The 249,638-nt window shown below is 47.9% G+C and overlaps 7 protein-coding genes across 19 annotated transcripts; 4 read left to right on the forward strand and 3 right to left on the reverse strand.

The window, feature by feature from the left end:
* Nucleotides 1-17,977: 17,977 nt before the first annotated feature.
* Nucleotides 17,978-72,899, reverse strand: LOC111161644 (adhesion G protein-coupled receptor E1). Its single transcript, XM_022525408.1, has 21 exons — nt 72,800-72,899; nt 60,346-60,492; nt 57,701-57,856; nt 57,465-57,584; nt 56,203-56,349; nt 53,918-54,067; nt 51,522-51,662; nt 51,299-51,436; nt 50,068-50,156; nt 48,569-48,652; nt 43,493-43,670; nt 42,042-42,161; nt 34,299-34,504; nt 33,703-33,873; nt 31,791-31,985; nt 30,287-30,522; nt 27,152-27,218; nt 24,625-24,716; nt 20,554-20,722; nt 20,335-20,439; nt 17,978-18,429 (listed from the first exon to the last, which is right to left on the reverse strand). The coding sequence occupies exons 1-21, from the start codon at nt 72,897-72,899 to the stop codon at nt 18,424-18,426; spliced, it is 2,817 nt and encodes a 938-aa protein (XP_022381116.1). The 3' UTR covers nt 17,978-18,423.
* A 26,737-nt stretch (nt 72,900-99,636) lies between these two features.
* Nucleotides 99,637-147,417, reverse strand: LOC111161665 (vav guanine nucleotide exchange factor 1). 7 transcript variants are annotated; one of them, XM_022525442.1, is made up of 27 exons: nt 147,150-147,417; nt 123,395-123,511; nt 122,843-122,901; nt 122,656-122,724; nt 122,300-122,408; nt 122,109-122,204; nt 121,073-121,141; nt 120,800-120,903; nt 120,126-120,225; nt 119,358-119,453; nt 119,093-119,161; nt 118,746-118,832; nt 118,558-118,637; nt 118,085-118,217; nt 117,643-117,674; nt 116,893-116,994; nt 116,562-116,659; nt 116,452-116,474; nt 116,256-116,301; nt 113,484-113,620; nt 113,084-113,149; nt 109,607-109,638; nt 105,673-105,789; nt 104,225-104,312; nt 102,938-103,052; nt 101,484-101,635; nt 99,637-99,946 (listed from the first exon to the last, which is right to left on the reverse strand). In XM_022525442.1, the coding sequence occupies exons 1-27, from the start codon at nt 147,351-147,353 to the stop codon at nt 99,893-99,895; spliced, it is 2,454 nt and encodes an 817-aa protein (XP_022381150.1). In that variant the 5' UTR covers nt 147,354-147,417; the 3' UTR covers nt 99,637-99,892. The 7 variants fall into 7 exon arrangements, with proteins under 7 accessions (XP_022381150.1, XP_022381149.1, XP_022381148.1 ...); XM_022525441.1 differs by having other exon boundaries at nt 113,090-113,149; nt 117,643-117,752; nt 118,558-118,643; XM_022525440.1 differs by having other exon boundaries at nt 101,484-101,632; nt 117,643-117,752; nt 118,558-118,643.
* A 5,349-nt stretch (nt 147,418-152,766) lies between these two features.
* LOC111161837 (SH2 domain containing 3A) lies at nt 152,767-159,881 on the forward strand. Its single transcript, XM_022525843.1, has 9 exons — nt 152,767-152,835; nt 154,335-154,684; nt 155,026-155,102; nt 156,894-157,378; nt 157,526-157,641; nt 157,805-157,979; nt 158,068-158,179; nt 158,505-158,690; nt 159,607-159,881. Exons 1-9 carry the CDS (start codon nt 152,767-152,769, stop codon nt 159,765-159,767), a joined length of 1,731 nt encoding a protein of 576 aa, XP_022381551.1. The 3' UTR covers nt 159,768-159,881.
* A 600-nt stretch (nt 159,882-160,481) lies between these two features.
* On the reverse strand, nt 160,482-169,418 carry LOC111161835 (thyroid hormone receptor interactor 10). 2 transcript variants are annotated; one of them, XM_022525841.1, is made up of 15 exons: nt 169,364-169,418; nt 168,068-168,183; nt 167,927-167,983; nt 167,005-167,152; nt 166,865-166,927; nt 166,550-166,654; nt 166,335-166,463; nt 165,367-165,513; nt 165,062-165,256; nt 163,886-164,053; nt 163,517-163,626; nt 161,600-161,732; nt 161,226-161,371; nt 161,026-161,147; nt 160,482-160,911 (listed from the first exon to the last, which is right to left on the reverse strand). In XM_022525841.1, the coding sequence occupies exons 1-15, from the start codon at nt 169,385-169,387 to the stop codon at nt 160,763-160,765; spliced, it is 1,812 nt and encodes a 603-aa protein (XP_022381549.1). In that variant the 5' UTR covers nt 169,388-169,418; the 3' UTR covers nt 160,482-160,762. The 2 variants fall into 2 exon arrangements, with proteins under 2 accessions (XP_022381549.1, XP_022381550.1); XM_022525842.1 differs by lacking the exon at nt 163,886-164,053.
* A 2,175-nt stretch (nt 169,419-171,593) lies between these two features.
* On the forward strand, nt 171,594-177,886 carry LOC111161853 (G protein-coupled receptor 108). Of its 5 annotated transcripts, XM_022525865.1 has the most exons (18): nt 171,594-171,752; nt 172,336-172,455; nt 173,267-173,317; nt 173,484-173,566; nt 174,278-174,378; nt 174,506-174,567; nt 174,676-174,744; nt 174,851-174,955; nt 175,157-175,290; nt 175,402-175,477; nt 175,977-176,050; nt 176,134-176,251; nt 176,354-176,484; nt 176,572-176,615; nt 176,835-176,884; nt 177,046-177,129; nt 177,227-177,351; nt 177,536-177,886. In XM_022525865.1, exons 1-18 carry the CDS (start codon nt 171,633-171,635, stop codon nt 177,606-177,608), a joined length of 1,620 nt encoding a protein of 539 aa, XP_022381573.1. In that variant the 5' UTR covers nt 171,594-171,632; the 3' UTR covers nt 177,609-177,886. The 5 variants fall into 5 exon arrangements, with proteins under 5 accessions (XP_022381573.1, XP_022381572.1, XP_022381570.1 ...); XM_022525864.1 differs by having other exon boundaries at nt 176,134-176,484; nt 176,832-176,907; XM_022525862.1 differs by having other exon boundaries at nt 176,134-176,484; nt 176,832-176,884.
* Nucleotides 177,887-183,394: 5,508 nt separating this feature from the next.
* LOC111161841 (complement C3) lies at nt 183,395-217,546 on the forward strand. The gene is made up of 41 exons (XM_022525848.1): nt 183,395-183,484; nt 183,884-184,076; nt 184,408-184,570; nt 184,665-184,735; nt 186,426-186,520; nt 186,607-186,689; nt 186,782-186,872; nt 187,025-187,127; nt 187,221-187,347; nt 187,821-187,936; nt 188,031-188,177; nt 188,589-188,798; nt 188,921-189,127; nt 189,478-189,636; nt 189,960-190,089; nt 190,359-190,430; nt 190,613-190,816; nt 193,649-193,754; nt 194,035-194,120; nt 199,375-199,517; nt 199,620-199,832; nt 202,484-202,550; nt 202,647-202,733; nt 203,357-203,560; nt 204,283-204,358; nt 204,636-204,795; nt 205,659-205,757; nt 209,051-209,207; nt 210,693-210,856; nt 211,703-211,861; nt 212,014-212,073; nt 212,194-212,284; nt 212,409-212,460; nt 213,909-213,996; nt 214,098-214,187; nt 215,988-216,093; nt 216,390-216,479; nt 216,638-216,718; nt 216,961-217,044; nt 217,141-217,276; nt 217,368-217,546. The coding sequence occupies exons 1-41, from the start codon at nt 183,414-183,416 to the stop codon at nt 217,507-217,509; spliced, it is 4,983 nt and encodes a 1,660-aa protein (XP_022381556.1). The 5' UTR covers nt 183,395-183,413; the 3' UTR covers nt 217,510-217,546.
* A 4,332-nt stretch (nt 217,547-221,878) lies between these two features.
* Nucleotides 221,879-224,991, forward strand: LOC111161860 (TNF superfamily member 14). 2 transcript variants are annotated; one of them, XM_022525877.1, is made up of 4 exons: nt 221,879-222,097; nt 223,536-223,572; nt 223,837-223,878; nt 224,517-224,991. In XM_022525877.1, exons 1-4 carry the CDS (start codon nt 221,879-221,881, stop codon nt 224,942-224,944), a joined length of 726 nt encoding a protein of 241 aa, XP_022381585.1. In that variant the 3' UTR covers nt 224,945-224,991. The 2 variants fall into 2 exon arrangements, with proteins under 2 accessions (XP_022381585.1, XP_022381586.1); XM_022525878.1 differs by having other exon boundaries at nt 221,879-221,985; nt 223,532-223,572.
* The last annotated feature ends 24,647 nt before the right edge of the window (nt 224,992-249,638 follow it).

Here is a 249,638-nt window from a genome sequence, read left to right on the forward strand (position 1 = left end):
AATAATTGGAATGAGGGAATGGTTTGGGGAGCAAGTGAGAATACATTTGATCCAAGTTTGGGCAGGTGTTGATGGTTGCTAAAACTGAGCGGATGGTCTATGGGGCTCCTGATGCCATTGTCACTACATCTGTGTATGTTTGAGAAGTCCTATAATAAAAAAGGGGAGATTATCCTAAAGATATATTGTCCATTCAGTAGGTAGATAGATACCAAGGGGCAGAAGTATGTGTGCTAGCATTTGTGTAAGACGGGAAGATAATAAAGAAGACATTAGCACATTATACACAATCAGAAATACACATATGTATATTTATAATACATTTACACAGCAGGGAAACTATGCATAAATGTGAGCTGTTCTCTATACAGTTATGTGTGTGTACCTAGCTTATGTATGTCATACACACCTAAGCACAAACATATAAAGGCATACACACGTATATCCATATTACGATTTTGCATTTGCATGAAATATTCCTGGAAGCCACCTATTGCCTTCGAAAACTGAGCTGCTGGGAAGCAGGAGCAAGGAGACTTCACATTTCACACTTGAATGCCATTTGAATTTTGAAGTGAAGGTATTTCATATTCAAAACCTAAGTCCCCTCCTGGAGAAAACAATGGCAGTGATGCGCATCACTGAAAATGAGCCTTTCAAAGAAGGCTTTAAGTTGTTAGTGTTTGCTCTGTGGCTATCATTTTGAAATGCAAAAAGCACTGTCTTCAGGTAATGCCAGGAGCAATTAAGATTCAGGTTAAGACCTCCAGTGCACATCATCAAAGACTACATGTCCTCAAATCTGTTAAACCATCAAATGTGGTACCAGTGAAGACGAAGGCACCAATGGGGAAGACATAACTGAAGCATCTGGATAGTTCCATAAAATGTAAGCGGGAGCATGTAAAGGTAAAATGCTTTCTTGAATAAAATGTAAGAAAGACCGCATTTAAAAAGATGTGTAACGCCAGTAATCAGATATTATAAATGAAAAACGTGCTGTAGGAGGCTACTAACATAACATGGGAGGTTACTGTAATCTAGCGTTAGGATAAAGGCAGGTAATAGAGCAAAATATGTGATCTGACTTTTAAAGGAGGTTCTGTAAATGTTAATAGAAGAACGGCATTGTGAGTGATTCAAATTTAGTTTTTTAAAAAAATTTATTTGACACAGAGATAGAGATCACGAGTAGGCAGAGAGGCAGGCAGAGGGAGAGGAAGAAGCAGGCTCCCTGCTGAGCAGGGAGCCCGATGTGGGGCTCTATCCCAGGTCCTCAGGATCATGACCTGAGCTGAAGGCAGAGGCTTTAACCCACTGAGCCACCCAGGCGCCCCTCAAATTTCTTTTTATTTAACTAGCTCTACATTTTATACATGACTTTAGCAATAAGAAAATAATAACAGCAATGAGGTAGTTTCAGAGAAGAGGAAACAAAATGGATGAAAAATGAATTCTCTTGGCAGGTCCTTCCTTTCTCATGCCCTTACTTTGATGTGTAGGTTCTGCTTTGTTCTCTGAGTTTGGGATCCTTAGGGGTCCGCCTGTGGGGCGATTCTTGCAACCCTTCACCCACAGTTAGCTGTTGGCCATAGGCAGTTAGATGAGAACATAACTCGGTGCCCAGGAAAACCCAAGTTTGGATTGCAAATTGGCAGCTACCAGTTCAGTCACTCTGAGGTGGTGACTTTGTCTCTGGGCCTGTTTTCTCATTCTGCAAAATGGCGCTAAGAAAGAGCATATACTTCCTAATAACGTTGGTGCTGGTGCAGTGAAGACAACCTTTCATAGCTTGTGGCACCTGCCTGGTGTGTGACAAGTGCTGAATAAAGTTAACTGTTATGTGGACAGGATATGATGATGGTGGTGGTGGTGGACGTGATGGTGATGGTGTTGGTGAAGACGTTGGTGGTCATGGTGGTAGTGATGGAGGTCTCCCATGCCTCTTTCCTGACTCTGGTTATAGCCATGACTTTGTGTATCAAGGACTGACTGATCCACTATCAAGTGGTGATGAGAATTAACAGGGTCCCGTGAAGCTCCCCCCAAAACAAAGTAGTGGCCTGAGAAGGCCTATCCCATAAAAAAACCTCTTACTCCTGATGGCCTGAACAGCCTAGTCACACATTAGGTATTGGCATCTAGCATGTAAATCAAATTTTGCTACAGATCCTTCTCTAAGCCTTCTGTTCTCACTTCCTAAAAACATTCATGGAACTGCTATGGTGAGTCCAGTCCCTTACTAAGTGCTCTGACACTATTGTTTCATTGAAGCTCACAACCACCTTATAATGTAGATCGAATAACATCTTCCCATTTTTCAGATGACGAAGTCAAGACCTAAAGAGATCCTGTCACTTGCTCCAGGTGATGCTGCTAGCAAAAGGGAAAGCTAAGACTTGGAAAATTCAGGCTGAGTCCAAAGCCTCCGTATAACCCTTGCACCAAGAACCCAAGCCCCAATACCTCTTAAGTGCAAAACATGTAATAAGAATAAGTGGGGCCATTTTGGGGAAGCAAGGAGGACAGTGGGGAACTGAAAACCCTGGGCTCTATCTAGAGATACTCAATTCCACTTTTTCCACAAACGCAGAACCAGTGGGCCAAATAGCTTACAGCAATGGACAATACCACCTAATTGCAAGTCAAATTCTGTACGTAAGCATCTTTGAGGACTTATACTTGATCACTTCCTGGGTCCACTCCCTTCTCTCAACATCCATTCCCCTGTTTTATTCTTAGTTCTCTTCCCTTCCAAAAACCTACTACAGAATACACTGTAAAGAAATTGTGTCCGGGGCACCTGGCCGGCTCAGTAGGTAGAGTATGTGAGTCATGATCTCAGGGTAGTGAGATAAAGCCCCACATTGGGTTTAGAGATAACTTTAAAAATTTTGACAAAAACAAAATCAAGGGGTGCCTGGGTGGCTCAGTGGGTTAAGCCACTGCCTTCAGCTCGGGTCATGATCTCAGGGTCCTGGGATCGAGTCCCACATCGGGCTCTCTGCTCAGCGGGGAGCCTGCTTCCTCCTCTCTCTCTGCCTGCCTCTCTGACTGCTTGTGATCTCTCTCTGTCAAATAAATAAATAAAATCTTTAAAAAAAAAACAAAATCAAAATTGTATCTAGATGAGGATGATTCTTTTTTTTAAAGTTTTTTTATTTATTATTATTTATTTGATACAGAGAGAGAGATCACAAGTAGGCAGAGAGGCAGGCAGAGAGAGAGGGGAAGCAGGCTCCCTGCTGAGCAGGGAGCCCGATGCAGGGCTTGATCCCAGGACCCTGAGATCATGATCTGAGCTGAAGGCAGAGGCTTTAACCCACTGAGCCACCCAGGCGCCCCCATCATTAGTTTTGGATGTAGATGAGGATGAATCTTTTTGGAGGCCTCTTTGGAAACTGGTTTAACTAAAATAAGTGTTTTACATGGAAGAGGTGATAATGTTTTCCAGAACTGCCGAGACCTCTAGCAATGCTGATTTGGTCTTTTCACTTTATAAAATAACTTTACTGAGGTATGATTGGCATGTAAAAAGCTGTCCATGTTTAATGTGTACAACTCAATGAATTTGGACACAAGTACACACTCATGAAACCATCACCACCATCAAGGCCATAAAGATATCTGTCACCTCCCAAAGTTTCCTCCTGCCCCTCTGTGGTTAGTTGTGTGCATGCAGTAAGAATATTTAACATAAGATCTATCCTCTCAGTGAATTTAAAGTATACAATTAGAGTATTATTAGCCATGGACCCCACATAGTATTGTACATCTCCAGAACTTATTTATCTTGAGTAACCAAAGCTTTGTACCCTTTGACCATCACTTCCCATTTTCCCTAACCTCTGGCAACCACCATTCTACCTTCTGCTTCCATGAACTTGAGTACTGGAGCTCCACGTGTAAGTGAGATCATACGGCATTTGTCTTTCTGCGTCTGGCTTTCTTTACATTTCTAGCAATGCTGACGTGGAGAGATTTTTGACTGAGATCCATGTATTCCATCAGGCAGAGAGAGAACTCAACCGAGTTTCACAAATCAATCTGCCGCATTTGACATTTTATGATGATAGCATCTTAAATTTATTTTAAAATACTGGTTATTACTCATCAAGTTGGTTTCATGACTCTGCTCCCCCACCAGTGGGTCACAGCAGCTGGAGGAACACTGACATGTATATTAGGTCACTTTGGCCATGAATGAAACATACAATAATAATACCTGAATGCATTTAATCGGGCTGATGTGTTTCTCATGGAGGTGAGGCGTGTGGTGTGTGACAAGCTTGTCAATTCACCATGCAACCTGGATAAACCTAGTCATCTTTCTAGGTCTTGTTTTCTTCATTTTTAATAGCAAATTGGTTCTATACTACGTTTGCTTCAGACTCCGTTTCTTGGAACTTTATCACAGACATATCTCAGAGATACTGCAGGGTTGGTTCCAAACTCCCTCACTATGGCAAGTCAGATACATGTTTTGGTTTCTCAGTGCATATAAAAAATATGTTTACATTACACTGTGATCTATTAAGTATGCAATAGCATCAAGTCTCAATAAAATGTACTTCCTCTAATGAAAAGTTGCTTCATTAGTGAAAAATGCTAACCATTATCTGAGCTTTCAGAGAGTCATATCTCTAATCACAAATCACCAAACAATATAATAATAATGAAAAATTTAAAATATCACAATAACCAAAATGTGACACAGAGACATGAAGTGAGCAAATGCTTTCAGACAAATAGTGCCAGTAGATTTGTTTGATACAAACCTTCAATTTATAAAAAAAGAAAAGAAAAAGAAAAAGAAATGCCGTTTCTGTGAAGTACAATAAAGCAAAATACAGTAAAACAAGGTATGCCTGAACTTTGATTCACCTTAAGTTCCTTAATACACAACTCATCATCTCTGTCAAGAATCCCAAAGCATTTCAGTATGTTCTGCACCACATAATACACACATTGCCCAAGCAGAAGCTGGAAAATGATGCCCATATAGCCCCTCTCAGAAACAAAGTAAAAAGGCATATAACAAGATCCCCTTGAACACTTTTACAGTACCAGATGTTTTTCTGTACCCAAGAACACACATGAAATATTTTCTGTTTTCTCTTGAAAGACCTAGCCAGCTCTTACCCACAAGATGAAAATTTCTTGTTTCTTACCCAGTCCAGTAGCTTCTCAAGCTAACGAAGAAGGAAGTACATCACTTCTTATCTTGAGCTCCACTTTCTTAAGGAGCTTCGTGAGTGCATGAGAAGGCTAAGGGCGTTGATGGGGCAGTTGGCAAAATGCAAAGCCCCTTAGTTCTCTTTTCGTTTGGGCAACTTAAATAGTGTGTTACATTAGAGTACATCATATTAAAGTGCCTCAAAGAGTGAATTTGGAAATCCTGACAGTGTTCAGTGCAGAAAATCATGTAATGGAGAGTGGCGCCAATTTCTGTCTACATCAAGAAAATGGATCCGACGTTGAGTAGGCTCCTTTAGTTGGTGAAATTCTTAGAAAGAGAGTTGAAGGCCAGTCTGTGGGAGAGTGTAACCCACTGCACTACTGTCTCTATGTATAGACTTGGTTCCCTATTAAGGTATCACTTCTCAGCTTACTATCTTGGAAAAACAACATATCCATATTCTTGGACTTAGAGATAGGGTCACCCAATTACACTCATCTACGTGGCTGATGAAATTCTTGGTTGGTCCCAGTAGCATGGTGGCCTGAAATTTTCTTCTTGTTCATGTTAGAAGAATCTTTGTAAGAGCCAGCACAAACACGGCAACCCCCTCCAACAAAACCCTAGTTTAGCAAGTCCAAACACACACCTAGTGATTTGCTCCTTATCTTAGTTTTGTTGCATTCATGAGGCATAGCTTTATTATCGCTAACACAAATATTTTCCTTTTTTGGTGTCCCATTTAACTTATAAATGAATTAGAGTCAGTGCAATGAAATATTCAAATAATCACTTAGATATGGTATGCAGGCAGTTAGTCCCTCCATGTGCGACTCAAAACATTTGTTCCAGGTGATACTCAAAATGTTTCTTTGAATGATAAATGAAAGATGGTGTAAGCCTATTACTGTAAGCTGAGCTGAAGTTAAAATTGTCTGAATGTTAAACTGAAATTCCTGAATCCATGGGAAATCTCTGAAATTTTAAGCATTTCATGCACTCACAGCCTGTTTTCTACAAATGACAGAATATTTGCCCAAATAGATGAGAGAACTCCCCCATCTTGTTTCGTAGTCCTCCTGTGCTGACTCTAGACTTGACTGTGTGGCTGGCTTCGGCCACTGGATCGGCAGCTAACAGGATGGAAATAGAGATTTGAAAAGTGCCTGCATATCGGGGCTTGCCTTCTCTTGCTGCACTTGAAACCTCAAGATCACGATATGGTTGAACCTAAGCGGGTCTACTGGAGGATGAGAGACCATGTGGGAGAGAGCTAAAGCTCACTCATCTACAATCCACCACTCTGGTTGCCAACCTTCCAGACGAGCAGTGAGAATATGCTAGACCATCTGGCAACCAGCTAACCCACCAACTAACCGCAAATGCATGGATGAGCTCATCAGAGACCAGCCGGGCTAGACTAGACCAGAAGGAAAGTAAAACCGACCCACAAAATCATGAACAAAATAATATAGTTGTTATTTTAAACAAATGAAATTTGGGGGTGGTTTGTTACACAAGTAAGGCAAACTGATACACATCATAAAGTGGACCGAAAGAAAATTTTTACACACGTGTTGTCAAGCATGGTACCATGGGACTTCCCCTCCTAACCACAGTTGATGGGACCATGGGTTGGTCCGTTCGGCGCCAACAGTGAGGTGGCCCAAGCAGAGAAGTCTACCTTAGAGTACTTCTCCGTATTGGATGCTGACTGGCCAATCCATTCAGCTGGTTTCTCTCTTGGAGATATGAATGCAAAACCCAAGAGAGAGACACAGATTAAACAGTAGAGTGGTCCGTGAGACAATGAACAAGCTGAGAAATAACAAAAGCAGAAGCCACCAGAAGGAACAATCCATTGATGATCTTCTTCTTTAACCCCTACTTGCTGATCTCACCTCTCCTTGATGGAGCAGTAGACTGTAACTGTCACCATGACAGAAGCCCGGTCGGCTAGGGTTAGGGTTAGGGTTCGACAATCCAAGAAAGCAAATGTCCAATCTAAGGAACAGTTCAGTAGGGTATGGCTGCTTTTCAAACTTCCTAGCTTGTAACAATTCATTTTGAGTTATGGTGAAAGAATCTGTTTTCCATCCTTCTCCACTCTGCTCTGTGCCCTGGGAGGCTGTCCTGTATGGACTGCATTATCAGGCTTCCCTTGCGCTCTCCCTTCCACCCTTTTTTGACCAGTGGTAGCTGTGGAAGGAAGGTGTAAAGCTGGAGGAGAGAGAGAGGGGGATATTCATTTTCCAAGGTCCTCCTTCCCTGCAGTGCCTGCACATTTGGGCAATGGTTAGATTCTTCTGTCACGGGCTAAGGCATTCCAGGTTCCTATACTAGTTCCATCCCCTTGCCAGTTTAAGACAAAGACTGCTAAGAGTTACCCCTGTTGCTACTCCCTCCCTCCCCTTTCCCCATCCTTTCTTGGTTTCCCTTAGCTCTGCTGTGATATTGTGATTTATAACAGGAAATATCTATTTGGCGCTCATCCTGCTTCTGGCACAGAGCTCCTAAAACCTTTGGAATTTCCTAGCAATAAGGGCAATGGGAGCATCTTTTGTTACAATATGTGGTCTCTTGTGACATTGGAGGACAGTAGTATCACAAGACAATGAAATGAGTAACGAGCCCCTTTTCATCACAACTGGGTTTATGTTAATTTTTGGAAAACACCTAAGGATGGGGGCTGGTTGCCAGGGGGAACCAACCAAAAATGGAGGGTTGGAACTTTCAGTCCCCTCCCGACTTCCTGAGCCCCTCCCCACACTTTAGCCTGTGCGTCTCTTCTATCTGGCTGCTCCTGAGTTATATCCTTTCATAACAAACCAGTAATCTAGTAAGTAAGATGTTTCACTGAGTTCTGTGAGCCACCTTAGCAAATTAATGAAACTCCAAGGGGAAATTGTGATCACCTGGCTTTTCTGGCTTTAGAGGTGGGGCAGGGGCAGTTTTGTGGGACTGAGCTTTTTCCCTATGGAATCTGACACTATGCTAGTTCCAGGTAGATGGTATCACGATGGAGTTGAATTGTAGAGCACCCAGCTGATGTTGGTGCCTCATTTGGGGTGATGAAAAAACCCCACTCACACACTAGAATTGGGTTCAGACCCCCCTCTGCCTCCCCACACCTATATAAATAGTCTCTTTGTTAAACCCTCTTCATTTAACTCCTTTGGCTGAGCCAGCTGCTTTTCACCAAGCTGCCAGGCAAAACACACCCTGGCACTTACACTGGCTCTACCCATTTTAACCAGAAGCCAAGCCTTTCTTATTAAATGTCATGCAAGAGGAAACCACATTTCAAGAAAAGAAGGAAACACAAAACACAAGCACCACTTCCTCTTTTGCTTCTCATTTAACCATTGCTTTTTTTTTTTTAAGTTTTAAAGATTTTATTTGTTTATTTATTGGAGAGAGAGATTGAGTGAGAGAGAGCATGAGTGGGAGGAGGGGCAGGGGGGAGAAGAAGAGAATCTCCAGCAGACGCCACACTGAGTGCAGAGCTAACGCGGGGCTCGATTTCATAACCCTGAGATTATGACCTGAGCAGAAACCAAGAGTCCAACGCTCAAGTAACTGAGCCACCCAGAGACCCCTATTTTTAAAAAAATATTTATTTTTTTTTACAGTAGGTTCCAGGCCCAACATGGAACTCAAACTCACGTCCCTGAGGCTAAGAGTCTCCTGCTCTGCCAACTAAGCCAGCCAGGTGCGCCTTTTTGCTTTCATTTAAAAACAGTTGCTTCTCTAGGGCACCTGGGTGGCTCAGTGGATTGAGTGTCTGACTCTTGATTTTGGCCCATGTCATGATCTCAGGGTCCTGAGATGAGCCCTGCCACTGGCTCCACGCTGAGCACAGGTTTCTTGAAATTCTGTCTCTGCCTCTGCTCCTCCCCCCACCACCACCCCCAGCTCTTCCTCTCTCTAAAAAAACAAAGAAACCGTTGTTTCTCAGCAAACTTCCCACATTTTGAAATGGCGGTGTTCCATAGAAGCATCGACTGGAAGTGGAAAATATGGTGAAGGCATATGGTGAAGGCATTCTACCCTGTAGTAGATGGATGCAAGAACCAAGCAGAGCCCAGTGTTTATGCCCTATCAGAACGGCGTCTAGACTTAATACTAAAACAGTATGAGTCAGCATCTGGTTCCCTGGAAATCAACTGAACCTTGCCCTTGGAACATACAGTTGACCCACAGTTACGGGTCAACTTGCACATGGATATATATATATATATATATATATATATATATATACTGTCCAGTACTGTAAATGTATTTTCCTTATGATTTTCTTAACATTTTCTTTTCTCTAGCTTACTTTACTACAAATAAGAATGCAGTCTATGATATATATAATATACAAAATATGTAGTAATTGTTTATTTTATCGGTAAAGCTTCCAGTTAACAATAGGCTGTTAATAGTTAAGTTTTTGGAGTCAAAAGATAGGAATGGATTTTTGACTGTGTGGTGCATCAGTGCCTCTAACCCCCTGAGCCAAAATCAAAAGCCAGACGCTCAACCAACTGAGTTACCCAGGTGCCCCATCATTCTCACTGTTCTAAGATCCTTCAAACTGTACACTTTTAAAGTGGTTGAAATGGTGAATTTTATGTTATATGACTTTAATCTCAATAAAATATAGAGAAATAAAGAAACTACTGGTCTCATTCAAGTTTAAACAGGGTGCATGGTTGACCTGCTTGGATGTTGGCAAACTCATATTCCTTACCCAGTGGATTTTGTTGGAACTTATTTTCTGTGAAATCCAGACAACTTTGGCCTTTTGTTTTATCTTTACAGTGATCATGTAGTGATCACAATGTGTAGGAGAGGAGAATGTGTTGAAATTCATGCAAAAAATTATAAATATCAATACCCCAAATTTTATAACTGAAGCTTTCTAAATTTTCTTTGCATTTTATGTAGAAATAAAATCACAGGATAAGCTGAGGAGGTCTCAGAATTACATGTGATGCTCTTGAGAAAATTTCAGCATGGACTAGGAGTAAGAAACTGTAATTGTTAAGGGTTGGTGTACTAGCTCATGGAGCTGTGGTCTTCATTCAAGGGACAGACAGCCTGTGGTGACCTACAGGGAAGGAGCTAACAGAGCAAATACTTTGACCTCACTCTCCTCCCTTTTTCTGATATCCTATTGGTGTTTCCCATTGGCTAAAACCAACAGAAAGCCAGAGGCCAAGGAAGTTTATTGTTATACTCCAAAGATGTCAGCATTCCAGACAGACAAATTGATGCATTTGAAGGAGTCAACAGAAGGCAGCCAGCCCACTCAGAAAAACAACAAGTTAAAAAAATAAATCTCAAAAGTTTGATGCACTGAAAAGATATTCACTGTGACAAGAGCAAAAATAAAGATTTCAAATATTTCACTTTCTTGTTTATTGAGTCTCCCCCTACCATTGGAATGTAAGTCCCATGAAAGGAAAGACAGTGTATGTCTTTCTTTGTAACCCAGCCCCAGTTTCTGGACAGTAGAGACTTAATAAATATTCATAAGATAGATAAATGACTTTGTACAAATTCTTTAACATCTCCAAAACTCCTGAGTTTTCTTATCTACTTGTTGCTGGGTGTTTTGGCTGGGCAAGAGGTAGAATTTAGATGCTTTTGGCAAACGATCAGGATGTACCCTTACAACACCTCTAAAACACCTACCTGCATGAGTTGATATTCATGGAGGTTTTGGGAAGAGACCATGGAAGAAAAAAGAGAGAAGACAAAAAGGTAGAGAGTGTTTGTGTGTCCAGCAAGCAGACCTGTGTGGCTACATGGAGGTCCCTTAAGTGAAGGGATAGATGAGAGATGGTGCCACATTTAGGAGTCAGAAGTGACTCTGTGCCCAAGTACAGCAACTTCGGGGACCAGGACACAATGGCAGTTCCATGCTGGAGACAGAACCTATTTCCTACAGCACAAGTCAGGAGGAGCCTCGGCATTCTGTGGAATGGACCTGGCCATGGGTAAGGATCACTGTGCTGGATGGAACAGATGCTTGGGGAAAGCCTATGAGGAACTTAGACAAAGAGATCAAAGTCAAGATGGGAGAAACACATTCGGAGCAGAGACCGGAGTCTACTTCATCAGCACTCACAAATTCCTGAAAAGGGGTTTCCTGAGAAGTAAGAAAGAGGAAAAAACACCATCTGAGATCCTATGGTCAAAAACTAGATACGTAAATTGAGTAAGCCCACATTTGTAGCAAAGATAGATGCAGCTTGAGGGTTTCAAATCACACACAGTGGATAATTTCATTAAACTTAGGAATTATTCAAGAGGTAAGGCCATAGAAATGAGACATTACAAAGATTAATACCGATTTTAAAGGGATGCAACAGTCAGGGAGAAAAGTGGCAAGTCCTCTCATGCGTTGTACATGATAGGATTTCAAAGAAAAGACGTTCCTCTTCCGGGATAAGCATTAGAAATGTCTCCTTCTGAAGCTTTTCATTTTCTTTTTAAAAGATGAAAGCAGTTGATTAAAGGTATATTTGGAAATACAAACACCATTACATTCTAGACTCAATAAAGCCAAATAATTATGGTAAACAATCCCTAAAATCGTCAAGAGGAAATTCTTATCCTAATGTCTAAGAAGCATTCATTTGAAACAAACTTTTTAAAATGCAGTGCAAAATCTCATTACAGTGAGCAGGTAAGCAAGTATAGAAGTGATTAACACAACTTTCTTTTTCATATTTAATGGTCATGGGGATGGGGAGAAGTAGTCAATATTGTTGATGTCTGCTGTTAAAGCTCTTTTCGGTCCAGCTGTCCATTCAGCAGATTGGCCTCAGCTGAATAGGAGCTGCAGCACACCTCCCCCACACCACGAGGGCAGCACCGTGTCAGTAACCGACTGACACGGGTTATGAAAGGCTGCTCAATCCGCCTCAAAGGGGGACAGACACTGAGGTACAATCCAGAGCTCACCGTGGGATCTGGTTGAACCCACATCCTTCTCCTACCACATCCTGCTTCCCTTACCTTCTCTTTGCTCAGAACATTCCCTCAATAAATCATGAGCACCAAAATCCCTGTCTCAGGCTCTGCCTTTAGGGAACCTGCCCTAAGTCACCCATTTTCATTTTGGAAATAGTAGTATTTGTAATGGAATTATCATGGAGTTGTGCTTGGAAATGGGAAAAGACCCTGTTTCAGTCGCTGGGCAAGAGCAGAAGACGATTTGGAAAACGAGAAGAACATGTCCTTCAGAGGGAAGTATATCAGAACCCTGTCCTATTACTGTGCAGCAGACTGGCACAACACTTTCTTGATGCATTCATTCCACAAACGTTATAGATTCCATGTGTGAGCCCAGTCTTCTGCTGGTCATAGGCGTACAGAGACAAATGAAGACAAAACACAAGAACATCTGATTATAATCCAACATGCTGAGTATTACAAATAAAAGGTTGATAGCTTTAGACACAATGGAATGGAAAGTTAAGGCAAGGAGGTGACCAGATGACTCAGAACCAATAATGGAAAGCTTCTCTTGAGTATACATTACTCTTGAGTAATTTGAAGTTTAGAGAGTTTTGACAGCTTTGGTAGAGTTACGTGTTTCTGCAACCAGACATTAAACAAGACATACAAGCTTCTCCCCATTCACAACCTATCACTGGTCTGAAAAGCATTTAAATTGTAGAGTGTTTGAAATTTAGCTCACAGTGTCCCTTACAGCATTGTTTACACTGAAAAGTTGGAGATGACATAACTCAGATTAAATACATTATAACCCATGTATACCACAGACCACCTTGAAGCCATGAAAACAAAACAAAACTAGTTTCAAAAGGTTTGATAAGTTGAAAAAATGTTCATGTGACAAGAACAAAAAAAAAATAGAGATCTCGGAATAGTATAGGTATACCTGCTCTAGGTCATCTTCAGGTGACCTGAGACATCTGTCATTGTCACACTCTAGTTTTCGCCTTACATGTAAGCAGGTGCAACTAACACAGTGTTACTAATAATTGTTTTTAGGCAAAGGGTGCCAAGGAGATTGTCCTACTTCCTGAAGAACTAGCTGTAAATCTGCCCCCAAAAGGTCATGATCAGGGCCAGCACAAGGGTAGGGAGAAGAAAGCGCCCACCTCAGACACAATAGAAAAAGAGGCAATCCCTTGAGTAATCAAGATAAATACTATGTCAATTCAACATTTCAAAACATCAAAAATCAATGCAAGAAGATGCATGATAAACCAAACATCCAAAATACCCGGTACTATGCCAGGTCATCATTTTTTCCCTGTGGCAAAAAAGAAAAATGTGTACCCTTATATATATTTTCTTAATGTACTTTTTATATTTTTTATTATTTTTTAAATTTAATTTTATTTTTTCAGTGTTCCAAGATTCATTGTTTATGCACCACTCCCAGTGCTCCATGCAATACGTGCCTTCCTTAATACCCACCACTAGGCTCTCCCATCCCCCCATCCCCTCCCCTCCAAACCCTCAGATTGTTTCTCAGAGTCTGGTCTCTCATGCTTCTCTCCCCCTCCAATTTCCTCCAATTCACTTTTCTTTCCTTCTCCCAATGTTCTCCGTGTTATTCCTTATGCTCCACAAATAAACGAAAGCATATCATAATTGACTGTCTCTGCTTGACTTATTTCACTCAGCATAATCTCCTCCAGTCCCGTCCATGTTGATACAAAAGTTGGGTATTCATGCTTTCTGATGGAGGCGTAATACTCCATTGTGTATATGGACAATTTATCCATTTTATCCATTAATTTATCCATTTATCTAATTTATCCATTAATGTACTTTTTAAGACTGAATTTTTTTCTAGAACTCGATTTTGAAAATATTATTGAGTTTACTGCCATCAAAACCAAGAAAGTAAATTTTTAATAAATTCTGGTTTGGGGAAAAAATAAGATATTTAAACTTGAAATGTTTTCAGTTCTAATATCCTTAACTTCAAATTTTCAACATTCTTTCAATTATTTTAATGTTCTGGGGAAAGCACATTGTAGGTAGTCAAGAAATATTCCTTGAATGAATGGATCTTTATAGGATTGGAGAATGATGGAGTTTTTATTTTGAGTCCCTTTTCTCCCTCTAGTAGAGGCACTGGAGGTGGCAGGGGAAAGGACCATACCAAAGGTAGCTTGATGTTTAGAGTAAGAAAAATTCTTGCTGTGGAGGCTACAGCCTTTACTTACCTTAGAAATATAGAGTTCCTGGGGCGTCTGGGTGACTCAGTGGGCTAAGCCTCTGCCTTCAGCTCAGGTCATGATCTTGGGGTCCTGGGATCAAGCCCCACATCGGGCTCTCTGCTCAGCAGGGAGCCTGCTTCCCCCTCTCTCTGCCTGCCTCTCTACCTACTTGTGATCTCTGTCTGTCAAATTAATAAATAAAATCTAAAAAAAAAAAATCATCCGACTCTTGGTTTCAGCTCAAGTCATGATCTCAGGGTCATGAGATTGAGCCCCAAGTCAGGCTCTGTGGTGAGTGTGGAGCTTGCTTAAGATTCTCTGCCTTTCTCTGCCCCTCCCCCTACTTTGTCTCTCTCTAAAAAAATAAAAAACAAATTAAAAATGAGAGCACATGTCCCCTTAAATATATATAGAAAGAGATATAGATATAGATATAATTATATGGTTCCTTAAGGCGACTTAATGACCCACACGTAACATCATCATAAAGACAAGCCTTTGTGTAAGTCTTCTATCATGAAGAAGTTTAAGCATCACAAATTTATAGATCCTGATAGCTAAGAGAAAATGAAGACCCCGATCCTTCTTTTCGTATGTTCCAAATTGTTGCAATTAAATACAAGATGTTGATAATCCATTGGTTACTCTATTAGTTAGTAACCACTGCAAAGAATACTTCAGAGTAAACCACTCTTGAAACTCGCTACCTTAAAACAGGGATACTTGATTGCCGCTCCTGGGTCTCTGAGTTGGCTGGGCTGGGCAGGTGGGCCATACTAGCTGGGCTTGCTCACCTGACTGCGGTCAGCTGTAGGTCCAACAGGTTGCTGACAGAGGATAGCCTCAGCTGGTACAATGGGATGACCTAGCTGTCCTCCATGTTTCTCACACCCCTCCGGCAGGTTAGCTGGGTAGGGTCTCAGGGTGGAGGCAGGGATGTGAGGGCAAGTAAAATTAACCTTGTAAAGGGCAAGAAGGCCTGCACACCCAGTTGTGAAATCCTGTCTTTGAGTCATTCTACTAACCAAAGCACGTCTCAAGGCCAAGCCTGAGTGAGAACAATAAGAGGTCACAAAGTGTCAGGGAAGGGGTGTAGAGAGATGGAAGTCCCCTCTTGAGGCCACCGATGCAATCAATCTACCACAACTTGTGACGGGTAGGAGCCATGCCATCTCTTGTCACCATTCCTTAGAACTGTGGCTTCGTACTGAACTCTCTGCACAAGCAAAACACTGAGAACCAAGCTATCATAAGTGAACTCGTGGGTCAGCTTCCCTCTCAAGCTGTGGCTGCCACAAATAACAGATTGAGCCTCCATCAACCAAGTGTAATGTTGTCCTCCAACTCCTATCTAACCCAGGATCATTACTGAGCTAACTGAATCCATCTTATGTGGTAAGCTGACTCATAGTAAATATTTTGTCTTTCCTCTGTATCCCCAAACTAAGAATTCCTGGGGTCAAAGGAAGAAAAGGAGAAAGAGATCACAGGGTCTTGAAGAGGAGCTCTGTGGTCAAGAACTCACAGCCTAGCTCAGTCACCGATGGCTGTGTGATTCTGGGAAAGTTACCTAACCTCTCTGAGCCTCAGTTTCCTCATCCTCAAAATGAAGAGTAATCTTTCATTTACTCATTCATTCAACATATTTATGAAGAATTTCCTAGATACAATTACCTGTACTTGTAGAGCTCACAGTCTACACTGAAGATGCCTAAGAAAAAGAGAAGTTATAATACAGGGTTAGAAAGCATGAAGCCCTAGGGACACACACAGGGACATCTAATGCTACTTCAGGAGATTCAAGGAATGCTTCCTGGTGGAAGTGATGACTGGTACTCAAGAAAAGGTAAAAATTAGTTGGCTTTTGAGGAAGGTATCCTAGGAGGAGGGAATGTCCAAAAGTCAAGAAGATATTTTCCTTTCTGGTTTTAAAGACAAGTTCTGGGGGCACCTGGGTGGCTCACTGGGTTAAAGACAAGTTCTGATTCAAATAAGAAAGGCAAGATAAATTTTGTTCCTGAGTTTCTTTTTTTAATTTTAACACAAGGAAGCAAGAGACTTTATTTATTGACTTTAATTCTTTTGCACGCCAAGATATTTGGATTATAACCAGCAGGAGGATACATTTTAGACTTTAATTCTCTCTAGAATTTGATAACAGGTGGGGCAAGTATTTCACTAAGTTGAACTGTCCTAGCAAGACTGGGCTTTATATTTTGGCCACCATTCTATCTTTTTAAAATTGCACTTCAATTTACTAAGGAGTCCAATAATGATCGGCCAATCCTCTATTTGAAAGACGTGATCAGTTGTAATACTTGTGATCACCTTGGGCTGTGTGGTTGGGCAGTGAATAGGCTGGGTCTGTCCTACCTTGGTGAGGGTAACTGGACCTGACAGAGTGAAGGAGGAAGAAGCTGGCCAAAGGGAAATCTGAATTGAACTTCTCTCTGTTAGACATTTCTGCCAGGATATGAACTTCTGGAGCAAAATCACATGGAGAGATTTTGTTTAATGTGACAATATACTGGGCAGAGACAAAGTATAATCTCTACAGGATACAGCAAGAACGGAGCAAGAACCCAGAAGGCTCCCACAAACTATATTAATTGTATTCCTCTTATTCTGTCACAGTCCTAGGAATGTTAAGAGATCCTTTGTGACCATAGCAGACTAGAAAAAATATTTTTAAAAAATTAAATTAAAATTTAAAAAATTAAATTAATTTAAAAAATTAAAAATTATGTCTCAAAACAAAAACAAAAACAAAACAAAACAAAAAACCAAAATAAAGACAAGCTCTGCTACCAGCATGGCAAACAGAAGAATATTCCAGAAGATTCTAGAACATTCATTCCTGTGTACAGCACAAATCTCCTGGGGCTCTCATAAAAATTCAAGTTCTGGTTCAGCCATTATGGGGTGGGGCCTGAGATCCTACTTTCCTAACAAGGTGATGCTGATACTTCTGGTCTATGGACCACACTTTGAGTAGGAAGATAGAAGGGAAGATATATACATTTTATTGTTCCAATTTTAGTATATGTGCTGCCAAAGCAAGCACAGAGCATATCTTCATTTTAAAGTTTCATCTCCCTCTACTCTCCCTGGCAATCAAGATTTTATGCAGGATGGAGGGCCAGGTGGGATGGTGATAACTTTGTGAGCAGTGTGAATCTTAGCCAAGTCCTAAGAGAATTTCTGGAAGGAAGAGAGATGTTGTTTCCCTGAAAGTTCCCAGGAAACCAAAACACTTTCCAAAGGGTGTAGTTGTCAAGTATGGCCAGTCTCCATGAAATGCTGGGATTCTGCTCCATCCAGCACTCCTACTCATCCACATAACTGTTTTTTTACTATTATTTTTTTATTTGTCAGAGAGAGAGAGAGAGCACAAGCAAGCAGAGTGGCAGGCAGAGGCAGAGAGAGAAGAAGGCTCCCCGCTGAGCAAGGAGCCCAATGCGGGACTTGATCCCAGGACCCCAGGATCATGACCTGAGCCGAAGGCAGCCGCTTAACCAACTGAGCCATCCAGGAGTCCCCCACATAACTGTTTTAAGTGTTTGCACAAAAGTGTTTGCACAAAAAAAAAGTCCATGTGTTTTATTCATCCCCTAGGGCCATCATTACTGTTTTACTGACCATTTCTTTAAAAGAAAGAGGAGGCTTTGTCAAAGAGTAAGTCAGTCAGTCATATGACAAATCATTTATTGAGGGCTGCTCTGTGTCAGGCTCACAACAGGTGCCGGAAAGGCACGCTTGTGGCCATGCACCAACAAACTTAGGAGAAACCAAAATGGCAACCAGGTAAGCTTGGTCTTGCCATTGCACTGGGATCTGTTACTTCCACAAAATTCTAGAAACTCAAAGAGCAGAACACGGAAGATGAACTGATCATCTGGGACAGAAGTTCTTGTTTTCCAGAGCATTCTGGGGCTGGAAGATCCTGCTTCTGTGCCTTAAGCTGTGCCTTTCAGAGTAGGCTCCTGTAGGTACCTGCTTTCCTCAAATGTTGCTTCATGGCACATTTGAAAGTAAGAAAGAACTTTAACCCTGTGAGAGAGAAATCAGAATTAGAACCAACAGGATTATTACAAATGAGATTCCATGGGTCTTATAAATACAGAGAGAGAAATATATCAACAAACACCAGAAGGTTAAACACTAAAATGTTAACAGTGATGGTCTCTAGTGAGCAGTGTGTTTGTCTGTAGTGCCGCAGGCACTGACTGCAAACTTGAAAGCTGTTCTCAACCTCTTCACTGTGGATAGCGTCCACTCTAGAAGCAAAAAAGCCAAATACTTGTTTGTCAAATTCCTTTGTAACAATGTGTCATCACATGATACAGTTCTGACAACCTAAGTGAATGGGGAATCCACTGAGGGGGTTTCTGGGAAAGCTTTTGTTTCCTGGGAAAGGGAGAAAGCTTCGCCACTTCTGCACCATCCCTCTTGCCTTCAACATGGTTGTGATGTCAGGAGCTATGGCAGCCATCTCGCAACCATGAAAACTGAAAAGTAGGGAAAACCTAGATCCTTTACAACACTCCTCAGCAACAGAACCAATAGCAGCAACAGCTAACTCTGAGCTTCTATTCTTGCAGGAAAAAAAGAAGGAGAAGAAGAAGAATTTCCTATTTAATTAAACCACTGAATCTTAGTTACTTGTGTTTGGAATAAATCAGTGAAAGTATAAAAAATCCTAATCAGGGATGGAGGAGCCATTGTGTAGAGCAAAGTTTTACAACTCTGCAAATTTTATTTATTTAATTTTTGTTCATTCATTTATTTTTTAATTTAAATACGATGAGCACTGGGTGTTATACTCAACTAATGAATCGTTGAACATTATATCAAATCTAATTATGTACTATAGCTTGGCTAACTGAATTTAAATACAACTGTAAATTTTGAATAGAGATGATAGCAATGCAAAATTATGTGGAATGAGGTGGAAAAATATGTTTTGCCTCCATTTGCACATTTGTTTCAATGTCTCTGAAACTATATATGTTTAGTATAATTCATGTAATTCATATGTTAACATATATTTAATTCATGTTAAATACATAATATGAAATTTTATGTATTATATATAATTATGTACTAATTATATAACTTTATAATTATATATGTAATTCTAATATCTATATATCTATATATCTATATCTATCTATCTCTATAAAAAATTATCAACAAGAGAACCTGGCAGATGTTTTAACTGGCTCAGAAAAGAATGCAAAGTATAGACATGTGTATATTACATAATACATATATAATATATACTATATATAATTTATACAAAATATATAAAACATTACATGATTTGTATATAATGTATGCAATATATAAGATATCTATGATACATGTTACATAACATATTATATATATTACATAATATATGTATCTGTTCTGCGCATTCTCTCTTTTTTTTTTTTTTAAGATTTTATTTATTTATTTGACAGACAGAGATCACAAGTAGGCAGAGAGGCAGGCAGAGAGAGGAGGAAGCAGGCTCCCTGCTGAGCAGAGAACCCGATGCGGGGCTCGATCCCAGGACACTGGGATCAAGACCTGAGCTGAAGGCAGAGGCTTTAACCCACTGAGCCACCCAGGCGCCCCCTGTGCATTCTCTTTTGAGCCAGGTTAACATCTGCCTCACTCCCGCACTGATTAATGAGTAGAATAAAATATTTAATGTATGCTCATGTTCTATCTGTATGAGTCATGATTCTATCTTGTTTAGCTCACACAGCTACTAAGGGGCAAAGCTGGGATTTAACCCCGGAAGCCTGGTTCCTGAACCCCAACTCTTGAACACGACACTTTAGCAAATGTACTAATATACATGGACACACTTAGCTCACAGTAGGTACTCAGTGCACAGTGGCATCTCGTGTTGCTAAGAAGCAGTGTTTCCATCTGAACAGAACCCACATAAAATACACAGTCTCTCACCGTTTTAGAAGTGGAGGGGACGGAAGACAGTAATATCCCTGAGCTCTGGGTCTCAGAGCTGGGTTTGATCTTCCTGGTAATCAATCTCCTGTATTCTTCCCGTACCTGGAGGGAAAAACACATCACAAGAAGATGAATTATTCCCCAGATGCAGGGATGTGGGCTGACACAGGCATGTTCCCCTGAAGACTGGGGCTGGGAAGGGCAAATGCTGTGTACCTGGCGGTTGAGCAGACAGTGAATGATGAAGATGAAGGCCCCCTGCAGGCTGTTGATGATAGTGAAGAGGTAGGCCATGATACTAGCCATGGGTCCAATCTGGAAGAGGCCTAACACCCAGGAGCATCCCAAGATGAAGAGCTGGGCAAAGGCCTTGAGTGTCAGTAACCTAGGGGAGAAGATTTGGAGACCGTAAAGTTTTGGGCAATGGCTGTTGTCCTCATGGACTGTGCCCCCACCACTCGCCCGCCACCTGGGTGGAAATAAAGGTGCAGTGGTGTCTCCAAGCCCAGAATCGGGGAAATTGAGTCCCGCTGGCACTTGAAAGGCAGTTGGCCTACAGATACACATGCCACAAGGATGTGTGGATACATATATTTAATGTAATAGTGGATATTTTGGGTTTTTTTTTATGTTCTAAAACTTTTATTTTTATTTTTTTTTTATTTCTTTTCAGCGTAACAGTATTCATTGTTTTTGCACCACACCCAGTGCTCCATGCAATCCGTGCCCTCTCTAATACCCACCACCTGGTTCCCCCAACCTCCCACGCCCCGCCCCTTCAAAACCCTCAGATTGTTTTTCAGAGTCCATAGTCTCTCATGGTTCACCTCCCCTTCCAATTTCCCTCAACTCCCTTCTCCTCTCCATCTCCCCTTGTCCTCCATGCTATTTGTTATGCTCCACAAATATGTGAAGCCATATGATAATTGACTCTCTCTGCTTGACTTATTTCACTCAACATAATCTCTTCCAGTCCCGTCCATGTTGCTACAAAAGTTGGGGATTCATCCTTTCTGATGGAGGCATAATACTCCATAGTGTATATGGACCACATCTTCCTTATCCATTCGTCCGTTGAAGGGCATCTTGGTTCTTTCCACAGTTTGGCGACCGTGGCCATTGCTGCTATAAACATTGGGGTACAGATGGCCCTTCTTTTTCACTCCATCTGTATCTTTGGGGTAAATACCCAGTAGTGCAATTGCACGGTCATAGGGAAGCTCTATTTCTAATTTCTTGAGGAATCTCCACACTGTTCTCCAAAGTGGCTGCGCCAACTTGCAGTCGCACCAACAGTGTAAGAGGGTTCCCCTTTCTCCGCATCCTCTCCAACACATGTTGTTTCCTGTCTTGCTAATTTTGGCCATTCTAAGTGGTGTAAGGTGGTATCTCAATGTGGTTTTAATTTGAATCTCCCTGATGGCTAGTGATGGTGAACATTTTTTCATGTGTCTGTTAGCCATTTGTATGTCTTCACTGGAGAAGTGTCTGTTCATATCTTCTGCCCATTTTTTGATATGATTGTAATAGTGTTGATAGTGATGAAAATGCTCCAAGGACCTACAGGTCAAGAACTGAGGACATGTTAAATGAATGGTAATGTCGTAGGATGAAATACAAGGACATTTTTTTCTAATCAAAGAAAAACTTGCATAATATAAAACTCACCATTTTACCCACTTGAAGTATGTAATTCAGTGGCACTTAGCACGTTCCTGATGCTGTACAATCATCCCCAGCCACTTCTAAGACATTTTTATCACCCCAAAGAGAAACCCCACACCTATGAAGCATTCATTCCCCATCCCCTCCCCAACTAAAACAACCCCAGTGTCCATCTACTTGAGAGGAGATAAACAATATTTGGCCCATCCATACCCTGGGATATTACTCAGCCTTAAGAGGGAATGAAATTCTGATACCAGCTATAATGCGGATGAACTCAGAAGACATTATGTCAGTGAGAGAAGCCAGTCACAGAAGGACACAGAGTATATGATTCCATTTATTGGAAATGTCCAGAATTAGGCACATCTATAGAGACTAAAACCTAAGCTGATTCACAGATGCAGTGGAACGCCAAAGTGGAGATAAATGTGCATTAAAAACTGATTTTCAGTACTCTTGCTTTCAAAAAAAATAAATAAAAGCAAATAATAAAGACATTTTTAAAATTTTATTTATTTATTTGACACAGAGAGAGAGATCACAAGTAGGCAGAGAGGCAGGCAGAAGGAGAGGGGGAAGCAGGCTCCCCACCAAGCAGAGAGCCCGATGCGGGGCTCGATCCCAGGATCCTAGGATCATGACCCGAGCTGAAGGCAGAGGCTTTAACCCACTGAGCTACCCAGGTGCTCCAATAAAAACATTTTTTGAAGATTTTATTTTTAAGTAAACTCTATACCCACATGGAGTTCTAATTCACAGCCCTGAGATCAAGAGCTGCCTGCTCTACTGATTGAACCAGACCAAGTTGCCCCATAAAAACATTTTTTAAAATGAGATGAGAGTGACCATATACTATGGGGGTAAAGGTACAGGCTCTGGGTACCTGTGGAAACTGCCTCAGTTTCCTCAAATTGATATAGGGACAATAATGCAATTCCTACAGGGTGATATTACTTGTTCTACAGATTAAATGAGATAACAAAATTCTAAGAGTGCTTACAGTAGTGTCTGGCACAAAAACATTTTTGTTAGTTGTTTTTAGACATAAGTACTCATATGAAATCAGCTACCTATTATGTGGAAAAATCCCAAAGTTCAGAATATGTATAGTATCTAATTATTTATATAATAGAAGGTGAGTGTGTATAGAGTATCCTGGAAGGAAGCCCAATTCATGTGATAATGGTTGCTTAAGGTGGGAGAGATCTGGGGAACTGGGGGTAAGGGAAGAGAGAAGGAATTGCTTTCCATGTGTTCCCCTTTTCAGTGCTTGATTTTTCTTAGCATTGCATGTATTAACTTTGTTTTATAATTTTTGCATCAACTTTTTAAAAATAATTTTTAGAAAAAATTATTTTCTAAAATTTTTTTCCTAAAAATTATTTAAGATAGATGAGGGATTAGATACTGATAGGAAAATAAGCAAAGGACATCATATGGTTCCCGACAATAAAACCTAGACCATGTCTGACTTCTGTAGGTTCTTAAGATGAAGATTAGTTGAGGGGTGCCTGGGTGGCTCAATCAGTTAAGTGGCTGCCTTTGGCTCAGGTCATGATCTTAGGGTGCTGAGATGGAGCCTCTCTCATCAGACTCCCTGCTCAGGGAGTCTGCTTCTCCCTCCCCCTCTGCCCCTCCCCCCACTGCTTGTGCTCTCTCTCTCAAATAAATAAAATCTTTTTTTTTTTTTTAAGATTAGTTGAGTGATAGAGTTAAGAAACACAAATGGCCTATAAAAGTATGAAAATGTCCCATATCTATAAGATAAAATAATATATACAAAACTAACATAATATGATAGAATCTTTCACCTATTAAATCAGCAAAAAGACACAACAAAAATGATACATTCTGGTGTTGGCAAAGCTGTAGGTAAACAAGCACTCTTGCAAATGGAAACAAATTTTCTGGAAAACAATTTGCAATATATATTGAAAGTGTGACAATCGAACCTGCCATCTGACTCAGGCAGTTTTGTGCCTACTGTTATGATCCAACAACCACCGACGTGGAAAAGGATCTATCTACAAGGGTATTCAAGACTGCATTGTTTATAATAGCCCAACTCGCCCCAAGAAATCAGAAACAACGTGAATGTTCCATGAATAAGGCATGATTTAAGTAAGCTGTGCTGTATTCTTACACTGAAATGTTTTACCAAAAAAAGATATTGTCAAAGGATGTCTAGTTAAACTGAAAAATATTCATGACATTATTAAGAGAAAAAAATCATTACAAATATAAGGTAGATGGCAAGATTCTGTTTTTGCAAATATGCACGTATCATTGTGTACAGTAGATGAGTTAGAAAATATATTAATAGTTTCAACATAGGAAACACTCTTCTTGGTAACTGTGTTACTGTTTCATAAGCCAGGTAAAGTGGGCAATGTTAGCATCCCTAGTGTACAGATGAGGAGACAGTTTCAGAGAGGTTATGTAACTTGCCTAAGGTCATACAGCTTATAAGTGGCAGACCTGACATTTGAGACCCCAAATCTAGACACTGTGCTCTTCTGTCCTGTGCACAGGACCAGGCATATGAAAGGTACTCAGTGAATGTTTGTGGGGGAAATGAGGGAGATTGGAAAAGGAGAGGAAAGAAAGGAGGGTCTGTACCTAGTGTCTTTGAGTGTTGAGACTTCAGCATTGACACTGGAAAGCTTCTGCCTCAGGACACACAGCGTCCAAGTCAGGAGGATGGAATTGATCTACAAAGTCAAGCAGAAAGGACTGAGAGATTGGGTATACAAATGGACAATGGCCAGACCACCTACCTGTGAAAGACTCATAGTCTGCAGTAAACACTCCAGGAAGCAGTCAGCCCTAAACAACCAGCTCTTGATTGGTAACTGACAGCCTCCCTAATTTCTGCCCTCACTTCCAATTTAGAACCAAAAGGAGAAAGCCAATATGCTCCCCTAAGCATTCACAGAGGATGCCCTGCTTTGAGTTAGCTTGCCTTTAAGGTCCCAAAGCCTATAGCCTCTGCTCAGGGCACACTGAAGCCTTCCCTTTTTTACCCCTTTCCCACTCCTCTGCCTGCTTTTGAATCTCTGCAAAGTGTAAGTGATGGTGACTGACTCCCTCACTATAGCAATAAATAGCCTTTGCTGGTTCTCATCTGGGTGATCACCACTAAATTTCACTGTATGCATACGGAAAGTGAGAATCAAGATTGGTGCCCTGTTTCAGTTGAATTGTTGAAGCCCTAACCCCCAGGACCTCAGAACGTGATCTTATTTGGGGTTAGGGTCTTTACCAGAGGTGAACAAATTAAAATGAGTCATAGGTTGGGCCCTAGTCCCACATGACCTTATAACACAGGGAAATTTGGACACAGACACAGTCAAGCACAGAGAGAAGACCAACTTCTACAAGCCAAGAAACTCCTGAGGTTACCAGTATTCTTGGATAGAAAACTGGAATGGATCCTTCCCTTGAGCCTTCAGAGAGGACATGGCCCTGATGACCTCTTGATTTTATACTTCTGGCCTCCAGAGCTGTGAGACAATACAATTCTGTTGTTCTAAGCCACTTTGTTTGTGATGCTTTGTTATGGTAGCCCTAGGAAACTAATACGTACCCTCCCCCGCCCAGGTCTTACAGAAGTCAGAGCAAAACCCATCTGGAGGAATACAGTCTCAAGAATTCCCAAGATTTATATCAGTGGGATAAGAGCTCACAATGAACAATTATAAGTGACACAAGGAAAAAAGCCACCATGAGTGAGAGTCAGAAGAAACATCAACTTGTAGGACTGTTGAATCTGGGTTGGAGGTAAGAAGGCAAGAAGATGGTGGGTAACACCCCTAGGTTCCCAGAGAGTAGAACAGTGGGTGCTAGGGCTGGGGAGTGGAAGGGGAAGATGTTGGTCCACAGTTATACAAGGTGAATAAGTTCTAGAGATCTTATGTATAGTGGGGTGACTACAGTTAACAATACTATATTATATACTTGAAATTTACTAAAAGGGCAGATCTTAGCATCCCAGTGTTCATAGCAACAATGTCCACAATAGCCAAACTATGGAAAGAGCTGAGATGCCCTTCAACAGATGAATATATAAAGATATGGTCCATATACACAATGGAATATTACTGAGCCATAAGAAAGGATGAATACCCAACTTTTGTATCAACATGAATGGGACTGGGGGAGATTATGCTGAGTGAAATAAGTCAAACAGAGAAAGTCAATTATCATATGGTTTCACTTATGGAACGTAAGGAATAACATAGAGGGCATTAGGAGAAGGAAGGGAAAAATGAAGTGGGGGAAATCGGAGGGGAAGACGAACCATGAGAGACTGTGGACTCCGAGAAACAAACTGAGGGTTTTAGAAGGGCAGGGGTGGAGGGTGGGTTGGCTTCATGATGGGTGTCAAGGAGGTCACGTATTGCATGGAGCACTGGGTGTTATACATAAACAATGAATCTTGGAATACTATATCAAAAACTAATGACATATTGTATGATGACTAACATAACATAATAAAAATAAAATAAAATAATAATAAAGAAAAAGAAAAAGGAAAAAAGGGCAGATCTTAAGCGATCTCACCACAAAAAAAAGAAAAAAAAAGAAAGAAAAACAGTAACGATGTGAGGTGATAGATATGTTCATTAGCTTGATTGTGATTATTTCATGATGTATATATATATAAGTCAAAACATCAAGTTTCACATCTTAAATATATACAATTTTTATTTGTCAGTTACACCACAATAAAGCTGGGGGGAAAAAACAACTCTAGGCTTTCCTTTGCTTTCAACCCTCAGTTTTCTTCTCCTCCCTGACCATCAAATACTCTTAATTTCTTTCTCCCTTTTTTTTTCTCATTCAATGTCTAACCTCAGAAGACATCAACAGACTCGTTCTCACTGAAACACAAAGGACAGATAAGATTATCTGTCCTTCCAGGGATCTATCCCCTCCAGGGGATTTGCATGTTGGCAGAGAAAAAAAAAATCACATGTCAAAGAAATTACACTCTAATTTGGAAATCTCAAGAACCAGGGATCAGAAGGGAGAATGTTTGAGAAAAATAAGTGACCTCAGTTATGCAAATTCCACTGGCACTCCCTGATCCCTTGGGTCTCCTTGTTCCTGCACGAAAACATACGGCATCAAGCGATTTTCTTACCATGATGATGGCACAGACTGGCCCCAGGAAACTCCAGATGAACCCTCTGTCTATATTCAGCCAGCAGCTATGGAAAGAAAGAGGAGTCAGTGCTAGTCTCAGTCTTGACCCTACTGTTACTCATACCCCAGCAAATGCACTAATGGAGGAGAGTATAGGGAGATGGCCCTGAGATGAAAATTCTCATGATGTGGCAGGTTACAGTTCAGTTTCCTTTGGGACACAGCAAGTCTTCTTTCAGACTTTCCTCCTGGGTAAATATTCCTGAAGTATTCACTAGGTGCCATGAGTAGAGCTCATCTTCTATTCATAATCTTTGTAACCTCTTCCCCCCCATTCAGACCTCTTTACTGGTACACCTGCTCCTTCAAATCTCAGCTCAGATGTCATCTCCTTTGAAAAGCCACTTCTGACCATCACTACTCCTGGTCCATCTCTGGCAGGGTTTGCTGGTTTCTTTCTTTTCTTTTTTAAAGATTTTATTTATTTATTTATTTGACACAGAGAGAGAGAAAGAGAGAGAGAGAGAGAGAGATCACAAGTAGGCATGCAGAGAGAGAGGGGGAAGTAGGCTCCCCGCTGAGTGGAGAGCCTGATGCAGGGCTCGATCCCAGGACCCTGAGATCATGACCTGAGCTGAAGGCAGAGGCTTAACCCACTGAGCCACCCAGGCACCCCTTGTTTCTTTCTTATACAATCTATTGGTATCAATTATGATGGTGTTTGTTTCCTTGCAAATTGTCCTCTCCCTACAAGATTGTGAGCTGTATGAGAATTTGGACTTTGGACTTTTGTTCATCTCTGAATACCCAGCCCTCAGTGCAAGTCCTGGCATGGATGAGACATTCTATGATTATTTCTTAAAAGAAATGGAGGGAAGGTGAGGGGGGGAATGGAGAGAGAGAAGGAAGAGCGAATTCATTGCCTCTTTCCAGCATGTCTCTGGTAATTTGTTGTTTTCACCATTTCACAAGCATTCTACCATGTTCAGGAACAGCACCCCAATATTCCTTTAGCAAAAGTGTGCTCCCCTCTCTACACAAGAGAAGGAAAATAATCAAGTTTGGCCAACCAGGCATTCTCTCCCTGGAACATGAATCTCCAAGTAGTAGTAATAAAAAGGCATAAAATGCACAGAAGATGCTGTCCCTGTTCTTTCAGTAAATTTACTTCTGAAAGTAGTACTTTCAGTACTTACTTACTTACTACTGAAGTAAATTTACTTCAGTAAATACTGGCCAACTTCCTTATCAGTTTCTGCATCTCTGGCTGGAGGCATCAGATTGAAAGCTCTGAGAATTAGCTGTCTGGGAGCAGCCCTCAACCAATGGCTGCTGGGAGGGAGCTGGTCAACAAGTATGCCCCCTGGGTGAGATATCAGAGGTGCATGCCCTACATAGTTTCCCAGAGGTGCCCACTGGGCTGGAGCCCATTACCTGCAACCACACCTGCTCAGAAATGCACCATGTTTCTCCTTCTCTTCCCCATGCCTAGTGCTTCTTCTGAAGGTCATTTCAAATCCTTGTCAGTACTCCTCTCTTCCAAAACTTTCTGTGGTTCTTACCACCTGGAAGGTATTCTCCAAATTCCATGCCCCTTCCCCAGTTTCCCCTTCTCTCAGCCCAATCCATCCATTCTCCAAACACACCTTGAGCCCTCCCTTGGGAAGCTATTGCCTTCATCTCTGTTGCACCCCCTTTCCTCTTTGCCTGTGTACATTTCAGTGGAGCTTTCAAGACTCATTCAAATACCACCTCCTTCAGGAAGCCTTCCATGAACTTTCCAACTCCCATGTATTATCATCCTTCTCTGGTCTGTGTCAGTGCTTCTATTACCCATACCAACATTGGACACTTCATCATGGTGGCCTTACATTATCACTTCCATCTCCTGATAAGTCAAATCCAAATTCAGTTTGGACAATTCCTAGCTTCCTAGCTAACTGTGCTGAGTCTCATTTCCTCTGAAGCTACTACCATTCATTAAGCTGTTACTTTAGGTACCACCATGTGCAGCAACACAGGTTGTACACTGCAGAAATCCAAGGGACACTCTTCACACTGTACACAATGGAGACTCAGTCCTCGCACATAAGATTTCAGTTGAGAAGTACCAGAGGTAATACATGTTTGTAAAGCTTGCAGGATTTAGGTTTGATGAGTCCCCACTAACTATGGATTCCTTTCCATCACATCTTATCTCATGACCTCACCTGAAATATAAACCATCAGTAGTAGGCAGGGAGGAAACCTGGATATTCAGTTCCCTCACCAAAATAAAGGGGGGGGGGATCAGATGGGGAGAAGAACCATGAAAGACCATGGACTACAGGAAACAAACAGGGTTTTAGAGGGGAAGGGGTTGGGGGAGATGGGCAAGCCCGGTGATGTGTATTAAGGAGGGTACGTATTGCATGGAGCACTGGGTGGGTGTTGTATGCAAACAATGAATCATGGAACATGACATCAAAAACTAATGCATTACTGTTTGGTGACTAACAAAACATAATAAAAAAAATAAACAAATGTCTTAAAAATAAATAAATGATACTCACCAACACACTACCTAAAATCCTCTCATATGAACCATGTGATAAACAAACCCTGCTTTAAAACGGACCATGATGATGATGATGATGATGATGATGGCATGTATAATGCTTTACACTGTGCCAGACACTCTTCTAAATGTTTTGCAGATAACATCTCATTTAACCTTCACAACACTATGATGTAGGCATTGCTGTCAGCCCCTATTGTACGGATGAGGAAATGGAAATGGTATGAAAGAGGTTAAGTGACTTGCCCAAGGTAGCACAGCTAAAAGGTGGTAGAGCAAGGATTCAAACCCAAGCAGGTTGGCTCCAGAAACTGTGATTTTAAAATTTACAACCAAGTTCATTGTTTATACCACCACCATTTATCTTTATTATAATGCAAATAGTGACTCTTAGATTTGTGTAGTGTATAACCTGTGCTACTGTACATGGCAGGCCTGAGACTGACAAAACATAAAGAGCTCAATAAATGGTAGACTCAATTACCACTACTGTTATAGCTCTTCTTGGTGTTCCTGTAAATATCATCATGAACCCTGGCAGTAGGCTCCTCAGGGAGAGAGAAGGAGATCACTTACCGATTATGCATCCCATAACCTTGTGGTTGCACACTGGCAGAGACAGCCACCACCACCACTGGGAGCCCATAGCCAAAGGCACAGAGGTACCACATCTTGATGTTGCGAGAGCTGAAGTAATTCACCACTTTCAGGTTCCTGACCATAAGGAAGAGCATCACAGCCTCCACCAGCATCCAGAAGAAGCAGGCCAGGAAAAGGTAGTGCAGGAAGCCTGCAATGATGGCACAGCCCATCTGGAGAGGAGAAGCATGCACATTCAGGATCATTTCACCCTCCCCCCACCGCCCAAGAAGCAGATCCAGACAATAGTGGGGGTACACTTTGATTGGAGTTCCCCAAACACAGCCCATTCCTTCTTTCCACAAACCTTTATAGAGATATTCTTCCTGCAGGTGCTATCATCTCTTTGGTTGGGGGACCCATTGTCCTGGTTTGCCTGGGACTAGTTTTTCCCAGGACATGCAACTTTCAGTGTTAAAACTTAAGAGAGTTTTGAGAAGAAGGGATAGTTGATCACCCTACCTCAGAGGATGTGTGAAGATATTGAGTGTGGGGATGAGGAAACCATAGCCATTGGACTGGCTGTCTGTTTTGTAAATAACATCTCGTGGGCACATGGTCACATCTATTTCTATATTTTCTATGGCTGTTTTCACTAAAACAGCAAAGTTAAGCGGTTACAGCAGAGACCCTAGGATCTGCAAAGCCAAAAATGTTTATATCTGCCTCTTTGCAGAAAGTGTTTGCTCACTCCTGGTCAAATGGTGGGAGTGACACGAACTACTAGCATTGAGTTCTGGGAAGCTAAACATTCCACAATGAGAGGGTTGATTCCACATAAAGAAAGATCACTCCAGGCAAAATGTCGCTAGTGCTCCTTCTGTAAAAATCCTGAGAGCCTACCATGTTTCTGGTATAGTTATAGGGAGTAGATTGGCCAAAGTTCTTGCTCATAGTCTAGTTTAGGGGTGTAGATGCACAAGTAAAACAACTAATAATCATAATGGTTTCAAATAAATGCTCAGAAAGAAAGCAAAATAGATTGATAAGGCATAGAGTTTCTCAGCTGTAACATTATTGATATTTGTAACATTATTGCCAGGTTATTTTCTGTCTTGGGAGCTGTTCTGTGTCTTGTAGGGTGCTTGGCAGCATACTTAGTCTCCACTGGGTGCCAGCAACTCCCCTACCAATACTGTCTCTAGATATCACCGAGTGTCCTCAAGGGGCGGAATCCTCAAATATAAGAACCAATGGTTTAAACAGTAATGGGGAGACCACCACAGTATATAAGATGACCAGGGAAATGATTTTAAACTGAAACCTATCACAAGAAGGAGACCACCAGGTGAAGAGCTGGGAACAAGTATCATCAAAGGAGGGCATAGCACATATAAAGGTCCTGAGGTGGGAACTAGCATAGAAGTTGTTGGGTGGATGAGCAGGGGCAGATGTCGACATGGTGAGGCTGAGTGAGGACACAGTCTAAGGGATGTGAGACCTGGTTGCCTGTCTTGTCTACACCGATGATGAAGAGAGTCTTGGCCAAGAAGAGGCAGATGCAGAGGTGCAGGTGGAGGTAGGTGTTGTGGTTGCGAATGGCACGGCACAGTAGGAAGGTGGCGATGGCCAAGACGAGACACACCAGGGAGATGATTATCCCCACGTGGCTAATGAGGTACAAGGAGAACTCCATCTGTCAGAAAGGAGATACAGTACTCAGAGAGGGACTGACATTCCTCCAGGCAGAAAAAAAGAATTATCCAGACTCCTGACTGGGGCAGAAAGGGCTCAGGGAACTTTTCTCCCTTTGACACTCAGAGTGAACCAGATATTGTCTATCATCATCCCTTGGAATCCATCAGCACCCATCCCCTTGCCTCCCCCTGCCCTGTCCTGTGCCCCACCTCATGTCGTACTAGAGCAGGATGCCTATAAACTACATTTCCCAGAATCTTCTGGGGCTAGGGTCCTGGATGTCATTTAGGTTCTCCAATGAGAGGTATGCACAGAAGTTCTAGAAGGCAGAATGGAGGCAGATACCAGCTTTCTTTCTGCAGGTAGGAGCAAGTTATGGCTGGGCTCCACATTCCAGCTGTCCCTTCTTTGATTGCACAGATATGGAGTGATCTGACAGTAGCAATTTCTGACCTCTGGATTGCAGCTGCAGAAGGGTGCTCTTGAAGCCAAACCCCAACTGGCAGGCCCTGACTTCAATTCCTCCATCCCTTCTCATGATTTTGTGAGCATCCCATTCCCTGCTCGAAACACCTAGAGTGGTTACTATTTCCTGCCCTGATCCAGGAGGCTACACAGGCGTTCAGAGATGCCCCAACTTCTGGGAGTGGAAATGGCAAGCGGAGTACTTCCCCTATTCACAATTAATCTTAAATTTTTGAGTTCCTTCTGTGTATTAAAGATGTGACAAGGCAATATCTCACCAGCTACTCTCTATGATTTTGCGATGTGGTGGCTAAGAAAACAGACTACAGTTCTGCCAGTTCCTAGTTTTATGAGCTTGGGCAAGACACTTAACTGCTCTGTGCCTCTGTTTCCTCATCTGTTAAAAGAGGATACAAACAGTAACCCTTTAGGGTTGTTGCAGGAGGATTCAATGAAAATACTTGAAGTGCTCACAGCTGTGCAGGAAATGCACTGCGTGTTCTGTGTGTCTTTCCTCTCCACTGAATCTACCCACTCACCAAGGCTCACTTCACATCCCATCCCCTCCCTGACTACTTGCTGGCTCTCACCAACACACTTCTGAATTCCCATAGCACTACTGCTTGTACCATATACATGGTTTTGTGGAAAGAGACATCTGGAGCTAGACTATCCTGGGTTCGAGGCTTGTCTCGAGTTTCCTAAGCAGGTGGGCTATGGGGCCTCAGCCCCCAACCTGTAAAAGGGCTTGAAAACACTTAACTTAAAATAAAGGGTCCAGGGGCACCTGAGTGGCTCAGTGGGTTAAGCCGCTGCCTTCGGCTCAGGTCATGATCTCAGGGTCCTGGGATCGAGTCCCGCATCAGGCTCTCTGCTCAGCAGGGAGCCTGCTTCCCTCTCTCTCTCTCTCTGCCTGCCTCTCTGCCTACTTGTGATCTGTCTCTGTCAAATAAATAAATAAAATCTTTTAAAAAATAAATAAATAAAGGGTCCAACACAGTAGGCGCTCTGTAAATGGGATCTGTGATTGTAATTGTCTCAGCATCTGCTTAGGGTTACTTCTTATTTTATAAATGCATGTCACAGCTTCCCAGCCAGGCCCTGAATTCTCCAAGGGCAGAGTTATTGCACACCCCATCTGTCGCCCATGACTCCCACAACACCCAAAGCCATGAGAAATGCACAATGGATATTTACTCAATATTTCCCCTTGGGTTTGGGGAGCCAGAACACAGAGAATCAGTACTGACCGTGAGCTCCCCAGAAGCCATGATGATGGCCAGGTTCATCATTTGATTACAGCTGCAGACAGTATGTGTCTTGGAAGCTTCAAGGACCACACAGCCAGAGGACATCCACCTACAACCCTCCAAGTTGGTGTCCCAGGAAACACAGATAGGTCTCTCAAATTCCTGCTTCGGCTGAAAATGGTAAGGCTCTGGTCACCTGAAATGCTCTTTCAAATGGATTCAAGAGTCATTTGGGGCAAGAAGATGCAGGTGTGTGTTTGGGGTGCAAGGAGGGAGGGAAAGTTCTCAGATATCAGATCTGCCTCTAGCGCTGACTTGGTCATAGCTCATGTGAATAACATTTCTCTAAATGTTCCTGCGTGAACATCACTTAATCTGAGCCCAATCTTGCACAATGATGGATGGAAGAATAACACATAGAAATAGGGAAGCCCTCTCCTCGGAAGATAGATTTGGGGGGTCAGCTTGAAACAAGCAAGAAACTGTAGGAGCTTGCTGCCTTCACGGGTCCCTATCAGAAAGGAAAGTTGAGCCCACTGGGGGATGGGACATTCTCCATAGGTAGAGGGGGGTTCAGCAGGAACCTCTTCACAAACCTCAATGTTCTCCAGCATGTAAATGACTGGGTCGGAGAAGCCGTCTTTCTTCTCCCCAGTCATGATACCCTGTACAATGCGAGAATTCATCTTCACCTTCAACTTGTTCTGGAAGTTGGCCAAAGGGGTCTGAGGGTCTTGGAAGAAGCTCTCGTCTAAAAAAGACTCCATGCCCAAAAAGGAGACAAAAGCCACCCCAGTGGGGCCTGTGATTCCCCCAAAGGCAAAAAAAAAAAAAAATCATTTGCTCAGTAGTGATTATAGATGACCCAACACACACACACACAAACACACACACACACACACACACACACACACACTTTAATATCCCACGCACTCTGTACCCAAAAGCCACCCCAGTGGGGCCTGTGATTCCCCCAAAGGCAAAAAAAAAAAAAATCATTTGCTCAGTAGTGATTATAGATGACCCAACACACACACACACAAACACACACACACACACACACTTTAATATCCCACGCACTCTGTACCCCACTCACCCTCTCTGAGGATGGCAACCCCAGTACAACCAGTGGACTTAAAGATTGGTGACCCTCATAGAAACCATTAAAAAAAAATCCCGAGCTGCTCCCACCTGGAGAAATGTTGGCTACATTTAAAAATAAATTTAAATTTGTATTTTTAAGAGACAGTCAAACTGAGCAGTGGAAATAAGTTTGCCTCCTACTTTCATGGTTATTCTGGCTCCCCCTTTTAGGTAGGCTTCCCCCGTCAATGTTGGTGATCTTCAGGGATGTCCCAGGCCTGCTCCCTGAGCCTTCCAGACTGCAGATGGGTGGGGAAGTGGCCAACAGCAGTCCACCAGCTAATCTGGCCATTGCCTCTCTTGTATAAATAAAAATGTGGCTACAACATGGCCACGCCCATCCATGCATGAACACCTTTGCACCGTGAGGGACTGTATTGCCCTCAATGCCTAAAATATCTACCAACCCACCCTCTACAGGACAACTTTGCCAATCCCTGCTATAAACCAGTGTTGTCCGCCAGCTATACAACATGAATCGCCCAGGTAATTTAAAGTTTTCTAGTAGCTACAATTTTTAGAAAAGCCAAAAACAAGTAAAAATTGATCTTAACGATGTATTAACTCAATACACGCAAACAGTTATCATTTCAACATATAAGCAATATAAAAAATATGAATGAGATTTTTCTATCCTTCGTTTTTTTCGTACCAAGCCTTTGGAATCTGGTGTGGAGTTTTACACTCACAGCCTGGCCACATTTCAAGTGCTCGCTGGCAAAAGGGGCCAGTGGCTGCTTAACTGGACGGTGAAGGTCTTGGTGCCCCATTATTGTGAGGGGATCTATTTATTGAACATCTGACTTCCCCAGCTGATGGAAAACTCCCTGAGGACAGGGCCCTCACCTCACTGAGCCCTTCACCAGTCTGGGCACCTGCCAGTTGACTGATGGATGTCTGCCGACTGATTACACCGCACCCACCCTCCTTGATTCTCAGTCCAAGTCAGTACCTGCGGAGTCAGACTCTTCGATGGTGGAACACGCAATCTCCATCTTGTCCCCTTTGGCTTTCAAGTGAAAGGTCATGTTCTCTTCAGTGCATCCTTCCTTGATAATTTTGCTTTCAATTTCTAAAAGGAAATTGAAGTGAAAGGAACGTAAAGTGAAAGGAAATTGCGGTGAAGCGTCTGCCTTCAGCTCAGGTCACGATCCCAGCATCCTGGGATCAAACCCAGCATTGGGCTCCCTGCTCAGTGGGGGAGCCTGCTTCTCCCTCGGCCTGCTGTTCCCTCTGCTTGTTCGTGTGCTCCCTCTCTCTCCCCCTGCCTCTCTCTCTGACAAATAAGTAAGTAAAAATCTTTAAAAGGAGATAAAAGGAGATAGGGAGACTTTGCCTGAGGTCACTCAGAAAGGGAGTCCTGGATTTGATTTCTGTCCAAAAGTTATATATACCTCGTTGCAAACAACGAATAAAAAGGCCAGTTCATCACTTGGACAATCCTGAGCCCCTGATGAGCGACAGGAGGATGGGAGCCCCAGACAACTAAGAATCCCAGCGGGAGCTGTGAGAGTGAGCTCTTGCCCCAGAGGGGGTGCATCAGGGAAAGATGGGGTTGAAGTCAACAGTGATGGAAAGCAACGGTCACGACCCTCTAGCTACTCTGCATTTAGACAAGTTTTCTGAAGCCAAAGGGAAGAGGAAGGGGCTGGGGCAAACCCAGCAGACTGGACCAGGGCTCTGTCACTCACCAGCTGTGCCAAATGGAACAGTGACTTAAATTACCCTCTGAGCCGCAGGTCTCTGCGGCACGACCATAACTATAGGAGTCTTCATGAAAACAAACTAGGTAAAGGAACCGGAGGTTTTCTTTTTAAAATATAAGCCAGATCATGCCATGCCTGTTCTCAGACTCTCTAATTCTATGCCCCGCCCCCAATCTTCCTTCAGATGAAATCCTGAGTCCCCACATTCATCTGTGAAATCCACCTCTCCCCTCCGTTTCTGACTCCTTCTCCTGCAGGCTCTACGATTCTCTACTTCACTTTGGCCACGCTGGCCTCTCCACTGTTCCTTGAACTCACCAAATACGAACACGGCTCCCTTCCCATGTAAGCTAGGAAGGTCCCTCCCACGCCTGACCCTCTCAAGCCAACTTAGCCTGGCTGTATTTTTCTTTATAGCACTTTCTCCATCTCATATACTGGCTGCATTTACTGTGGGACTCAGCACGGTTGTCAAACAGAGAACACACTCCAAACCCTATCTGGCCACACTCTGAACTCAATGTCAGCCACTCCGTAAATGGGAGATGTTGTTCATATCCTTGGACTGGCTCTGTGACTTCTGTGACTTCAGAGGTTTGAAACCACTGGGGAAATGGGATATGGGAAAGTGGTGGAGAATCACATCGCCCAGAGCCCCGCTTCAAGCCAGCGCCCGGGTGTAACCTTGCCCTGTTACCTAAGTGTTCAGTCCGAACAGTCTGACTGACATTGGCCGAGGGGTTCAGGAAAGCTGCCAGCGTGCTGCTTTTCACACTCTCCAGGACCACAGTGGCCAGAGCGGAGGTCTCTTCTTTGGTGAAGTTGGACCATGTGGACGTTTGCTTGAGCACAGAGGCAAGGCTCTCAGCTGTATTCTGCAAGGAAAGGTGTTTGCATGCTGTGCATGCTCTCCCTCTTCCCAGACCCCTGGAACAGCAGCTGTTCCCTCTCCCTCCCCCTCCCTCTCTCTCCCTTCCACTCTCTCCTTCCTTTCTCTCTTCCTCCTTCTCCCTCTTTCCCTCTCTCTCTGGCCTCTCTCTTTCCCTTCTCTCTCTCCTCAAGAGAGTGTGTGACAGTCTAGACCAATGAAGAATTAAAAAGGCATCTACTCAGCTTCTTTTTCCTGATCCCAAAGGCCTCCCTGGGATGCAAAGTGGTGTAGCCTTTATTTTTTTTAAAGATTTTATTTATTTATTTGACAGGGAGAGAGACAGCTAGAGAGGGAACACAAGCAGGGGGAGCAGCAGGAAAAGAGGGAGAAAAAGGCTCCCCACTGAGCAGGGAGCCCAACATGGGACTTGATCCCAGGACCCCGGGATCATGACCTGAGCTGAAGGCAGATGCTCAATTGACTGAGCCACCTGGGTGCCCTGGCGTAGCCTTTAAATGAGCATGTGGAATAACATCGCGTGCACATAGCTCTGACCCAGCGATTTCGCTTCCTGGAATTAATCCTTCCAGAAATGCTTAAAAATTGTGTATATATATAGATAGATAGATAGATAGATAGATACACACACACTCACATACACACATTGTGTGTATCTATATATATACACACTGAAATACATTTTATATATATACATATATACATACACTGAAATACATGTATATATATACATATATACATAAAAATTATATATATATAATGTATATAGTATCTCATTTCACTGAGAAAACAAGTACTTTCATTAAAATGGTTGTACTTATGATATTACTGTTTCTGGCACATAGACATAAAAAGTAATCAATACTTACTATAACCCAGGTATTGTGTCTTATGTATGTTCATTTTAGGAAGATATCTGTGAAGTGGAGACTGTTGTGTCCATTTTTGGATGGGGAGACAGGACACACATCTAGGAGGTGGCAGAACTAAGACTTGAACCTTGGCAGGCTGGTATCAGAGGCTGAATCCTTCTAGTAGGTATTCACTGAATGGCTTCAGTGTGTGTGTGGGGGGGCATTCACAGAGTGGAAGGGTGTGGAAAGATACACATCCAAATGTTAACCATTGGGTGTTCCTCCATCGATTATGTCTATGATCAATGTTCCTCCATTGATTATGTCTATGGAGGAATAAAGGAAAGAATAGCAATAACAATATTAATATTAATGTTGATACGATTCCATTTACTGGTTGTCAGTAAGTTGACTTCTACAATGTGACTCTGACCCCAACAAAACAAAAATATGAAAAGGACTCACGACTTAATAAATATGAGGAAGAAATTAATTGACTCCAGACAGATGGGGAAGGAAATTAACTGAAATCCTGGTAGGAATACCAATTTCTATTTATCCAAACTGGGCAGTAGAAACATGAAAAGAGGGGCATCTGGGTGGCTCTGTCGGTTAAGGATCCAACTCTTGATACGGCTCAGTTCATGACCTCAGGGTCATGGGGTCCGCCCCTGCATTGGGCTCCACACTCAGTAGGGAGTCTGCTTGAGATTCTGTCTGTCTCCCCTGGCCCTCCCCCAGCTCTCTCTCTCTCTCACACAATCTCTAAAATTAATAAATAAATCTTTTTTAAAAACATGAAAAGAATTTCAGTAAAAACTGGATGACGGTACAACTTGAAAGTTGTTCCTTCTGGAGAAACAGGACGCGCTGAGTTCTGTAACCGTATCCCAATTGCAAGGCATGAGTGTAAGGATCCTCCCCACCAACGCAGAGAAAAATGTCAGGTAGAATCATCCTGCAAAAATGTGGTCCTCAATGGACCCTGGGGAGGGTATGTACTATCGTGAGCGCTGTGAAGTGTGTAAACCTGGCGATTCACAGACCTGTACCCCTGGGGCTAATAATACATTGTATGTTAATAAAAATATTTTTAAAAATCTTATAAATAAAAAGTTTTTGTGGGCTTTGAATCGGTTTAAAAAAAAAATACGGTCCTCAATTCTGTGGCTGAGGAAACCTCATTAAACTCCCTTTGAAATGTGAAATCTATTCTAAACTGGGAACACTGTTTTATTTCCTTGGGGAGGTAAAAAAAAAAAAAATCAGTAGGCAAACTTAGACTCCATGGGGTTAATACTCTTGTGTTCACTTTAGAAAGTTTTGTGATCTTTGGCATAATCTGGAAAACTTTTTGTTTTTAAGATTTTATTTATTTATTTGACAGACAGAGATCACAAGCAGGCAGAGAGGCAGGCAGAGAGACAGAGAGGAGGAAGTAGGCTCCCTGCCAAGCAGAGATCCTGAAGGGGGACTCAATCCCAGGACCCTGAGATCATGACCTGAACTGAAGGCAGAGGCTTAATCCACTGAGCCACCCAGGCATCCCCAGAAAAATGGTTTTGAAAGGGTTTGGAACAATTCAACACGTTAGAGAAGCTAACTGATTACCACGGGATTTCACTGCCCAAAGGGATTAGATGTGTGATAAATGTGTATTCAATATGAACACTGCAAGAGAACACAGCTGTTGATAAATGGTTTTGAACATTTAAAACATCTGAATTAGTACATTTATACATTTGATTTATGTATTTATGTATTTGATACATTGGATATATGAATCCCTTGAAAGCATATGACTTTGCCTTTTAGGTTAGTAAATCTTCCTCATTAGGTATTTGAAATTTGGAGGGAAATAAGAATATTCATAAGCATAGTATAAAATGAAGGGAACAGGGGTGCCTGGGTGGCTCAGTGGGTTAAAGCCTCTGCCTTCAGCTCAGGTCATGATCCCAGGGTTCTGGGATCGAGCCCCGCATCGGGCTCTCTGCTCAGCGGGGAGCTTGCTTCCCCCTCTCCTTCTGCCTGCCTCTCTGCCTTCTTGTGATCTCTGCCAAATAAATAAATAAGATCTTTAAAAAATAAATAAAATGGAGGGAACCTAATTAAATTTGTAAAAAATGATTCATCTATGGAAATTTAATCTGAAAACCCTATGAGTGAATGTACACTTGATGAATAAATATGTTTTGCCAATAAATCAATAATTTATTATTAATTAATTTAAATAGTTTGTTATTATTTAAAATTAAAAATTTTAAATCAAATTACAAATGCAAGTACTATTCTGATTTTGGTACAAAACCAACCAAATTTATTGATAAACTAACAACAGCTTTGAGTCCAACTTGAAGTCTTAAGAAAAACTAGGTTTTAAAACCTACCATTGTAATCCCATCTCTAGGTATTTACCCTGGAGAAATGAAAAATCAGCGACACACACTGCCCCCACCGGACAGACACACAGACATGCAAACTGTGTGTGAATGTTTACAGCAGCTCTCCTGATTATTGCCCAAAGCTGAGGTGGGGTCAGGGGAAGGAGATGTTGGTCTCGTGGAAACCGCTCAGATGTCCTTCCCAGATGAATGGCTAAACCGTGGTACCTCCATAAAGCAGGCTAGTACTCGACCATAAAAAGGAATGAAGCACCCATGTGTGTTTCACCGGGCATGAACCTTGAAAATGTTACCCTCAAAAAAAAAAAAAAAATTTAATATCCCACGCACTCTGTACCCCACTCACCCTCTCTGAGGATGGCAACCCCAGTACAACCAGTGGACTTAAAGATTGGTGACCCTCATAGAAACCATTAAAAAAAAATCCCGAGCTGCTCCCACCTGGAGAAATGTTGGCTACATTTAAAAATAAATTTAAATTTGTATTTTTAAGAGACAGTCAAACTGAGCAGTGGAAATAAGTTTGCCTCCTACTTTCATGGTTATTCTGGCTCCCCCTTTTAGGTAGGCTTCCCCCGTCAATGTTGGTGATCTTCAGGGATGTCCCAGGCCTGCTCCCTGAGCCTTCCAGACTGCAGATGGGTGGGGAAGTGGCCAACAGCAGTCCACCAGCTAATCTGGCCATTGCCTCTCTTGTATAAATAAAAATGTGGCTACAACATGGCCACGCCCATCCATGCATGAACACCTTTGCACCGTGAGGGACTGTATTGCCCTCAATGCCTAAAATATCTACCAACCCACCCTCTACAGGACAACTTTGCCAATCCCTGCTATAAACCAGTGTTGTCCGCCAGCTATACAACATGAATCGCCCAGGTAATTTAAAGTTTTCTAGTAGCTACAATTTTTAGAAAAGCCAAAAACAAGTAAAAATTGATCTTAACGATGTATTAACTCAATACACGCAAACAGTTATCATTTCAACATATAAGCAATATAAAAAATATGAATGAGATTTTTCTATCCTTCGTTTTTTTCGTACCAAGCCTTTGGAATCTGGTGTGGAGTTTTACACTCACAGCCTGGCCACATTTCAAGTGCTCGCTGGCAAAAGGGGCCAGTGGCTGCTTAACTGGACGGTGAAGGTCTTGGTGCCCCATTATTGTGAGGGGATCTATTTATTGAACATCTGACTTCCCCAGCTGATGGAAAACTCCCTGAGGACAGGGCCCTCACCTCACTGAGCCCTTCACCAGTCTGGGCACCTGCCAGTTGACTGATGGATGTCTGCCGACTGATTACACCGCACCCACCCTCCTTGATTCTCAGTCCAAGTCAGTACCTGCGGAGTCAGACTCTTCGATGGTGGAACACGCAATCTCCATCTTGTCCCCTTTGGCTTTCAAGTGAAAGGTCATGTTCTCTTCAGTGCATCCTTCCTTGATAATTTTGCTTTCAATTTCTAAAAGGAAATTGAAGTGAAAGGAACGTAAAGTGAAAGGAAATTGCGGTGAAGCGTCTGCCTTCAGCTCAGGTCACGATCCCAGCATCCTGGGATCAAACCCAGCATTGGGCTCCCTGCTCAGTGGGGGAGCCTGCTTCTCCCTCGGCCTGCTGTTCCCTCTGCTTGTTCGTGTGCTCCCTCTCTCTCCCCCTGCCTCTCTCTCTGACAAATAAGTAAGTAAAAATCTTTAAAAGGAGATAAAAGGAGATAGGGAGACTTTGCCTGAGGTCACTCAGAAAGGGAGTCCTGGATTTGATTTCTGTCCAAAAGTTATATATACCTCGTTGCAAACAACGAATAAAAAGGCCAGTTCATCACTTGGACAATCCTGAGCCCCTGATGAGCGACAGGAGGATGGGAGCCCCAGACAACTAAGAATCCCAGCGGGAGCTGTGAGAGTGAGCTCTTGCCCCAGAGGGGGTGCATCAGGGAAAGATGGGGTTGAAGTCAACAGTGATGGAAAGCAACGGTCACGACCCTCTAGCTACTCTGCATTTAGACAAGTTTTCTGAAGCCAAAGGGAAGAGGAAGGGGCTGGGGCAAACCCAGCAGACTGGACCAGGGCTCTGTCACTCACCAGCTGTGCCAAATGGAACAGTGACTTAAATTACCCTCTGAGCCGCAGGTCTCTGCGGCACGACCATAACTATAGGAGTCTTCATGAAAACAAACTAGGTAAAGGAACCGGAGGTTTTCTTTTTAAAATATAAGCCAGATCATGCCATGCCTGTTCTCAGACTCTCTAATTCTATGCCCCGCCCCCAATCTTCCTTCAGATGAAATCCTGAGTCCCCACATTCATCTGTGAAATCCACCTCTCCCCTCCGTTTCTGACTCCTTCTCCTGCAGGCTCTACGATTCTCTACTTCACTTTGGCCACGCTGGCCTCTCCACTGTTCCTTGAACTCACCAAATACGAACACGGCTCCCTTCCCATGTAAGCTAGGAAGGTCCCTCCCACGCCTGACCCTCTCAAGCCAACTTAGCCTGGCTGTATTTTTCTTTATAGCACTTTCTCCATCTCATATACTGGCTGCATTTACTGTGGGACTCAGCACGGTTGTCAAACAGAGAACACACTCCAAACCCTATCTGGCCACACTCTGAACTCAATGTCAGCCACTCCGTAAATGGGAGATGTTGTTCATATCCTTGGACTGGCTCTGTGACTTCTGTGACTTCAGAGGTTTGAAACCACTGGGGAAATGGGATATGGGAAAGTGGTGGAGAATCACATCGCCCAGAGCCCCGCTTCAAGCCAGCGCCCGGGTGTAACCTTGCCCTGTTACCTAAGTGTTCAGTCCGAACAGTCTGACTGACATTGGCCGAGGGGTTCAGGAAAGCTGCCAGCGTGCTGCTTTTCACACTCTCCAGGACCACAGTGGCCAGAGCGGAGGTCTCTTCTTTGGTGAAGTTGGACCATGTGGACGTTTGCTTGAGCACAGAGGCAAGGCTCTCAGCTGTATTCTGCAAGGAAAGGTGTTTGCATGCTGTGCATGCTCTCCCTCTTCCCAGACCCCTGGAACAGCAGCTGTTCCCTCTCCCTCCCCCTCCCTCTCTCTCCCTTCCACTCTCTCCTTCCTTTCTCTCTTCCTCCTTCTCCCTCTTTCCCTCTCTCTCTGGCCTCTCTCTTTCCCTTCTCTCTCTCCTCAAGAGAGTGTGTGACAGTCTAGACCAATGAAGAATTAAAAAGGCATCTACTCAGCTTCTTTTTCCTGATCCCAAAGGCCTCCCTGGGATGCAAAGTGGTGTAGCCTTTATTTTTTTTAAAGATTTTATTTATTTATTTGACAGGGAGAGAGACAGCTAGAGAGGGAACACAAGCAGGGGGAGCAGCAGGAAAAGAGGGAGAAAAAGGCTCCCCACTGAGCAGGGAGCCCAACATGGGACTTGATCCCAGGACCCCGGGATCATGACCTGAGCTGAAGGCAGATGCTCAATTGACTGAGCCACCTGGGTGCCCTGGCGTAGCCTTTAAATGAGCATGTGGAATAACATCGCGTGCACATAGCTCTGACCCAGCGATTTCGCTTCCTGGAATTAATCCTTCCAGAAATGCTTAAAAATTGTGTATATATATAGATAGATAGATAGATAGATAGATACACACACACTCACATACACACATTGTGTGTATCTATATATATACACACTGAAATACATTTTATATATATACATATATACATACACTGAAATACATGTATATATATACATATATACATAAAAATTATATATATATAATGTATATAGTATCTCATTTCACTGAGAAAACAAGTACTTTCATTAAAATGGTTGTACTTATGATATTACTGTTTCTGGCACATAGACATAAAAAGTAATCAATACTTACTATAACCCAGGTATTGTGTCTTATGTATGTTCATTTTAGGAAGATATCTGTGAAGTGGAGACTGTTGTGTCCATTTTTGGATGGGGAGACAGGACACACATCTAGGAGGTGGCAGAACTAAGACTTGAACCTTGGCAGGCTGGTATCAGAGGCTGAATCCTTCTAGTAGGTATTCACTGAATGGCTTCAGTGTGTGTGTGGGGGGGCATTCACAGAGTGGAAGGGTGTGGAAAGATACACATCCAAATGTTAACCATTGGGTGTTCCTCCATCGATTATGTCTATGATCAATGTTCCTCCATTGATTATGTCTATGGAGGAATAAAGGAAAGAATAGCAATAACAATATTAATATTAATGTTGATACGATTCCATTTACTGGTTGTCAGTAAGTTGACTTCTACAATGTGACTCTGACCCCAACAAAACAAAAATATGAAAAGGACTCACGACTTAATAAATATGAGGAAGAAATTAATTGACTCCAGACAGATGGGGAAGGAAATTAACTGAAATCCTGGTAGGAATACCAATTTCTATTTATCCAAACTGGGCAGTAGAAACATGAAAAGAGGGGCATCTGGGTGGCTCTGTCGGTTAAGGATCCAACTCTTGATACGGCTCAGTTCATGACCTCAGGGTCATGGGGTCCGCCCCTGCATTGGGCTCCACACTCAGTAGGGAGTCTGCTTGAGATTCTGTCTGTCTCCCCTGGCCCTCCCCCAGCTCTCTCTCTCTCTCACACAATCTCTAAAATTAATAAATAAATCTTTTTTAAAAACATGAAAAGAATTTCAGTAAAAACTGGATGACGGTACAACTTGAAAGTTGTTCCTTCTGGAGAAACAGGACGCGCTGAGTTCTGTAACCGTATCCCAATTGCAAGGCATGAGTGTAAGGATCCTCCCCACCAACGCAGAGAAAAATGTCAGGTAGAATCATCCTGCAAAAATGTGGTCCTCAATGGACCCTGGGGAGGGTATGTACTATCGTGAGCGCTGTGAAGTGTGTAAACCTGGCGATTCACAGACCTGTACCCCTGGGGCTAATAATACATTGTATGTTAATAAAAATATTTTTAAAAATCTTATAAATAAAAAGTTTTTGTGGGCTTTGAATCGGTTTAAAAAAAAAATACGGTCCTCAATTCTGTGGCTGAGGAAACCTCATTAAACTCCCTTTGAAATGTGAAATCTATTCTAAACTGGGAACACTGTTTTATTTCCTTGGGGAGGTAAAAAAAAAAAAAATCAGTAGGCAAACTTAGACTCCATGGGGTTAATACTCTTGTGTTCACTTTAGAAAGTTTTGTGATCTTTGGCATAATCTGGAAAACTTTTTGTTTTTAAGATTTTATTTATTTATTTGACAGACAGAGATCACAAGCAGGCAGAGAGGCAGGCAGAGAGACAGAGAGGAGGAAGTAGGCTCCCTGCCAAGCAGAGATCCTGAAGGGGGACTCAATCCCAGGACCCTGAGATCATGACCTGAACTGAAGGCAGAGGCTTAATCCACTGAGCCACCCAGGCATCCCCAGAAAAATGGTTTTGAAAGGGTTTGGAACAATTCAACACGTTAGAGAAGCTAACTGATTACCACGGGATTTCACTGCCCAAAGGGATTAGATGTGTGATAAATGTGTATTCAATATGAACACTGCAAGAGAACACAGCTGTTGATAAATGGTTTTGAACATTTAAAACATCTGAATTAGTACATTTATACATTTGATTTATGTATTTATGTATTTGATACATTGGATATATGAATCCCTTGAAAGCATATGACTTTGCCTTTTAGGTTAGTAAATCTTCCTCATTAGGTATTTGAAATTTGGAGGGAAATAAGAATATTCATAAGCATAGTATAAAATGAAGGGAACAGGGGTGCCTGGGTGGCTCAGTGGGTTAAAGCCTCTGCCTTCAGCTCAGGTCATGATCCCAGGGTTCTGGGATCGAGCCCCGCATCGGGCTCTCTGCTCAGCGGGGAGCTTGCTTCCCCCTCTCCTTCTGCCTGCCTCTCTGCCTTCTTGTGATCTCTGCCAAATAAATAAATAAGATCTTTAAAAAATAAATAAAATGGAGGGAACCTAATTAAATTTGTAAAAAATGATTCATCTATGGAAATTTAATCTGAAAACCCTATGAGTGAATGTACACTTGATGAATAAATATGTTTTGCCAATAAATCAATAATTTATTATTAATTAATTTAAATAGTTTGTTATTATTTAAAATTAAAAATTTTAAATCAAATTACAAATGCAAGTACTATTCTGATTTTGGTACAAAACCAACCAAATTTATTGATAAACTAACAACAGCTTTGAGTCCAACTTGAAGTCTTAAGAAAAACTAGGTTTTAAAACCTACCATTGTAATCCCATCTCTAGGTATTTACCCTGGAGAAATGAAAAATCAGCGACACACACTGCCCCCACCGGACAGACACACAGACATGCAAACTGTGTGTGAATGTTTACAGCAGCTCTCCTGATTATTGCCCAAAGCTGAGGTGGGGTCAGGGGAAGGAGATGTTGGTCTCGTGGAAACCGCTCAGATGTCCTTCCCAGATGAATGGCTAAACCGTGGTACCTCCATAAAGCAGGCTAGTACTCGACCATAAAAAGGAATGAAGCACCCATGTGTGTTTCACCGGGCATGAACCTTGAAAATGTTACCCTCAAAAAAAAAAAAAAAAGAAAAAAAAGAAAATGTTACCCTCAGAGTAAGAAGCCAGACACAAAAGACCACATCTTGTAGGACTCCTTTTTTACAACATACCCAGAACAGGTATGTCTACCAAGTCAGAAACCACACTGGTGGTTGCCAGGGGCTGGGGGAGGGAGGGATGAGGACCAGCTGCTTTGGGGGTACAAGTTTCCTTTTGGGGGGATGGAGGTGGTGGTTATACAATGCTGTGACTGTAGACGATGTCACTAACAGTTATACAAAAATAAGAATTGGAAAAAAAATAGAATTGGAACTATTGATCACAACCTTGATGAATCTCAAAGGCATTATGCTGAGTGATAGAAGCCACATCCTGGGGCACCTGGGTGGTTCAGAAAGTGAGACGCCTGCCTTCAGCTCAGGTCATGATCCAGGGGCCTGGAATCAAGCCCCACCTGGGCCTCCCTGCTCAGCAGGAAGCCTGCTTCTCCCTCTCCCTCTGCTTCTTCCTCTCCTTCTGCCTCTATCCCCTGCTCATGCTCTTTCTCTCTCTCTCTTTCTCTCTCCCTCTTTCTCTCTCCCTCCCCAAATAAATAAATAAAAATCCCTAAAAGAAAGAAAGAAAGAGGGAGGCAGAGAGCAAGAAAGAAAGAAAGAGAGAAAGAGAGAAAGAAAGAAAGAAAGAAAGAAAGAAAGAAAGAAAGAAAGAAAAAGAAAGAAAGAAAGAAAGAGGAAGGAAGGAAGGGGCCACATCCCGTATGATTCTATTTATATACTATTCTTGAAAAGACAAGACTCTAATGACGAAAATTTACTGGGGCTGGTGGTGGAGGGAGGATCTGACAATAAAGGGGAAGCCCCTGGGGTGCCTGGGTGACTCAGTCGCTAAGCGTCTGTCTCCTGCTCAGGTCATGATCCCAGGGTCCTAGGATCAAGCCCCGCATCACATCGGGCTTCCTGCTCAGCAGGAAACCTGCTTCTCCCTCTCCCACTCCCCCTGCGTGTGTTCCCTCTCTCACTGTGTCTCTCTCTGTCAAATAAATAAAAATAAAATCTTTAAAAAAAAAAAAAAAGGGCGGGAAGCCCCAGGGAGAGTTTGGGAAGGAAAAGGAACTGCTCCATATTCTGATGGTGGTGGTGATTACACAGATCTATTTACATAATAAAACTCATAAAACTGGACAGAGAAGGGCAACCTGACTGCATGCTACATTTTAAAACCTTATAACTGTAATAAATTACAGGATAACTTGGCCCATTAATTATAAAGAGGACTTTCTGTACCCCATGTGTTCCCCAAGATGTCTGAAGCTCAAACCTGATTACGAAGACTTTCTTGTTACCTTCAGAGAGACCTCAGCTGTCCTGTTTCCGCAGGCATCGTCCAGAACACTGAAGGTGGCATTCATTAATGTGCAGAAGGAACCCTGTGCCCCAGAGGAAGAGCACGAGTGAGCACTGACCAGTCAATGCCCCAGCATGCAAAGCACCCACTGGCCACCCAGTCCACCATAAGGGTGGTCCTAAACTCCTAAGGTGTCAGGAAGCTCTAGAATTCTCAGGAAAACAGAAACTCACCATTTGAGCAGAACTGGAGCCACGGAAGCTTTCTCTTCAATGAATAAAAGAAACAAATGCAAAGAAACAGCAAAACTACTTGGGCGGGGTGGTCAAAGATGGGGGAATGTATGAAAAAAAAAATCCAGTGGTCCAAATCGATTATGATTCAGCCACAAAGAGGAATAAAGCATTGACACCAGCTATAATGTGGATGAGCCTTGGAAACATCATACTCAGTGAGAGAAGCATGCACACACCAAAAACCACGTACTGTATGATTACATTTGTATGAAATATGCAGAATAGACCAATGGATGGACACAGAGAGCATATCAGTGTCTACCAGGGGCCAGTTCCTCCAGGAGGCACTGGAGGACAATGTTGTTGGGGATACAGTTTCCTTTGAGGGGATGAAAATGTTTGAGGGCTAGAAGTGATGATTGCACACCATTGTAGTATATTAATTGCACTGCAACAAAATTTATGATGTACTCTATGCTGGCTAGATGAACACTTAAAAAACTTTTTAAATAAAAAATAAAGTGTTGGAATGGTGACGTTTTAGGTGTATCTCACCACACTCTTTTCAAAAAGCAACAGCAATGGTCCCAAGTGCATGGGAATTCCCAAGCTAATTTATAAGCTCATCTTGAAAATTGTGACATCAATTCCTAAAGATGCTCGTGGAGGCTCGAGTTTCTGGAACAACTTCATTGGAGAATCAGGACATCCAAATTCCTCTTTGCCTGGCCCAGGGGCTGTGCATCACCCCTCCCACATCATACAGACACAGCACCAGCACCCTCACGGGTAATGAGACTCCAACATCCTTTCTTCTTTTAGTGAAAGAACTCCCAAGTTTTAGATAGGCAAATATCCTCCCTTCTCAGCTTTCCTTAAAGCCAGATATAAACAGAAGTGATACTGGGTTATACTCTTAAAGAGAAGAACTATGCCTTTCACTTTGCCCTCCCTGCTGCCCACCAGCTGAAATGCAAACATGATGGCAGGGGCTGGAGCAGCCATTTTGGGCCACAGAGTGGGAAGCTTGTGTTGATGATGGCAGAGCATTTAAGGAGCCATCCCACCAATACTCCACAGCTGACCCTCAGATTGTTTACAAGGAGAGAAATAAACTGTTATACAATTTAAGTCACCATTATTCTGGCCTTTGTTAAAACTGCGAAACAACATCCCACCTGAGTGGCTTCTAGGGACCTTCTAGGAACTTCTAGAAGTTCTTCTAGGAAACTCAAGATCTAGGAACCTTAAAAATACTTACATATTCAGGCTCCACTGCTGCTCCCACTTGGCAGAGCTGGACTTGTTCATTGTTGGGTATCACATCTTCTTTACACTTGAAGGGAGTCCCTAGGAAGAAAACAAAAGCAACCAAGTTAAAACTCAACCACAGCAAGCTATGATTAAAAGTCAAGTATGATTTCATGATCCCCTGCTTCAAATCCATCCATTACCAGATTATATGACAGCCACACATTGAAACATCAGGGACTCTGAGAAGCAGGAGACTGAGTGGAAAGAGCAGGTTAGCAAAGACCACCCAGTGCATGAGGCCATTTTTATAATACTCCAAAGCAAACAAAACTAAGGGACATATTGTTTAGGGATGCATACATGGGAAGCATTTTTTTAAAGTAGGGGAATTATAAACACAAATTTCCAAATAGTCCCCTCTGGGAGGACTGAGGGAGATCCAATGGGGAAGGAGCATATAGAAAACACAATGGCACTGATGATATTCTAGCTCTCATGTTGGCGAGGACCCTGAATGTATTCCTTTTATTATTATACTTCATTGCCTCCAGGTAAGCTACCTCTATTTTTAATGTATCAAGTCATCTACAATTTCAAAAAATTTAAACCATTCACTTCCCTATCATTTTCAGGAGGAAAAAAATATCTCCGAAATTCCTCATGTGGCTCACCAGTTCCTGCAGGATCTGACCCCTGCCCACATCCTCAGGTGCACCTAATGCCATTTCCCCTGGTCCTGACTCTGTGTTAACCTCAGGGCCTTTGCACATGCCATAACCCGTCACACTGAGCTCTCCACTTTTCATCTAGATAATTCCTACCCTTCCATCAAACTTCAACTTAAATGTCACTTGCCCAGAGTATATAAAATCTCATTACTCACTCTGAATCATACTATGATTTTTGGGGGAGTCACACTCATTGTTCTTATTAAATAATAATGTGTGAGCTCTCTACTTCCTTCCCTAGACTATAAACTACATGAAGGCAAATATCATGTCCATCACATCCAGGACTGAATCATCAATGACTAGTGCAGGGGCCTGTTTGACTAATAGATGTTCCAAGAATAATTTATTGAATGAGTAAATTAATCAATAAGTGAATGAATACCTTGGAAAAGAGAGAATTATAGATGAGGTAGAGGTAAGAGGAAGATCCAGAGTTTGAATAGGTTGAGGATTTCACAACCAAACCAAGACAGATTCCATTGCCAAGAGACACAAAGAGATGATTACTTTTGCAGCTGAAGTTCAAGGAGCCTTCAGGATTGCGTTGAAAGCCTCCAATGCAGCTACAGCTGTAGGAGCCCAAGGCATTGGTGCAGACAGAATTGGGGCCACATGGTGATGGATCTTGGGAGCATTCATCAATATCTGCAAAGAACTTGAGAATATCAAACAACCCAGAAGAACCAGGAGATACTTCTTTCCAGGGATGTACAGCAAACCCTCTTCTCACCTCTACAATGGACTCCTTGTTCTGTGAAGCTCGGCTGTCCATTACTTGGTGCAAAGCCAGGAGAGCAGGTGCAAAAGTAGCTCCCAGGGGTGTTGGTGCACGTTGCGTTGGAAGGGCACATATGGAGGCACTCATCAACATCTATAGTGTAGAGAATGGGCATGAGGCAGAGTTGGCTAGCAATCCTACAAAAGTCGTGCTTCCAATGCATAGAGTTATCCCTAAAAAATGGTAACCCAAGCAGGGACTACATTTCCCAGAACCCTCTGCCTCTAGGTGGGGCCATGTGACCAGTTTTCATGTTCAGAATAGGAGCAGATATGACATTTGTCACTTCTGGGCCAAGGTGGTTGCAAAGCGGGTGTGCTTTCTCTTTTTCCCACCACTGGCTGAAACAGGGATTCCAAAGCCATAAGCAATATGAGAACCAACAGGTGCAAGAAAATGGTGTGGAGAAAAGCTGACCACTGGCCAGGTATGTCTATATTGGATAGTAATGAGAGTAAGAAATTTCTGTTAGTGTTAAGCTGGTGATTCTCAGCTGAGGGCAGTGTGTCCCCTCTACCCCCTGCCAGGGGACATTGGGCATTGTCTGGAGATATCTTTGGTTGTCGTGACTGGGCTAGGGGTAGAGGGTGATGTGGTAGGTAGAAGCCACAGATACTGCCAAACATCCTGTACTTCCCAGGACCGCCTCCCACCACAAAGAACTATCTAGCCCAAAACATCAGTAGCACCAGAATTGAGGAATCCTGGCCTGCCCATATAGGGTAACGCCAGGTCACTGTGGCACTATGGGGTTACCTCTCCTTCTGGGGGTTTCTGAGCCATATGGGATATATGGAATAGAATGTCCTGGGAAAAAATAAGCAGGAGGGAGGTAAGGACAACAGTTTTCATATTCCTCTGTCAATTCACAAAACAGGAGGAATAAACAGGCAACATCCATTAGTGGTCTGTGCAAGTACACAGTGTGTTATACCGGGCATTACCATGGAGCATTGGGAGAAGTCCTTATGATATGAACGTAGACTCATTTGGAGATCTCAAAGGACAGGAGAATGACCCACAGTTGGAAGGTACAGGGAGGTGGTTTTCCTCTTGATGTCACAGAAAGTATCTCTAACCAAAGAGTGCCCTTCTTTTAATAGGGAGCTCCCCATTGACAGACACATTTAAGTGTCTGCTAGGTGGAACACTCGACAGAAATAGCACATATGGGGGGCGCCTGGGTGGCTCAGTTGGTTGTCTGCCTTCAGCTCAGGTCATGATCCCAGGGTCTTGGTATCGAGCCCTGCATCCGGCTCCAGGCTTAGCAGGGAGCCTGCTTCTCCCTCTACCTCTCCCCTCCACTTGTACTCTCTCTCTCTCTCTCTCTCTCAAATAAATAAAATCTTTTTTAAAAAAGGAAATAGTGCCCACAGCAACTCCATGTGCAACTAATGAATCGTTGAACACTACATCAAAAACTAATGATGTACTACATGTTGGCTAACTGAACATCATCATCATCATCAGAAATAGCCCTTAAAAAATAGCACAAGGAGAATTTACATCTTGCATATGGAGCTGGACTAGCTGCGTGGTTTTCGAAACTATTTTGGCTGGGGAACCCTTCCTTCATGCAAAGTGAAAACTACTGAGTAGGTAAAACAATTAAGAGCGGTGATAGTCTGAGTGTCAAGGGGTCCTGAGAAGACGCCTAGCAGCCTGGAATGCTGTACCAGTTTCTCTCTACGGTCCCTCTCAGATTTGCCTCTCTGCTGTTCTCCCTCCAGCAACATCAGCAGCTGGTGAAGATCAGTGAATGAAAAGAACATTTTTAATGAAAAGAAGCACGTATTTGCCGTGAGAAGGGGGGGAAGGTCAAAGAACATAAGACATGTTCCTTAGTAGAGTAGATCCTCCAGAGATGGCCGCCATCAGTGCCTCCGTTTCCTGTGTGCAGATCTTGTTCCCCCAGCAAGATGGGGAGTTAATTTCCCCTTCGTTGGCGTCTAGCCTGGCCCCGGGACATTGGCTGGGAGAACGTGGCAGAAGCAACGTTCTGGGACTTCCAAGCCCAGGTCTTACAAGATCCCAGTTTCTGCTTCCTTCCCCTTGCAGCTTCCCTTCCTGGAAACTAGCTGCCATGCTCTGAGGAAGCCCAAGAATCCACGAGGATGGGCCCACGAGGGAAACTGAGGGGCCTAGCTGAGCTCCCAGCCAGATACCAGCACCAACTACGAGCCACGTAAGTGAGCCTGTTTTGGACCTGGCAGCCATCCTAGTGACCCAGAAAAAGCATTTGGTCAGCCCACAGAATCACGAGCAAGCACAGAGCCTTGTTTGTAAGCCCTACTTTTCAGGGTGGTTTGCCATGGGCGGAAAGCGCCTGGCACACCTTCGAGCATTACCTACACATCTGAAATCCTCCGAATTCTCAGGGGTCCAAACAGCAGGTGAAAAGAACCCAGGCAGGCAGGAGCAATTGTATTTTCCCAGGGTGTTGATACAGATGGAATCCAGGCCGCAAAGAGTTGAGTTCCTGGCACATTCGTCCACATCTAGGCAGGAAACCAGTCTAAGTCAAAAGGATGAAGGATGCCTAGGGCATGGCAGAGCACAACCCCACCCAGACCGGAGCCAGTGAAGCTCCTGGGCTCTTCTCGCACCCTCCTAAACTCTGCTGAAAGGAAGGGCAAAGAGGCAGGTCTGTGACTCACACAGAACTCCTGATGAGGCTCTCTGTGGCACGGCATAAAAATCCAAACTCCTCATCAGAACACAGGAGACCCCAAGAGTCTGGTCCCACTGAAGCTCACCGAGCTTATCTTTCATGTCTAATCCCCTGGTAATTCCTGATCCCGATTCACTGGTTACCTGTAGGTTCGTGAAGGCTTATTCTCTGCTCCCTCAGCCTGGAACTCACTGGCCTCACTCTTTCTTTCATAAATCTCAATTCCTTTCCAAGGAATCACTATGTTATCAATAACAATGATTAAGAGGTGTCTGAGTGGGGTTGGAGGGCGCAGACAGCCTGGGCTCCCAGCCTGGCTCTGTCCCTATAGTCTGTGTGTTACTGGGAGCTGTGCACTGAATGATTCACCACCCTACACACCGAATTCATATGTGAAAGCCCTAACACTCTGTGGTGTTTGGACATGGGGCCTTTGCAAGATGATGAGGTTGAGAGGAGATCTTAAGATGGGATCGATGCCCTTCAAAGAAGAGGAAGAGACACCAGAGCTCAGTGAGGATGCAGCATGAAGGTGGTCATCCAGAAGCCAGGAAGAAAGCCCTCTCTGACTGACCATGATCTCAGACTTCCAGCCTCCAGAAGAGAGACAAAATAAATCTAGTTGTTGAACCCGCCCCATCTGCGGCATTTTGTTCCGGCGGCCCAGAGCTGACTAATGCGTGGACAAGATAATTCGCCTCTGTGCATCTCAGCACCATCATCTGTCAGTTGGGCACAGGGACAATACTCACCCCACTGGGTTGTTTGGAGCATTAAATAAGGTGATGTCTGCGAAAGCCTCAGAAAAGAGCCCAGAGGATAGCAAGTCTGAGCTAAGTATTTGCTAACCAAAATAAAAAATTAGCTGGTGACATGTTGAGATTTTTGTGACAGGTGCTGAGGGAGATCCTACATGCACCTGCTCAAGGAATGCTGCCAGCAGCCCCCGTGAGGTGTGCACCAACATTATTTCCGTTTTCCAGATAAGGAAACTGAGGCTTCACAGTTATCGCACAGCCTGTGAAAGGCACACCCAGGATTTAAAATCAGGCTCTGTCTGGTTCTGGAATTGTTAGAGGACCGCTTCCCAGGCTGTCTTGAGTCAGAGTCTGGGAATTCGGGGGTTACATGGATGCCGACCCTAGACAAGCCCCCACCCTGGGTTGCTGGAGGTGGCAGCCTCACATGAAGGCCGAATAGCATGATGGTTAGAGCACAGGGTGTGCAGTTACACTCAACGGCATTCGGATCCGGACTCCCCTGCTTCCTATCTATTTGACTGCGGGAGACTGTTCCAGCACAATGGAGGTTCAGTTTCCTCATCTCTACAATGGGTATAAAATATACTGACACCATCAGGTTGTTGGGAAGACAGTGAGCACGTGAGTGGAAAAGCACAACACCTTGGCCGGGATTCTGACTCCCAGCCTCCGTACCTGCTGTTTCTTCCTCCTGGAACACCCTTCCCCAGATACCCAATATCTCACTCCCTCACACCCTTCACATCTTTTCTCAAATATCAGCTTCTCAACATAGCCTTTCCTTACCACCCTATTCGATGGAGACCCCCATCCTCAGCACTCCCTGTCCACATTCCTGCCTTCTTTATCTTTATCTCCTTCAACTATTCCTGGCACACTCTGTTCATGATTTCTATTGCTATCTATCTCCCCAAATGCTGGATGATGAGTTCCAGGAGAGCAAATAATTTTGCCTCTGTTAGTTACTGCTGTATCCGCCATCCCTAGAATAGTGCCCAGCATACAGAAGGTGCTCATGAAGTATTTGCTGATGAGTGAAGGAGTGAATGAATGAAGGAAGGAAGGAAAGAGTGATTATTGGCTTCAGCTTAGCAGGGGAGGGCTTTGAGCTCAGCCCAGACTCATTCAGACCCTTCCCCTACCAGGGCTGTCTTGGCCAATGGACTTGGATCTTGTTCCCCAACAAATCTCTCCCACCTACCTTCACATGTCTCTCCTGGGCCCTGGATGTTCCCGTTGCCACTGCTAGATTCAAACCCTAGGTTGCAGACACAAGAGTAGCTTCCAGGACTGTTGTGGCAAGTCGCATGCTCTGGGCAAATTCCGGGATCAGCACATTCATCCACATCTGATCAGTGGAAATGAAAACCCAAGTCAAAATGGATAAAGAAGTAAGAACAGGAGTCAGAAAACAGACTTGCCGTGCATGTTCTCCCCTTCCCCCTCATCTCCCTTGCAGTTAGGCATGGCCGTGAGAATTAATTCTGGCCCAGTGTATGTAAGAGGAGAGTGGTAAATAGCTCCAAAGAGTAATGACCATAGACATGGCCATCCTTCTTTACTCTCCCCCTGCCTACACCATGGTGCCAATCAATGTGACTTTTTGCCACTCCTCTTTAAGCTGTGGAGCTTGTGTCCCCACTCCTTGAATCTAGCTGGCGTATGACTTCTGCTGGCCAAAGGAATGTGGCAGAAGTGATTTGGTGCCAGTTCCATATGCAGACTGCTAGAGAAGTTCTTTGCTTCTGCTCATTCTTTGGGATCCTTGCTTCCTCCATATGAACAAGCTCTAGACTCACCTAACAAGAATGAGAGACAAAGTAGAAGAAAGATGAAACATCCCAGATCATCCCCCTGGCATGCTAGGCAGCCCAGCTGAGATGAGCAAAGCTGACCCTCAGCTGACCACAGATACATAAGAAGCCCAACAGAGACCCAAGGAACTGACGGGCAGAGCCCAACCTAAACTTCCAATGTACAAAATAGAAAGCCAAATAGATGGTGTTAGTTTCTAGCCACTGGCTTTCAGACTGATTTGTTACTCAGCTTAGCTAACTGCTATAAGTGGATCAGAAAAATCAGAGAGGACTTCAAATATCTCTCAGTCCAAGCCAAGGGGATGTGATAAGGGCTTGATCACTCCATGCCTTGCTTGACGGGGTCACCCTCCCTCCAAATGAGCATGGAGAACAGTAGTACTGCACAACACTCAGGAAGATGGAGCCCTTGCATCTCGTGAGAACATTCTGGCTACAGTTTGGAGAATGGATTTGAAGGTCAAGACTGGAGGAAGGGAAAGCCCAGTGAGGAGGCTGGTAAAATAGCAGGGAAACCCAGACCGAGGATGGGAAGAATGGAGAGATTTGAGACATATTTAACAGGTAAATTCCCCGAGATATGATGACTGATTTAATATGGAGGTGTGGGGAGGAGGGCGTCTAGGGTACAACAGATTCTCTATACCTTCACAGGCGGAGTTGTGAGATAGGAATCCACTCTGGCAGCTGCATTCATAGCTTCCCAAGGAGTTGACACACTCTGCATGCTCTGGGCAGAGGCCACTGGAGAGGCACTCGTTGATGTCTGAGGAGCAGTAGAGGAGAGTGGGCAGACCGAAGATGGTGTGTCTAATGTGAGGGACACATGTATCCAACTCAAGTGATCACTGTTCACCAAAAACTCATGCCCAAGAGCATTACCTCTGCAGGAGAAATTATCTGGATTTCCTGGGATCCAGTCATTTCCAGTGGGAGAAGAGAAACCAGGGATACAGCTGCACTTGTACCTCCCCAGAAGGTTTCTGCAGACTGAGTGGGGACCACATCTTGAGGAGCTTTGAGAACATTCATCTATATCTGGACACAGAAAGAGCTGGAGTTACAAATTTGCCTCATCTTGTGTAGCAGATTGTATTTTCAAAGATGGCAGAAATGAGGTCTTCCATGCCATATGCACTTCATTCTATGTGAATTTGTATTCCTTCTGGAAAGCAGTAGGGTCTCTATTCCCTCCCCTTGGATCTAAGCATGCTGTGACCGTGAGGGTGGTGATTCTAAGTCATAAAGACACCATGCATTCCCTCCTTGTTCTCTTGGAACTTGACCACCATACTGTGAGGAAGCCCAAGCAGCCATGAAAAAAGCAGCTCACATGGTGAAGACCCAAGACCCTCAGCCCACAGCCCTGGTGCAGCAGCCAGCTGGAGGCCAGCACCAGCTACCAGCCGTGTGAGTGTGCTCTCTTTAAAGTGGACCCTCTAGCCCCTACTGGAGCCAACTGAACTGACACTGCATGGAACAGAGACAAGCCACACTCACCAAACTCAACCCAGATGACAGAGACATTCATGAACAGAATAAATGGTTGCCCTTATTTTCATGTACAAAAATTGCAGGTGTTCTGCTACCCAGCAGTAGACTGTAAAATAACAATTTAGGACACCTGGGTGGCTCAGTCAGTAATTGGCTGCCTTTGGCTCAGGTCATGATCCCAGAGTCTTGGGATCGAGTCCCACATCGGGATCTCTGCTCAGCAGGGAGCCTATTTCTGTGTCTGGTTGCCACGCCCCCTGCTTGTGTGTATTCTCTCTCTCTCTTTCTCTCTGACAAATAAATAAATAAATGTCTTTTTCTAAAAAAAGAATAATTTGCAAAGCCACATAGAACAATTTACTCATTTGAGGACCCATAAAATTGTCCAGTTGTGGTACCATGGTGTGGTCCAGCACAAGTTTCCTTCAGCCCTGATCTGCCAAGTCATCCTAAACCCTTGCTATATACTTGTCATGCAAATACAGCTTCAAGGCAAGTCCCTTACAGCCCCTCCCAGAAATTGTGCCCTTCCTAGACAGAAATCTGGAGCTGCCCCTGTACATCAAGATCAGACCACAGGAATGTTCATCACGCCTTTATCTAATGCAGTAAAACATTAGAAACAACCAATTAAGGCTGATTAAATCTGTAGTTGACATAAAGAAGGAGGTAACATGTTCCTTCATTCAACAAGTATCTATTGGATACTCACAAGATATCAGGCCCCATAGGAGGATCAAAGACGTAAAGGAGATGAAATCCTTGCTGCAGTAGTCATAATTTTCTAGATGGGGAATGTTGGTTTCGACCCAAATTTTGAAACCAGGGCCCATCAGGACTATTGAAGCTTACCAAATAACCCACGAACTGTAACCCAAAGGTAAAGAAAGATTTGGGAACACTCTGGGTACTACAACAATAGAAATGAATTCTCTTTTTCAGAGCCCAGCAAAGTACAGCTCAGGGGTCAAATCAGTCTACCACCTCTTTGTATAAATAAAGTTTTGTTGGAACAAAACCACACACATTCATTCGTTTATCGCCTATGGCTGCTTTCTCACTACAACTGGAGTATTAAGTAGTCATGAGAGAGATCATTCCGCTTGCAACCTCCAAAACATTTAGTCTTTGGCCCCTTGCACAAAAGAGTTTGCCAACCCCTGGTCTTATTCAGAGGCACAGTCAGATCTTGACTCTCAAGGGGAGAACTGGGATCTAAGCATAAAAATGCAAACAAAGAACTTCGCTCATTCTGGGGATTATTTCAAATTATGCTACTTACATCGATAGTACCTCTTGTACTGTGCCTAGCACACTGCATACACATGACTGCATTTAATTTTCCCAACTATCTTTTGAGGTGGGTAGTCTTATACACTCATTCTACAGATGGAAACATTGAGGCTTACAGAGGGTAAATATGTTTCCCCAACACCTCACGACTAGGTGATGTGATTCAGAAACTGCTGTTAAAGTCAGAAAGATGTGGGTCAGGAGGTCAGTTCAACCGCACGACCCTGAATGAGTCATTCCAATGCCCCAAGCAGTTTCCTCCTCTGTATGGTAGAGATCATCATGGTAGAGATGCCTGAACTCAGTTTAATGTAAAAATGTATAGAAAACCCTTCACAGGTGACCCGGCACTCAGTGAATGTTAGAAAGTCTTGTTTTCTGCATGGAGAGACAACCAAAAGGAGGTTACCCAAAAGGAAATCAGCAGTTATTTCTGGATATTGACAAACAACATGGTTTTTACTTTCATTTTCATCCTAAAGCTAGCTCTGAATTGTTGGAACATTGAGTGAGCAGGAATCATTGTCATTATAGAAAAAGAAAGAAAACAATGATGGACTGTGTGTTGGATAATTGAATTTAAATTTTAAAAATTTGAGAAAGAAAAAAAAGTTAAGGGAGGGAGAGGGGGAGAAAAAAATGTTTGGGAAAAAGCACCTACATCCACATCCACTACCCAGCCAGCTTCCACCTGATTTCCCTGTAACATGCTGGCGGGTTTTGAGGGGGTGCATACTTACCTTTGCATGTCACTCCTGGGCCCCTGAACTGTGTCAGTCCGTTGCTGGACAGAAAGCCTCGTTTGCAAGTGCAGTAGTAACTATCCAAAGTGTTGGTGCAGGTTGCGTAGGCTGGGCACGTGGTGGTATCCAGACACTCATTCACATCTGGACAGTACAGAAGGAAGAGGTCAGGTTAGAGCCCCAGGGTGGGCTTCAAGGGGAGGCAGCATGAGAGCATGAAGAGGACTATTCTGGGCTGAACTATGCCCCCCCAAAATATGCTGATGCCCTAAACCCTGGCCCCTGAGAATGCAACTTTATTTGGAAGTAGGGTCTTTGTAAATGTAGTTAAGACCTCAGCAAGGATGAGATCCTTCTGGAGTAGGATGTCCCTTAATCTGATATGATTGACGTCCTTATAAGAAGAGGAGAAGAGGCACAGAGACAGGCTCAGGGAGACCCCCACGTGGGCGACAGAGGCAGAGGCTGGAATGATGTGCTTCCAAACCAAAGAACCAAGGATTGCCGGCCACACCAGAACCAACTCTCCCTTGGAGCTGTCAGAGAAAGCATAGCCCAGCAGACACCTTGAATTCAGACTTCTGGCCCCCAGAGCAGTGAGAAAATAGATTTCTGTTCTTCTAAGCCCCCTGGTTGGTTGGCAACTGGTTACAACAGCCCTGGGAAACTGCTCAGTGCTGTCAAGTGGGAGCATCGGCACGGCCTGGGAGTTTGAGGGAAACGCAACTCCTCAGGCCCCACCCCAGAACTGATAAACCAGAATCTGCATTTTAACAAGACCCTTGGGTGACCTGGGCACCCAGGAAAGTGTGGGATGCACTGACACGGACATTTGTTCATCCAAGCGTGGTCCTCAGATCCACGGCATCTGCCTCACCTGGGTCCCAGATCTGGGAAAAGCAGATGCTGAGTCTACAGGTCTAGGAAGGGGCCTGACATTCTGCATGTCTCCCAAGCCCCAGAATGATGCTGATGATGGTGGTCCCAGGACCACCATCATGAGCATCATAACTCTAGACACAAGAGTCTGAGACTCAACATTTCGGCCTTTGGAGCACGGAAGACCTGGGTTAAAGCTCCAGCAGCAAACCTCCACACGGAGAAGAGCAGCTATTCCCCCAGACCCATCTCCCCAGCTTCCTTTTAGTAACATGACCATCCAGTCAAAAACTGCATTCCCAGAATCTCCTGCAGCTAGACATGACCACGTAGCTAAGTTCTGCCCAATGGGCACATGAAGAAATGATAAGCATACTGTTCGTTCATTCCCTTCTCTCTGGGCTGGAACATGGACAGAGAGGGCTGATCTATCCTTCACCATGGGGATGATGGTTTGGGAAACCGCGAATGGAGAGGCAACAAGCCAGGAGACACCTGGGAGCTGGGATGATCTGGGCAGCCCCGTCACCCTGTTCCATCTACAAGTTGAAGATGTACGAGGAGAAAAAGGATGAACTTCTAAGAAATAAATTTCCAAGAAATAAATTTCCAAGAAATAAAATTTCCAAGTTGTTTTGTTTCTGTGGAAACAGTCAAAACGACACCCTAGCCAGTCCAGCTCTGGGACCAGTGATTCCACCTCTCTGTACCTCTGTTTACCTGTTTAGTCTTCACCCTCAGATCCAATGGGTCCCCAAGTCCTGTTGGTTCTCTGTCCAAGTAGCATTTGGCATCTACCTGCTTTTCTCCATCCCCATAGACCTTCCTCTGGATTCTACATCCTTAAATCCTCCATTGTCCCCTCCAATCTTTTCTCCACATAGTAGTCATCTCTGAATACAAATTTGATCATCTACCCCTACCCCTGCCTACAGTGCTCCTACACTGTACTGCCTACAGTGTCACACTCAGAATTAAAACCCAAACCACTTAACAGGACCCATGAGGCCCCAGTGACGAGACCCAACCACATCTTTAAGCTTCTCATCTCATGGTAGTTCCATTTCCAGACTTCCCACCTCAGGGCCCTAGCATATGCTATTCCCTTGACCTCTGCTTTGCCTGACCCATTCCTATTCATTCCTTAGGTCTTGCTTAACTGTCATTTCCTCCAAAAAGCCTCCCTTGACGCTCCCAAGGTTTCCTGAGCTCCTCCTCTATGACACCTACCATAATTACAGTTGCTCTATTATTTATACAATTAGCTTTTTTTATTATTGTTTTGTTTATTTGACAGACAGAGATCACAAGTAGGCAGAGAGGCAGGCAGAAAGAGAGAAGAGGAAGCAGGCTCCCCGCAGAGCAGAGAGTCTGATGCAGGGCTCAATCCCAGGACCCTGAGATCATGACCTGAGCTGAAGGCAGAGGCTTTAACCCACTGAGCCACCCAGGCGCCCCACGATTAGCTTTTTAATGATCATTTCCCCCGCCACACTGTGAGCTCCAGAAAGACAAAGCCAGAGGTGGAGGCAGGCTTCTAGGTGCCTGGGAAGAGACTTATTTGATATTATCATTCCTGTGGTCATCAGAATAATGCCCCTTGGTAGACGACCACATCCTAATCCCCGGAACCTACGAATATGCTATGGTACGTGGCAAGGGAGCACTAAGGTTTCAGATGGAATTAAGATTGGCAATGAACTGGCCATGTGTACCCCAATGTCCACAGCAGCAATGGCCACAGTTGCCAAACTGTGGAAAGAACCAAGATGACCTTCAACGGACAAATGGTTAAGGAAGATGTGGTCCATATACACTATGGAGTATTATGCCTCCATCAGAAAGGATGAATACCCAACTTTTGTAGCAAGATGGACGGGACTGGAAGAGATTATGCTGAGTGAAATAAGTCAAGCAGAGAGAGTCAATCATCATATGGTTTCATTTATTTGTGGAGCATAAGGAATAACACGGAGGACATGGGGAGATGGAGAGGAGAAGGGAGTTGGGGGAAGCCAGAGGGGGAGACGAACCATGAGAGACTGTGGACTCTGAGAAACAAGCTGAGGGGATTTTTTTGGGGGGTGGGGATGGGTAAGCTTGGTGGTGGGTACTGAGGAGGGCACATATTGCATGGAGCACTGGGTGTGGTGCATAAACAATGAATTCTGGAACACTGAAAAGAAATTTAAAAAATAAAAAAAAAATTTTAAAAAGATTGGCAATCAGCTGATCCCAAGATGAAGAGATTATTCTGGATTAACCAGATGGGGCCAATGTAATCACAAAGGTCCTTATAAACAGAAGGTGAAGCCAGCAGAGGCAAAGTGACACAACGTAAGAAAGACCTGGCCAGTCATTGCCAGCTTTGGAAGTGGAGGAGGGACACAAGGCAAGGAATCCAGGAGGCCTCTAGAGGCTGGAAAAGGCAAAAAGACAGATTATCCTGCAGAACCTCTAGAAAAGAACGCAGCCCTGCGGACACCTTGATTTTAGCCCAATGGGACCTACTTTGGACCTCTGATCTCCAGACCCGCAAGGTAATGTTTTTGTTGTGTGACACTACCAAGTTTGTTAATTGGCTAGAGCAGCCTTAGTATACTCATACAATTCCCATTACACAGATGTGGACAACTGAAGCTCAGGGAGGTTAAATAACTTGTCCAAGGACACACAGCCGGTGAGTGGCATCTCCACTCACTGGAGTGAGTGATTTTTACTACTGCTCTCCAGGAAGAGGTAAATCTGGCTGGAAATGAAGTTAATTTTCAGATAATTTCTAAAACAATTCTTTGTTAAAAAACAAAACAAAACAACTTCTGTGATTGATTAAGTCTGTTGTCCTGATGGACTTTGAGCTCCTGGAAGGCAAGGATTTGTATCTGTCATTCACTGATGTGCGCTGAGTGCATACAATAGTGCCCAGTACACAGTCGGTGCTCAATAATGAAGACCTTGCTGAGATGCTAACATTAGAACAAAGATCAGAGGGAGGTGAATGAGCCGTGAAGGTACCTAGAGCAGAGGAAACAGCATGAAGGGGCAAGTCCATGCCAAGAGGTTTGGTGCATTACAAGGAGGTCAGTGTGGCTAGAACACAGTGGGAAGGGGGAAATGGGAGGCCTGGACACAGACAAATCATGTTAGATCTGCTAGAGTGCTGGCACGCCTCGGCTTTCTACAGAGAGTGTTGGGAGCCATGAGGTGTCTGAGCACAGACAGGACAGAGCTGGACTGAGGTTTTAACAGGGTCCTGTGGCCCCTGGCTGGCAGATGAACTGTAGAGGGGCAGGATGACCAGGCAGGAGGCGCCTGCTCCCAACCAGGTAAGCCAGGATGGTGGCTGCAATCCCGCTGGGAGCTGTGGAAGACACAACATTTGGGGTTTCTTCCAAAGGTGATGTTAACAGTATTTGCCAATGGACTGGGTGTGGGACGTTAAAGAAAGAGGAGTGAATGGTGAGGCCAGCGTTGACTGATAGAGTAAGAAAGCACTTCATAAAATGCTGCAAAAACTTCTTACAACATGCCTTGTTCCCTTTCCCTGCAGGACATCTCAGTTGTATCTCTTCTCATTAACAGTTTCCTCTTTCATCTGTAGAGGCAATGCTGTTCTTTGCAAACTTCCTGCCTTTCATCTGAGCTTCCCGTCACCCTCTTCCTCTGGCTCAATAGCTCACAACTCAAACCCACCCCAAACCAGAATCTCAACCCAGGTCTGTGTGACTTGGCACCAACCAACCTCTCAGCTCATCTCCTACCTTGTCCCACCAGCCATGCTCACCTTTGCTCAGTTCCCCAAATTCTTTCTGGTCTCGAGAACTTTGCATGTCACTGCAAAGATTTTAGGACTTGCCAGCCTCCCGAATTGCATGAACCAATTCCTTATGACAAATTTTTTATCTATATGTATCCATCCTATTGGTTCTGCTTCTCTGGATAACTCTGATAAATACAAACACCTTCTATACATTAGACACTATTCTAGGCACTGCGGATTCAAGACACACAAAATTCCCCATCTTCACAGAGCTAATAACCTGGAGAGTTGAGGGTAAGGGATACAATATCAAAAATAGGGTAGTCACTGAGATGACTCATGAGCTGAAACATAAAGAAGATGAGGGAGAGAGCCAAGTGTAGGGCAAGAGCATCCCAAGCAGAGGACATAGCTCATGCAAAGGCCCTGGGGCAGGACTGGGCCTGAGGTATTAGAGGAACAGCAAGGAGGGGTGTGTGGTCAGAACAAAGAGAGCAAGGCAAAGAGAGGGAGGAGGGCAGGACATGGAGGGGATGGAGCAGGCCTTAGAGGTCTCCAGGAGGATTTGGGCTTTGAGCTGAGAGTGGTGGGATCCCTGGAGGGTTGCGGGCAGAGGAGGTGGAACTTGACTTGGGTGCTCCCTGGTGCCCTCTGGTGGCCACTGCAAGGGCAAGAAGCCAGGAAACCCCTTTAACAATCCCCCTGAGACAGACACATGCTCCTCATCTATGAGCCAAACAATTTAATGAATGATCACCTAATTGACCCAAGCATAAAGAGACTCCAAGGGGCAAAAGGACTTTTGAAGTTAGAACTAGAGCTTCCGTTTCACTGGTGCCTCCAAGCTCCAGGCTCCTTCTGTGCTTTGTCTGCAGGGCCCTACAATAGTGCTTCCAGATGGGTGGACCTAGTAACCCCAGTTTTCCCAGGACTTCCCTGGTGTTAGCACTGGAAGTCCAGAGTCCCAGGAAGTCCCCTCCTGGTAAGAGACAAGCCAGGACAGTTGGTCACCCTACCTCAAGGTAAACACAAGGACTCCATGTCGCGGCTGGCACGACAAATCGACCAGGAACGTGAGGGTAAGAGGATGAAGAAAAGAACTCAAGATGCAGAAAGATGGGGGCAGGAGAAGCACTGAGGAGGATGTCCAACAGTGCTAAGTTTATTCAAAGCATTAAGGCCATATATATAGTGATATTACCATAGGAGAAGCAATACATCTGTGTCTAGTTAAACAACCACGAGTTCCCATAATAATTTTCACAATTAACCATAAGCAGACCTCGTGATGCCAAATGGCTGATGCCAGTACAAATGTTCTGTATTGATACAGCAAACCTGAAAGTAATTTATGGGCTGTACTAGGGCAGCAAGGACCAGCCACGAACTTATGACCCCAACCGAATTGTTCTCATCTGTTTAGCAAGTGTGTGGGAAGTCACGTAGGCGAGCACACAACACATAGCACAGACCCTTTCTCAGTGTTACTCAACTTTTCCCGTCCTAAACCTTTTGTTAGGTTATTTGGACTTTAAAGGAGGCACAAGTCAGGGCCTGGTTTAGTCCTCGTCTCAAGCCTTATTGCAGCCTCCCACAACTCCATTTTACAGATATGAAAACAGAGGTCCAAGAGTGATTCCATAGATTCCCCCAGGTCACACCACCAGTCAGAATGCAAGAGAAGTTAAAGTAGAATGGGTGAAGGCTGGCAGGGCTTCCGGGGGTCCTGGTCACTGTCCTGACTGTGCCCACTCACTACAGCTTTGGCCCAGCCAGTATGAACTAGATAATTTCGGTTTCTCTGAGAAGAGGGAGCATTGACACAATTGTGCACCTGCTATGTTCCGGGTACCATTTGAAGCACTGCCAGTTGGATTAATTAACCTGTCTGACTCTCATTTTTGTAGAAACTGAAGTTTTAGGGAATTTACTGAAATATGTGAGGACTGGAACCAAGATTTGAACCCAGGAACTATGACTCCAGTGCCCATCTCTTAACTACAGCACATGGAGTCAAATCCTCACAACTAACCCATTAGGTCAGGGGGGAGGGTCATTGCAATACCCATTAATCAGATGACAACACCGAGAGCTGAAGGTGCTCATCCAAGGTCTAATTGCCTTCAGTCTGGGAGGCCTGTTCCCAGAACACGTGCTCCACAGCTGCCACCAGCCCACAGCAGAGCAAGGAGAAGCCATCGGATCCCTTTGAATGTGGCCGTGAGCCAGCCAGTCTCCATATTTCCCCGAGTGCCAGTGATTACAGCAGCAAGTTACGAAAGCAAGAGCGGGTATGCGAAGGGGAAAACCCAGTCTCCTCCTGGGGAGTCATCCTACACCAGTTCATGAGTCCTTGCCCGGTAAGAAGGGGTGGGATAGCGGCCATTTTTGGCACCCACCACCCCCCATCTGCTTTACTGGGATGGCATGCCGATCCCCCAGGCAAACACTGGCGGAACAGGTCCAGGTGAGTTACAGCATAGTCTCTGCTTTCCCCCTGAGCAGGTGAACCTCTGAGATGCATTGCACACTCCAGGGCTCCTTGTGAGACCAGGTTGTGGCTAAAACTCTCCTAAAACACCTTCTGGGAGGCTAGTTTCTCTCTCCTCCCTATCCTGCTCCCCTCACCCTCCTGCAAGTGTTTCCTGAGAGTCCTCCCTTGATGAATTACATACACAACAATCCTGTCAGCTCTGCTTCTACAGAAAATGACCAAAAGCAGATGGTCATTCTTATTTTGGTGCCTTTTTTTTGGGGGGGGGGGTTATGTCTTTTTTTTTTTTAAAGGTAATAATTGCTTGTAAAAAAAAATTCAAACAAACAATGCAGAAGTATATAAAATTCAAAGTGAAGATCTCTCAGTCCCCCATCTTTTCACCCAGAGGCAACCACTGTCGAAAGCTTAGGGTGAATCTCCTCCAGGCTAAATCCTATTCATAGACTCAGTCATGCAAGTGTATTATTAAATATGAATAAATTTATAAATTCACACAATTTTCTTGACACAAGTGAGATCATGCAATATACAATCTACTGTGCTTTCCAAAACAGTAGCTACTAATCATATACAGCTGTTTGCTTTTAAATCTCTGAAGACTGGGGCGCCTCAGTGGCTCAGTTGGTTAAGCATCTACCTTCTGCTCAGGTCATGATCTCAGGGTCCTGGGACCAGGCAGTCTGCTTCTCCCACTCTCTCTGCCCCTCCCCCCTGCTCAAGAGTGCACACACATGCTCTCTCTCACTTTCTGAAATTAAGGAGGGCACGTGTTGTAATGAGTACTGGGTGTTATACGTAAATAATGAATCCTAGAACACTACATCAAAAACTAGTGATGTACTGTATGGTGACTAACATAACATAATAATCATTAAAAAAAAAAAAAACTCCAAGAATAACCTAGAAGGACAAAAAAAAATCTTTAAAAAATAAATAAATCTATGAAATTAAATAAAACAAAACATCCCATTATTTGGTCCTATTGGCTTTATTTCAAGCGCTCAGTAACCACTTGCGGCTAGTGGCTCTTACAGATTCAGAGCAGGTCCATCAACCTGGAAAGGACAACTCTGTTGTCCTCTGTTTTTTCACTTCAGAGTAGGTCTTGCAAACCAAGAGCAGCAAAATTTGTCAAGCGTGGAAGCTGGGTGATGGGTACATGGAAGTCTGTTGTACGGTTTCCCCTACTTTCGAATGTTTAAGTATTTCTATAATAAAAAGTTAAGGGAAGGATATGTTTGGGGCAACTTTCCAAGTCAGTGCATACAGACCCAACTTGTGCCTTTGAACAGCTATGTAGTTTCCACTGTGCCCATGGGCATTAACTGTGCCAGGGACTGGCTTGGAAGCCAAAGTTCCACGGTATAAAACTGTCAGTAGCAAGCAGCTTACCCACCCTGGACTGCATTTCCCAGCTCACCTTGTGTCCAGGTATGGTCCTATGACCCCAAGCAAATACCACATGCCTCACTGCCTGTTTTTAGAAAGTGGGTATGCCTTCTCCACTGTTTCTTTTCCCTCCTGCCACAGTCTGCAGAAGACTCTGAGACCCTAGCATGGCTGAGCCACAAGATAGAAGGCGTCTGGGTCTCCAAATTACCATTCTGAGGAAAACCACTGACTGGCCAGAAATATTTGCATTGGACTCTAAACCAAACAAAAATTAAATTTATTTTTAGTAAGCCATGGACAGTTTTGGGTTTGTTACAGTAGCTAAGGTTACTCTAACAAACACAACGTTTTATCCAACCAGTCCCGTCATGTAAACAAACATTGTTTATTCCAAGTTGTTACCAGAATAGTATAATGAACACATCCTTGAGTGTATGGTGAGGTATGTCTGTACTTTATACAAACATCTCTTTGGAATAAATTTCTGGATTAGGAATTGCTGTATCAAAGTGTATATGCATTTTCATAGTATTTTCTAAAGTATGGTATAGAGAGACAAGCACAAATATTTTAAGTATGTACTTTGGTGAACTATCACAAAGTTAACATCCCAATTCCATTTTTAATTCCAATAGTGCTCAGTTTTCTCAAATGTTAAGTCTTTGGAATTTCCACTTACAAATTTCGAGTATGTGCCTTGACTATAACATCTCTCACACTCTATGTAAGGCACAGATTCTTTCTTTTATTTATTTATTTATCTACCTAACTTGTCTGCATAGTGTCAGGCCGAGCTGGGTCCCAGAGCTGTGGAGAGTCATACGATGACTTCCTCACTTTCTGGAATCAATGATAATATTGATATTTTTTTTTTATCAAGGTGATCTTTTTGGAAATAGAGTGATAGGATTTTCTTTTCCACTTACATGGGTGTGAACTCCCTTCCCCAACACATTCTGCTGAAGGATTTACTCTCATTCAGGAGATTTTAGGACGTCTTAGCAGTAGACACACATGAAAGCGAAACAGTAACATTCAAGTTTTAATTACCAAACTGGATGTTTGGGTTCCCAGCAAAACAGTAGCCTTGAAAGCAAAGGCTTGTAAGATGAACAAGTTTGGGGATCTAGTGTATAGCATAATTACTCTAGTGAACAATACCTCATTATGTACTTGGAAGTTGCTACAAGTAGTTCTTATATATCCTTATTCCAGGAAAAAAAAGATGGTAGTTATGTAAGGTGATGAAGATGTTAGTGAACACTATGGTGATAATCTTTCTCAATATATGTGTGTGTAAGGGCCTACTTAGCCAGAGTGACTCCATCTCGGTTAAACAGCCATTTTGTTGTTCGTGCAGTAAAACTTAAACTGACCCTGTCCCCCCCTACCCGAGGAACTTACTTAAAAGCAAGTCTGGGAAACCAGTAAATATGGTCAACCAGTCCCTGATAACAGAGCCCAAATACAAGAACGAGTCAGGTCAGATGGAGATAACAGAGCCCAGAATGCAAGGACGAGTCAGGCCAGGTGGAGACATCCAATCAGTAAAGCACAAATACTATCACCCTAACCACCAAAGAATGTAAACCCCGCCTTTTGGGCGTCAAACTTGGGCGCCAATTCTGACCAGAGTGATAGGCTAGTTCAAACAGCTACTATAAGGTAAATTGTAATTCAATTGGCCACTCGCGTGTGACCTAACATGACTATGCAACTTTCTCTGTGTGTTAACAATCTCATTGGCCACCTGTATGTGGCCAGGCTCAACCACATGGCCTTTGCTCTATAAAAGCTAGTCTGTGAGGCTGGGGGTCATTGCTCTCTCCGTAAGAGACGGCCCCAACCAGTCAGTTTGATTCTCGATACTGGCGTGAAATAAAGCTTTGCTTGACCTTTGCTTTGTATCAGTCTCTCTCCTTTGATAACGGACCCCAACATGTGTATCATATCAACACATACGCACCTTAAACTTACACAATGTTATATGTCAGTCATATCTCAATAAAAAGATTTTGGGGTAGCCAGGCTTGAAGGACTAGAAAGTAGAGTTTTCATTAAGCCACGGTGTAAGGGAAATAAATACCTTTCACAAGGTAAGAGAAAAATTGTGGGAAGCTAATAAAGAGAGATGAGAGGGACCCACCAGAAGCCCTACTCCTCTGCCACATCACCTCTGAAACTTCTGGAAGGAATGGATGAATTGGGGTATCAAGGCTAGGGGCTGACTTCTCCCAGCAAAAACCAAGTAGAGTTTCCCAGTCTAAAAGAGAAGTTTGCTTTCTGCTGCTGTCACATCCAACAGGGTATGAGAGCCAAGGATTAGAATCCACAGAAGGAGGTAGCTAGTAGGAGGTCAAAAAAACATCTTCTGGGTTCCTATAGCCTGAACATGGAAAGTAGAAGCTCCTGCAAGGACCCCTGGGAGGTAAAGATCTTCTGAGAGGACTACCAGACAAGCAAGGTGGGGCCGTGCTCTACCAGTGGACAAAACATCCTACCCACAGTCCACCCTTGACAGCTTCAATATCCCATAAGTTGCCCCTACACCAACACACAGCCACCATCTTGGGCGGACCAAGAGTAGAGTAAGAAATTCGAAAGACTAACTCTTTGCACAACACAGACTGAATTTCCCAAATAAGGGTGAGCCAGGAAATGGAGACACTGAGAACACGAAGAACTGGCAGTGCTTTTCCTCTCCATCTAGCAGCAGCTTATGTAGAAGATGAGAACAATTAATACGTTTTTTAAATGCAGTTTTTTCCACATTGAGTTGTAGTTTGAGTAAATTCCACCCCCATTCCCAGTACCATTTATGAAGCTCTTATCACATGTACCAAGTAGTTAACAAAGTTACCTCTTTCGACTGAAGCTTCACAATGTCCCTGGGATGGGAACCTGTGTTAACTGTATTTCACGGTTGAGGAGAGTGACCATCAAGAGAGGTTTCATGTGACTCATCCAAGGTCACACAGTGAATCCAAGGCACAAAGGTAAGTGCGTGGAGGAGGAACCAGGAGACCTGGGTGTTACTTATCCCTTGCTCTGTCACTAAGTATCTCCCAACAAGTGTTCAGCTTCAGCTCAGCCTCCTGGGACAGAAGGGTCTCCTCCCCAAAAAGCATCTTCCCGCACATTGAATATATGGATTTTCTTTGACCAGCTTACCAACTGCCATTGATTCCAATGGGAAAACGACCCAGAAGCATAGACCACAATACCCTATGGGGAAAGAAAAGAAAAACACTGTGAGCCATCAAGAAGCAATGTGCTCAAGCTGAAAAAAGTGCTCCTGGAATGGCCTCATATAAGTAGGTTTGATGAATGTAGATGAGAGATCCAACAGAGTGACAGACATACAGTATGTCACATAATACAGCAGCCATTCCTGCGTTTCCGCACTTCATGTTTTTCATTTTGTTTGTATTATCTTAATTTTCTTTTACAAAAAAGTTCCAGCTGATTTTCAAAAACAGACACTAAAACATGTATTCTCAAGAGAAATGACATCTTCCTCAAGAAGGCAAAACTTGGTTCTCAGGGAGAGATGAAAAAAAGTGTCCAAAAGGCAGTGCAGCCTACCAGCATTTAGCTCTTCTTTGCTGTTACCACCTCTGTGACCCTTACCCCCACCACACCCATCTTTGCCCCCACCCCACCCTTCCCTTGACTACCAACCCCACCTTCAACCGCATCACCACCCACACTGCCCCCATGACCACCCCCACCTCCACCACTCCCACCACCTGACCTCCACCACCCCATCTTCTCCGCCCACCCCACCATCCCTACCATCAATGTCGTCATCACTACTCTGATGATTAACTCCAGGGCAGAATAAGGGGCACTAGTAGCTAATAAAAACGCTAACACCACAAAGCAACAACTCGGCATTCCTGCATTTGTGGTCCACGAGTTACCTGCTCCTTCTAAGGTTGCCTGCCGGTCCACAAGTCCCACAGACCCAAACTCCTTACATTCCCATTCATTATCACCAAAATTGTTTTTCTCCTTCATCATTTTAGATTTTTTTAAAGTTTTATGTACTTATTTATCAGAGAGAGAACGAATAAGGAAAAGAGCACAGGCGGGGGGAGCAGCAGGCAGAGGGAGAAGCAGACTCTCTGCCGAGCAGGAGCCCAATGCAGGACTCGATCCCAAGACCCTGGGATCATGACTTGAGCCGAAGGCAGATGCACCACCGAATGAGCCACCCAGGCATCCCTACTTCATCATTGTAGAGGGAACAGAGCACTGTTTTTAAGCATACCAACTCTGGAGCCCAAATGCTTGGATTTAAAAATCTGGCTTTGCTAATTATTGACTGCATGGCCTTGGAAGACTTATTTAATCTCTTTGCACCCATGTTTTCTCCTTCAGAAATAGATGCACTGGACCACAGCTAAGGAAGCCCACATTTGTTGTTCAAAACATTGTCCCTCATTCATAGATTTTTTTATTATTATGTTCAGTTAGCCAACATATAGTACATCATTAATTTTTGATGTAGTGGGTCAGTGATTCATTAGTTGTGTTTAACACCCAGTGCTCATCTCTCTCATTCATAGATTTGGACAGTGACCAAAACTTGAAAGACAAGAAGAAAACCACAACATAGGCCATAAATAAGACCAGTACAAACTTACGTCTGAAGAAAGGGAAATAAGAGAACAGACAGGAAGGCTCCATCTCATGGCTCAGGCCTCAGCACAAATGTCACCCCCTCCAAGAGGTCTTCCCTGACTTCCCCCTTCAACATAACTCCCAGTTACTCTCTTCTTTTGTGGCACTCCCACTGCCTGAAATGTTTTTGTGTAGTTATTATTTGGGACAGCATAGCCTAGTAAGGAGCAATAAAGCATATGACTCTGGAGCCAGATTTCCGGCTCTACTCCTTGTGAGCTAAGTAGTCTTGGGCAAGTCGTCTAACCTCTTTTGCCTCAGTTTCCTCCTTTATAAAATGGGGCTACTAGTCACCCAGTATTTGGAGGTGTTTTGTGAAGTTATTTGAGGAACTTAAAATGTTGCTAGGTGGGTGGTTACTGTTATGGCCAGTGGCTTCTTTTCTGCCTGTCCCTCCCATGAGGATGTCAGCAAAGCAAGAATTGCTTGTTTACCACTGCTCTCCCCTCCATGCCTACAATGGGACCTGGCACATAGTAGCTGCTCAGGAAATACATGTCAAATCAATGACTATAAAGAAAGTCTGCCCTGACAAAGGGAATTCCTTGTGCTCTGTGATTTTTGTCAAGGGCCCCCCAGTGAAGGTATTGGCAGTGTCCAACCTAAAATTGGGGTCTCTGGCTGAACACCCCATGGCCTTCCCTTTTCCCTACAGTATACATCCAGTGCAGGCTTCCCTCAACCCTCCCATCACCATTCAGCCCCACACTTACCCCAGAAGAGGAGCAAGCTGGAGCTCCCCATGGTGCTGTGTTTCTCTCATTCGAAGAGGGAACCTCTTCTATGGTCTTGAGATTTTCAGTAAACAGAATGTGTGGGAAGAAGGGAGAGGTGGAGTCAGAATTGCTCAATGCCACCAGAGCAAGACAGCACTTTTTGCTGAATTGCTGCTGGATGAGGACAGCATGGCAAACCCCTAATTTTTTCTTTCCACCATGGTGAAGAAAAGTTGGTCTGGTTGATGTGTCACTGTGTTCTCTCTCTCTCTCCAATCACTCTCCTTCCCTCCATTCTTGCTTTTCTTTCCCCACCAGCACCCACCTCTCAACCGCCTTTCATTGCCCCCAACTATAAATAAACTACCATCATTTGTCTATAATGAAGCAAATCCCACTCAAAGGTCTCCTCCCAGCACACCCCACACAAATAACCACCACAGCCATCATGGACCAGGTGCTATGCTAGACACATTGCCAATAAAATTTAATTTCATCACATCACATCAATATCATCAAGTAAGGATTCTGACCCCCACCTATTTTACAAAAAATAATAATAATAAAGTCAAAAAGGAAACTGAGGCATGGAGAGGGGCTAGGACTTGTCCAAGGTTACTTGGAGTCAAGATTTGAATCCAGGAACCTCTGGCTCCAAGGTCTTAGCACTTGAAACATCCCATCTGCCTTCAGCTGTCCTACATCTGACCACTGTACAGCAACACTCCACCACATTCCCAGCCCTAACACACCTGCATACACAATCTCACACACACGAAGGTCTAGTAATGCCTTGGCTGGCATTCCCAGGAGCAGATGCTGAGAACAGGATTCTAGTGAAAGTCGTTTATCAGGAAGGTGACCTCAGAAAACACCAGCTGGGAGGGGTAGGCAGTGAGATGGGGATGGTAAAGGGTTCCAGGGGGCCATGCCATCTAGGAAGTTGCACTAGAGCTCAATCTCCCTGGGCAACTCTGAAAGGTAGCCCAGAGAAGTCTTCAGTTACCCCAGCAGAGGGGCGAGGGAGCTGGGGTATCTATCCCCCAGCTACTGCCCATCATGCATTGAGGTTCACATCAACCCACAGCACCTTGGGCCTGGCCTCCAAGCAGAGAGAATGGGCATAACCAGAGTGTAACCCTATTGATAACAAAATGAAGCAGCTGATAGATATCAGTCTAGTGTGCCCCAAGGGGTTGAGGGTCACAGGTGTGTGTAGGCACCAAAAGCATCTGCCACAAGCTAAAAATGAGACACAAAGGTTAGCCTCAACTTCTTGGGAAGAAAAGCTCCCAAGTGTTTCTACATTCTCCCTTTTGCTCTGTACAAAGCAAAATACCCACCTTGCAGTTATAATCATTGAAGAAGATTCATCAGTGGTCCCCCCCGCCCCGTGTGCATCGAGGGACCCTACATGGTGAAGTTGCAGTTAAGAGTCAGAACAAAAACATAGCAAATTCCACCAAGAAAGAGGATAAACAAAAGATGTATTGTGTTAAGGAGAAGCACTGGAGGATACACAGACTTTAGAACCAGATCACAAGAGGTTCCTATCCCATCTCCTCCGCTTCCTAGTCATGTGTGGTCCTGGCAAGTTCTTAATCTCTCTGTGTCTCCACATTCCCATTTGTAAATTGGGTCCAATAATAACAGGTCTACTTCATGGGGCTAATGTGAGCCTCTGAGGAGGGGACATATATGGTGTGCCTAGTACAGAGTCTGGAATGCAGGAAAAACTCTGAGGTTGGCTCTTATGGCCACAGGAGATGGAATCAGACCTAGGATCAGATCCTGATTTTGCAAGATATTCTCAAAGTGACCTTGGAAAGTGACTTGCCTCTCTGGGCCTCAGTTTCTTCATCTGGAGAATAAGGGTACCAACAGGCCATGTCCCAGAGCATCACTGTGGAGGGATTCCATAATATGGGGTAATGTTGCCAACTGTGGCAACTTCCGGGATTTTCACTTTCTTCCATAATCCTTGTTTTGTGCATCCAAGGTGTGGACACTAAGGGCAGACAAATAAATGCAGTGGTTTTAACTTCATCCACAAATTCCTTGGTACTCTTCCCTTCAGGAAGAGGGACCTAATCCTCCTCTACTTGAGGGTGTGCTAGACTTGGTGAACAGGAAAAGGAGGGTATGACACTGGGCCATCTGAGACATCTGAGGTTTGGAGGGTCACTGTGGCTTCCTGCTTGCCCTCTCCTTCTGGGATCATTCACCGGGGGGAACCCACAACCATGTTGTAAGGACACTCTGCAGCACTGTGGAGAAGCCCACATGAGGAGGAACTGAGGTCTGTGGTCGATGGCTTGACTGTGACTTCATGGGGTGTGTGTGGGGGTGGGGGGACTTGATCCAGAACCACCCAGCTGAGCCACCTCTAGATTCCTGACCCTCAGAAACTGTAGGAAAATAAAACCTGGTTGTCTAAAACTGGAGTTTTTGACTACTCAGTTTTGGAGTGGTAGAGTAGGCAGCAAGAGACAACTGGTATACCTAGAAGCCATTTTCCCCATCACCAAAATGAAGACAACACCAGCTTTATAGGGATTGAGGTTTAATGTAATAAAAACCACAAAATCCTGCCTGACACAGATTAAATGCTTGATAATATTCATAGTCATTACGTTATTCTTTTGCTATGCTAAGTTGTCATGGCTACTCACAGAAGGCCCGGTACCAGCAATGACTAAACTGGAAAAGCCAACAAAGATCATTTCATGCAGAACGGTCTAATGTGCATGAGTTTGGACTCGATCTTCAGGGCACCAGAGGGGATTTCAGCAACAGAGAGAGGGTCATGCTGGGTTTTACAATAGCTGTGCCCTGGCCCAAGTGGGAGCCATGGAGAAGGGTGGGGCTGCATCCTGATGGAGAGAAAAGCATAGTGGTCTGATCTAGGGCAAGGGCTGTGGAGATAGAAAGGAGTTTAGGAAGCAGGGCAAGCAGAAATGGGGAAAAGTCTGGTGAGTGGGGAGTCTGAGACAGAAGGAATAGCCGACATTCAGAATGGGGATGGCCATGGGAGGAGGACATGCGACTTTCCTGCCCCCATCACAACAAAATACCACAAACAGCCATTTAAAATAACACAAATCCATTACACTATAGATCCAGAAGTCAGAGTCCCAAGTGAGTCTTGGGGGACTGAAGTCAAGACAACAACAGAGCTGTGTGCCTTCTGGAGGCTCCAGGGGAAATCCATTCCTTGTCCTTTCCAGCTTCTGGGGGCCCCTTCGTCTGTCTTCATAGCCAGCTGTGTAGCATCTTCCTGTCTCCCTCCCTCTCTCCTTCAACCTCCCTCTCTCACTCCTCTCTGACCCTCTTCCCTCCCTTTTAAAAACAATACCCGTGATTACATTAGACTCACTCAAATAATCCGGAATTTCCTCATCTTAAAATCCTTAGCTTAATCAATCTGCAAAGCCCCGTTTACCATGTAAGGTCACATATTCACAGGTTCCAGCAATGTGGATGTGGACACCTTGGTAGGGAGGTATTGGGGGAGCCTCATAATCCTACCTAAACATGGGTCTGGGGTCCTGGTCAGGGGTAGAGGATCAGGAGATGCCTGTTACCCTTTATTAAACCCCAAACAGTTAGCCAAGGCTATAAAATCTGCACTTCAGAGATCCTGCCAGTCAGAGGGCAGGCCTAGAGGGAGAAGAGGAAGGATGGAATAGAGAAAATGGGTTTGCTAGCCACGTGGCTTGGTAAGCCTCCTATGTCTTTCTCAGCAAAGGGGAAAATAAGGGACACTCAAGTTTGAAGAAATCAGCCTGGAGGAGCCCAAGAGGTACTTGGCAGGGCTACTCTAGGACAGCCCCACCCAACTTGACCATGTTCCTCTTGCACTCTAAATCCTCCCATAGCTCCCCATTTTCCTCAGGATGAACTCCAGTCTCATTAATATGGCACTCAAGACCCTGCCTAGTCTTACACTGGTCTCCCCTTCTGGCCTCACTTCTCCCCTTTCCCCCCAAACCATAGTCATCCTACACCAACTGAGGGCCCCATAATGGATGCTGTGGATGCCCTACAGTCACCCTTTAGTAGGTGGAGCACCCATCCCCCAGGTGCTGTGAACATTGCCTGATAAGAGCTCACAGCTTCCCCTTCCCCAGAGCCTGCACAAACCCTCAGACCCAGCCCAGCTAGTAACCCACAGTCACAGAGCTGCAAGAGGCCAGCCCCGTGGTGAGATCAACTCATGGCGGTAGTAGGCTCAGTTCCCCATGGGTTCAGGCTGAGGCTAATTGCAGCTGAGACCACCTCCTCGTTTAGTTCTTTTTCTCTGTCCCATCTGGCTTCCTTCACCCTGCCTCTGCTAAACACCGGCCCAGCAAACCCGGTGCACAAGAATCCACAAGGCAGGGTCCAAGCTCCCAGACCCCGACCAAGGGCTAATTACATTAACAGTTTTTCTAAACAAGTGTGCCAGAAAGTGGAGGAGAGTCAGTAATATATCTTCCAGGCCAACAAGGGGCTTTTCTATTTACTTTTTTATTGTGTTTTGTTAGCCAACATACAGCACATCATTAGTTTTGACGTAGTGTTTAACTACTCGTTAGTTGCATATAACACCCAGGGCTCATCACGTCATGTGCCCTCCTTATTGCCTATCACCAAGTTATTCCATTCCCCCACATACCTCCTTTTTCTTAAATCCTTGGATTGTTTCCCGGAGTCAAGAGTCTCTCATAGCTTGTCTCCCTCTCTTATTTCTTCCCACTCCGTTTTCCCTCCCTTCCCCTGTGGTCCTCTGCGCTATTAAGAAATCACTTTAAGATGGAAAAACGGGGGCACCTGGGTGGTTCAGTGGGTTAAAGCCTCTGCTTTCGGCTCAGGTCATGATCTCAGGGTCCTGGGATGGACCCCCGCATCGGGATCTCTGCTCAGCGGGGAGCCTGCTTCCCCTTCTCTCTCTCTCTGCTGGCCTCTCTGCCTACTTGTGATCTCTGCTTGTCAAAGAAATAAATAAAATCTTTTTAAAAAAGAAAAAAGGATGGAAAAACAAAGCAAGCCTCTCTGTAGCTCTTACAGAAAGTTGTGTTCAGGGTAACTTTCTGACGGGGAGATTGGGAAGTGACTATCCACGGGGTCCACAGTCATTCCCAACAACGACTTTCCACCCAGTCAAGACATAATCCCCAGCTTTATGGAGTGAAGGGCATGGTGGTGAGGTCACAGGGTAGTTGCCTAAAGTGGGGCCATCTGTGAGCCAGAGAATCTCTACTGGTTGTCAAAAGTGAGGGCTTCTGTGCATCCCTTAAGGGAAGATCAGAACAAGCCTTCCCACTTCCCGGTCAGAGCATACATTAGCCCCCATGCGGCCTGGAACACATAGTCCCCAGGAAGGTCAACGCACAGGCAGGAGCCAGACGGAGAACCGGAGACAGAGTCTTTGTTGTCAGTGCTCCCACAAGGTGATATCGGAAGGATAGGATTCCTGGTCTAAGCAGGGCACTGACCAACAGACCCAATGCTGGCTGGGAACCTCAGACAAGATCCAGGGACTATGTCTGGTGCCAGCCACTAAGCCTTCAGCAGCTGGATCATAGGATATCTTATGGGAAAGGCTAGATATGCAGTTGGCTGGGAATCATGACTACTTGCCAACTAGAATGGAAATAATTCCCTATCTTCTGAAGCTTAAGGTGTATGATGTGTTGATTTAATACATTTATCTATTGCAATCTGAAGGTCACCAGAGCATAAGCTAATACCTCTATCACGTCACATAATTGCCAAATTTTGTTTCTGATGAGAACATTTAAGATCTAGTATCTTCGCAACTTCCAAGTATATAATACAGTACTGTTAACTATGACCACCCTACTGTGCACTAGATCCCCAGAACTCCCTCCTCTCCTAACTGCAAGTGTGCACCCTTTGGCCAATATCTCCCCATTTCCCCCACACCCCGACTCCTGGTAGTGGCCATCCTATTCTGTTTCTACACATTCCCCCTTTTTAGATTTCACATATAAATGACACCACACAGCATTAGTCTTTCTCTGTCAGACTTCCATCACTTAATGCCCTCAAGGTCCACCCATATTGTTACAAATGGCAGGATTTTCTTCTTTCTTGTAGCTAAATAATATTCCAGTGTGTATGTATGTGTGTGTATGCACGTGTGTGTGTGTGTGTGTGTGTGTGTGTGTGTGTGTGTAACATGTTCTTTATCCATTCATCCATTGGTGGACACTTACATTGTTTCCATGTCCAGGCTGTTGTGAGCAACCCTGAAATGGACACGGAGGTGCAGATTATCTTTTTGATATCCAGGTTTGGTTTCGTATGGCTGTATACCCTGAAGCAGGATCACTGGACCCTAGAGTGTTTGTCCAAGAGAAATAGAAGCGGACATCCATAGAAGGACTCACACAGAAATGTCTGCAGCTGCTGAATGCTGGGCAGAGTTCAGACATTCAGGGACAGGTGCTATGTCTCCATGATGAAGGCAAGAACTACTAGTACCCTCATGCCTCATGGTGTGGATGAATCTCAAAGACTTTATGCTGAGGAAAAGAAGCCAGACATAAAGGACACAAAAGAGTAAATCCTAGAAGAACTCTGCATTAGAATTCTCCAGAGAGAATTCTCCACCAGAGAAGCAACAGGAGAGGGATCCCAAGGAATTGGCTCTCCTGATGGTGGGAGCTGTCAAGTCCAAGATCTGTGGGTTAAGCCAGCAGGCTGGGGACCCAGGTAAAAGTTGATGCTGCCATGTTGAGTCCAAAGGTTGGAAACTCAAGAAACTCCAGATTTCTATGTTCCAGTCTGGAAGCAGAATTCCTTCTTCCTTCGGAAACCTCAGTTTTTGTTCATAAGGTCTGCAACTGATTAAATGATACTCATCCACATTATGGAGGGTCATCAGCTTCTCTTAAAGGTCACTGATGTCCATTTAATCACATCTTTAAAATACCTTCACAGAAGCATCTGGACTTGGGTTTAGCTACACCAACTGATCACCAGCCTCCAGCCAAGCAGACATATAAAATTAACCATCACACAGTCCAACAACAGGAAATTCTGGAAAATACTGAAGGGAAGCAAGATGGCAGAAGAGTAGGGGACCTCTCTTCATCTGGTCCCCTAAATTTAGATAGATAACTATCAAATCATTCTGAGCGCCTATGAATTCATCCTGAGATGTAAGAAAAGAATTGCTAAAATTCTACAAATAAAAAAGTGACCACTTTTTGCAAGCTAGGAGGTGTGGAGACATGAATCTGAGGGTATATATCAGAAGATAATTGGTGGTGGGAGGGAGCCGCCATAAACCAGCTACCAGAAAGTGATATAGCCCCGGAGTGCAAAACCGGAACCTTTAGAAATCTGCTCCAGTGAGAGACATCCCTACCTGAAAGGTGCTCCGGGGGTGAAACCAAGCAGAATCCTTGGTGGGACAGTGTGGTCCCAGGATTACCAGGGTCACAGAAAGAATGGAGACACCTCAGCGGGCTGAGCTCCCAAGCATTGCAGTGCGAAACCAGTCAGGATCAGTAAGCCTGGGAGGGTGTTCTCAGCTCAGTTTGCCATAAACCACAGACCACAGCATGATGCGTGGTCACTCTCTTGCAGGGCCCTGAAAAGTACAGGAGAGCAGCGGACCTCTGCCTTTCCCTAGGAGGGGCAGCACAGGAGCTCATGTGACCAGGCAACCACTCACAGTGTGGGTGTAGTACAAAGGACAGAAAGGCAGGGACCCTCTGCCTTCCCCCAAGAGGCTTGGTGCCAGTGCACAGCAGGAGAGTAGAGAGTTTGGTACACAAAAACGAAGAAGCTTGTGCCTGAGGCTTTGCTGAAGAGAGGGGACTGTGGGGCTCAAGATTGTGGAGCAGCCATTTTTGTTTTCATCCTCTAGAGAGGTGGAAGGCCTGCAGGGGGAAGACCCCTGAGAATTGGCACAGCAGACCCCACCCAGGAGGCCCCCTGAAATAACAGGGGAACGCCAAGTTTATAGAGCACACAGGACTGCAAACTCCAGGGCTCGGGTAAAAGAATATATAGAATTCAAGGTTTTTTTTCCTCATGATGTGTTTATCTTTCAGTTTAAATTTTTCCCTTTCTTTTTTTTTAAGATTTCATTTATTTATTTGACAGAGAGAGACACAGCGTGAAAGGGAACACAAGCAGGGGGAGTGGGAGAGGGAGAAGCAGGCTCCCCAGTGAGCAGAGAGCCTGATGTAGGGCTCCATCCTGGGACTCCGACTCTCGGATCATGACCTGAGCTGAAGGAAGACACTTAATGACTGAGCCACCCAGCCCCCCCCATTTTTTTTTTCCTTTTCAACTAGTTTCTTATTTTATCAACTCTGTTTTTAAGTATTTTTTTAACTTGCATTTTTTGCATTTACCTTTTAAAGATATGTTCTACATTTTTGGCTTCCTTTCACTGTATTCAGTTTTATTTTTGTATGTATATAAGTTTTGTTTTCTTTACAATTTTGGGATCTGGCTTCTTCTAACAAACAGACCAAAACGTACCTGGGACCAAGTGGATCACCATCTTTTGTCCACCTGGGAGACTGGGAGATTACATTCTCCCCCCTCCCTTTTAATTTCTTTTTCTTTTCTTTGTCGGTTTCTGACCTCTTTAGATTTGTTTGTGGTGTGTTTTGCTTGAGTCGTGGCTGATATTTTTTATTTTTGCTCTCTTATTCTCTCTCCTCTGGGCAAAATGACTAGGAGGAGGAGTTCACGACAAAAGAAAGGACCAGAGGTAATACTGTCCCCCACAGACAAGGGTGTAAGTAAAATACTGAAGCTGGAACTGGGGATAACAATTCTACAGTTACTAGCTGGGCTTGAAAAAAGACACGAAAGACACCTGAGAATCACTTAGTGCAGAAGTGAAATCTAATCGGGCCAATAACAAAAAGGCTCTGAGTTCCAGCCTAAATTTGATGCTCTAACAGCTGGAGTAAATGAGGGAGAAAAAAGAAAACGTGATGCAGAAGATGACAAGTGGATGGAGAGGAAGGAAGCTGAGGAAAAGAGAGAAAAACAAGTATGGAGGCTTCGAGAAATCAATGCTGCCATAAAATGAAATAGTATTGGAATTATTGGAATCCCCAAGGAGAAGAGAGAGAGAGAGACAGAAGGTATAGTTGAGGAAATAATAACTGAGGACTTTCCTCATCTGTGGAAGGAAAGAGGCCTTCAAGTCCAGGGGATAGAGAGGACCCCCCAAAATCAATAAAAATAGAACAACACCCCAACATTTAATTTGAAGCTGGCGAATTTCAGAGATAAAGAGAAAATCCTGAAAGCAGCCAGATACAAGAGGTTCTTAACCTAAAGGGGTGGGAACATTAGACTTAGTGAAGACCTATCCACAGAGATCTGGCAGGCCAGAAAGGGTTGGCATGATATATTCAGGGTAATAAATGAGAAGAACATGCAGCCAAGAATACTTGACCCAGCAAGGCTGTCATTCAGAATGGAAGGAGTGACAAAGAGCTTCCAGGACAGACAGAAACTGGAAGAATATGTGGCCACTAAGCCATCCCTGTGAGAAATATTAAGGGGGATCCTGTAAGGGAAGAGAGAGCCCAAGAGTAACATAGACCAGAAAGAAACAGAGACAATCTACAGAAACAGGAATTTTACAAGCAATACAATAGCACTAAATTCATGTCTTTCAATAGTTACTCTGAATGTAAATGGGCTAAATGCCCCAATCAAAAGACACAGGACATCAGGTTGGATTAAAAAAAAAAAAAAAAGTGGGGCACCTGGGTGGCTCAGTGGGTTAAGCCTCTGCCTTCAGCTCAGGTCATGATCTCAGGGTCCTGGGATGGACCCCCGCATCGGGATCTCTGCTCAGCGGGGAGCCTGCTTCCCCTTCTCTCTCTCTCTGCCGGCCTCTCTGCCTACTTGTGATCTGTCTGTCAAATAAATAAATAAAATCTTAAAAAAAAAAAAGCAAGACCCGTCCATATGCTGTCTACAAGACACTCAATTTAAACCTAAAGACACCTCCATATTGAAAGTGAGAGAGTGGGAAACCATTTATCATGTTACTGGACCTCAAAAGAAAGCTAGGGTAGCAATCCTCATATCAGACAAATTAGATTTAAAACCAAGACTGTAGTAAGGGATGAAGAGGGACACTATATCACACTTAAAGGGTGTATCTAACAAGAAGATCTAACAATTATAAATATTTATGCTCCTAACTGGGAAGCAGCCAATTACATCAACCAATTAATAACCAAATTAAAGAAATATATTGATAATAATACCATGATAGTAGGGGACTTCAACATTCCACTCACAGCATGGACAGATCATCTAAGCAGAAGACCAATAAAGAAACAAGGGCTTTGAATGACACACTGGACTGGATGCACTTCACAGATATATACAGAACATTCCATCCTAAAGCAAAAGAACACACATTCTTCTCGAGTGCACATGAAGCATTCTCCAGAATAGATCATATACTGGGTCACAAATCAGGTCTCAACCAGTACCACAAGACTGAGATTGTTCCCTGCATATTTTCAGACCTCAATTCTTGGAAAATTGAACTCAATCACAAGAGGAAATTTGGAAGAAACTCAAACACTTGGAGGCTGAGGAGCATCCTGCTAAAGAATGAATGGGTCAGCCAGGAAATTAAAGAAGAATTTTAAAAATTCATGCAAACTAATGAAAATGAAAACACAACTGTTCAAAACCTTTGGGATACAGCAAAGGTGGTCCTAAGAGTGACGTACATAGTTATACAAGTCTATCCCCAAAACTTAGAAAAGTCTCAAATACACAAGCTAAACCTACACCTAAAGGAGCTGGAGAAAGAACAGCAAATAAGGCCTAAATCAAGGAAGAGAAGAGAAATTATAAAGATTAGAGCAGAACTCAATGAAATAGAAACCAGAAGAGCAGTAGAACAGATAAATGAAACTAGAATTTGGTTCTTTGAAAGAATTAGTAAGACCAACAAACCTCTAGTCAGACTTACCCAAAAGAAAAGAGAAAGGACCCAAATTAATAAAATCATGAATGAAAGGGGAGAGATCGGGACTAATACCAAGAAATAGAAACAATTGTTAAAAATTCTTATCAGCAACTATATACCAACAAATTATGCAATCTGGAAGAAATAGATGCATTCCAGGAAGCTTATAAACTGTGGGTGCTTTCCAGGAAACTTATAAATGGAAACAGGAAGAAATAGACAATCTGAACAGACCAATAACCAGCAAGGAAATTGAAGCAGTCATCAAAAATCTCCCAAAAAACAAAAGCCCAGTGACAGCTTCCCAGGGGAATTCTACCAAACATTTAAAGAAGAATTAATTCCTATTCTCCTGAAACTGTTCCAAAGAATAGAAATGGAAGGAAAACTTCCTAACTCATTTTATGAGGCCAGCATTACCTTGATCCCCAAACCAGACAAAGACCCCATTAAAAAGGGGAATTACAGATCAATATTGTTGATAAATACAGACACAAAAATTCTCACCAAAATACTAGCCAATAAGATCCAAAAGTACATTAAAAGGATTATTCACCACGACCAAGTGAGATTTATCCCTGGGCTGCAAGGTTGGTTCAACATCTGCAAATCAATCAATGTGATACAATACATTAATAAAAGAAAAAACAAGAACCATATGATCCTCTTGATAGGTGCTAAAAAAGCATTTGACAAAGTATGGCATCCTTTCTTCATCAAAACTCTTCACAGTGGAGGGATAGAGGGTGCATGCCTCAATATCATCAAAACCCACAGCGAAAATCATTCTCAATGGGAAAAAACTGAAAGCTTTTCTGCTAAGATCAGGAACACAGCAGGGATGTCCATTATCACCACTGCTATTCAACATAGTACTAGAAGTCCTAGCCTCAGCAATCAGACAACAAAAAGAAATAAAAGGCATCCAAATTGTCAAAGAAGAAGTCAAACTCCCACACTTTACAAATGATGTGATACTTTATGTGGAAAACCCAAAAGACTTCACTCCAAAACTGCTAGAACTCATATAGGAATTCAGTAAAGTGTCAGGATATAAAATCAATGCATAGAAATCAGTTACATTTCTATACACCAACAGCAAGACAGAAGAAAAAGAAATTAAGGAGTCGATCCCATTTACAATTGCACCCAAAACCACAAGATACCTAGGAATAAACCTAACCAAAGAGGCAAAGAATCTGTACTCAGAAAACTATAGAACACTCATGAAAGAAATTGAGGAAGACACGAAGAAATGGAAAAAGTTCCATGCTCATGGATTGGAAGAACAAATATTGTTAAAATGTCTACGCTACCTAGACTGATCTACACATTTAATGCAATCCCTATCAAAATACCATCAACTTTTTTTCACAGAAATGGAACAAATAATCCTACAATTTGTATGGAACTGGAAAAGACCCCAAATAGCCAGAGGAATGTTGAAAAAGAAAGCCAAAGTTGGTGGCATCACAATTCCAGACTTTAAGCTCTATTACAAAGCTGTCATCATCAAGACAGTGTGGTACTGACACAAAAAGAGACACATAGATCAATGTAACAGAATAGAGAGCCCAGAAATGGACCCTCAACTCTATGGTCAACTAATCTTCCACAAAGCAGGAAAGACTGTCCAATGGAAAATAAACGTCTCTTCAACAAATGGTGGTGGGGGGCACCTGGGTGGCTCAGTGGGTTAAAGCCTCTGCCTTCAGCTCATGTCATGATCCCAGGGTCCTGGGATCAAGCCCCGAATCAGACTCTCTGCTTAGCAGGGAGCCTGCTTCCTCCTCTCTCTCTCTCTCTCTCTCTCTCTGCTTGCCTCTCTGCCTACTTGTGATCTCTGTCTGTCAAATAAATAAATAAAATCTTTTAAAAAATGGTGTTGGGAAAATTGGACAGCCACATGCAGAAGAATGAAACTGGACCGTTTCCTTACACCACAAACAAAAATAGACTCAATATGGATGAAAGACCTCAATGTGAGACAGGAATCCATCAAAATTCTTGAGGAGAACACAGGCAGCAACCTCTTCGACCTCAGCTGCAGCAACTTCTTCCTAGAAACATCTCCAAAGGCAAGGGAAGCAAGGGCAAAAATGAACTACTGGGACTTCATCAAGATCAAAAGCTTTTGCACACCAAAGGAAACAGTCAACAAAACCAAAAGACCACCGACAGAATGGGAGAAGATATTTGCAAATGACATATCAGATACAGGGCTAATATCCAAAATCTATAAAGAACTTATCAAACTCAACATCCAAAAAGAAAAAAAAAAAACAAACAAATAATCTAATCAAGAAATGGGCAAACAACATAAACAGACATTTCTCCAAAGAAGACATACAAATGGCCAAGAGACACATGAAAAAAAATGCTCCATGTCCCTTCCCATCAGGGAAATACAAATCAAAACCACAATGAGATACCACCTCACACCAGTCAGAATGGCTAAAATTAATGAGACAGGGAACAACAGATGTTGGCCAGGATGGGGAGAAAGGGGAACACTCTTATACTGTTAGTGGGAATGCAGGCTGGTGCAGCCACTTTGAGTATCCTCCAGAAATTGAAAATTGAGCTATCCTGTGACCCAGCAATTGCACCACTGGGTATTTACCCCAAAGATACAAATGGGTGATCCAAAAGGGCACATGCACCCCAATGTCATAGCTGCAATGTCTACAATAGCCGAACTTTGGAAAGAGCCCAGATGTCCATCAACAGATGAATGGATAAAGAAGATGTGGTTCATATACACAATGGAATAGTACTCAGCCATCAGAAAGGATGAATACTTCCCATTTTCATCAACATGGATGGAACTAGAGGGTGTCATCCAGAAAGAAATACGTCAAAGAAAAACAGTTATCATATGGTTTCTTCATATGTGGAATATAGGAAACAGCCCAGAGGATCATAGGGGTAGGGAAGGAAACCTAAATGGGAAGTCATCAAAGAGGGAGAAAAACAATGAGAGATTCTTAACTTTGGGAAACAAACTGAGGGTTGCTGGAGGGGAGGTAGGTGGGAAGATGGGGAAGCCAGGTGATGGGCATTAAGGGGGACACGTGATGTGATGAGCACTGGGTGTTATACACAACTGATATATTGTTGAACACTGTATCTGAGACTAATGATATACTACATGTTGTCTAATTGAATTTAAATTAAAAAAAATTAAAATTTGGAGGCGCCTGGGTGGCTCAGTGGGTTAAGGCCTCTACCTTTGGCTCAGAACATGATCTCGGGGTCCTGGGATTGAGCCCCGCATCAGGCTCTCTGCTTAGCAAGGAGCCTGCTTCCTTCCCTCTCTCTGCCTGCCTCTCTGCCTACTTGCGATCTCTTTCTGTCAAATAAATAAATAAATCTTTTTTTTAATTAATTTTTTTAAAAAAACTTAAAACTACTGGGGCGTCTGGGTGGCTCAGTGGGTTAGGCGACTGCCTTCAGCTCAGGTTGTGATCCTGGAGTCCTGGGATCGAGTCCCACATCAGGCTCCCTGCTCAGCAGGGAGTCTGCTTCTCCCGCTGACCTCTCTCCTCTCATGTTCTCTCTCTCTCTCTCTCTCTCTCTCTCTCTCAGATAAATAAATAAATAAATAAATCTTAAAAAAAAAACAACTTGAAACTACAAAAAAAAGATAAAATTAAGACCACAGAAAAGAAAATTCTAGAAAATTCTAGTTGGTGGGTGGGAGGGGGGCAAATCCATGGTTGCCTAGAGCCAGGAGTGGAGAGAGGGAGGGAAACAGGAGGCTCGAGGAAATTTGGGGAGATGATGGAAATATTCTGTATCTTGGTTACAGCAGAGGCTTTCAAAACTCATCAGATTTTACACTGTGAAAGGAAGCACTTTATTCTACATAAATCACTGCTTGATAGAGTTAAGACTGATTGCAGTATAAAAGGTACACAGCATTCCATGAAATGATTTTGTTGTGTATCCATAGAAAGGAACCCAATTATTCTATGCTATATAAAGCGACAGAAGGACATGCGTCTTGAGTTTCTCCAGGGAAGTGAGGTCCCTTACATTTGTTTTCATATAGAGCCGATCCCATTTCACAGCGATGAATACATTTGGCCTATACAGCTGGAAAACAACCTAAATCTTACTTCCTTTTAAAAATCAACCATAAAACCACCAAACGGGCAAGTTTCTCTTTCCTGACTGCGCTTTGAACTGATAAGAAACATTTCTTGGGAATCCCTCCTCCTCAACAACTAGAGCTTGGGTGCTCTGTTTGGAACCCTGGTGGCAACTCGGGATTTGCTTTTCCATCCCCCTTGGCATGGACACCTACCTGCTTGCTCACACGGACATTTGTGAGCCTGGTATCCCCCAAGGGGCAGAAGCAACAGCTGGAAGGGCTGTTACCCACCCTGGATCTCATTCGGATGCTGCCCCGTTTGGGCCTCGCCCAAAAGAGGATGTGGAAGGGCAGAAGTTTTGAGAGGGTCATAATAAGCCATTATATTTCTTCCCCAAACGCAAGGCCCCAGAGCCCAGGCAAACAGGGGACAGAATTTGAAGGAAGTGAATCTCCAAGAATGTCAGAATTGATGGCGTAAGAAAACTGGTGAAAAGGGTTTTTTTTTTTTTCTGTCCCTCGCCGGACGCCAGTGATTCTGTACAGTTGTGTCTGTGCAAAGGTGCCTGTTGGACACCCTGGGAGTGGGTCTGCATCTTCCCAGGTGGGGGCACCTTTTTCTAATTTTCAGAAAGACTTCTGTCAGGCCATTGGGAGCTACCAAAGGAAGCTCTTGGAGGGGATTCTAATTCTTATGATTTAAAAAAAAAAAATTCTTGATCTCACCAAGCTCATTCTTCAGACCTCAATAGAGTGATGTTGAAAGAGAGAGAGAGAGAAACCTGTCTCATGCCTGACTTCATTGCCTGAAACACCACTATTAGTCATTCTTTTGGATAAAAGCATTTCTCTGGGTATTTACCCCCAAAATATAGATGTAGTGAAAGGAAGGGGACATGCACCCCAGTGTTCATAGCAGCAATGTCCACAATAGGCAAACTGTGGGAGGAGCTGGGGTGTCCTTCAACGGATGAATGCATAAAGAAGATGTGGTTCATATATACAAAGGAATATTACGCAGCCATCAGAAAGGATGAACACCTATAATTTGCATCGACATGGATGAAGCTGGAGGGGATTATGCTAAGTGAAACAAGTCAAGCGGAGAAAGACAATTATCATATGTTTTCATTCATATGTGGAACATAAGGAGTAGCCCAGAGGACCACAGGGGAAGGGAGGGAAAACTGAATGGGAAGAAGTCAGAGAGGGAGACAAACCATGAGAGACTCTGGACTCTGGGAGCCAAATTGAAGGTTTCCAGAAGCGGGTGCGGGGTTGGGGCATGGGGTGACCGGGTGATGGGTGTTAAGGAGGGCATGTGATGTGATGAGCACGGGGTGTTCTACGCAACTACTGAATCGTTAGACACTAGGTCAAACTGATGATGTACCATATGTTGGCTAGTTGAACATTAAAAAAAAACAAACAAACATTTCTCTTCCAGAAAATGCAGGGCTGACCAACTCAACGGGCTTCTGAGAGCCTTTGCGCCTGCCTGCTTCCTCTGCCCAAAATACATATTCCCTCCAATTTTCGATGATGCACTCTCTCCGAGAATTCCGGCCTCAGCACAGATGGGAGGAAGGCCTTTCCCTGGCCACCCAGTCAGGAACAACCCCCGCCCCCATCAAGACACTGGGGGCGCTACTCAGCATTATTTTTCCCCACAGAGCTGACCTCCAAACTTAAACTGAGCCCATGTCTTGGCTCAGCATTTTTCTCCTCCCCCTTCCTGCTTGCGGAGGCCACTGTGGCCCGGGTGGGAGCGGGGAGATTCAGATCCCATAGGGCCCTGTGGGCCATCCTACAGATCCAGCCTGACGCCTGGCCTGTCTGATGTCTACCGGGGCTTCTCCCCGAGTGGATCAAGAATGGGGACCACTGCGGGGGCAAGGGAGTGATAATGCAAGGATTTGGGATCAGACACGCCAGGTGTATTCATACCGTGGAAATTGGCACGTGCTCTGCCAGCATCCACTGATTAAAGCCCCTTACTCCGTGCCCCCTCCCCCACCCCCATCTCCTGCAGCCTGAAGCTCAAACCCTTCAGGCTGACTTCCAGCCTGGTCTTCGGGGACCTCTGCGTGCTGAAGCCAAGTCAGCCACTAGAGGGCAGCACACACCCTCGGACGGGCGCCTGAGGACACAGTGGGGCGTGGATCTTCGGTGACCTGGGACCCCAGCCTCCAACACCAGGGAAACTCGGCGTTCTGGGCCCCTGAGGAAAGGCCGACCTCGAGTAAATAGTCCCCATGTAATATGGGGCCCTCCATGAAAATCTGCTGCAGGAAGAAACCCTGGGAGGTGAGAGATACGTTAATGTCCTTGACATGGGTGATGATGTCACAGGTAGATACAGTGTCCCCGAAGTCATTGTGACATATATGTTCAACATGTACGGCTCTTTAGGTATTGATCATACCTCAACAAATCAGTTTTAAAGATTTATTTATTTATTTGACAGAGACAGATCAGGAGGAGGCAGAGAGACAGGCAGAGAGAGGGGGGGAAGCAGACTTCCCGCTGAGCTCGATCCCAGCACTCTGGGATCATGACCTGAGCTGAAGGCAGAGGCTTAACCCACTGAGCCACCCAGGCGTCCTCAACCAAACAGTTTTAAAAAGAAGAAAGGAAATCTGCCCCGTGCCTGACTTCACTGAACTTCCACCATTAGAGAGCTATTCCTTTAGATTAAACATTTCTCCTCCAGAAGATACAAGGTACTGACTCAACAGCTCAAGTGCAAGCCTCTAGAAGGGGTGACAGAAATGGGAAGGGCCTTTTGACAGCAGAAAAAGGCTCTGGCTAGAGCCCCCTCTACCCTCAATATGTTTCACCACCTTCTAACAGTATAAACATGAACTTCTTCTCTCCAAGACCCTGGATCCCAACTCTGTTTCTCCCGCTTGCCCTGTCCCAGCCTCTGGAAGCTGGGAGTGCTTGTATCCAGGAAGACCCTGAGACTAAGACCTCCGTGGGACCCTCTAGATGGGTCCTTCCCTGTGGTTTCGGGTGAATGAATAAGGGTGTCACAGGGTTGTGTGATGATGCTGATTGGTTGCAAAGTCAAAAGCACCAGGAGCCCTTTCTGGTGCCCAAACCTGGGCTCATAAAGTCAGGCTGGTGAACAATCACACACACGCAGACACACACGCATACAAACACCCAAAACACACAGACACACACATGGACATACATGCAGGCACACAGAGACACAAGCACACACACAGAGACGCACATACAAGCACTCGTGCACATACACACACACAAACACATACAGAGATACACAGGCACACACAGGGACACACAGAGACACACGCATGCACACACAAACATACATATACGCATATGTACAGACATACATGGACATACATGCGCACACACAGACACATACGCACACTCGTGCACATACACACACTACACAAACACGTACAGAGATACACAGACAGGCACACACACAGACACACAGAGATACACACACAGACATACGCATGCACACACAGACATATACACATATGCGCAGAAACGCACAAGTCCCCCCACACACACTCCTTTCTCTGCTCTCTCCTGCTCTCTTCCCGCAGCGGGGACCCAGGTCTGCAGAGGGGGTTGGCGCACTACTGCTATCGTCCACCAGAGGGCAAGCTTGGCTTAAACTTGGGGCGATCTGCCGCGACCATGTCCCCAGTTTGGTCTTTGCGATCCAGAAAGGTTTCAGCCTCATCCAGGGGCTGCCTGTCTGCTGGTTTGAAGCCGGCCTCCACCAGCTTCCCCATGTGCGGATGTCTTCATCCGAGCTGGTGAGTTCCCAGCCCGGCACGGGGCGTTCATGAGCGAGTGTATGTGAGGGTGTGTGTGTGACTGTCCACTTCCCGGACTACCTGCTGTGCGGGGAGGTAGCCTTGTAGGGGTCCGAGGTGTGTCCCTGTGCCTGGCGGAGTCGCCGGTATGGGTCTCCGCACCTGTGCAGACCAGCTTCGTTTGCACACATGGGTGCCCACACGCGTGTGGTGGCCTGTGGAAAGACGGCATTGGTATTTCTGTATCTGTGTGTGTTTCTGTTCTTTTCTCTGCCTGTTCTGGATGACTTTGCAGGAGGACTGTTTGGGTCCCGGGTCTGTTGGTCTTTGGCAACACGGGGAGTGTCTCTATGTCTGTGTGTCTCCAGCGCTGCCTGCCTGCCGTTGTACTTGGGCAAATACTTCGTGTGCCGTGTCCATCTGTGCGTCCACGTGCCAGGTTCTGCGGGGGTGTCTTGGGCCATTTGTGTGTATTTGGGGTCCGTGCTTCTTCGTGACCATCTGTGTGCCCGTCTGTCCTGTTGTGGGGCATTTCTTTGTGACAGCCGTCGCGTACGCATGATGTATGTGTTATGGGTTGAATCGCTTCCCCCCAAAATGCACATGTTGAAAGTCCCCAGTGCCTCGGAATGCGACCTTATTTGGAAATAGGGTCTTGGTGGACAAAATGAATTAAACTGAGGTCACACTGGAAGTAGGGTGGGCCCTTCATCCAGTCTGACGAAAGTCCTGACAAGAAGGAGACACGTGTACAGACACGCACACAGGGAGGACAGCCTGTGAACGCTGGACTGTGGCACGGGCTGAGGAACCACCGGAAGCTCGGGGAGGTGCCTGGAACAGATCCTTCTCTGGCCTCTCCAGACTGAGCACAGCCTTGCCAGCCCCTTGATGTTGGGCTTCTGCTCCAGAACAGAGACAGTAAATGCCTGTTGTTGAAGCCACCAATCTGTGGTCCTTTGTTACCGCAGTACAAGCAAGCTAATACAGGGTGTGTGTGTGTGTGTGTGCGCGCGCGCGCATGCGTGTACGCATGCATACAACACGCACGTGTGCATGGATTTCCAGGCAGCCAACACAATGGATGGCCAGCATCAGAGAACAAGTTAGGGGTCTGGGAGGCTGCTACATGCCCCTTGGACTCTCTGTGCCCGTGGAGGATATGAAAGCTGTGCCCTTGAGCCCAACCCCCCAGCCGTCAGCAGGCCCCTCCAGAGCTCACCTGAGGCCCTCATCATCTCCACACCAGCAAGAAGTGGCCCCTCCAGCAGGTGTCTTCAGGATGCCAGTCACAGCCTCTCCCTTCCGGCCCCTCTGAGGGACACAGAAGAAGGCAGGTCTTGTATCGGGCCTGACCTGGGCTCAGTCTGACAGCTACTCCAGGCCCCCATTCTCCCACCCTTTCTTTTTTTTTTTAATCATTTTTTAAATTTATTTTCAGCATAACTATATTCATTGTTTTTGCACCACACCCAGTGCTCCATGCACTCCGTGCCCTCTCTAATACCCACCACCTGGTTCCCCCAACCTCCCACCCCCCCCACCTCTTCAAACCCTTCAGATTGTTTTTCAGAGTTCATAGTCTCTCATGGTTCACCTCCCCTTCCAATTTCCCCCAACTGCCTTCTCCTAACTCCCCATGTCCTCCATACTATTTGTTATGCTCCACAAATAAGTGAAACCATATGATAATTGACTCTCTCTGCTTGACTTATTTCACTCAGCATAATCTCTTCCAGTCCCGTCCATGTTGCTACAAAAGTTGGGGATTCATCCTTTCTGATGGAGGCATAATACTCCATAGTGTATATGGACCACATCTTCCTTATCCATTCGTCCGTTGAAGGGCATCTTGGTTCTTTCCACAGTTTGGCGACCGTGGCCATTGCTGCTATAAACACTGGGGTACAGATGGCCCTTCTTTTCACTCCATCTATATCTTTGGGGTAAATACCCAGTAGTGGAATTGCAGGGTCATAGGGAAGCTCTATTTTTAATTTCTTGAGGAATCTCCACACTGTTCTCCAAAGTGGCTGCACCAACCTGCATTCTCACCAACAGTGTAAGAGGGTTCCCCATTCTCCACATCCCCTCCAACACATGTTGTTTCCTGTCTTGCTAATTTTGGCCATTCTAACTGGTGTAAGGTGGTATCTCAGTGTGGTTTTAATTTGAATCTCCCCGATGGCTAGTGATGATGAACATTTTTTCATGTGTCTGATAGCCATTTGTATGTCTTCATTGGAGAAGTGTCTGTTCATATCTTCTGCCCATTTTTTGATATGATTGTCTGTTTTGTGTGTGTTGAGTTTGAGGATTTCTTTATAGATCCTGGATATCAACCTTTTGTCTGTACTGTCATTTGCAAATATCTTCTCCCATTCCGTGGGTTGCCTCTTTGTTTTCTTGATTGTTTCCTTTGCTGTGCAGAAGCTTTTGATTTTGATGAAGTCCCAAAGTTTATTTTGGCTTTTGTTTCCTTTGCCTTTGGAGACATATCTTGAAAGAATTTGCTATGGCTGATATCGAAGAGATTACTGCCTATGTTCTCCTCTAGGATTCTGATGGATTCCTGTCTCACGTCAAAATTCCACCGGTATTCTTCAAAAAGCTGGAGCAAATAATCCAAAAATTTGTATGGAACCAGAAGAGACCCCGAATCGCTAAGGAAATGTTGAAAAACAAAAATAAAACTGGGGGCATCATGTTACCTGATTTCAAGCTTTACTACAAAGCTGTGATCACCAAGACAGCATGGTACTGGCATAAAAACAGACACATAGACCAGTGGAACAGAGTAGAGAGCCCAGATATGGACCCTCAACTCTATGGTCAGTTAATCTTCGACAAAACAGGAAAAAATATACAGTGGAGAAAAGACAGTCTCTTCAATAAATGGTGCTGGGAAAACTGGGTAGCTATATGTAGAAGAATGAAACTCGACCATTCTCTTACACCGTACACAAAGATAAACTCAAAATGGATAAAAGATCTCCCACCCTTTCTAAGAAAAGGAAACCCCTTGCAGTTCCCAGAACCCAAAAAGTACACCCTCACTTCCACCTCCCCCTAAAAAAAAAATGTCCCTGCATGTTTCTTAAATACTCTAGCTCATTGATCAGGTAGGTACCACCTGATGTTTCCTCCTCCAAGAAGCCCTCCCTGATCATCCCAACCCAATCCTGGTTAGGTATGTCTCTTTCCCCATAGCCCCTTGCTTCCCTCAACCTGAAGCTCATTGTTGCAGGTCATGATCACCTAGTTGATTGGTTCACACAGCATGAGGCCGGTGGACGAGTTTGCTCAGGCTGCCACACACCGGGCAACTTACACAACACTTACTGTCTCACAGAGGCCAGAAGTCCAAGACCAAATGTCGGTTGGGTTGGTTCTTCCTGAGGCTGCTCTCCTTGGTTCACAGATGATCTGTGAATGTCCCCATACTTGTAAGGACACCAGTCACATCAGATTAGGGCCCCCCCCCATAACTTATTTTAATTTAATCACCACTATAAAGACTCGATCTCCAAATGCAGTCACATTCTGTGGTCCCGATTAGGACTTCAACCCATGAATTTGGAGGGGATGCAGGTCAGCCCGTAACAGCTGATATTATCAAGTGCTTATCGCAAACACGAGTGAATGAATCAGCGTTGAATGATACCACGTTCTCTCCTGTTGACTCTGGCTTTGTTCCAAGTAGTCACAGCTCTCTCTGTTTGACGATTAAACATTCCTGCCCTGTTGACGCTACTCTTAGCCATTCATCCTGCTTTAGCCACCAAAATGCAAGAGGAAGTGGTGTGCCATTCTCTGGAAGAAACTTTGAGAGTCACAGAGCTGTCCTGTCATCTCTCCTTTGGTTCTGCCATGAACCTGGCATGTCTCAAACAGTGCTACTCCTGCAGTGTCTTCTCCTTCCAGAAACTTCTTCAGCACAGCTGAAGCTAATCCAGGAAGGAGTTTGTATGACCCTGAGATTGAAGAGAGGCATGTGGCAGCAGCGACACTTAGCCTAAGGTGACTGATGACAGCTTGCACCCTAAAGACGCCCAAGTCTGGGGTGAGAGCCCAAGACATGGCTGGGGTCCAAGTTCAGCTGGGGGCTGGAGGACGGTGATGCTCAGGACCTTCAAGAACAAGTCCATGACCTCCACCTCAGCAGCACCATTGAATTAGACAGCCGGGTAGCCTCCTTAGGCCTTCAGTAAATTCATGGCATGACTCAGGGGGGAGTCCTGGGGGAGGGCAGAGGCCCCCTTGTAATCTCTGACCTCTGTGACTCCAACACCCCCCTGCAGCTTCAAAGATGGGAAATATGGGAGTCCAGGTTGTGCGCCTGGCCTGGTGTGTGCAGGTGCTGTCTGGGTACTGGTGTCCTTGGGTTGAGGGCAGAACCACGAGGTTCCCACCAGCCACTAGAGCGATGGTTAAGAGGGTGGCTTTGCACTTAGTTCCCAGACAACTCTGCACCCTCGGGTGGGGAATTTCTCATATTTCTCTAGTTCAGAGAGGTGATGTCACTTTCCCAGAATGTTACATCTAATCTTACAGGAGCAAAGCTGACCTTAGGATCTTCCCAGAGCTGTGGCCATGATGCTCTTCTGCCCATGATGCTGGTTGTGAGATGGCATTGGACAGTGTTACCATGGCACACGCTTGACATGGGGCTGCCTCTGCTATTAGTGTGTGTGTGGGAGGGTAGTATTGAGAATTACTAACTCTTTTCCCCCAAAGTAACATATAGCCCATGGCCCTTCCCTAGACCTGGCTATCAACTTTCTGCCTCCAATGGGTTATTTCTACAACCTGCAGGAGAGTTACCTAAGGAACAGCTTTTTGGCTTTTGAACTTCAAAAAAAAACCTTTCTAGAGATTTTGCATATTGGCTTTTGAGCCTCAAAATCTAAGCCCCAAAGAATTCCCAATAAAAATATGCCCATACTGGGTGCCAGGGGCTGGAGGGAGGAGAGGATGGGGAGCTGTTGCTTAATGGGGACAGGGTGTCTGTTTTGCAAGGTGAAAAATTCTAGAAACTTGTTGCACAACCCATATACGTCACACTACTTACTGGTCTAGTCATGTAAAACTGGTGAGGATGGTGCGTCTTATACTGTGTATACTGGGCCACATTTTCTTTAAAAAATATTAAATCTATTAAGTGAAAAGAAAAAAATCTAGTCATGTATGTAGAAGAGAATTGATCAGACTGAAGCAAATTTTCCTACAATGAGATAGGTCATGGCTCTCCAAAGGTGGAGGCAAAGAGAGGGGTCCAGAGAAACATCCCTGTGTCCTATCCTCACACCCCAGTTTAGATGACTTCAGGGTGATATGAGAAAAAGGTTTCCTGGAGCCCTAGGGACCCTAGGATATAGCAAGCTCTGCAGAGGCTCCCCACACCCTGCATAGGGCAACATCCATTGGGTAGGGATGAGTGCAAAGGGGTACGCGTGCAGTTCCTCTGTACTTAGGGATAATGCAGCAGAACCTGTCAGCACCCCAGGCACCCACTGACAATATCCAACAGGTCAACGGTTTCAGAAATGCCTGTGGTTCTCCAGCCACTAGATACAAGCAATTTTCGAGTAATGACTGATGGAAGTTGGTGAACACATACCGCAGCTCCCTTGGACTTCAACTGTAAGGAATGTTCTAGGTGGATTTCCAGGGGTTCCCAACAAGAATGATCCCCTGTTGCCTGCAGCTGCCGCCTGCTCATCAGTGCTCCCTTCACTGGCTCCTTCCTCTCCCCTTCTCCCTTCCCCCTCCCCTTCTGGCTACTTCTTGGGATCACCTTCCAGATTAACTTTGCACATCCAAATCCTTGTCTCAGGCTCTGCTTCTAGAGAAACCCAACCTAAGACAGTGACCATATAATTTATCACCCACCAGAACACTTTGGAGAATGAAAAGGATCATGATTAGTAACTATCCCAGGGTATAACAGCCAGGACTGTTTCAGGTAAACCAAGAGGTAGAGTTGTTCCACTCAGCATTTCAGGACAAACAGCCAGATGTCTTGCATGTGCCAAGAAGGATGTGGGAGACACAGAGGAACCAGAGGTGAAGTAGAAACCATGACGTCTCTGCAGGTGGCAGAGTGATAGTGTGATAGTGTGGTACCACCAAGTACCAGCTATCTCCCCAATACCCCAATGCCAAAGCCCTTGGGATTTAAACCTGATCTTGGGGGAAACTAAGGTGAAGTCTCTACCTCTTAGTAGAATTGGAGGGTAGCTAAGTTCTAGCACAGAAAAAACATAGGAAAGTTACATTTTTGTGATCTGGAATCTGTGAGTGTAAAATTCTTTCCTGTCTTGTGGGGGTCCCGTTTCCTTCTTGGGGTCTTATCTTAAATGGCAAAGCAAGATGATAAAGCTGGAAGGTGAAGATTGGGAAGGGGGCTTTCATCCGTGCCCCCATGTCCTTTCCCACCCTTTCCCATCCAGGTCTTCCTGAATGACAGCAGTCATTCCTTTCATCATTTTATTAAAAGCTGTTGCCTTGAGCTCCACCTTCTTGAGGGGCCCCAAGAGAAAACCAGTGTGTTATAAATTAACCATGGCATGGCATCATCCCAGGAGCTCTGCCAGCTGGACACTGGCCCTCCACAGTCCATCCTGGATTCTTGGGCCACTGGGACCTGTCACAGCCCCCCTGGCCCTGCTGCCTGCTCATCCTGGGCTCAGAGCCTGGACTTTCTCATCTCTCCGCCAGTGTGCCAAAGCTCAGCAGTATTCAGAATAATCCTCCTCCACGTAGTTGGAGGGGAACCAGCCAACCTGGAAAGAGAAGAGGAAGTGGTCAGGGTAGCCTCTGCACATTCCCCACTGTTCCTCAACAGGAAGGTTCCCTCACACCTCAGGGCCTTTGCACCTGCCATCTTTGCACCTGCCACAACTTCTACCCCAGAAAGGACATCTCCCAGAGGTACACATGGCTGATACAACCCCCCCATACCTTCCAGAATTCTCTATCACATGTCACCTTATTAGTGAGACCTTCCTGACCACACTGTTTAAAATTGCAAACCCCACCCACCCCAACACTCCTTATCCCTGCTTTATTTTTCTCTGTAGCACTTGTCAGTATCTTATTGATTATATGTTACTTATTTATGGGCTTGTTGTCTGTCCCCCCCCCCCCCGACTACAACATGAGCTCCTCAAGGGCAAGGATTGATGTCTGTTTTATCCATTAGATTCCCAAGAGTCTAGAAAAGTTCCTGGCACATGGGAGATGCTTAATAAATACTTCTTAAGAGGATGGATGGATGGATGGATGGATGGATGGATGGATGGATGGACGAGTTCATTATAGCTGAGAATTCAGCTGTTGAGAAACAGTTGAGAAACCCAACTGTCTTCCACAGCACACTGAACTTACCCTCACAATTCTTAACAAAACTCTTCATCTAAGCAATTATCTGGACTGTTTTTTCACATATGTTTCTCCTAATAGAATGTAAGCTCCTGACGAGTGTCCTTACCTTCATTCAGCAAATATTTTTGAGAAACCATTACAAGTGAGGCAGTATTCTAGAGACTAGGAACTCATTCATTGATAAAATAAAGACTCTCTGTCTTCATAAGACAAAAATAAGAACCAGGTAGAAAATTTTTTGAGGAACCATGTGGTCCCTCCTAACAGTCCAAATGCAGGCAGGCAAAAAAGCACAAAAGGCAAAGTGGTCATTTCCAGTTATATGTCTCTTCATGCATTCAATATTTATTGAGGACCTATTAATGTGCCAATCACTGTTGACACCGCCGTGAACAAGACAGACAAAAATCCCTCCCTTTGCGTCCCCCCAACACGCTAATCACTCTCTCACCCCAGGGCCTTTGCACATGCTGGTGTCTCTGCCTAGAATACTCTCTTCCACCCTCTCTATGACCTTCTTGCCTGGTTAACTACTCACCTTTCAGTGATCACCTTAGGTTCTCAGAAGTCCTCCTCTCATGCTCCTACCCTTCCCCATGATTCCCCATCTCAATCCCGACCACTTAGTATTGTACCTGCTTGGTTACATGTTTATCATCTTCATTAGACTCTGAGTTTCACAAGGACAGTGACTGTACCACACTCATTTTTGTATCCTCTGCACCCAGGAGAATGCCCAGCACATAGTAGGTGCTCAGTAAATAAATACAAGTTATGGAAATGAATGAAATCTCTATCTCCTTTCCTCCCCTCTGAGCAGGGAAGACCTATGGGGCCAGTCCCCACCTGCTCTATTCCACAATTCCAGGCTATAGGACAAATAGACAGGTCACTCCATGCCCTTTCCCCAGGCTGCCAAGCTTTGCTCCAACTTACCCGGCCATAGACCTCCCCTCGCCACCAGCCTTGTTGTCCCTTCTTGTTAAGGATCTTGATGATGTCACCCTCCTTGAGGGATAGCTCTGATCGGTCCCGAGCACAGAAGTCATAGCGTGCTTTGGCTGTACCAAAATACTTGGTGCTCCCTGCTATGTAGGGGAGAGCAGAGGTGGGTAAAGGGCCTGGAGCAGACACCTGCCCACCACCTAGGGACAGCTGGAGGAAGGCAATGCTCTCGGGAGAGTAACACAGGACAAAGGGTCCCTCAATACTTCTTCATGAAGAGTATTGGGTGCCCTGTGATCTGAGGGGACACAACTGTACTTCTGCATCATCCTTCTAGCCCAACCAGTATCCAGGTTTAGAAAATAATGCCATTTGTGAATTTTTATAAATGGTTTCTATATATTTATAGTGAAAGGAATAAAGGGAAGATATGGAGAAATTCATTCGAGGTGGTTAATGTTAATTATCCTGAAGAGGACCAAAGGTCAAAAAAGAAAGGGAATAAAAGAAAGATATATAAGGGGGAAAAGACACAGATAACTTTTCATAGTAAAATATTAAGCAACATTGTAGAATGGAAAAATAATTTGTAGTATTTCTCCAAGTATGCTAAGATCCATAAATACACCAGGACAAATAAGTAATGTGTGGACAGACACAAACATTTACCCCATTGGGTGATGAGGATTCTCTGATGAGGACTGGAGTCCTGATGTTATGCTGGTGTTGCTTTTTCAAAAATGTAATGTTTTAATAATAATTAATTTTTAAATCTCTCTTTAAAAATTTTTTGGATATATGAGAATCCAGAAACTATACCACCCATGTGACTTTTCTGAAAAGCATACTTCAGGATGCTCCCTAGCAAAATGACATTTGAATCAGAAAAAGGAATTTAAAAAATTAAAGGAAAATATGGAAAACAAGAAATATAGATGGAGTCTGAATAATTCTTGATACTATATTTGAGAAGTTAAATGCAGTTGTTAAGAAATAATTCTTAAAACATGTCATATTTATTTTAATTCATAGAAAACTGTATCCAATATTCCAGATAATGTCCATGAAACTATGGGGGAGAGATGCAATGGAAAAGAGAAGAGTGCACTAAAGGTCTTGCCTTTTTGTGAGAGAATGTTATAGATACTAATTATTCCTTGATATTGATATAAAAATACAGGCTTAAAAGGTGCAGGTGAGGACCCTTCTGGTGCCTAGTGTCCTCATCTTCCCAAATACAAAAGTAACCTCTGTCCCACCTCCCACCCAAGCAAATGAACATGGAAACCACTCAAGAGCAAAGGGACAGACTAGTATGAGAAGAAGCTCCCACTGTTTACCAGACATGACCTCTGTATGCCCACTGGAATGTCCATGGCATCCCCAAACTTGCCCTCTACAGTAGGAAGGAGCTGGGGCACAGGCCCCCAGCCCGAGACATCTACCTGGTGGTCTGCTGATGGCTCTCTTCTCAGGCTCCTTGAAGGGGAACTGCAGTGTGGTGTCCAGTGACTTGAAGCAGTCCTTTAGGGAATTCTGCTGATAAAACTCCACCAGCTCCTGGAAGGACAGCGGGACTGATGCTATTCCTTCTGGCACCCCTGGTAAGTGACTCCTTGACTGTTCCCCATGACAGGAAGCTCATTCCCTTCCTGGGCAACCAGGACCATTCTAAGGGGAGGAGATCACACTACCTAAAGCCAGTTCTCTTAATAAACAGATCACTTCATAATAAATTTACCAAATAATCAACTTGCTTGATAACCAGCTCACCAAAATCAGCCCCTACTGTAGGTGCCAAGAGACTTATTTTTACAATTAATTATTCTAATATTAACAAATTCCTTTTCCTGAGTACCTACTGTGTGCTGGTCAGTGTATAATCACACATCATCAAAATCTCCTAATAATCATGAAAGATGAATACATTCATGATTCTCCCATTTTATAAATGGAGAAACCAAGTCCCAGAGAAGACAAATTACTTGTCCAGGGTCTCACATCTGGAAAAGGACAGATCTGGAATACAGTGCCCTGGGAGGGGGGGCAGTAGAGCATAGCAGCTAAGACAAAACAAAATGTCTCATGGTTTAGAGTTTTGACTCCAAAAATGCCAGTATCATGAAAGACAAAGAGAGAGAGAGAGAGAGAGAAAGAAAGATTTTAAAAGACTGGCAAAGTACTACAAATGAAAGGAGACTAAGAAGATAAAAACTAAATGCAATGTGTGATTCTTGATTATATTCTGAATGACAAAAGAGCTATAAAAGGGATACTTGGGACAATCAGGAGTTTGGAAAATAGACTGTATATTACATAAGAATTTTGCCTCAATGCTCAGCTTTCTGAGTAATAATGATACTGTAGTGAGGTACAAGAATGTATTGGCTCTCCAGATATTCATGCTAGAGTATTTTTGGGTGAAGAGTGTAGATGCTTGCAACTTATTCTTATATAGGGCTAAATAAATGTGCAGGGGGGAGGGATTGAAAGGGCGCAAAAGAAGCAGAATAAGAACTATTAGTTAAGTGAAGGATTCACAGATGTTCATTTCACCATTCTAATAACTTTTTGGAAATTTTTCAGACATAAAAAAATGAGGGGAAGATTTTTCAGAATCAAGTTTGGAGGACAAAAAAGATTGTGCAATAAATGGGGTCCCGAGCTTCAGGGAGGGCTAGATTCTCCTCCTAGATTCTAGGAGGCTGAGGTTGGGGTAGATTGGCCCTTACCGTAAGTCCCCGGAAAGCCTTCTTCTCCGTAATCCTGTACAGTCCTTCCGCTGTCATGATTTTAATATGCTTGACCTCAACATTATACCTGGAAGCAGTGAGAGAGAGGAACAGGGGGTCACAGGGCCCTGAGGCTGGGGACCCAAGCTCATCCCACGCCCAGGTTCAGTGCCCCCCAGGCTACACAGCCCCAACCATGGAAGAAACAATCTTGACAACTTCAAAGAGGGAACAACCACTGAAACCCAAAGACTGAAGAAAATGCCTCCTGCTTCCCCAGTAGGATCCCTTCCCTGGGAGGAGTCTTCGTTTCTTCCCCTGTCTATACGAATCTCCTTCCCTGACTCACAGAGTTGTTGAGAAGTCACAAAGATCCTGCAAAGAAAGCCATGGTCTAGAATAGAGAGGATGAGATCTGTGCTTCCCCCAAGTTGGAGGACCTAGAATCTGCAGGATGGGAAAAGAGACTCATTTCCACCAACATGGCGGGCCACAGACTAGTGAAGACATGGAAGCGATATTCACTTCTGTCAACATAGAAAACTAGATAACCGCCCCCCCCCCCAAAAGAAATCTGACCACAGAAAACTAGAAATGATGAGGGAAAAAAAGCGCTGAGCTCTCAAAAAAGTAAAGGGAAATCCCCAGAGGCCAAAAATGAGGTTGAAATTAAAACTGAGCTTGCTGAGTGAACTGCTACCCTATGGGGTTTGCTGATCTTGCTAACTAAGTAGCTTATGCCTTGATGAGGTACTGGGTCCAGGGGGGTGGAGGTTAGCACTGAGACCCACCCACACCCCATAAGCCTGGACCAGCGAATACTACATCTTCTAGAAAAACCACCCGACGCATAGGGGGACCATAAGAAAGCTTGTCTGTCTCAGACCCCAAATGGAAATGTTGCCCTTGAAATTCAGAACCTCACGCCGGCCCTCGTGTAGGTTTGGAGTTTGAACTTAAACTACCTGCACAGTCTGGGAAACTAAGGAATTAGCCTAAAATGTTTAACCTGGAAAAAAAAAAACTAACCTGTTGGTGATCAACAGAAAAAAATTCAAAATCTCTGGAGACCCAAGCAGCACAAGATTCCCACCGGGAAATCCCCACTGGACATCACAAGACAAAATTACAAAACCAACCAGGGAACGAGTCACCATGAGTGAGATGCTGCACACCATAGACAGGCATGGGCAAAGGGGTCAGCTAGCACTGGTCCACCTGGCAATTCTTCCTCTTGCTCAAATGTGCTAAACGCCTTTTGGAGCCTGTCTGGGAGGCACAGCTCTTTCTCATGGGCTGTCAGTCAAGGAAAAGGAGTAAGATGGATGCAACCACCCAGGACACTGCGGGGCTCAGTAACGGAAGGTTGTCATAACTGTACATTCCCTTCTTCCCAGGCTCCTGCAGCACCCGGGTCATAGGGGGTCAGGGAAGGAGGAGTTAGTTACTTAATGCTGATGGCAAATTCTGCTGTGTCCTTCACCCTCTGCCGCACCAAGAACGTCCCATCCGAGCGGTTGGTGAGAATACTTTCTGCCCCTGCGCGCTCCATAGGGCCGGCGTACCTGTAGACATATACCAAAGAGAGAGGTCCACACTGCCCCCATGCCTGTGATTTTTTAAGTGGGTGACAGTCCCAGAGCAGGTTGCTCCAAAATGGGCCAATTTAGCATGAAGACCGTTTTGAGTTAAAAAGCAGTAAAAACCCTGGATGCCTAGGTGGCCCCGTCAGTGAAGTGTCTGCCTTCGGCTCAGGTCATGATTCCCGGGTCCTGGGATTGAGTCCGGTATTGGGCTCCTTGCTCAGCGGGAAGCCTGCTTCTCCCTCTGCCTGCTGCTCCCCCTGCTGGTGCTCTCTCTCTTTGTATCTTTAACAAATAAAAAAATATAATCTAAAAAATTTAAAAAGCAATCAAAACCCAGCAGATTCAGGAAAAACTCTACCTCCCCAACAAATAACTAAAAAGAATTCAGACAAAGGACCCACTCTGGGAGGAGAGCAGCTGTCGCCCCAGATACCTACGTGAGGCTACGAAGAAGGTGTGGCAGACAGAGAGGAACTTAGTGAGGCCCATTCGATCAAATCCCCAGTGGCCCAGCAAACATTTGTGTACCAGACATTTAATCTTCTTCATCTTCCTGTGAAGTCCATTCCCTCCCTTTGACATCCCACACCCTTGCCCCCTTCTCCTTAGTTCAGAATGACATGTATGTCTCCTTTTGCCTGACTGTCTTTGGGTTTCAATGTCTGTGTGGATTCCCTGTACCTACAAAATTAAATTTGATTTTTCTCCCATTCATCTGTCTCGTGTCAATTTGATTCTTAAATTTGATTTTTCTCCTTATTGGTCTGTCTTGTGTCAATTGGATTCTTCGTCCTGCTAGAAGGACCTTGAAGGGGACAGGAATTCTCGTGCCCTGATACGCCCTTTTATAATAAACTGTTTATCTAATAAATGGATTTTCTGAGTTCTAGGAGTTTGTGCCAGCCAGGGAGGGGGTTGTGGGAGCCTACAATTTGCAGCAGGTCAGTGAGAAGTCCTGGAAGGCTGGACTTGAGATTGGCACCTGATGTGCAGACAGTCTGGTCTGAACCAACCCCTAACCTGTGGGGTCTGATGCCATCTCCAGGTGGGTAGTGTCAGAAGTGGACTGAACTGTAGGACACCCAAGCTGAGAGGGAAGAATTACCAAATTGTTTGGGTACCCACACATTTGATTGAGAGTGTGAGTGTAGAAAAGCAGGGGTTTTTACCTTTAATCTGGAATTTGGCAATGCTTGGATGGACATTTTCTGAGTGCCCACTGTTCACCCCTCTCTGTGGCCACCAGGACAGAAACTGGGTGAGGAGAGTGAGACACGAGCCCCAGGTACAAACAGTGAAGAGGGAGCCAACACTCTCCCTCTGAAAAAAATCCAAAGGGGCCGTCAAGGGAGTGAGGTGCCCACACGTGTTGCCCCTGACTCTGAGCCCACGACGTGGGACTCTGAGCCCACGACACTCAGGGAGGGAACCAGACAGAGAAGGCCACATGGGGTGTGGTTCCATGTGTGTGACACGCCCAGAACAGGCTCCTCCATGGACGGGAGGAGGTCAGAGGGGTCAGAGGTGAGTGCAAGGGGCTGGGGGGGCTAGAGTGACCACTAACGGGGGTGGGCTTTCCTTTGGGGGGATGGAATGTTCTGGACTTATAGTGGTGATGGCCAAACAACCCTGGGAATGTACCAAAAGCCACTGGATATAAATACATTTATGTTGTAGACATAGATACATAACATAAATAATATATGCTAATTACAGAGAATATACAATTATGGATGATGTGAATATGAATATTGAATGTATTATATTATAAACGTAAATAGTTAACCTATATGCACCGATTATAGATCATAAGTAATTATAGACGATATGTAAAGGTGCACATGAATGCACTTAGCTGCAAATGTAAATATACAACATAAATTGTATCTATTAATTTGAGGTAAAATAAAACTATGTATGATACATACATGGACATATGTAACAGAAATGTAAATATGAATATAAATGCCACTTTAAATGGTTAATTGTATGTTATGTGGATTTCAACTCAGTTTTAAAAATTAATGCAAAGTCGGGGTGCCTGGGTGGCTCAGTGGGTTAAGCCTCCAGCTGGGCGGGGAGTCTGCTTCTCCCTCTCCCTCTGCCTCTCCCCTTACTTATGCTCTGCCTCTGTCTCTGTATCTCTCTCAAATGAATAAATTTAAAAATTTTTTTTAATAATGCAAAAACCCCATGGGGAACAAAACGTTAAGGCTTTAAATAAAGACAAGACCTCACTCTGGGTTTGGGGGTTCACTGTGTCACCTCTTTCTACCCCCAGCCCTGTCAGATCCCATCTTTATTTATAATTTTGATATTTTGCTTATCATGGATTTTTTTTTGCCTTGCCTTTTTTTTTTTTTTTTTTTTTAAGTAAGCTCTCTACCCAATGAGAGGATTAAACTCCCCACCCCGAGTTGCACGCTTCGCGACTGAGCCAGCCGGGCGCCCCCGTTTGCCTTGCTTTTGATTCCATGAAGTGCCACGTTGAAATATTATGGAGCTCAATCCCTGAGTTTTTGACACCCCCTCAAATCTTGCACCGGAAATGAGTGACCCAGCTCCAGGCGTGATGACCTCATCCCAGTAGGAGAGGACAGAGATAGGGTCTGAATCCTGATTCTGCCCCTTGGTTGCTCTGTGACCTCAGGAACTGATTTTGCCACTCAGAGCCCTAATTTCCTTTTCTGAAAAGAGGAAGCTAAAACTGCCCCCACCCCAAAGCAGCATTTTTCCTCCCAGAGCGGCATTTCTGACCACTGGCAGTAATGCAGCCAGTGCATCTGGTACACAGTCAGAGCTCAGGAAATGTGAGCGTTATTATGCCCCTTGTGTTAATATGACTCTTGAGGGGCAGCAAGTTCTGGCTCTGGAATGGGGGCAGATGGGTTCTATCCTGTCTCATCACTTCCTCACTGTGTGACACTGAACAAATCACTTCCCCTCTCTAAGCCCCGGTTTCCTCCTTCTTTGCCAAAAGGCAGGAAGAAAAGCAAACGGTTATTATGAGAATTTGAAGTGCTCGTAAAAGTGCTGACACAGTGCTCATAGAAACAGTCCCATGTGACATCATCTAGGACGCCAGCAACCGTAAAGGGCACTGTTCTTTCACGGGCCATTATGAAATAAAAACTCCCACCCATAATATTAGGCAGAAGACTGATCTTCCATTGACTGTAAGAGCCATTCCAATGTCAGAGTGATTCAAACATGAAAAAAAAATGTGCATTTAGAATGGATGAAATGTAGTCATAATGAGATGACCACAATAGGAACAGATCTAATCTAATCATAGATAATAAAGGGCTTACTGTGTGCCAGGCACAGGACTAAGAACTGTACAGGTAATAGCTCATTAAAGCCTTATGGAAACCCTATAAAGTAGATGTTGGTATCAATCTATTTTCCAGAAAGGAGAGCTAAAACCCAGAGAGGTTGAATTAGCTGGGAAATGTGGGACTCAGCATTTGCACCCAGTTCAGTGGGCTACAGAAGCAACACTGTAAACCTCTAACCCTCACTGTTCTACCTGCAACAGATATTCAAAAGCAGGAGGGAGGAGCTGCTATTCCCATCCCCACCATCATTTTCCTTCCAGTGAGACCCTAATCTCCCAGAGTCAGGGACCCTCTTTTGCTAGCTCGCTCTTCAGCAGCCCTGGGCACAGGGCTCAACCTGGTGGTCAATACCCAGAGTTCAAAAAATGAGTAACCAAGGGGTTGGAGCATGGTTCTCATGCTCAACCTGGGACCCCAGGGGGCCTCAAGTTGAAAATAAGAAACGTGGTTCTACTCACCAGAGATGGACAGACAGGTCCTGAGGGGGACCCTGGGGACACAGACAGAGACTGGGATTTAGGATCGAGAGCCCAGGTTCGCAAGGCACTCCATTATTCACTATCATCTACTATCATTCATTCCACCATCACTTACTGAGTGCCGGGCACTGTGCGGTTCACTGAGAGACTAAGCAGCCAATTGTTTTAGCATGACCCTCATGCCAAGAATGGATTTTATGTTTTTAAATGGTTGACAAAAATTAAAGGAAGAATAATATTGCCTAGCCTGTGGGGATGGGATGAAATTCACATGCCAAAGTCCCAAAACACAAATGTTTACTAGAACACAGTCATGCCCTCTTGTGCTTTTGCACTTCTCTGGCAGCGGTAAGAGGTCACGAGGAGAGCTTCTGATCTGCAAAGATGAAAACCTGCATTGTCTATTTACAAAAAGCCCAACTCCTGGTCTGAGTAAATACAAAGGTGCTTGCTTCCACCACGTTCGGAGGGTTACCGTAAAACAAAACAAAACCAAACCACAAAACAAACAACAAAAACAGAAGACAGTGTTGGCAAGGTTATAGGGAAACTGGAAATTTTATGGCGTTACTGGCAGAAATGTAAAATGATACAGCTGCTAGAGAAAACAGATGGCAGTTCCTGACAACTAAAAATAGAATTACGATATGACCCAGCGATTCCTCTTCTGGGTATCTACCCAAGGGAATTAAAAACAGGGATCAAAGAAAGATAGATTTACCCATCCATGTTCCTAACAACATTATCCATGATAGCCAAAAGGTATGTGCCCACAAAGAGATGAACAGGTAATGGACTATTATTCAGTCTTAAAGAAGGACATTCCAGGGCACCTGGGTGGCTCAGTGGGTTAAAGCCGCTGCCTTCAGCTCAGGGCATGATTCCAGTGTCCTGGGATGAGTCCCGCATCGGGCTCTCTGCTCAGCAGGGAGCCTGCTTCCCTTCCTCTCTCTCTGCCTGCCTCTCTGCCTACTTGTGATCTCTGTCAAATAAATAAATAAAATCTTTAAAAAAAAAAAAAAAAGGACATTCCAACACCTGCTATAACATGGATGAACCTTGAAAACATTATGCTCAGTGCAAAAGCCATTCTCAAAAGGACCAACACCATTCATCTGAGGTCCCGAGAGGAGTCAAAGCCATAGAGACAGAAAGCAGATGGCTCCCACCACCTACCAGGGGCTGAGGGAAGGGGTGGGGCATTAATGTTTCATGGGGACAGAGTCTCAGCTTTGCACGATGAAAAGAGTTCTGGAAATGGACAGTGGTGATGGTTGTATAACTGTGAATCTTCCTAGTGCACCACTCAAAATGGCTAAAATGGTAAATTTTGTTATGTGTGTTTTACCATAATTGAAAAATAGTAACAATAAAAAAGAATGAGGAAAAATCTATCCAGTTCCAAAACATCACCCCAAAAGAAAACCCATACATATCACCCATTAAATGGTCAGTCCCTATTCCTCCCCAGCCTCTAATATCTGGGAATCTCCCATTTGCTTTCTGGCCCTGTGGGTGTACCTATTCTAGATATTTCAAGTAAATGAAGTGGTTGCAAGATGCATTAAGTACTACTGAAGTGTGGATTTTAAATGTCTAATTTTATGTTTTTTCAAATTTCACCTCAATTATTTGAAGGGAAAAAAAAGAATAAAATGGTCTACATATAGTAATATGAAAAGATCCCGAGATATATTAAGGGGCAAGGGGCAAAGGGGAGGGCAGCAAAATAATGAGTATCAAATCTTCTGAATATATCATGGGGAACATGAGAATCGGTATTTGTATCTACTTGGATGTGCACTAAGAAACACCAGAGAGGCACACAGGAAATAAATAACAGTAGTTATCTCGTAAGGTAGGTGGTGCCAGGAGGATGGAATCCTTGAGTAGAAAGGAGAATTGTCATTTTTTTCTCTTTTCTCAGAGACTTCATTGTAATGGGAGAGGAGGAGGCTAAGCTGGGTGTAGCTTTAGGAAGGCAGTACATCTGAAGGCAGAAACTGGAGAGATGCCCAGATCTTGGCTCCTGAATGCCATGTCCCACTGAAAGGGCCAGGGCTCCTTGGGAAAACGGTGGATTCCAAGACTGGGGTGTGGAAAGTACAAGGTAGGTCTGGTATTATGCCAGAAAATGAGGAAGAGCTCCGATAATAATGGGGACATAACAAAAGAACAGATGAGCCAGCCTGAAAGGGCTCCCACTGGCCAAAGCTGGGACAATTTTGAAGTAAGAATCCACGGGCATTTCCTGAGATAAATGCATACGTACATACCTGACCAACAGGCAGACAGACACACACCCAGCTACACAGGTACATAGAAGCTTGATACATAAATTGATACATAAGTGATTAAGAGACACACAGAGACACAGATACATAGATGATCATTAGATACATAGATGACAATTGATAGGTAAGTTGATTGATTGATTAGGACACAGCTAGTCTTTATAGTAGAACATCTGCGAATAAACTTGGACAGAACCATGGAATTGGAAATGTATAATGTAGCTCCATTACAGAGAAACCAGGAAGCCCCAGGCCAAAAAAGAAAAAAAATCTCTAAAATACAATTTTGGGGGAATTTGTCAAAATTTAAATATGGACTATAGATTAAATCATAGTATAATGTCAACATCAAGTGTCAAAATCAGGGTTGTTTGTTAAAATCATGCTATGGATATGTGAGAAAACGTTCTTGTTCTTAGGATGTATTTAAGGGTGAAGGGAAAATATGTCTGTAAACTTACTTTTAAATGCCTCAAGAAAAAACATAATATGAATTTTTAAAATAAAATGTGCAAAGAGTGAATGAAAGAGCAAATGAGACAAAATGTTGACAGCTGCTGAATCTGGGAAAGGCTATTTGGAGTTCTTTGCATTATTCTAGCAACCTTTCTGGAAGCCTGAATGATACAAAATTAAAGCAACAAAACAGGGGAGTTTCCCCTCTGCGGGTTCCTATTGGGGCTGTGAAGCAGGCAGAGGGCAACTACAATAAGGGAAGGAGGTCTGGGGAGAGTGGGAAAGATCTGAGGTCATCAGAGAATGAGGTGGTCAGGTGAGCAGAGGACAGGGGAAGAACAGAGGTGGGGCAAACTGTGGGCAGGTGGCCAGGAGGTGTGAGTGGCTACTGCACCTGATGGGACAACATTCGCTGCCTCTGAAGGAAACAGGGACTGGCCAGTCTTCTGGCTCCTGTTCCTTCTCCTTTATGAGGGAGAGAACCTTCATACAAGAAGAATCAAGGGGGAAAGGACGGGTCATCATTCTCTGTGTGGCCCCCACTCTGGGCTCAGTAGGCAAGTTGGGCAGAACACAGACTTGGGAATGACCTATCATGATGGGCAGGTCCTCCCTATCTCAGGGGTGTCACCCCAAGGCTTCCCACCCTCATGGGACCTTCTCTGGACCCCCTTGCCCTCACTATGTCCAGATTTGAGGCACTCACATGCACATAGGGCTTGACTCTGTTACAGGGAAACCAGCCAACTTCGTTGGTAGCCGTATTCCTGCCCTAAAAAGCCAGGAGGGAAGGACACAGAGAGGTTATAGGCATTCATGCGTGTATGTGTGTGTGCTGATCTTCTACCTAGTGGCCACTCTGTCTGTCCATCTATCTCTCTGTGGTCTGCAGGACCATGACCCACAGAGTCATGCCACTATCAACTTCTTGGGAAGACAGCCAGCTCAGAAGGGCCAGGCCAGCCCTAGAAATCCCCATGTTTACCACCCTTCCCAGAGGCTGCCTCCAGACCAGCCTCCCCTGCCAGAGTCACTTCTAGGAACTGCCTATGCCCATGATGCCACACTCCGGTCCTTCTCCAACATTCCCACAGTCCAGCCTGTACCTCCCACCAGTTCTGTTCAGCCTCAGCCTTGGTAAGCTCCACGATGTCTCCAGGGCTGAGCCGTAGAAAAGGTCCAAAGGCTCCAGGGGGTGGAGGAAGCCCATAGTACTCCTGACACACCTCCATCTTCGGCAGGCCTGGAGGGGAGGGAAGGTGGTGGCTCGGTGTGATTGGTGGTCATAGTTGTTCAAAACTGGGTCTCACAGCCCACCGGAATGGCAAAAAGTAGGGACCGACAGCACCAAATGGTGGTGAAGATATGGAGCACCTGGAACTCTCCTACATTGCTGGTGAGAGTCCACCTGGGAAAACTGTCTGTCCTTATCTCCCAAAGCTAAATAGGTGTCTATCTTGTGACCCGACAATTCCACTCAGGTGTACGTGACCAAGAGAAGTGAACACTCATGTCCACCAAAATCCTAGATGAGCTTTCTTCACAAAACCAAAAACTGGCAACAACCCAATGTCCTCAATAAAATGGATATGCCAAGTACAATATAATTTTACAATGGAATACTACACAGCAACGAACAAGGTGTGAGTCTCACCAACATGATGCTGATCAAAGAAGCCAGAAGCAGGAAGAGGACATACCACATGATTTCATTTTTGTGAAGTTCAAAGAAAGGCAAAACTCATCTATGGTGATGAGAGTCAGTTGGGAATGGACCAGCAGCACTGTTTAGGAAAATCTTCTGTGTGGTGGAGATGTTCAAAAGTCTGTGCTGTCCAGTAGGGCGGTCATTAGCCAGAGGTGGCTATGGAGCACAGGCACTGTGGCCAGTGTGGCTGAGTACAGGGGTTTTGGGTTATTTAAACTAGTTTCAGTTTGTATTGAACCGTGTATTTCTAGAATTCAGTGACATGTTCCATACCTTGATCTGTGGGGCAGTTACAGGGGTAGAAATTCACGGAGCCATTTAGTTAAGATGTGTTCACATTATAAATCTTACAGGATGTATTTTCTATCTTAATAAAAAGTATGTGTGTATATATGTAATATATAATATATATTATATATAATGTTACATATAATATATGCATATAATTAGGTATAAATATGCATATTAACCTATATCTATGATATGCCTAAATATATATTTATATATAATAAATACACAGATGCTTATCTGTATTTCCCTCATTGAGGACATTTGGGTCACTTCTAGTTTTTAACAAATAAAGTTAGGGCCCCTGGGCGGCTCAGTCAGTTACGTGTCTGCCTTCAACTCAGATCATGATCTCAGGGTCCTAAGATCCATCGGGCTGCCTGCTCACCAGGAAGCCTGTTTCCCCCTGTGCCCTATGTCTCTCTCTCTCTCAAATAAATAAGTAAAATCTTAAACAAACAAACAAACAAACAAAAAACAAGTGAAGGGACGCCTGGGTGGCTCAGTCAGTGAAGCATCTGCCTTTGGCTTAAGTCATGATCCCAGGAGCCTGGGATGGAGTTCCACACCAGGCTCCTTGCTCAGCGGGGAGCCTGCTTCTCTGTCAGCCTGCTCTCCCTCTGCTTGTACTTGGTCTCTCTCTCTCTCTCTCACAAATAAATACATAGATCTTTTTAAAAAACAAATAAAGCTGGTATTTAGTTTTGAATAAAACTGATTATGCAATATAGATACACACAATGATATATACATCCCTCCTGTTGAGATCATTTGTTTCTAATTTTTTACTATTTCAGATAAACCTGGTATATCTATATCTACCTATTGATCTAGATTATAGATATCTATAGACCTTTATATGGTGATATCTGTATATGAATATAGGTAGATAGGGATAGGTAGATACGAAATCTGGGTCTTTACATTGACTCTGTATGACTATGGGCAAAGGGTTTACTTCCACCAGCCATACCAAACTATTCTCATGTGTTTAATGAAGGCTGGACACATGCACACCCTGCCTCTTAGCCTTTGCACATGCTGTTCCCTCTGCCTGGAACACCCCTGCCCTCCTCCTCACCTGCCTAACTCCTCCTCATCCATCGAATGTCCACCTAAATGCCTTCTCCTACGAGAAGCCTTCCCTGAAGCCTCAGATTTGTCAGGTCCCTCAGTTTCATGCTTCAGAAAACCCTCGACTTCCCCCATCACAATGTCATGTCTTCACGAAAGTCTGAGAGCTTCCGGTGCGTGGGGGACAGGAAGCACAGGTGTTCCAGCCATCCTTTGCCCCAGATGATGCATACAGTAGATACTAAACACAAGTCAGCCATCCCTGCTGTGATTCCACAAAATTCATTAACTTAGGAATGAGTCCAGCCTCTCCGCACCTCCCCCCCACCCCCCACCCCCTGCCGCTGGGCTAAAAAGAACCCATGTCCTTCACTTCCCCGTCTTCCAGGTGGAGGGCATTTTGCTGAAACCACATATCATAGTAAGATTCTGTGGCATGGAGTCAAGAGGAAAGGAGAGAACAGTCAGAGGAGTGCCTAGTGACTAAGGCTAGAAAAGGAGCCTGGGAGAGAACATGCAAAAGGAGACAGTGGATAAGAGAAGTGGGTAGTAAGAGAGAGAGCATCTTAGTAAGGACTGTTACTACCCTATGCATTCTCTTCCTAGTGCTTGAGCAAAGCAAGTAAAGAATTTGAGTTGGTTATTTTTAAATTCCTTTCAGGTTTCTAGGAGTGGAACAAATGGGATCCCAGCTTTATAAGCAGGACCTTATGTTGTCAATAATATAATTGTGAGATCTGAGGCAAGGACTGGATTTCCTCCTGCTCCACACTGCACATCCCGCCCCCTGCCCCCACCCCAGACTCACCTAGCTCATTCCTTTTCTTGTCCTGAGCCCGGCGATGTGGTTTATCCTGGAGGGAGAGACCAAGAAAGCAAGTGTGGCTACTGGGCCCAGCCTGGGGCCTCCTCAGCGCCTATGTGAGCACCCAGCAAAGGGTCCTGCCCACCCCTCCTGAATCCCCATGATTTGCCATGCAGAGAAAGGAGCATTTGGGTCTTACCTTCTTCATAGTTCCTGAAAGATCTATGGGATGGAAAAAGAAATAGTGAGGATGGGAAATAGCCCACACAGAGCCAAGCCTACCTCCCACCCTCTCTCGCCCAGTGGTACCTTGCCCATGTCGGCCACACGGAGGGACCCTTCCCAGACATTCCTTATGTGCAGGTGCCCGGCACCGATGACACCGGTACCCCTGATAGAAGGTGCCTCTGGGACACCAAAGCAGGAGAAAGGAAAGTCAGTGATGTTGAACAGACATAGGCCATCGTTTTGCCAAGGGTCCCCTTGGGTTCTCTTTAAGGCAGGAGAGAGATGAGGGAGCTGAAACTCAAAGGAAGAGCCTCCCACCTCCCAACTCGGGGGACAGATGGCTGGAGGCGTCCCTCTAAGGAGGAAGAGCTGCCCAAGCCCGGGCCCCAGGGCCAGCCTCGCAGATGCCCACCTCAGCAGCATCTGGCAAGCCTTGCACGACGTGGTCTCCTCAAAGGAGAACATCTGGAAGTCATGCCCGTTGGCCGTAGCATTCTCAGGGTAGATGTTGGAGCTGGAGAGGGGAGAGAATTCCATGTGATGGAACAGTATTCAGCTGCACAAGGGAATGAAGTAGGGATGCGTGCTGCCGCTTGGACGCATCAGAGCTGCCATATTGGATATGCTGCATCAATCCCATCGTGCCTCTCCCTCCGAGCACTGATGGGCATTTGGGTTGTCGCCACCTTTTAGCCATTGTGAGTAGTGCTGCTACGAACAGGGGTAGAGACCAAGCCAAACTGGTGGTTGCCAGGGGCTGGGAGCAGGGAGGGGGATGGGGAGTGACTGCTTCGTGGCTGCAGGGTTACCTTCTGAAAGGATGGAAATGCTCTGGAGCTAGACAGAGATAATGATTGCACAACGCTGTGATGTACTACATGCCACCCAAACACGCACTTCTAAATAGCTCAATTTTTGTTACATGAATTTCACCTCAAGAAGAGAAAGAAAAAGGAGGAGGAGGAAGAAGAGGGGTCCAGCCTGGCGGCAGGAGCTCACACAGACCCGTGGCATTCTGAAATGCTGGCAGCATCAAAAGCCTATCCCTCCCATTTCCCAGATGAGGAAACTGAGGTTCAGAGGGGCCCTGCAGAATGGAGCACAGAATTGCCTCTCAGCCCCTGCCTGTATGCAGACAGGCCGGAGGAGGCGGGGGTCTCACATGGCCATCTCGAACTGCTCCATCCACTTCTTCTTTAGTTCCCGTGTCTTGAAGAACAGCTCATAGCCCTGGGCCCCTTGGTCCTCGATCAGGAGGAACATGTGAGTCCACTGCAAGGAAGCAGGGTTCAGAATGAGGGCATCCACTCTGCAGAGAGTGGACCACACAGCCTCTCTTCTCCTACCCCCTGTGGGGAGAACAGGGTCAGGCCAGAACAGCCTCTGCCTCCAGGAGAACCCAGCGTGGGTTCCCTTGTAATGGTCTACCGAGGAGAACCAAATACACATCCATAACTCTAAAATCACACGCACGCACAGGCATATACACACTCAGGTCACATACGGACACACACACGCGGGCATTCTAAAGGTCAAGGGGAGAGCCTTGAGCTGCACGGGGGCTTCCCAGCACTGGGGAGCCCAGTTCTGGCCTCAGAGCCCACCTTCTTGTTTTCTCGATCTCCAGAGGAATCATCTCGAACCTGGAAGCTATGTAGGTTCACAAAGTCCTTGAGGTCGTAGGAGTCCCCTCGGCGCTTACAGATGAGCAGAGCTTTGTCCAGCAGGAAGGCGTACCTGCGAGCAGTTGGGTCAGGTACCCCTGTCCGGCTCCCGACAGCAGTCCCCACAGGCTCCCTGCCTGATCTCCTCCACCTTCCTGGCCCCCCCGTGCTGTCCATCTAGGATTCCTGCCCTTCGCCTCCCCTGTGGCCAAATTGGCAGTGCCCTCCCGCCTGTCCATCCTGATCTCACCCCCACGATGGGTACTGATCCCAGCACCTGTCAGTCTTGGCTCCACCCACACATCCATGCTGGTCCTCCCGGCCTGTCCACCCAGGCTCCACCCCCCGGTATAACTAGAAATCTGGCCCCACCCCTGCTCAGATTCTACCCTCTATCTATTGGCTCCACCCACCTGTCCATCTTGGAGCGCCGCTCCACGGAGGTGATCTTGAGCTCGCCGTCGATCTTGGGCCGGCCATAGTGCGCCAGAGACTGGTCCTATGCGGCAGGAAGGGGGTCTGGCAAGGGGCCACCAAGGAGGACACCAAATGCTCTCCCCATATGGCCACACGCCTGGCTCTCCCTGGCCCACCCCCTCACCAGGTTCTCGATGGACAGCTGGAAGTTGGTGATCTGCCGCAGCGTCTCGTTGTCCCGCTTGACCTCATTCACACACTGGGCCAGGTCCTGGGGGTGGGACAGGTAGGAGGCTACCCCCACGCAATCCCCTACCTGGCTGGGGAGAGGGGTCAGCTCCCACCAGGGGCTGGCAGGAGGTATAGAGACGGTGTCCTCAGCATGTCCTGTCCCCAACGGGGGTTCTGGGAATCACTCACTGGTCGCAGAGGTGTGTCACTCTTGGTGAGAGGAGGGGCTGCCCTTGGGTGGGACCATGTGCCTGGTCTGCACTACCTTGAATGCACGTGTGCGTGTGTGTGACCACTTACCCTCATGGCATCCAAGGCCAGCCGCAGGCTCTCCTTCTCCACCGCATCCTGCGTGTGTTTGACCAGCTCCTGCGTGGCCCACAGAGACAGGCATCACCTGGGCCTGCCCTCTCCTCTCAGGGCCCTCCAGGCAGGCCTGGCCTGCGAGCTTCCTCCTTCCTCCCAGAGGGTCCTAGAGCCTGGCCCCTGGAAGCCCCGCTGCACCCCACTCCTAGGACACAGAGAGGTACGGAAGCCACGCCCTTGCCCCGCCCCTCTCGCGCACCTGGAGAAGGAGGTGGTACTTGAGGACCCGCTGCATGGGCACCATCAGCAGGTCCCGCAAGGTGAACCTCCCGTTGTTTGCTCGCTGAGAACATTCCTGGGGGGCCAGAGAAAGAGATGAGCAAGATGAGGGGGAGACAGGTATGGATGTTTCTAGAACATGAAGCATCGTGTCTCCCCCAAGGAAATAAAAGGAAGAATTTCCTGGAAGGCTGGCAAATCCTGCCTGGGGCAGAAGCCCCAGATTCCATGAACTGAGTGGGGCTGGCAAGGGGGAGACACAGGTGGGCAGGGCCTCCACGAGGCCGGACATACGGCACACACAGGGGACTGCTCATCATCTCTGCCCTGTCCGGGCTTCCACGAGACACACTGGGCCAGGGTGGTTTCAGCCCAGGGTGGGGGCTTGGTGTGAAGCTGAAGCTCAGCCTGGACTTGGGGCACAGCCAAGGCTGGGGCTCAGCCCACGCTGGGCTGGGGATCAGTTTGGACTCAAGAGTTCAGTTCAGGGTCAGGACCTCAGCTTGGCGCCAGCGCTGGGTCCAGAGCTGGGCTTCAGCTGCGGTCAGGGCTCAGTGCTCCCACCTGCCTCCTCCTGCTCCATCCCTCCCACTCGGCTGGTCAGTACCTCCCTCCCCAAACCCTCGGAGGGCAGGTCCCTGGCTGGGCTGCTGCAAAAAGTGGCACCACCCACTCCGTCTCCTGCTGGGCGCCCCTGGGGCCATGGGAAGGAGTAAGAGAGTCCCCCAGATGTGGCCCAGGCCCCCACCTCCAGCTTCATCTGTACATCCTCCCGGGCAGCAGCCACACGGTCCAGGTGCTTGCTGGCCGACTCCACCTGGCTGCAGTAGCGGCCGTAGACGAGGAACCTGAGGGAAGGACAGGGGGCCGGTATGGGTAGCCAGCACCACGGTCAGGCAGATCTGGGTGGCAGTCCAGGCCCCGCCTCTTCCCAGACTGGTGATGCTGAGCCTCGGTCTCCCCATCTGTAAAACGGAATAACAGTGGCACCTCCCACAAGGAGCTATGGTAGCACTGAACGAGATGACGCAGAAGAAGCTCTTAGCACTTGGTATATTGGCTCTCCAACGTTCATTTAACCAACACTTACAGAGCACCTACTGTGTGCCAGGCCCTGTGCGAAGCACTTTAGGCTGCAATTTTTTAAACCTCACCACACCCTAGGAGGTATGTTCCTATACCACACTGATTTTAATAGATGTGGCAGCAGAAGCACAGAGAGGTTAAGTGATTTTCCAATACCACACAGTCCCAAAGAGGCAGAGCGGAGGACTGGACCAGAGATGAGCAATCCCTTGCCCATGAGCAAAGAAGGAAGAGCCCTGCCTGTCCAGTAGTCTCTGAGGGCAACTTCTCTCAAATGTCCAGCCTGAGCAGGACAGGGTGACTTCCAGGGGTGTGGGCTGGCCAGCTGGGTCTCACCTCTCCTTGTATTTGATGAAGACCTGGTAGAGAGTGGGCGCACCTGGGGCGGCCAGAGCTTCCTTCATCTCCTTTAAGAAGTGAGTGTGCACGCGAAGCAGGTCCTACTCGGAGAAAGGGGTGAGGGCCGGGGCTCAGGAAGCCAAACAGGAGACGGGTCACCCCCCTGCCATACATCGCTCAACTCCCACCCCCGCACTCCAGAGACTGGCGGGGCCAGAAGGTGGTCCCCACTGGACGGAGGCCAGGAGGACTTGGGATTGGTCAGCTCACCTCAATGTTGATGAAGATGATCTCAATGTCTTGGGGTTTGAGGAACCGCTGCAGGGGTTTCATGAAGTGCTGTGGGAGGAGACAGAAGGGTGAGGGAGACCAAAACCTCTTCCTCCAACCCAGTCCCAGAGAGACGGGGACAAGGCGGCAGAGTCAGAAAGAGAGACTGGGAGAGAAAGACTGTTGGAGAATGTCCACACAAACACCTGTCCCAGCACTTCCTCATAACAGTCAGGAAGTGGGAACACCCCAAATGTCCATCGGTGGATGAGTGGGTCCACTTTCACGCACGGGAAAATCGGCCCTGAACAGGAGCGAGGCGCCGACTCGCACTGCCCCGGGGATGGACCCTGAGCTCACGACGCTCAGGGAGGGAAGCCAACAGAGAAGCCCACACGGCGTGTGACTCCATGTGAGTGACACGTCCAGACCAGGCTCATCCATGGAGACGGGAAGCAGATTAATAGCTGTCGGGGCTGAGGAAGGATGGGGGTTCAGGGGGTGATGGCTAAACGGTATGGGTTTTCTTTGAGGGGATGATGAAACGGTTCTAAAACGAAACAGGGTGACAGTTGCACAATCTTGTGAATAAACCAAAAGCCACTGGATTGTACCCAATAAATGGGTAAGCTGTATGGTATATTAAGGTTCTCTCAATAAAACTGCTCAAAAAGCAATGGCTGAAAGGAAGGGACTAGAGGTTCAGAGAGACGTAATCAAGACAGGAGGACAGGACAAGGATATAGGAACAGTATAGACAGGGATAAATGGACACACATAGGGAAAGAAAGACAAACACAGGAAGAAGGAGAGACCCCGAAGGAAAGAGCGACAGATCAACGCAGGAGACAGGATGAAAGAGAAAAGCAGAGATGAAGAAGCAGAAAGCAATGGGGGCAGAGAAGAGCTCCAGGCCCTCTTGAGGCACAGGTGGCCTCTCATGCATGGGCCCAGAGGCCACCGCACCGACGCATGCGCACCTGCCCGCCCAGCTCCCGCGCATGCGCCTGCCAGGGGCTGGGTCCGAGCACCGCACCTGTTGGATAGAGCCTAGTGTGTCTGTGTACTTCTCCTCTGTCTGCTGGATCTCCCGCAAGCAGCAGCACCGCTTATCATATTCTGTCATCTTGGGCTGAGAATGGGGAGGACAGGTCAGTGTTAGGGGACCCGGGGCTGCCATGGTCCCGGCCATGCGCCCGCCCAGACGCGGCACTCAGCCCCGCTCACCGGCATGGGCATGGGCTCCGTGCGCATGAGGTCTTCATAGATCTCATCGCCCTCCGCCTCCTCGTTCTCCACGCAGTCGTACAGGTCCTCATCCTCCTCCACCGTGTCGCTGAGGGGTGTGGAGTCAGCCAGGGCCCCCGGAGCTCCCAGGCCAGGGACCCCTCAGGTCCCACCCAAATCAAACTCGTGTCCCCTCAGATCCACAGGGCAGATCCATGTCCTCTCAGACCTCACCTCCCAGGGCAGGACCATGTCCCTTCAAACCCCCTAGAGCAGGGCCTTGTCCCCTCAGACTCCCTAGGGCAGCCCGTGTCCCCTCATACCCCCAGGGCAGGGTGGTGGTCGCAGACACTCACTCGATCTGGTCAGACAGGCCACTGTAGATGTCTTCATCACCCACACCGTCCTCCTCAGTGGGGAAGGGCCTGGGGGAGCCACAATGGTATGAGCCAGAGGCCTGGGGGCCGGGTGGGAGGGGCACTTCCAGGAGGGAAGGACTAGGGCCAGATCAACCCAAGGATGCCGGCTCAAATGGTTACTCACATGATCCCCTTATTCTGGGCAATTGGGGTCCAGGACAGAGCAGACAGGGTGTAGATGACCTGTGACAAGGGCCACGGTTGCTCAGTAAGCCCCTTACCCACCCACATGCCAGAACATAGCCTCAGACTCCAACATCTGAGGCTAGATATTATGGTTAGATCCATACCCCTAAGAGCCTAATTTAGGATTTTCTCCACCTTCACTTCTCCATGTAGTAGGTCAAGGTTCCCTTAACTAAGCACCCACCACTTGATTGCCTTCTTCTATGCAATCCTTATAACCACTCAGAAAGCATAGGATGATATCATTCTTGTGTTAGAAAGAAGGGACCAGAGAGGCATGGTCACAAATCTGAGGTCACACAACAAGTAGCAAAGAAGGGACTGGAACCCAGCTGCACAGGTCCCATGCTCTTTGTACCTGGTGTGTTGCCTCATCTGACTTACCTATTCTTCTCCCCGACAGCACTTAGCTTTCCCGATGGAAATGGACTAAAATCCAATCTCTCAGCTCTACGTGCCCAGCCCCATGAGCAGTTCAGCCCCAGCTTACCTTCCCAAAATCCTGCACATCGAAGAGGTCAAAAGCCTCAAAGAGTTCACTCCGCTTGAGGCCAAACTTCTCACAGCAGGTAGACAAGAATGTTCGGATGTTCTTAAGGCACAGGAACTGTGAAGAGACAGAAATGGGGGTGTGGGAAACATAACAGGACAGGGGAGAAGCTGAACCCTGGGCAGTCTGACTTGGGGACTGGCACAGAAGGGGAAAAAGTAAGCCACATCTCTTCTGATAAAGATCAAGCTGTACCTGGAGCTGACTCTACCCTTGAATCCTTGTTTATTGAGATGAAATTCATATAACATAAAGTTAACCATTAACTGAAAACAAAATGTAGTATATACATATAATGGAATATTACTCAGCCAGAAAAAGGAATGAACTTTTGATTTATGCTACAGCATGAATGAACCTTGAAAACGCTCTGCTCAGTGAAATAAGCCAGAAACAGAAGGACAATTATTGTAGGATTCCATGAGGTCCCTAGAGCAGGCAAATTCACAGAGACAGAAAGTAGATGGTGGGAGTCAGGGGTTGGAGGCGGGGGTGGGGAGTCAGTGTTTCATGGGGACACAGTTTCTGTTGGGGAAGAGGAACAGTTTGGGATGTAGTAGTAATGGGTAGACAACATTGTGAGCAGACTTAATGCCACTAAACTGTACACTTACAAATGGTTAAAATAATAAATGTTCTATTTATTTATATAGTATTCAAATATAAAAATTTGTATTTATAATTATCAAATATATATGTCTTATGTATGTATATGTAATAACAAATATTGTGTATCTTTTACAGCAATAAAAAAAATCTAACCATGAACCACTTTAAAGTGTACACTTTATGGGGCACCTGGGTGGCTCAGTGGGTTAAGCCTCTGCCTTCGGCTCAGGTCATGTTCTCAGGGTCCTGGGATCAAGCCCTGTGTCAGGCTCTCTGTTCAGCAGGGAGCCTACTTCCCCCGCTCCCTCTGCCTGCCTCTCTGCCTGCTTGTGATCTCTCTCTGTCAAATAAATAAATAAAATCTTTAAAAATAAATAAAGGGTACACTTCAGTGACATTTGACACACTCACAATGTCATGCAATGAGCACCTCATCTAGTTCCAAGACTTTTTTCTCAGCCCAACATTAAATCCTGTCCCCATTAGGCAGTCACCTGCCATCCCCTATCTCTTCCTTCTCCCTAGTAACCACTGTCTGCTTTCTGTCTCTGTGACTTTACCTAGGTCTGTAACTGATCAATAGACCAAAAAAGTAAGGCATATCTATAAAATGGAATATTATTGGGCCATAGAAAGGAGTGAAGTATTGATACATGCTACAAAGTAGATAACCCTCAAAAACGTGGTGCTCAGTGACAGAAGCCAGGCACAAAAGGTCACACAGTCTACGGTTCCATGTAGAGGAAAGATGTCTGAACTTTTCAATTTCATGAACCGAGGCATTCCTTTCCTGTTTAAATCAGTTTGGGTTGGGCTGGAGTGACTTAAAACCAGAAGATACTGACTGATGCAGCGGTCAGACACCGAGGATGCCACTCTGGTTTGGGGTATTTGGTCCTGCTATAAAGAAACCCTCACATTTGCCTGGTATCAGATCACCCAAACGTCCCAGTGGGCTCAGCGCTCTCTAAGTTCCCTAGAACCTACAAAACCCTAACCAACCTTTCTTGACCACGGTTTTATCTCATGGCCTTGCACAAGCACCTGCCATGGGCCCAATTCCCAGCACCCTATATATTTAATGTATATATGTGTAAAATACAGTGTATATTTAAGGCATACCATGTGATTATTTGATATGAATATTCATAATGCAATGATTACTACAGTCCAGCTAATTAACATAGCATCTCCTTACACAGTCACCATTTTTGTGTGTGATGAGCATAGCTGAAATCTACTCTCTTAGCATATTTCCAATGTGCAATTCAGTATGTTTTTTTGAGAGAGAGAGAGAGAGAGTGTGTGTGCATGTGCACATGGGAGAGGGAGTGGGGTGAGGCGGGTAGAGGGAGAGGGAGAGAGAGAATCTTAAGCAGACTCCACACTCAGCGCTGAGCCTGATGTGGGGCTGGATTTCAAGACCCTGAGATCATGACCTGAGCTAAAATCAAGAGTCAGATGCTCAACCGGCTGAGCCACCCAGGCGCCCCTCAGTACAGCATTATCTACGACAACTACATCACGCCTGCACTTTAGAGCCCTAGACAGATTCATACTACTTAACTACAATTTTGTACCCTTGGATCAACATCTCCCCATTTTCCTCATCCCTTCAGCACCTGTTAAGCTTCTACTCTCTGCTTCTATGAGTTTGACTTTCTCTTTCTCCCTTCTTCCCCCCAAATCCCTTCCTCCCCCATTCATATTTTCTCCCCACAACCCTCATGCATGCACGTGTGTGTGTGTGTGTGTGTGTGTGTGTAATGGAATCCTGCAAGTACTATTATATCCTCATTTTACAGATAAGGAAACTGAGGCAAGGACAGCCATCCAGGATGCAAACCCAGGCAGCATGACCACAAGCACTATGCTGTAGGAACATATGTGAATCGTGTCAATATACAGATTTCATTGTACCCATGGATCTCACACTTCCATCTTCAGACTGTGTCTTCTTCTCAGTTATTGCCGCATCCACAGTATACCTACCCCACTATCTATGCAACATGAACTTTAAATAAACTTTAATGTAGGGACGCCTGGGTGGCTCAGTAGGTTAAGCATCTGTCTCCAGCTTCCCAGGGTCCTGGATCGAGCCCCATTGGGCTCCCTGCTTAGCAGGGAGTCTGCTTCTCCCTCTCCCTCTGTCATTCCCCCTGCTTGTGCTCTCTTGCTTTTTTTTTTTTTTTCTCTCTCTCTCTGTCAAATAAATAAATTAAATATTTTTAAAAATAAAATAAGATAGGGGTGCCTGTGTGGCTCAGTCGTTAAAATCGTCTGCCTTCAGCTCAGGTCATGATCCCAGAGTCCTGGGATTAAGCCCGGCATCAGGCTCCCTGCCAGCAGGGAGCCTGCTTCTCCCTCTCCCACTCCCCCTTCTTGTGTTCCCTCTCTCACTGTGTGTCTCTCTCTGTCAAATAAATAAATATCTTTTAAAATAAATAAAAATAAAATAAAATAAATAGACTTTAACTTAAATAAGTGTATTTAAGAAGAGAACTTTACATCCTTCTATCAAAAGAAAACTGGGATCATTTGCTATAAAAAGAACACAATGTAAAGTAAATATGATGTAAACAGTGTTAGTAAATTTCAGATGGATTCTATTGCCTGCCGGAGTTTTGTTCTCTCTTTGTTGAAAAGAAACTAGTAAGAGTTAGAGGTTCATAAAAAACAGAGTGGCAATTCAACAATCCATTTGTGATAAAGAAAGAAAGAGCCACCTGGGTGGCTCAGTTGGTTAAGCGTCTGCCTTTGGCTCAGGTCATTATCCCAGTGTCATGGGATCCAGCCCCCTGTTGGGCTCCTTGCTCAGTGGAGAGCCGGCTTCTCCCTCTCTCTCTGCCACTCCCTCCACCTCCAGTTTGTGCACACTCTTATCTCTCACTCTCTCTATCTCAAGTAAATAAAATCTTTAAAAAAGAGAGAGAGAAAGAAAGAGAAAGGAAAAAAAAAGAGTCTGGGCAAAGTAAGAGTGGAAAGGAATTTCTGTAACCTGATAAAGAGAGAATCTGCCAAAAAAATCTTAAACCTTTGTTTTAAATAAAAAAGCAGAACATTATATTTAATGGGGAAGTGTTGAAAAGATCCCCTGGCATTTGAAATCAGAACTAAGGTAAGGTGTCCCCACTACCATTTCTAGACAACACTGTGTTGAAGATCTTAGCCTGCCCCACAAGGTAAAACAAGGAAAGGAAGGAAGGGAGGAAGGAAGGGAGGAAGGGAGGGAGGAAGGAAAGAAGGGAGGGAGGGAAGGGGGGGAGAAGGGAAGGGAAGGGAAAGAAGGAGGAAGAAATTGGGCATCTGCAGAAGATACCATTGTCAACACAGAGAGCCCAAAAGAATATACAGATAAATAACCAGATTCAATACAGTAACTTCACAATGTGAGTGAATTCACAATCAATATACGAAGTTTACCGTGTGTTGGTGCATTAGCAACAATCAATCAGAAAATGTTATTTTCTTAAAAAGATAACATTTATGAAATCCTAGAATAAGCAAAACTAACCTATGGTGATAGAAATCAGATCAGTGGTTGCTTCTGGGGTGGGGAGGGTGGTGGAGATTGACTCAGAAAGGCCACAAGTGATGGAAATGTTCTGTGTCTTGATAAGAGTATGGGTTGCACAAGTGTGTACAGCTGCTAGAACTGATTGAGCAGTAAACTGAAGAACTAAGCATTTCACTGCATGAAAATTTGGACTTCAATTTTAAAAGGATACCACTTACCATAGCCTTAAAAAAAAAGGAAAACAAACATACAAAAAAGCTAGTGATTGTACCAAACCTAACAAAAAGAAGTGAAAATCTTTTATGAAAAATTATAAAATTTTATTGAAAAATATGAAAGAAGATCCAAAAAAAAAGTGAAATATGTCCTAATTCTTTCCTAGAAAGACTTAGTATTTTAACATTTTCAGCCCTCTCCTAAACTGAGCTATGGGTCTAATACAATTTCAATTAAAATCTCCAAATGGTTTTTTATTGAACTTGGCACATGAATCCTAAAGTTTATATGGGAGAGCACAGAACCGCAAATAGCCAAGACAATTCTGTAGAGGGAAAGTTAACTGGGAATACTCTCATCAAGACTTATCATAAATCTACTGTAATTAAAACAATGTAATTATAGCAGTTAGCCTCCAAGATGGCCCCCAGTGGCCCACAGATCCCAATACTTGTGCCCTATTTGTAATTACTTCTCTAACTGAACCAAGTTTAGCCCTGTGTGACTGACTGATAGAGTACAGTAGAAGTAACAAGATGTGACTTTTCAAGGCTAGGTAATAAAAGCTATTGCAGCTTCCACTTTGGGCCTCTTGGATCACTGGCCAGCCACCATATTGTGAGACCACTCAGTCAGCCCTACCGAGAGGTCCAAGCAGAGAGGAACTGGGGTTCCATGTGGCTGAATCAACAAGGAAGCAGATGCTCCAGCCACAGTTGAGCCTTCAGATGATGGCAGCCCTGGCTAACATCTGACTACAACCTCACAAGAAACCCCACCTCGGCCATTTCCTCATTCCTGATCCAAATAACTCATAAGCATAGTAAGTGCTCAATAAAGGAATATTTGGGGGATAATTTGTTACTTAGCAATAGATAAGAAATATAGGGATAAAGACAAATAAACCATAACAGAGGACCCAGAAATAAATCACACATGTACAAAAATGTCTTTTATGACTGAGCAGGTATTACAGATGTATGGTAAAAAGAGGTACTATTTTATAATTGTGGGTGGTTCGAATGGTTATCCATAAGGGCCAAGAAAAACAAACAAACAATAAATCAAATTCCTGCCTCATATCCTACTCAAAACAAATTCCAGATGGTATTAAAGACTTAAGTGCTAAAGGCAAGACTTTGAGAAGACAATTGAGGAGACTATCTGGATGACCTCAGAATTGTGAGTGATTCTGGAACAACAAATGATAAACAAGAAGTGATCAAACTAAAATAAAGTTCTATTCATCAAAAAGTATCAGAAAGAGAGTGACAAGACAAGCCACAGAGTGAAAATGGATATTTGCTGCACATTTGTATTCAAATTTATAAAGAATTCCTAAAGATTCGATAAGAAAAAGACAACAATTCAATCAGAAAATTGGCAAGATGTGAACATGAGTTTCCCCGAAGAAGAGTCACAAATGGCCCCAAGCCCATGAGGAGAGGATCAACCTTGGTAGTCATCAAAGTGATGCTAATTAAAACCACAAGATACTATTTCCCACCCACCAGAGATGCAAAATATTTAAAGTCAGGCAAATACCAAGTAGAAGCGGAGTCTGTTGCCCCATCTTTTGTGTCTGGGCTGGTCTGTGACCTGCCTTGACCAATAGAATACAGTGACAGTAACACTGTGTGAATCAAGTTTAGGCATCCAGAGGCTTTGCAACCTCTACTCTTGCTTTCTTGGAACACTGCTGCCAAAATACAGAGCTCAGGCTAACCTCTGGAGGCTGAGAGACCTTGTGGAGCAGAGACAAACAGGCTGGTCGAGGGTGGAGGCAGGTGAGAAAACACCGGGTCAGCTCCTTTTGGTGTGTGTGGTATCTCTATCAGTCCTGTCTGGAGGCTCTACCCTACCCTTCCCCACCCTTTCTTTTCTTTCATAGTAGACTTTATGTTTTTAGAGCAGCTTTAGGTCCATGGAAAAATTGAATGCAAGGTAGAGAGATTTCCATATATATCCCTACCTCCAAGTATACAGAGTCTCCCTCACCGTCAGCCTCCCCCACCAGAGAGGGTAGGTTTGTTATGATCAATGAACCTACATTGACCTGTCATCGCCCAAAGTCCATAGTCGACATCAGGGCCCACTCCTGATGTACATTCTGTGGGTTTGGACAAATATATAATGACATGTATCTACCATTATAGTAACATACAGAGTAGTTTCACTCCCTTCAAGACTCTCTGTGCTCCACCTGGTCATCTGTCCCTCTCCCCCAACTCCTGGCAACCACTGTCTCCGTAATTCCCCTTGTCTGATGTCCCACAGTTTCCTTATCCATCACCTGCTGAAGGACTTGGTTGTTTCTAAGTTCGGGCGATGATGTATGAAGCTGCCATAAACATCTTGTGCAGGTTTTTGTGTGGATATGAGTTCTCAGCGCCTTCGGGTCAATACATTTTCTTTTAAATTAAACATTATAGCTACATTTCCAAGTCCTGTGCACTGTCTCTGATCTCATTCTCTTCTTTCCCTCCTCACTGATTGCCCCCCTCTGCAAGTAGACATGGACCGTTCCAGCCCATGTCCTCATTCACTTTCCATGCATGCACACATCCATGAACAGCAAGTAGCATGCTTCTGTACTGTCTGGGGCTCCTTCCTTTCTGTCCCGTGATTCACACTTCCTTTCTTGCTACAGCGCCATTTCCCAAAGCTGTCTCTAAAGAGCGGCTCAGTGAACCAGCCCTGCCTGTGAGAGCCAGCCCCTGCCCTCCAGAACCCCCAGCCCTATTGAGGAGGCGCCATTTGTTGAGAGCATAGCCTCTTCCAAACCTGAGATGAAAAGTTTGGCACGCACAGGTTTGTTCAATCCTCCCAACAACGTTGCTACTGAAACCTAGGAGGCATGCTCTAACAACACTGCCTTCCAGTTGTTCAAACTCAAAACACGAGTCACCGTGGCTCCTCTGTTTCTCTCTCATCCACTTCCAACCCCTCAACAAATCCTATTTGTTCCACCTTCCAAATACAGCCAGAATCCTGCTCCTTCTATACACCTGCCAGGCCTGAGCCACCATTATCGCTCACCTGCATTACTGCAGTGGCCTCCTCACTGGACTGCTTGCTTCTGCCCCTGGACCCATGTCATTTATTTTCAACATGGCATCCAAAAAAATATGGTCAAAACCTTCCCAGGGACCCCGTCCTACCCAGATGCAAACCACAAGGCCCAGCATGACCTGACCCATCCCCTCCCTACCTTCCCCTCCTCCCATTCTTCTCTTGCTCTCTCTGCTCCAGCCACACAGACCTTACAGTTCCTCCAACATGCCAGGTGTGGCCATGCCCCAGGGCCTTTGCACAGGCTGTTCCCATCTTCAGAATGTCCATCCCCCATTAACCCGGTGCAAGAGACAACCTCCCTTGTATCTTACAGGCCTTTGATGAAATGTCACTTCTCAGTGAGACCTTCCCAGCCACTCTATTTAAAACTGCACTAGACACACACACACACACACACACACACACACACACACACACACCACACCCCACACCTAGCACTCTCCATCCTCCCCTCTATTTTGTGTGTTTTCCATAAAGCTTATTGTCTGGGGCACTGTATACTTCTCTCAGTTATTTTGTTACTGTCTGTCTGTCCTCCCTTTACACATGAGCACATCAGCTCCCCAAGAAGAGGATTCTCAGGGCTGTTTGCTCACTGCTGAGGCCTAGCACAACATATGGCATCCCGTAGATGCTCAGTAAAAGTCGGTGAAGAGATGAATCCACATTGTACTGGTGAGACAACAGAGCCTCAGGGAGGATATGTCACTTGCCCAAGGCCACACAGGAAGGAATGAAAAGCCAGATACAAGTTCCCTGAGCCTAGAGGCCATGCCCTTAACCACGGTACCACCCTACCTCTTTGAACCACACCAGACTGCCTCCTGGTGCCACGTAGGAGGTTCAGCATGTGACAGGAACCACATGTAACACTCTTCTGCCCAGCAGCCTTTGCAGCCTTGGAGGCTGACTCCAGGCAGGGCTTGCAAGTCACCAGGGGCAACAGAGCAGTTGGTCTCATCTGGCCTGAGGGAGGAAGTTCCCTCCTGACCTCAGGGAGATCAGCTGAGCCTTGAGACTTCTTCCCCCCAGTCATGTGACATCTCAAGGGGGGACGGGGTGGGGGTATGACTCATCAGACCTCCAGGCTAGAGTAGGGCCAGTTGAAGAAAGGGGCTTCCTCAGGCAGCAAGAATGACTGAAGTTAGACCACCAGAAGGACCTTCTGGTAGCCCAGAGCATGGGAGAGGTGGCAAAGGACAGGAGGTCTTTTAACCAAAGGTAGGAGGGGTGTGTGAGAACATTTCCTCTGTGTTGGCGAGGCAAGCCCCTCAGCACACCCTCCCCCTCCACCAGAATATCAAAGAGTTGGGCTGGCATCTTGCCCATAGGCAAATCAGCACCCAGACACTTCCCCTCCGCCTGCTGGTCCCGTCAGCACAAGCTCTGCCCAAGACAAAGAAAGAGCCAGAAAGGTTGGTTAGTTTGCCACCCTCCTCTCGGGAACCAGTATGCAGGGACAGAGGCTCCATTTGGTGATGGGGGGGGGGGTGGCAGGGAGTAGCAGAGAGGACCCACAGCTGAACACAACTGCTGCAATCAGCTCCCCTACCCCCACCCCGGCCCAGGGAGCCACCGGAAACAGGAAATGCCTGTTAGCAGGGCTTGCTAAGGAAGACAGAAGAAAGGGGGGGCGCCTCTGTGTTCAGTCCTGAAACCCCTTAATCTTGGGACTGCAAGACTTCATCTCACAGACCAGAGAGGGTAGACGTGCTGTGCTGCCTCTTCAAAGCCTGGAAGCAAAGGTACAGAGCATCAGCTCCTCATCCTGGCCTTCAAAACCTTCCCCATGCCCACCTGTCTCTCTTCTGTCTCCTCCCCTCTCATCCCAACACACACTCAACATCTCAGTGTCAGTCGAGGAGGTCAGACAGACACGGTTCCACTCCCAGCCGAGCCGCTGCCAGCGGAGGACCTCAGATGGGTTACTGGACCATCTGGAGCCTCTACTTGCTCATCTCCGCTCTGGGAATGAAAATACCAACCCAATCTCCACTCTAGCACCTGGCCCACCAGGCAGGGTCATACGTTCATTCAGCAAGCATGTACTGAGTGCCTACTGTGTGCCAAGCCCCAGGAAACTGGTAGTGGCCAAGACAGACAGAACCCTGTCTCCACAGAGCTTACAGCCTAGTGGGGAAATGGACATTGAGAAGACAGGGGCATTGGTAATTGATTGGTTACAACAGTGGGTGCATGAGCATGAAAAACAGCACAGGGAGCCCTGGGAGGGATCTGGTTAAATGAAAGAGGTGTCTAATAAAGCCAAGGACTAAGGGATGGCAAAGCAAGAGGAGGAGTGTTCCAGGAAACCTTCCCGCACTGCTGGCTGGGATGTTGAATGGTACAACCAAGTTGGAAGAATGGTTGGCAGTTTCTTAAAAAGGTTAGACACGCACCTACCACACAACTTGTTCCACCTCCAGGCGTTTACACAGAGAAATGAAAGCAAGTGTTCGTGCATAGCTGAGCGTTCACAACAGCCGTATCTGTGGCAGCCAAAACGTGGAAACAACCCAAGTGTCCACCAAGGATGAGCCAACTGTGGGGCGTCCACACACTGGAGTACTATTCAGGAATAAGGTGTGAAGGACTGATACACACAGGACTATGATAAATCGCGGATGAATCGTGCCAAGTGAAAGAAGCAGACCGAGGGGGCGCATAGTGTATGATCAGAAGCATTCCAGGCAGAGGGAACAGCCAGGGCAAAGGTCCTGAGGCAGGACCCTGCCTGGTGCATTGGAAAAAGAGGTTGAAGGCCAGTGTGGCTGCAGCAAAATGAAAAGGGGGGAATGGGAGGGAGTGAACCAAGGGCAGTATCAAGTGCTGATTTACCAAAACTGGATATCAAAATGTTGTAATGAGAGGCGCCTGGGTGACTCAGTAGGCTAAGCGTCTGACTCTTGATTTCAGGGTTCTGAGGTCGAGTCCCACGTTGGGCTCCATGCTGGGTGTGGAGCTGCTTAAGATGATCTCTCCCCAACTCCTTCTGCCCCTCCCCCACCTCTCTTCCTCTCTAAGTAATTTAAAAAAAATAAAACTGTGTAATCAAAATGGGGCCAGTGGTTGTCACCAGAGCATTCTACCCTTTGGCCATATCTCTGAGTCCCTGAGAGGGAAGCACAAATGGTTAATGACATTCCCCCAGATCCCCCGGTCCCACACTCCAGAGCAGATCACACTGAAGGTAACAAGCCCCACACATCTTTTGGGGTGCTAGACGCTGCACCCATGTGGGGATCATCCTGAGTCCCCACACAGACAGGCACAAGACAGACACCCCAAGGGGGATTTCTGGAAACATGCTGTCCACTGAGAAGCTATGAAGTTGCTGTGGTGTTCCACCAGGACTACAGGTGACTTGGAAGAAGCCAGGGACAAAATTATTGCAGGCAGACCTCTGATGGGTTGTCTGGAGGAAGGCTGATGAGCTGTGTGCTGGTGGAGAGTCCTGAGAAAGGAGATCTGGATTTGATCTAAGATTAAACTGAACTCCAAAACCACCAGAGCCATTAGAACTAGAGGACCCTGCCTCGGGAAATGAAACCATTGCATCTCACCTGTTCTCGGGCAAACAGCAGTAACAGCAGCTCCCGTTGAGATAACACTGAGCTCAAATAGGCAGTTACGATGAGGACCACTGGTCCGCTTGCTCTCAGATCCATTCCCTGCCTGCCCCTTGCTCTGCTCCACAGTGAAGAGAACTACATTTCCCAGACCCCTTTGCACCCTGGCTTCCAGGTAGGCTCAGCCAATGGGATGCCCAGGCAGGAGACAGGAAGAGGGAGGAAGAGAAACCAGGGTATTTCTCCCTCTTCAGCTGCAAATATGTCTCCTTCCTGGTCTCAGCAACCTGATGACAGCTCCTGCACCAGGTTCTGGCTCCCCCGAATGGTTCTGGCCTCTGGACCTTGGTCTCACCACCTCTTCCACTGTTTCTCCTGCCTTGTGGGTTACCTCAGTATTCCCCACCTGTCTCCTCAGCTCCCCCATCACCCATTAGCCATTCCCTGAATGAAATCCTCTCTGTCTGAAAGATCTTAAGATGATTTCTGCTTTCCTGGCTAAACCCTGACTGGGAAAACCAGAAATCTAAATCCAAGACTATCTCCATTCCCACCTAAAAGGTTCATATGTCCCCTCGAAGAGGCAATATTCGTATAGTGCTTGTGGTCACAGGTTTGGGGGTTCAAATCCCACCATAGCTACTTATTCACTTGGGCAACTCACTTAAACTTTTCATGTTTCCATTTCCTCATCTGTGAGACTAGGATAATAACAAAGAACGTGTTATGCTTTCCAAAGACTGCCACAAACACAGCACTCATCCAGCATGCTCTTCTGCAGTGGGACTTGTCACACCGCCATCAGGAGGTGAAGTCTGATTCCCCTGCCCTTGAATCCAGGCTGTCTTAGCGAATTACAGCAAAGCGACACAACATGGTCTCTAAGTAGGTTAGAAGAAAACGTGCAGCTTCTGTCTTGATCTCTCCACACTCCTTCTCAAAACTCAGGTACCATGCTGTGAGGAAGCCCAAGCCACACAGGCCATGGGCCGCTGCTCCAGTCCACAGCCCCAGCTGAGCTCAGCCGTGAGTCACTCCATCCCAGACTCCCAGAGTGCAGGGGAAGGACCGTCCAGCAGATTCCAGCCCTCCAACATTCAAGCCTTCTCATCTTGGGGCTGACAAACCATCATCTCCACACTCCATTTGAATTCTTGACTCACAGAATCTGTGAGAATTCTAAAACTGTTGCCTTTAAGTTTGGGGTGGCTTGATTCACAGAAGAGATAACCTGAACATCATGGCACCCACTCCATGGATTTGTTGTGAAAATCAAATGAGTTAAAAGTGTTACATACTTGGAACAACTGCACATCATAAATTCTCCATAAATGGGACCTGTTTCTATTGTTATTTATTATACTTTCTGACACTACTCCCATCCCTTCAATTAAACGGTTTGTTTCAAAGTACCAGCACCTCGCTGTGGATACACTTTCTTCCTTTGGTCTCTGGCTTTCCCCCCAAGTCACTGGTTCTCTTGTGACTCCTTGGCTTCTTTTTCTTCCTCTCCTCTCCCAACCTCTCCATGCTGCTGCACCCTGAAGCTCAGGCCCCTTTTCTTCTCTCTCTCTCTCTCTCCTCCCTCCCCAAATGATCTCATCCACCCCTAGGAGTTTGCTTACCAATCACTACTAAGTACTGCTTACAGCATGTGGCAACTTTACAACCATTCACTCATTTAATTCTTGTAACAGACCTATAAGGCAGGGACTATCCTGACCCCTATTTGAAAGGTGGGGAGACTAAGGCACAGCAAGGTACAGTAACTCACCCAAGATCCCACAGTCAAGACTAGAACCCAGACCCCCATGTAACTAGAGTCCTTGCCCCTCAAACATGGTTTCTCAGCCTGCAGAACTGATATTTCAGTGGCTGTCCTGGGATTACAGGACATTTAGGATATCAGCAGCATTCCTGGTCTTTACCCACTAGATGCCAGGAGCACACCACTCCCTCCAGTAGTGAAAACCAAAAATATCTCCAGGCATTGCCAAATGTGCCCTGGAGAACAGAGTTGTTCCCCACACCCCCGGGTGAGAACCATTGCACTAACCACTGTGCTATGCTATCTTCCAACTCCAAGGTAACTCAGCCCCAACAGAACACCCCCAAAACTTGACTCTCCCCAGCCTTCCCATCTTAGCAAATAATGCCCCCATTCACACAGGTTCCTAAGCTACAAACTTAGACATCATCTCACCTTCTTTTGTTCACTCCCACCACTCCCCCATCTGATCTGTCAGGAAGTCTGACCAGCACAACCACTGAAATGTGAGCCCTCCCACTGTTCCTGACTCCTAGTCCAGCCACCATCTCATCCCTGTGAGGCACCTCCATCAACCCCTCTGCCCAGGTCCCCTCACTGCCATTTCAATTACCCTAACAGTCTGGTCCCCACAGAGCAGCTCGAGGGACCTCTTTAACCCACCAATTTGCTTAAACCATCCAAGGACTTCCCATCACATCTAATTATGACATACCCACAGCCACACTAGAGAAGTGCATTCCTCCCAACCTTAAGCCCAGTACTCCCTCTTCACCATTCACCTTCATTTAGACCCTCCTCACCACAGGGCCTTTGCATGGCATTTGCCCTCCTTGCCCCATTCTTCCCAGAGCCAGCTCCCCATCCTTCAGCTTTCAGCTTTCCTTGACCACCCTCCAGAAGCATGCCCCTTTCCTCTTCTCCATCTTGACCTTGGCTTATTTTGTCTGCAGCATTTATTGTAATATTTTATTGATTTGCTTTTTTACTGTCTATAGTGGGTTGAATGGTGACCCCCTCCAAAAGATATAACTACCTCAGATCCCTGGAACCTACCTGTGAATGTAGGTTTATTCAGGGGAATAAAACATTATTCGGGGGAAAAATTAAAAAAGGACTTTGCAAGACATAATTAAGGATCTCGAGATCACGAGATCATCCTGGATTACTGGGGTGGGCCCTCCATTCATCAACAAGTGTCCTTACACAAGACACACAGAAGAGACCCACAGACAGACAGACACGGAGGGCACAACATGATGAAGACAGAGTGACACAGTCAGAATCCAAGGAAAGCCTGGAGCCCCCAGAAGCTGGAAGAGGCAAGAAATGGATTCTCCCCAAGAGCTTTCAGAAAGAGCTCGACCTGGGCTGCCTGGGTGACTCAGTTGGTTGAGCCTCTGCCTTCCACTCAGGTCATGATCTCAGGGTCCTGAGATCGAGCCCCGCATCGGGCTTTCTGCTCAGCAGGGAGCCTGCTTCCTCCTCTCTCTCTCTCTCTCTCTGCTTGCCTCTCTGCCTACTTGTGATCTCTCTCTGTCAAATAAATAAAACCTTAAAAAAAAAAAAAGAAAAAAGAAAGAGCTCGACCCTGCTCACACCTTGATTTCAGACCTCTAACCCCAGGAACCGTGAGACAACGTATTTCTGTTATTTTAAGCCATCAGTGTGTGGTCCTTTGTTAGTGCAGTTACAGGAAACAAGTACACTGCCTTTCTCCCCCACAAGGCCATGATCTCAGGAGACCAGAGAATGTGTCTGCTCTGTTCTTTCCCATAACCCCAGCAATCAGCACAGCTCCTGTTGTTCATAATAAAATAAGTGATTATTCTAACTCAACAAAGCTCTCGATCTCTTCCTCACTGTCCTCAGACAGTAATTGTTCATGCATGTCTCTTTAGACCCTCCCGAAGATCGGAAGCTGGCTCCCTCCAAAACGGAGTTTCTAGGGGATGGGATAGGAGATTCTGCCTCCTACAGGACATTTGACAATGTCTGCAGACATTCTCTTTCACGGCTCCAAGGGAGAGGTTGCTACTGGCATTGAGTGGGTGGAGATCAGCTATGTCGCCAAACATCCTACCATGCACAGAGCAGCCCCCAGGACCGAGAAAGATGGGGCTCCAATAGCCAGCCGAGGGCACCAGTGAGAGGCTGTGCAACGACTTCATACTTGGTGTCGGTATAAACATCGATTGCCTCCTGACATCTATTCCCACTTCTGCTAGCAGCCCCTCAGTGTCTCCTGGGGAGCCACCCGATCTCCTCCAAGTCTACCTGCTTTGGGTGGGGTCAACTCCTCCCCAGCTCCCGGAAAAATATGCGACCTCAACCTGGCCAATCAGAACCGCATATTCTACCCACCACAACAATTGGTTGAGGAATAGACACGTGACTCCCCACCCACCCATCCCCACTCCCTCTATCCCCACCCCCTGCCACATGTACACACAAAGAAATTATGTCCAGTGAAGCCCAGACTTGGGCTTGAGCAGCCATTTTTCACTGTACACAAAAATGTGGGCACCTAAATTTGGAGCACCTGGGCACCCTTGCCGGCCACCAGGAGAGGAAAGGATGACTGAGAATGGAGGAAAACACTGAAAAGACAGCTGAGTTAAGTTAAGGGTGGAGGTGAGGTGATCCCGAGATAGAGCCCCTGGATCCAGCTCGACCTGAATACATTTTCTCCTAAGCTTTTCAGTTATGTGAGCTAATAAATGCTATTTTTTACTAAGCCAGTTTCAGTTGGGTTTTCTGTCACAAGGGCTAAAATTCTTGGTTAAAATTTCTGCAGACGGAGCTCAGAATTTCCTCAACCTTCAAACTTCTCCAACTGAACATCCCTTATTTCTTCCCCAAGGGACCCCCCTTCCCCAAGGGACTCCCAAGTTCCTCCTGAAACCCGGGTCTCCAATCACCATCTGTGCTAGAAGTTCAGCTGTGCCCATTCAACACACCCTTAGGTTCTTTCCACTTCCAGTGCCCTTAATGTTAACAAGGCAGACAAACAGAACTTCTTTTGGCTCCTCAAATATGCCCCAACCTCCCACACTCAATTGGCATGTCATCTCCTCCAAGAGGCCTACCCTGATTGCTTCTGGGGTTTCCCCTGCCTCTCTGCTCCCACAGTGCCCTGGGCTCCACCCACCCATCAGCAGATTGTTCCACTCTCAGGTTAACTGCCTAATTCCTCGCCTATTTCCATGAGCTGCATGAGGATCTGTGTGTCGTTCATCATGGAATTCTCCATCATCCTGTACATGGTTTAATACAAGGAAATATCCATGACATGGATGGTGTCATCATTATTATTATTACCACCACATCATCATTTTCCCCGTTTTATACGTGAGAAAACCAAAGGCAAGGGAGGTCTGAACACTTGCCCAAAGGCACATAATTAGGAACCAGTAGAAGCAGGGACTGATCTCAAACAATCCATACTTAACCACAGCTAACCAACCACCACTAACCAATAATAAGCAAGCACTCAACGAATACCCACTAAATCAGGGATCAATTGGTAAACTCTTTCATGTAATGAAAGCAGCCACAGACAATATGTCAATAAATGAGTGTGACCATGTATTGATTAAATTGTGTGTATGAAACAAGGCATAAGTTATGATTTGCTCTCCCAGTATTAAAGGAAGGATGAGTGAATGAAGTGAATAGTTGATAATATTATCGAGCACCTACTATGTGCCAGGTGCTGTTCTGGCACCAGCGACACAGCTGTGAACCAAAAAGACAAAAGCCTTGCCCTGATATTCCACTGGGGGAGGCAAATAATAAGCAAAAAGTAAAAACTATGTAGGTCAGAGGGCTATAAGTGCCATGGAGAAAAATAAAATAAGTGCCATGGAGAAAAATAAAAATAAGAAAAAGAAGAGAGAGCATAGAGGAAGAGAGCACAGAGAAGCCAGGAAGCTCTCTGATAAGAAACCTGAAGTAGATAAGAGACCAATCACAGTGTATATCTGGGGGAAGACAGATCCATGGAGAAAGAACAGATGTGCAAAGGCCCTGAGGCTGAATCGGACCAGGTGGTTGTGGGAACAGTGAGGAGGCTCATGTGTCTGGAGCAGAATAAGTAAAAGGAAGGGGGAGGGGAGGGCCAGGAGGTGGGCAGAGGCCAAGACTCTAATGGGCCAGGGTGAGGACTTTGTCTTTTGCCCCAAAGGCAATGGGGAGTCATGGGAGGGCTGGGAGCAGGAAAGGAACAGGATTTCCTAGCACCCTCTGTGGAAAGTGCTGAAGGGTGACATTTCCCAGTACTAGGCCCAAAAGAAAGTTAGTGAACAGAACAAAATGGAAGAAAAGAAGGCACAATACCAAATGTTCGCCCTTCCAGACTTCTGTCCCCATCAGCCACAGTGGTCATGTTGAGATGAGGTCTTCCAACCAATCCGACCCAACCCAACCTACTTGGCTGAGATTTGCTCCTGCCCAGGCTCCCCAGTCCCTAGCTGAATCCCTCCACCATGGCTTTAGTTCAAGCCCTCCTCATTCCTTATCCCAATACAGCTTCCTCCAAGTCACCTCTCTAGACCTGCCTCTCTAAAGCCAGCTATGCATCATTCCACAGTTCTACAGCATTCTCTTCTACGTCCACCCAAACATTTCCTGTGCCCCCTGGCTCCCAGCTAAACCATTCTCAGCCTCTCTTGCAGTTGGATGGGACCATGAGATGGAGTTCTGGTGAATGGATCAAGAATGGAGGTGACAGCACCACTTCTGGGCCTGGCCCATGAAAGCCTCCCATAGTTTCCCTCCTCACAGTCTTCTTCCCCACCCTCTGGGATAGGGAGGACTCCGGGGGCTTTAAGGAGAGTAGGGCTATAGGATGGAAGAAGCCCAGGTCCTGTAGGGACTTTGTAAAGAAGAGCCACTCCCTTAACCCCCAGTTGACCCAAACTAGATTGTGATGTGAGCAAGAAGGAAACCATTACTGCTACTGAAGTGTATACTTTGTTACGGCAGCTAACATTACACATCCTGACTTATACCACATCGGACAGCCAACTCATACTAACTGAAATCAAAGTAACAAAAAGAGGACTTCCCATTATTTTAGCATTGGCTAAATCTAGCACATCAATCACACCAGTAAGGAATTTAACTTAACCTATCACATTTAACCCTCACATAAACCTGAGATAAAGGTGCTGTCCACATCCCCATTTTATAGATAAGACAACCAGGGCTCAGAGAGCAATGTTTTTCTTCTTCAAGATCACAAAGGTAGTAAGTACCTGACTTGAAATTCAAGCCAGCCTAATATATAAATAGTTCCTAAAAACTAATAAGAAAGAAAGGACAGCAGTCCCAGAAGGGAAAAAAGAATAAAGGGGCAAATGATACGAACAAATATTTCTTCACCAAGAGAAAATAGAAATAGCTCTTAAACAAAGGAAAAGAGGTTCAAGCTCATTCAGAATAAGAGAAATGTAAAGTGAGCCATAATGAGCTCCATTTATCACCCATCAAGTTGGCATGACTCCAAAGTCTTAACAACGGAACAGTCTGTGGCAAGGTGATGGCCAATAAGCAGTCTCATGCTCTGTTAGTGGTAATGTAATTGGAATAAACCACATGGGAACAGGTCCAGATGGAGAACAACTTGGCAATATCTGCCAAAAACACAAAGGCCCAGCCACTTTGAGCCAGCAAATCCTTCTGAGAACTTATCCTGTGGGGATACTTGCTCATGTGTATGGCAGCAACAATAACATTCCTGTGTGGCCAGGGACTTTTCTAAGTCCTTGATAGTGATTCATTATCCCTCCCAGTGATGCTTAAAGATAGGGATTTATTATCCCCATTTTAGAGATGAGGATACTGAGGCACACGGAGGTTAGATAACAAACCCAAGCTCGCACAGATGGGGAGTCAAAAAATGATTCATGGACAAGGTTAATGGTTGCAGTAAATGTGTCATAACAAAAGTCCGGCACAATCCAAGTGTCCACTGATACAGAGGATGATAGAATAAATGATCGCCCCATTAAACAATGGGATAGAGACAGTTTGGGGTAACTGCAGACAGCAAAAATCCCAGCACCAGGCTACCCAGGGTTCCAATCCCCAACTCTGCTGCTTTTGAGTTTGGCACCCTGAATCACGTTACTTGACACCTCTGTGCCTCAATCCCTTCTGTGAAAAATGAGGATAACGTACCTTTTGCCACCTCTGGTGTTACGAGGATTAAACAAGTTAATGTATAGAAAATGTTTACAGGGTGCCTGGGTAGTGCAGTTAGTTAAGCAAATGACTCTTGGTTTCGGCTCAGGTTGTGATCTCAGGGTCATGAGATTGACCCCCACATCAGGCTCAGCACTCAGGGCAGAGTCAGCTTGGGACTCTCTTTCTCCCTCGGCCCCTCCCCCGGCTCATGCTCTCTCTTTCTCTCTCTCTAAAATAAATAAATATATCTTAAAGAAAAGAAAAGAAAATGTTTACAACAGGAATATGCAAACGTCTTCTACAAAGGTCTGGAAAGTTAATATCTTCAGCTCTGCAGGCCAGACAGTCTCCGTGGCAACTCCGCAGTTCCACAGTTGTAGCCGGAAAGCAGCCGTAGACAATACATACAGGAATCAATGGACATGGTTGTGTGCCAATAAAACTTTATTTATAAAAACATGCTGTGGTCCAGGGGCACCTGGGTGGTTCAGTCTGTTAAGCGTCTGCCTTCAGCTTAGGTCAGGATCCCAGGGTGTTTGCTCAGTGGGGAGCCTGTTTCTCCCTCTCCCTTCACCCCCCGCTAGTGCTCTCTCTCTCTCTCTCTCTCTCACGCTATCTCTTTCTCTCTCTAAAATAAATAAATAAATAAATAAAATAAATAAATAAAATTTTTAATGCTGCAATCCAGATTCAACTGTGGGATTGTTGTTTGCTGGCACCTGGTTTGGACTAATGCCTGGCACATAGCTAACAAAATATAAGTCATTTTGTTAAATAAACAGACTATCCAGCAAACCATGCAGTCAGGTGATTGTTGTTGTTATTGTTTTAAATAAGGACAATCTCTATATATTGATTTGGAAAGAGTCCCAAGATGATTATTAAGTGAGGAAAGCAAGACAAAGCAGTCAGTGGTATGTGCCATCTTCCATTTAAGGGAGGAGAGTGGGAAATAAGAACGTAAACTCCTATTTGCTTATGTTTGCATGAAGAAACTCTGGGAGGATACACAGTCAACTTGAAAGAAAGAAAGAGAGAGAGAGAGAAAGAAAAGAAAGTAGTTTGCTTATGGGAGAAGGAAGGAGCTGGGTGTATCTGAGGGACAGGACTAGAAGTTAAATTTGTCCTTGTACATCTTTTTATGTGTTGATGTTTTTTAAAGATTTATTCATTTGAGAGACAGAATGAGCAGGGTTAGGGGCAGAGGGAGAGGCAGAGGGGGCAGCAGACTTCCCGCTGAGCAGGGAGCCCAATGTGGGGCTCAATCCCAGGACCCCGGGATCACGACCTGAGCTGAAGGCAGATACTTAACTGTGAGCCACCCAGGCACCCTGCTTCTTGTGTGTTTTAATATTTGAACCATATGAATGTATTATTCAACAAAGTAAATATTTTAAAGATTCTTGCCACTCTCTGTCCCCGATCACAGGGTTTCTCAACCTCAGCACTACTGACGTTTGGGGCAGAGAATGCTCTGCTGTGGGTGGCACTGTGGGACACTGAGTAGGATCCCTGACATCCATCCACTGGATTTCAGTACCACCTCCCAGATGTGATGAAACCAAACAAGGGTCCAGATATTGCCAAATGCCCCTGGGAGTCAAAACCAGCCCAGCTGAGAAATACTTCCCCAACCCAAACTCCCTCTTGCTGTGTTACCTTTTGCTACCCCACGTCCTTCCAAAGAAAACTTTTTAGTTTAGTGAGGGTTTATCAGGCATCAGACACCGTGATAAGCAGTATTGAAAAAACACAACAGTCCTCGAAATAAAGGTCCCATTTTTAGCCATGTTTCACAGATGGGGAAACCAAGGCTCAGAGAGGGTAAGCCAGGGAGTGGGGGCATCAGGATTTGAACCCAGGTCTGGACCCTCAGAGTCACTGCCCTCCAACTGACCCCCTTTCTAACTCTCCCGCCCTCTCCCCTGCCTCTGCCAGTGGCCTGGGCATTCTCAAGCTGGGAACCTTGACATCATCCGGGCCCCAGTGCCTGCTCCGCCAGATCTAATCAGCTCCCATGCCCTGGTGGGTCTTTCCCACAATGACTGTCACATTCGTCCCTTCCTCTCCACTCCCTTGGCCTTAAAGTTTCATCTCTGCAGCCCAGAATGTGGACTCCCAGAGAGAGGAAGTGAGCTAGGATGTCTGGCAGTCAAGGTGCCACCTGTAATAGAATCCTCCCTCGGCCCCAGATCTCAGCTCTGAGCTCTCACCCAGCTTGGAGGCTCGCTCTGGTCTGACTTCAGCCAGGAGCCATTCCCAGCAGACTCGAGGGCCACCCACGAGCTCTCACCTCAGGGCCTTTGCACTGGCTGTACCCCTGCCCAGGAGTGCTGTGTCCCTGGATTCACAAGGCTCATCCCCTCGTTTTCCCCAGGGCTCTGCTCAAATGTCACCTTATCAGTGACCACCTATTCAAGAGTGCGACCCCCACACTCCGGAGCTCCCTTTTCTGCTTTGATTTCTCCAGAGCACCTACCCCCTCCCCACAGGTTAAACGTTTCCGTATTTGCTCACTGTCGGTCTGGCCCACTAGCAGGCAGGCTCCTCAGTGACAGCGCTCTGGGCGTGTCTCCTGCCCACTGTCCCAGCACCAAGAAGGGGCCTGACAGACGTCACAATTGTCCTGGAGTGCAGGTGCCCTTCCTGCCCTCTTCCCTGGAAACAACTAAGAAAAAGCAGAGGAACTGAGAAGCATCCGGATTCTGGTCCCCACACCTTCGTCTATGCCACTCCGCCCTTCCACATCTCAAGGGTGGTCCACAGCCCCAGCTTAAATCAGAGGACACAGGGTCCTGCAAATCTAGAAAGGCTGTTCTGTTCTGGGGGAACCTTCCTCCACCTCAATGGGACCACCTTTCAGCTTCCCGCACTCATCCCCCCTGTGAATGGGGAAAAGGGCTGAGCTTTGCGGGGAGACAAGATGAGCAGAGGGAGGAAGGCACAGAGATCCAGATGGGAAGACTGGGGAAACACCCCTGCGTGGCCTGGGGCCCGACACGGCTGGGCATAGGAAGCCAGAGCAATGGGAAACTCCTACTCACTCTTCAAAACCCAGCACAAGTGTCCCCACTTGCATAAAGCCTGACATCGCCAGGCAATGTCTTGCCTTTGCTTTAGGCTTCCCAGCCCAGAGGTGTCTCCCTGTGTCCTAACCGTGACCACGCAGGGCTGAGGGTCTGTGTCTCCCCAGTCTGGGAGCACCATGAAGGCCAGGCCCGGACGGGGCCTTGGCACTGCCTGGCACAAACAAGGACGTTGCCTCCCTGTAGTCCCTGCAGCTGCCTTCCCAGATCTTCAGGCCAGGCTCCCACCCCCCACTCCCCTGGCCCTTCATTAGACAACCAGCTACAAGCAAGATGCAGGCAGGGGTTGAAGTTCATCCTCAAGTTTATCCACTTCCCCATCAGCAGCTATTAAAGCCTCACTGGGAACCTTTACCCCTTCTGGGTCCAGGGTCTGACAGGTCCCGTGGCTACTTCCCCATCCATTGGAAGCCAGGAGGTAAGAAATGTATGCAAATCCAGGAAGGCCTGTGGCCAGAGGGGCTGGGCCCCTGGAGTTCCCTCATCCTTCCAGGAAGCCCTGCCTGGGCAAAGGAGGGTGGGCCACCCACCTTCCCCACTCCATGGCTGTGTCCCCGGAGAATGCCCCCAGAGACCCCCAAGGGTGTGCTCCCTGAGCGGTTACTTCCCCTCTCCACATCCCGCACGTGGCATCTCAGGGACCAGAGAAAAGGCCCCCCCCCAGGCCAATCCACAGCTCCCAGGCACCAAGTTTTCATTCCAGAGTGGGGCCCGAGGGCCAGACGGGAGTGTCCTCTCGGACTTCCAAGGCAGGTGAGGCACCAGGAGCGCCCAGCCCCAGCATACACGGCTTCCCCCCAGCACCCAGACACCACAGGGACCCAGAGAGGGGATCCAGTCACGTTACCTCCTCCACCCCAACCGCATTCAAATAGGGATTTGAATATATTTCCTGAGTCTAGAAGGGCCCCTGCTTGCTCGGTACAATCCACCCTCCCCTCCCCGTACCTGGGCCTTTGCAGTAATCCCTACAGAGAAAGACTATCTCTTTCTAGGCTCCAAAACCCCAGGACCCACTCTTGGGCTCAAGACCAAAGCTTTTCTCAATGTCTCTCTGGGATGGATAGAGCTAGGAAAACCAGAGCCCAGGGGCCCACAGCCCCCCACCCGCCCCACGCACCCCAGGCCCAGGCAGGAAGCGAAGGGGAAGAAGATGTGAGGGGAAGGAAGGGGCCCAGGGCCCGGGAGGAGGAGACACATGTGGGGGAAGAAGTTGGTGGAGGCCCCTCCCCCATAGGCAGAAGCGGGGGATGTCAAAGGAGGTAATAAACCTCAGGCACCCTTTTGGCCACCTGGGGGTTCCCAGGTATCCCTCAAGCTCGCCCCCCACCCCCACAGTCCCATCTGGAGAGTTGAACCTCTGTGGAGTCAGCCTGGGGCTTGGAAGCTTTAACCCTGACTTTGTCAGTTCTTAGCCTAGATGTGCAGCAACTCAGAGCCTATCAACCCATTCCTGTGACCCTTGGATGAGACACCCCTGGGATCTCGGCGCTCACCAACCCCTCCCTCCCACTGCCCATCCCTCTGTGCGAGCCCCAGGGTCCAGCACACATTCCCTTCTCCATCACAGGCCCAGAGTTTCAGTGCATTGACTCTCCTAGTGCCAGCCAGGGGTGTGGGGCCCCCCACCTCCAACCCTTGGTGCCCCAGTCAGTGGCAGGCTCACCTGGGACATCTGGGGGCGCAGGTTGACCTCACGGAGGTTGATGGCATGGGGCAGCAAGTTGTTGAGCAGCTGGCACAGGAGGACGCCATCCCGGAGGGCCTGTGCCAGCTCGCACACCTGGGCCCCATCCCAGGTCACCCGGTGGCTGGGCGGCAGCACCCGGCACTGGATCAACCAGTGAGTACACTGGCGCCACAGCTCCATGGCCGCTGCCTTCCCGGGTCAGCCCGCGCACCCTTGCGGCCTCCGTGGCCTGCCTGCCTGCTTCTGCTAGCTAGCTACCACTTCCTCTTCTCTGCCTGTAACTGTCGCTCTGAGAGGGGGTGGAGGGGGAGGAGCCTGGGGGGGTGTTGGGGGGCGGGAGCACCTGCAGCCCAGCCCCTTCTCTGCACGACCTGGCATCTCTTCCCCCCCCACCAGCTCAACACAGGCCTGGGCATCTGGGCAAGGCATGACGTCCCTCCTCTTCTTCCAGCACACTGCCCTGCAGCCAACAAGGCCCTCCATGACATGCCCCTGTCCCCTCCCTGCCCTCACCTCTTCCACTCACCACTTTCCCTCACACACTCTGCTCCAGCCACACAGGCACTGTTCCTCCAAGACACCAGGCCACCCCAGAATCTTAAATCTTGCCACAGGGCCTTTGCACATGGTGCTCTGGGGCCTTAGGCAAGCAACTTCATGGCTAGCTCCCTCACCTCCAACAGTGACTCCCTCACCTCTGCTCAGTGTCACCTTCTCATGAAATCTTCCCAAATCTCTCCATTTCAAATCACAGACTTTCTTTCCCACTCTCCTGCACTGAAGCCCTGAACACCATCCAACAAACCTGACATTTTATCATAATTCTTTCTTTATTGTCTATTTAGAAATCTCTGTCTCATATGTGCCCAGCACCTGGCATAAATACATGGTCCGCAAGTATTTGTTGAATGAATAAATAAATGGTTGGAAGCTTTTTTTTGGCTCTACCTCTGACACCCCCATATTCATTTACGTATGGCTCTGGCCCTGGCCACCATCATCTCTTTCCTTATAGACTTCGAGGGGGTGGCTCATTAATCCATTCGTTTGGCAAACATTTACAGCCTTCGTAGACCTCATCACTACCTGAAATCATTCTGTCTACAAGGTCCCTCGCCCCACCTCCACCCCACTAGGCTGCATAGACTCCCCTCCCCCATCCGCCACACCAGGCACCCCTCTTGGATTTTCTTTTTAATTCTTTAATCACTAGGGGGCGCTAGTCTCCTTCAGTGGAGATAACCCCCACAGCCCAACCCTCTAACCGTACCAAAACTAGGTGGGAGGAGGTCAAGGAAAAGATACTCCCCCCAGCATTTCCTGAGCCTCGAGACTCTTCCACATTCGCGCGGGGGAAAGCCGAGACTGGAAATCACCAGCTCTGCGATCCCACAGGCACCGAAACTTTTCATCTCCAACCATCCGGGGCGCTCATTTCCTCATCTGTAAAATGGGTGACAGTAACCTTCACCATTTGGAAGCACGGTAGGGGTCAGAGATCGTGGGCCTGCACAGAGGAAGGAGAGGACGGCAGGATGACGCTCCAGGGCTCCAGGTACGAATCCCGTCTGCGCCACTCACAAGCCGGTCAACTTGGGCAAATGGCTTAGCTGCCCCCTGCCTCCGTTTCTGCATCTGGAAAATGGGCGTGATGGAAATATTACCTACTTCACTGAGAGGTCGATGTAAAAATCAAAAGCGTTGAAGCAGGTCAAGGAAGCGGAACGGTCCTGGCACACAGAGCCCTCAATAAACGCGGCTAGACCGTCCTCCCTCTTGTTCCAGATCCACTCCCCCAACTTTTCCCTGCTTGCTCCAAGCATCGTGATGGAAGCCCCCCTCCCACCTCCTTCCTCCCACCAAGGAAACCACCTGAATGTCTCCCCCAGAGTTAGCTCATCTCCCTCCTGCTGTTACACGGGGAAGCCTATCGTGTTTTCCCGCATCCGTCTCCACAAAACCCGACGCGCACTGGAGTTCCCTTCCCGGAAACCCAAGGGGACGGTCTGGAGGAAGCGCACCTCTACGTCACAGCAGCCGCCAACCCCGCGCTGCAGGAGAGCCCGTAAGGGGCTGTTCTGTCCCCGCGAGGAACCCTGGGGGTGAGGAGAGAAACACTCCTCCCCATGTCCCAACGGGTCGGGGTACTTAGGACCAGCCCGCGAGGAACCGAGGAGCCGAGCGCTAAGGGGCGGGACTAAGAGGGGCGAGGAGCGTGTGGGCGTTGCCACCCGATGGGGGCGGGGCGACGTTCTAGGACGCAGGGGCAGACGGATTTTCCCGAGGGGGCGTGGTTTTGGGGCGTGGTTTTTAAAGGGGGCGTGGTTAGTGCCGAGAAGAGTTCTAAGAGGGTGGAGCGGGGACAGGAGGGCGGGTGTCCTGAGAGGCCACCTTCGGAGGCTGAGTCCTCCGGGGCGGGGCCAGGTGAACAGGTTCCGGAACCCGCGGGTGCGGCCGAAGAAGGTGGGGCCAGCTGGGGCGGGGAGGGAGGTCCCGGAGCCGTAGAGCCTCCGGCTTCGGCCTGGCCCCAGCCAGTTACCAGCTCCGCGGGTCCCGGCCCAGGTGAGTGAGGGGCCCCAGGCACATCCAGAATCGGGGGTTATTGTGGGAGGGGAGTCCTCTCTTTTCCAGGTTGGGGCCACCGGCTCTCAGGGAGAATCTGAGTGTAGGTCCAAGAGCATCAGCGGACGTAGAAGGGTCGCCGAGTGCCTGACTGGGTCGCTGTGCGTCACGCGTGTCCGTTTACCCGGGCGTACCTGGGAGTGCATCTCAAAGCGTGTTTCCTGTGCAACACGAAAATCCTCCCTGTTCCCACTTTGCCTGAACAGTCTTTTTAAACCACAAACCAGATCGCACCCCTCCCTCATTTAAAACCCTTCCGTAACCCCCATGGCATCCCGCTAAAATGAGAATTTGGGGTGCACCAGAATGGTTTCTTCCCTGCCGACTTCGCCGCGGTCCACTCAGCTCCTTGCTCGGTGCATTCCAGCTACAACGGCTTCCTTGATGCTGTAAAGTAAAAAGAGTTAGCTCTGTCTCACCCCCAGGCCTTTGCACTTGCTGTCCACCCTCCCATCCCCCACCCCACCCCCCCATCCCCTGTCTGGAACTGCTCTTTCTCTGAACCTTTGTGTGACTGTCTCCTTCCCTTTACTGAGGGCTCAGCTCCAATGTCACCTGGTGGGAGAGACCTTCCTGACTATATGTTATTTACAGTAGCTGCCTCTTCCAGTCTTCTTTATCACACATTCCCGTTTTATCATCTTCAGTGATTACCGGTAGACTTTATCTTCTTCATTCGTTGTGTGCTATTTATTGTTTGTCTTGCCCACCGGACAGCACAGGGCAGAGCCTTGATCTCATTCATCACTGTGTCTCCAGTGTCAAGAATAGGTCCTGGAACATAGTAAGTGCTCAACCAATCAGTGTTTGCTCAATGTCAAGTTTGAGTACCAGTGTCTAACTGTGTCCACGTGTCCATGTGTAGGTGGTTGACCCCCTCCACATGTGTGTACATAGGTGTGGTCTGTAGAGCATGAATAACCCCCTTCTTTTCTCCATGTCTGCCCCTACCCCACTCTCTTCCTGATTCTGCTCCCTTCCTCTCTCCCCTGCCCAAATATCCAGAAATTATTCCAAAGGATGAATGGCAGGAGGAGGGTTTATTTGGCCTGTGTCTAACCTGCACCCACTCTGCGCTCCCCCCTCATCCAAATTCCCCTCCTCCAACCAACCAGAGCCTTGTGAGTGACCCACGTGCATGCCCACTAAAGAGGGCACAAGACGGAGGAAGCTGGCGTTTGGGGACTCAAGGCAGAGGCTGGCCTGGCCCAGCTGACAAACAGGAAGTACACAGGCGTCCAGGAGACACACCTGGTGTTCAGGCATGCAGCACCTGGGGCGGGCCTGGGAACTTCTTGCCTGTTTCTGGCCCTCAAGGCCCTGCTGACTCAGGATGAGAGAATCCTGATGCTATTTCCCTGCACACCCAGCCAGGCCCAGAACACCTTAGGAGTGGAGGAAGTGAGAAACGGACCCGCTGCTTCCCTCCCATCCAGGGCAGGTCTTCTCCACCAGACACTGGAGACACACAGGGCCTGAGGCCCGGCCAATACCAAAGGAGTCCCAAAATGTCAGACACCTGACTTTGACCATAATAATAACAAACCGCATGGCTCCAAAATTTAAGAATCTGCAAATGCCAAATTGCTGTTTGCTGGCATTTCTACAAAATGTGACTTTTTTAAAATTTTTTTTAAAGATTTTATTTATTTATTTGACAGACAGAGATCACAAGTAGGCAGAGAGGCAGGCAGAGAGAGAGGAAGGGAAGCAGTCTCCCTGCTGAGCAGAGAGCCCGACACGGGGTTCGATCCCAGGACCCCGGGATCATGACCTGAGCCGAAGGCAGAGGCTTAACCCACTGAGCCACCCAGGCGCCCCCAAAATGTGACTTTTTAATGTCCTTAAAATTGTATTGCATCGGAGGGGCACCTGGCTGGCTCAGTCGGTGAAGCATGTGATTCTTGATCTCAGGGTTGTGAGTTTGAGCCCCATGCTGGGCACAGAGCTTACTTTAAAATATAATAATAAATAATAACATTTTTTTAAGAAATGGTGTTACATTGGAAAGCCACGTATGGGTTAGATTTTCTTACAACTTAGGAATTCTTGAGTGTGTACACATACTTATTAGAAGGTAGTGATTACTCAAATACATTCACTCTGGCCTAGAATGTTCTTCTGCCCAGCTGGCTCACTCCCTCAAAATCCTCCAAGTTGTCACTGACTGAGACCTTCCCCGGCCACCCTATGGAAAATCTTATCTCCACCACTTGAATCTTCGTATTCCATCCCTGGCTTTATTTTCCCATTTACGTCTTTCTGATCTATCTACCCCTTCATCTCCTTATTTATTTTCTTAATTACTGTCTCCCCCACTGGAACAGCAGGTCTCCAAGGGCAGGGATACCCCTGTTTTGTTCACTGCTGGGCCTCTGGTGCCCAGCAGCACCTGGCACATGCTGGGTGTCCCATAAATATTAGTTTGAGTGAATTAGGTAATGAGTTTTCTCTGAAATGTAGCATCATATCATCGGCATGAAAATTGCATTACATTTGAAGGGAGTGCCTAGGTCTTCTCCTTTTGCAAGAATCCTAGTGAATGCACAAGTGCTTCCATGAGATCACAGCCAATTCTAAATTGAAGTTAATCATAGCCCAACTTATATAATGTGTGTATATGAATCTAGCTTGTATATATATAAACAAAATCTAATGTATATATATTTTTGTTTATGAGTAACTTGTTTAACTTAGAATATGGTTATATGTTATATATTTAGAATATGTTTATATGTTACATGTTTAGAATATGTTTGTATGTTAGAATACAGAGAGAGGGAATTGCATTTTACGGTTGATAGGATGTGGGCTACTGTCTCCAAAACTAAGGGGAATATGGAAAGGCTGACCCAGCCACCCAGGAAGCTTAGGAAGCAGGAATAATTCTTCCCATTTTACAGATGTGGAAGACTGAGGACTGTTGAAAGTACAGAGTTCAGCCCCTGCACCCTCTGCTCCCAAGAGCTCCATGCAGGTGCTACAGGATGGAGAGGACCTTGCCAGCCAGCCCTGGTACCATGGCCCCCTGTCCCGTCAGGTATCTCTGCTTCCTGCAGGGCCTCAGCACTTCTGATAGGGAACCTCTCCCACCCTTGAACTACTGGGGACTTCTGGGGACTGCTAGAGTCCTGGAGGAGGGACTTACAGTCAAGGTCTATTGGAAGGGGTGGCTGAGGGTCTGGGGACCGTCTTGAAGCTTGCTTGGTATCGTGGCACGCTCCCCAACTGGACTCCTTGGCTTTGCTTATCTCTCCATCTGGGTCCCAGGCACCGGCGCCCATCAGGGTCCCATCTCCCTCTTTTATCACCTTCGGTGACTACTCTTAGACATTATCTATCTTCTTCATTCATGTTCATTCATTGTGCTTCATTGTCACGTGTCTTACCTGCCCCCAACCCCGGACAGCCCAGGGCAGAGCCTTGGCCTCATTCATCACTGTGTCTCCAGGGTCTAGAACAGGCCCTGGCGCACAGTCAGTGCTCAGTCAGTGTTGTGCACTCTTGACATCTCGCGCTCAACCCAAATCTTACTCATTTGTCACCCTCAGGAGTCCTGGGACCCTGGCCATCCAATCAAATTGTGAGAGTCCATTATTGCTTAGTGGTTAAAAATCCCAGTCACACAACTTATATTTTGTATGCCCTTGGGCAAGGTATTTGACCTACCTGGGCCTCGGTCTCCCCATCTGTAAAATGGGCATGATGGTATCTACTGCTTAACCTTGGTGAAGGATTAAATGAGTTCATGTTTTACACCCACAGCAGGGCCTGGCATGTAGGAAAGGCTACATGTGTGCACTATACGGATTTTTCAGTCTTCAGTTCCCATCACCGACTCCACTTTGCCTCCCTCTGGTGCTGTGGCCCCTGTCCGTTTCCACACCGGCCACTACAGCTGGCATAAGACCGCCTGAACATTTTTATAACAGGATTTCCAGGCTGCAATCAGTTTGGAAGGATCCGGCAAATGGCACTTTTTGAAGCCACATTTGTGCACCAAGCCTTGTGCATTTACTCAGGTTGGATGTTGCATTAGTCAGTATTAGCTAGTAGCAGCAACAAACATCCCTGAGATGTCCCTGGCTAAACACAGCCAATATTCTGGGGCTTGTCCATGTTACAGTACAAGCTGGTTGAGGAGTGGGGAATGTGGAGCTCCAGAAGTCAGTCAAGACCCAAGCTCTTTCTAGCCTGTGGTTCTACCTTCCACAAGCCCTTGGGGGACATCCCCTAACAGGCAGGGGACAGAACCTGTAGGATTGTGCAGGAGGGCTGTGTGAGCCAGGTCTGGACATTCCCAGCAGTGGTTCTGCCTCATCCTATTGGCCAGATCGTGTCAGATGACGACTAACTGCAAGGGAGCCTGGGAAATGTATTCCAGAGGTGTGCCCATGAGAAAACGGGACATGGTTTGCTGCGAAACCACCTGGTCTCTGGGGTGGCTTTTCTTGGGTGTGGGGGTGGGGGTGAGGAATCACAAGAACTGCAGATCTGGGCTGATGGCTAAGCCCCCTGCCTCCTGGCCTCCATCCCTAGAAGGCTGAGGGCCTCCTGCAGCAAGACGGGGACTTCTTGGTTCGAGCCTCCGGGTCCCGGGGGGGCCACCCAGTCATCTCCTGCCGCTGGCAGGGCTCAGCCCTGCACTTCGAGGTGCTCCACGTGGCCCTGCGTCCCCGGCCAGGCCGGCCCTCAGCCCTCTTCCAGCTGGAGGATGAACGGTTCCCAAGCCTGCCCTCCCTGGTTCGAAGCTATGTGACCGGGCAGCGTCCACTGTCCCGGGCCACGGGGGCTGTGGCCTCCAGACCTGTGATACGGCAAGGACCCATTCGACGCAGTTTTAGTGAGGACACCCTCCTAGAGAGCCCAGCTCGGTCAGAGCTGCCCAGGTAATTACAGGCTCTCTACCTCACCAATGACACTGATACCCCCCTGTGCACTAACTGATACTGACATTTGGGCCTGGATTGATGGGGGGGGGGGGTGGAGGGGCTGTGCTGTGCATCATAGGACATTGAGCACTGCTAGATGCCTATAGAGTCCTCTCCACCCCACCCCCAGTCGTGACAACCGAAAGATGTTTCCTGACACTGTCAGGTGTCCCCTGGGATAGAGCACCCTGATTGGGGTCTGCTGGTGCTGAGTGACTAGATAGAGGGTTTTCTGGGCATTGGTGGGGGCTGCCCTGCTCAGGGTGGGACTACACATCTCCCTCTTCTCTGTCCCCCAGGGCTAGGAAGCGGAGTGACAGTCAGCCCGCAGGTTTGGAGCACATGGGGCGGTCAAGAGAAGACCACTCTGAACCAGGTAAGGGTCTACCAGGACAGCACAGGGCCCCAAGATTGCTTTGCCACTCACTGCCTGACTGATACGGCACAGATGACTTAATCTCTTGGAAACTGGAGACAATAAGACTTTCAAAATTGTGGGGCACCTGGGTGGCTCAGTCACTAAGCATCTGCCTTCGGCTCAGGTCATGATCCCAGGCTCCCAGGATCAAGCCCTGCATTGGGCTAACTGCTCTGCAGGAAGCCTGCTTCTCCCTTTCCCACTCTTCCTGCTTGTATTCCCACTCTTGCTGTGTCTCTGTCAAATAGATAAATAAAATCATTTAAAAAAAAGACTTTCGGGGCACCCGAAAAGCCTCTGCTTTTGGCTCAGGTCATGACCTCGGGGTTCTGGGATGGAGTCCTGCATCGGACTCTCTGCTCAGCAGGGAGCCTGCTTCCCTCTCTCTCTCTCTGTCAGATAAATAAATAAAATCTTAAAAAAAAAAAAAAAAAAGACTTTCAAAATTGTCATGTGATTAAGAAATCCACAGACACTTTTGTAGGGGCTTAAAAATGGGTGACTTTAAAAAAAAAAGATTTTATTTATTTATTTGAGAGAGAGAACACAAGATGGGGGAGAGTTGGAGAGGGAGAAGCAGGCTTCCCGCTGAGCAGGGAGCCCAACTCGGGGCTCAATCCCAGGACCCTGGGATCATGACCTGAGCCGAAGGCAGATGCTTAATGACTGAGCCATCCAGGCACCCGACTCCAACCAGTCTTGTTCCTGCCTCAGGGTCTTTGCACTTGCCGTTCTGGTCATGGGAAAACCCATTCCCCTAATCGTTTCCTGACTGACTCCTTCTCATTTAACTTGATTTCCTCAAAGTAGCTGACCCTAGCCATCCTACCTAAAAGGGGATTTTCCTTATGCTCTCCCTGCCCCATCTGCCCTGCCTCCCCACCCCCCATTCATCATGAACCCTCACTGCCTGCTGTTGTACTAAGTGCTGAGATGTATCACTCAATAGAAAGACAAAGACCTCTGCCCGGTGGTTCCAACATCCTACTGGAGGAAGATGGACATTGACAACAAAAATGAGTCTGCTTTAGGGTAAAAGTTAAAAGTAAAACAGAATCAGGGAGATTAGGAATAGAGGGATGGGAGTATTACAATTTTAAGTAGTTGTCAGGACAGGCCACATGGAGAAAGATTTGAAAGAGGTGAAGGAGGAAATGATGTGACTATCTGGGGAGGTAAGAGTGACCCCGGTAGAAGGAACAGCCAGTGCAAAGGTTCTGGGGCCAAAACAAGAACTTGAACTTTTTTTTTTTCTACTCTGAGGACTTTGGCCTTCACTCAGAATGAGCTAGAACCATGGGAAGGTTTTAAGTCCCTATAAGCGGGCCTATTTATATGGCTGGTAAATATAGCATCTCCCAATAGTCTGGATGCAGCTTTAAGTTCTGATAACCTCAGAAGCAACCATGCCACAGACTTCATTTGAAAGTTTGATAAGTGTAGTTTCTTCGATGCTTTTGGAGTTTTGTGAATTTTGAATAATTTTTTTTCTATTTTAGTTTTGTACGTCAGAGGGGCAACAAACAAAGAATTCACATTTAAACTGTGGTGTTCACAATTCATACCTAAGTGTTAAAGAAAGTTCATTTTCAGACCACTGATAAGTGCGTAGCATTTATATAGATGAAGTTGTAAGTCCAAGAGACACAGTTATTGACTTGGGGGCGGGATGGTAACCCATCCAGCCGCCCACCCCATCCAGCTATCTTTTCTGTGTACCCCCTTCATTCCGTCTTGTTTGACCCCTAGGAGCCTCCGCTGTGCCCATGTGTGCCCTCCCTCGGATGGGTAGTGACCCCGTGCTGCTGAAGACGCCGCCTCCTCTGGGGTCCGTTGTTGACAGCCTCAGAGCCTCCGATGGGCAGCTTCATGCCAAGGCACCAACCAAACCACCTCGAACACCCTCACTGATGCTGCGTGAGGCATCTGAACGCCCCCCAACATACTGTGAGCTGGTGCCCCGAGTGCCCTGTGCCCAAGGAACCCCTCTGGGCCACACAGGCCCAGAGACAGAGGCCCCATGGTGGGAAGCCAGTGAGGAAGAGGAGGAAGAGAACAGAAATTTTGCAAGACCCGAGGCCGAGGTCTCTTTCTGGCCCCCTAACAACCCCTTCTGCCTGCTGGGCCCCCAGAATCGGCCCCTGGAACCGACAGTCCTGAGTACTCTCCGTGACCTATTCCTGGAGCACCATCCTGGGAGCACGGCCCTGCACCTATTATTGGCGGATTGCCAGGTGGGTCGACTACTGGGCCACTCCTCCCCAGACGGGGGCTGAGGCCAGGCCAAGGCCCAACAGCACCTCACACCCATATACTCATTCTTGTCAGCTGACCTCGCCACTAACCACCCCCCCCCCCCCCCCCCCCCCCCCCCCGCCCAGGCTACAGGCCTCCTAGGAGTGACCAAGGCTCAGCGGTGTGCCATGGGGGTCGCCTCTGGCCTGGAGCTGCTCACACTTCCCCATGGGCATCGCTTGAGGTTGGAACTTCTGGAAAGGTGAGCCAGCCGCCTGGAATCCCCAGGGCCTTCAAACCTCCCCCCATTCACGGACCCCCAGGGAGGAGGGGAGATAGGCAAAGCTTCCCCCCGCCCCCACGCCCCTCACCTCCGAGTTACAAACCTTCCACTGCCCCCAGACCCTCGATCTCCACCTTCACAGACACGAGGCGCTGGCGCTGGCTGGGGCGCTGGCCGTGCTGGGCTGCGCGGGGCCGCTGGAGGAGCGCGCGGCCACCCTGAGGGGCCTGGTGGAGCTGGCCCTGGCGCTGCGGCCCGGGGCGGCTGGGAACCTGCCTGGACTGGCCGCGGTCATGGGCGCCCTGCTCATGCCTCAGGTGCGTGGGGAGCAGAAATGAGGAGGAAGCCCGAGGGCAGGCGATGGGGAAGAGGGAAGAGACAGCATGTTCAGGGCTCCTCCCTCAGGTGTCCCGGCTGGAACGCACGTGGCGCCAGCTCAGAAGGAGCCACACGGAGGCGGCGCTGGCCTTCGAGCAGGAGCTGAAGCCGCTGATGCGGGCACTGGATGAGGGCGCCGGTGAGTGGCAGCCCTTAGCGCCGCACACCAGCTCTAAACGGAATCCTAATCCCGCTCTAGGCCCCGCGCGTCCAGTCAGTTCACCATAGGCTCCACCCTCTTCGCTCGAGGCCCCGCCCTTCGCGTCCGGCTAGGTCCCTGGGCCCGAACCCTAGGCCCCGCCCCCGCCCCAGTTCTCGCCCTGACCCGGGCCTGCTCCGTGCTAGGCTGGAACCAGTGTTTCTGGGCTTCTGCTGCTACGGTCCGCCTCGACCCAGTCTCCCACCCTCTTCACCCTGGCCGCGTCTTCGGCCCCAAGCCTAGCTCAGAGCCCTTCCCCGCACAGGCCCCTGCGAGCCGGGCGAGGTGGCGCTGCCGCACGTGGCACCGGCCGTGCGCCTGCTGGAGGGCGAGGAACTCCCGGGGCCGCTAGACGAGAGCTGCGAGCGGCTGCTGCGCACCCTGCACCGGGCGCGTCAGGTGGCCCGGGACGCGCCCAAGTTTCGTGAGGCAGCAGCCCGGCGCCTACGAGGTGAGTGCTCCCCTCTGCTCCCGGCTGCCAGAAGGCCCCACTTCCCGAGCACCCCGCAGGCTCTAACCGAGTACCCCAAAGCCCACCAGGCAAGGCACCAGAGCCTCCCGCCACGCCTCCCGGAGCCCCACCCAAGCCGGGACGGCCCGGCCCCCGGGGAGCTCTCACCCCGAGTCCGAGTCGCAGCCAACAGTGTTGACAGGAATAGTGCTCTCCACCCCGAAAGGGTTGGCCCCCCGCCCCAGAGCCACGTCCACAGAGTCCCACTCCCGGCCCCCACCCCCGTTCCAGCTCCCACCTGAAACGACCCTGCCCCCAGAGGATCTCGATCCCTCCAACAATGCCTAGCTCTCTCCAAAATGAGTCAGTCCTTCAACTGGTAGAACAGCGCCCTACCCCCCCCCCCCCCCACCCCCCCCCTCCCCCGCCATTGCGTTCAGAGCCAAACCCTTCCTCCAGTCCTGGGGCAGCCCAGCCTCCCTAATCCCCAACCTGGCTTATTCCGCTTTCGCTGGCGACCTAAGCACGCCTCTCACTCCAACGTGGCTCTGTCTCCCCACAAAATGTGTCGCACTGGGCAGCCCAGACTCCAAATCTTGCCTCCCAAGTGGCTCCGTCCCCAGGCACAGCCCCTGAGGGCCCCCCCACCCACCCACCCGGCATCGCGCACTGGAACGGACTGCCCCCATGCACCCTGGCAGAGCCTGCTTCCACCGAGCCCCTTGGCCACCCCACCCCCAGTCCTGCGGAGACCCCGAGCGCCCCTTCCCCGTCAACCCCGCCCAGTTGTGCAGAGCTTCGGGGCAGAGTCCCTCCCGTCCCAGCTGGGACAAAGTTCTAAGGCCAGAAGGCAGGTGTAGGGTGGGGCGAGGCCGGAGCCTGGCCCCGCCTCCAGTCCGCCTGGCCCCGCCCCCAGGATTCCGGCCGAACCCGCAGCTGAGGGAGGCCCTGACCACAGGCTTCGTGCAGCGGCTCCTCTGGGGAAGCCGAGGAGTCGGGGCGCCACAAGCCGCACGTCTAGAGAAGTTCCAGCGCGTCCTCAGTGTCCTTTCACAGCGCCTGGAGCCGGATGTTTGAAAGCACAGACCCCCTTCTTCGTACTGGGACACCCAGGCAGGCTATGGAAACCCCCTGCAGACACCAAGGAAGTTGCCCCAAGCTGTTCACAGAGCCAAGCGCAGTGGGAACCCAGATTCTGCCTTACACAAGGGGGAAGGGGGGATTTGCAAAAACCCACACCACTCCCCCAAAAGGTACATGGATCCTAGGGTGAGGGACAGCCTCCTCCCCCACACTAGAAAACCCAGGTGTCTGGAGGCCCTATCCCATCTCCCACCCCCAAGCATATATCTTACAAATGGGGAACATATACCCTTAATGGTAAGAGAACTTGCAGATCTCCTACTCAGAAGCCAGATGCAAATGCTTATGAGCTGTGTGACTTCTAGCAAATGGCCCAACCTCTCTGTGCCTGCCTTCAACATAAAAGTGAGGCTGTGTACTTTTCAGGGGTTGTCACAAGGGATTAAAGCTCAGTGTTCAAATATCATGGGTGGAGAATGCCTGGTACACAGTAGGTGCTCAACACTGCCTTTTCTCAGTAAAGCTGCGGTAAACACAGAAAGGATGTTTGGTGCTTTTCTCCCTACACTGAAGTCACAGACAAGCACCCAATTCTGGGGAAGTTTTGTCCAAGTTGTACCCAAGTTTACCTCCCCTTCCTCATTCCCTCTGTGGCCAGGAAGGAGGCTGGCATTTGCATATGCCAACCCAGGTTGTAAATTTACCAATAAGGCACAGACTCCGAAAGCTTTATAGAATTTTTTATATAAAACAAAATGGCCCTAGCCCAGCGGCAAGAAGAAAAGATTTGAAACACGAGTATGTACATCAATGATGGAAGGCACAGCGGGTCCCTCTGGGACGAGGAGTGGGATGGGAGGAGGGGGCAGCAGGTTACACAGGTCTCAGCTGAAGCCACAGGGGGCAGAAATAAAGTGCGTGGGTCCTGGGGCCCCCCGTGGCCCAGAAGCAGCAGCCAACAGCCCCCTTCTTCCCGCCTGTGGCAGGGTTCAGTTGAGCATGACCCGGAGGTAGGAGGTGGGCACATAGCCCTCACCTCCCTGTTTCCGCCTGACCCGGGTCCAGCCGTCGCCTTTGTCCTCCTCCATGAGACTGAGGTCTTCACCCTCGGCCATGGAGATGGTGCCCTCGCTGGACCCTGTCGTGGGAGAAGCAGCGGGCTCAGATCTGCTTCCGGTGAAGGGAAACACAGCCCAGCCAAAAAGACCACCCTGCCCCCACGCAGGCGATGGGACCCACACGCAGGCCTCACCTTCAAAGTGGTAGATGGCCACACAGTGCCCTATGGGGGATGCCGACTCCTCCTCAAAATCCTCGTCAAACTCCGTGTAGATGGGGGCATCCTGGCCCTCCTCAGACAGGGGCTCCTCAGAGCTGGGTGGGGAGAGCGAAGCAGGTCAGGACAGGCCTCCCAGGTCCTGGGGACGGACCCAGTCCAGCCTCCACGCTCACCTCTCCTTGGGATCCTGTGACCCACTGTTGTTGCTGCTGCTGCTGTCTGGGGGCGCGCTGGCTGGGGGGTCTGGAGGCCGGGTGTGGCGGCCCAGGCTGTCCCCCCGGTTGCTCAGGACCCGGCTCTCGGCTTCTGCCAGCCAAGCCTGAGAGGAGGGAGTCACACGGTCAATTCCAGGGCAGGCTGTGGGGTCAGCCCATTCTGGGACTGGAGGTTTCCTGAGATCACCCATGCACACCCAGGGCTGTGATGAGAAGCAGCTGGAGCCCCACCCCCACCCAACACCTCCCTGTCCCCGTCCCCCCTCCGCCCCCCCAGGAAGTGACTCAGCTAGGCCCGCTGGCCCCCACCCCTCCCCAGGGTCTTCCCTGACCTCATACTTCTGCACTTCTAATTTCAGCCGTTCGATGTTGTTCAGGGTTTCCGTGATCCGGGGCTCCAAGCTGGCAGGGTCCCCCATCTGGGGCGTCTTCTCATACACATCCTTCATTTTCTTCAGGGCTTCTCTAGGATGACACAGACAGATCAGAACAGTCCCATATGACTTCACCAGCAGAAAAAAATAAGTGCTTGGCTTCAAGGAGCCAGGAGCAAGATAAGGCAATGTTTACACTGCCAACACTAGCGCTTCACTGCCTGGGTTCGAATCCCAGTTTGGGCATTTCCTCGCCTGGGAGTCTGGGTGAGGTTACTGACCTCTGTCTCGGGGCGCTAATCTGGAAAATGGGGATGATGAGGCATGGATTGCATATGAGTGGCTGCAAAATGAGAAGGGCGTCTCCGTTTATTCAGATACATACTGTACCCACTGCATACCAGGCCCCGTTCCAGCCATCAGAAGTACAACCCCCAGCAAGACCATCAGGATTCCGCCCTGGCTCCCAATCTCAGGAGAACCGGGGAATGTCCGTGAACTTATGTAAAAGATCTGAAATAGTGTACGGCACACAGTATCTATAAATGTTCAGTGTTCTTAGCATTAGTCCCTGTTTCCTCCAAGACTAGATACACAGGCCAAAGTAGTAACAAGCATAGACCTTGGAATGTCCAACATGGGGTCCACTTCTTTCCAGTCCTAATACCACATCCAGGCCACAAGAGGAAACAAGCAGAGGTGGGACAGCTGGCATCGAAGGACAGACTCCACAGCACGTTCCCTTCTCCCCTACATCCTAGAGACTCAGGAGGCGCCTGGGGGCTCAGCCGATGAGGCTTCTCTCCTCTGCTCAAGTCATGATCCCAGGGTCCTGCAATCGAGCCCCGCCATCGGGCTCCCCCCTCAGCGGGAGTCTGCTTCTCCCTCTCCCTCTGCCCCTCCGTATCGTTTGTGACCTCTCTCTCTGATAAATAAAATCTTTAAAATAAACATAGAAATAAACATAAAGACTCAAGAACTGCAAGGTTTCCAATGGAACGTCACACCAACAAAAGCTTCATATGGTAAAAGTTTTGTACAAGAGGTTCCACGTCAACGGCAAAACAGAACTGGGCCGCCCATCCAAAAGTAGCAAATGTCATTCCTATGATTTAAGAGGGCTGGGAGGAGGATCTTGTTGCTTGGAAGAAGTGAGTACAGATTTTTTTTTTTTAACCTGGCAGATTTTTTTATTGTTAATATTTTAAGTGTTTGAGTTATTAAACAGATAATCATGTTGTTGTTGTTTTCTTTTAGCCAATTATCGTAGTGAATGAGAAGAACAGGTGTTTTTATATTGAACCATCTTTGCATTACTGGAATAACACCCAATGGATCATGACTCGTCTTTTTAAAAAAACTACATTTTTATTACGGGTAAAAGGCACTAATGCGAAAGTTCCCACTCGAACCGCATCTAAGTGGACGGTTCCGTGGCATTAAGTACATCCGCGCTGCGGTGAGACCATCCCCTTCACATGAAACGTTATTTTTAAAATATATATATATATATAATATATGTATATATATATTATATATATATATATAAATATATATATCCGATAAAATATATTGGATCTGTCTGGCTAGAATTCTGCATTTAAGATCCTAACTGAAGGAAAATGAGTCCAGAATTTGAATTTCTTGAATTCTCACTGATACAGGAAGTCATTCCACCAGCCTCTGACTAAGCTAGCAGCTTTCACTCTTTTTCTGTTTGCTGCAAGAGGGGAAGTTAAGTGTTTCCTTTTAAGTGTGGGAGGAATCACCTATAAAACCACCAGGGCCTGGGGCTTGCTGGGGACAGCTTGGACTACCATTTCAGTAGAATTTGGTTATTCTTTTATTTTGTTCCCTGCCTGTCCCCAACCCTACCTCTGGTCAACCTCCTTCTGGAGCTCACGATTCCGTTCTTCCAGCTGCTGCTGAAGCCGTTTTCTCTGTTGTTCTGGGGGCAAGTGGCTGAAATCCTCCGTCACCACTGTCTGCAGGGTGGGAAGAAGACTGAGTTTGGGATCAGGGATTCTCAGCTTCCAGGCTCTAAGACAGTGCGAAGACATACCAAGTCCACCTTCCTCCCCACCCAAGGTTCTTGGGGGGCAAGGCCATGCACAGAGCAAAGCAGGTCCGGGTCTGGCAACCGGAGGAGGGGGCCCAGCCCGCAGCAGGAAGCGAGCCCAGGGTCCCGCCACCCAGCACTGGGCGGGCTGGGCTGCCCCCTCCTCCCCCGGAGGCCTCACTTACCCCACGGCTGCCTCGAAGGCTGCGGAAGGATGCTAGCCGCGGTTTGACTGACTTACTGATCTCACTCAGTATGGCCAAGGGGTCGAGGCCGGAGCGGGGGGATGGGGGTCCGTTAGGCAATGCCGAGGACAGGGGGCCCCCCAGGGGGGAGAGGGGAGGGGGGTGTGGCTACCGGCGGGGGCAGGGGAGACGGTGGGTCAGGAGGGGTGGGAAGATGTAGAGAAGGAGGATGGATGGACGGACGGACGTAATAAAGAAAAAAGAAAAACAAAATGGAGAAAAGAAAAGGAAAAAAAAAACGGTAAGAAAACCACAACTCAAGATGCACAATCACACACAGAAAATGCATGCAGAGAGCAACACAAAAATCCGGGAGGTGGTGGGGAGGGCATTAGACTGTGAGCCAGAAGGCCAGACCCCTCCCTACCCCCTATGTCACCCATCCCTTGAATTCTGTATGCAGTACCTAGCATGGGGCTTGGGGGTAAGGAGGGCGCAGGGAGGCCCAGGGTTCTATCCACCCAGCTTTCTGGGCTCACAGTCTAGAAGGTACAGGGAGATGCATTCAGGGAATCAAGATCTCAGACAGGTATATGGCCACAGAGGTTGGAGGCAAGCTGAGAAAGGTAGAAGGCATGAAGTGTCAGAAGGGTTACAGGTGGGTTGATGCTCGGGGAGCCTTGTGACTACAGAGAGGTATCAATTTTACATCAAGAGGGATCAGAAGTATGTCATGGGATGTAAACTTAGGGGGTGTCTAAGGTATAAATCAGGCGGGTCCAGGTATACGTTTGACATTATAAGCCAAAAATCCTAAGAAAAAACAGCCTGAGGGTCAGGGGCCCAAGGACCCACTGGCAGGATAAAGAGAGACTCCAGGGGAGTCCTGAAGACAAGTATCTTAAGCCCTCACCCAGCCCTGAATCCCAGAAGCAGGTCTTCTCCCAGCATCCCAAGAAGCAGCAGACAGACGCCACAGGCCCCCTCCCTACACCCCCTCAGCCTTGGGGGACTCCCAGGCCAATAGCCGGGCCGCCTCCCTTCCCTCCAGCCTGGGCCTGCAGCCAAGAGGAAAATTCCTGCCTGGGACTCAGCGTCCTGGCGGCTGGGGCTGACTCAGTGGGGGCCCCTCTGTCCCCACTCACACTCCCCCCTCCCGAGGGCCCCGGCCCCCACCTTGTTCTTCTTGCCGAAGGGCCAGCGCTTGGCACGGCTGCGACCCGAGCCTCGGAGCTCAGGCCGTCCATCGGAGGGGGTGCCCAGGCTGCTGTCTGAGGGCACGCGGTTCATGGGCTGGCTGAAGTCTTCGAATTCCACGTCACCAGGGCGGGCAAAGCCTGACTTGTGCAGCTCAATTAGGACCTGGGAATCCTGCGAGGAGGGGCGGGGAGGGTGACCAGGAAGCAGTCAGGGGCAAGACTAGGGCCCGGGTCCTGCTACTGCCCACCTGCCAGCCCGCTCGCCCAGGACCCGACACGCACGTTCTTGGCATCCACGGCATCCGCAGCCACCTTCATGCCCTCCAGGCACTTGGCGATGATGGGCACCACCTGCAGCTCGGCTTCCGACAGGAGCCCATACCCGGCCCCCAGGTGGGTGGCCCGCCGCTCGTCCATGTCCTGCAGCTTCTGCAGAGGCAGAGACAGGGGCGCAGGCATGGGGCCAGGGGCCATGATTCAGTCCGCAGACGTGATGGGGCTCCACACTGGCCCCAGCCCCGAGCCCAGTCGGGTGGGGAAAACACAAAATCAGGGGCGCCTGGGTGGCTCAGTGGGTTAAGCCTCTGCCTTCGACCCAGGTCATGATCTCATGATCTCATGATCTCAGGATCCTGGGATTGAGCCCCACATCGGGCTCTCTGCTCAGCAGGAAGCCTGCTTCCCCCTCTCTCTCCACCTGCCTCTCTGCCTACTTGTGATCTCTCTGTCAAATAAATAAATAAAATCTTTAAAAAAAAACAACAACAACAACAAAAAAAACAAAATCGAACAGGGACTTCCAGCGCTGGGTGGCCAGAGGAGAGACATGCAACAGGAGATCTGAGAAGGGAGTGTGAGGAGCTCCCGCCTTGCCTAGGGAGTCAGGAAAAGCTTCTCAAAGGAAGGGACAATGAAGCCAGGATTTTGAACAGACAGCAGACCCAACCCAGATACTGCCTATCACAAGACAGAGTGGAGTGAAGACGCCAAAGCAGAAGATGGCAAATTCGAGGCCTTTCAGAGGGGCTGTTAGAGCTGGGGCTTAGCAGAATGCATAGGAGTTCCCAAAAACATGAAAGCCACCTCTGGCGGAAAAAAAACAGTCTGAGTGAAGACAGAGCACACTGTCATTTCTAGTTCCCTTTTGATTTAGAGATCGGGACCTTGCCGCTAAGGTTTTGACAAATGTGTAAGAGTCGGTTAACTTTCTGGGTCTTTCAGGGAGGGGTCTGGGGGCTTGGAATACTCACATCAAATATCTGGGGCATCTGGGAAAAGTAGAAGTGGGACTGGTCTCGGTTGAAGCGCTGCAGCTGGGCTGCGTACTCATTTTTGCTTTCTTCTGCCATGTGACTTCGCAGGTGGGCTTGCTGCTTGGCCTGAGGAATAGGGAGGCAGGGGTTGTGGCCAGGTTCGGGCTCCCTCCCGGCCGGACCTCCAAGCCCATCCCAGAGCCCACAGGTACCTTCTCCACGTCAGCCTTGGTGGCATTGATATCCTGATCAAGTCGCTCAGCGGTCTGGGCTGCCTTTTCAGCCTCCCGGCAGTCCCGCTCAAACTTCCGCTTGCTCTGCCGGGGACACAACCAGAAGGAGAGAGTAGGTGAGAAAGCAAGGTTTCAGAGACCGGGGTTAGGGACGGGAGAACATCACTAGCAAATGGGGGAGGGGGAGTGCAACGGGCAAGCTGGAAACCCATGGGAGAGAGGGAGAAGGGCTCCGGGCCAGACAACACAGGGAGATCCAGGGGCCAGTTACCCTCTCCGTGGCCGCAAACTCACATTCTCCAGCTGTTTGAAGCCACTCTCCAGCTGCTGCTGAGCCCGGCGGCCCTCCTGAAAGTGCTGTGCAAACAGAAATGGTTAGGCTCCCCTGAGCTGAGGTAGCGGTCCTTGGAAGACCCAGAGAGGGAACCACTCACCATCTTTCTCTCCTGTTTCATCTCCTGTGAGTACTTGGCCAGCTCGAGACACACACGGACGCTAAGGTTCTCAGCCACCAGCTCCCGCTGGCCCGCAAAGTCATTCACCTCCTGGAGAATTTGCACGAAGGACTGCTGCTGGCTGAACCTGGGGCGAGATGAGTGGGGGCAGCGAGACGGGGTCAGGCACCCACCCCCATCCCTCAGGACCCAGATGCTCTAGGAACCACCTCCATCATGGGAAAGGGAAAGCCCCAATACATTCCTCCTGGAAGCAACCATAAATTCTGGTCCATATCCCTTATCCCAAGCCCTTAACTGGGATGCGTTTCGGAACTCAGAATTTTTCAGGTTTAGAAAGGGAATATAATGCTTATGCCATCTTTTATGCGTCACCCCAATGGGATCAGGGGCAGCATCCTGTAACCAAACACTACAAATATTTTTTGCAGTGAGAGGTATTACTAGTCACACGAAGTGGGATAAAAACCAAGGACGTGACAACCATTAAGTGACGTCAGAAGCTGCTGCCTAACAGAGTACCAAAACAATCTTCTGACTTCTAGAGCTTTTTGGATTATGGAACTACGCACTATCTCAGTTAATGATCCCGTGAGCCCTACAAGGCCATCATCATCATCGTCATCATCCTGTTTCACAGGTGAGGAAAACAGGCATAAAATGCAGGTCAATTACCCAGAGGCACTGGGTTAGTAACTGCTGGAACCTCACTCACTTAATAGGTGAGGCAAAAGCAAAACTCAAGTCAATTGCCCAAAGTCGTGGGGTTGGAAAACAGTGGACTTAAGATTCTGGCACAGGTGATCGGGATCGGGTGAGACCTGAACAAGAGGGCCAGGAAGTGAGACCAACACCCCTGGGGCCCCCCAAATCTAGCCTGGCCATCCCTCTCCATCCTTACTTGGATTCTGGGTCATCTTTGGCGGGTCTCTTGGGCAGGTATTTCTTCACCAGGCTCCTAACGGAGAGAGGCAGAAAGCCTGAGCCCCCGGCGCTCCAACAGCTTCCCCCAGGCCCAGGCGGGTCCACCCTAGGGTCTCACCTCAGCTGCTTTGCGTAAGCCTGCTCCACCTCGGTCCGTTCTTTCACGAACTTTACATATCTGTCCAACAGGTCCAGCCCCCACTGCGTGTGCCGCTCGAGCACCTCAAACTGATCCTGGAAGCGGGTGGAGGATTCGAGATCACCACATTGGGACCCCACCGCCGGAGGACCAGGCGCCAGAGAAGCCTCAAGGCTCCGAGCTAGGAGAAGGTGTGGCTTCCCGGGCCCGCCCCCGCGCGGCGCCAGGGGGAGGCAGGAAACCCGCGGGAACCCCCTCCCCTTCCCGGGAAGGGCCAGGGAACAGGGGCGGGGCCCCAGCCGGACTACAGGGTCCCCGTCTCCAGACCTCCAAGAGGGGTGTGGAATGGGGCTGAGCCACTCCCCCCAGCCCCGGCTCCCCTAATCCCCCCTCCCAAGATTCCGGAAAATCCGGCCGGCCCGGCGTGAGTCAGGACCAGAGGGGCAGGGTTCACCGCAGTTTGGGGGGCCCCAGAACGTCCAGCAGACAGGCACCATGTTACCCGGGTCGCCATGCTTCCCGGGGCCCCCCCAATATGTGATTCGGTTTCCCCCACTGACTCCACTGCAATTCCAAAAGAAATTTCAGAGTTGTGGGGGAAGGAAGCTAGTTACCCCGCTGCACCCAGAAACCCAGTGATGCCACCGCCCCCATAAAAAGGAGGGGTCAGAGGTCCCGACTAGGATAAGGGGAAATTCCTGGGGCTTCCAGAGCAGAGGTTAGAGGCTAACTAGGGGCGGCCCCTCCCAGCGCCTGGGGCGGGATGGGGGGAGGGGGCCGCGAGGCTAAGCCTCGCGGCCCCCTCCCCCCCAGAGCGTCCCAAGCCCCTAGGTTTTGATCGGAGGCGCCGAAAGGGCGGTCAGAACTTCTAGGTCCCACGTGGGGTTGAAAGTGGCCAGGGGGTCCCCTCCCCCGCCCAAGCCGGACAGGCGGGCGGCGGGCAGGGACCCAGGGGCAGTAAGATAAGCCGGCCGCCCAGCCAGGGTGCTCAAAATAGGTGACCTCGCCCGGGCGCCCCGGCCTGGTCCCAGGACTTCTGCCCTCCTCACTCTGAATCCCGCGCTCAGTTTCTCTAGTCCGCTCCTGCAAGGTCGCCCTTCATCCTGGACGTCCTGAAACGCCCTGGGAAACTCCGAGAAAAGGCGAAAAGCGGGGACCCCAGGGGTCTCTGAAGGGGAAAGCGCCGAGCCCCCACTAAGGTCTTGCAGAAGCAAAGGAGGAGGGGGTTTGGACTCCAGAAAGGGAGGAACTTGGAGCCGGGCCGATCGGACTCACCCACAGCTCGGTGCCCCAATCCATGCTGCTCCCGCCGAACCCGCCGCCGCCGCCGCCGCGCCCGGTCCCCGCCGCCCGCCGCCGGGAGACTCAGCTTGGAGCGGCGCGCCCGGCCCCGCCCGCCCGGACCCGCCCACTCCAAGCTCGGACCCGCCCCCGCAGGCCCTGCCACACCCCCATCTGCCAGGAGGCCCAGAACAGCGCCCTAAAGGCGGGACCCCCGAAGAGGCGGGACCCAACGGACGCCCCGCCCCCTCTTAAAGGCAAGTTGCCACCAGCCGCCACTGGACCCGTGCCTTAAAGGACCCCCACCCATTTTCCAAATCCCCCGGGCCCCTCTTCCCCCTCCCTCTTCCCCAACCCTACCCCGCCAGGGACTGTTCTTACTTTTCTCTTTTCCTTCAACCATTCCTTAAAGGGACAAGACATTAAAACCCCAACCTGAGAGGTCCTTCCCCCACCCCATCGCTGGAAGAACCTGAGGTCACCCTGCTCTTGCGGGCCGGCCCGGCTCCAGACATCTCTGCTGGGCCTACTAATGGTCTGGTTCCCTCCGGCCACAGGGCGGATGGGAGGACTTCGATCCTGCCCAGAACGCGCCTCTGCCAAGGCCTGGTCCATTAGCACCCCCGCCGCATCCTGCCTTCCCCCACCTCCCGAAGTCTGCGCCGGGAAACTGAGGACAGACCGTCCTTGGGGCACCGGGCCCAGGTCTTTCCTGGGCCCTCATCCAGTTCGCGCTTCCACCTGCCCATTTTCCAGTCGCATCCATTTAGATCCAATCAGGTTTCACTGTACAGACCCCGGTTCCGACTCCACCTCTCCCTCCAGACACTCGGGCCCTGGGGCTTGGAAGTCTGTCACCTCGCTCATAAAAGTCTGTTCACACCTCATTAATCTCTTTAAAGCACTGAGATGAAAGGGGAGAGAGCCCTGCAGCGCCCACCTCATCCTCTCTTCTCCTGCCTTTGGTCCTTAGTGTTTACGGAGGTGACAGACGCCCCCAGGCACAAGTGAGACTCTAAGCCTCCAGGCTCCCAGCACCCATACCAGTACCCACACCGGGGAGCCCAGGAGGCTAGCCCCAGGAGCCCACAGTGGGACACCCACACTGGGACAGATGGCTTTGTTGGGACCTGGCCCCACCTGCTGGTGGCTTCTGGGCTAGAAAACCTCAAGTTGCTGTGCTCCAGGATTTGGGGGACCAGGCGTGTCAGGGGCTCAGCATGGGTTCTGATCTCAGTGGCTTAGCCTGGTATTAGAGTCTCAAACTCAAACTGGAATTGGGATTCGTTCCAGGTCGACACCGCATTTGGGATGGGATCTCATACTGGGGTCAGTTTAGCGGAGGGGTCAGCAACTCACTAGGGGGTCTGGGACTCAAACTAGGGTACAGAGGTCAGGCCTCGTCTGGGGTCACGGCGCAGTCCAGGTTGGGGGCTCAACCAGAGACTAAGGCCCAGGCTCGGTGTAGGTCGAGGGTCAGAAGGGAGTGGGGAAGTCTGGTTTTCAGTTCGACGTCCGGACTCAGCGGCAGGTAGGGACTCAGCCTGGGGTTGGTGTTCAGCCAATCAACAAGTCCGGCGTGGGATCTATGGATGGGCTACTCCCTTGCCACACTCTAGGATAGAGGCTCCGCCTAAAGCTGGAATTCAGCCCGAGGTCATAGGTCATCCTGGGGTCAGGGTTTAGCCTGGGGCTAGGTTTCGGCCTTTCGTGGATCAGGAAGATTAGAACCGGACAGGCCTCGGCAGACGTGCGTGTTTACCAAAAGCCTGGGCTCTGGCTGCGAGCCACATCCCCAGAGTGAGAAGAGGAAGTCCATCCTTGGGGATATTGGGAAATGTAGTTTATTGAATGCCCTGTAGCGCTCTCTGGTCTCACTGCATTCTGGGTAATGTAGTCCTGGGCCGATCTTCAGTTGGGCGTAGGTGAAGGATCTGTGGGTGAAGGAATTCCGCTTCAAGGGCGAGATATCAGATACATTAGAATTGGTTAGATGGACTGTTTGTCAAATTACATCAGCACAACCTTTCTAGTGATTGGTGAGGGCGGAGGCGGGATTAAGCGGTAACAGCAGCCTATTCGGAGCTGGTGATGTCCATTTGGTGTCGTACGGGGGGGTGGTGCAGATTTTCGAGGAAACGGTCGCTGACTGGCTGGGAAGGCCTGACATTTAGAGGGTCGGCCCCCATCGTGCGGCGATTGGCTCACCCTTTGGAGGGTGGGTGCGCCAGAGGCGGTGTCAGGGGAGGTGGCGACTCCAGAGATGGCAGTGAGCGAGAGGAGGGGGCTCGCCCGCCGGAGCCCCGCGGAGTGGAGGCAGCCGCTACTCCTGCTCTTGCTCTTGGGCGGCTGCTCTGGGCGCATCCACCGGCTGGCGCTGACGGTGAGTCCCGCCGCGCGGCGGACTGGGGCGGGGGGCGCAGTTTTGCTCCTAAGAAGCCCCTGGTTTGGAGTGGTCTCGTCCTACCTCCCCCTCTGCTTACGCGAGATGAAGCGGCCCGCCGCCCCCCCGCTTCCCGGCCCCGAGTGGTCTCGTCCGAGGAGTCCCCCTCAGTCCTTGCGTGGAGTTGCCTGGCCGACCACACTCGGGTTGTGCCTGGCCCACTAGGGGTGGGACTTCACCTCCTGGGACAACCCCTCGCCCCCGATAGTCTCCTAAATTCTTGGGATCGCTCTGGGGGCGCTGGGATTTCTGGAATGGGTTCCTCCGGGCACTCACTAGGTTCTTGGAATCTACGAACTGTCGGGGCTCCTAACCCCAAGATGAATAACCTTGCTCTCGTGGGGGGGTGGGGGGGTGCTCCCACCAGTACGGAGACCTCCAGGTGCCCCAGGCTTTCTCTTCCTGGGCTCGGAACAGTGGCTGGAGGAGCTGGGGCTACCCTGTTCCTATCTCGCGCCACAGCCGTGGGGCTGGGTTGGTGGGAAGAAGTCTGAGCGGCCTGTGCCTCCTTGGTGTCCGGCAGGGGGAGAAGCGAGCAGACATCCCGCTGAACAGCTTCGGCTTCTACGCCAATGGCTCCCTGGAGGTGGACCTGAGCCTCTTGCGGCTGGGCCTCCAGGAGACAGAAGAGAAGGACCCGCTGGTGAGGGGCTTTGAGGAGTTTGCTGGGGGAGGGCGAGGGGCGCACGTTTCCCACCCCCACCTGCAGCCCCCAGTTCGTAGCTCCGCCTCTCATCCGTGGGCTCTTGGACAAGGGCAATGGTCTCTCGGAACCTCCGTTCCCCCATCTGTAACGTGGGAATAATAAAATCTCGGGCAGTATGTGCTGGGCCGTGAGCTGCGGTTGGTGGAGGGAGGGCACACCAAAGCCCAAGATAGCCCCAGCTCCTGCAGTCAGAATGAGTAGCTAGCATTTTTTAAATGCCGCTGAGTACCAGGTACCGGGCAGAGCAGTTTCCATGGGTCTGTTCTCTCGCAGCAGCCTCTCAGGGATGCTGTGAAAACGTTACGCCTAGAGGTATGTGGCTTGCTCAAAGTCACAGTGCCCGGATGTAAGCAAGTCCACGTGTGCTGGATTCCACAGCTGCAGGCAGGAAAGCCATCAACATTTTATCTGTTTGTTTGTTTATTACATCAACATTTTAATTGTGTGAAAACAGGGTGGGCAGGGTCCAGCACACCAGCAAGAGATGCCCGAGACCTCCCCCCACCCCCAACCCGGATTCCCAGGGAAGTGACATTGAAGCTGAGTGGCACCAGTTAGGAATTAAAAGAAGAGTATGAGGGCCCAGGGTCAGGACAGGTTGTTGGAATTCCATGAGTGAATGTGGGACCTAGCACACAAGACGGGTTCGGTCAATCCGAGCTCAAGTTTCTCTTGCTATGAAAAGAGGTGGTTTGGCGAGGTCCCTGTGCATTCCCTCATTTCTTCTCCTTTTCTTTCCATCTGGCAGGTGGGGTTCAGTCTGACTCGGGTTCGATCTGGAAGCATTCGACCCTACTCAGTGAGTGGAGGAGGAGTGGGGGAGGAGGGAGGATGACACTCCCCCCTTCTTTCGCAGGGAGGGGAGCAAGAAGTGACCCTCCCTTGCAAGGTAGATGGGGAGGGGGCAGGGTGAGGCCGGACTAGTGGGAGGCAGTAACCAAGACACCCTCCTGCCCACTCCCCAGACCCGGAACCCCCATGACTGTCCTCTCCAGAAAAACAGCAGCAACCTCCTAGTTCTCTTCCTCATCAACACCAAGGATCTGCGGTAAGCTGATGGACCAGAGACTCCGTCATTCGTCTTTTCCCGGGTCTGATACTCACATAAGCTACCAGGTAGAATGAGAAGCCTGCTGAAAAGAACCTCACGCACTTAGGAGGAAAACCACTTGCTTTTTAATTTTGCCTTCCAGCCTTGTGATTATGGGAACGAGGGAGCGAGGGAAGTGGGGAGCCCAGGGAGAAGACACAGAGTCGGGGCCTCAGGGCAGAGATCAGACACGGAGGAGTGTTGGTTGGGAGAACTGATAGCCACCGTTCCTACTTGTCATGCTTCCTAGGTGGCAGGGAGCGTCCTGCAAACTTTCACAGATGGTAACTCATTGACCCTTTACACGGATGTCATCCCCATTCTAAAGGAGGAAACTGAGGCCCAAGAACCAGAGTCTAGCAATACTGTGTGGCCTGTCTGTAGACACGTATTCATGCTAAGTAGCGCGCTTAAGTGGGAATGAGTAAGTCAGTGTCACAGGAAGTGACAGTCACTGGTGCAGGCAGGGCCCAGAGGGGGTAGCCGTCTTAATCGCTGGTGGCGGGGGGCTGGAACTGTGTGATCACTGACTCAGCCTGACACCGGCTGTTCTCAGAAAGGAGATCCCGAGGGCCCCAGGGGCCACTGAGTCCCTCTGCACACGTTATGTGCATGACCCAGGCCTTCAGCCTCCTGGCCTCACCCTTGAGGCCCCCACACTCACCCCAGGGTACAGGTGCGGAAGTATGGGGAGCAGAAGAAGCTGTTCATCTCTCCTGGGCTCCTACCCGAAGTGCCCTCCGAACCAGTCACCCCCAAAGTGGACAGCGGTGAGTCAGGCTGGCTGTGTGAGCAGCGACTGTGGATGGCTGGGGCTGTGCGCCTGCCCCCGCCTCCCTGTTTTTCTGCTGTCCTTCTGTCCATGTCTCTCTGAACTCACTCATTTGCCCCCTATAGGGACCACCGCTGTGCTTGACAAGACCAAGTCAAAACCCACAGTGTCTCAGGGGGACCAACAGGTTCGAGGAAGCCAGGGCAGGAGGGAGGAAGGTCTGTTCCTTTTCCAGGGGTGGCATAGGGAGACCCAGGCCCTGGGGCCAACTGATGCTGGCCCTCTGTCCCCTCAGGGCCTCAGTGGGAAGGACAAGGAACTGGTCCTGGGTCTCGGGCATCTCAACAATTCCTACAACTTCAGTGTGAGTGTCTGTGAGCGCCCGAGGCCCCACCTCCCCCTGGAGTGGGAAACCCCCAGGCTGAGCCCCCACCTCCCCCCATCTTCCCCTCTCTGCCCCCACCACCCAGTTCCACGTGGTCATCGGCTCTCGGGCTGAGGAGGGCCAGTACAACCTCAACTTCCACAACTGCTACAACTCAAAGCCGGGCCGGGAGCAGCCCTTCGACATCACGGTGAGCAGAGGTGGGCTGGCCACACCACATCCTCCCTGAGGCCGTGCTGGGGCATGAAAGCCCGTGTGCCCACCTGGGAGGCGGGAAGACTGAGGCATGGAGAGGGGAGCTTGAGAGTGTGAGGGCGAGACGCACCCTCGCGGCTCTGCACATCCAGAGCCGGCATGAAATCCCCGCCGCCCACCCCTGCCCACTCCCCAGGTCATGATCCGGGAGAAGAACCCCGAGGGCTTCCTGTCAGCGGCGGAAATCCCCCTCTTCAAGCTGTACATGGTCATGTCTGCCTTCTTCTTGGCCGCTGGCATCTTCTGGGTGTCCGTCCTCTGCAAGAACACGTAATGCCCTGGCTCCTGGGGTGGTCCCTCCACCTCCCCTCATCATAGCCCTCACATCCCTGCCCCTGACCAATGCCTCCCACCCCCTTCTGTCCCTGACCCCCCTGCCAGGTACAACGTCTTCAAGATCCACTGGCTTATGGCAGCCCTGGCTTTCACCAAGAGCATCTCCCTTCTCTTCCGCAGTGTGAGAGCCTTGGGCTGGGAGTAGAAGGGGGTGGGCTGGGGTCTCTGGGTCCAGGAAGAAGCCCATGGAGCCCTTTACCCCAATCTCTGCAGACCCTGGGCTTGGGAGTTCACGTATCCCAAATGTCCCCATGTCTAGCCATTTTTGTCACTGTGGCCACCCAGCTGTCCACCTAGCTCAGCTGTCTGCCTGTCCTGTCCATCCGTGATCATCTGTCCTTACGTCTAACTGCCTGCTGGCCTGGCTCCGACTCCCCCTCTGACGGACGGTCTCACTGTCCATCCAGCTGTGACTTCCCCTCCTTTGTCACAGCCACGACTGCCCGTTTCTGGGTCCACCCACCATCCCGATCACAACTGTCGGTTCTGTCACCTTTGTGGCCCCCGTGCCCACAGTGACTCTCTGTGTTTCTAAACCACCGCCATCCTCCCAGTTGTACCACCGCCCACCCCCATGTCCATCTGTCTGTCTGACTGTCCGTCCATCCATCCGCCTCCAGATCAACTACTACTTCATCAACAGCCAGGGCCACCCCATTGAAGGCCTCGCTGTCATGCACTACATCACGCACCTGTGAGTGCCCTTCTCCGTGGCAGGTAGGGGGTGGGCTGGGGGGGTTGGGCACCACCCCCCTCACCACACACACACCCTCCCAGGCTAAAGGGCGCCCTCCTCTTCATCACCATCGCCTTGATCGGCTCTGGCTGGGCCTTTGTCAAGTACGTCCTGTCAGACAAGGAGAAGAAGATCTTTGGGATCGTGATTCCACTGCAGGTGCCTCTGGGGCCCTGGGGTGGGCGGGCACACATGCTCTCTTGGGGCACACCCACCCACCCACCCCACACTGCCCCCTGCCCACCTCTCCCCGCCCTGCAGGTCCTGGCCAACGTGGCCTACATTGTCATCGAGTCCCGCGAGGAGGGTGCCAGTGACTACATGCTCTGGAAGGAGATCCTCTTCCTGGTGGATCTCATCTGCTGTGGTGCCATCCTCTTCCCTGTGGTCTGGTGAGGATCCTGCCCCCGACCCCCGCCCCCTGCAGACGTGTTAGGAGGCAGTGCTGACAGCCATCCATGTCCCCCGTCCCCTTCCAGGTCCATCCGGCATCTCCAGGACGCATCCGGCACAGATGGAAAGGGTGAGGCCCTGGTCCCCGGACCTGCTGTGCCCTCGGCCCCTGTCCCCGCTTCCAGGCCCCTCTTTCTGATCCCTGGATGTCCCTTCCCTCCCCACTGGCTGCCCCTGCTGCGTGTCCTCTGAAAGGCCCCCTCCAGACTTCCTGCCCCTTGGATACTCCCCGAAACGGCCCTCCTCCATTCCTCTCCCCTCCCCTCCCCCATCCGTGTACGCCCAGCAGTGGCAGTGAACCTGGCCAAGCTGAAGCTGTTTCGCCATTACTACATCATGGTACGAGCCCTCTTCTCACTGAAGCAAGTATTTGGGGGTGTTTTGTCTTTGTTTTTTTGCGGGGGGTGTATATACAACCAGCCGCTGGGGTGCCCACTCTAGCCCCTCTGCCTGCCACTCCGAGCCCACATCCGGCCTCTGCCCGACCCTCTGTCCCGCAGGTCATCTGCTACGTGTACTTCACGCGGGTCATCGCCATCCTGCTGCAGGTGGCTGTGCCGTTCCAGTGGCAGTGGCTGTACCAGGTGAAGACCAAGACCACAGGTGGGGTGGGCAGGTGGGCCAGACAGTGGCTGGGGGTGGGGGGCTATGCCCAACACCGCCATGCCCCTTGCCCCCCAGCTCTTGGTGGAGGGGTCCACCCTGGCCTTCTTCGTGCTCACCGGCTACAAGTTCCAGCCGGCAGGCGACAACCCGTACCTGCAGCTGCCCCAGGAGGACGAGGAGGACACGCAGATGGAGCAGATGTGAGCCATGGGCGGAGTCGGGGGCACCTCTGGAGGCAGAGTGGGAGGGGCTCTGGGGCTGCAGTGGGCGGGGGGATGTGGGGGGAGGTGGCCAGCTGCTCTGGGTGGGGACTTGATGAGCCCTGGGTGAGTGGCGCCTAGTGCCCCTCAACTCCCAGCCCCCGCCCCCGCTGTTTGCCTTTAGAATGACGGATTCTGGGTTCCAGGAAGGCCTATCCAAAGTCAACAAGACAGCCCGAGGCCGGGAGCTTCTGTGATCATCCCCCAGTGTCTGGAACTGTCCTCCTTCCCCCACCTCCCGCCTCCACCCTCCGCACACATTCCTCACCCTCCAGCTCTGCTCCCAAAGCACGTGTGGGGGGGGAGAAGGGCGGTGCGGTGGTACAGCCCCCTGCTCTCTGGGACTGGAGGCCCAGGAGCCCATTCAGAAGAGAGCTCCCTTGTCTCCTCTCCCCCCACCCCGGGGTAGCCCTGTCCCTGCCCCAGAGCCACCCACCGCTCACAACTGTGCAATAATGACCGATCTGTTTTGCTACCCTGGTTCCTTGCCTTTCTGGGTGTTGAGGTCTAACAGGCTGTGCGGACAATTTAGAAACCTGTGTTTCTTGCGGAGGGAGGGTTGCAGCCCCCTGGTGCTGGGGACAGAGCAGTGGACATGACCCGCTCAAGGGGCTTACAGTCTGGGGTGGGGGGCCGGTCAGGGAGAGGGCTGAGTCACTGGACGGTTTCATCACAGGGCCTTGACCTAGCCTGGGAAGTCAGGGACAGGTGACTGGAGCAGTAGGGGTAAGGGCAGCAGGTCCAGGCGAGGGGACAGCACCCGCAGAGGCTGGAGGGCAAGAAAACCTGGTGGGCAGACCCACAAGAGCTCACAGCAAAGACTGGACACGGAATGACTGCTTTATGCCACACCCTCTTCCAAGGCTTCTGTGGACCCTCATTCCTATCAAAAAGCCTGTGAGACACAGAGAGGTTAAGTCACTTGCACAGGGCCACACAGCAGATAAGTTGGGAGACTCGGGACTCAAAACAGCAACAGTCTGACGTCGTAGCTGTGCTTTCCCACCAACGGCACTGCCCCCTTGCACCCGGGCTCCCTACGGTCAAACCTTTTGAACTTGCACCCTTTGTTGTGTGATCCTAGATAAGTGGTTTCACTTGTTTCCCAGCCTGTGAAAGGGGGGTCCCACGAGGTCACCAAATATGGCCCAGGATAATGCTGGGAGTGACTCAGCACAGCCTAGCCTTTTGTGAACTGCAGCGGACTTTGAGGAATGACCTCTGATTGGGGATGGAGCTGAACACACACACACACACACACACACACACACACACACACACACACACGGGCAGCTCCGGAGATGGGGCTCTCCCCATCCCGTTCCAGCACACCCTTCAGCTAGAGTGCCCAGAGCCCCTTTTGGAACTCTGGGAGGTACTTCTTTGGGGAGGGGGGCACAGGCAGGGGACAACGGGTAGAGAATTGGGCTGGGGTCAAGGCTTCCTGCAAACGGAAGCAAGCTTAACGGGCACAGGTGAATAAATAGCCCTGCCAGACAGGGAAGTGGGGAGGCATTGCAGACTGAGGAAGTTACGTGGAGGCAGAGGAGCCCAGAATAGCATGCCAGTCCCATGGCAGGGCTGGCTGGAGCTGGGAAGGGGCGGGGGAGGGGTGAGAAGCTGGCAGAAGCCTCAAGACGCAGACGCGGTTGGACTTCCTACTGGTGCCTGCAGGAGCTGAGGAAAAGTTCAAAGCAGGGAAGGACATGGCCATACAGGATCGAGGTTTTACTCCCTGCTCGTGCAGGGCTGGGCAGGGTCGTGGCTCCCCAAAGATGTCCGCGTCCAGTCCGTGGAACCTGCCAATGTCCTAGTTTGTGACAAAAGGCACTTTGCAGCTGTGATTCAGTGAAAGACCCTGAGATGGGAGGTGATCCTGGATGGCCAGTGTCAGCAGAAGGATCCTTGCAAGAGGCCCACCCGAGAAGGAGAGGGACAAGAAAACTCGCCCCGGGGGAGTGTGCTGTGGGGCTGGAGGGACGGAGGGGCCACAAGCCTCGCGTGGAGTGGCCTCTAGAAGCGGAAAAGGCTGGAAGACGATTCCTCCCCTGGAGCCTCCCGAAGGAAATGAAGGAACACAGGCCTGCCTATACCTTGACTACAGACATCTGCCCCACCCCCAGACCTGTAAGATAATAAAGGGGTTATTTTAAGCCACCAAATTTGTGGTCATTTGTTACAGCAGCGGTCAGAAGCTCATACAGTTTAGGAACATGAACTCTGGACCCCAGCTCTTGCCAGCTGGGAGATACTGTGCAAGTGGTCAAAGCCCTCCGTTTCTTGGTCTGCAAAACAGGCAGAATAAACAAGGCTGGTGGGATAAGGCGCTGCGTCTGGGTCTCTCGGAGTCTTTCGCCTCGTTCCTGTGTATTCCTGTTTTCGACATCACGATGCAGTAAGATTGTGAATCTGGGTTTTTAGAAAAAGTCCCCAGTTGCTGTAGAGCACGTGGTCTGGAAGCAATGAGCCTGCAGCCGGGAGGCCGCGGACCACAGGGGTAAGAGAAGGGACAGACTGGGACAGGGAATGCAGGGGACCGGGGGGACCTTGGCTTGGAGGCCTGGCGGGGCTGTCCCGGAAGTAAGGCACGAAGGGGGAGGAGCAGGTGTTGGAAAAATAAACACACAGTCCAGGTGCGCGGGACACCAGGCTGAGCATTCTGTCTGCTGATGCCACCAGCTTGTCTCCCCAAGACTCAGAGAGAAGTTCCACGGTTGTGATGATCCAGTTTATAGATTAGGAACTGGGGCTGGGAGGTCAAAAACCTCTGCCCCTGTATCCTCCAAGGCAGGGGGGGGGGGGGGCAGGGGGGGCCCCGGGTGCCCAGGCCTCTGCTGACTGGGAGGGAGGGGGTGCGGGGGTGGGGGCGGGGAGAAGGAGCCAAGGGGCAGAGGAGACTGAACCAGGCCAAGTTTACTTTCAAGTTAATGAGTAATAAGTAGTGAGAAGGGGAGGCTCAGGTTGCACGCTGGGGGGAGGGAAATTCTCAGAAAGCAGTGTAGCAAAGACCCCATTCTGGAAGTGGGGGGCCAGGAGGGAGCAGTGGTCCCTGCCATTCCTGGGTCCGACACTGCCTCTGAAGGGTCAGAGGTGAGGGGCGGGGGAAGGCAGGGAAGTAACCGCACTCAAGCAGGCGTGGATGGGGGAGCACCTCCTCCCACCCAGAAATCATCCCCACTTCCTTCCCTTTCTTCTCTCCTTGCCCTTCCAGCTAGGGTGGCCTGACATTATACAGGACACCCAGCTCCGTCTGAACTGCGGATAAACGGCAAATGCTCTGTTGGTCCCAGAAACCGACCGCACCCAGCTCAGGCAGCCTGGTTCTCCCTCCCTCCATATCTGGAATGCTGGGCAGGGTGCACCAGCTAACCAGAAGTCCCATCCCCCAGTCTCCTCCTCTGTCTCCCCTGCTGCCTTATCTTGCCTGTCATCCTCCTGCACTTCTGGGCAGAAATACCCACCCCAGGAAGAAACCTCAGAGAATTCTTTCCTTCCTAACAGACCCTGTTCTGCATTTGCCTTCATCCCTCTGGTCACTTCCTAGAGATCGGGGACAGGACCCTTCCCAGACTTCCACCATGGGCATAAAGTGTATAAGCCCAGGGCTCTGACGCATCTTAGCACCTCTCGTTGTCAAAACAGCAGGAGCTATCATCGATCTGTCCTTCGGGCAGGATTAACGGAGACTCAGAGAAAGAAGGAACCAGGCCTGGAAGGGAGGCAGAGGCCAGCAGCAACACCTGCCCAAGATGGTCAAAGAGCTCCAATATTTAAGGCTGTGATTAATCGAGGAAATAGGGTAGGGTTGGGGTGGAGCAAGGGCATAGAGGGAGTGATGGGGGTCTGGGAGATCCTAGCAGATTCCCCTCCCTGTTTCAGAAGTCTATTCTCGATTCTGGACAGTAAGCAGGCATTTGCCCTCTCCCTCCTTCTTCCAAAGAAAGGGTGTTGCAATCAAAACAGACAGGGGCCAAGTTTGTTCTGTTTCTGCGCGCCTCCCCCGACTCCAGGCATGCCAGCAGAGCCAGGAAAGGAGCGTGGTTTACAGGAAATCCTCACCGAGCTCCCCTTTAGCCCCCTTCCTTTGGACTCTGGAAACCAGCCCTTCAGAGATGGGGATCCTCCACACCAGTTGCCATCTGCACCCCAGACTTCACAAATCCCTTCCCCCGACGCGCAGGCTCGCTGGGAATCCAACAGATGCACATCAAAATGACACCGAGGCAGAAAATGCAAAGCTTTGCCAGCAGGTTGTCATGGCGAAGCAGTGGGGAAATCAGCAATTTCCTGCAGGGTCAGCAAGAATGTAAATCAATACATTCATGGAGGGAAATACAGAAATATCTGGCGAGATTATTCATGTACGTGAGTCCCCTTTGATCCAGGGTTACCTCCTTTCAGGGCAAGAGCAACCCCGCGTAGTGAGCGCCATTGGTAACCTCACTTTACCTGGGGAAACTGAGGCTCAGGGTGGCTATTCGGCAGGTGGCCAAAGTTTACCACTAGTAAGTGTCAGAACTAGAAAGTGTTGTAGGCTCAACATTACTCACTGGAGAAAACACGGCTCGGCTCGTAACCATGGAACTTGGTCCGCAGGAAAGGCGGGTTCCTTTCGCACAATGCAATGTGCGGCGGTTGCCTCAAAGAACAGGAGACTCTCTTGGCACCGATATTAAACAATCTCTAAGGGACATTGTTTGTGAAAAAGCAAGGTGTGACCCAGGCAGGGAGACCCGGAAGTACAGCATGCAGAGAACACTGATCAGTTGTTTTCAAAACTCGCGAACGCTTACCAATGCGTAAGGTGTCTCTGGAAGGAACCAGAAGTTCAACCGTACTGTGATATTTGAGACCTGGAAGTTTGCCAACAGGAAAAGGAGGAAAGTGACCTTTGCCCTGTACACCTCCTTGCATCTCTTAGCCCTTGAACCATTTGAATATATCAGGTGTTCATATCAAAAAACTAAATACAATTCATAATAATAGTAATAATGACAGATTAAGAGAATGTTGATGTAAGACAGAAAAAAAGCTAGCAATGAGGCTTTGCTCAATGATGACTTTTTTTTAAAAGATTTTATTTATTTATTTGAAAGAGATCACAAATAGGCAGAGAGGCAGGTGGTGGGGGGTGGGGGGGAGCAGGCTCCCCGCCCAGCAGAGAACCCCATGCGGGGCTTGATCCCAGGACCCTGAGATCATGACCTGAGCCGAAGGCAGAGGTTTAACCCACTGAGCCATGCAGGTGCCCCAAGGATGACTTTTTAAATCATCATAGTCATTCAGGCCATGTCTGTCACCTGACAAGGGTAGGTGATGAGAGTTCCAGGCTCCCCTTGCCCTAAAAAGCATGCTCCCCTGCATAGCAAACTTCTACACATACTTCAAAGCCCAGCTGACATATCCTCTCCTCTCAGAAATCTTCCCTGACCTTCCAAGCAGCAGGGTTCTTCTCCACTGGGGAGAAGAGTAGGGCCCAGAGTGTCTGTGCTGGACTCTGTCCCCCAGTCTGATCCAAGCATGGAGGAAGGACTTTCACTACCAGCGTAGAGACGGACTGGTAGGAAGGGTTTGGTTAATAAATGCATGGCCAGAAGTGGACTGGGGATCGGGCCCCGATATCTGGGGTGGGGGACTCTCTGGCCCTCGGTATTCCTCTACTACTACGTACTTACAATGAGAGAAGTTTCATTAGCTGTCCTTGACCCTGAGGGAGGCCATGGCAAAGGGAAGGTGTGTTTGTGTTTAGGAGGACGTGCCCTTGGGTTAGTTACCCCAGAACACACCGGCCCCAAGGATTGAAAAGCTTAGGAAACGGTATTGAGAAATCTGGGGCAGCCCCAGGGAGAGGGAGGCCACGGGAGCTGTGGGCTGGGCTACAGTGGGGGTGGGAGGAAGGCAGGAGCCGGATAAAAGGCACCCTCTCACACCCTCTGGTCATTCCCTCCCAAGCCTCTCCCTCCATCCCTCAGTCCCTCTGTCTCTCCACGTCCCTGGGCACCATGGGGCCTGCCTTGGGCCCCAGTCTGCTGCTGCTGCTGACCAGCTTCCCCCTCGTGCTGGGGGATCCCCTGTGAGTAGTCACAACCCCTTCCCAAACATGGTCACTTCTGAGGTTGGGAGTGGGTGTTTATGGGGTCAGGTTTCAGGAGAATTCGGGGTGCACTTGAGTGCCTGGGGAAAGAGGGGTCAGTGGGTTGGGCCGTTGATGAATTCGGGTTTCCTACGAGCTCGAGTTCAAGAGCTGGGTGTTTGTGGGATTCAGGATTGTCATGGGGGGTGCGCGTTTCTCGAACCAGGAGTCTGTGGGTTTAGGGTGCATGTGCTGTGGTGTTCAGTGATTCTGTCGCAGTCGTGATTCAGAGGCCTCGAGATCTGACTGCGTAGACCTTGGGAGTTTCACGATGTGTGGGTGAGGATTGGGATGCCAGGTCCCTAGAACAGCAGCCCCTGCCTGCGCCCGCTCCGGCAGGTTCTCCGTGATCACCCCCAACATCCTGCGGCTGGGGAGCGACGAGACTGTGGTGCTGGAGGCCCACGACTGGAAAGAGAACATTGGAGTCACGGTCACAGTCCACGACTTCCCAGCCAAGAAGCAAGTGCTGTCCAACGAGAGAACCCAGCTGAGCAGCGCCAATGACTACCTGAGCACGGTCACCATCAGGGTGGGTGCACAGGCTGATGTCCACCCCCTTCCCTTTTTGAGCCCTTCCCACTTTGGAGCCCACTCCTCTCTGAGACTCCTCCTTCAATGAGCCCCTCCTATCCTGAGCCCCCTGTCTGGGTCTCCCTTATCTGACCCCTACCGCCTCTCTAGCCTGTGCTCCCTCTCCAAGTGGCCCTCCTCTCCCAGCCTGGGCACACCAGGGAGAGCAGGAGGGCTGGGCAGGTGCTATTGGTGGGTGGGGCAGCTGTGGGTCCCACCAAAGGCCTGGGGGCTGGATGTGGGCCAGGGGCCCAGGAGAGTCCTAATGACCTTCTCTGGTCCACCCCTAGATCCCCAATGACAAGGATTTAATATCAGAGAGGGGAAAAAGTTTTGTGACTGTCCAGGCGGCCTTTGGGGCTACAGTGGTGGAAAAGGTGGTGCTGGTCAGCCCTCAGAGCGGGTATCTCTTCATCCAGACAGACAAGACCATCTACACCCCCGGCTCCACGGGTAACGGGAGGGGCAGCGGCTGGAGAGGGCGGGGCTGGGACTGCGGGAGGCGCAGGGCCTCACCCACGGCCCCCTCTCTTCCATCCCCTCCCAGTCCACTATCGGATCTTCACCGTGGACAACAACCTGCTGCCCGTGGGTCGGAGTGTTATCATCGTCATCCAGGTACGAGCCAGCCAGGGTCCCACGGACGCCCCGAGAAAAGACTCAAGGAGAGACCAAGAGAGAGACTCCAGAAAAGGCACACCTGACCAGACCTAAAGACAGAGAAATGTGTAGAGCCACAAACACAGAAAGAGCACTGGAGACGGGCCAGAGATCCAGGGATACCACGTGGATTCTGGCTTCAGATAAACCCCGGGTCACTGACAGGTCCCTTCCCCTTCCTGGGCCTCAGTCTTCTCATCAGAAGATTGGGGTGACACGGATAAAACCTATGTAGTTCATTCCGCCTCCTGCAGCCAGAGGGCGCCCGCGAGCACCCAACTCAGGTCCCGCCCTCTACCCAGAGCCCTCCAGGCGTTCCCACCTCCCTGGGTTAAAACCGTAAGGCCTCCTGCGGTCCCCAGGGCCCTGCGTGACCTGCCCTGTCTCCTTCCTACCCTACCCTCCTCTCTCTTCCCCTTACTCCCTCGGCTCCAGCCAGATGGGCCTCCTTGCTGTACCTCCAACTGCCATGCAGGACCTGCCTCATGTCCTTTGCACAGGCTGTTCCCCTGTACCCAGAAAACCCTCTTCCTCCAATTACCCACACTGCTTGCCCCCTCGCGTCCTTCAAGTCTTTGCTCAAATGTCACCAATGTCCCAGTTTTACAGAGAAGCCTCCTTGAGCATCCTGTAAAGTTGCAACCTCCCTCCCCCTCACCCTCCACACACTTTACTGTTCTCCCTTATTGTCATCTCCTCTTGGCATCCTAGCAATTGGATTTATTCATTTGCTAATTGCCCCCTCCCACAACCTCCACAGAACCTAAATTCCACACGGGAAGGGATTTTTTTTTTATCTGTTCATTCAGGACCTTATCTCCTGAACCCAGCACAGTGCTTGGCATACACTAACTTAATAAAAATGTACAGGGAGAAGGGAGGAAGGAGAGAAGGGAAAATGGAAGGACGAACTGAAGGAGGGAGGGAAGAGGCAGGTCTTTCTCAGAGAATCATCATGAGTATTTCTTGAAATCATGCAAAGGGAGCAGGGACCAGGTTCTGACAACCATGAGCTGATTTGGGGAGTCAGTGGAATTTGTGGGAACCAGTGAACACACACTTCCAAGGACACAGCCTCGGCCCAGTCCCAGTCAAATGTCACCTCAAACCAACAGGAATCCATTCTCCACAATTATCCTGATCTCCAAGAGGAGCCAGAGAGCCAGATGTCCACAGGGTATCTCCTGACATTTAATTATTGGCAACAAATGAAATAATGTGGACTTGGTCGAACCACATGGAATTGCTATCCATGTGGGTCAAAGAGTCAAACGTAGGCAATTCTTTGTGGCCCAGATTCCTGCAGAAAGGAGGTGATAAATGCTGGTTATTGTTAGTCTTCAGACAGACCCTGATGACAGTGAACTCCTGCTTACTTTAACCACGTCCCAAGCCAATGAAGTAGGGGCTCTATTTATCTCCTTTTTCTCCGTGGGCCCATTGAGCACAGAGAGGTTAAGTAACTTGCCCAAGGTCACACAGCTCACAAATGACAGTGCGGGGATTTGAATCCAGGCCGACTGACCCAAGTCCATGTTCAAAAAGCAGGAGTCCTGACACACAGAGAGTGGCCAGACACAGAGAGGGAGAGGAGAGCCTGAGGGCTAAGCCCGATCTCTGAAGAGACACACCCTCCCTGTCACCACAGACCCCAGATGGTGTTCCCATCAAGCGGGACGTCTTGTCTTCTGTAAACCAGGCTGGCATCTTGTCGCAGTCTTGGAACATCCCGGAGCTGGTCAAGTATGTCAGGCAGTCCTGGAGGGTGGTCCCTTTCCCAAGGGAGGGCGTGGGGGCATGTGGGGCTCACCGCCCTGCCTTTCCCACAGCATGGGGCAGTGGAAGATCCAGGTCCACTACGAAGATGCCCCACAGCAAGTCTTCTCTGCTGAGTTCGAGGTGAAGGAATACGGTAAGAGGAGGAGGGTGTCTGGGTGTGGGTCCCCGCAGCGCCGGACCCCAGGCCCCAGCATTGGTGCCCTACTGGTATGTCTCTTCCCCCAGTGCTGCCCAGTTTTGAGGTTCACCTGGAGCCTGAAGAGAAATTCTACTATATCGATGACCCAAAGGGCGTGACGGTCACCATCACGGCCAGGTGAGGGTCTGAGAATGAGGCCAGGGGGAGGGATAGGTGAGGTGTGAACCAGGTGAGAACCAAGTGAGGGTGCAGGGGCGCTGCGGGAGGAGCGAGTGGGCGTTGAGCATGCCTTTCGGGAGAGGAGCATCTGAGACTCTCTTGCCTCTCAGGTTCTTGTACGGGAAGAATGTGGATGGAGTAGCCTTCGTCATCTTTGGGGTCCAGGACGGTGACCACAGGATTTCTCTGGCCCAGTCCCTCAGACGCATTAAGGTGCTCTGCTCCTCCGTGCCCCCTCCACTCTGAACTTCCGCCCTCCCCCAGCCTCGCCCCTCCCCCTCTCTGAGTCTCCTCCCCTCTCCCCAGATCGACGATGGCACTGGGGAGGCCATGCTGAGCCGAAATGTCCTCCTAAATGGGGTGGAACCCTCCCGACAAGATGCCTTGGTGGGGATGTCCTTGTACGTGTCGGTCACTGTTGTCTTGGACTCAGGTGAGACCTGGTCTGAGGGCAGAGGCCCAGCTGAGGGGGGAGGCCCTGTTGGAGGGCAGAGGCCCGGAATGAGGGTGGAATCCAGCCTGAGAAGGGAGAGGAGAGACCAAGTCAAAGAGAGGAGATCCAGATGAAAGTGATATCCGGCTTGACAAGGGAGGCCCAGTCTCGGGGCAGAGGCCCAGAATGAAGGTGGGATCCAGTCTGAGAGAGGAGGCCCAGTCTGAGGAGGGGAACCCAGAAGAAAGGTGGGATCCAGTCTGACAGAGGAGGCCCATTCTGAGCAGGGAGGCCCAGTATGAATGTAGAATCCAATCTGAGAGAGGAGGCTCACTCTGAGGGGGGAGGGCCACTATGAAGGTGGGATTCAGTTTGAGAAGGAGGCCTAGTCTGAGGTGGGAGGCCCGGTATGAAGGTGGGGTCCAGTCTGGAGGGGTGGCCCAGGAGCCTGCCCTCATGGCTGGCCCCCTCAGGCAGCGACATGGTGGAGGCGGAGTACAGCGGGATCCCCATCGTGACCTCCCCCTACCAGATCCACTTCACCAAGACACCCAAGTTCTTCAAACCAGCCATGCCCTTTGACCTCATGGTGAGACCCACGGTGGACCTGCAACCCCCAACCTGGCTCCTGGCACTGGCCCCGCCTCTGGGTCCACTTCCATGCCCTCCACCTGCCCCCACAGGTGTTCGTGACAAACCCTGATGGCTCCCCAGCCCACAGCGTCCCCGTGGAGATCATGGGTACCGAAGCCCGGACCTCGACGCGGAATGATGGTGTGGCCATGCTGACCATGAACACACCCAAGAACATACAGCCCCTGATCATCACCGTGAGTCCTCGCCCGCCTGGGGCCCCACTGCAGAGAGCCAGGCACAGAGGATCCCTGCCCTCTGCCCCCAGCCATCCTGCCACTGGCAGAGTGGGGCCCTTTTATTTACATAAGGGAATCATGCCCTTCCCTTAAGGATATTTGCACTCACACCGAGATGTTTTCATTCTCACAGAGGGGTTTTCCTCTGCACTAGGGGGCCTTCCGGCTGCTCAGCTATCTTAGAAGGATCACTGTGATTATATTCAACCCACCTAGATAATCTAAAACAATCTCCCATCCTCTGATCCCTTACTTAATTCCGTTGGCAAAGTTCCTCTTGCCGCAGAAGGTACCAGATTTGCAGGTCCCAGGACTTAGGACATGGACATCTTTGCAGGGGCCAGCATTCATCCTTCTTTCCTTGCCCAGGTACGCACGAAGAAGGACGGTATCCCAGAGCCTCGACAGGCCACCAGGGAAATGAAAGTCCAGCCCTACAATGCCATGGGCAACTTCAAAAACTACCTGCATCTCTCTGTGCCTCGCTTGGAGCTCAAGGCTGGGGAGACTCTCACTGTCAATTTCCACCTGCGAGTGGACCCTAGCCAGGAGCAGTCCATCACCTACTACACCTACCTGGTCTGTGGCTTGCTAGGATCCCAGGCACCCCCCTCCCGCCCGCTTCTCCAGAACCCCCAATCCCAGGTCGCCCCATCCCCCCTCCCACCTTGCTGATCTTTATACCAACCTGCTCCTCCCAGATCATGAACAAAGGGAAGATTTTGACTGTGGGTCGCCAGAAGCGGCAACCTGGCCAGGACCTGGTCGTCATGCCTCTGATTACCACTCAGCAGTTCATTCCTTCCTTCCGCCTGGTGGCTTATTACACAGTCACCGGCAGCAACGGCAAGAGGGAGGTGGTGGCCGATTCCGTGTGGGTGGACGTCAAGGACTCCTGTGTGGGCACGGTAAGCTTCCCAAGTCTCCCCCTTCACCCATCTTGGGACACCCCACGTGCCAGTGCTTTCTTAGTCTCCACCTCTCTCCAGCCTTCCAGGCAGGCTCTCCACCAGGGTCAGAGCCTCTCTGCCTGTGACCTTTCCCAGCCCCTTCTCTCCCCCAACCCCTGCTCCCTAGGCACTGCTCTGTTTCATCCCCAGGGCCTCTCTTGCTCCCACACTCTCTCTCCTGGCCTTCACGCCTTGGCTCCTTCTGGCTCCCCCTTCCTCCCCTTCCTCTCCTGCCAGCTGCTGCCTTCGGACTGACCAAGTCTGGCAGCGCTGACCCCTCTCTCCTGCCCCTCCTGCCCCCCCCACAGCTGGTGGTGAAAGGTGTCAAGAAGGGCGAAAGGCCGTATCAGCCTGGACATCAGATGATGCTCAAGATCGAGGGGGACCCGGGGGCCCGAGTGGGGCTCGTGGCGGTGGACAAGGGTGTGTTCGTGTTGAACAAGAAGAACAAGCTGACTCAGAGCAAGGTGCGTCCCTCCCCCCCCCCCCCCGCCCCCAATGGTTGGGTGGAAGGCAGCAGAGGCAGAGGGGTGATGTGGGGTTGAGGTGGCATTTGGGGGGAGGAGAGAGCACAGGAAGCGCAGTCAGGCGTGGGCTGGAAGGAGGGGACACGGCGGGTGGAAGTCAAGGGTGCAGTGGGAGTGCGGTTGGTCGGGTCCACGCTGGGGGAGGTCGTGGCCACAGCCGGTTCACGGCTCTGAGAGGGGTCTGGGACGAGAACCAAGGGAAGGGCGGGCGCGTGGGCCTGGGGGGATGGAGGCCCGCACAAGACCGCGTCCGGCCCCCGCAGATCTGGAACGTGGTGGAGAACGCGGACATCGGCTGCACCGCGGGCAGCGGGCAGGACTACGCCGGGGTCTTCACGGACGCGGGGCTGGCCCTCAAGACCAACAAAGAGCTGCAGACCGCCCAGAGGACGAGTGAGCCTGAGGGAGGGGGCGGCGCCTCTGCCCTCAGGCTGAGCGCGCTGGAGGGCTGGGTTCTGGGGTGGGGGGGCCTGGGTTCCAGTCCTGCCTCGGCCACCACCTAGCCAGTCCCTGCTTTCCGAGCCTTGGTTTCCTCCTCTGTCGCATGGGAGCAACACCTCCCCTCCCCCGTGGCTACTGAGAGGGCCTGTCTGAGGGAGGAGCCCCTGGAGGGCTCCCGATCGGTGCTTGACCCATTCCGTTGGTGTCCACCTGCCCCTCAGATCTCGAGTGCCCCAAGCCAGCCACCCGGCGCCGCCGCTCCGTCCAGCTCATGGAGAAGAGGCTAGACAAAGGTGGGAGCCCTGGCCGCCCCCTGAGCCTTGTGCAGGCGAGGTGGGGGTGGGGGCGCCAAGGAGGGAGGAGGGCAGGGCCTGGCCGTGGGGACGGCCTCCCTGCCGTCTGTCCCGTCTGTCCCGAGGGCCTCCTGCTCCGAGGCCGGGGCTGCGGGCATGACACGGGCTCTGCGCCCCCACAGCCGGCCAGTACCCGAAGGACGTGCGCATGTGCTGCACGCAAGGCATGCGGGACAACATCATGAAGTACCCCTGCGAGCGGAGGGCGCAGTTCATCGCCCACGAGGAGCAGGAGCGCTGCGTGAAGGCCTTCCTGGACTGCTGCCACTACATCGCCCAGCTGCGGCTCAACTACAGCCACGACGAACCCCTGGGACTGGCCAGGAGTGAGTCTGGCTGGGTGGGGGGGGGAGGGGGAAGGGGGAACAAGGGGGTGAGAGTGGATGGGGGAGGCCAGAGCTGGGAGGCCCCACTTGAGTGGGGGAGGCCCAGCCTGAGAAGGGAGGGGCCTGTCTGAGGGAGGAGGCCCTGTCTGAGAGGGGAGGCCCTGTTTCAGGGGGAGGCCCTGTCTGAGGAGGGCCTGTCTGAGCCGGAAGGGCTTGTTTGAGAGAGGAGGCCTAAGTTGGGAGGGGGCCTGTCAGAGGGTGGAGGGCCTATCTGAGGGAGGAGGCCCGGTCAGAGGGGAGAGGAAACGTCTGTCTGAGATGGGTTACCAGGGAAAATTAATTTATGGTGCTTTCCAAAGAGGTGCCTAACTCAATGCCTAACAACCTTTGTGGCTTCATTTTCATTCATTCATTCATTCATTCATTCATTCTTTCAGTTCTGGATAAGACAAAATGTGTACCCACTTGAACGTTTATATCTCAGGCCAAATAAATCCTAAGCAAAGCCAAGAGAGATTTCTCTTATAATAACCCCACTTAAAGCACACCCAGAGCAGGGTCCACCACAGCAGCTGAGGGGACTGGCGTGGTCTAACTGCCGTTTGCTGAGAGGCTTTGAGCCCACTGAGACCTGATCCCTCCTTTTCAAAAATGCTTTTAAAAATGGGTCTTGACTGGGGAAAAATCTCTCTGCTAGGACGGGTGCTGGTGAAACTGAACCCAGGGACAGTGGATGGCGAGCAGCACAGGACCTTTTATGAGGGTCACCTTGGCAAATTCCCAGCTCATCCCAGCCTTTCCAGATTGTTCTTTTTAACCATTTTATGCAGAGCATTTGCAGCCCTGGTGATCATTTTACCTGGCCCTTTGAACCCTTCTTTTGTACATCCCACTCTTTTCATGGGGGACCAGAAATTGTGTCCTTCAAACTGGGCTCCAAGAAAGGCCCATGTGAGCGGCTCTTGAAATAGAGGGAACTTACCTTGTTAACTACAGGATGAAAAGTCCTGTAAAGAGAATACCTTTGCTTAAAAACTGAAGAAGAAGGGGAAATTTCACAGCAGCACGCTGTCTGATCAAAGCAAAAATAATCCTTTTTTTTTCTTTCAAGAGTCTCCAACAGAAAAAGTGGAAATGGGCATAAAAACCTTTTCTTCCCCCTGAACTGTGTGAGGACCCACCACCCCCGACCAGCTCGGTGTGGATTTCCTAGAAGCAGAGATGTTCTCCCAGAAAACCCAGCACAGACACCAGAATTAGGACATTAATGTGGACGCGTTGCCACCGCCAAACCTTCTAGCCCCATTCGTGTCACTTTGGTCTGGTCTGGTTTGGGTTTGCGTCCTTTACAAGAACAGGATGTGGTCCAGATTCGGACGTCCTATTTGCTGGTGGGGTCTCCTTAGTGTCCTTAGATCTGCCCAACTCCTGTCAGAGAGTCCGTCTTGCAGCGACTCTCATGTCCAACTCTTCTGGGGGCCCGTCCCTCAGTTTGGGTTGGCTCAGTGTTTCCTCATAATCACGTTCAGCTTTTGCATTTTTGACAGCACTGTCACAAAAGAGACATTGTGGCCTTCTTAGTGCATCTTATCAGGGGCCTTATGACCTTGATTTTGTCCCATTGTCAGTGATGTGACCCTTGATCACTTGGCTAAGGCCGCGTGTGCTGGGTTGCTTCACTGTAAAGTTCCCTTTTGTTCGCTTACAGTTGCTTTTGAAACTTCTTTTTGCTATCAGATCATGGCAAAATTCAAGCCAAGGGAAATTTTCCCCAAATCAATTTTTACTTAGCCTGTATGACAGCAGGTAGGGGACTCCTTATGTGGGAACACGTATTTTTTTTGTACACACTTGTATTTTTATTAATTTTTTTGCTCTTAATAGACAGTCACTTCTTAAAGGCAGACATTGTCAAAGCGGACAGATATTTCTAAATTCTTTTAGCTGGAAGGCTAGCACTCCCTCCACCAACACCGCTTAAAAAGAACCAAAGATTTCCAACGCACGTGAACAAAGGACTCTCCCTTCAGTCTGTGTGAAATATACTAACCTCAGCTCACTGCCTTCTACTCCAGTGAGCTACAGTTGTCCTTTCTCAAAGAGGAAAATTAGACCAAAAAAATCCCATCTACCAGCATCGGGCTTATGCACACTTGGGTGTTTTCATTCCTTAGCATTGTGCACTTTTTTTTTTTCTTTTTAGCCATTTGGGGGTGAGACAGAGTTGTTCATGTGTCCATACCCCAAAGGCACTTTGATGGGTTTTTCCAGAACGTGGGTGGACTGAAGCATCAGTGGCTTCACATATTTTATTTCACAGACCCAGAGCGAGTTACAATCTGCCCATGATGTTTTAAAGAAAGTCCAGACAGGGTTGGACCCTCTTGCAGCCCCACCCCATCTACTTGCTGATGGTGCCAGCCGGGCTTGAAAAGGTCACCCCCTCCCTACCCCCTCACCATCAGGTCTAGGGAGTCTATTGAGTCCGCTGTTTTCCTTCAGGACCGTCACCATCAGATGTGGCAGGCACGGGGCCTGGGAGCTATGGGGCTTAGAGACAGAAGCTCAAGCATGTGCGTTCAAGCCTATGAAAATTGGGGGAGGGGTACATCATATAACCAGCCTGGATTATTTTTGCCTTCATACTGACACAGTTGTAAAATGTAATTTTTAATAGTGTTTTTATGGAGGGAAGAGTCACAAATTTAAACACGCCTGGGCTCCCTCCTCCAAAGCCATCGCACGGCCATGGGTGAGTTCTGCTGTTAGGGACAGTGGAGAGATGGGTCCGTTCTAAACCCCTTGCTCCCTTCCCCACCCCCTGCCTCCCAGGTGACATGAATGAGGAAATTTTCCTGGAAGAGATCATTTCCCGAAGCCAGTTCCCTGAGAGCTGGCTGTGGACCGTAGAGAGTCTCAATGAACCTGAGAAAAATGGGTAAGGCCGAGATACCCCCCCCACTTCAACCCACCCCCCAGACCATTTCCTATAGCATCCCAGACTGGATCCACTTAATTTTCATGCGCCCCAACCCCCCTCTTTTCTGGAGTCACTGTGCAACCCCACAACCCAGCCTAGAAAAATTGAGAGTCAGGCTACTTACATTTATCCAGCCACGAGCCCCTCCAACTCTTCCCTGGGGACCCCTCCATCCCAGCTCTCCCCCACAACCCGGACACCTGTCTTCTAAGGCTCCCACGTCTCCCTCCCCATCTAGAATCTCCACGAAGACCCTGAATGTGTTTTTGAAAGATTCCATCACCACTTGGGAGATTCTGGCTGTGAGCTTGTCGAAGAACAAAGGTGAGAGAAGGTGGTGGTCCCATCCTCGGGAGGCGGGGACTCCGGGGCGACTGGGCATTTCCTCATCCCATCCAGAGAGATCTCCGTTTCTTGGTGGCTAGAGGGGGGTCAGCTCCTACTCTGTGGGTGACATAGCCCAGTGCTTTTTGTAGATCGACTTTATTTTGAGAGCGGTTTTAGGTTCATGGGAAAATTGAGGGGAAGGTACAAAGATCCCCCCCACACCCCCATACCACCTCCCCGCATACCCAGCATCCCCGACTACCAGCATCCCACCCCTGCACGGTGTATTTTTTACACGGGCACATCAGCGTCACCCTAAGTTCATGGCTGAAGTTAGGGTTCACTCTTGGTGTTGTACAATCTCTATAAGTTTTGGACAAAGGTATAAGGACGTATATCCACCATTGCAGTATCACACAGAGTAATTTGCAACCACAAACACCCTTAAGGGGTGATGTCGATAGGATGGTGGGTAGAGCAATTAAGAAAACATAGAAGAGGAAGCAGAATGAAATGCGTGATTGGAACATCCGTGGTCGGATTATGAAACCTGGCTGTCCCAGGGCTGCCGCACTGACGGTCTTGAGGAGGGCAAGGAGAGGGGTGCACTAACTTTAAGCGCCAATTTTAAGTGTGCCCCCCAAAACTCGGGCACCCAGATAAGTAATATTTTCATGCAATCATTTTTTTTTAAATGTAAAAAAAAATTCATGCTGAACAAAATATCTACGTTTTAAATAGAAGCCAGGGCTGCACCAAACCATACTGGAGTTTGAGGCAAGAAGAGAGCAGGGAGAGGGGAAGAGGGAGAAGCAGACTCCCCACTGAGCAGGTAGCCTGATGAGGGACCCTGAGATCATGACCTTGAGCCAAAGGCAGATACTCAACCAACTCAGCCCCCTCAGGTGCTCCAAAAGCCACAGTTTAGATCCTTGTCCTAAAACCACGTTTCCTGAACCACTAGCCATCTGGCAAAGGTGCTTTATCTGGATGTTTGTTAGAAATTCAGAATCATGGATCCCACTCCTGACCTGCTGACTCAGAACCTGCACTTTAATGCGGTCCCTTGGTTGGGGGGTGGGTGTCTGTTTCCATGTAGAGCTACTGGTCCGGCTCCAAGCTGAATGGTTCTCTGTGGTGGGGCCCTACCCTGGGTATTGTAGGATGTTGAACAGGATTCATAGCTTCTACCCACTAGATTCCACTAGCACAAACTGCCCCCCCAGTTGTGACATGTCCCCAAAATGTCCCCCAGAAGTTGCCCAATGTCCCCTGGGCAGGATGTGGTGCAGAATCCTACAGGGCCCTGTGGTTTTTGGATTCCGCTCTCTGTGTCCTTGTGACACCTTCTCGACGTCACTGTCTCCCCAGGCACAATTTTAACTCTCCACACATTAGCTCTGTCAGTGCTCACAACCACCCTATGTGTGTGGTACTAGTATTTGCCTACAAATGAGGATACTGAAGCCAGGGAAGGAAGGCGACTTGCCAAAGACCACTGGGGGATGAATCTTCCAGAAACCCCATCTTAGAGCTTCAGAGTAAATATGGTAGGTAGCATTGTAACCAACGGAACCTGGAAATTCCAGACTCCTGAGCTCCTATGAATTCAAGAGTCAAGGTTACAAGCAGGGAGCTTCCCAAGCTTAAATGCCTGGGTTCAAATCCCAAGTCCTCCTGTAGAGAGCTGTGTGGCCTGAGTCGAGTTACTCAACCTCTCTGCACTCATCCGTAAAATGGGCACAATAGAAATAGTATCTACTCACAGTGTTATTGGGATGACTCTATGAGTTAATACACAGGAAACCCTTATAATGGTGCCTGGCCTATTACAGAGGTCCGATGTGTGTGGGTTATTATTGGAGCCAAACATATTTTAGAGGCCAAAGGGTAAATGCTTTTCAGACACGCAGGGACACTTCCTCAAATCCCACAAATCATGCACCAGAAGTCAGTCATCTTTATATTTTTAATGAATAGATTTTTTAAAAAACAGTTTTAAGTGTACAGAAACAATTGAGCAAAAAGCAGAGAGTTGACACACACACCCCTTCACTTCTGCCAATTCCCATTTTTAACCCTTATTTGCATTAGAGTGATACATTTGCTACAATTGATGGGCCCGTACGGATACATTATTTTTGTGGTTGTTTAAGATTTATTTATTTATTTGAGAGAGAGAGAGAGAGAGAGTAGAAGGAGGGGAGGAAGGAGAGAGAGAGTCCTGAAGCAGACTCCCCGCTGAATAGGGAACCCGATGTGGGGCTCTGTCTCACGACCTTGAGATCATGACGGGAGCCGCAATCAAGAGTCGGACTCTTCACGGACTGAGCCCCACAGGTGGTCCTGGGTACATTATTATTAACTGTAGCCAATAAATAGCTTAGGGCTCCCCTTCAGTGTTGTATCTTCTGGGGGTTTGGACCAACCTGTAACAATACATAGCCGCTATACCAGTATCACCAAGAGGAGTTGTCTCACTGCCTTAAAAGTAACACAGACAGTGTGTCAGAAGTCTTTCCTCTTTTGGTTCTCTTTCGGTCCTTCCATCTTGTTCAAAGGGGAGCGTTCAGTCTGGACCAAGCATGCCTTCATCTCTCCTGCTCTCGTTCAACAACTTTGATCAGCAAGGAGAGGGGAGCCAGTGCGACTTTCTGCACGAGCTAACCAGTATCCAAAAAACCATTTTTGCTTTCCTAGGGAACCTCCTATTTATGGTGCAAAAGCTGCTTTTTTACACACCATAGTAAATTAAATTTGAGTTTAAAAATGTAGAAACAGGGGCGTCTGGCTGGCTCAGTCGGTGGAACGTGCCACTCTTGACCTTGGGGATGCGAGTTCGAGCCCCAGGCTGGGTGTAGAGATGACTGAAAAATAAACTTAAAAAAATGTAAAAACAAATAGTAGATAAAAAATGGTATATAGCTCCATGATTAGAGCAGACATCACAAAGACAATGAATAGGGTTAGGGTTAGGAAATAAGGATTTCATTAGGGAAGGGTTAGGAAATAAGGATTTCATTCAAGCCTCCGATAATTTTTTTTCACCACTGAAGAATAAGGCAAAAAATCTTAATAGATGTCTTAGTGTAATATTATTTTTATTTGTTTTGCTTTTTTTAGCATAACAGTATTTTCAATATGATGTTTTTGCAAATGTTGCTTGCATCCACCCTTTGCTTGAATTTATTTAATTTTTTTAAAGATTTTATTTATTCATTTGACAGAGAGAGAGAGCACAAGCAGAGGGAGAGACAGAAGCAGGCTCCCAGCAAAGCAGGGGAAGCCCGATATGGGACTTGATCCCAGGACTCTGGGATCACGACCTGAGAGGAAGGCAGTAACTTAACCAACTGAGCCACCCAGGCGTTCCCTTTTGCTTGAATTTAATGCAGTAACCGTGATAATGCAAATAACCATTGTTTCTGGCATCATTTTCACTTCCTGTATATTGGCGCTGTCGCATCGGAAATACAGTGCAAGCTATGTAATTTTATTTTATTTTATTTTTTTTTAAAGATTTTATTTATTTATTTGTCATAGAGAGAGAGAGGGAGAGAGCGAGCACAGGCAGACAGAATGGCAGGCAGAGGCAGAGGGAGAAGCAGGTTCCCTGACGAGCAAGGAGCCCGATGTGGGACTCGATCCCAGAACCCTGGGATCATGACCTGAGCCGAAGGCAGCTGCTTAACCAACTGAGCCACCCAGGAGTCCCAAGCTATGTAATTTTAAATTTTCTGGTAGTCCCATAGAAAAGGAGTAGGCGAGGGACACCTGGCTGGCTCAGTTCACAGAGCGTGCAGCTCTTGTTCTCAGGGTCATGAGTTCAAGCCCCACGCTGGGCATGGAGCCTACTTGAAAAAAATATCCATTTTAGGGGCACCTGGGTGGCTCAGTGGGTTAAAGCCTCTGCCTTCGGCTCGGGTCATGATCCCAGGGTCCTGGGATTGAGCCGGAATCGGGATCTCTGCTCAGCGGGGAGCCTGCTTCCTCCTTTCTCTCTCTCTGCCTGCCTCTCTGCCTACTTGTGATCTCTGTCTGTCAAGTAAATAAATAAATAAAATATTTTTAAAAATCCATTTTATTATATATTTTCTGTAACTAAATATATCCAAAATATTATTCTTTCAACTTTTTTTATTCTTTCAACATTTTGTAAACATCTATAAACCACTGTCACACTAATAATATTGTTACAAGGATACACCTGTTAATACTTAAGAATGATCTATTAACATCTCAAAATTATGAATGATATATTTTACCACGGTTTGTACTAAGGCTTCGAAATCTAGTACTTATTTTATACCTGCAGAGCATCTCAATGGCAGTGCTTTCTTTTCTTTTCTTTTCTTTTTTTTTAAGATTTTACTTTTTCTTTTAAGCCATCTCTTCACCCGACATGGGTCTTAAACTCACAGCCCCGAGATCAACAGTCACACGCTTCCCTCACTGAGCCGGCCAGGGGCCTTTCATTGGAAATATTTTGATCTTATTTTAGGATTTGTAAAATGTACAGCTGAAAAGGTAGATTGGCCATCCAAGTTGGGCCAAACATACGTTAAAAAATTTTTCAGGGGCACCTGGGTGGCTCAGTGGGTTAAGCCTCTGCCTTCGGCTCAGGTCATGATCTCAGGTTCCTGGGATCGAGCCCCGCATCGGGCACTCTGCTCAGCAGGGGAGTCTGCTTCTCCCTTCCCCTCTGCCTGCCTCTACTTTTGATCTCTCTCTCTCTGTCAAATTAAGTAAATAAAATCTTTTTAAAAAAAAGTTTTCCAATCACTAAATCAAGCATCATTTTCTAAATTGAGATATTATTCACTTACCATAAAAGTCACCCTTTGAAAGTGTACAATGCAGGGGGTTGTGGTATATTCATGACGAGCATCAGTTGTTAAGTTTAAATCTGCGTGAAGTGAAATGACATAAAAGTAGGAGTCCGGTTCCCACTGGAGCTAGCCATGATCCAAGTGCCCAGTGACCACCTGGACCTTGGGCTACCACTTTGGAGAGCACAGATAAAGACTTGAGTTCTTCCCACCTGCACACCTACCTGTGAATAAAGAAAATGGAAATCGCCCCGTCCCAGCAATTTCCAGCTGCCACCACCACCGGGAAATGGATCACCGTTGAAGCTGTTCAGTCTGTGGCCTTCTACAAACACAGGCTGAACTTGGCACAGCTCCAGCAGGCGGGAGTGAGCACTGTGAGGCTGTCTGCCTCCTTCCCTTGACACTCCTCTCCCGGGCAGGGATCTGCGTGGCTGACCCCTATGAGGTCGTGGTGATGCAAGACTTCTTCATTGACCTGCGGCTACCCTACTCTGTCGTGCGTAATGAGCAGGTGGAGATCCGAGCCGTGCTCTACAATTACCAGGAAACGGAGAAACTCAAGGTGGGTCCCTGGGGTGGCAGAGGCACGATGGAGAGCTGGGGGTGGGTGTCTGTGGCACATGCCCTTGACTGATCCTCTCCCCCACCCCCCCACCCCCTACAGGTCAGGGTGGAACTGCTCTACAATCCAGCCTTCTGCAGCCTCGCTACCGCCAAGAAGCGCTACCTGCAGACTGTAGAAATCCCACCCAAGTCCTCAGTCGCCGTGCCTTATGTCATTGTGCCTCTGAAGCTCGGCCTGCATGAGGTGGAGGTCAAGGCTGCCGTCTACAACTATTTAATCAGCGATGGTGTCAAGAAGACCTTGAAGGTCGTGGTGAGTCCTTGGGGCCCTGCTGCCCCTTGTCCTTCAGGAGAATCTCCTCTCTCCCCCTTGCTGTCAATCCAGGTTGGAGACCCAGACTCTGAGACACTAAGAGTGTCCAGTGTCCAGCTTAGGAAATTTAGGCGTCTTATAGGTTTGGATGCTGGGCCGGGATTAGGGGGAGTGAGTGAGGACTTTTAGGGCGCACCGAAAAACTTAGTCATAAAAACCAGTGGTACATTTTTAAGTGAAAATGTATTTTAACATCAAATACGATTTTTTAAAAAAGATTTGATTTATTTACTTGACAGAGAGAGGCACACACAGAGAGAGGGAACACAGGCAGGGGGGAAATGGGAGAGGGAGAAGCAGGCTTCCCACCAAGCAAGGAGTCCGGTGCAGGACTCAATCCCAGGACCCTGATATCATGACCTGAGCAGAAGGCAGACGCTTAATGACTGAGCCACCGAGGCACCCCTTGAATATGATATTTTTAACACATTTCAGTATATAGGAGTTTTCTTTTGACCTTAAAAATTGGAGAAAACATTTTTCACAAAAATTTTTAAAAGATTTTATATATTTATTTGACGGCACAAGTAGGCAGAGGGAGAAGGAGAAGCCCCCCCGCCACCAAAGCAGGGGTTGATTCCAGGACTCTGGCATCATGACCTGAGCAAAAGGCAGACGTCTAACTGAGCCACCCAGGCGTCCCACACAAAACAAATTTTAGAAAGCAGTAACATACAATGTGAGAACATAAGAACTTCTAGTTTAACATATGGTTTTTATCCTTAATATATATGTTAACAATTTCTACTCTTTCCTACAGTGACAAATATTCGCCAATATAATAGGAGATCAAGTCATTAATAAAAATAAAAGTCTCCTATCATCTTTTATTAATATTTTCAAGCAAAATGTGAGATCATAAATAAGAACGACAACATTTTAATACAATGTTGTAAGGAATCAAAATTCATGTCAAAAAATTCCTGATAAACAAAAGATCAAAGTTTTAAACAGAGAGGATCTAACAGTATCAAGTCAACCCACATTGAGCTTTCCCGAATCTAAAGGGAAAATATGGCCCCCATATATGTGTCTTTTTTTAATGGTTAAAATTGATTAATGGTTAATTTTCCCCAAAAAATGTTAAAGTAGTTGAAAAAATATTGAAACACTGAAAAGCAAAGCTTTAAAACTGAAAGTGTTATTTTATAGTGAAATGTCTTATTTATACCCAAACCAGAATTTATTATAATTTTTCTTTCCCAATTTTAATGGATCCAAACTCATATTTTTTTTTAAGATTTTATTTTTAAGTGATCTCTACACCCAATGTGGGACTTGAACTTACAAGCCTGAGATCAAGAGTCACACATCCTACCCACCCAGCCAGCCAGGGGCACCCAAACTCATTTTTTTTTTCAACTACTTTAATGTTCTGGAATATAATTAACCATTAAAGCATACATAAAAATATAAATCTAGGAGCACTTTTTTTAAAGTTCTCTCTCTCTCTCTCTCTTTTTTTTTTTTAGTAGTCTCTACACCCATTGTTGGGCTGAAAATCACAACCCCTAGATCAAGAGTCACTCGCTCTTCCAACTGAGCCAGCCAGGCGCCCCCTAGGGGCACATTTCTTATTATCCCTCTGGCCTGGGGTCCCAGTTCAGTGTGGCACCGATGGGATGAAACCCTAGGAGGGTGCTCAGGGCATGCATAGTCCAACGCCCGAGAGCTAGTGTGCCCACAACTTCCCAATTCTGCACGCTCGGGTGCTGGTAGCTGGAAGGCAGCTATGGCACGGAAATTGGCAGAGCTAAAAGAAGGATCTTCTCTTCCCGGGGAACTGCGCCTCAGATATTTACCAGCTTGCCACTGGAAGAGACTCGGTCTCCAAAGGAAAATTCGGGTATTAATATCAACCTAAAGGAGACTGTGTTCGGGAAAGGCATTAACAGCTGCAGTCCACCGTGGACTGTAGACACAGGAGAGCATCCATTGGGACTCTGACACTAAGACAGTCCCTATTTTAACTGAGCATGTATTGCATGCCAGACATTGTGCTGAGTACCTTATGCATATTCTTTAGTTCTAGGGACGTTTGCAAGGCACGGAGTTAAAAACACAGACTTTCCTGGGTCATTTAGCCCGACTACCTTCCTCCGCCATCCCCTCCCCCCGAAAAATACCAGACTGCCCTGTTCAAAACCCAGCTCTCTTCTACCAGCTGTGTGACATTGGACCAGTGACTTCACCTTTCTGTGTTTCCCACCTCTGAGATGGGAGTTGTACTAACAGTACTCAATCCACGGGGTTTGTTGCAAAGGTAAAAGGTTAACCCCAGAGAGTAAAGAAAGCTCCTTAGCGCAGAGGAAGCTTTCAGAGGGGTTTGTTACTTTGTTAGCAAGGTTATTAATTCCCAGGACGACCATATGAAGTAGATGTTTGTATTGCTTCCTCTTTCGAAGGGAGGAAGCCAAGGCACAGAGAAGTTAAGGAACTGACTCCCGGTCACACAGCTAGGACAGGTGATTCCATTGTGCCTGTGCTACAGTAATCCCCAGAAGGACAGTGTCTTTGCTGACCAGTTGTGTCTGTCTGTTCCTTTATTCACCTGACCTCCCCCTGCCATCCCCCATCCCAACACGGTTCAGCCGGAAGGAGTCAGAGTCAACCAGACTGTGGCTGTTCACACACTGAATCCAGAAGAGAAAGGAGAAGGTGAGTCAGCCACAGCAGAGGGTTTGAGGCATGGGTGGTGATGGAGGGCCTGGTGGGAGACGGCCGTTGCCATCCTTCTCTCCTTTTCCGCGGCAGGGGGAGAGCAGAAAGTGCACATCCGTGCGGCAGACCTCAGCGACCAAGTCCCAGACACGGATTTGGAGACCAGGATCGTCCTGCAAGGTGAGCCGCCACTGACTGGCCCTGACCCCGGGAGGCACGACCCTGGAGAAGGGAATGCAGTCCCACCTAATTCTGGGGCTATTTATTACTATGCTTCCCCTCTCCACTTCCACTAGGACAGCTGGCCACCTCCTTGATGGGTTTTACAGAAGACCCCAGGCAGTATTTAGTTCAGCAAATAGCTTTTGCAAATAAAGAAATTTAAATGAGAAACAGTATAGTTCAAGAGTGGGAAATTTTGGAACTTAAATACCTGGGATGGAGGAGTTTCGCAAGAAGGGAAACGAAGTCGCTGGAAAGGCACCTTGCAAGCAGTAAGGTTTGGGGTAGAGATGCTTGGTTTCCTCATCTGTGATGGGGGTGAATAATGGTACCTATATCAAAGGGGCCTTGAGAGAATTAAATGAGATACTAGAGAGGTTCTCTAGAACAGCACTTGGCAAACAGCATGAAGCACCATTGCTCCTGGAATTAGTTTTCCACGGGTGTAACAAGAGGACTCAGGGCCCAGAGTTCTCCTATGAAGCACAAGCCTGTTTGGAGCCTGGGATCACTGGTCACAGCCCTGACCCTCCTCACCCCACCCCATGGTGCTTGAGCACGGTCCTCCCACCCGGCTGCAGGGACCCCGGTGGCTCAGATGACAGAGGACGCCATCGATGGGGACCGTCTGAAGCACCTCATCGTGACCCCGTCGGGCTGCGGGGAGCAAAACATGATTGGCATGACGCCTACCGTCATCGCGGTGCATTACCTGGACCAGACGGAGCAGTGGGAGAAGTTCAGCCTGGAGAAGCGGCAAGACGCCTTGGAGATCATCAAGAAGGGTGAGCCCGCGGGGCGCCTGGGTGGCTCAGTGGGTTAAGCCTCTGCCTTCAGCTCAGGTCATGATCCCAGTCCTGAGATGGAGCCCCGCATCGGGCTCTCTGCTCAGCGGGAAGCCTGCTTCCCCCTCTCTCTCTCTCTGTCTGTCTCTCTGCCTCCTTATGATCTCTCTGTCAAATATATAAATAAAAATCTTAAAAAAAAAAAAAAGAAGAAGAAGAAGAAGAAAAAAGAAGGGTGAGCCCACGTTGGAGACCCGCCCCCCCCCCTTCCCCCCCCTTCCCAAGATGTATGCTCCTTGAGACCCTGCCCCCCATCGAGGCCCCGCCCCTCCTTGAAGCCCCTCTCCGATCTGGACCCCTTCTTCTCAAAGACCTCCCAGTGGACCTTTCCCCTCTCTGAGACCCTGGGCCCCTCTGAGCCCTAGGAGCTCCCTCTCTCACTGAAGCCCCTTCTCCCTGAACCCCTTTGAGACCGTTCTCCTCTCAGAAGCCCTCTCCTCTGAGAACTCCCTCCTCCTTTTCTCTCTGATCGCAGCACCCTCTGAGTCCCTTCGTCTTTTAGGAGCTCCTGTGCCTTCCCGCCAGACTTCCCTGCTCCTGGCTGAGCCCCCTCTTTCCTCTCGGACCCCCTATCCTCTAAGTCCCTCCCCTGACATACCCATGGCAGGCACCGCCTCCACTCAGCCCCTGCTCCTAGGGTGACTCTTCTCGCTTCCCTGCAGGGTACACCCAGCAGCTGGCCTTCAGACAAGGCAACTTGGCCTTCGCGGCCTTCAAGGACCGGGCACCCAGCACCTGGCAAGTCATTCTGGTACCCCACAGAGTGGGGCAGCCTGGGGTGGTCCCGGGGAGCCTCGTCCACACAGCCCTGTGCCCAGTACTAGAGCTCCGGCCCTGCAGAGGCGAGTGGTCTGCCATCATCAAGCGCCTCCCCACAGCTAGGCTGGGTCTGCACTTAGAGGGGGGAAGCGGGGCCAGCCCGGCCAGGCCCTGCCCCTCCCTGCTCACTGGTGTGCTGAAATGGCAGTCTCTGGATCCCAGAGGCAATTGACTCACGCTCTGTGCCCACCGTCAGGTTGACAGCCTACGTGGTCAAGGTCTTCTCTTTGGCCACCAACCTCATCGCCATCGATTCCCAGGTCCTCTGTGGGGCAGTCAAATGGCTGATCATGGAGAAGCAGAAGCCCGACGGGATCTTCCACGAGGATGGGCCAGTGATTCACCAAGAGATGATTGTAAGAGGCAGGAGTTCAGGGCAGGCTGGGGAAGGGGCGCCCAGAAGTCCCAGGATAGACAGGAGAAAACACTACCCCTTGGCCTGGAGTTTCGCTCTTCCAGTGCAAAGACCAGAGACCTTCAGAGTCCAGGGCAAAACCAAAGTCCTTCTCCCTTCACTCTGCCAGCAGCAGTAGCATCGCCTGCAAACTTGTTAGTAATGCATGTCCTCAGGCTGGACCCTAGGTGCATGGAATCAGAAACTTTAGGGAGAGGGCCTAGGAATCAGTTTCTACAAACCCTACCCGACCCCACCTGCATGATGCTGATGCGTGCATAAGTTAGAGAATCACTGCCTTAGCCTGAACTTTCAGGTGTCCAGTCTCACAGCTGTCCTCCTACCCCCATCCATACTCCATCTGTACTACTAGAATCCTTGCTCTCTCCTGCCACAGGGCCTTTGCACATGCTGTCCCCACTGCCTAGCATGCTAACTCCATCATCCCCCCAGCAACATCTTTCCTGATCTCCCCAACTGAGTCACACTCCCATTGTCCACTCTCACTCCCACACCCACTTCTCCTGCACAGCACTTATCAGTCTGTAATGATATATCTTTTGGTGAACTGGTTGGTTCATGTCTGTCTCCCCTACCACACGGAAAGCTCCATGAGGGTTGGGCTAGTGTCTGGTTCTTTCCCACCATCTTATTCACAGCACCAGTGACATGGGCTGAGTGAATGAACACTGAAGAGAGTGGCCTCCTAAGGAGACGCTGAGGAGAGGCTCAGCTCTGCCTTGACCTACTCACCCGGCAAGGTGATTGGTCACCAAATGGGAACACACTGGTGACCCTATCCTTGTTTCCTGCTTCCTATTCTAGGGTGGCTCCCGGGATTCTAAGGAGAAGGAGGTGTCCCTCACAGCCTTTGTCCTCATTGCACTGAAAGAGGCTGAAGATATTTGCGAAGGACAGGTCAATGTAAGTGTTTGCCATCCTCCCCTCCCCAGGGCACATCCACCTTGGAGGTGAGGTGTTACATTTGGGTGATTCTCCATCCTCCCCAGTGCAATAACAACCACCACAGCGGCCATAATAATACCCAGCATTCGGGGGTCATTAACTAGGATGCTCATATAAGATCTTCCTATGGTTAAGTCCTGTAATCCTTGTAAGAGCCTAAGAGGTAGGCTACTCTTCTTATCCCCAATTTGCAGAAGAGAAAACTGAGACACAAAGAGATCAAAGAGCAGGTCCTTTCTCCCTGCTTTACCATTTTCAGAGAGTTCTCACCAATGTCAACCAAAGCCCCCTCAGCCTACTTTCCACATCACTCCCATCTGATAGTGCCTTGTATCCTTGCTGCTTCCCTAAAGAAAACTCACAACAGAGAGCTAATAAAACATCAAGACTATTTTCTTAGTCTGAGAGATCTTTTTAGGAAATTTTCTTTTCCTTCCTAATTTTTTTTAAAGATTTATTTATTTACTTTAGAGAGAGAACATGGGGGAGAGAGGGAGAGGGAGAGAATCTCAAGCAGGCTCCCTGATAAGCACAGAGGCCCTATGCAAGGCTCCATCTCAGGACCCTGAGATCTGACCTGAGCCAAAATCCAGAGTCAGGTGTTTCAGCTATCCAGGTGCCTGTCTTTTAGGAAATTTTCAAAGGAACCATGATCCTTAAAGGGAAATGATTAAAAATGTTGTCTTATGGCTATTTCCTTTTCCTCTGGTTTTGGCTTTGAAGGGGAGAAACTTAGAAAGATGGGCTTCTGAGAGTCCCTGTAATTGCCCTATTTGCTTTGTCCTGGGTTTTTAAGAGTGGCATGTTTGACCTTTAGCTTACCAAGTCCAGAAGCCCAGGATCTCACGTCAGCCAGCTGCTTGTCCCTTAGTTGGAACCCAGAAAAGAGATGGAGCCGGGGTGGGAGGGGGGTAATCTTTAGTGCCCAAGAGGAACCCAGGCCCTTCTGTGCCAAATAATTCCTTTTTCTCTGCCACCCACCCAGCCGAGTAGAATGTGGCTGGCTGCCTTCTTTGGGGGAATAGCCTAACCAAGGCTATCAGATCCCCGGGGAATGGTTCTTTTTTTTTTTTTTTTTAAGAGTTTATTTATTTAGTTAATAGAGAGAGAGAGTGAGCACAAGTAGGGGGAGCAGCAGGCAGAGGGAGAGGGAGATACAGGCTCCCTGCTGAGCAGGAAGTCCCATGGGGGACTTGATCCCAGGACTCTGGCAGACGCTTAACGACTGAGCCCCCCAGGAGACCCCCAGGGACTGGTTCTGATTGGCTCCATCATGCTCATGTGATCACAACTGGGCCAATCAGCTGAGGCCAGGAGTAGGTCTTACTGGCAAATATGGCCACTTCCATTGTGGCATGTGAATGAAAGAAAAGTTCCTACAAAAGTCAGAAGTAGATGAAGGAGAGGTAGCTGGACAGGCAAAAGGGTTAGTTTCTATTACAACACAGCAATATTTGGCCTCCCTGCTCAGCGGGAGCCTGTTTCTCCGACTCCCTCTGCTCCTGTGCTCTCTCTCTCTCTCACTCACTCTCTCAAATAAATAAATAAAATCTTTTAAAAAATTAAATCATAGAAGTTTACATTTAAGTAAATTAGACGATGCATTAAACATTAAAAAACAGGTAAAGGGACGCCTGGGTGGCTCAGTTGGTTAAGCAGCTGCCTTCGGCTCAGGTCATGATCCCAGCGTCCTGGGATCGAGTCCCACATCGGGCTCCTTGCTCAGCAGGGAGCCTGCTTCTCCCTCTGCCTCTGCCTGCCATTCTGTCTGCCTATGCTTGCTCTCTCTCTCTCTCTCTCTCTCTCTCTGACAAATAAATAAATAAAATCTTTTAAAAAAAAAAACAGGTAAAAAAAAAACACTCAAAACTCATCACTTCCTAATTATTCACTTTCATCATTATCCTTGGTACATCCATACATCTCGAGGTTCTTTGCACACGTATATGGTGGAAATACTATCAAACGCTGTGCTACTGCCCACCTCTTCCCAACTCTGCGTTCACTGCCTCCACATCCGTAGTTTGAAATTGGCCACGGTTGTATTTACACCATGAAAATCCGCAAACACTACAGATCGAGTCTTCCTCTACCCCTCCTCTCTCTGGGTCTCAGTATTCTCATCTGTGCAGTAGGAATGATGATAAAAATAGACTGGCATACATTTGCAACCACGTGGATGGAACTAGAGGGTATTATGCTTAGCGAAATAAGTCAATCAGAGAAAGACAATTATCATATGATCTCTCTGATATGAGGAAGTTGAGAGGCAATGTGGGGGGGGTTGGGGGATAGGAAAGGAATAAATGAAACAAGATGGGATCAGGAGGGAGACAAACCATAAGAGACTCTTAATCTCACAAAACAAACTGAGGGTTGTGGGGGTGGGGGTGGGGGTAGGGAGAGGGAGGTGGGGTTATGGACATTGGGGAAGGTATGTGCTATGGTGAGTGCTGTGAAGTGTGTAAACCTGGCGATTCACAAACCTGTACCCCTGGGGCTAATAATACATTATATGTTAATTTTAAAAATTAAAAAAGAGGGGCGCCTGGGTGGCTCAGTGGGTTAAGCCGCTGCCTTCGGCTCAGGTCATGATCCCAGGTCCTGGGTTCAAGCCCCGCATCGGGCTTTCTGCTCAGCGGGGAGCCTGCTTCCTCCTCTCTCTCTGCCTGCCTCTCTGCCTGCTTGTGATTTCTGTCAAATAAATAAATAAAATCTTTAAAAAAAAAATTGAAAAAGAATAGACTGGCATATATAGTAAGTGTTAGCTAGGAAGCTGATGATGAGACAAGAGGCACTCCCAGCAGGATGCTGAATCATTCACACTAGCTCACAAGTGCCTATCTGAGACATCTCTTCTCCACTCCATGTTCAGGCATGTCATGGTGGTAGCTTGAAACTGACCACAGTGGGAGTATTTCCCTTACAGTAACTGGAGATCTGTAAACTAGCCACCCTCCTCCCCTACCCCCAAACACACACTGGAGGCCTTAAGCAGCTACCAGGACCCCGCTGGTTATATAAACTGTCCCCGGCACCTTTTAGATATTCAACAACAAGGCAGCTCATGGTGACTAAAATGTCTGGAAAACCCAGTGGGGGTGTGGGAGAGGGAAGATCGATCCAAGACAGATGTGTCCCAAGGACAGAAACCATCCTGGTACCCAAGAAGTGGTGCCTTTGTGATCCTTACCAGCTCTCTGTGGCAGTAATGTCCACCTTACCAAAGTACTCGATCCTCTTTCTTATAGAGCCTGCCGGGCAGCATCAATAAGGCAGGACAGTATCTTGAAGCCCACTACGAGAACCTGCAGAGATCCTATTCTGTGGCCATTGCTGGCTATGCCCTCGCCCAGATAGGCAAGCTGGAGGGAAACCTCCTCAGAAAATTCCTGAGGACAGCCAAAGGTGAGGGGCAGCCTAACGAGGTAAAAGAAGAATGCATGGCTGGGGCTGGGGGAGGCCATCTTGAACTGGCATGCGGGGGGCTAAGCTGTGCTGCAATGGGCAGCTTCAAGGAGAGCTGGAGTGGATGGTGCTAAGCCATGCTGGGTGGATGGCTCTGAGGTGTGCAAAGTTCTCATTGTAAGCTCCACGAGAAGGTCCATGGCCTCCTTCATTCAACAAGTGTGTATTGAGCACTTGCTATGACCCAGGAGCAAGGACGTGGGCTCTGACATCAGACAGACCCCAATTCAGATCCCACTCTGCCATGTTCTCATTTTGTACAAGTCACTGAACCTCTCTGGTCCTCATCTTAAGATGATATTTACATCATAGGTGGTTGTGAAGATTGAACAAGTAATGCAGGTAGAAGGTCTAGCACCCCGTAAGGGCTCTATCATTCCTGTTGTCCTAACATTAACATTATCTCAAGGGTCTTTGGGATTAGACAAGATGATGCCATAGGCAATTTAGCACAGTGCCTGGCACCTAGTGAGCACTTAATCGTTGGTTCCAGTGATGATCTATACCAGGTTTGCCCTGATTGATGGAACATATGTCAAGAAACATGATGTAACATATACTGAAGTGGTTTAACACAACACAAGTTTGTTGTTCATGGATGGATCTCCTCCATATACTAATGCCCAGATCCCAGCCTCTATCTCCTCATGGCTCTGCCACTCCAGGTCCTTGGAACCCACTCCATCCAAGTAGAAGGGAAAAGAGTCAGGAGGATTATGCAAAGGACGTAGACCAGGCATGGAAGGGGTCCCTGTCACTGCCAGTGCCCATTCCATTGTCCAGAGCTCCATCATGTGGACATACCTGCCTGCAAAGATATGTGGGAGATGTAGTCCAACTGTGTGCCCAGGAAGAGGAGGGAATGGTTCTTAATAACAATCTCTGCCATAACTACTTTCTTAGGCACCTGGGACATCATAGTGAATACAGTATAGCCCCTGCCATCATGGGCCCACACTCCAGTTGAGGAAAGAAGTGAGTTAATACATTGCTATGGAGCATGATAATGCTGGAACAAGAGAGTGCAGGATGTTTTGAGAGACAGAAGGAAGGACAGGGGTCTGTCACTCAGTCTTGGGGTACCACTGAAGTCAAATTGTGCAGGCTGGGATTAACAGGAGTTAAGTGGAGAAAAGGTTCTCCAAGTAGAGGGAACAGAATATCAAAAGACTCAGAGGGAATAATGAGCATGGACAGTTTCGGGAATCTCCTGTAGCTCAGTGGGGGTACAGTTGAGAATTCAAGTGGAAGAGTAAAGGTTAATGAGAGAAGAGAGTGAGGCAGGAGCCAGCAGGTTGAGGGCCTTGCATATAAGGATACTTGAACACCAAGAAGTCTAGGGGTTGTCTTCTTCTGAGCTTTCTCTGAGCCATCTCCAGGCTGGACAGAGCAGTGAGCATGGGGCGGTGGGGGTTCTCTCCACAGACAAGGAACGCTGGGAGGAGCCTAATCAGAAGCTCTATAGTGTGGAAGCCACATCCTACGCCCTCTTGGCCCTGCTGCTGCTCAAAGACTTTGACTCCGTGCCTCCTGTCGTGCGCTGGCTCAATGAGCAGAGATACTACGGAGGTGGCTATGGCTCCACCCAGGCAAGTGACCCCATATCCCCCAGGCACCTGCATGCCTACTTCCTCTGGCCTCCCACTGGCCTCCAAGAGAAGACACTGAGACTGAGGGGAAATCCTTTCCCACAAGCCAGAGGGGCTGGAGTGGATTTGAGAGATCAGGCTTTTTCAGTTGTAAACCCACCTGTGGGATCTGGACTACATTCTGAATGCCCCAAGCTATGTTCTGAGCCTCCAGGTATCTAGACCAGGTTCTCAGCTCCACCCAACTCCATGTTAGCTCGTCTTCCTGTGGGTTCTAGACCAGGTCCTCAGCTCCACCAGACTCCATGTTAGCTCGTCTTCCTGTGGGTTCTAGACCAGGTCCTCAGCTCCACCAGACTCCCAGCCTTTCTCTCCCTGGTGGGTTCTAGGCCATGGTTTCAAAAACCTCAGTCTCCAGTTTGACCCCCTTTCTTTCTGGCAAGCTGTCAGTCATACTCTCAGTATCCCTTTTGGATTCTAGATCATATGGTCAGTGACCCCAGGCTTCGACTGCATTCTTTTTTCACAAGTGGGTTCTAAACACATTTTCATTTGGCTCCAAACTCTTACCTTAGACTCTCCTCTGGATGAGTCTGGGCCACATTCTCGGTATTGCTACAGCCTCAGTCTTACGCCTGCAATTTCTGGTGAATTCAAGACTTGTTGTCAGTGTCTCCAAGTTCTGATCTAAGCCTCTATCCCTTGGAGAATCTGGAGCATGTCCTCAGTGTCTAACAACCCACAATCTCATCCTTACCCTCTCTGGGTGTGGGGGTGGCATCCTAGGCTACAGTCTTAGTGCCCCCTCCCTCTGATCTGAGTCTCTTCCTCTCTCTTGGGTTCTAGGCCACCTTCATGGTATTCCAAGCCTTGGCCCAATACCAGAAGGATGTCCCTCGCCACAAGGACTTGAACCTGGAGGTGTCCATCAACCTGCCCAGCCGAAACAATGATATCAAGCACCGCATCCTCTGGGAGTCTGCTAGCCTCCTGCGGTCAGAAGAGGTACAGTGGCCTAGCCAAACCCTCCTTACTTTCACCCTTACTTTCACACCAGCCAGGGTTTGCCAGAGGCAGGAGGGAGAGCAGATGATTACTATACCCAGGGGAAGGCTTCGTTCCCAACATCCTCTCTTCTTTCTCCCTACTCCCCGCAGACCAAGAAAAATGAGAATTTCGAAGTGATAGCTAAAGGAAAAGGAGAAGGCACCTTGTCGGTAAGACACAGGAACACACATTCACTTGACCCACCACTTTCTCTCAACCCCTCTGCCCCAGAGGGACCCTCTCCTCAACTCAGGTGGGCTGACACTTCATTGCCCGCACTATTCCACCAGGTGGTGACAATGTACTATGCCAAGCTCAAAAGCCAAGTCTCCTGCCAGAACTTTGACCTCAGGGTTAACATTCAACGAGTCCCTGATGATGGTAAAGGGAGTAAAGCCCCTACCTGTTATCCTTCCCCTAACCCCATTCTAATGTCTGCCCCCACTCTTGAATCAGGACCCAGGGACCCCCCCCCCTCCCATTTTTCTGTCTTCTGTGTTTCTAGGCAAGAAACCTCAGGATGCCAAGAGCACCATGCGCCTTGACATCTGTACCAGGTTAGTGATGATAGCTCACTGGGGGATCCTCTTGACCATTCCTCTGTCCATAACAAGACTTCTCACGAATAATATTTGCGGTACCTAATCCTTTCCAAGAGCGCATTGTGCATCTGGTATTGTGTGAAGTCTCCCAAAGAGGTAGATGCCACGGACACAGTCCTCACTGCACTCAGCAGTCCGAGACTAGCCGTGACCACAGAGGCGAGACGGTACAAGCAATCCCAACAATCAATGGGGGAAGTTACAGTTGTTCCATGACCTTGAAAGTGTTTTATCACAACATCGAAAACTCTCATATTGCCAGTTATAAAGATACAGAGAAATGAAAATGACAGTAAGACGAGAATTTGTTTAGGATGCTGTAAATGAAAACATCAGAACATTGAGATGGAAGTGATTTTTTTTTTCTCCTTTGTAAAACACTTATCAAAAGAACTGTGGTTGGAAAGCACCTCCTTCCTCCTCTTTGTGTAACTTAGGTTACGGATAAAGCAGGCATCCTTCCTATGAAGTTGTGAATTGTCATGTTCCTTTCTGAGTTAGGTCAGCTTCCAACACTTAATCCTTGCAGTGGCCAGTGTCACGAGATACCCAAGAGTGATGGCTGCATCTCTGCCAGCGTTGCTTCCTCTGGGACAGCTGCACCTTTGGTCAAAGCCATTCTTCTCGCTTGTGTTGATGGGCTCATCTTCCCCCAGGTTCCTCCCACTGCATAGCCGGCCTCTCAAATGGCAGCAGGGGGGACATTCCCGCAGCCTGCTGTTTTTTCTCAAGCTCCGTTTGTGTGCTATTCAAATTTTACGTCCAGCAGTACCCGCTTTAACCTGTCTTCATTTCTGTGCCGTGCTTTCATCTTTGTTGGCTAGTTCCCTCTTTCAATGACTCATTTACCCAAAACGTCAGGTGCGTTGATGAAGAATTAACACAACCACAGGCCACGCTATCAGTGCATGAACTGACTAATGGCGGCTCAGTGAGTTGGCACCGACGGACTTGAAAGAAGTGACGTGATTGGTCATTGACTGTGATGAGCATCTGTTATTTGCAAAGCGATTGGTGGACTGGAGAGCTAGAAACAAGATTCGTACTTTATGCAGTTGTGATTACTGTACCCCGGTGTTACTGAGCTAGACCATGGTAACATTTTCTTGTCTTTATTTTCTAGAAGAACTGAGGCATGGAGAGGGCAAGGGACTCATCAGATGTCATATAGAGCTGGAATTTGAACCCATGCAATTGGGCTCTAGAGCCTGAGCTGTTAGTCGCCTTGACCATCATACTGCCTTTCCCTTAGTCCCTTTGGGGAATGTTTCCTAAAATCTAATATTGCTCTGTGCTGCTATGTGGGAACTAGGAACCTCTGATCAGACCCCCCTTGTCCAGGAACTGACCCCCAGGGCTGACCCCACCCTGGGACCTGACTGTCCTCTCTCTGCCCCAATCAGGTACCTGGGACCAGTGGATGCTGCCATGTCGATCCTGGATATATCCATGATGACTGGCTTTTCTCCTGACATTGATGACCTCAATGATGTATGAAGGGCTTGTGGGTTTGGGGGCTGGGATCAGTGGGAAGAACTCTGGGGTCTGGAAGAAGACTAAGGAGGATTTTCACAATTCCTACCCTTCCCCAGTTGAGCGGCAGTGTCGAGAAATACTTCTCTAAGTACGAGCTGGACAATAAGCTGTCCAATAAGAACACCCTCATCCTCTACCTGGACAAGGTAAAGCCTCCAATGGGTACCTGACTCCTAGCTGGCTGTCCTTCCTCTGGGTCAGGCCAGGCCCAGGCTAGGGGAGATGGGGTCCCTACTGCTGGGTGGTGGAGAAAGGGGCATGTGGGAAAAGGTGGTCAACCCAGGTCCTTTATAAGCATCCTACCTTCTGACCACTCATGTCCAAACCTCATCTTATGTTTTCTTCCTCCAACTTCTTCCCATGAGAGCCTTAAGCAACCACTGAAAAGAGCCACTTTGGTTTAAAAGATCAAGTGCTCAGTGGTGAACAAGGATTTCCCTTGCTCCCCATTTCCTGGCATTTCTCTCTCTTCTTCATATCTCCCCATCTGACCTCTCACTCTTTTTTATCTCCAACACGACCTGAGCTTCCTCCTCTCCCTTACTTACGTCTTCCTGCTTTGCTATCCTCATATTCTCCCTGCTCAGTCCTGATGCCCCTCACCTCATACTAGTCAGCATAAGTAACACTAGCTACTATAACAAAACTCCCAAGAATATATGGGGATCCCAGACTTGTGTTTCTCACTCATGCCAAGTCTAGTTGGTGTGGGAGGTTAAGGCAAGAGCCTTCTGTTCCAAAATTAAAAAAAAAAAAAAAAAAAGAGCCTTCTGTTCCACACAGTCACTTGGGGATCCACATGTCTTCCATCCTGGAGCTCTAATCCCTAGGATCTTAGAGTGGTCTACTGGACCCATTCTTTCTAGAAGAAAAGAGGATTGTGCATGAGATGGGCATTGACATTTTCTTGTATTTTAATTTTTGTACATTTAAATGTTTATGTAATTTCAACCTTATGGGGAAATGGCAGAGCAACAGAACACAGGTCCACACTCCCACCCGAATTCACTGTTAGCCTTTTCCTTCAAATACACCTATCACATGCACATACATATGTCTACATATTTCTTATTCTCTCTCTCTCTCTTTATCTTTATTTTTTCGGCTTTAGTGAGATGTAACTGACTTGTAACACTGTGTAAGCTTAAGGTGTATAACATAATGAGTTGATGTATACATATATTGGGAAATGATCACCATAATAAATTAGGGTGATTATGATCACCATAATAAAGTTGCTTAACACATCCATTACCTCAGCTATCTCATACCTTTATTTGACAGAGAGAGAGAGGGATCACAAGTAGGCAGAGAAACAGGCAGAGATAGAGGGGGAAGCAGGCTCCCTGCCGAGCAGAGAGCCTGATGCGGGGCTCGATCCCAGGACCCTGGGATCATGACCTGAGTCGAGGCAGAGGCTTAACCCAACCTCGCCCCAAGATTTTATCTATTTATTTGAGAGAGCGAGACAGAGATAGCAAGAGGGAGCACAAGTGGGGAGGAGAGGGAGAAGAAGGCTCCCCGCTGAGCTGGGAGCCCAGTGCAGGACTCAAACCCAGGACCCTGAGATCATGACCCGAGCTGAAGGCAGACATTTAACCAATGGAGCCACCCAGGTGTCCCAGCAACTTTTAAATAACTATTCAGTATCGTTAAGCATGGGATGTTTTTATGGACATAGATAGCAGTCCGTTGGCCAGAACTCAATCACATGGCCACTCTTGGGAAGGAAGGAGGCCAACAAGTGCAGTCTAGTTGCGAGCCTTGGAGAACCAGAACATGAATTTTTTTGAAGTGCTCATAAATCTTTTGGCAGAGCTTCCTCTGCTTCCTTCCACCCTCCCCACCCATATCCCACCTTCATCCTTCATTTTCTCCAACCCCCAGTACCCATGCCGGTCTCCCTTCCGTGTCATCCCACTGACCAGCCTCCTTCTTCCCCACAGATCCCACATGAGCGCGAGTTCTGTATATCCTTCAGAGTGCACCAGTACTTCAATGTGGGGCTGGTCCAGCCTGGATCAGTCAAGGTCTACTCCTATTACAACCTAGGTGAGCAGCTGACCTGGGACCTGGGGTTTGAGGGTCCCCGGGATCTGAAAGGTGGGGGGTGCTGAGGGTCCCAGGGTTGGAGACCTACGATCTCCAGGTCCGAGGGCCCCAGGACTGGGGACCTGCCATCTCCAGGTCCAAGGGCCCCAGGGTGGGGGACCTGCCATCTCCAGGTCCGAGGGTCCTAGGGTTGGGGACCTACCATCTCCAGGTCTGAGGGACTGGAATCCAAGCCTCCCGGCTCTCTGGGCTGGAGGCCCGAGCCCTCTGACCCTTCCGCACCACTACGCCCACAGATGAGAACTGTGTCCGGTTCTACCACCCGGAGAAAGACGACGGCTTACTGAGCAAACTCTGCCACCAGGACTTGTGTCGCTGTGCTGAGGGTGGGCACAGGGGGGTTGAGGAGGGGTGACCACACTCCCTGGATCCTCCTTCCTTCCGGGGTGGGGGGGGGACCGCACCCAGAGGAATGGACCCAGGAGTGAGGAGTCCTGGATGAGACATAGGGTATAGCCGTGCCCCCCTATCATCCACCCTGCAGAGAACTGCTTCATGCACCAGGCAGACAAGGTCACTGAGGCGTACCGGCTGGACAAGGCCTGCGAGCCGGGCGTGGACTACGGTAAGCGGGTATACGCACACGTGAGCACGTGTGAGCAGCAGTGTGTGTGGCTGTGGTTGTGCACAGGACTGTAGTCATAGGTGGCTGTGTATAGGATTGTGTGTGGCGGATGGGTTGGGCAGGGGCAGGGACTGTTGCAGGACGGGCTGTGATCCTGCATGGATCACATTGTGGGGGGAGGCCCAGTGCGCAGGTGCGCTTGTAGGTGAGGGTGACCCGCACGCCCCCCCCCCCCCCCGCAGTGTACAAGACCAGGCTCCTCAGGAAGGAGCCCTCGGAAGACTTTGACGACTACATCATGGTCATCGACCAGATCATCAAATCAGGTCAGCCCTGCACTCTGCCTTCTGCCACACAGTCCCGCCCGCTTCCTCCCAGTTCCCTCCGGCCGCGGTGCTCAGCTCCCACTGCCTGCCCTCCAGGCTCTGACGAGGTGCGGGAAAAGGAAGAACGCAGGTTCATCAGCCACATCAAGTGCAGAGAAGCCTTGAAGCTGAAGGAGGGGAAGCGCTACCTCATGTGGGGCATTTCCTCCGACCTGTGGGGAGAGAAACCCAAGTGAGTGCCAGCCCGGTGCCTGCCCAGGGTCGCCCCGCCCTCCCAGCTCCGCCCTGCCCCTGACCTGTCCTGCCTCCCCCTCCCCCACCAGCATCAGCTACATCATCGGCAAAGACACGTGGGTCGAGCTGTGGCCCGAGGCTGAAGAATGCCAGGACGAGGAGAATAAGAAACAGTGCCAAGAGTTGGCCAACTTCGCGGAGGACATGATCGTCTACGGCTGTCCCAACTGACCCCTCCCCGCTTCCCCACAATAAAGGCGCAGTCATATGCCGCGTGTCTCCCCGTGTGGGAAGGTCTTTGACAGGGAAAGAGGCAGCTGTAATCCCCCGCTCCCTCACCAGCAACTCCCCTCGGCTCCATCCTGAAGCCGCACCCAGTTCCTGCCTGCGTTCCCCTTGTGGGGTGCCCTCCCTCCGCCCCCCTGCAGGGTGTCCTCCCTCCTCCCCAGGGAGCCTGCGCCTGCCCTCCTGGCCTGCACCTGCCGTTCCCCTGCCCCTCAGCCCAGCCTTCCCACCTGCGTGCTTACCTGCCCCTGCCCTTGCCCCTGCCCGTACCCTCACCTGCGTTCCTACCACCGATATTGTCATCTGAACCTTGACCTGCGGTCCCACCTACACCCCGGATAGTATCCACCTACGTTCTGGGCACTCCCGCCTGGCCCACGCCCACATCTCCCACCACAGTCTTGCCGTATCTTTACCGACTCTCTGACCCACACGCTCCTCTAGCTTCCTTTCCACCTGCCTCCCCATCCGCTTTCTCACCTGTTCTCACCCGCAGCTCGAGGGTCAACCCCATTCGCTCCCTCGCAGGCTTTCTGTGTGAGGCCGCGGTGCCCAGGAGGGGGCGGTAGGGGGCAGGCCAGGCGACATTTCCACCGGAGCTCAGGGTGAGTGAGCCAGGGAGCCAGCTGAGAGGGAAGGTCTGAGTCAGCGGTCAAAGGCGGAGAGTGCGGGGGCATTGTGGTCACAGCACCCCAGAGCTGTGTGAAGGGCAGCAGCCACAGGCAAATGGGTTCACTGGCTGCGGAGGGAAAGTGGGGTCCTAGATGCTTCTTCTGGTTAATTCCACTGCTAGGACTCTTGAGGGTGGGACCCATTCTGGGCTCTACATCACCGGAAAAGCCCTGAGCTTTGCAGTCGCCCCTTCTCAGCACCTTTCCCCTAAGACCCCCCAGGTCCTGTAAACCCCACCTCCTGATTCTAGGACTATGGGGGAAATAGATTCACAGCTAGCATCCCCCTCCCCTCTAGACCCTGATTGGCAGGGACCTCTGTCAAGGGGAGACTCCAAAATCCTCATCACTCACTAAGTGTCCCCAGCCAACCTGCCCACCCAGCTTGATGTCTTCCTTCTCATTTCTTTGCTTGCTGATTTCCCCTTTCTTCTGCCCTGGGATTCCTTTTCTTCCTTTCTTTTAGCACATGGGATGTTGTTTTGTTGGAGCACCTGTGGTCCCCGAGGATGGACAGGAGACGGTCTTTGAAACTGACATTCTAAGGACAGCATGGAGTTGATTTCAGACAGTGAGGATGTCTGAAGAGGAAAGGAGAACAGGACAGTGTGAGAATACTTGCCTATTGTGGGGCCACCAGTATAGTCCTTAGATCCAATAACAGTCATTTTCTGGGTCAACCTAGCCATGTGTCAAACATGGGTCAACCTAGTCAAACACCAGTGTAAATGTTGCTAGGTAGGTATTTTTTAGATGTGATTCACACCTATAGTCAATTGACTTTCAGGCCACACTTGAAAATGTGGGTGGGCCTCATCCAATCAGTTGAAGGGCAGCAGAGGTAAAAGATAAGATTTCCAGAGGAAGAAGGAATTCAACATAGTGGCATCGAAATTCTGCCTGAGTTTCTGGCCTTTCGACTCAAAACTGTAGCATCAACTCTTAACTGAATCTTCAGCCTGCTGGCCTCTCCTGTGGATTTTGGACTCGCTACACCCCAAAGTCACATGAGTCAAATTCCTAGGGTTCCTGGCTGGCTCAGTCAGTAGAGCATGCGACTGTTGATCTCAGGGTCATGAGTTCAAGCCCTATGTTGGGTGTGGAGCCTACTTCAAAACAAAACAAAACAAAATAAAACAAGAGCCAATTCTTTAAAATAAATTGTGTATGTGTGTAGAGAGATGATGATGATAGAGGATAGAAAGAAGAAAGAAAGAAAAAAAAATAGATGAGGCAGCTGGGTGGATCCAACTCTTGATTTTGGCTCAGGTCGTGATGTCAGGGTCATGAGATCGAGCCGCATGTGGGGTTCCACGCTCAGAGCAGAGTCAGCTTGGGATTCTCTCTATGACAGCACAGACCATGGGAGGTGGTGAGATGTTGGCCGTCGGTCAGAGAGGGGACACTGGGAGCAGAATGTGGAGCAGGCAGAGGGAAACCCCCCTTGGTGGGCATCTGTGGCTTGCTATAGTGCTCTCTCCAGAGGGTTGCTCCTGGGCAGACAGAGGGAATGGCTGCATTTGGCCCGTAGGATGTAATTGGTTAACCGCCTGGGTGCTCAGTGGGAAGCCATGGCAAGATTTTAAGCAGGGGAGAGATGAAGGCTGGCATATGTGTTTAAAAAGTTGATGGAGGGGCGCCTGGGTGGTTCAGTCATTAAGAGGCTGCCTTTGGCTCAGGTCATGATCCCAGGACTCCCAGGATCGAGTCCCGCGTCCGGGCTCCCTGTTCCACGGGGAGCCTGCTTCTCCCTCTCCCACTCCCCCTGCTTGTGTTCCCTCTCTCTGTGTCAAATAAATAAATAAAAATCTTAAAAAAAAAAAAAAAAAAGCCAGTGGAAGCTGTTCCATTCCAGGCTATAACTGAAAGACCTAGAACTGGTGCCCAGACAAATACGTGGGCACACGTGCTCCTGGCAGTGCTTCGCACCATAGCCGAAGGGTGGGAACAATAGAAACATCCCTCAGGGCGTGAGCGGGCAAGCAAAAGGCGATATGTCCATGAACTCGAACACTCCTCAGCCCTGAAACAGAAGGGAGCTCTGGCACACACCGCGACGTGGATGAAACTTGAAAACAGGACATCCAGTGAGAGAAGCCAGACGCAAAAGACCATACGTTGCCTGTTTCTGCTTTTATGAACTCTCTGGAATGTTCTGAACAGGTGACTCCGTAGAGCAGGAAAGCGGACTAGCGGTTGCCCAAGGCTGGGGGGGGCCCAGGGGTCGGGAGTGGCCGCTTTATGGGAAGGGGTTCACCTTTCCAGGCGCTGAAGACGTCTGGGAAGGAGATAGAGTCGCCTGACATTGTAAATATCCTAAATGCCATTGAGCTGCTGGCTTCAAAATGGTTAGTTTTATGTGATGTGAATTTCACCTCCATAAAATTAAATTAAGTTAAAACTATAATAAAATAAGCTCACGCTAGGTAGAGGGCAGAGAATGAATTACGAGATGGCAAGAGGGAAAGAGAGTGTAGAGCCACAAACCAGAACCGGCCAGAGCCAGAATCGGCAGGTTGGGCCGCTGTAACGAGACCCCTACACTGGGGGAGGCAGTGGCGGGAGGGGGCGGGGGCCTTAAACAACAGACATTTATTTCTCAGCGTTCTGGAGGCTGGGGGTCTGAGAGGCGGGTGCCAGTGTGGTTGGGCTCTGGTCAGGGCTCTCTTCCCGGCTTGCAGACCCAAAAAGAGAGCAGATCCCCCAGTAGGGCACTCATCCCATTCCAGAGGACTCCACATTCATGACCTAGTCCCCTCCCCCAAGACCCCACCGCCAGATACCGTCACTTTCAGGATCGGGACTTCAGCAGAGGACTGGGGGAGGGAAACAAACAGTCCACAGCACTCGGGCAAGGTGGGAACAGTGGGTATACCCACGGGGGGCTTGGGTGGAGGTCTGCCTTGGAGACTGAGTCACCGGGGCTTTGCTGAAAGGTGGGATGTGAGGGATGAGAAAAGACGGGGCTACACAGGCTAATTCAGGGCGCCCCCCAGGACAACTCCCAGACCAATAGTTCCACCACCTGACTGTGAGTTCCCATTAAAGCTTGCATGCACACATGCATGCACACACACGCACGCACACACACACACACACCCCCTACGGAAATCACTCTTGTATTTCCCGCCGCTCCTACTACCCTCTAACACACTGTAGAGTGTCTTCTTATTTACCAGGCTCGTTGTCAATCTCCCCACTGGAGTAGGAGTCCAGAAGACCAGGGGCTTTGGTCTCTCTTATTCACGGCTGTGCCCTCCAACCTAGAACAGTGCCCAGCACACGGGAGATGATCTAGAAACATTTGGTAACAGAGTCAATGAGGCGGCCACAGGGAAAAGCTGGGGCCTCCCCGCTCGGTCCCTACCTGAGTCACATCTTCAGATGCCCCTGGAAAGTGTGAGAGGCCACATGAGTGAGAGTGAGACGGGGCCAGCCTGGGGGTGGGGGGACAGGAAGAAGAGGAGGGCCAGTGGGGAAAGGGGAGGGGCTGAACCCCTGCTCTAAAGGCAGCCCCGGGACCCACGGGTGCTTGTCGTGCAAAGCCCAGGAGGCTTGGGCAATTGTGGTTTCCTCCCTGCCCTCGGGGACGCAGCCGTGCTAGCCCAGCCCCCCGCGTGTCTCAGGACCTCATCTGCTCAGGCATGGAGGACACAGTTGTGCGACCTTCGGTGTTCACGGTGGACGGACAGACCGACATCCCATTCAGGAGGCTGGGGCACAGGCGTCGGAGACGGCCCTGCAGTGCAGCCCAGCTGGGCCTGGGCCTCCTGCTGCTGCTGCTGGCCGCCGGGTTGGCCGTCCAGGGCTGGTTCCTGCTTCAGCTGCACTGGCGCATGGGGGCGATGGTCACACCCCTGCTGGTGAGTGGGGGGCTCGGGGCTCGTGGCTGGGGGCGCGGTGCCTGTGTCACTGGGCATCTCTCTGTGCGTGCATGTGCAGGACAGGAGACAGGCCAAGGGCAGCCCCAGGCAGTCAGTTTGTCTCTCTGAAACTCAGTTTCCTCATCTGTAAAATGGGTGTGGTAATAAGCGTGCTCGGCTCCCAGGGAACAAAAGGGGATACTGTGTGTGTGGTGCCAGGGGCAAGTGTTCAATCCATCAAAACCGGTATTTTTAAAACTCAAGACATAAATGCATTCTGCCCATTCAGGGGTACAGCCTGTTGATCTGAGGCATTTATTTTGTGATATGATCGCTTGTGGCGAGAGCAAACCCAACTTTGGTGTGCTGTGACAATCACTTCTTCTAGTGGTGGCCCCCCCATAAAATCAGTCTCTGAGAGCAGGTTTTATGTCCTTTTTTTTTTTTAGATTTTTTTTTTTTTTTTTTTATCTGACACAGAGAGAGAGATCACATGTAGGCAGAGAGGCAGGCAGAGAGAGGGAGAAGCAGGCTCCCGGCCGAGCAGAGAGCCCGATGCGGGACTCGATTCCACGACCCTGAGATCATGACCTGAGCCAAAGGCAGAGGCTTTAACCCACTGAGGCACCCGGGCGCCCCAGGTTTTATGTTCTTAATAGAGTCCTGTGGTCTGTAACCCACGGCACTGACACTCTGACATTGCTGATTATGACCAGCCATGCCCGGGTCCCCACTGTGGGGACTGTCACCAACCTGTTCGGTCTGGGTCTGTGAGAATCTCTCTGCATCAGTTTTCCCTTGGCTGTGGATCTGTCTGTGTCTCCGTGTCCCACGCCACGGCCACATGACCTCGCTTTCGTGTCCTGTGTCTCCGGGTTACTTCTCCTTGTGCCTGGATCTGATGGCCGCACGTGCACGTCCTTCACGTGACTCCACGTTGCCATCCGGCATCTGTCCGCATGCCGGCCTGTCTGTGGCTCACGCCTTGGCGCACAGACCCGCGTGGACCCATCAACCACACACCCGTGTATCTGAGTCCACGTGTCCACATGTGCCTTGTCAGTGTGTCACGCAAGTGTCCAGGTCTGTGCCCTACACCCCACGTCCGTATCCACTTGTTGGCATCGATGTCCACGTGTCTTGCCATCCAGATTGATGTATCCGTCATAGGACTTACTGAATTAACCCTTACATAGTGCTTCCTACGTGCTGGGCGCTGGCCCACGCTTTCCACCCATGAAGTCACTGAATCCTAGAGAGGTACCATCCCTATGTCTATTTACAGAGGGGAAACTGAGGCTGCCGGGTGTGGCGGGGCTGTGCACGTGGCCCTGGGTGGTGTCTGCACCCGTGGTCTGTGTGTGTCTCACAGTCATGAGTCAGGATGCCAGTGCGTGGGCCCCTCAGGCCCTTACCCTGGGCTCCTCTGCCTTTTCAGGACGGAGATGCGGAATCCTGGAAGCAGGTGATGCAAGGTGAGTCAGGGTCCCGGGCCCCAGGGAGGGCGGGCAGGCTGGTTCCCACGCTGTCCCCACCCCCTCAGCCCATTGCCCAATGTGATTTACACAACTGGTCAGAGCCCAGCAGGTGCCCCTCCTCCAGGCCCGAGAAGCAGAAGTCTGGGCCACTCCGGAAAGGGTGGGGTTGACACCAAGAGGTAGACTCCATGACCCCTGGGGGGGCAGCCGTCACTCCCATTCCACTATAGTCACCGCTCACCTCTCACCCTCTCTCTCCAGAGCGGAGGTCCTACCAGACCAACCCAGCCGCACACCTTACAGGTGAGGGGGACCCGGGGTGCTGGCATGGGGAGGGGGGCAGGGTGTCCTGGGGAGACAAGATAGACGGCCAACATGTCTGAGCACTCATCCGTCCACGCGTGCCATCACTCTTCGTTCCCAGCATAGTCCAGACCACAGGCACCGCCCGTGAACTTCTCTTATCTAAGGAATAAGCCCCTTCCCCGGGGCTCACGGAGTCGCCCCGTGCTGTAACGCCCTCTGGCCATGTTCATTCACTGCACCCTGAGGAGGCGCAGCTCATAGCTCCCACTCCGTGAGCAAGAGACTGAAGGACATGGAGATGAGGAGCCTCCTGGACCAGGCTGCGTTCCGTCCATTCCCTCCCTTCATTCTGACACTCCCAAGTGTTCATGCTTTTGGCCAGTCACTTAATTGCACCATGCCTCAGTTTCCCCACCTGTGGGGGAGGGGGAACAAAACAAGTTAGGACAGAAAAGAAGCAAATGACTTGGCCTCTGGGTGCCTCCATTTCCCCCCCTGCAAAGTGAGGGTAAAGATGAGCTAATACCTCTAAAGTTCTCAAACAGCCTAAAATGGGGGGTTGGGGGGTAGGTCATCAGGCTCTCTCACCCAGAGACGGGCACGTGCTGACCGGCCCCCTCTCTCTCCATCCCCAGGAGCCAACTCCAGCCTGACGGGCAGTGGGGGCCCGCTGCTCTGGGAGACGAAGCTGGGCTTGGCCTTCTTGAGGGGCCTCGGCTACCGCGAGGGCTCCCTGGTCATCGCCCGGGCCGGCTACTACTACGTCTACTCCAAGGTGCAGCTGGGAGGCGTGGGCTGCCCTCCCGGGCTGAGCGGCAGCCTGCCCATCACCCACGGCCTCTACAAGCGCACACCCCGCTACCCCGAGGAGCTGGAGCTGCTGGTCAGCCGGCGGTCCCCCTGCGCGCGGGGAGCCAACTCCCGCGTGTGGTGGGACAGCAGCTTCCTGGGGGGCGTGGTGCACCTGGACGCCGGTGAGGAGGTGGTGGTCCGCGTGCCCGAGGAGCGCCTGGTCCGACTCCGCGACGGCACCCGCTCCTACTTCGGGGCTTTCATGGTGTGAAGGAGGGAGTGACTGCAGATCACGGGGGTTGGACAGGCAGCGGGACCTCAGAGGTGCTTTGGGGAGCCCCAAACTCAGCAAGCAAAGAGCTCGGCGGGGACCTCCAGGGGCCGAGGACCCAGCCACCCCTGAAGGCTGAAGACCCAGCAGGCACCAAAGGAAACCCTGTGGACCCTGCCACGGGCCGTCCTGAAGACAAAGACCCGCGGACTCGGGGGTCTGGAGGCCCCCAGTGGGGGGATAGCTAATCTGCCTGATATTCAGGAAGAAGGGGCGAGGGGTGGGTATTTATGATTTTGATTCAGAGAAGAGTGGGACTTGGGGGTCGGGGGACTTGGCTGAAGACAGGAAGCCTCACTCTGATGAGCGTGGGCGGCTGGGGGGGAGAGAGTCATCATCAAGACTCCTCCGTGTGGACAGCCCAGCCCAGGCCCACCCACGGCCACAGTCACACATTCAAGTTCCGCCGGCAGCCGCTTGGCCCCCCTTCTCCTGGCCGTGTGAGGTTATTCTCAGAGACTCTGCACAGCCCGAGTGCCGCGTGCCGGTAATTGTGTGACAACCGGCTCTCCCGGGAGGGAAGAGACTGTAGTATCTGCAATTTCCTTGGTGTCGTTACTTCCATGGCGGCTGGTTTCCTGCTACCAAGGCGTCACCTGTGGGCCAGCTCCTGGTTCTGTCGCATTCCTGCCCCACTAGGACGTCCCGTGGTGTTTCAGCACCCAGGTCAGGGCCTGGCCCCTGGAAGGCACCTGGAAAACGCTTGCACAGAGGAAGCCCGGAGGGTGGAAACGAAGGAAGGAAGAAGGAAGGAAGCGGGGGAGGGCCTTGGAGGGAGCGAGAATGCAGACACACCTAGGGTGTCACAGAGAATCACACAGCCCCACAATCGCTTTAACAACTGCACTCATACACACAAAGCATCGTATTCTCGCACAACTACCCACCCGTCACAGCGTCACAAATACTCAGTCACAGACATTATGTGAGAACCACATATGAACAGTCATACCCAAGTCATCATCACAACCACAGTCACCCACAGGGGCCGTACAGTCACATCAAGTGTGACACATGGGATGCCATGATCATCACACTGGACTTCCTCCTGCTGTGTCATGGTCACGCGCATCACACACACAACATCACACACACATGCATGCAGCCTAAGGTTTCTCCCACCCAAGACGGATACACCCTGGGGTGAGGACCAGACTCTGTCTGAAGCCCTGGGCTCCCTGACCACGGGTCTTGGAAATAAATAGTAAATGTTGCACCCGGGTCTGTCTATTCTCAGGGAAAGGGTGGCTCGCAGAGGCACAGGGGTAGATTCAATCACCCGTGGAAGTCACTTTACAACTTTACAGATCAGAAAACTGAACCCAGTTGGCCCAACTCCATGTAGGAAGCTCAGAGGCAGGCGGGGTGGGGGGGCGGCGGGGGGGGCGGGAGGGAGTCCAGAGATGTCATGCCCAGGTCTGCCTCCCCCTCGAGTCTCCCATTCCTGAGCAAGTGGAGGCTCCCTCCTGCCAGGCACCCCTATGGCAGACATCCGGGACGGAGTGGTGGTCTAGCCAGCCAGCTGGAATCTTGGAGCAAGTGGGAGCATGGGGGGAGTATGGGGGGAGGGACAGATAATGAGACACATACAAATCAGATGGTCTGTATAAATGAGCAGGTATCCTGGTGTGGCCAAAGGGAGGGGCTGGTGCCCAGAACCCAAAGATAAAGGCTCAGCGGCCAGAAGTGGATGGATTATTGTTATTATTGTCGATACTGTTGTCATGTTGCCTGGCACGGGGGGAAGGAAACACGCTTTGCAATCAGGTGGTCCTGCTTTCCAATTTCCCTCTGCCACTTGCTGCTGTGTGACCTCAAGCAAGTCCCATCACTTCTTGGTGCCTCTGTTTCCTCATCTGTAAAATGGGAGGTGATGCCAGCCCTCACCCCTAGGTCTGTTGTAAAGATGACATCAGATCAGGCATGGAAAAAAACATTTGTTACTGTGCTTGGTACACAGTAAGAGCTCCCTAAGTGCGCGAGTGACATAAGTGATTTAGAAATATTAAGAACAGCATTTGTCAGGCACTTTCCCTATGCCAGGCATCTTGTGTGAGTCAGAACCTTATATACACACCTGGGCAGGAACTGTTGTTGCCCGCATGTTCCAGACCTAGAGAGAGAGAGAAGCTGGTCTCCTTCTCCACTCCCAACAAAGGCACACAGTTTTATGCCTCTCTGCCCTTGAGGACTGGTGGGAGGTGGGGCAGCCCCAAATGCCCAGCCCCAGCCCCAGCCCCAGCCCCAGCCCCAGCCCCAGCCCCTAATAGAGTTTCCTTTACTCTTGTCACTATTTTTCTATTTCCGTGGCTTTGATGCGACCAAGATGTGGGGACGGCATATTTACAAAGCTGCTGGCAGCCACCAACTTCCGCCTGGGGATGGAACCTCTCGCTAAGTTTAGCCTCCAAAGATCATTCCTGGGAGGGGCCTCCCAGCCCTGAGGTGGAGGAGCCAGTGGAAGAAGACAGAGGGCGGGTAAGAGGATGGGTAGGAGGGAGACGGAAAAAGAGGGAGGGGAGGGAAAGAAGGAGGGAGGAGGCACAGAGAGCCCTGGAGGTATAGAGGCAGGTGCAGTAGGAGATCTAGAACCCAGCTTGATTTCAGATAGAGCATGGGGCGGGAAGCCCCCAGCCCAGGCCACTGACCTACTTCACAACTTCTGAGAAGTTTATCTGCTTGATTTCCGCTTTCACATCCCATGCTCCGACACTGGTTCAAATATCACCTTCCCCCACAATTAGTTCTTCCTCGAGACCTGAGGTCTGCATCCCTGCCCTCCCCCAGCCCCTGCTCTCCCTTCATCTCCTGCCAAAATCCAGAGGTGGTAGAAGTAAAAATAATGATGATAAGTCATTGATGAATCTCATATTATAATGCTATATCCCTCCCGCTAAATACCACTGTGTTCCAACACTGGGATGCATTGTCTCAGAGAAAACGAGAACGGAACTTTCGGGGAAGCCAGGCCACCAGGGTTCAAATCCCCACTCTGCCAATTCCCAGCTGGCTGATCTCAAGATCCACACTTGGCCTCTCTGGGCCTCAGTTTCCTCATCTACCTTGGTTATCGTGAGGTGAAATGACTTGAATGTTTAAGCAGTTTTCCAGAGCTTGGCCCACAGTCAGTTCTTCAATCCTTAGTAGATGTTCTTTTTGTAAACAAAACTGTAATCCTGTGCACATTTAAAGTTCAGATTCTTCTCGATGATTATATCCACAAGCCACATCTAGTCACTATGTCTGTTTTTGTTGTTGTTGTTTCTTAAGACTTTATTTATTTATGTATTTATTTGTCAGAGAGAAAGAGAGAGAGAGTACAAGCAGGCAGAGGCAGAGAGAGAAGCAGGCTCCCTGCCCAATGTGGGGCTTTAACTCATGACCCTGAGATCAAGAGTTGGTTGCTCTACAGACTGAACCATCCAGGAGCCCCCAAAGTGAGTTTTTAATATGGAAAATTAGTAGCCAATATTTAAACATTACAAAATTTTACTTGTGGACAAACCCAAATTTATGGATTTTCTTGGAAGTTTGGAAGGAGTGAACAGCAACCCAGGCATGGGCTCACCAGCTCAGCCCCAGTCTCCACTACACCCCGTTGTCTCCCACACAAGAGTCTGAATATCAGTTCCCTTTCAGCATCATGTTTCTGTGGTTGTTTCTCTTAAAGTAATGAGGATCACTAATTATAGGTCATACTTCTGATGTACTTACCGTGTGCCAGACACTGTGCTAAGTGCATTAATTCACAATAACTCATTTAATTCTCATGGTGACTGAGGGAGGTAGTTTAGTAACTTATGGGTGGGGAATTCTAGGCACAGAGAGGTGAAGTCACTTTTCTGTCAGAGGTGAGAAAATAAATGAGTTTCAGGAAGAATAAGAGATCATAGTTGTATTCATTTCCTGCTGCCACTTAAAATGATAGTCATTTGGGGCGCCTGAGTGGCTCGGTGTGTTAAAGCCTCTGCTTTCGGCTCAGGTCATGATCTCAGGGTCCTGGGATCCAACCCCGCATCCGACTCTCTGCTCAGCGGGGAACCTGCTTCCTCCTCTCTCTCTGCCTGCCTCTCTGCCTACTCGTGATCTCTGTCTGTCAAATAAATAAATAAAATCTTTTTTAAAAATGATAGCCATTTATTACCTTAAAGATCTAGAAGTCAGGAGTCAGGAAAGAGTCTTACGGAACTAAAATCAACGTGTCAGTAAGACTTCCTTCTTTCTGGAAGAAAGGTTTGCCTCAAACCTTTTAATCAGAGTCGCCTTTATGGGAGGCCAAAAACTATGACACACGTGTAGCATACATAAATCACAATCTGCAAAGACTGCAAATAATTTAACTTCTTTTTTATTCTTTTTTTTTAAGATTTTATTCATTTATCTGACAGAGAGAGAGAGAGAGATCACAAGCAGGCAGAGAGGCAGGCAGAGAGAGGGAGAAGCAGACTCACCGCTGAGCAGAGAGCCTGATGCGGGGCTCGATCCCAGGACCCTGAGATCATGACCTGAGCTGAAGGCAGAGGCTTAACCCACTGAGCCACCCAGGCGCCCCTTCTTTTTTATTCTTAATGTGATTTACTTTGTGCAAGGAGCCCTTTGCACTAGGATGCTAAGAACTCTCAGTCATTGGAAACCATTCCTGCGCACGTGCTCCTTTCCCAAGACCGCCAAAATTCCAGGCAGCTTGGGCAGTGTCCTGGCATTCAGGTTAAGGGAGGGATCCGTTTGATTCTCAAGCCACGTGTCCACACAGGTGCCTACCGCCAGTCTGCTTCTGAGCCATCAGTCCCCCACTTTTATACTTGTACCCTTCAAGACTGCTGCATTCTCTGCTGCTCCTAAGCCTTGCTCGCAAGGCTGATTTTCAGCCAGCTTGAGGCACCGGAAGTTCTTTGAAGCTGTCTGTGGCATCAACTGCCCAGAGACACCATCAAGTCATTTCCTTTTTGGGGACCTGCAGCCTCTCTGGGCTCCGTAACGAAGAGCAGGACCCAAGCCTTTTCTGGTTTGGAAGTCCCCTAGAATATCTCTGGGGAACTTTCCCTATTCCAGGTCTGTGTGTTTCAAAAAATCAGGGCATGGGAACTTTCTCCCTTTATGGGTGCTGAAGTGTGTCCCCCAACGTTCTTATATTGAACTCTTATACCCAGTACTTCAGAATGTGATTTCACTTGGAAATAAGGTCTTTAAAGAGAAAACTAAGGTAAAATAAAGGCTGGTTTTTTTTTTTTTTTCAAGTAAACTGTATGCCCAACATGGGGCTTTTTGGGCTCAAACTCACGACCCTGAGATCAAGAGTTGCATGCTCTCCTGAGTCAGCCAAGTGCCCCACCTGTAAAATAAGGATATTAGAGTAGGTGTTAACCCAATAGGATGTGTGTCCTTATAAGAAGAGGAGATTAACACGCAGAGGGATGGCCACGTGAGGATGTAGGGAGACAGCAGTCATCTACAAGCCAAGGAGAGAAGCTTCAGGAGAAACCAGTCCTGCTGACACCTCGATCTTGGACTTTCAACCTCCAGAACTGAGAGAAAAAGACATTTCTGATGTTAAAGCTACTCAGTCTGCTATGGCAGCCCCAGCATAACCATGCACCCCCTCTCAGCCTTCCACCAGCCCTGGGGAAAACAGGTGGCCTCCAGAAGCTGGAAAAGACAAAGGAACAGATTCACCTCTAGAACCTCCAGAAGGAATGCAGACCTGCTGATATTTTGATGTTAGCCCAGAACTGTAAGCTCATAGACTTGCGTTGTTTTAAGCCTCTGCATTTGTAGCAATGTGTTACAGTAGCAAAAGTTAAGCTGGCCCCGCTGGGACCTGGGAGGTACTCCAGGGCATCCAGGACAGTCCGTCCCTATGCCCCTATGCCACTTGGGTCCATGTACTTTGCAGAGTGGTTGAGAGGTTCACCATGCGTGGAGGCAGCCACTGCAGGAGTCTTGCTGGTCTCTCTCCATCCAGAAAATGGACTCATCCACTGCTGTCCCTGAATCTAGCAGCTCCAACTGTTCATCATCTCCCTCCCCAACTACTCCTTCAGGATCCCCTTCTCCCCTCAGCCAGTGCTTCTGTTCATCTAGGTGGCTTGCCTGGGGAGGTGACCTAGTTCCTCATACCTGAGGGGTCAGAGATCCCGCTCACCATGCCTTTACACCTTCAAGAGGGGCACTAACTTCTGCCCTCGCATTGTGAGGCAATACTGCATTCAATTTACTCCCCTGATTGGCAAAGAGTGTGGCGGGGAGTAATTTTGGAGGCTTCCACTTGACCTTATCTACAGAAAAAGCTTTCAACATCTGATCTGCTCAGTGATTTCCAAGGGCCAAGTGCTAGACATGTGTCATCCCTCTAAACTCTTACCATCACTCTGTGGTGTCAATGTTATTACTGTCCCCTGACTACAGAAGAGGAAACTGAGGCATGGGGAGGTGAACCAACTGGCCCAAAGTCCTTCATCTAGGAAGTTATGGAGACTCCTAATCCTAGAGCCTTTGTCTAAGCCACTTTCCTAAATCTACCCCATGGTACACCAGCGTATGCATAGACCCCATTTCATTACCCACTCCCCTATCTATGGACACATAGGTTGTTTCGTAGTAGTACACAAAATGATGTCATGAATATCCTTATCATGGCTTTTTGTGCAGGTGGTCCCCCTCTTACAGGTCCCGGCTGCCCTCACGCGAGAGGCCCAGAAGGGTTCTGAGCCTGTGTGTGTGGACCTCCATCCTAGGACCTCAAGTCCAAGACTTCCGTCTGGCATCCCTGCCTCCCCCAACCCTTCTCTTCCGTGCTCCACCCCGCCTCCCACTTCTCAGACCGTCTCACCAACACCTGACCCTGAGGACTGACTTGACCCGCTCCTACGGGGCTCCCGCGTGTTCCCCTCGTCATTTCCCTTTACCTGACTGAGCCTGTTTCCCCAGCTATACAACATGGGAAATCACTTCAAAGATTCCATGCATGGAGGGATAATAGTTCTGAAATAATAATTTAAGATCTTTTTCCTTTCCTTCTTCTGATCTAAATCTTTACTTCATCAGTTACTGGTGAGTGACCTTAAGCAGGTGGCTTAAACCTCTCACTCTCTCTTAGTCTCTTTGTTTGTACAGTAGGGATAATAATGTCTCCACTACCTCATGATGCAACCCCCACCCACTCCTTGAGCACAGTGAAGACATGTCAAGTGCTTAGTTGAGTGGTTTGTGGTACATACCAGGTGTTCAATAAATATTGGCCCTTGTTGTTGATATTAGTACAGCTGGCCCTTGAACAAGCTGGGGTTTAGGGGTACTGACCCTCCCCAACCCAGCCAAAGATCCACGCATAACTTTTGACTCCCCAAAAACTTAACTATGACTAACCTACTCTCACTGGGAGACTTCCTGATAACATAAAAAATTGATCAACACGTATTTTCTGTGTTCTATGTATTACACACTGTGTTCTTACGGGAAAGTAAGCTAGAGAAAAGAAAATGCTATTAAGAAAATCATAAGGAAGAGAAAACACATGTACAGCCCTGGCCTGTATTTATCAATACCGTAAATTTAGATAATCTCTTTACAAGATTGATCGTCTACCAGCAAATCCATCAATGTTATTTTATATGATAAAAAAAAAACCACTGCAGATGTGGTACATATTACTAACACTAGACACCAGAAGTGAAAAGATAATATGAAAAAGAAATTCCTGTTCCTTTAAAAGGTCATGATTCATGCATTAGTAACAAAGACGCCGCAGTAAGATTGTTTTGTGGTGGCCTCCTGTAACCCAAACCACTGCTTCACTGTGGTCTAGCCTATACACTAGTGAATGAATTGTTACAAGGTTTTAATGACAGATAATATTACTCTCATGTTCATGATACAGTATCTGAGACATTATTGCATTTAAAAAAAAAACACCTGTGATGATGGGCTGACTTGGGATTCCTTCAATTCTTTAAAAGCAAAGTTATAAAACAGTAAGAAAAGCAATACACTGGTAATTTTATATTAAGCATCACTCACCTTATGCCTACATAAGGATACACTGTGAATGGCATACGTGTGTGGTCTGTGTTCGTGTGCATAAATTTTGATAGATGTTAACTTTTTATAACAGAATTGTGTACATTTTATGGTAGCAAATGATAAAATAGACCAGAATCTGCATATATTCTATGCATTCCCGACAGACCTAACTTCTTCCTAGCTTGTCAATATTTCTAGGCTACACAGTTCATCTGCATGTTTTTTCAGATTGTCACAAATCTCCAAAAATGCATCCAATATATGTATTGAAAAAAGAATGCATTGTAAGTGGACTCGCACGGCCCAAACCCATGTTGTTCAAGCTAATTGCTTCTCCTGCCCCTTTCCCTACTCAAGGAGTAGTTGGTTTTGCATGTCCTTTCCATAAGCTTGGGGCTTCTCATGCCTCTTTATTACTCCTTGGTGGCAAAATCCCCACACTTATCCCTGAAATCTACAAGATTTTCTCATGATTGGTTTAAAAAAAAATGGAGGGAGAAAGAAGGGAGGGAAGGATGGAGGGTGGAGAAAGAAAGAGATAGAGATTCTCTAAGCATCTTTAATTGTGGTAAAATATACACAACATAAAACTTACACATCTAAACTGCTTTTTAAGTGGGTAGTTCACTCAAATTATGCACATTCCCGTTGTGCAACCATCCCCAACATCCACCTCCAAAAATTTTCCAGACTGAGACTCCATCCCCATGAAACAATGACTCCCCACCTCCGGCAACTCCATTCTGTTTTCTGTCTCTATGAATGCAACCACTCTAAATATTTCATTTGAGTGAAATCATACAGTAGTTGACCTTCCTGTTACTGACTTATGTCACTGAGAGTAATATCCTCAAAGTCTATCCACGCTCTAGCAGGTGTCAGGATTCCCTTCCATTTTAAGGCTGAAAAATATTCCATTGTGTGGATGGACCACGTTTTGTTTATCCATTCATCGTTGATGGATGCTTGGGTTGCTTCCACTTTGTGGCCATTGGGAATAACCCTGCTATGAACATGCATGTGCAGATATCTGAGTCCCTGCTTTCTATTCGTTTGGGTAGATACCCAGAAATGGAATTTCTGGATTAAATGGTAATTCTATTTTTACTTTCTTGAGGAGTCACCATACTGGTTTGTTTGACTACACCATTCTACATTCCTACCAGCTCCCTAAGCATTTTTTACTGTGTGTTTTGCAGTGGCTGAATACATGTTCCATATATGTGAGCATGAGATCAAGCTTGTTCGTGTACTATTCAAATCCACGTTCTTACCTTTTGTCTGCTTGAGCGACCAGCGGCCACGGTGTTTTTAAAATCTTCCACTTCAGTGGTGTAATACCCAATACAAGATATTTTACATTCTTCCTCCTTTTTTTTTTTTCCTTCTGAGTCTTCAATTTTTGCAGAGCATTTTACTCTAACAACACATCTCAGTTCATCCTATCCACATGGTGGAGGAGTTCTGTCAATTTTTGCTTCGTTTATTTCGAGACCATTTTTAAGAGCATGCACATTAAAACTGTTATATTTTCACGGTTATATCTAGTAATGCTATTTCCATTAAACTTTGTGCTATCTGTCATTAGTAGTGCTAAAACAACTTTCTTTCTGGCTATTTACATCCTCTAATTAGCAACTTGTTACATCTTGTATGTTTAAATGTAAACAACATGTTTCTGGATTTTAAGTTTTCTTTTTCTTTTAAAAAAGATTTATTTATTTATTTGACAGACAGAGATCACCAGTAGGCAGAGAGCCTGATGCGGGGCTCCATGTGGGGCTTGATGTGGGGCTCGATGTGGGGCTCGTTCCCAGGACCTTGGGATCATGACCTGAGCCGAAGGCAGAGGCTTTAACCCACAGAGCCACCCAGGCGCCCCGATTTTAAGTTTTCTTATCTAGCCTGACAATATTTGTCTTTTAATTTGAGTATTTAGAACGATGCTGTCCAACATAAATGAAATGTGAACCATCTCTGTAATTTAAGCCTTTTCTAGCTGCCACAATTAAGAGCTCAAAAATTGGTGAATTTTAACAATATATGTTATTTAGCAATGTATCCAGAATGTTAATCATTTCAAGGTGCAATCCGCATAAAATTATTAGTAAGATGCTTTACACTTTTTTTCATTCTAGGTCTCCAAATTCTGCAGTGCATTTCCCACTGATACTGGATGGATCTCAGCCCAGACAGCCCACCTTCCCAGTGCTCCACGGTGCCTGGCCACTCCTCTCTCAGGTGGTGGAGATTTAGGTCATCCGCATTAATTCCAACAATGCAAATTATCAGTTTGGATTTATTTTGTAATTTATGATTGTCCCTCCTTTAAAAAAAAAAGATTTTATTTATTTATTTGAGAGAGAGAGAGAGAGAGAGAGCACACACGAGGGTGTGGAGGGGCAGAGGCAGAGGGAGAAGCAGGCACCCTCTGATCAGGGAGCCTGACCTGGGGTTCAGTCCCAGGACGCTGGGATCACGACCTGAGTGGAAGGCAGATGCTTAACAGACTGAGCCACCCAGGTTCCCCCCTGTCCCTCCTTTTCTATATTTCTTTTACTCCTTGCCTTATCTCGGATTTTTTTTCTCATTCCAGTTTTTCCTTCTACTTATTTCCGAAATGACATATTCTGTTCTTATTCTTTTGTCCATTTCCGTAGGCACCTACCTTCCTGTGTAGTTTCAACCTGTCGGAGTCTAAAAGTTCTTCCGCGATTCACCTCCAGAAGCCTCTTGACAGTTCCGCCTGTATCCACTCTCGCCCCCTCCAGGCTATTGCGAGAACAGCAGTCAATGTGAGATTTTTTTTTTTTTTTTTGTAATTTTTTTTTTTAATGTGTAATGTTTATTTAAAATCACAGATAATCTGGGGCGCCTGGGTGGCTCAGTGGATTAAAGCCTCTGCCTTTGTCTCGGGTCATGATCCCAGGGTCCTGGTGATGGAGCCCAAGCATCGGGCTCCCTGCTCAGCGGGGAGCCTGCTTCCTCCTCTCTCTCTGCCTGCCTCTCTACTTGTAACCTCTGTCTGTAAAATAAGGGAAAAAAAATTTTTTTTTAATCTTAAAAAAAAATAAAATCACAGATAATCTCATGTAAAGACATTTATTCGACCAAACACATTTTTAGGATAAAAATATCTTTTTTCTATTCTTCAAACAATGGAAATTGCCCACCAAAAGGAACAAAACCAACTCAAGTAGGACGAGAAGCTAACAAAAACTAACAAAGAATTGTGAGTTCACTTTATGTTCATGGTTTTAAAAAACCCTACGTTTGTTTTTTTCTCTGAGATATGACTGAGATACAAAAATGCCGTATACATTTACTATTACATATTGATGAGTTTAAAGATAAGTAAACACTCACGGAACCATCACCACAATTTCAAAAGCTTAACCATCCCTTCTAAAAGTTTCCTCTTTTCTTCTTTATTTGTGTGTGATAAGAAATTTTTTTTTTTTTTAAACATGGAACACTTCACGAATTTCCATGTCATCCTTGTTCAGGGGCCATGCTAATCTTCCCTGTATTGTTACAGTTTTAATATACAGTCTGCCCAAGTGAGCATGATAAGAATAGTTACTAGAAGAGCTATCCTCTTCAAAAAGATTTTGGGGACACCTGGATGGCTCGGTCAGTTAAACAAACTGTTGAGTTTCAGTCAAACAAACTGAAACTCACATTTTCGGCTCAGGGCATGATCTCAGCAGGGTGCACTCGAGCCCCACGTGGGGCTCTGAGCTCCGCGTGGCCTGTGCTAAAGATTTTCTCTCCCTCAGGGGCTCCTGGGTGGCTCAGTGGGTTAAAGCCTCTGCCTTTGGCTCAGGTCATGATCCCAGGGTTCTGGGATCAAACCCTGCATCCCGCTCTCTGCTCAGCAGGGAGCCTGCTTTTGCCCCCCCCCCCACCTCCCCACCTGCCTCTCTGCCTACTTGTGATCTCTGTCAAATAAATAAATAAAATCTTTAAAAAAATTTTTTTTCTCTCCCTCTGCCCTCCTTGTGCTTCCCCCCCTCAAATAACTAACTAAATAAAATCTTTAAAAATGTTTTTAAGTATACAATACAGTATTGTTAACTATATGCAGTATGCTTTATGGTAGGTCTCTAGGATTTACCCGTCCTCCATAACAGAAACCCATTAAACACCAACTCCCCATCCCTCCCCCCACCAGCCCCTGGCGTAATCATTGCACTTGTTCTCTCTATACATTTGGCTACCAGTTCCCTCGTATAAGTGGAATCATCTTTGTCCTTTTGTGTCGGCCTTATTTCATGTGATCAGTGGTTTACTTACGGCTGAACAATTTTCCATTGTACGTGTACACCACATGTCCTTTATGCATTCACCCACCATGCCTTTGCTTCTGTAAATAACGCTCAACAAACGAAGAAGTGTAGGTATCTCTTGGAGATGCTGATTTCAATTACCTGGGCCCTTCCTCCCAGACGCAGGATTGCTGGATGGTAAGGTGGTTCCATTTTCAATGTTCCAGGAGCCTCCACCCTGCTCGCCATTACGAGGCCCCGTCTGGCATGCCCACCCCCAGGAGTGAACAAGTTTCCAGTTTCTCCACATCTTCAATGGTACCTGCTATCTTCTGTCTGGGATTTCGTGTTGGATGGGCCGTAGCCATCGTAACCCTGTGGGATGATAGCTCGCTGTGATTTTGATTTGCATTTCCCCGATGATTCATCGCATCTTTTCTTTGTGCCTGTGGGCCTTTTTATCTTTACTGAGTGCTCGCTAATATTTTATTAAAACTTGCATGAGTTTACAAATAAAATTGGTGCATTGTTGTGGCTTTTAGTGACCCTATGTGTACATTTGTGCTTAATACTTGTATTTGTGTGGGATGCCCTATGTGCAGGATTGGGTGACTTTTCTAAGAGAGATATTGGGGGCGGGGTGGGGTTGGTTACCTTTTTTTTTTTTTTTTTTTAGCCTAACTTGGGGGTGGGGGAAAACCTATTTTTACAGTATTTTTGTTTTTCTATTAACATTTCCTTTAAGCCTTGAATTTTTACTAAATTTCCTCCTGACTTAAAAATCTTGTTTCTAATCTGAGAATTTGAAATCTCTGTACTTAAAGTCACAGCAAGAGTTCAAACCAATTTAATACCAGTACATGGTAAACATTTGCAGCCATTTCAAGAAGCTGGTCGCCTTTTATATATCATTAACTGGTATCATTAAACATTTTGAGAAGTGACTATAAAAAGTATAGGGTTTTTTTTAATAACAGTAAACTTTCAAATAAATTAATTTTTAATTTAAAAAGAAAAAAATAAAAATAAAAGGGACGCCTGGGTGGCTCAGTGGGTTAAACATCTGCCTTCTGCTCAGGTCACGATTCCAGGGTCCTGGGATCGAGTTCTGCATTGGGCTCCTTGTTCAGCAGGAAGACTGCTTCTCCCTCTGCCTGCCTCTCCCCCTGCTTGTCCTCTCTCTCGTGCACGCCCTCTCTCAAATAAAGAAAGTCTTTTTTAAAAAAATCTATCTAGGAGTGGATTTTCCTATGCTCAACTTTATTAAATTATAACCAATTTTCCAAACCAGTCGACACTCTAACACCTCTACCTGCCAAGTGTGAGAGTTTCCATTGCTTCATATCACACCAACCAACCCAGTGTTGTCGGCCTTCTATTTTAGGTGTTCTGTAATGGGATCCCTTGTAGTTTTGTCGTTTTTTCAGAGATTTTATTTTTAAGTAATCTCAACACCCAAAATGAGACTCGAACTCACAACCACAAGATCAAGAGTTGCACATTCCACGAACTGAGCCAGCCAGGCACCCCATCCCCTTGTAGTTTTAAATTGCATTTTCCTGATGGTTAATATGGTTAAGCACCCCTTCATGCTTATTGTCCATTTATATATTGTTTTATGTGAAGTCTTTTTTTAATCTTTTTTAAAGATTTTATTTATTTATTTGACAGAGAGAGAGATCACAAGTAGGCAGAGAGGTAGGCAGAGGGGGAGGGGGAAGCCGGCTCCGTGCTGAGCAGAGAGCCCAATGCGGGGCTCAATTCCAGGACCCTGAGATCATGACCTGAGCCAAAGGCAGAGGCTTAACCCACTGAGCCACCCAGGTGCCCCTTATGTGAAGTCTTAAAACCCTTTTTTAAACGGGTTGTCTTTTTTTAAGATGTTATTTATTTGGGAGAGAGAGAGAGAGAGAGAGAGACAGTGTGTGTGTGTGTGTGTGTGTGTGAATAAGCGGGGGGGGGGGGGGGGGGGGGGGGGGGGGGGGGGGGGGGGGGGGGGGGGGGGGGGGGGGGGGGGGGGGGGGCAGAGGGAGAGGGAGAGAGAGAAGTGCAGGGCTCCTTCCCAGGACCCTGGGATCATGACCTGAGCCACCCAGGCATCCTTTTTCTTTTTGACTTATAAGAATTCTTTATACAATCTGGAAGTGAGCCCTTTTGTCAATTACATTTTTTTTTTGGCAAATTTTCTTTCTCACTCTGTGGATTACCTTTTCATTCTCTGAACTGATATCTTTTGAAAAACAGAAGATCTTACTTTTCATATACTATGAGAATAATGTTTAATTTAATAATAAATTTAATATCTTCCTTTACATAGATAATATTTTTGTGTTCTGTTTTTAAAAATATTTGCATGCCCTCTCATAAATAAATATTCTCCTATAAGAATAGAAATCTCCTCTTTCTTTAAACTTTATTGATTTTCCTTTCACTTTTATGTTTATAATCCCCCAGGATGACAATCCCTCCTTGCACGAACACCATTGTCTAAATTACTGTGGCCTTATGATAGGCTTAATATCTGGACTAGTAACTCTCCATTTTGTTTCTCTTCTTGAAAACTGTCCTGGCTGTTTTGGGTCATTTGCATTTCTGTGGGTTTTCTGAGTCAGCACCACACACATACGTCCTGGTGAGACAAGGCAGAGATTGCATCGAATCTACAGATCGATAGATGTTAGTGTAGAATTAATGTCTTCAGAATATTGTCCTCCAATCCATGACCATAGTATATCCTTCTATTTACTTAGATTCTAGTTAATTTCCTCAATAACGTCTTACAGTTTTGTGTGTAGAATTCTTACACTACTTATACTTAGTCACAAGCACTTAATTTTTTTTGATGCTCTTATAAATGGCATAATTTCCAAATATCTTTTTCTAGAGATGTTGATACATAGAAACACCACTGATTTTTCTATTTTGATTTTATATCCAGTGACCTGGCTAAATTATTTTATGAAATCTATATGTAGTTTCTTTTCATTTTCTACCTACATAATAATGTGACCTCTAAGTAATGACTTTTATTTCTCCTTTTTCAATCCTTTTGCTTCCGCTTTTGTGTTGTTGTACTGCCTAGGACCTCAGTGGGACATTAATAGGAAGTGGTGATAGCAATTCCAATTTCAACCGCCCACCCTTAAGTATGTTGTTGTTTTAGGTATTTTGTGGATACTCTTTAGCAGATGAAGAATGTCCTATTTCTAGATTGTTGCAAGTTTTTATCGTTAGAAGATGCGAATTTATTAAATGCTTCTTCTGTATATTTTGAGATGATGTTATTTTTTTCCTTCATTATGCTCATGTAATGAATTATCGTAACTGATTTTTAATGTTAAACCAAACTTTCATTTCAAAGGCAAATGTACAAAACAATAATCATATGCTAAAGGGAACACAATGAACAAAAATGCAATCTGTGGGATCCCTGAGTGGCACAGTCAGTTAACTGTCTGCCTTTGGCTCAGGTCATGATCCCAGGGTCCTGGGACCGAGTCCCACATCAGGCTCTCTGCTCAGGGGAAACCTGCTTCTCCTTCTACCTGCTGCTCCTCCTGCTTGTGCTCTCCCTTTCTCACACAAACACACACACAAATAAATAAATAAAATTATCAAAAAATGCAATCTGTGACAATAATAATATAAAGGAGGAGGGACAAAGATGTACAGGAGCTGAATGTTTTTATACTATTGAAAATAAGTTGGTATTATTAAAACTAGGTTGCTACCTAGGAATAAACCTAACCAAAGTGCGCCACCTGGGCCATGCGGAGAGTTAAGCCTCTGCCTTCTGCTCAGGTCATGGTCTCAGGGTCCTGGGATCAAGCCCTGCATCGGGCTCTCTGCTCGGCAGGAAGCCTGCTTCCTCCCCACCCCCATCTTCCACCTGCTTACTTGTGATCTCTTTCTCTCTCTCTCTCTCTCTGTCAAATAAATAAATAAATAAAATCTTAAAAAAAAAAAAAACCTAACCAAAGAGGCAAAGAATCTTGTACTCAGAAAACTATAAAGTACTCATGAAAGAAATTGAGGAAGACACAAAAAAATGGAAAAACATTCCATGCTCATGGATTGGAAGAAATATTGTGAAAATGTCTGTATTACCTAGAGCAATCTATACATTTAATGCAATCCCTATCAAAATACCATTATTTCCAAAGAGATGGAACAAATAATCCTAAAATTTATATGGAACCAGAAAATACCCCAAATAGCCAGAGGAATGTTGCAAAAGAAAGCCAAAGTTGGTGGCATCACAATTCCAGACTTCAAGCTCTATTACAAAGCTGTCATCATCAAGACAGTATGGTACTGGCACAATAACAGATACATACATCAACGGAACAGAATAGAGAACCCAGAAACGGACCCTCAACTCTATGGTCAACTAATCTTCCATAAAGCAGGAAAGACTGTCCAATAGAAAAGAGACAGTCTCTTTAACAAATGGTGTTGGAAAAATTGGACAGCCACATGCAGAAGAAAGAAACTGGACCATTTCTTTATACCACTCACAAAAATAGACTCAAAATGGATGAAAGACCTCAATGTGATATAGGAATCCATCAAAATCCTTGAGGACAACACAGGAAGCAATCTCTTTGACCTCAGCCACAGCAACTTCTTCCTAGAAACATCACCAAAGCCAAGGGAAATAAGAACAAAAAAGAACTATTGGGACTTCATTAAGATCAAAAGCTTTTGCACAGCAAAGGAAACAGTCAACAAAACCAAAAGACAACTGACAGAATGGGAGAAGATATTTGCAAATGACATATCAGATAAAGGGTTAGTATCGAAAACCTATAAAGAACTTATCAAACTCAACACCCAAAGAACAAATAATCCGATCGAAAAATGGGCAGAAGACATGAACAGACACTTTTGCAAAGAAGACATGCAAATGGTCAACAGACCCATGAAAAGTGCTCAACATCACTTGGCATCAGGAAAATACAAATCAAAACCACAGTGAGATACCACCTCACACCAGTCAGAATGGCTAAAATTAACTAGTCAGGAAACAACAAATGTTGGCCAGGATGCAAAGAAAGGGGAACCCTCCTACACTGTTCGCAGGAAGGCAAGCTGATGCAGCCACTCTGGAAAACAGTATGGAGGCTCCTCAAAAAGTTGAAAATAGAGATACCCTATGACCCACCAATTGCACTACTGGGTATTTATCCTAAAGGTACAAATGTAGTGATCCAAAGGGGCACATGCACCTGAACGTTTATAGCAGCAATGTTCACAACTATGTCCACAACTAGTCAAACTATGGAAAGAACCTAGATGTCCATCAACAGATGAATGGATAAAGATGTGGTATATATATACACATTGGAATACTATGCAGCCATCAAAAGAAACAAAATATTGCCATTTGCAATGATGTGGATGGAACTAGAGGGTATTATGCTGAGTGAAGTAAGTCAATCAGAGAAAGACAATTATATGATCTCTCTGATATGAGGAATTTGAGAGGCAGAGTGGGGGTCATGGGGGGAAGGGAGGGGGGAAAATGAAACAAGATGGGACCGGGGAAGAAGACAAACCATGAAAGACTTTTAATTTCAGGAAATAAACTGAAGGTTGCTGGATTGGAGAGGAGCTGGGGGGGGATGGGGTGGTTGGGGGATGGACATTGGGGAGGGTATGTGCTATGGTGAGTGCTGTGAATTGTGTAAGACTGAAGATTCACAGACCTTTGCCCCTGAAGCAAACAATACATTATATGTTAATTTTTAAAAATTTAAAAATAATAAATAAATAAAAGTAGGTTGCGATACTAAAATGTTAATTGTAATTCCCAAGATAACCGCTAAGCAAATAAATTTTTTAAGAAAAGAAAGGAAAAGAGGGAAAGAAATAGAGATATTAGGGGTGCTGGGTGGTTCAGTTGGTTAAGCATCTGCCTTCAGCTCAGCTGGAATTGAGTCTCACATTGGGCTCCCTGCTCTTTGGGGATTCTGCTTTTCCCTCTCCCTCTGCTGCTCCCCCTGCTTGTGTTCCCTTGCTCATTCTCTCACTCTCTCTCTCTTAAACAAACAAACAAATAAATAAATAAAATCTATTAAAGAATAGAATAGAATAAAAGGAAGACATTGGCACATTGGCAAAAAAAAAAAAAAAAAAGGAAAACAAAAGCCAAAACGTCAAACAAACAAACAAACAAACAAAAAAACATGTTCCATGTTCCAATCTGTCCATAAGAGACTCACTTTACATGCAAAGACACACAAAGGTTGAAAGTAAAGAGGTGGGAAAAATTACTCCATCCAAATTATTCCAAAGAAGAGCTGGGAGGCTATAGTATTGCCAAACAAAATAAACCTTAAATCAAAAAGATCACAAGACATAAAGAAGGACATTATATACCGATAAAGGTTCAAAGCAACAAAAAGATATAACAATAATAAACATATGTACACCTAATAAAAGAGCCCCCAAATATAGGAAGCAAATATTGAAAAAACTGAAGCAAGGCTAGACAGTTCAACGATAATAGTTGTAGACTTTAATACATCACCCTCAATAATGACTATAACAATCAGATAGAAGATCAATAAGGAAACAGAAGACTTGAACAACATGATAAACTTCACACATATACAGAGCACTTGGCCTAACACTAGCAGAATACGTATTCTTCCCAAGTACATTCCACATTATTCAGGATAGACCGTATGTTGTGTCACAAAAGAAGTCTTAATAAATTTTTAAAGATTGACTCCATATACAGTACTTTTCCCAATGAACAATTGAGTAAATAAAACCAGAAATGAATCACAGAAGGAAAACTGGAAATTTCACAAATATGTAGAAATTAAGCAGTATGATTTTAAACAACTAATGTGTCAAAGAAGGAATCATAAGAGAAGTTAGAAAATATCTTAAAATGAATGAAAGTTAAAACACAACCTACCGAAATGAATGGGATGCAGCAAAAGCAGTACTATGAGGGAAATTTACAGATGTAAATGCATATATTTAAAAAAAAGATCTCAGGACGCCTGGGTGGCTCAGTCGGTTAAGCCGCTGTTTTCGGCTCAGGTCATGATCCCAGGGTTCTGGGATCGAGTCCCAAATCGGGCTCCTTGCTCTGCAGGGAGCCTGCTTCTCTCTCTGCCTCTGTCTGCTTGTGCGTGCTCTCTCTCTCTCTGACAAATAAATAAAGTCTTTAAAAATAAATAACTAAAAATAAAAATAAAAACAATTTAAAAAGATCTCAAATCAGTAAGTTCACTGCATACCTTAAGAAACTAGAAAAGGAATGTCAAGTTACGACACCCACAGAATAAAGGACAAAATAAAAGAGCAGACATAAATAAAATAGAGATTTATTTCCAGAATGCAAGAATGGTTCAACATCAAAAAATCAACCCATGTAATATACCAAATTGATAAATTGAAGGGGAAAAACATATTATCACTCCAAGTGATGCAGAAAAAGCTTTTGACAAAATCCAGCACCCTTTCATGACAAAAACACTCAATAAACAAGGACTACAGGGGAACTTCCTTAACGTAATAAAGGCTAGCTATAAAAACCCACAGCTAATAACATACTTGATAATGAAAGACCAATAATAAGACATGGATACCTACTTTTGTCTGTTTTGTTAAACACAGTACAGGAAGTTCTAGCCTGAGCAATTAGACAAGAAAAAAACAAAAGACTGAAGACTCGAAACTTTGAAACAAGAATGTGGCATCTGTAAGAGCCACAGAGCACTGCAGGAAGAAAGGAGGAAGCTGCCCTCTCACCAGGAATCTGGGAACCCCAGACCTCTGGGTTTTTTTTTTTTAGCCAAAACTAGAGGTTGTTTATTCCCAAGGACTCAGTATTCCCACTCAACATTCTTTCTCAAATTTGCTTTGCAACCCATAGGGAAAGGTGAGTCTTACACTGGCAGGTCAACTTCAAAGCCTATCACACTTGAAAAAGATTGAAACATGCATTTTGGGGGGAGAGGGAGAGGTTCAGTATTCACTCAGAAAAACAAAGGTGTGTGTGACCCTGAAGATCCAAACACAGGTCATGAAGTGATATCAGAGGAATAAGTATTAAGGATCCTTTCATTAACTGAGACCTTTAATTCTGAGATATGTAGCATGAAATTCTGATGATTATGGAGCAACTAATTATGTCATTGAATCCTGCCCTGCGGCTATGGGAATACATACGTCTATAGCTACTACCAATTGTGCTATTAATACGTCTTTTCCACCGTTCTTCGCTACCTTGTTTCAGTGGAGATTTATTGTCTCACAGTTGTAGAAGCCAGAAGTCCAATAGCTAAGTGTTAGCAGGGCCATGCTCCCTGTGAAAACTGTAGGGAAGGAGCTTTCCTAGTTTCTTCCAGCTTCTGGAGGCAATCCTTGGTGTTTTTTGACTTGTAGATGCCTCCCTCCAATCTCTGTCTTTCTTCAGATGTGTGTATGTCTATATATTTGGGAAACCCAGTTTTCCTCCTGTGTTTCTCCTTTATGCAGGCTTAGGAGAATGTGGATGCTCAAAGTTTTCAACTGCATCTGCCCGGGGATTTGCATTACTACTCATTCGCCATCAGGATCCTGACTTTGATGTTGGAAACTTGCTTCAATAGCAAAAACAACCTTCGCTGAAATTCTGCCACCCTTACCGTTATGTGGCGAGTCGGGTGCCCAGCTCTGCCTGACCTCTACTGCACGTGAAGACCTTTGCAGATGCTGCTAAGGGAGGACCCAGACTCTTGCACTACACCCTGAATTGGTTATTTATACATGAGCTGGTTCTTCTCTCTCTTCAAAATTTCAGAGTTGCTCAACAGTAACCACCCAATTCCACAGTCTTTTTAGTTATTTCCCCCTAACTCTGAAACACCAGAGATATGGAACAAACCGTGCGTCTCCTTCCTCCTGTATCCCACCTCAATTCATCATTAGTGAAAGTATTAACACACTGCCCTAGGCTTGGGGAGGGGGTACTCAGCCATCCTTGTACCACCAAGGCTGGGGCTCTGACTGCCATCTGACCAGTGAGGTAGCTTATCCCAAAATCTCTTTCAGAGTCGTTTCCCAGGACTACTTTTGACATCCAATGTTTTAGGTTGGGTTTCCTAAAACCATTTGTGTCTATGGTTTGCTGCAGGAGGTCTCTTAGAAGAAACCTGCGGAAGGGAAAAGGACAAAGAATAGGGCAGGAGGAGAAGCTACTCATGTCGATGTGATTGCAAGGGAAGAGAACCTGCCTCCGGCCTGATCTCCTAAGGAGATCTGGAGCATGACAAGCATCACAATGGCTTTCCTGCCCAGAGACACAAGAAGCGTGGGCTGTTCTATCCCTAAATTGTTTAGTCATTGGCCAAGGACTACCCCCAAGCATGGGGTGATAACAACTTTCATAGCCTCTTCAAGCAAAGTAACCTCTGTCAGAGAAGGTCACTCTGTTCCAGAAGCAGAGTACTAGAATGAGTCATGAGCTGCCCACACCCACAGCAGCTGGAGGCTGGTGTCACCGCCCAGCAAAGAGGATCAAAAAGGAGCCAGTTGGGCTCCCCTGAGCACCTGATGCTCCTTGTCCATCACCCACTGGAGCATAAATTCCATAGAGCAGAAACCCGACTTTCTTTACCATTGTATCCCCAGTGCCTGGCACAGGGTAAGTGTTTATCAAATAGTTCCTGACTGAATGTTCTCTAAGACAAGATCCACAAGGCATGGCCTGACCCAGAGGGACTCCTTGTTCTCTATTCCTAGGCCCTGAGAAGAGGTAGACAAATGAGGGGTTAAGTAGAAAACATTTAGTAACACTAAAATCATGAACCATGAAAGAGGAATCCCGTGGACCATACAAAAATTAAAGAATTTTAATTTTTAAGAATTTTAACTGGGTATTATGTAAGACTAATGAATTAAGAAACATTAGTGGCACCTGGGCTCGGTCAGCAAAGTGCCCGATTCTTGATGTTTGGCTCAGGTCATGATTTCAGGGTCCCGAGATGGACCCCTGGGTTGGGCTCCACACTGGGCATAGAGCCTATGGAAGGATTCTTTCTCTCCCTCTCCCTCGGCCCCTCCACCCACTCCCACTCAGGTGCTTGTTCTCTCTCTTTCTAAAAAATTAAGAACATTGGGACGCCTGGGTGGCTCAGTCGGTCAAGCGTCTGCCTTCCGATCAGGTCGCCTTCCGATCAGGTCATGATCCCGGGGTCCTTCTGCTCAGCCCAGAGCCTCCTTCTCCCTCTCCCTCCCTGCTCCCCCTGTTTGTGCTCAAGTGCTCTCTCTCTGTCAAATAAATAAATAAAATCCCAAATAAATAAATAAATAAATAAATACAAACATTTGCTCTTCTAAGTATACAATTCAGAAAAAATTTTTTTAAATCACAGAATGGGAGTAAATATTTACATGTCTTACGGCACACATCTAAAAGAAATGTGTACCCAGAATATACCAAGAACTCTTGCATCTCAAAAATTATAAGACAAAACCTCAGCAAAAAAAGAAAGAAAGAAAAGGAGAGGGTGGGAGGGAGAACGAGGGAGGGAGCGAGGAAGGAAGGAAGGAAGAAAGAAAAAGGGAAAGAGAGAAAGAAAATTGTCAAAAATTTGGATAGATATGTCCTAGAGAAGATACACAAATGGCAAATGAACTTTTGAAAAGATGCTCAACACTGGGTATTATGTAAGACTAATGAATCACTGACCTCTACCTCTGAAACCAATAAGACATTATATGTTAATTGAATTTAAATAAAAATAAATTTAAAAAATTTTTTTAAAGATTTTATTTATTTATTTGACAGATAGAGATCACAAATAGAGAGGCAGGCAGAGAAAGAGGGGGAAGCAGGCTCCCTGCTGAGCAGAGAGCCTGATGTGGGGCTCGATCCCAGGACCTGGGATCATGACCTGAGCCGAATGCAGCGGCTTAACCCACTGAGCCACCCAGGTGCCCCATAAATAAAATTTTTTTAAAAAAACGTCGTGAAGGGACGTGGGATGGCCACTTGGGGAGTTGGTGGGCAATTCCTTACAAAGTTGAGCTTGCTCCTAGCATTTGTCCTGCAGTCCCACTCCTCTGAATTTACCCGCACACAGTGCTCATAGCATTGTTATCCACCATTGTCCCGCCCTGAAGACAACACAAACGCCCACTAGCGAATGCAAGAACAGATAAATGGAAGCTTCTCAGCAACAAATGGCCACAGAATATTGATACACATAACATTATGAATGAGACAAAAACATTATGCTAAGAGGAGGGTGTCAAGCCCGGGACGGCTGCATACTTCAGGATCTCATTTATATGAAATTATAGAAAAAGCAAAACAGAAGTGGCAGGGAGTAGGCGGGTCAGTGGCCGCCTAGGGATGGATTGGGAAAAGCAGCCATGGAAGGGTCACGGGGCGACTTTCTAGGGCAACGGAGATGTTCTCGATCTCCACTCTGGTATTATTCTATGACCTAAGGTATCTGACAAAACACATCACACTGTACAGTTAAAATGGGTGAGTTTTACTGGATAGAAATTATACCTCAATTAAAAATAAACCTTCACACTGATGGAGGCAAAAATGAAAACACAGAGCCTGGATCCGGAACTGATGGTTTCACTGAGCAGCTAAACCACACCAGTGAACGTTCATTTCCAAACATCTTATTCTCAGAGGAAAGTACTTTTCTGAAAAGGAGTAATCACTATTGGTCAGTGATTTCCTTTTCCTTGTCACTGAAAACCATCTTTAACCCTCCCATATCACAGCACAGGCCATGCCGCAGAAGGCATGGTCACCTGTTCAGACTTTTCAAGAAACCTGGGGGTAGGCAGTCTAGTTTTTCACAGACCCAGAACAATTTGACTTGATCAAATTGTTACTTAAAAACCACACTCGTCTCTCATGGTAAGGTAGGTGAACCTGAAGGACATTATGCTGAATGAAATAAGCCAGAAGCAGAAAGACAATCACTGAATGGTCTTGCTCATGTGTGGAATTTTAAAAGTCCCCACTATCAGACACATGAAAAAATGTTCACCATCACTAGCCATCATGGAATTCAAATCAAAACCACACTGAGATACCACCTTACACCAGTTAGAAGGGCCAAAATCAACAAGACAGGAAACAACGTGTGTTGGAGAGGATGTGGAGAAAGGGGAACCCTCTTACACTGTTGGTGGGAATGCAAGTTGGTGCAGCCACTTTGGAGAACAGTGTGGAGATTCCTCAGGAAATTAAAATAGAGCTTCCCTATGACCCTGCAATTGCACTACTGGGTATTTACCCCAAAGATACAGATGTAGTGAAAAGAAGGGCCATCTGTACCCAATGTTCATAGCAGCAATGGCCACGGTCGCCA

Source organism: Enhydra lutris, unplaced genomic scaffold, assembly GCF_002288905.1.
Source record: "Enhydra lutris kenyoni isolate GAN:26980312 unplaced genomic scaffold, ASM228890v2 scaffoldscaffold86, whole genome shotgun sequence".
Taxonomy (NCBI): domain Eukaryota; kingdom Metazoa; phylum Chordata; class Mammalia; order Carnivora; family Mustelidae; genus Enhydra; species Enhydra lutris.

Bases quoted from the DNA above. Each gene is read 5' to 3' on its own strand.
- LOC111161644 (XM_022525408.1), bottom strand. From the start codon at position 72,899: ATGATGAAGGAGAAAAACAATTTTGGTGATAATGAATGGGAATGTAAG. The intron at 57,857-60,345 runs GTAAGTATGCAC...TTCTGTGTCCAG, and splicing joins CCCAGGAGTGACATGCAAAG to ATATAGATGAATGTTCTCAA. The intron at 24,717-27,151 runs GTAAGAAAATCG...TTGACTTTGTAG, and splicing joins CAGTCTGTGCCATCATCATG to ATCAATTCCATCCTCCTGAC.
- LOC111161665 (XM_022525439.1), bottom strand. From the start codon at position 147,353: ATGGAGCTGTGGCGCCAGTGTACTCACTGGTTGATCCAGTGCCGGGTG. The intron at 116,302-116,451 runs GTAAGACCCAAA...CTCTCCCTCCAG, and splicing joins TTTCAGGAACTATGAAGAAG to GATAAACCACATCGCCGGGC. The intron at 103,053-104,224 runs GTAAGGGCCAAT...CTGTCCTTCCAG, and splicing joins AGGCTTTCCGGGGACTTACG to GAGCTGGTGGAGTTTTATCA.
- LOC111161837 (XM_022525843.1), top strand. From the start codon at position 152,767: ATGCAGGTGCTACAGGATGGAGAGGACCTTGCCAGCCAGCCCTGGTAC. The intron at 152,836-154,334 runs GTATCTCTGCTT...CTCCATCCCTAG, and splicing joins ATGGCCCCCTGTCCCGTCAG to AAGGCTGAGGGCCTCCTGCA. The intron at 157,980-158,067 runs GTGCGTGGGGAG...CTCCTCCCTCAG, and splicing joins GCGCCCTGCTCATGCCTCAG to GTGTCCCGGCTGGAACGCAC.
- LOC111161835 (XM_022525841.1), bottom strand. From the start codon at position 169,387: ATGGATTGGGGCACCGAGCTGTGG. The intron at 166,928-167,004 runs GTGAGTGGTTCC...CTGTTTGCACAG, and splicing joins TGAAACAGGAGAGAAAGATG to CACTTTCAGGAGGGCCGCCG. The intron at 161,148-161,225 runs GTGAGCGTGGAG...CTCCCCACCCAG, and splicing joins TCACAGGATCCCAAGGAGAG to CTCTGAGGAGCCCCTGTCTG.
- LOC111161853 (XM_022525862.1), top strand. From the start codon at position 171,633: ATGGCAGTGAGCGAGAGGAGGGGGCTCGCCCGCCGGAGCCCCGCGGAG. The intron at 172,456-173,266 runs GTGAGGGGCTTT...TCCATCTGGCAG, and splicing joins CAGAAGAGAAGGACCCGCTG to GTGGGGTTCAGTCTGACTCG. The intron at 176,051-176,133 runs GTGAGTGCCCTT...ACACCCTCCCAG, and splicing joins ATGCACTACATCACGCACCT to GCTAAAGGGCGCCCTCCTCT.
- LOC111161841 (XM_022525848.1), top strand. From the start codon at position 183,414: ATGGGGCCTGCCTTGGGCCCCAGTCTGCTGCTGCTGCTGACCAGCTTC. The intron at 190,090-190,358 runs GTGAGCCTGAGG...CCTGCCCCTCAG, and splicing joins GCAGACCGCCCAGAGGACGA to ATCTCGAGTGCCCCAAGCCA. The intron at 216,719-216,960 runs GTAAGCGGGTAT...CCCCCCCCGCAG, and splicing joins CGAGCCGGGCGTGGACTACG to TGTACAAGACCAGGCTCCTC.
- LOC111161860 (XM_022525877.1), top strand. From the start codon at position 221,879: ATGGAGGACACAGTTGTGCGACCTTCGGTGTTCACGGTGGACGGACAG. The intron at 223,573-223,836 runs GTGAGTCAGGGT...CTCTCTCTCCAG, and splicing joins CTGGAAGCAGGTGATGCAAG to AGCGGAGGTCCTACCAGACC. The intron at 223,879-224,516 runs GTGAGGGGGACC...CTCCATCCCCAG, and splicing joins CCCAGCCGCACACCTTACAG to GAGCCAACTCCAGCCTGACG.